The following is a 242,704-nucleotide window of genomic DNA, read 5'->3' as shown; positions in this document are numbered from 1 at the left end:
CATTTAATTTCCTGTGTAGTTAACCGCATATTTGGCAATCACTACAGTAGCTTCTCAGATCCTCAGAAGCAGAAAATGTGTGACCTCACACATTTAAATATCATTTTCTATGTCTGTTCTTACACTTTCATATCACTCTGCCTTTTTTATGGTGTGTGTCTGTGTGTGTGTGTGTGTGTGTGTGTGTGTGTGTGTGTGTAGTATATGTTTGTCTTTCTCCATGTATGTACTTGTGTACTCGGGCTGCCTCTTGGGCCAAGGGGAGGTAGGTGATGTGAAGATCCTTCTGTAACTGTAGGTGCCTTTCAGAACTGCTTGCTTGACATTGAAAGCCTTTGAATTGTCTTTGGCTTTGGTAAGAGCAGGAGTTTCTTGGTGCTATCACAGTGGAAAGGTCTAAGTAGACATTTCACAGCTGTCTGATGACTAAAAGAATGACTTTCAGATCCCAGGGGAATACACTTTTGAGTTATGAGAGTGGCACAGTCACAAGCAGAAGTGCTTTTCAGTAAAGGCTGTGAGGGTGAAGGTCAGCAGAGGAGGGTGGCTATAACAAAACCCAGAGCCTGACATTGTGAGTTAGGCATTTGGAGCCCTGTCTGAATACTGCCATATGGACGTTGCCTTGGCTTAGGGGTTTGTACATAGTGGTGATAAGGCAAAAGTTTTTCAGTTCTCGCTTCCTTGCCGGTACGTTTCTTCCTCAATAAGGCCAACTCTGACTGTCTAACCCCTTCCTTCCTCTTTCTCTTGCTGGGTTTTTTCTATTACATGTCCCTTTCCACATACTTTAAATTAAATAGCAACATGTTACATATATGTAACCCTATGCATTTAACTTAGGATGTATATTCATTTTCACTCCTTCATCTCCATTGAATGCAGTCTCTGCAGCAATTATCTTTTGTTCCTGTTCATACACATACCAGCAGTAACTCTGCCACTCTAGAGTAGTCAAGGACAGTGGTAAGAATTTTTGATCTAATAACTAGAAATCTGAAGCTGCTATTCCCCAAGATGAGAAATTGTGGAACCAACAGATGCGGGGTGGGCAGAGACCATGAGGCATCCTGTTTGGGGCATGTTACCTTGAGACGCTATATCAACTGAGTGGATGGGCATAGGCTGTTTACTGTAAGAGTTCTAAAACGTGTGGTGTCTTAGACCACAAAGGTTTCCTTTGCATAAATACACTCCTAGTTATGGTCACCACTGCTTCCAGGAGTGAGGCAGGAGCTGATTCGGAGGCCATGAGAGTGCAGCCCACTATAGGGAGGTGGTCCTAGTTTCTCTAAGAAAGCAGGCTGAGCAAGCCAAGCGGAGAAAGCCAGTCAGCAGCACCCCTCAAGGCCTCTGCATCAGCTCCTGCCTCCAGGTTCCTCTTTGGGTTCTTGTCCTGACTTCCTTAGCTGATGAACAGTAATGATGAAACAAACCCAATAAATCCTTTCTTCCCCAAGTTACTGTGCTCATGGTGACTCCTCGAAGCAGTGATGACCATAACCAGGAGTGTATTTATGTAAAGGGGAGAAGGATCACAATGAGCCAGGCGATGGCTACGAAGCAGTGCTATAGTTCGTATATGGCTTAAATGGCCCACTATGGTGGGATAAAGCTTGACCTTCAGAAAGACAGTGTTGAGAAGTAGTGGAACCGTTAAGAGGTGGGTCTAATCATAGATAACTGGAGAGGCACCACCACAGAAGATGCTGATGTAGTTCTCCAGGGAACTGCTTTGTACCAAAGAGAGTGATTTCAGATACAGACATACACTCATACATACACACACACAGACATACATGCATACACACATACATACATACACACACACATATATACATATGTACACACACATACATACATACGTACACACACACACATGCATACACACATGCATACACACATACATACATACATACACACACATACATGAATACACACACATACATACATACACACACATATATACATATGTACACACACATGCATACATACATACACACATACATGCATACACACACATACATACATACACACACATACATGCATACACACATACATACATACATACATACACATATATACATATGTACATACACACATACATACATACATACATACATACACACACATGCATACACACATGCATACACACATACATACATACATACACATATATACATATGTACATACACACATACATACATACATACATACGTACATACACACACATGCATACACACATGCATACACACACATACATACATACATACATACATACATACATACATACATACACAAACATATTCGAGCATAGTAAAACATGGCCTCTAAATCTCCCTTCATACTTCTCCATAGGATCACTCTCAGATGTCTCACATGGTGATACTATCTGCTATGAGGCCCTCCCCAGAGCTAAGTGGCTGCTGGTGCTGCTGGCACTCCCAACACTCTTGGCATTTTGGTTGCTGGGGCTGCCATGCTGGGGCTGCCTTGCTGGGGCTGCTGTGCTGGGGCTGCTATGTTCTTTATGTTGTATTCTTTTCTTCCTGGAGAGCACAAAGTCTTTGTACCACTCAAAGGTCACTAGAGAAACCAGGAATGTTAATCACACAGGGGCCTCTTCCCAACATAAACACAGTTTGCCTGCCCAGAAGGCTGGGAGTGGATTTTGTTGATGACCTGGTCACCTCTTTGCTCTCTGTAGAGGTAGACCTCACCCTCCTGCTACAGAGACGGACCTCACCCAGAGACCACATTAGATTTTAGACCTTTTGGCTATAGAACCTACCTTCACAGTCCCATGTACTTGGTAAAGAAGTTTCCATGAAGTCATACTCTAAGTTTTATTGTGCACCTCGAATTGGAATGGTTCTCGAATTGGAATGATTCTTCCCTGGAAACCGTTCCCAGTCTGTACTGTTTTCTGTTTTAAATATGCTGATAATGAACACCCTGGCACAAGATTCCCTGGTGTCTGATCCAGCTGATTTTCTTTTTCTTTCTTTTCCTTAAGACTTTTTTTTTATTTACTGTGCATACAGTATTCTGCCTGCATGTATGCCTACATGCCAGAAGATCACAGTATAGATCATGTGGTTGCTGGGAATTGAACTCACGACCTCTAGAAGAGCAGTCAGTGCTCTTAACCTCTGAGCCATCTCTCCAACCAGCCCTTAAACCTGCTTTATATTCTCATTTCTTTGCAGGTTTGCTTTTCGACCTGGATACCTAAGTGTTCCCTCTTTTTCCTTCCTTCCTTCCTTCCTTCCTTCCTTCCTTCCTTCCTTCCTCCCTCCCTCCCTCCCTCCCTCCCTTTCCTCCCTCCCTTCCCTCCCTCCTTCCCTCCCTCCCTTCCCTCCCTCCTTTCCCTCCCTCCCTCCCTCCCTCCTTCCTTCCTTCCTTCCTTCCTTCCTTCCTTCCTTCCTTCCTTCCTTGTTTTTCAAGACCTAGTTATGTAGCTCTTGATGGCCTGGAACTTGCTGTGCAGGTCAAGCTAGTCTCAAGTGCATGTGAGCCAGGACAACCTTTCTACCTCAGCCTCCCGGGTATTGGAAATAAAGGCACGCACCGCCGCCCACCCAGCTCTCACTGCCACGCTCTGGTTCTTCCAGATGTTTGAACTAAATAATAGTATCTCTTTGCTTATAAGAAAGTCAGCCTTGATTGCTGTTATTGCAACCGACATGGACTAAGACACTTCTCAGAAATTCATCATGCGAGCTTCGTCCACATGTAAATTGCATAACTGACCCTGACCTCATCAGAATAAATATGATTACAGCACTGGAAAGTAACCATAACAATAATAACAGCAACAACAAGAACAAAAAAAGAAAAAAAAACCCAATAACACAGCCTGCCATGCCAATCTGTGTGACACATAATTAGTAACTTGATATTTGAGTTTCAAAAGAGAAGTCTAGGGTGGAGATATAAGTTTTCGAATCTTCAGAGTACAGGACTTTCATCCAGGAAATTGGAAGTGATCACCAAGAGAAAACCTTTCCAAAGACTAAGCTGGGGCTACTGAAGCTTTATGAGATCATAGAAATGAGAAATGGCTAAGTGCAAAAGTAAATAAGCAAAACTAAGTAAAGAAATACTGAGAAACAGGAAGCATATCAAAGGTGTCCTGAGCGTGAAACAGTGCTTCAAGCAGGAGGTGTTGATCATCTATATAAAGTCTGCTAATAAGAGGGATAAAAGTCACTGAAAAACAAAACAAAACAACAACAACAACAACAAAAGCAAGTTGAGCTTTCTCAAGGCCAGATTCCAGTTGCTTTAAGAAAGAAAGGCAAGGGGTTGGAAGCGCAAGGCCATGGGTTCTGTCCCCAGCTCTGGGGGGGGGGGGGGGGGGGAGAAAGAAAGAAAGAAAGGCAAGGGCTGGAGAGATAGCTCAGCAGTTAAGAGCACTGACTGCTCTTCCAGAGGTCATGAGTTCAAATCCCAGCAACCACATGGTGGCTCACAACCATCTGTAATGAGATCTGGTGCCCCCTTCTGGCCTGCAGTCACATATGCAGACAGAATGCTGTACATAAAATAAATAAATAAATCTTAAAAAAAAAAAAAGGCAAGAAAGGAAGTGGAAGCAGGGAATATGAACAGACCAACGAAATTATTTTTGGGAGAAAAACACAGTACACAAAGGATATCAGAGACTGAGGTCCAGTAGTAAAGGCAAGGTGAGAGGCAGACGCTGGGGTGGTTGAGGAAAGTGACTATTGCCAAGAATACTTGTTATCTGTGCGCATCTCCGCGGCCTCCACTCCTCACAGGGAGCAATCCCGTGCCTCGGGTTCTCTTCCTTTCCTGTGTGCTGCACTTCAGATGCTTGCCTAGTGGCTCGAGTTTCCAGCCTACTTTAGAGGTCGCCATTCATCTGCTCGGACGCTGCGCCATGATTTCAGGATGGTATGCTGTTTGCAGCCCTTGTCGGACAGGTGCTTTCTAGATGCACTCCGTGTCTCCTGCCATCAGAATGCAAATTCCCTACATGTGGCCTGTGGCATGTGGCCCTCTTTACTGTCACAGCCAGCAGAGCATGTGGCACACAGTAGGTATAGCAAAGCACTAATCGCCCGATGAGTAGTAGATAGGTTTTTTTTTTTTTTCCGGAGCTGGGGACTGAACCCAGGGCCTTGCGCTTGCTAGGCAAGCACTCTACCACTGAGCTAAATCCCCAACCCCGAGTAGATAGGTTTTTACAGTTAGGAAATCTACATCTTTTTTTTTTTTCCGGAGCTGGGGACCGAACCCAGGGCCTTGCGTTTGCTAGGCAAGCGCTCTACCACTGAGCTAAATCCCCAGCCCCAAATCTACATCTTCTTGATGGTATCATACCTGGTTTTGATTTTAAATGAAACTACTTTTTGTAGGTTCACCTTTCTCACCGGACTTCAAATGAATAATAATTTGTTTTCCTCTAATTATAGCTTCAGGCGTCATTTTAATAGCAATCTTCTACTTAAGAGCTGTTCCCTGGCAAACTGCCAAGGATGAGAGGCCCAGTCCAAGTGACATCCAAACCTTTGTCAAGAACTTCCTTGGATTTCTTATCTCAGAGAGAAGCTAAGTGTTTTCCAAGTGCTCAAAATAGATTCCGTGAAATAAGTTATCTACTGATTTAAAGTAAAGCTTTTGTTTTTTTTTAAAGTATCTATACATGCCAAAATCATCGTAGAAAGACAATTTGGGTAAATATATTTTGCAACATGTATGAGAAATAAAATTAATAATTCTAACACAGAAGAGTATTTTAGAGAACAATTTGAACAAATTGAAAATCTGCTGTAAAAGTTTCAGCAAAGTAGCTAGGTATGGTGTGAATGTGGATTTTCCTGGTTTCTTGAGACTAAGCAAGGGTTGTTAAATTGGAGATTAACCTGAGCTAGAGATGAAAGGAAGGGGAGGGAAAAAGAAAGAGGGAAGTGGGTAGAAGAGGCAGACGAAAGCAAGAGGAACATTGTGAATTTAAAATCAATCTGGGCTACATAACGTGTTCAAGGCTATCCTCTGTTGCATGACTTTGTCTCAGAATACTAAATATTAATGCAATTTAAAATACACCACACACACACACACACACACACACACACACACACACACACCCCTAAGCAACTAACATGAACATAATTAGTAAAACGTATAGACAGCAAATCTATAGAAATATATTCAGTTTTATTAGAAATCAAGTAATTCTGAAGTGATATTGTTCACAATGAAACTGAGAGAGATTCATTTTGTAACTGCATTCAGAATTGTGAGGTTATAGGTGAATCAATGTCATGCCCAGAGATGCAATGTGTGTTACACTCCCAATGACATCACAGAAGCATTTAGGAGCAGGGATAGAAGGTAAAGGTTATAGGGAGTGTAGTACTTTATGAGGAGAAAGGATGTGACACTTCCTGGGTAACCGACAGGAGCAACGGCAGAAAGAACTATAGAAATGAGAAGAGCACAGACTTCCTCCGTGACGCATGATGCATACCCTTAGCTTCCTGGCTATTTTCAAACACAGTCTGTGTTCACATCAAAGCCAATTTCTCACTTACATGCTAGATCGTGTCCTTTCCTTCCCACTCAAGAGTGTCGCTTCTGAAATCCTCTCACAGTGCAGGGCATCCTCAGTTTTGTTCCCTCAGTGTCTCATCACTACTTGCAAACATCCTATAACTTCTCTCACACTTAAAAAAAAATGTGGTTTTTGTTTTTGTTTTTGTTTTTTTTTCTAACTTTACTTTCCCCAGTAAGCCCTCTATCCTATTCCAAAGCACATTCTGTATGTGCACAAAATTTTTCTTTTGTTTTGTTTTTAAATAGGTGTGTGGTGAGGCACAATAGCCAGCCAGTAGGGGCAGACATAGTTGCTCAAGTTCTACAGCCTTCTCTGCCACTGTCTGTATTTTGATACAGGGTCTCTCACTGTTTTAGCTAGACTGTCAGGCCAGTGACCCCTTGTATCCTCTTGTCAGAACCCACCACCACTGGGTTATAAATAGCCACCACTCTATGCAGATTTTGTGTAGGTTTTGGGAATCCAAACTCAAGCCCTTTCCTTTGCACAGCAAGTGCTTTATAAACTGATCTTGTTGCCATAGCCCTCAGCAGGAAGTCTTCTTGAGGAAAGCATCCCTGCCCCCATGCCTCCCTCCATTCTCGGCCTACACCAACAGCCAAGTTCAATGATTTCTCTGACACATGAGAAGAGCTTGAAACCTTTTGGCAGCAATTGGAACATTTTTTAAAAATTATTCCCTCTGTTTTTAAGACACCTGCTGTGGTTTTCTTGTTGTCCCTGAGCCCTTTCTATGTTTTTCTCCATATTTCCTTCCTAAATGTCAGAATTCCTAGTCCTTCACAGTTAAGGGTCTTTGTCACAGACTTTTGATCCTGTCTGATGGCAACCAATCTTGCAACTCTAATTCTATCACCTCTCTGTTTAAAATTCCCACTAATAGTGAGACAATATACCTTGCAGTATGCCGTCCCAGTCTGGGTTGTCAGATCCAAACCTAAGCAATTTTAAAAGTTTGGGCTCTTATCCACTCAACTATAGTGAAAGCCCATATTGAATAGATCCCAAGATACTAAGCTCAGTGTGAAGCCATGTTAAAAGTACATAAGAATTTATGAGGATGTGTTTCATGGTGGTTTCTAAAAAGATAAATTTAGAATAATGAGCTTTTTTTGTATAACTTATTTTCATCAACAAAAATCAATTACTTTTGACATCAGAAAAACATCTTAATGTTTTCAGTTCAGGTTTTCATATACACCTCCTTCATTTCATTTTATAGTTTTCTGATTTTAAGAATAATCTCATTCCATAAGTGCTGAAGATGGTCTACCCTGGTATCAGAAAATTCAAGGCATTTTCAAGTGTAAGGCTCTAGGTGAGTCTTAACTATGGGGAGACACTCCCTACCTCCAAGTGAGACATGAACACAGAGTTTGATGCAAATTCAAGAGGTTTATCTTTCCAGCGCGTTGGGTCGACCCTCAATCAGCCCCTCGTGGCGAATGACTAGAGGGCGACCCCAAATGGCAATAACAAGCAGTTTTTATATGTTTTTAGGGGTACAGGTTACATCAGTTTAAGGTTACAGTTTAAACTTATTGGCTAAACGTATTGACCTTTGAATCTATTGTCTAGCAAGCATATGACATGTGTTCGAACCAGAGGGTCAGATGACTATCAGTCAGTACACTCTGCAGTTTTTCAGGAATGTCCCTGCTCCTCCTAAGAACTGTGGGTGGAGAATGGAACTTGGCTTAGCCTCCGCAAGGTGGGAAGCAGGTGCTTGGCCTAATCTTCACCTCTGGCAGTGGGTGTAAGGCTGGAGAAAGCCCCTATGGTTCTTCACAGGAACTCCATAACCTATCTACTTTGTACCAGGCCAAGCCTCTTGTTAGTTCTTATACTTCAGTAAGAACTAGGGTCCTTCACAGGCAAATCTCAAGGCATTTCTGGTAGAGGGGAACTGTGAGATGTTGCATCTATGTCTAACATTTTGTGTTTCCAATGGGCAGTAGAATGTAGAAAGACTTGGTGGGCTGTCTTAATTCTGGAATCTTTCACTCATAGTAGATATGTCTAGGTAGCTAGTTAAAAACTAGCCAGCTTGAAAATCACTGAGGGTAGACCCTCCTTCATCATTCGGACCCTTCTCTGTCCCTAAACAAAACTTTAAGGAAGAGAGAAGTATCAGAACTGTACTTCTGTTGTCCTTGGATGTTTGAGAGTGTTGGACACTTATCCACCATTGGGGATATTCAGAGTTTTATGTCCTGGAACAAAAAGCTAGGCAGAGATGTGTGGCAGCAGGACAATTTGTTAAGAAGTAACACAGTTCCAAGAAAGGAAGCAGGCCAGAGCTAGAAGATCAATGGCTTCCTGTCTTAAGGGCTGGAACCTGTTCTGGCATTTGTTTGGTGCCAGCTTTTCCATGCATGCTCTATCTGCAGCAGGCCAGGCTTCTGTGGGGAAGTTCTTAGGCTTCCTCTATACTAGTGGTGCCTTTCATATGCTAATCTCACAGCCTCAGCCAGGTCAGGTTTTTCCTGCCTCACCTTCTTAGAATTTGAAAAGTCAAAATGGGTGAGAAAACACATCAATTTCCTCCTCTTTTGATGTTTTGTTTTGTTTTTCTGTGTAGCCTTCACTGTTCTTGAATTCACTGTGTAGATCAGGCTGGTCTCAAATTTGTAGAGATCAGCCTTTTTCAGAGTGCTGGGATTAAAGGCATGCTCCACTACCACCCAACTCAAATTTAAGGATTGCTGGGTCTTGACTCAGTGAGAGAAGATGCACCTAACCCTCAAGAGACTTGAGGCCCCAGTGAATGGGGAGGTCTGGTGGGGTGGGGGTGTGGAGACATCCTCTTAAAGACTTAGTGGGGGGATATGGGATGTGGACCAGTCAGAAGGTAGACTGGGATGGGGATAAAGACTGGACTATAAAAAAAGATTAAAGAATAAAAAACAAAAGATATTGTGTGAAAGGATCACTGTCCACAACGAGGAGGAAGGTAGAGATTTCTCCTTTTGTGTTTCCTTTTGTTGAAGTTTATCATGGGGGGAGGGAGTATTTCCTCCTCATGGCACACAGTACCTCCTTTTCAAATTTTGCTTTTTCTTTGTATTTCTTTTTTTACATGTATTCTGTTGCATGGTTGAGGGTTAAAATAATGGCATCTGAACTGTATTCCCAGCCCTTGATGGAGACAAGACATTTTGTATTGGCAGGAAGACTATTACCATAAAGAGCCTTTTGGTTCCAAACAAGGACAATTTAATGTCTTCCCCAAGGGCTAATCCAAATGGGTCTAACATCTAACCTGACAGGAGAATGTCCCTCAGGATACATGTCTGCAATAGAAAATTGAGACTAGTATAAGGTCTGCTTAAATATGTAGATTTGAATAATGGTCTCTTTAAGTATTGTCCACTCACCTCTCAAGAATGTCTCAAGTTCTTCTTTAGTAAACTATCTTTTCCACATGACTCTGTGTGCCACTTCTAAATGCAATCACTGGAAGATAACAGGAACTAGGGAGCTGAGAGAAGAGCAGAGTGAGTTCCTCCTTGTCTTAGGTTTTACTGCTGTGAGCAGACACTGTGACCAAGGCAAGTCTTTTTTTTTTTTTTTTCTTTTTTCTTTTTTTTTTGGAGCTGGGGACCGAACCCAGGGCCTTGCACTCGCTAGGCAAGCGCTCTACCACTGAGCTAAATCCCCAACCCCCCAAGGCAAGTCTTATAAGGACAACATTTCATTGGGGCTGGCTTACAGATTCAGAAGTTCAGTCAATTATCAAGGCAGGAGCATGGCAGCATGCAGGCAGGCATAGTGCAGGAGGAGCTGAGAGTTCTACATCTTCATCTGAAGGCAGCTAGCAGAGTACTGACTTCCAGGCAGCTAGAATGAGGGTCTTAAAGCCCACACCCACAGAGACACACCTACTCCAACAGGGCCACACTTCTAACAGTGCCAGTTCCTGGGCCAAGCATATACAAACCATCATACTGGTATCAACCAACCTTTTTAGTCAGTTCTAGATAGAAATTTCCTAAACATATACACAAAGACCTTCTCTAGCTTGTAAATATATGGACCAAGATAAAAGAAAAATAAGCATGAGCATATTAATCTCTGCAGAAGAAACACAGTAGAAAGGGAAATAATTAGGCCTGTGCTATTTTGTAAGGGTATGCATGTGCATATATGTGGTATGTACACACATGCATTCGCACATACATAAGAATTCATGTGTATTTGCACATACATATTCTCATCTGTTGAAATGAGTGATCGACAGAAGGGAAGTGTGGAGGAAAAGAGAGATATTTTTAATTTCTGATGATTAGGCCAATTGGCAGATGGCCCAAAGACCCAAGTTGTAGCCATTTGAGCTTTGTTAAAAGATTCAAGGGATCTGAGGGTAAGTGGACACAATGTAAATCATTTATGAAAGAACAACAAAGAAAACCCTTTTTTCTTCCAAGAGTTTCCCCATTCCTGCTACTTCCTTGATACTAGTGTTTGTCTAGTGTTTGTTTACGTCTCTCTGGAAAACAGTTTAGAGACCTTTTACAACGTAGATACATTGTAGATGCATCTACAATGCAGATGTTTCCCCTCTTAAATACAAAAAAGAAAGCAAAAAGAAAAAAGAGGCAAGTCCTCAAAGGACAACAACCCCACTAAGAACAATTCCTTGTTTAAAATTCAGAAACAAGATTAGACTTGTCATTTGCTTTTCAAATACAGAACTCAGCATAATTCAAGTGTGATGTGAATTACCTAAGAGTCTTAACATGACTTTATATGTCATTTATAATACTGGAGGCATGTTTGTATCAGAAGCTAATTTGATTTTGATAACCATTTAGAGAAGAGGAGGAGGAAGAAGAGGGGGGAGAAGAGGAGGAACAGGAGGAGGAACAAGAGGAGGAGGAGAAGCAGGAGGAAGAAGAATAAGAGGAGAAGGAGGAAGAGGAGGAACAAGAAAAGGAGGAGGAACAAGAACTGGAGGAGGAGGGGGAGGAGGAGGGGGGGAGGAGGAGGGGGAGGAGGGGGAGGAAGAGGAGGAGGAGGAGAAGATGGTAAGTGTTATTTAGAAACAGAGAAAATGGACCCCAGGGAGATGAACCAGTCGGGCCAGGATAATTTACTTGATTGAAGCTAAAGAGATCTGTCTGCAAGTTCTTTCCATCAACACAAAGGCAGTGCTCTTATCTCTCAAAGTAAACAGATACTGTGTAAGTCAGCACTTCTAACTTGCTGAAGTTAACATCAGTCTTCTTGTCAACTTTATACTTGTAGATATTTCCTCTTAATATCAAGGCCAGACCATCTCGAAATCAGTCATCATGGTCCTTTCTGATTACTGTTAAAGAAAACATGTACCTGAATGCAGGAGATTTGTACCTCCTTTTAAAGACACTGTCTCTCTGAATAGCGCTGGCTTCCTGGCTGTCCTGGAACTTACTACATAGGGCAGGCTGGCCTTAGACTCATAGAGTTCCAGGTGCCTCTACCTGCAAATGCTGGGATTAAAGTAGTGCACCACCATATCCCTGAAATTTATATCAAAATGAATACAGATTCAAAGCTAAGTATGGGCAAAAATAAATAAGTAAACAAACAAACAAATAAACAAATAAAAGAATAACGACAAGCTTATTGCCTTCAAGAGGTAAGGAAAGTGTTTAATTGGTGTTACAACATTGTAAACTGTCATGGGAAATGTACCTGAGTCTTGACCAAGAGCAACAACCACTCTTAACTGCTGCGCCATCTCTCCATCTCAGAGAGGCATTTTCCAAACAGTGCCCTTCTTGAGTAAAGATGAGCTTATCTCTGAGCATTTAAGGCAAAACAATGGTGGACACATGAAACACATGTTCAAGGGCTTAAAATGGTGAACCGAAATCTCTGGACTTCCTTAGCTTTCATCGCAAAATGTTAGCTGAGAGTAAATGATGGACAGGTGAAGGGGGAGGAATAGAGACGTTAGTGTGCCTGCCTTCCACAGTGATGGGTCAGGCTTTTCTCTGGGGAGCAAACTTTGTTTTACTTCTCATCCTCAACCTTTTCCTACTTAGGTTTCATCACAAGTATTACCATCGTCAGCTGCCTCAAAGAGGCAAACCATCTTCTGGCCTGGCTTGAAATCTCCCTTTCCTCCACAGCCAAAGTAACTCATAAGGCTTGATAAGCAGAATCTGATTGCTCTTGATATCTCCCAGGGTGCAGGGAGAGAGGTTCAGGAGCAAGATTGGCATTCTCTTAGCTTCAATCAATTCCTTCTTTCCTTCCTTCCTACCTACCTACCTACCTACCTACCTACCTACTACCTACCAAGTCACATAACTGCCAAACTATACGCCATTTGGAATCCTGAGCTACACTCTGAGAAAAACTATCACTTCTATTGGCTTCTAGGTTTTTCTCCTATGTTTATGAGCCTAAATTTATGACTCACAAATGCTCCAACTTCAGGTCATTTTCTAGGAAAATTTCCAGGTCCATGAGTCACAGCTTCTCAAGCACCTGGTTCCCCGTGCCCTTTGCCTGCATTCCTATGTGACACAACTCACTCGTGTCCCGAACTCCTTACACTGTGTCCACTCAGACTCTGTGACTTGTGAACTTTGTACCTTCGTGAGAGTTGTTTCCATTCTTTCCACTGCCAGTAAATTCTGACCTTAATTTTTCTATGAATCCTTTCAGTTACCGTCCAGATTTCTTCCTACATAGCATATCCTAAATGCCCATCACTTTCCCCCAACTGCTCCTGGGAAACGACCGACCAACCTGTTCTCCCTCTGACTTGCTGTGCTCCTGAATGAAGTGCTGGTTCCTGTAATTATAACGTGGAGTTCAAAGTGTGATGAGAGAGTTAGGACCCTCAGTGTGACACCCATTTTTGCCACTTTGTGTGATTCCAAGTTGAACAAGCCATCCCATTTTCAGGGGCTCTCATTTCTTCATTTAGAAAATGTGATAACATTGTATCCATTGCTTCCATTTATGTCAATTCAAAGAATGTGACGATGTTTTCAGTGTGCTGGGAACACCAGTGCTCAATAGGTGTCTTCCCTTATTATTCCAGGTGAAAGGCTCGATGCTTCTAAAACAGTCAATCAGGTCAGCAAAGAAACACCCCAAATTCACAAACCAAATGGTTGCACACAAATGTGCACTATGCAAAGCAAAGCCCCAATCTCAAAAAGACACTCCTCTTAAATCCTCTCCATGGTTAGTGCCAGTTCAAGGAAGACTTAAGGAAATAACTCTGTAAAGTCCAAGACATCCTGATTCCAGTGAACTATTGTTCTCCTCATCAGGACCAAGTATGAGTCACAGACTGACTAATGTCCTTTATTCTCGTAAAAGGAACATTCAGGATGTCATGGGACTTTTCCAAGGCTTTTTTTGTTTTGTTTTGTTGTTTGTTTTTTTAATGTGCAGAAGACCCAAAGAGGTGTCACAGCAAAGTGAGCCTAAGAACAGCCAGCTAAGAAAGACTTTTAAAAGATGCTTGATTTAATTGTAATCAGAGAAATACAAATTATAACAAGCTAACATTTCATGCCCTTGAGAGTGAAGTCTATCAATGTCAGAGGAAGACTCTGATAGGTTTGTAAATAGTGCAGTCACGCTACAAAACACTGTGTTCTCACGTTACGGAGCCACCCATTCATAACTTCCAAACTGCACAAAACAGACAGGAGAATGGACAAATCCTGGTAGAAAAGTATGTTCACACAGTGGAATGTTAATCCTCCCTGTTGACATACAAATGAAATATTTCTACAGTACCATGAATAAATCTAAGAAACACAGTTGGAGGGAAAGAATATGCCTCTAGCAAGTACAATACATTTCTCAGTTGGAGGTCCTTTAATGAAGGCACGTATTATAAGAACTGCCTTGTCATTGTGGGAACACTAGGTCCATAGAATATATTTCTCCAAACTGTTACAGGCAGTATAATCTTCTGGAGCTCAGTTATAAATGTGTTATTAATATTCAAAGTATTGGTATGTGGTATCTAGTGGAATAGTGACATTTTTATTCTAAGACATTTCCCTTTCATTTTAATTTTTTTGTGGTAGGGTTTTGCTGCATTGCATTGGCTGACTTTGATTTCCTGAGCTTGAGGAGGATTTATTGTGTGGAGTAGCTGGGATTACAGATGCTTAGATACTCTACTGCTCCAGGTTCTAGCTCACTTCCTAACGTTTACTGTGGTTAGTACTATTATTCTCATTTAATAGATGGAAATGAGGCAGAAAGAGTTTAAGTAACTTTTGCTAGTATTTGGGAATTTTAAGAGCCAGCTAACATTTTATCACACACTTACATAGTACATTGCATTACTTTGCTTATAAGGTCTGTGTCATAATAAAATATCTGTTGTAGAAAAAATTTTAAAATATTGTCTGAATTTCTTTTTTCCTAAGTAAAAGTAAGTTAGAACAGGATAATCTAGTTAATCGAATACTTTCCATTTTCTCCCATTCACAGCCCCAAAGTGCAAATCTAGAGTCTGATCTTCGTTTAAATGACCTCTGGACCATTTCCAGCTAGCAAAATGGAAATCTAATTATTTCACCACCAACTCCCTGAAGCCCCAGGCCTTCGCACTGTCTTTTAAGTATTTTGCTTAGCATCTGCAAAATCATGTTGCATATGTACACATATGTATCCGATTCTGATTTTATAAATTTAGTTTTAATTTTTCTTCACTTTTGAGACTTCTATACAATGTTATTTCATCATAATCTTCCCTCCCAGCTCTTCCAAAATCCAACCCCCATCCCTAGCCACTCAACTTTCTATTTCTTTTTAAATCTCCTAACGGCAATTTGTGGTGCCCGGCTATTCCTGGATGTGTGGTCTTCCACTGGAGAGTAGTCAAGTCACCAGAAGCTATACCTAGGAGAGGGATCCATGCCCAGCTCCCCTGTCCACCCTGAGACTTGGACTGGCTTGGGCTTGTCACCACCACTCTTCGTTCATATGTAAAGTTACCCTACTGTGTCCAGAAGACAGTGTCTCCTTCTAGTCAGCCACCACCTCTGGTTCTCAGACGTTTTCGGCCCTTGCTCCCACAGTAATCCCAAGCCTTGGGAGGAGGTGTCCAGTATATCTATTCATTTAAACATTCTACAGTCTTTAAATTTCTGTACCTGGACCAGCTTTGGGTCCCTGAGCTAAACACCAACTCATGTAACAATTAATACTACAAACTATAATGTGGTGGTGGGGGGAGGGTGAAGGCTGGTTAACTTTTAACAATGATTGTCCATTGAATAGCACTACATAAGGCCTTCTTGGGTCTTCTTTATTCTTGACAGTTCTGTAAGAATGAATATTTTCCTTCCACGGTCCATCTGGTGTTGTGGATGGTTGCCTAGTCAAGAGTATGGAATCACAATAGAGCTGCTATGAGCAGTGGCATGTCCAGTATGGGGCCAAAACATATGTACGATTACACAAGGAAAACTATCTAAAACAGGTCAGGAAACGAGGCGGGTAGGGGGGCTTTAATTACCCTTTATTTGAGTTAGGGCTCAATAGTTCTATGAAGAGTCACTTTTTTAAGTATATAAAGACTCCCAATGAATATGACTGTCTTGCTTTGTTTTGTTTTAATGAACTGAGTAGGTAGTGGGAGACATATCAACACCTTGGGTGGCACCAAACACATCAGAGTGTGAGGAACTAAAGTTTGTGCTCTATGAGAGATCCAACTTTCAATAAGTCTTACCATTAACAAACATCTTGATCTAGAGCCATGCAATTCCCTGTGGAACTTTAATTACAATATTGGACATTATGAAAGTTTGCCCTTCCACGATTCAAAGCACATTTTAAGTGTTTCAGTAAAATATTTGGTTGTCATAGAGAATAAATATTAGGTAGAATTTATATGAGAATCTGGCTGTATTTGTTGGGAGACTTAGCATGGCTTCAGTGGTATTGATCATTGCAGGCTCGCCTACCTTACCTTGATTCATTTTTTGGTAAGTCATGTTTCAGGAAACTTATCCAGTTCATTATGGTTCCTAGATCTCAGATTTCATGGAATGTGAGTTTTCAAAACATTCTTTAACAAATCTCTGGATTTCCTTAGTAACTATCTTCGTTAGGGTTTCCAATATTGTGAAGATGGAATTTTCACCCCCCTAATATTTATTCTTCTTCTATTCTTTAAGTGCATGCGTGTGAGGCTGAGGCTGAGGCTGAAAGCGCATGTGTATATGTACATACATGTGAGTGCAGCTGTCTGTGTAGGAACACAATCTCCCTGGAACAGGAGCTTACAGGCACTTGTGAACTGCCCAGCATGGATGCTAAGAAATAGTGCAAGTTGTCAGCAAGCACAGGAAGCCCTTGTGCACAGAGTCATTTCTATAGCTGCGAAAGTATTTTTAATGAAAGCAATACACTGTTTTTTTTTTCTTTTTTTTTCTTTTTTTATTAACTTGAGTATTTCTTATATACATTTCGAGTGTTATTCCCTTTCCCGGTTTCTGGGCCAACATCCCCCGAATCCCTCCCCCTCCCCTTCTTTATGGGTGTTCCCCTCCCCATCCTCCCCCCATTGCCGCCCTCCCCCCAACAATCTAGTTCACTGGGGGTTCAGTCTTAGCAGGACCCAGGGCTTACCCTTCCACTGGTGCTCTTACTAGGATATTCATTGCTACCTATGAGGTCAGAGTCCAGGGTCAGTCCATGTATAGTCTTTGGGTAGTGGCTTAGTCCCTGGAAGCTCTGGTTGCTTGGCATTGTTATACATATGGGGTCTCGAGCCCCTTCAAGCTCTTCCAGTTCTTTCTCTGATTCCTTCAACGGGGATCCTATTCTCAGTTCAGTGGTTTGCTGCTGGCATTCGCCTCTGTATTTGCTGTATTCTGGCTGTGTCTCTCAGGAGAGATCTACATCGGGTCCTGTTTGCCTGCACTTCTTTGCTTTATCCATCTTGTCTAATTGGGTGGCTGTGTATGTATGGGCCACATGTGGGGCAGGCTCTGAATGGGTGTTCCTTCTGTGTCTGTTTGCAATACACTGTTTTAATCATAATGCCAGTACATGATCAATAAACTCTGAGCACTACAGTCTCAATGCAATTCTTACAGGACTGGGAAAATTGTGTGATTGTTCTGTTGAAGTGCCCTGGAATGGATCCTGTCACGTCTCTGACGTCTAGGAAAGAAATGCACACTGAATGCATAAATTCCTTTATTGAAAATATTGGAGTAGCACTGCATTACATGTAGTTGGTATCCATAATGAAGGGCCACACATTCCTGTTCAGACAATACTGTTTTAAATAGAGAACACAGCATCTGGAAATGCTCTCACGAGTACAGCATCACGGACTAAACTAGGTAAGAGTAATCTACAGGGCAAAATGACCATCTTGTTCATCAACAGCGTATGGTTACAGACGGTCTAAACGGTGAACAAAATCACCACGTGACATTCCTGGGATCTCGCCAATCATGTGTGTGAGCAGACCAAAGTCAAATTGCATGTTTTTAAGCAAGAGTCCTCAATGGGAGAACTTGGGTAAAAGGTGTATGTGGTCTACAGATTTAAAATTTTACAGCATTCCCTTAAGCTAGTATGGAGTGGCAGTGAATGACACAACTGGCTTGAGGCAGGGCACAGGACAGTGTTTTCTTACAAAGAGTCTAAAGACTCGACAATATTCCGAACATAAACAGATGTGTAAACACGGTTTGCTCATTTCCCATTCAGAAAGATCACGGGGGCATAATTGGCGACAGACAACTTTTCGGCTTTGGCTGTTATTTAAGTCTTTCCATCAGCAGTCTTTGGCCTTCATACACGGGAGCCGATCAATGGCATTCATGACTTTACTTCTCACTATTTAAAATAAAAGGTGCCCTATGATGCGAAAGTGAGTTTATATTTTACAAAATAGATTTCCTTTTTTCTTTCAATTGTGATATGAATATAACTCTTTGAATTGTTTTTTTTTCCCTCCTTATTGGATTGGATCATTATTATCTGGATCTTATTGATTCCAGAAACCAAGAAAGTTGGTCCAACTTGACATCTTTTATCTGACTTTAAAGACGCACAAATTAAACACTCCCTTTTAACAGAGGACTACCATTCATGTAAACACCTGGAGAAGAAACAATGTAAAATAAAAAAAAAAAAAAGAAAAGAGGTAAAATAAGAGACCAAGTTACTATTATTAATACATGATTCACACGATTTCAAAAGAAGCAAACATTCTCTTGGTAGAAGGACGACTTGTACATTCATGTTCGTGAAGATCTGTATTTCGATAAACACCAACTTACAACTGTGAGAGATGCCATGTTCTGTTTCCCACAAATGCTTAGGGTACTCAAGGAGTACCTTACAAACTAAATAAAAAGCCGCTCTATAAAGTCAGGTCAAAAAACATCAGTAATGAACTTTTGAAAACACACATACACTCTCTCTTAATAAATAAAGACTATATTACCCTAAATAATCAGGGCAAAAAAAATGAATATAAAACTGTACAAATCAAAAGAGACTTGTTTCCCAAACATAGCACAAAACATACATTTATTTCAGGATTTGACACATTAAAAGAAAAAAAATCAACATATTTCAGATAATATACTAAAAATAATAAATAAAAGTTCTTAAAAAATTAGATATTCCCTTTAAGTGCTATATTCTTTCAATTTCTCTAAATCAGATTCAGCTTTCTATGGCAAACAATAGGTATACATTTGGTAAAATTATGCTGATAAATACATAAAGCAGGTATATACTTCCACAGTATCTTATTTTTTCACAGTTACCAAAAATAAAAATCGCATCCGACTCATACATCTATGAACACTCCGATTCCTCATGGTGTGAATTTGAAAGCAGTGGAGGTACAAAGTCTTTTTGTTTTAAACAATCTGGACTTCAGATTTCTGTCTTCGGTGTCTGTCCTCCACAGGCAACCTTCCAGGATCTGTCTGCGCGGTGATGATGCTCTGAGACGACCATAGAAAGAAAGCGCTGCTGTGGGATGAGGCAGCCAGGGCCGGGGCCTGCCTTCCAGTAAGCGGCTATTCTAGCCCAGTCTTTTCCATGTTATGTTTTAAGGCAGCCTGGATTTCACTCAAATGTCCATACCTCTAGGTCCTGAACTATGAAGTCTTCTTTTTTCGAAAGGATATCATTATTAAAAGTACTGCAAGAATTGCTGCGTCCATGATACAAATCAGCATCTAGCCACAGACCAAACCGTCCCCTGGAACAAAGTTAAAGGAAAAAGGTCACAGACATGGCTTACATGACGTGCTTTCTGCCTTTTCCTGCCAGGTTCTCTTTCTTCTGGGCCAAGACAGACAGAACTCTAGACTGCTCACAAAGCAAGAACAAGCTGTGTAGACAGGTCTCTCCTAAAGGACAGCAGCCGTAGTCTCTCAGGCACATTAATAAATCATTTATCTTTGGTGCTCAGTGGTGTGCATTAGTACACTGTCCTAATTAATCTAAGCAGATAGACTAGCTCGGCCTAAGCGGATCCCCAAGTAAGAAAATGACAAGAGCCTTACCCTCCACCACCGAGTTCTAAAGAACTTATGTCTCCATTGATAAAATAGGAGTTTTCTCCGCTCCACTTAAAGACCTAAGGGCAGAAACACAAAACAGAGCACCAACACTTCAATTCAGAGAATTAACAGAGAAGACACCTGAATAGTCACGTTGTGTACAAAGGAAACATCCCTTCGAGTAACCAAGGACTTGAAGGAATGGCTATGAGATCACCAATGACTATGAAATAGTAATAATTCCATAATGTGCTGGCTCTGACCTTCAATCTCTCCCTGCATCACAGACTGAGAAACTCCTAACGCTGGGACTCTAAGCAGTCTGTATGCTACAGTCATGGAGAACTAGACTGAGAGCAAGGAATGCAGGAGGGATTACAGGAAACCCACTATCCCAGTGTCTGAGCCTCCCTTTCACCCCGACTGCTAACAACACCACCCTGCCCATTCAAGCATTTCACCCATCCAGGTACCTTGAAATTAGGACTGAAGGTGTAGAGAAACGTTTCGCCCGTGCCGTAATAGTGGTCACTGAACCTGAAGGGATGAGTTGCATACGCCCCAAATATCTATTAAAAGAAAACAGAAGATTTACTTTCAAAATTAAACTCCCATAGAGAGACCTTCTGAAGTATGTTTGATACACTATTGTTCTGAGATCTTATAACTCTTTCAGCAAAGGTTATTATTAAATTAGAACTCTTTAAGTGGAAAAAAAAAACCCATCAAACAAAGCAATTACAATACCCTCGGCTCTAACTGGAACCCATGTGGCCAGGTTTCCTGGTATGTGGAGAATCCATCAGAGAAGCTTGGAGGCATTGCATTAATTGTTATAGAGGCCAAGAATTCAGCAGTTAAAAGGCTGCTGAAGTTGAATGTGGAGAATGACAGAAAAAAAATAGAAACAAGTGAGTGACAGGACATTTCTAGAAGGATTTGGTTTTATATTTTCTTTTGTTGCTTGGGACAGAGTCTTATAATACAGTAGGCTGGACGGGAACTCACTGTGTAGCCTAGGTGGGCCACTAGTGTTCCACAAACTTTCCTTGCTTTAGCCTCTTGGTGCTGTAGGCACGAGCCATCATGTCTAGCTTTCTCATGTGTTTTATGAGTGAGACCAAGGCTGAACATCCTGCCCTCTCGAAGATAAACTTTCCTCCCTTTCGGCTTTTAATAACGAGAGATGAAAATACTTAAAGATGACTGATGAGAATACTTAGTTTGAAGTAGGTTTGAATTTAAAGGTAACTCGCCTTTAGATGTGATTTTTGAGGGATGGGAAGTGAGCTTTGAGACTGGGTCTCTCTACAGAGCCTTGGCTGTCCTGAAACTCACTCTGTAGACCAGGGTGGCCTCAAACTCACAGAGATCCATCTGCTTTTGCCTCCTGGGTGCTGGAATTACCACTGCCCAGCTAACCGTGATGTATTTACTATATCCATGACTCTTCTGGGAGGTAGGAGAGTCAAGTTATAGATTCTGGTCATTACTGCCTCGGCTTCTGGACCTTCTGTTCCTATCCTATCAGTGCATACAGGTGAGAGTTAGGAGATGGAGTCAACTATATCTTGAAAAGGTCATTCAGTGACTCCTGCATCCTCCACTGCAAAGCCTACTTGAAAAACACTGCTTTTGTAGAGGTTATTTGAAAATGTCTAACAATTCAAAGAATACTTTAACTGGTTCAAAATCACTGTGTGCTGTCTTTTTCATTACTTCTATTTAATACTGAACACTACAGATTTCTAATTCTAAAGATTTTCATACTTCCTACACCCCCCCAATTTTCTCTACAACTGCTAAAAACGAAGAAAAAATCTTATAATAAAACATAAGCAATTACTTTCTCTTCTCCTAATAACAGACCTGGAATACAAGAGGGGGGCACCTATTTCTTTTTAAAAGCGTAATTTTAAAATATGACATGAGAGTAACGGAATCCTTTAAGAGGTGGGACACGAGCTGTTTTCAGATAAACCAATGGGAAATGCTGTCTCTAGCCCTCTGCAAGGTTCTATATCATATTTCTCCGTTACTTTTTTTTAAGTGATCATGGAAATCTATTTAAGAACTGCGGATTGAACAATGCCAGGGCTACACTATCGAGTCTGTTTCCCAACAACTATATAAACAAAGATTTAGGCTCTTTTTTTTATTAGTTTCTTTAGGGGGAAAGGAACACAAAACGGTTTGTACATTAAGATTTCTGTATAATGAAAATGCAATACACTTAGCAATAACAGAGAGAAAGGAATCTGTATAACTAAAGAAAACTGGAAAGGACGGAATGAAGGGTAACATAAAACCCGTGAATGTCTAACTGCATTTTTTTTTTTTTTTTGTGGTGCTAACAACTGAACTCAGGGCCTCACACAGGCTAGGGAAGCATGTTTCCATGGTGAACTCAACTCTCCTCAACTGTTTGTAGCCAAAACGTAATCACTGCTGGGAATATCCTTGGCCTTGAACCTCTGTACTCATCAAACGACACCCCCCCAGCTCTGTGGGAAGGGGGTCAGGGCTTCATGTCCTATCCCAGCTTCTCCCTCTGGAACAAGTTCCTTAGGCACTAAACTGGACTTTCAGCTATGCATCTGTCTGCTTTTCTTAGAAAAGCAACGTTGCTTTAGTAGCAGAATGCTGATCTGGTCTTGGGTTGTTTCAAATAATGCATAGCCATCTACTGTTAGGATGAGAACAATGAAGCCTGTGGTATTCACAACCTGCCGCGTCTGGGATGTGAGTATGTGGGCTGGCTGGAGGAAAAGGACTTCTCCCACTGGGCCATACTTGTCTGAATTTTCATCTCTGAAACAATGAACTTTGGAGGGGTATAAGAAGTGCTGGGTCTGTTAGAAGGGGCAGAAAACTGGCAGCTAAGAGAAGAGGGGACCCCATCTCCTGGGTCACACAAGTCCACAGTAAAACTAAGGGTTTGAACTGGGGTTTGGAGAGGTGGGAATTGGGTTGTATCTCAAGTGCAAAGAATTTCATTGTTATTACTGAGATTTATTAGGTCTTCTTGTATAAATATTTCTTCGTTTGCTGCATGCCTTCAGGACAATTTCCAGACTGTAAAGGATTGTTGCTTTTATGATTCCCACAATTCTCTGCAGCTCCTCACTCTCCTTCGGCATGGCTAACATTAGTTTTTTAATGTGTCTGTCATATTCCCATAAACAGTAAAGCCACCTTTCCTCAGGATGGAGGGGCTGGAATGTTCAGAGCTAATGTCCAAAGATTCACAGCAGCACATGCATCTGCAGGATTTATGATATGTTAAGACTCTACTCCAGTGGTTCTCAACCTGTAGGTCATGACCCCCTCGGGGGCTGCATATCAGATATTTATATTATGATTCATAACAGAAGTTAAATTACAGTTTTGAAGTAGCAACAAAATAATTTTATGGTTGGCGTTTCTACAACATGAGGAACTCTATTAAAAGAGCTGCAGCACCAGGAAGCTGAGAAGCTCTGCTCTACTCCCTGACAACATGTAAGTGTCAGCCTCAGGCCTCTGTTATGTCACTGCTGGCAGGAATAGCAAAACTGTGCCTCACTGATACCTTCTCAGTGCGGACAGGTTGGATACTACTGCTAAACGGACAGAACTATATACATTTTTGTAACTGAACTGTATCTAGTCACAATCTTATCCAAGACATAATAGCACCAATGATTCTAACATTTCCTAACTTTCTATGTCACTTAAAAAACTGTGGTATTATTTTGATTTCTATCTTAATTGTTCCCACTGTTCACCTTGGACCATTATTTTTTTTTTTTTTTCGGACCTGAGGACCGAACCCAGGGCCTAGCAAGCGCTCTACCACAGAGCTAAATCCCCAACCCTGCCTTGGACCATTATTAAATGAGATGTTATCAATCCTGATATAATAAGAGTAAATATAGTAACAGATTTTAATTTCCATAATTCTTATTATGGCAACAAGGCCATAAAAACTGTGTCTTCCATAACTTCACCAGGGCCATAATATTTTTTTGGACAGGGGTTTCACTGTGTTGTCCTGGCAGCCTTAGAGCTCACTTTGTAGACAGGGCTGGTGTTGAGCCACTGAGTCACCTCTTCTGCCTTCCAAGTGCATGGATTAGATGTAGGCCATGTGTATATATATATATATATATACACACACATATACATATATACACATACATATATATGCATACATATACATATATACATACATACATATACATATATACACATACATATATACATACATACACATACATATACATACATATATACATACATACATACACATATATATATATATACATATGTACCTCATGCAGAGAGGTAATTGGCAGGATAGAGAGTTGTGCTACACAGCTCCTCAGCTGAGCATAACAGATTGAGCAACCAGAAAACTCCTTCAAGTCCCAAACTTTCTGAGTGCCCACATGATGCCAGAAGCAGAAAGATCTGCACTGAGAACCTGTTTCATGAGCAAAATTACAAAACACACACACACACACACACACACACACACACACACACACTCCCCCCCCACCGTGCATGTGTCTGTGTATTATTGTGAAACAACTCTGATCTCATGCTTCAAGATATCTTCTTATACATATATAAATAGTCCATGACTCCCCAAAATCCAAATTTTAAAACACTTTTATTCCAAGAAGCCTGGATGACAAAGATCCGACCTGAGCTATTCTGAACATAACGGGCGTTGATTGGACACACCATGACTAAACTAACTAGATTGATTAATGAGGTTGAATTGCAGCATGTACTGGCCTGATTGAACAGGAAATGAAAGGTCTGCGCGTATTCCATGCGCAATGTAAGCCGATTTGAAGGAGGTGGTAACAGTGTAGAACAGATGGGGTACTATATAATAGCTCGAATGACCCACAGAAAGGGTGGCCAGCACACAGGTAAGAGTACCATCAGGAAAGGATTTCCTGTGGCTGCTGAACCACTAAACTCCAGAACCAATGAACAGTCAGTGACTATCCCCTACCCAGTAGACATCATTAGTGGGCACTACTTAAGACCCATAGGATAAAACTCTGGTATGCCACTGGGATCGTCTTTGCAACTGTACCGACGCTTGTCCCTAACTTCTACTTTTCAACCTCTTTAGGTTGTTGTTTTCTACTTCATGGTCAGCACGGGGGGATTTCTCAGCATGCAATCGCTCCATTTTCTTTATATCAGGATTTCAAAATACACCAACAAACAAAGACAAGAAAAGGAGGACAAAAACCAAGAATGGCCAAATCCATTTAGCCTGAGCATGGGAGTCAATATAGCAGTCTGTCTACTGTTGGGTATTCCTAAAACCTTACCACCTCAATATCTTTTCAGGTGGGGATACAGTTCAGTGGGCAGAGTTTGTCCTGCACGCATGTGGCCCTGGGCTTGATTCACAGCTCTATTTAATCACTTATGGTCACACACACTAATTATTCTAGCCCTCAGAGGGTGGATGTAAAAAGATCAGGAGTTTGAAAAACACCTTAGGTTATATGGCTTGAGATACATTGAAATCTTATCTCTCAAAAAACAAAACAAAACAAAAAACAAGATACATGTTCTCTGAGAGACAAACGGGCCTCACCTGGTTATCCATGTCTTTGATGACCAAAAGAACAGGACTGTCTAGAGATGCTGACTTCCTGTAGAGAGTCTTTAAGCTTGTTCCATGCTCTAATGTGCTGTAGGCCAGTCTCCAGGGATAGCCTTGTACCCTGGCTGGAAGGCGTCGGGCCAGCTGCCAATCCAAGCAAGGAAAAACAGAGATTAACCACCAATGAGTCACGAAGCAGTGCGTTAACTAACTGCCTGCCTGTGGTTCAAACTAAAGGACCGTGCACGACCATCCTGACTTGTTCTTCCCTGGCAAACGTTTCTTACCACTAGCTGAGAAAGAGAAGGGAAACCTGGAGAGTGTTTGCCTTGGCTAGGATGCTGCCCAGGAGATGCCTTGCTCACCCAGAGCCTGATTATCAGCTTCCAGTGTCACTGATAAGATAGTCACATCAAAAAAAAAAAAAAAAGTGTTCTTAGGTAAATCTGTGCTAATCCCGAATGTCACAGAAATTTGTTACACAAACCAACACAGCTACAATGTCACTAGAGGACTCTGAGGTACATCCCAGAGCAAGGTGTCCCTAGTAATGTAACATTGTTTATCTGAAGACTTGGCGCAAACCCAGCCAACCAAAGGGGCATTCACTAGACATATTCTTTCCTTTACAATTCAACCTGGCTCTCCGTCACTTTATATTTTTTCAGCTGCTCTAAGTGTTCCTAGGTTTGAAGCTGCTACTGACTACGGTGTCACACAGACCAAGGAAGCACCTGCGTTTTCCATGAGTTCACAGAGACTTTGTCCACCTTGTTCCCGCGTCTGTCAACTATATTTAGCTTAAGCTAGGTGCCATAAACACTAATAAAGAGTCTCTCCGAGAAGCACTATCGAGATGGAATGCTGGAAGTCGGTGGCAGGGCAGGCGGCATCAAGCGCACCTCTATAGAAGTCTGGCCAAGCCCCTGGGCCTTCCTGCTTGGAGTCTTTAAGGCTTCAGGAATTCACATTCCTAATCTAACAGGTGGAAAAAAGTATAAAAGATTCTACATTCATATAAACACTAATACGTCACAAAATTCAAGTAGCAAACTTTTCAGAAAATGCAAAGTACACGCAGATTAATTATATCCTGTTATAATGTTAACTTTTTTATAATATGTACTTTACATAGTAAATATATTTAATATATTGGATCCTTTATAGGTCACTTCCATGTTGAGTAATGGCCTTCTCTTCAGGTCTTGTCGGCTGCCAGGAAGGCCATGAAGAGGGCTGTGGTAACGTTTCAGAAGTGGGGAAGCAATGCTGGCTGTGGTTAGGCTCTGTGCCTCTGCTTCCTCACCTAGCTGCTTCTCTCAGGCCACGGGACACTCCATGAGGCCCTGAAGCCATGTTCAGTCCGTGGAGAACCCACCTGTTCGATGTGCATGTTTTCCAGGAGCGCACTGTGGGACTGCAGGATGGGCAGTCCCTCCTCCTCCTCCTCTTCCTCCTCATAGTAGCTGCAAGTGCTCTTCCTGCGTTTTGCCTCCTCAACTGTGATGATCTAAAGTAAGGACAGAAAGAGCCAATGTGAAAGCCCAGATGAGATGCACTTTCCCCAAACAACCCTGGGGCACACCTCTGACTAAAAGGTGGAGTGTTGGGTCGCAGGGGAGAAACAGACAAGAACTTTGGGGGAAATGATGAATTTTCAAACCCAGAACAAATGCAGAGTTTAACCCACGACAGCTGAGCATTTAGTACGCATGATTTAAAGTCACAAGCTTTCCAGTTTTGCTCTTCCCTCCTGCTCCAAACTGAGTAGCTCCACAAGGATTATATCCCTGAAAACAATTAAGCTAGGCTCCTGGAGCTGGTGAGTCCAAATTTAAATCGTAAAGGAAATCATCAGAGATCCTACAGAATGTCTATAAATAGAGAGCTTGGGGCGATAAGGATAGGTTTCAATTAAGCTTCCTGGTTGTGTACACAGCAACCAAGACTAGAATGATGAATGATAACGGCCACCAGAAGCAAACGGATGGGAGGCAGAGCGAGCTTTACCCTAAACCACAGCCAGGCCACGAGTCACTCTCTACAGTTCAAAATGATCAAAAATTTCCCATCAAGATTGGAAAACATTATATTACACACATCAATTATTTAAATACAGTTGGGCTTATGAACTACTAACATTCTCATCTTAAAAACAACATTTTGTCCCTCTTAACTTCTCAGCAAATCACTGCATGAAACAAGTGAGAGGTAATTAGTTCTCTAAAATGCCCAGGTATATTTAGTAGCAGCGACAGCTATGTTATGGAGAGAAGGCATCTAACTTACGTCTAGTGAGAGTTGTCAGGTAATGCATGGTTTGACTTCCAAAACATACAATGACATGGACAGATTATTCATCTTCCGAGCTGAATTTTGGGAGGGAAATACACTTATGCATTTCCTATCTTCTGATGGAGAAGTTACAGAAACACTTTCACAGAACCACAAAGCTAACATTTTTAACGGACTAAGCAAAGTATTAAAGCAAAGCTTTGTTTCTATTTTTCAAAGTCTATAAAACATAAATAGTCCAAGCTGAGGCTGGGGAATACAAGTCAAGTAAGGATTTAGGATTTCAGAAAGAGGGAGCAAAAGCCTTCACAGGAAATACGAGAACGTGCTCAATATTTTCTAACTAGAAGGAATTCCAAACGCATGCCCATGACAGACAGCCGGCTCCCCAGCCGGCATCCTGGCTCCCAGGCACGGGACACACGCCCACCTACCTTCACGAAAGGCTCTTGGTCAGGCCTGGCACAATAGAAAATCTGAATGTCCAGGGGCAGTCTTCTGCCTCGCATGGTGCTGGGAGAGAACACTGTGGCCACAGAGAAGAACCGGTCTCTCTCCCGCTGCCTGCACACCAGCCACTGGCTGACAGGCTGACCTACACTGGTGTGGTTTTTTTTCTTTCTTTCGGTATCTAGCTTCCTGCACGATTGAGTTTCTGTTTCCCTCAGGAGGGGTTCAACATTTCTACAGGAACACACCCAAATTAGGATTTAGAGCAGGCACACTTCCTGTCAGGCAGAGCGGGAGTTTGTAAAATGACACTTTCACCTTTGAAACCTAGCAGTACAATAAAACCCCATTGTCCCAGTGTTGTGGTTCCCACCCCCTCCCCCACTTCTCCTGAACTCTTCCTCTTATGCCCTCTAGGTAGGTAACTGAGCTGTCTTCTCCTTGTCTCTTCAGGGTTTTCTTTTACCTTCTTCTTTAAGGTTCAACCTCCATTTTTAAACCGGGCGAGGGTGGGTTCCTGCATCTTTGAATCTTACAAACAAACAGAAGGAGCCTTCGGCAGGGGCGGTGGGCAGGCTCACTACGGCAACAACAGTTTCTACGCTACTTTAAGACTTTGTTGGCATAAGTAACTTGAAAGAGTGGGAGCACTTCTGATTTACGGGAGGCACTGAACAACGCCATCTCACGTGTAGTCTGACAAAACAGGTGGCAAAGTATAGTTTATTGTTTCGCATTATGGGATACATGTAGTGACTGATAAAAGTCCTCTACTGGGTTCTCTTTGATCCTCTGATCAGATGACACAGGTTTGGAAAGAAATACAGATCTGCAAGAGATCAATTTTCACCTATCTTTCTGTTACTCTTCCACACTTGTCTTCAGGCACGAGTCCCAGGGCTGCTGAAGGCTCAGGGTCCCGGGGTAGGTTTTAAGTTATACTCTGACAGATGAGTGGACACAACACATCAGCCAGGACTGACCCCCCATGCACACACCTAACAACCCAGGGCAAAAATCGCTTGGATTCTGTTCCTGGGAGAAGCACCATTTTCAGTGCCTGGCATTTCATGATAGAACACGTTAATTAAGTGCTTCCTGGATGCTGGAGAGTGCCAACATTTTTAAGCACTTCCTGTATTCTGGGGCATGCCAGGTGTGTTGCCAGGCACAGGGACACAGCCCACAGTTTCTTATGGATGAGTGATAGGAAATGAAATTATAGTCAAACAAACGCCATGACAGGCAATAAAGGAGCTGGATGTGCTCAGAGAAGTGTTGGGACAGCTGCTGTGACTCGAGAGGGCTTATTCACAAGGGAATGGGTGGGTCCATCTGTGGGTGGGGGAGGGGGAGATATGCCAGGTGCAGAGTTGCAGAAAGGGGACAGAAATGGTTCCCAATGGCTGAAGAACAAAGAGCCCTAGAGAAGAGATGAGAAAGGTGGGTAAGATCTGAAAGAGTAAAGAACTTTCTTCAGTGTCTTGAATGGGTCTTGTCTCACAGAGGAGTAGTTCTAAAACCTAGCTGTTTTTCAGATTCATCTTGGAGCTTTTTTTTTTTTTTTTTTTTTTTATTAACTTGAGTATTTCTTATATACATTTCGAGTGTTATTCCCTTTCCCGGTTTCCGGGCAAACATCCCCCTCCCCCCTCCCCTTCCTTATGGGTGTTCCCCTCCCAACCCTCCCCCCATTGCCGCCCCCCCCATAGATTAGTTCACTGGGGGTTCAGTCTTAGCAGGACCCAGGGCTTCCCCTTCCACTGGTGCTCTTACTAGGATATTCATTGCTACCTATGAGGTCAGAGTCCAGGATCAGTCCATGTATAGTCTTTAGGTAGTGGCTTAGTCATCTTGGAGCTTTGAAAAATATACATTCAAACATCCTTCCTATGACCTTACTAAACCAAAGTATCCTGATGTAAAGGTCTAGGATTGGACTTTTTAAAAATTCAGAGGGCTTGAGCTATGGCTCATTGTAAAAAAGGTACTTCTATGAGAACATGAAGAGCTGAGTTCAGATGCCAGCACTTGTAAAAGGCCAGGCACAGCCCCTGGCAGGCTTGTAATTCCAGCACTGTGGAACATGGGAACAGGAGGATGGCTGGGACTTTCAAGATGCCAGCCTTGCTCAGTGTTCAGTAAGGGAAGCTGTTTCAAAGAAATATGGTAGAAAGTGATGGACTGTGACACCAAACACTTTCCTATGACCTTCTCACGCATGCCCAGGAGCATGTATACCACTAGCACATGCTTGTGAGCATAGATCATACAGCACCTCTCATGTACACACACTTACACACATATGAGACAATGCTATGTGAGCGGGAGGATTGGGTTACATGGTGCTCATAGCTTTAAGCCTGGGAGTGTATGAGTACACTTACGTATTTAAATGGTAAGTTAAATTGACAACATACACAAGACCTTTTAAAATGAAGGAAATCTCAAAAATCACTCAATAGTAATGGGAAACATTATTACTAAAAATAAAACCTATCATATATATATATATATATCAATCAACTATGGACTATAGGACTACCTATAGATTTAAAAAAACAGAAAAAAACAAAACAAACACAAAAGCCACCAACATCAAAAGACAAACTAAACGAGTAAATACCTGTCAAACACACAGAAAAAGGTTTCTCTTATCACAAGAAGTCAGTGGAGTAGAGAACTGCTAATGTCTCTTTAGGGCTGTGGATCTCAGCCTGTGGGCTGCAACTCCTTTGGGAGTTGTGTATCAGATATCCCACATATCAATTCTATAACAAGATTAGCAATACATTGTTAATAACATAACAATAGCAAGATTACAGTTATGAATTAGCAATGGGTGGGAGTCACCACATGGTGAGGATTGCAGCACTAGGAGGGCTGAGGGCCACTGCTCTAGGAAAATGGGTTGTAGAAAAATGAGAAGCAGCAAGAAACGCAGAGGGGGCTGACTCGTGTGTGAGCATGCTCATTTTGGGCTCAGCAATAATCAAGGAGATGAAAATTAAATTACAGGCTAACACTACCCACTTTTTAATTTAGCAGGCATTTTTAGGAGAAGGAAAAAGGCGTAATATTGACAATCCTTTTCGCTGGCAGGTCCCAGTAGGAAGTTCCTCAGGCTGGTGGTGAGTTTAGTTGATGACACATAAAACTCAGGAGCCTTAGAAATCCACTGTCTTCATCCCTCATAATTCCTCATCCAGGAAATTCTTTAAATAATTAAGGTGGAAAACCTTATTCTTATAAAACAATATAATAACTCAAACAATAATATTCAAAAAATATAATAACTCAAGCTGGAAACTGTTAAATAAATTATAACAGCTATAAAAATATTAGCAACTAGTTGGAGGATGCATGGTTTTTCTCTGTAATTACTGTACTTGGGAACCTGTAGCAGAAACCTGAGTTTGAGGCTAACTTAACTTATAGACCTATTAAAGCAAGCAAGCAAACAGACAAACAAAAGCAGGCATTAAAAAACTAAGGTCTAAAACACTTAAAACAATTCCAAGGCTACAACAGGTAGGGAAAGCATATGCCAACTACTTAGAACAGAATCTTTGTGTGAACTAAAAGGGGGAGCCCATGAGCCCAGATATAACAGAAAATAAAGTCCAAAGAAATGTATGAAAAGCACAAGTATGATTAGATTTTATTTAACGTCTGCCCTCTACTTTCCAAGTTTTCATAACGGACATGCATTGTATTGATGAAATGAAGACATAAGGAATGTTTGAAGGCCTTGAGTACAAGGTGAGAATGGGCTGGTAGGTGGGGTCGGTGGAGACTGGAGTCCAAGTGAGGTGCAAAAGTCCAGGTGGAATAAAGAGGTTCTGGCAAGGGAGAGGGGTACAGGGCCCTACAATGATTAAGCAGAGTCAATGGGGTTCTGATCAAAGATGAACAGCCTAGTCAAGATAAAGAAAGAGAAGGATCTGGTATTATACCTGCGTTTGTGGCTTGGATGCCACTAAAATATAATAAAATGAGCAGAAACAAAAATTTTCTAGGGTAATGAGTTATTCTGGGTATCCTGAAGATTAAACCCCATTAACTCCTATGGGAGTTGACAATTCTCCTTCACAGCATGAAGCTGAGGGACAGGGGTGCCTATCATGATGCTTCTGAGCATTACTTGTCTCCCGTATGGACAGAAAGACATAAAGGAGCTTCCTAGTCTATTATCTTACTCCAGCTGCCCTTTCTTTCCCCCAAATCATCAGCTTTGGTATGGGCAAAGAGGTCCGAAAGAAGTCTTTCCTCTCTCTCCTCCTTCAACACAGGGTCAAGTTACAACTTTCCAAAGAGTTTTCACTCTTTCACTTTCCTCAGTGGCTTTGGGGCTAACTGCCCAACTCTTTTTCCTCTAGACCCTGGGGCGGACCTATGTCATTCCTACGCTTCCTTGGCCCCTTGTCTTTGGCTGTCAGTGCTGAGAGGTCTCTTCTCCCCATACAGATGACAACAGATGAGATCCGAATGCCAGATGAATGGAGAAAGGGGGAAATATGCTCTCAACAAGATGGTGCCTTTGTCTCAGGATATTCAGGCCTAGCCAGGAAAGGGTTAGTCCCCATCATGGGTCTAAATTTTCTTCCTAGAGTTCTGTATTGGGTGAAAGACCAGAGCCTCACTAAGAAAATTAACTATTCCTGATAAAGGATCCCCTCTGCTGATATTTATCAGAAATGAAGCTGCCTGGTGTATCTTCATGTCTTTTAGAGTGTGCTAGGCTTATGAGCCATCTGTGAGCTCTATCATAGCATCTTGTAGGAAAGAGGAACACGGCTATTTAAGTAAAAGTAGGTGGTAAGTATGGGGTGTATGGGGGTTTTGGTGCAATTCACATTGCAGGGAATAGGGTTCAAAGGGCAACTGAGAAGCTGGAGACAATGACACAATGCAGTTTTTATCCAAAAGTTAGGTGGCAACAGAGAGGGGAGCAGTAAGAAAAGTGAAGACCTTCAAGGGAAGTAGCTGAGGATAGCTCAATGAGGAAACAGCTCGCCTTGAGTTAAATGGCATGAGGATTTGAGTCCAATTCATAGTCCCTAGGAGAGTACAAAAGTTATAGATGGTGGTGCATGAGAGAGGGAGACAGGAGGACCCAGAGAATCAGACAGCTGCCCTAGCCTCTTTGGCTACTTTCAAACCAATGAAAGACCCCCCCAAAGGGGGAATGAAGGTGGGTGCTGACTATAGAATAAAGCACCCCCCTTTCTTCTCTCTCTCTCTCTCTCTCTCTCTCTCTCTCTCTCTCTCACACACACACACACACACAAATAAAGTAGATGAGATATTTTTTCCTTTTTTTCCCCTAAAAAAAGCAACAAAACATCATATCCTGGTGAAAGTTCAGGAGCCACACAGGATGGAGAAAGCATTTCAAGATGCATAAGATAGCTACGGCTAATAAGACAGGAGGCAGCCTCAGAGAGGAAAAGAGTCTCTTTCCTCTGAACCAGAAATGAAGAATGTAATAACTGATCCTTTAAAATGCAGGAGAGGGAGGACCAGAAAATACATCTCTGTAATTCCTTCCTCTTTGTAAAGTGGTGGGAGACCGAATGCTAGGATGCATGGATGCTGAAGTGGGTTAGGCGGCTGAAGATGACCGGTGAGAGGTTACAACAAGGAAAGATTTCTAGTTATGAGGGAGGAGCCAGACAGATTCAGAAACTGTCCATCTGTCTTGGTACCATTCTGCTTGCTTTGTGGTATTTGCTTTGCTTTGTCCTTTGAGATGAGGTCTAGCCTGTGCTGCTTAGGTTGATCTCAAACTCTTGGACTCAAAAGATCCTTCCGTCCTTGCCTATGGAATGGCAGGACAACAGGCATGTGCCACCATGACTGGCTTTGGTTGCTAGGTTTTCTGTGGCCATGCTTGACTGCCTAGGAGCAGAGCAAGTGTGGGGGTACACTCTCCAGGAATACAATGGTCTAGATGGCTATAAACAATGGAGGAACCCTTACGCCACTCACCCTGATAGATGGTAGTGAGATGTCCCTGAATGCAATCACCATCTATCTAAGACAGGAGGATGAAACTACTTCAAGGAATTCAAGATAAGAACAAAGAAAGATGGAGGCAAAGGACCAGATTCCAGAGACATCCATGAAAATAAAAAACAGGCTTAAAGGCAGGAAGGAGTGACAGATATAGTCCCCTTTGTCCCCTCTTGCCTGTCTCAGTCCTGTAAGCTTATGAGACACAGATATGTCTAACCTGCCCCCAGTCAAAGAGGTACTTGATATATGATGGTTTAATTTGATAAAGAAAACTCAGGGTTAGCAAGCTGTAACTGCCAGTCAAATCCAGCTACCCATCCATTCTTATATGACACAGGAGACAGAGTTTCAGAATGCATTTTAAATACATTAGAAAAATAAAAGGATAGTATCAGCTACTAATAGTTCTTTTTTTTTTTTTTTTTTTTTTTTTTTAAATCTGAGCGCAAGACCATTTTGTCTGCTTTGGCATTTCAGAGCCCAGGGCAGCCTCTTCTCTTGCCTAGGTGTTTACCTCCCAGCTCTTGGTGGTCGGCTCACTGAAGAAATTGTCGATCATGGTCAGTTCTTCCTTCTCAACCACCACAAAGCCTTGCTCCTTGGCATCTTTCCCATAGACATCAGGAGACCACTGAACGAAGAAGGTGTACAAGTGATCCACCCTGGAAAACATGTTCATGATGCATGTTAACACTGAGTCCATGCTCCTGGCAGGCAGCAGTAGCACCTCGAGTACCTGCAGCAACCTTTTTCCTGCTTGGCGAATTGTTTTAGAGTAGGAAATCCCCACTGTCAAGGTTACCTTTGTGAGTGGCTCCCAAACTCAGAAAATAGGAACCTACAAAACAATGCAAAATCCCACAAGCACCGGCCACTGCTGAAACTGCCTCAATCTGAAAGAAAGATCAAGAGATAGGGCAGAAAGTGGAAAATCCCCAATGACATAGTACACCAAATTTTTCTTCAGCTGACTTTCACTTACTGGATACAAACTGACAGGGGGAAAAGGTTGACTTGAGGCTTTAGGTAAGAACAAAAGCAAAGCCCAGAGTCTTGCTATAGTGTGAGATACATTATATAACAGAAAGGCCTCCAAGCACTAACATAGTAAGAAGTTACCAGGAACAGCACAGTTTTACCCTTGGGAAGCCCTACTGCTTGTGGTACAGGCCTGGCCTCTGCTTCTGGTTTCTCTCATTTCTTATATTCAGGAAACACATTTCAGAAGCATCTCTCTGGCTATAATCAAGAAAGAAATTGCTCAGTGCTCAGTAGAGGTTGGGAGTTTTAGTATCTACCAGTCTCCAACAGTAGTTTTTCTAACCTTTTAAAACATTTTTTTTTGGGGGGGGTTGGGAATTTAGCTCAGTGGTAGAGCGCTTGCCTAGGAAGCGCAAGGCCCTGGGTTTGGTTCCCAGCTCCGAAAAAAAAAAAAAAAAAAAAAAAGAACCAAAAAAAAAAAAAACATTTTTTTTTTAATCTATAACTATGATAGTAAGGGATGGGGCAAGAGATGGTTTTTATAGTCTCTTGTAATTACAAAACAATTTTAATTTGAAGAAACTGGAAGAAAGTTTACGGACAGTTTATTTTTTAAGAAGCTTCGGTTATATCAAAGTACTTTCCCAAAACTGATAGAAGTTAAACAAATACAATCCCCATCCCAGCTCTAATCAAACTGCTTTAGACTCCCACCTGCCCATCTGCTCTTGTCCAGGATTACTCAGGAAATACAAAGTTTTCTTTGGAATGGGAGCCAAGAAATAACTGCATTACACGCAATGTTACATAATAATGCATTCACCACATTACTAGTCTTTGTGTGAGTCTTTAATTACTGCACTGAAATTAAATTACTACACTGCGTCTTACAAGTTAATGAGCCATGGCGAGCCTACATTTCTACACCGTCAGCATGTTCACTTGCAGAAGCACCCTCATCCTCGCTGTATCTCATAAGTCATGTTGTAGTTTGGTTTCCATTCAGCTCTAGAAAGTGTTTAACGTCGTCCTAATGTCCATCTTAACCCACTTTTTGTTTGGTAATGAGTTGTTCAGGTTCTACAGGTTAGTAAACTTTGTTTCTGTTGTTGATGTCCAGCTTTAATCCATGATGGTCAGATAGGATGTAGGGTGTCGTCAGGTCAATTTTCTTGTATCTTTTGAGACTTGCTTTTTGTTTGGACATATGGTCAGTTTTGGAGTTAATTCTATGAGGTATTGGCATATTCTTTTGTGTTTGGGTGGAATGTTTCATAAGTATCTCTAATGTCCATTTAGTTTACAATATCGGTTCCAACACTTCTCTGTTTAGTTTTTGTCTAGATGGCTTCTCTTGAAGTCTCACACTGTTACTGTGAAGATATTTATGAGATTTAAGCTGTAGTAATGTTTCTTTTATGAACTTGAGTGCCCTTGTGCTTAGTACATGGTTAGGAACTACAATGCCCTGTTGGTGGATTTTTCATGAGTATGCCCTTCCGTTATCTTCTGATTAGTTCTAATTTGAACTCTATTTTGTCAGATATTAACACATCTATAGCAGCTTTCTTTTTAGGTCCATTGCTTGGTATATCTATCCTTGAATATAAAGATGTATTTCTTGGATTCTGCAAAAGGATTAAACCTTGCTGTCTAAAGCTCTTGGTTAAATAAATGACTTCAGCCAATTACTGGGGCAAACAGAAGTAAGTGGGGTTTCAGATTCCAGGCTTGGGTTCACAGGTAGGGACCATGCAAGAGAAAAGAGGACAAATAAGAAGGAGAGAGGAGAAGGAGAAAGATGATGGAAAGGGGAGAAGGCCACCATGAGGCTGGGTGGATCACGTGTCCAGGATAAATGGAACCCGGGGACAGGCTGATGGACAGAAAGAACCAGGGCAACTCAAACAGCAAGTACTTAGGAAGCACAGCAGGGGAATTAACAGTGTAGCATGCAGAGAAATAGATTAGGGTAATACCTCAGTGATTTTGTGAGAGCTGACTTAAAAACCCATAGGATTCTGCTTCAATTATTAGGGGCCTAGTCAGGTGATATGAATAACTAATTAATTAACTTTAAAAAATAACAGTACAGTGTCCCAGGTTTCCAGGATGATTTGTACCAGGAGTTTTTTGTTTTGTTTTGTTTTTTTGGTTTAACATCTTGTCTGAGGTATCCATCTTTTCTGTCTTCAGTGCCTGTGTTTCTCTCTTCCGTGACTTGTTCTATTGGCGAGGTCTACTGCTAAGGTTCCTGCTCAAGTTCCTAAGTTTTTATTTTCAGATTTCCTGCAGTTTTGGTTTTCTTTTCTGGTTCTATTTCCAGCCTCGCGCCTTGGGCTGTGTTCATTTCCTTCCACTGTTTGTGTTTTGTTCTCATACATCCCTTTAAGGAATCTATTCACTTCCTCTCTGGGGACCTCCGGCATGTAAAGGCTATGTTAAGGTCTCTGTCTTGTGCTTCAGCTGTGTGGTAATTCTCAGGGCCTGTCGTAGTAGGGTTGCCATGCTCTAAAGGAGATACTCTGTTGTGGCTGTTATTAGCTGTGTTTTTATGCTAGTGTCTAGGCATCTGGGATTGGGAAGACTGTAATTCTAGATACTGATAACCAGTCTTGTGTTGGTTAGGTAGATGGCCATCCCTTCATTTTTGTTGCCCTGACTGGTCCTTAGGAGAGTGTGGTGGCTGTGCATTGCCTGGTGGGAAATTCTTCTGAGATGTGCTAGGTGTGGCCACTGGTGGTTCTCAGTAAGGTGCTTTTTTAGGTATTTTGCAGCTGACATTTAGGAACGTGGATGGGGTGTGAGAGGCCTATGAAAGGATCCATAGGAGGAAGGCAAGCAAGTGTTCCACCAGGATCCTCTTAGTCTCCTGGGAATGGGGTCAGAGGGTGAGCAGAAGCCACAACAGGTAGCCTGTTACACAGCTGGTGATTAGATGGCACTGGATGTGAAGGGAAGGAGGGAGAGGGAAAATCCAAAGCTTGCCTACCTGCTGTGCTGGCTTGATTCTCTGGTAGGCCTGGCTGGTGGGTTCAAGGGAATGTCTGCTGGAGTTGGGTAAAGCATTAACTTGGGGGGAAGGAGCTCACAGTGGTAGATCTGTATGGTCCACTAGAGATGGGAGAAGGGGAGGGGAGGCTGCAACAGGTGGGATGAGACCAGGAAAATGAATATGGAGGAAAGGAGAAAGGTGAAGATTTACAGTCCGCCTGGCTGCTTCCCTGGCTGTAGTGGCCGGCTGGTTCTTAGGGAATGTGTGCTAGAGTTGACACCGGGGCTAATGCGATGACTGGTGGGGTGGCGGCGGGGGGGGGGTGGTTTGTAGAGAATGATCTGTGTGATCTAATGGAGGAGGGGAAGGGAAGGAAGGGGAGGTGGCAGGTGATCTGGGGAGGTGGCAGGTGATCTGGCGAGGAGGCAGAATAAGGGGAACATTCGTCTATCAGTAGGGCTGCCTTTTACAGCCACTATGGAAATCAGTATAGCAGTTCCTCAGAAAGATGGGAATTGATCCACCTCAATCTCTAGCTATATCAGTCTTAGGCCTAGTCCCAAAGGAAGCTCCATTCTACCAGAGACACTTGCTCAGCCATGTTGTCTGCTGTTCTACTCATAATAACCAGAAACCGGAAACAACCTGGATGACCCTCCACACATGAATGGATAAAAATGGTTAAAAATGGATAAAAAGGGGCTAGAGGGATGGCTCAGCGGTTAAGAGCTCCGACTGCTCTTGTAGGGGTCCTGAGTTCAATTCCCAGCAACCACATGGTGGCTCACAACCATCTGTAATGGGATCTGATGCCTTCTTCTGGTGTGTCTGAAGACAGCTACAGTGTACTCACATAAATAAAATAAAAACAAATCTTTAAAAAATGGATAAAAAAAAGAAAAAGAAAAAACGAAGGGCTGGATGTGATGGCGCACACCTTTAATCTCAGCACTTGGGAGGCAGAGGCAGGTGGATCTCTGAGTTTGAGGTCAGTGTGGTTTACGGAGTGAGTTCCAAGATACCTAGTGCTACACAGAGAAACCCTGCTTGAAAACCGAAAACCAACAAAAACAAGCAAACCAAAAAAAGCCCCAAAACAACAACAACAACAACAACAACAACAACAACAACAACAACGATGATGACAACGACACCCAAAGTGGAATGTTTACACAATGGAGTATTACTCAGGCATTTTTTAAATGACAAGATAAAATTTGTAGATAAATGGTTAGAAAAAAGTGGATAGAAAAAAGTCATCCTGGGAGAAATAATCCAGACTCAGGAAGACAAATATGATATGTATTTGCTGATATGTGGAATTTGCTGTCAATTCAACAGTAACCAAGTTACATATCTGTTGAAATACAGAAGTTAGGTTATAGAGTAAGGAGCAGGGAAAAAAGAGACACATAGAGCTCCCTGGGAAAGGGAACAAGGACAGTTACAGATGGATGGTGGGAAATCAAATAGGAAGGGAAGATGAGGAGGAAATACAGGGGAGACAGTAAAATTAAGGGCATGGAAACCTAGTACAGTAGAAGCTTCACTAAATAAATACAAATATGAAGTGATCTAAGTGAAATCACCAAATAACAAGACATGTCTTGTCACCAAATGAAGCTTTCAGTACTCGGATTGGGATCCATCTAATTGATCTGTTGGCCAAAGGGGTGTAACGGGAACCTCCAGACAACCTATGCGGTTGCCAAGAAGAGAGGCTGTTTTCCACGAGCTGACAGCAATCCCTTTGCTGAACACAACACCTACACAAGCACTGAACATGGAGGAGTTGAGCTCGTTTGTACATCGGGCTTTTACTCCTATATGCTAGTATCTTGGTACAGGAAGGCACTCTGTAAGCTAGCAAAGGAGCAAGGTAAAACACCAAACAGCCACAGTGGTGGCTATCTACAGTGGTGTCCTGCCTGCAAGATAGGACAGTGCAACAGTGGCTTATGGGAGTCACCAACCAATGTCTGATTTGTCTCAAGCCCCACTTCACAAGATATAGACCCATACCTGACCCTGCCTGAGTGACCAATAACATGATTATAAACAGTCCAGGGACCTACAACAAAACCAAATATTACTGTTCTAAATGAAAATAAACAAAAATATAGCAGTTAAATTACTCCTAATAACATTTTGTTATACTCCTAGTTTAGTGCCTTGTTCAGCCATCATCACAGAAGCTTCCTCTTGTAGCAGATGGACATAAATACAAAGACACACAACTAAACATCCAGAGAATGAGAGACCTTGGAATATTGGGTCCTAACCAGGGTACCTCCATCAAATCCTTCTTCTTAGGGAATCCTGCAGAAGTAGAGGCAGAACAATACATACAAACATACATATGTACATACATACAACACCCCTGAACACATTCTTTATACCTACACATCCTTTACATTTACTCTAGAGCTTCCACAATATACTGAATCCTTGACTGTGTGAGTAGATCTCTTGAGTCTGAATATATTTCTTGTTCTCTTTCCGTTCTGTTTGTTTTTTTCTTATTCCAATATATCAGTTTTATTTTATATACTATGTTTTGTATTAGCCAGGGATCACTAGAGTCACAGAACTTGTGGGATGTCTCTCTATATGTAGGGAATTTATTGGAATGATTTACAGTTTGCAGTCCAACTAATGCAACAATAGGCAGTTGTGAATGGGAAGTCCAAGAGTCTAGCAGTTACTCAGTCCTACAAGGCTATGTGTTTCCGCTGCTCTTCTGTATAAGCTAGAATCCTGAAGAAATGGGTTCCAACAGTGCTAGCATGTAAATGCAAGCAGGGGAAGAAGAGTGAATGTGCCTTCTTCAGTTGTCCTTATGTAGGCCTCCAGCAGAAGGTACAGCCCAGGATAAAGATCTGTACCACCATGCTTGGACCTAAGCTGTTGTTTACTTCACCTGCTCTGTCCCAGGCTGCCCTTGAACTCAGAGATCAGCTTGCCTGTCTCCTGGGATTAAAGCCGTGTACCACCTTGTCTGGGCCTAAGCTTTTCATGGCCACTCTGCTTCAGGATCTTGATCAAAAGCCTATGTCATACCATATCAAGATCCAGATCAATACACACCTATGGTCACTTGATCTTTGACAAAGGAGCTAAAACCATCCAATGGAAGAAAGATAGCATTTTCAACAAATGGTGCTGGTTCAACTAGAGGTCAGCATGTAAAAGAATGCAGATCGATCCATGCTTATCACCCTGTACAAAGCTTAAGTCCAAGTGGATCAAGGACCTCCACATCAAACCAGATACACTCAAACTAATAGAAGAAAAAGTGAGGAAGAGTCTTGAACATATGGGCACTGGAGAAAAGGTCCTGAACAAAACACCAATGACTTATGCTCTAATATCAGGAATCAACAAATGGGATCTCATGAAACCGAAAAGCTTCTGTAAGGCAAAAGACACTGTCATTAGGACAAAACAGCAACCAACAGATTGGGAAAAGATCTTTACCAATCCTACATCTGATAGAAGGGTAATATCCAAAATATACAAAGAACTTAAGAAGTTAGACTCCAGGGAACCAAATAACCCTATTAAAAATGGGGTTAAAAACATTCTCAGCTGAGGAATATCAAATGGCAGAAAAGCAAATAAAGAAATGTTCGCTGGTTGCTGCCGCCGCTGAGAGCTCCTGGGCAGCACCCCGCGAGCGAACTTGAGCCTCGGGACCACAGGTAAGACCAACTTTTCTGCTGCAAGAGACCTGCCTGGTGAACTCGGGAAACACAGAGGCAGAGTTCCTCTAGGACCGGGCACTTCCTCTGTTTACCAGGAGTCTCACACCCGCGGATCCCAGCCGGCAGCAGCTCTCTGCTCCCAGACCCTGTGGGAGAGAGACCTCACCGCCTGGTCAGGTGGGCACTCCTGAGGCTGCAGAGCGGAAGAGACCACCAACACTGCCCACCCCTGCCCACATCCCTAGCACAAGAGGAAAATGTATAAGGCCTCTGGGTTTCCGTGGGGGAGGGCCCAGGAGCGGCAGGACCCCTGCGCCTGAGACACCGCTGGAACCTGAAGGAACAGACTGGATAAACAGTTCTCTGCACCCAAATCCCGTGGGAGGGAGAGCTAAACCTTCAGAGAGGCAGACACGCCTGGGAAACCAGAAGAGACTGCACTCTGCACACATCTCGGACGCCAGAGGAAAACACCAAATGCCATCTGGAACCCTGGTGTACTGAAGCTCCCGGAAACGGCAGCGCAGATCTTCCTGGTTGCTGCCGCCTCAGAGAGCTCGAGGGCAGCACCCCGCGATCGAACTTGAGCCTCGGGACCACAGGTAAGACCAACTTGTATGCTGCAAATGACTTGCCTGGTGAACTCAAGACACAGGCCCACAGGAACAGCTGAAGACCTGTAGAGAGGAAAAACTACATGCCCGAAAGCAGAACACTCTGTCCCCATAACTGGCTGAAAGAAAACTGGAAAACAGGTCTACAGCACTCCTGACACACAGGCTTATATAGGACAGTCTAGCCACTGTCAGAAATAGCAGAACAAACTAACACTAGAGATAATCTGATGGTGAGAGGCAAGCGCAGGAACCCAAGCAACAGAAACCAAGACTACATGGCACCATCGGAGCCCAATTCTCCCATCAAAACAAACATGGAATATCCAAACACACCAGAAAAGCAAGATCTAGTATCAAAATCATATTTGATCATGATGCTGGAGGACTTCAAGAAAGACGTGAAGAATTCCCTTAGAGAACAAGTAGAAGCCTACAGAGAGGAATTGCAAAAATCCCTGAAAGAATTCCAGGAAATCATAATTAAACAAGTAGAAGCCCATAGAGAGGAGTCACAAAAATCCCTGAAAGAATTCCAGGAAATCATAAATAAACAAGTAGAAGCCCATAGAGAGGAGTCACAAAAATCCCGGAAAGAATTCCAGGAAAACACAATCAAACAGTTGAAGGAATTAAAAATGGAAATAGAAGCAATCAAGAAAGAACACATGGAAACAACCCTGGATATAGAAAACAAAAAGAAGAGACAAGGAGCTGTAGATACGAGCTTCACTAACAGAATACAAGAGATGGAAGAGAGAATCTCAGGAGCAGAAGATTCCATAGAAATCATTGACTCAACTGTCAAAGATAATGTAAAGCGGAAAAAGCTACTGGTCCAAAACATACAGGAAATCCAGGACTCAATGAGAAGATCAAACCTAAGGATAATAGGTATAGAAGAGAGTGAAGACTCCCAACTCGAAAGACCTGTAAATATTTTCAACAAAATCATAGAAGAAAACTTCCCTAACCCATAGACATACAAGAAGCCTACAGAACTCCAAATAGATTGGACCAGAAAAGAAACTCCTCCCGTCACATAATAGTCAAAACACCAAACGCACAAAATAAAGAAAGAATATAAAAAGCAGTAAGGGAAAAAGGTCAAGTAACATATAAAGGCAGACCTATCAGAATCACACCAGACTTTTCGCGAGAAACTATGAAGGCCAGAAGATCCTGGACTGATGTCATACAGACCCTAAGAGAACACAAATGCCTGCCCAGGTTACTGTATCCTGCAAAACTCTCAATTAATATAGATGGAGAAACCAAGATATTCCATGAAAAAACCAAATTTACACAATATCTTTCTACAAATCCAGCACTACAAAGCATAATAAAGGGTAAAGCCCAACATAAGGAGGCAAGCTATACCCTAGAAGAAGCAAGAAACTAATCGCCTTGGCAACAAAACAAAGAGAAGAAAAGCACACAAACATAACCTCACATCCAAATATGAATATAACAGGAAGCAATAATCACTATTCGTTAATATCTCTCAACATCAATGGCCTCAACTCCCCAATAAAAAGACATAGATTAACAAACTGGATACGCAATGAGGACACTGCATTCTGCTGCCTACAGGAAACACAACTCAGAGACAAAGACAGACACTACCTCAGAGTGAAAGGCTGGAAAACAACTTTCCAAGCAAATGGTCAGAAGAAGCAAGCTGGAGTAGCCATTCTAATATCAAATAAAATCAATTTTCAACTAAAAGTCATCAAAAAAGATAAGGAAGGACACTTCATATTCATCAAAGGAAAAATCCACCAAGGTGAACTCTCAAACCTAAATATCTATGCCCCAAATACAAGGGCACCTACATACGTAATAGAAACCTTACTAAAGCTCAAAACACACGTTGCACCTCACATAATAATAGTAGGAGATTTCAACACCCCACTCTCATCAATGGACAGATCATGGAAACAGAAATTAAACATACACGTAGACAGACTAAGAGAAGTCATGAGCCAAATGGACTTAACAGATATTTATAGAACATTCTATCCTAAAGCAAAAGGATATACCTTCTTCTCAGCTCCTCATGGTACTTTCTCCAAAATTGACCATATAATTGGTCAAAAAACGGGCCTCAACAGGTACAGAAAGATAGAAATAATCCCATGCGTGCTATCGGACCACCACGGCCTAAAACTGGTCTTCAATAACAATAAGGGAAGAATGCCCACATATACGTGGAAATTGAACAATGCTCTACTCAATGATAACCTGGTGAAGGAAGAAATAAAGAAAGAAATTAAAAACTTTTTAGAATTTAATGAAAATGAAGGTACAACATACCCAAACTTATGGGACACAATGAAAGCTGTGCTAAGAGGAAAACTCATAGCTCTGAGTGCCTGCAGAAAGAAGCAGGAGAGAGCATATTTCAGCAGCTTGACAGCACACCTAAAAGCTCTAGAACAAAAAGAAGCAAATACACCCAGGAGGAGTGGAAGGCAGGAAATAATCAAACTCAGAGCTGAAATCAACCAAGTAGAAACAAAAAGGACCATAGAAAGCATCAACAGAACCAAAAGTTGGTTCTTTGAGAAAATCAACAAGATAGATAAACCCTTAGCCAGACTAACGAGAGGACACAGAGAGTGTATCCAAATTAACAAAATCAGAAATGAAAAGGGAGACATAACTACAGATTCAGAGGAAATTCAGAAAATCATCAGATCTTACTATAAAAGCCTATATTCAACAAAACTTGAAAATCTGCAGGAAATGGACAATTTCCTAGACAGATACTAGGTACCAAAGTTAAATCAGGAACAGATAAACCAGTTAAACAACTCCATAACTCCTAAGGAAATAGAAGCAGTCATTAAAGGTCTCCCAACCAAAAAGAGCCCAGGTCCAGACGGGTTTAGTGCAGAATTCTATCAGACCTTCATAGAAGACCTCATACCAATATTATCCAAACTATTCCACAAAATTGAAACAGATGGATCACCACCGAATTCCTTCTATGAAGCCACAATTACTCTTATATCTAAACCACACAAAGACCCAACAAAGAAAGAGAACTTCAGACCAGTTTCCCTTATGAATATCGACGCAAAAATACTCAATAAAATTCTGGCAAACTGAATACAAGAGCACATCAAAACAATCATCCACCATGATCAAGTAGGTTTCATCCCAGGCATGCAGGGATGGTTTAATATACGGAAAACCATCAACGTGATCCATTATATAAACAAACTGAAAGAACAAAACCACATGATCATTTCATTAGATGCTGAGAAAGCATTTGACAAAATTCAACACCCCTTCATGATAAAAGTCCTGGAAAGAATAGGAATTCAAGGCCCATACCTTAACATACTAAAAGCCATATACAGCAAACCAGTTGCTAACATTAAACTAAATGGAGAGAAACTTGAAGCAATCCCACTAAAATCAGGGACTAGACAAGGGTGCCCACTCTCTCCCTACTTATTCAATATAGTTCTTGAAGTTCTAGCCAGAGCAATCAGACAACAAAAGGAGGTCAAGGGGATACACATCGGAAAAGAAGAAGTCAAAATATCACTATTTGCAGATGATATGATAGTATATTTAAGTGATCTCAAAAGTTCCACCAGAGAACTATTAAAGCTGACAAACAACTTCAGCAAAGTGGCTGGGTATAAAATTAACTCAAATAAATCAGTAGCCTTCCTCTACACAAAAGAGAAACAAGCCGAGAAAGAAATTAGGGAAACGACACCCTTCATAATAGACCCAAATAATATAAAGTACCTCGGTGTGACTTTAACCAAGCAAGTAAAAGATCTGTACAATAAGAACTTCAAGACACTGAGGAAAGAAATTGAAGAAGACCTCAGAAGATGGAAAGATCTCCCATGCTCATGGATTGGCAGGATTAATATAGTAAAAATGGCCATTTTACCAAAAGCGATCTACAGATTCAATGCAATCCCCATCAAAACACCAATCCAATTCTTCAAAGAGTTAGACAGAACAATTTGCAAATTCATCTGGAATAACAAAAAACCCAGGATATCTAAAACTATCCTCAACAATAAAAGGACTTCAGGGGGAAATCACTATCCCTGAACTCAAGCAGTATTACAGAGCAATAGTGATAAAAACTGCATGGTATTGGTACAGAGACAGACAGATAGACCAATGGAATAGAGTTGAAGACCCAGAAATGAACCCACACACCTATGGTCACTTGATTTTTGACAAAGGAGCCAAAACCATCCAATGGAAAAAGGATAGCATTTTCAGCAAATGGTGCTGGTTCAACTGGAGGTCAACATGTAGAAGAATGCAGATCGATCCATGCTTATCACCCTGTACAAAGCTTAGGTCCAAGTGGATCAAGGACCTCCACATCAAACCAGACACACTCAAACTAATAGAAGAAAAACTAGGGAAGCATCTGGAACACATGGGCACTGGAAAAAATTTCCTGAACAAAACACCAATGGCTTATGCTCTAAGATCTAGAATCGACAAATGGGATCTCATAAAACTGCAAAGCTTCTGTAAGGCAAAGGACACTGTGGTTAGGACAAAACGGCAACCAATAGATTGGGAAAAGATCTTTACCAATCCTACAACAGATAGAGGCCTTATATCCAAAATATACAAAGAACTCAAGAAGTTAGACCATAGGGAGACAAATAATCCTATTAAAAAATGGGGTTCAGAGCTAAACAAACAATTCACAGCTGAGGAATGCCGAATGGCTGAGAAACACCTAAAGAAATGTTCAACATCTTTAGTCATAAGGGAAATGCAAATCAAAACAACCCTGAGATTTCACCTCACACCAGTGAGAATGGCTAAGATCAAAAACTCAGGTGACAGCAAATGCTGGCGAGGATGCGGAGAAAGAGGAACACTCCTCCATTGTTGGTGGGATTGCAGACTGGTACAACCATTCTGGAAATCACTGTGGAGGTTCCTCAGAAAATTGGACATTGAACTGCCTGAGGATCCAGCTATACCTCTCTTGGGCATATACCCAAAAGATGCCCCAACATATAAAAAAGACACGTGCTCCACTATGTTCATTGCAGCCTTATGTATAATAGCCAGAAGCTGGAAAGAACCCAGATGCCCTTCAACAGAGGAATGGATACAGAAAATGTGGTACATCTACACAATGGAATATTACTCAGCTATCAAAAACAATGACTTTATGAAATTCGTGGGCAAATGGTCGGAACTGGAAAATATCATCGTGAGTGAGCTAATCCAATCACAGAAAGACATACATGGTATGCACTCATTGATAAGTGGCTATTAGCCCAAATGCTTGCATTACCCTAGATGCCTAGAACAAATGAAACTCAAGACGGATGATCAAAATGTGAATGCTTCACTCCTTCTTTAAAAGGGGAACAAGAATACCCTTGGCAGGGAAGAGAGAGGCAAAGATTAAAACAGAGACTGAAGGAACACCCATTCAGAGCCTGCCCCACATGTGGCCCATACATATACAGCCACCCAATTAGACAAGATGGATGAAGCAAAGAAGTGCAGACCGACAGGAGCTGGATGTAGATCGCTCCTGAGAGACACAGCCAGAATACAGCAAATACAGAGGCGAATGCCAGCAGCAAACCACTGAACTGAGAATAGGACCCCCGTTGAAGGAATCAGAGAAAGAACTGGAAGAGCTTGAAGGGGCTCGAGACCCCATATGTACAACAATGCCAAGCAACCAGAGCTTCTAGGGACTAAGCCCCTACCTAAAGACTATACATGGACTGACCCTGGACTCTGACCTCATAGGTAGCAATGAATATCCTAGTAAGAGCACCAGTGGAAGGGGAGGCCCTGGGTCCTGCTAAGACTGAACCCCCAGTGAACTAGACTGTTGGGGGGAGGGCGGCAATGGGGGGAGGGTTGGGTGGGGAACACCCATAAGGAAGGGAAGGGGGGAGGGGAATGTTTGCCCGGAAACCGAGAAAGGGAATAACACTCGAAATGTATATAAGAAATACTCAAGTTAATAAAAAAAAAAAAGAAATGTTCAATATCCTTAGTCATCAGGGAAATGCAAATAAAAACAACACTGATATTCCACCTCACACCAGTCAGAATGGCTAAGATCAAAAACTCAGGGGACAGCAGATGCTGGCAAGGATGTGGAGAAAGAGGAACACTCCTCCATTGTTGGTGGGATTGCAGACTGGTACAACCACTCTGGAAATCAGTCTGGAGGTTCCTCAGAAAACTGGACATTCTACTACCTGAGGATCCAGCTATACCTTTCCTTGGCATATACCCAAAAGATGCTCCAACATATAATGAAGACACATGCTCCACTATGTTCATAGCAGCCTTATTTATAATAGCCAGAAACTGGAAGGAACCCAGATGCCCTTTAACAGAGGAATGGATTAAAAAAATGTGGTACATCTACACAATGGAGTACTACCCAGCTATCAAAAACAATGACTTTATGAAATTCATAGGCAAATGGAATGAACTGGAAAATATCATCCTGAGTGAGGTAACCCAATCACAGAAAAACACACATGGTATGCACTCATTGATAAGTGGATATTAGCCCAAAATCTCGAATTAACCAAGATGAAATCCACAGACCACCATAGGAAGCTGAAGAAGGATGACCAAAATGCGGATGCTCCCACTCCTTCTCAAAAGGGGAAAAAATATCCATAGGAGGGGATATGGAAGCAAAGTTTAGAGCCATTCAGAACCTGCCCTACAGGTGGCCCATATGGCCCATATATATACAGCTACCAAAACTAAGTAAGATCGATGAATCTAAAAACTGTATGCTGAAAGGGACCGGATATAGATCGCTCCTGAGAGACACATCCAGAGGATGTCCAATACAGAGGTCAGTGCCAGCAACAAACCAGTGAACTGAGAACGGGACCCCCATTGAAGGAATCAGAGAAAGGACTGAAGGAGCTGAAGGGGCTTGAGACCCCATAAGAACAACAATGCCAACCAACCAGAGCTTCCAGGGACTAAGCCACTACCCAAAGACTATACATGGACTGACCCAGGGTTCCAACTGCATATGTAGCAGAGAACAGACTTGTTGGGGCACCAGTGGAAGGGGAAGCCCTTAATCCTGCCAAGGTTGGACCCCCAGTGCAGGGGAATGTTGGGGGGCAGTAAGGAATATGGATGGAGGGAGAACACCCATATGGGGGAGGGGAAGGGGAGGGACAGGAAACCAGGAAAGGGATTAACATTTGAAATATAAGTAAAGAAATATATCTAATAAAAAAAAATCCAGATGAAAAGCCTATATGTTCTGGCCTCCAGGTCTGGATTGAAGTTCATTCCAGATGTAGACAAGTTAACATCTGGGAATAGCTGGCATAGTTATGTCATGCCCTGCTATGTTATGTTATTATCTATTAGAAGCCTGCTTATTTTGTAGTGAGAGACAGAAAAGGGGGTGGATCTAAATGGGAGGGGAGGTTGGGAGGAACTAGGAGAAGCAGAGGAAGGGGAAATTGTAATTAGAATATGTGAGGAGGGGGAAAAGCTAATTTCAATAGGAAAAAAAATGAAATTTTCCCATCGATCTCACAAATAAAGGTGACTGTAATGAATGTGTAGTTAGATTTCCCCCTTTTTTCATTATTCTGTTTTATCTTCCCATATCAGTCTATCAACAGCTTCCTCATTCTTTCTTTTATGGCTACCCAGTACTTTACCAGGTGTAACTCCATAGGTTATACAGCCGTTCTATATACAGTTGGACACGTGAGCTCTTCCCCAGACACACTGTCACAAATATAGCTATGAGCAATACACTTTGTGTAAGTGTCACTTCACACAGGTACAGCTAGAGCTGCTGTCTATATTCCCAGAACCGAGGGGGAACTGACTACCACGAAAGCACTAAGATGGCCCAACCCTGCTTTGCCTCCAGGAACGGACAAGCTTGGATGTGTTCAGGGTAGTATGGCTGCAGACTAGGGTTGCACTGTCTGATGCAGTTATAATCATACAAACATTCATTTTGTAACAGTCCATTGCCCAGTAATATAAAAAATTATATTACTTTTGTTCCCTGTGTCTCCTTACTAGCTGTTCATTAAGAAAACATGAAATTAACTATTCCAGAGAGGTTTGATAAGTATTCAATTCTCTAGGCTTTCTTTGAACATGAAGTTCACTGTACATTTTGAGGGGAGCAGAGTCATAGAGGAGAACCAAATATATTTTACTCTAACTTCTACAGAAGAGACAGTTGTTAGATAGTGCCTGTTCATATTAGGAAAAAGAAAATGAAATGTGAGGAGTATAAATGGCTTCCTGATTGCTTGTGGCTGGTTTTTCTGAAAAATGACAAAAAAGGCTTCAACACATGGGATATAGCCTGCCAGGTCTCAGTGTTGCTGGTAGCTGTCCTGTCACTCGCAGGTGGCCTGTCACTCACAGCTAGGACAGTCATGGCTGTTCTGTCACAGCTGGCCTATCACACACAGCTGGCCTGTCATTCACAGCTGTCCTGTCACTCACAGCTAGGACAGTCACAGCTGTCCTGTCACTCACAGGTGGCCTGTCACTCACAGGTGGCCTGTCACAGTTACACCCTGCTGTTTTCCTGCTGAGCATAAAAAATTACAGAGAACATTAATCAGAGGAGGACACTGGACTAAAACAAGAGCATTCTAATGCAGTGTGAACTCAGATAAAAACCACAAACTGTCTAGCCACAAAGTCACCATAGCCATAAGTGCTGCTCTCAGAAACATCACTTGTGGCCAGTCTTTCCTTGCTTCTGGTAAGATTTTCTCAGATAGCAAATCATGGAAACTAACCTAGAGCAAAGTTCTGTCTCCCTAAATCCCTCAAGTGAAGGTGATGCTTTATTCATTTGTGTATTTTTGGTATTTTATAAGTAGGTGTGAATACACATGCCCTTTCAGCCAGCGCTCTGCCACTGGGCCGCACACACTCCCTCACTGAGGTGCTAGAACCCCCAGTGTGTACTCTTCTACTGTAGAGTCCACTAAAATTGTTAAGCTTTAGTGTGCTTTAGTGGCTCACAGGGCACTGGACCCAAGAGCTTCCTGAGCATCCACAGGCTGTACTACTAATCCTGATTTTCAGCAATATCATTTCTGGCTGGGACTGGTTTTTGAATTCAAGCTATTAGTCTTATGCCTAAGGGATGTAGATGAAGGCAGCTACTGTATCATACCCAGGACTATGCCTCCTAAGGCAGCCACCAGGGTTGTTTCTAGCACATTGCAAATTCTCAGCTTATCCACATCATTTCTGAGCTACTTTCCAGTCCTTTTTCTATGCACTGACAAAGACATTTTGATTATATTATTATTTTATATACTCTCATAGGGAAGTCGCCGTGCAGGGTGACACCTATTGAAGAAAGCATCCACTGCGACAAGAGCTGAGACTGTTGGACTTTCTTTGCAAAATGGCAAGGAAATCGAGGTGAATGGCCACTTTGACTTGCTCTGCGCTCCTTCTGAGACGTAAGAAAGGCAAACTGTGAAAGTGCAGGGCAATACAGCTTTTAGGGAGAAAGCAATCTTAGTAACTTGTTTCCTTCTGGAAAGAAAGACAACACACGCCTGGTGACCATCTGAATGGCTCACTTTAATTCTCAAGGGGAGTAAGAGAAGGCCGACTTACTGCATCACAATGAGAACATAACTGGAACATTATCTGCCTGATGGAGACAGCGGATTCCCACAAGCCACTGGGAAGGTGAATCTGGGTAGAAGGGTAAACAGAGGCAAGACTATACATTCATATAGGTTCAGAGCACCTCTTGAGGGGACCCAATGCTTCACAGTGTCCTTGGAAGTCCGGTATTACTGCAGCATCTCTGATACGTGTTGATGGCTGTAACAGAGATAAACTCACAAACCAGGAGAGCATCCCTTTAGCTACATCATCGTTCCTGAGGGGAGACACCTGCGGGGGCTTGAGGAGTGCTCCAACCTTGCCCTGGTTATTTATGGAGACAGATTTGGGTATGCCATGATGCTATTACATGTCATGGATTTCTTGCTGAAATGTAGACCACGTGTCCCCCAAACCCCTCCAGTCATGCTAAGGAAGGACAAAGAACCATAAGCATGGGTGTGTCCCTTGGAAGCTGTAACAGACAGCGGTGGGTGAAGGAAAATGAGGACGTGACACCTCCAGGGTTCAGACAAGGAGACTGTTTGTATTGTAGATATGAGGGAGAGGCCAGCCAGAAACATTTTTGAAGCAGGCCATGAGAGGAGAGAGATGGGGGAGAGCAAGAAAGAGAAGAGCGCCAAGAGCGCCAAGAGGGCAGGAATGCGCCAAGAGCAGAGCCACATAGCCAGTGTCAGGTTTATATAGGAAGGTGAAGCTGGGGGAAGGGGAGTGAATCCCCTAGGATGCAGGGGTTTATATTAGGGGGTGGGTGAGACAAGCTGGGAAGAGACAATGTCCTGAGTGAGCCTAGAGGCCAAGCATGTGCTGTGGTACGCTAACAGGCACTACCCTTAGCCATCTGTCCCAGTTTGATATATCCTTGTCTACCAGCACCGTTCTTTCTCCTCTCAGCCAGGAAGGCAATCTGGGATGCTCAGGCAAAGAGACCTTTTTAAAAATCTAACTCCACTTCTTCTAGTACTGTCGAATTTTCAGTGAATGATCAATGGTCAGAGTGGCGCATTATGAAGTAGCCAGTGTGGGTCAAGACCAGCCTCATACTCTGAATGAGCTCTGGGTTGGTACCTTCCATAGGGGGTGGTCTCTAGAGAAGGCAGAAAGCTCAGAGTCATACAGTTGTTGGTGATAAATACAGAAGTGTTTTTATGTTTTGCCAATGCTAAAGAAAGACCAGGCTTCCTCAGAGGGAAATCTTGAGTTGTTCTTCCTGTGAGGAAAGCTGTGGCTGCCGGCCTCAGGACCTCTACAAATCAAGACCCTACAGGTCTAAAGCTGCTGAAAATACAGATAAGCAAACTGAAGTTACCAGCCATGGACTAATGCGCCCAAACACTGTCCCTAGACATGTTCTAGCCAGCTCAAGCTGACTGCCTTTAAAGGAATTCCGTAGATAGTTCTATTGTTTGTTTCCCTAGAAAGGTCAACCATCACAATTATTTCCTGGTTTGGGGCTGTTAGCAAAGTTTGTGTAACAGCAGCAGTGTCCCTAGGTCAGGGCCCCTGACTCCCAGTTTCTATTTCTATTCTAGTCTAGAATTCTGTTCACTTGGTAGGCACACAGCATAATAATTCAGGACCAGGACGTACCAGTTGACTCAACTCAGGGAAGTAGCATGGCAGTTGGCCCTGTCTCAGTGGCTTGCCTGGGAGCCCTAGAGAAGATGAGAGGGCAAACTGCACAGTTACATTCTCATGGGGCATGCTCACATCTTTTCTGTCAGACATGCAGGGTACAAACACATCCTAACTTCCTTCAACATTAGCAACACTCCGACATAATACTAATACACTCAGTTTCTTACGTCATCAGGGACATCATCCGGGAAAACTGAGGGAAAAGTAAAACGAATGGAAAATTTAAACAACCTGTTCCACAGGAGGAAAACTTAAGTTGATTTGGAAGGCTTACTTAAGTTCAAAGGTCCTTAGAGACCAAATGGAGGGAAATGTGTCGTATCCTATCCCTCTTTCCAGCTCTCTGTGCTTAAGTCCCTTGTTTATATTATGTCAACTGTGTAGGGAACAGGGACAGGATATCACTGAATTATAGTTGTCTTCAGTTTATTTAGCTGAATTCTTGGACTGGTTCTTTTTACGTAATGGGGTTTTCCTAACCTCAACCTAGTTTACTTTCCAGAATATAACAGACTCCAGGAAGTAACGCTCCATCCCCAGATGCCCGACCCTGTTCCTCTGGATCCCACCTCGTCCATCCTTCCTTCTGACTAGTGTCATCCATCTTTTACCTTCGTGACCTCTCTCTGCCTCAAGCTCCCTCAGCTATTGGTTCTTCCCAGATTCATACAATTCTAAGCCGATCTGGTCACCCTCACCTTGATTCTGACCACATGTGCCTGTCCCAGTCTCCTGCCCAAACAGGCCACCACCATTAACTTCTCCCCCAGGGAAGCTGTAGTTGGGTTGCTTTTCCATGCATGACAGACTCTTTCTTGGACATCCCATAGTCACTGGTCATATGTAGCTCCCTTCCTAGTCATCACAGTGCTGTGGGGACCTCTCTCCATCACCCCAAGGTCTCAGCCTCTCCTACCTGCACCCAACGTAGATAGCATATTCTCCACTGTGTAAATAAGAGTCCCCCTGCACCTCTTTAGATGATTTATCTGCATATCTAGTTGATCTAGTTCTCCACAATTCCTCTTCTACCCATTGTCACCCTCCTCTCTGCACCTTACCAGGCTCCCTTCCTGTCAACGTTCCCCATTTGTTCCCTTACTCCCCCACACTTTCACCCTTCTGTGTCCTTCAGGCACATCCTTAAAAAAGCTTATAGTTTTTTCCCCCCTCAAAGTTCCTTCCCATTCTTCATTTTCATTTCAGAGCACAGTATTTAAGCTAGCAAATGTTTCAACCCTAAGTTCATCTGTCCTGATCTGTTTGCTTTTTTAGCATGTGCCACTGGTAAATCAAGTCTGCCTCACACACTTTTGAAAGGAGGTAGAGGGTTAAACGCTGTTCCATTCCTCATTGTTTCAGTAAAACTGGTTTTCTTCAGTCACCAACTGCAAAACAGTAACATATTTCAATCCTTATAGCTTTGACTTTAGAAAGCTTGTTGAGGCTTGAGGCACTCAGTGATTTGCCTTGTGGCCTGGTCCCTGATGAATCAACAACCTTGGGACATTATCCAGAGCTTTTCTCAGAGCTCGCATCATTACCAGTAATTACAGCCACTGTAGCTGCCAGCTGGTCCTGAAGCAGTGTATTGTAATACGTGTTAATAAGGAAGTAGAAAGCTTACCCAAGTACTGGGTCCTGGAAAAAGCTAATCTTTTAAACGGAAGTACATCTGAGGCTGAAATGAGGCCAAGATGAAAGGACAGAGAAGGAGGGAGAGGTGACTTTTTAATAAGCAAAAAGTAATCACTTTGCCTGGTTCCAAAAATCTCTTCTAGCATCTTCCTAGAGGTTTGAGGATTAATTCGAGTTCTATAGCTGCTTCAGATTTTGCTACACTCTCAAATGTGCTACTGTGTTCAGACACAGACTCCATACTCATTGCTCATATAGGCTGATTCTACCTATCTATCATCTACCTATCATCTACTATCTATCTATCTATCTATCTATCTATCTATCTATCTATCTATCTATCATCTATTATCTGGATTCCATCTATTTATCTGTCTACCATATGTTTAATCTATCATCTACCTATTATCTACTGTCTAACATCTATCTATCTATCTATCTATCTATCTATCTATCTATCTATCTATCTATCTATCTACTATCTATCTATCTATCTATCTATCTATCATCTTTCTACCATCTATTTAACTTTCATCTATCTATCCACCATCTGCTTAATCCATCATCTATCACCCATTATGTATCATCTATCATCTATCTATTTGCCTGTCTATCTTCTACTACCTATCATCTATTATCTATCACCTATCATTTGTCTATTTGTCTATCTGTCCGTCTGTCTGTCTATCTCTCTATCACTCTATCTATCTATCTATCTATCTATCTATCTATCTATCTATCTATCTATCTATCATTTGTCTATCTCCCATCTGTTTAATCCATCACCTATCTACTATCTATTATCTATTGTCTATCATCTGCCTATCTGTCTGCTGTCTAGCTATCTACTATCATCTGTCTGCCGGTCTATCATCCAGCCAGCCAATCAGCCATCTTTAGTAAGAGTATTAGCAGAGGTAAGCCTGACGGAGAAGTTTCTATGACTGGGGTCTGAGAAGGCTTGTCAGGTGTCACAGTTGACTTGGCTTTATTGAGAGAAGCATTACAGGAGGACAAAGAAAATACTTCTGTTTCCCTGAACATGTACAGAGGATGGCATTTGAAGAATATGCTGCTGCTGTAATAATGTCAAACTGGATATGGCAGAAAGGAAGAGAGATATTATGGTCAGGCCTTGGTTGACTCCTTACAAAGGTCTCTCTGATGCAGACAGAACTGTGACAACATAGGACAGCAAGTCTTTATTTAGCATGTTCACAAAAAATAAAAAAGAAAGAAAAGAAAAAGTGGGACAGAGAATATAAATCATCCCTTGACTTCAAGAGACACATAAAGCTTCCTAAACAAACAACAAAATGACCCAGATATTACCCCGCCACTGCTAGGTCTTGGACTGCAAGTCAACAGATAACAGCGGCGCTTGCACATCAATGTTAACTGTAACCCCATTCACGATAGCTACATTATGGCGTCAGCCTAGATGCCAACAAGGGAGAAATGGGTGAGGAAAAGGTGGTATATGCACAACAGTAAATGTTTGAGCCATAAAGAAGGTCAAAGTTCTGTCATTTTCAAGGAAACAAGTACAACTGGAGATAATACCATTAACTGAATAAAGCCAATCAAAGAAAAAGAAATGTCTTGCCTTTTATGGGTCCTGGACTTTATACCAATAAATAAAATCATGTGTGTATATGACATGGATAGAAGCAAAGTTGTCTGTGGTGGGGAGGTGACTGGGGTCCACGGGATGTGGAGGGACAAGAACAGGAAGGGCTGGGGTGAGAATGAAGTACTGATAGATACACATGCAGAAGTTTGGGAAACGTGCCTACCATGTCCTCCTCACCAACCAGACAGAGCAAGGGGCTAACAGGGGGAGAGTCTCCCTAGGAACGGGACGTAGAGTAGACGGCTATGGATGCATTGGGCGGGCAGAGGTGCTGGAACAGGAGGATTAAATAGGGATGGGGAAGGAAGACAGGGTTAAAGGAGGGAATACAGGGAGGACCAGATACGACTAAGGGCCATTCGAGGGGGCGTATGGAAACCTAATACAGTAGAGATGTCTCAAAATAAATACATATATGAAAGAAATCAAATTTGGAATTGCCAAATAATGGGGAAGACAAAGATCCAAACAGACATCTCTCTCCACCAAATGAAACTTCTAGGTTCCATCTAATTGAATTCTTAGCCAAAGAAGTCTCATGGACCCCTTCCCTCCAAAAACAACTCAGGCCATTTCTAAAACTATTGGCTGCCCTCCACAACAGATGGTGAGGCCCTATCATTGAAGAAAACACTGAACAGGAAGAATTCAAGCTGGTGCCTACCTAGAGCCTAATATCCGTGGTACTGGAAGATACTTTGCACACTATCGGAGGAGAAGGATAAACACCAACCCAGTTAGAAACCCAGGGATCTACAATGGTAGTCTGCCTGCAAGACAAGGTAGTCCAATAATGGCACACTTGTGGGAGTAACCAATTAACATTGGATTGGATTTAAGCTACTCTATGAGATGGATGGAATTCATGCCTCACACAGTCCAGGAGGCCAAGAATCTGAGTCTAGATAGGACAGGAACCAACTACTGCTCTGTAAATGAAACATAGTGATAAAATGACTCCTAATGACATTCTGCCATACTCCTAGATCACTGTCTTGCTCAGACATTTTCCGAGAGGCTTCCTCCTGCAGCAGACGGGAACAAATACAGAGACCCACAGCTGGACAATATACAGAGTGAGAGACCTTGGACCAACCCATCCTAAATGGGATGTCTCCATCAAATACCTCCTACCAGGGCTCAGGGAACTACGCAGAAGAGAGGAGGCAAAATGATTGTTAAGAGTCAGTGGGAATGGAAAACACAACGGAAACAAGCTCTTATAAAACTGCTGGGGACGGCATACCATGACAGGGACTGCCCACAGCAGGCCGGTATGGAGATCTCTCAGTAGTCTGCAGCAGCTCTTTGTAAAACAAAGTTGTTCCCATTTCTCCTGGAGAACGGCTGTATAGATTTCATTTGTGCGTGACTGCTTTTCAGTTGGCCTTGGTGTGCGTAATTATTCTATTATATCTGAACTTCCCACTCACTTAATCTTCTGCTCTGGAGAATTCTGTGAAAGTAGATGTTCCTTGAAGTAATGATTCTTAAGCAACTAAAAAATCGAGGCCCAGGGGCACAGCACAACACAGTCCTAAGGGCCCAGGTACAACATGCTATGTGTTCTCATCTTGGAAGCAAAGTAATAACTGCACAATGGTAGTTTCAGATTAATGTTTGACTTGCAAAGAAAGTTTGAAGAAATTATTAGAAAAATCAAACAGAGCCAATATTGGGACCCTGAGAAAAGAAATGAGTTTTATAAAACATTTGAGAGTGGTTCCTGGATAGGAAAGTATAGAATACATAAACTCTTATACTAGTAAAACTAAAGTCAAAACACTGGGACTTCTAGGAGAGTCACTGTGTGCAATGTACTGAAGCAGAAAACTAGTGGAACTCCTGAGTTAAGGGTTAACTTGACTGACTCTTTCTGGCCACTGTCTGGCAGCTTTGCCCTTGTCATTTACCATTAGAGCTTCACAGGAAAATGCAAGTAGCTGACCTCGGAGCTCTGAGCTCTGAAGTATAATGAGGCAAAAGTTAAAGTTTAAATAATGATAAGTCTGCAACTATTATTTTAGCCACAGGCCTGGGAATAGGGGAAGCCTGAAACTTTGGGGAACAATTGTAATTCTTGATTCTTTGTGGGATGTGGTTATTCTTTTGAATTTGATTTGGCAGTAATGAGTGAGAGTGTGAGTAAAGAGAGAATGTGAGAGGAGTGTGGAGTGAGTGACAGAGAGAATGTGAGGTATGTGTGAGAGTGTGTGGAAGAACAGAAAGAGCACAGTGAGTGTGTGACAGTGAGGAAGGGAATGGACGAGTGTGTTCAACCCTCAGCCCAAAGAGAGAGAGTGAGCAAAAGTACATTCAGCTTCAAGCTGAGAGAAAGAGAAAACAACTTTAAGCCTTAAAAAATGGCCTGTCAGCTTGTACCCCAAAACTAGTCTGTGTGTGTTTATTATGCGCCTTCCAGGTACCCCTGCTTCCGATCCTGTGTCGAGGCTGGACCCTGACAGTAAACAGAGCAGGACTGATGCACAAGTGAACTCTCAGAGCCTGAGGTGGTGGCAATGCAAAGGGTTTGCATAGGCTCAGTGCCGAGGGTGAGTGGCCCCGCATGGGCCTCCATTCCTGTCCTAGGTGTGTCAATGACATTTTTGGAGGGTGTTTTTTTTTTTTGGGGGGGTTTTACAATTCTTCTATTTTTACCTTACAGATCTTTTGCTTATTTATTATACTTTCTGTTTATGTGTGCCTTGTGACTTTTCTTTGACTCTTTTTTCTGTTTGTTTGCTTTTTATATTATTATTATCACTATTATTATTATTATTATTATTATTATTATTATTATTATATTATTGCCTGAATTATAATGATAGAAAAAGAAAAGGTGTGGATTTGGGTGGATAGGGAAGAAGAGGAGGGTCTGAGAGGATCTGGAGAAGGGGAAACAAATTATAATGTATTGTATGGGGAAAAAAATCTATTTTCAATTAAAAAAACTAAAAAGATCTATTCTCCTCTGTGAAATGCCAACTGGTTCAACTCTTACCAGAATGTCACATGATTGGGAGTCAGCCACTAAGAGATGTATCACATCTTTGGAAGAAAATCCCTCCTAACTCAGCACCACAACACACCTAAGCCACAGGCTTGAGATAGGACTTTGGGTTGAACAGAAAGAAACTCCGCTGACGAGGGAGGAATCATTACAGAAGCAAAGACAGACAGACAGACAGGGCAGGCAGTCCCTTCCTCTGCTTCCTGAATGGGCTGAGTGAGTGACTCAGATTCCTGGGTGTGAGCTACAAGGATCAGATCTTACCATCAGCCACTACTTTCTGACGGGTGGCAGGGTGTCCTCAATCACTCCAAAGTACACAGAACACATTTAATAGCTACCTACTTCAAAAGGCATTGGTTCAAATATAAGTAGCATATTATACCTCTCATTTCACAGATATTATCACTGGCTAAATAATAATATTATTATTATATAATACTAATCACCCACAGGGATTTGAGTCTCTTAAAAACAACTAAGATGAGCAGCAATGTGGACAGTGGGAAGATACAGAAACATGTATGAGGGTGTGTGTGAACAGCTGTTAAAACTTGAGATTTATGGCAAATCCTGGGCATACCTATACTATTAGTGAGGCTGAGGAAGGACAGACCTGAAGGTTAGAAGGTCTGTATTGTCAAGTATCAGGGGCCAGAGGAAATGGGACCAAGTAGAAATGGAAGACTTTGTCAGCTACATCTGAGATTCAGGCAAGAGACCCCCAAGAACAGAGCCTAGGCACGGAAATATGCATTGTAGAAAAGCCCACCTCACATTTCTGTCAGCCCATTTAGCAGGGATCCCTACTCCAGCAACCAATGATCAGTCACTGGTGCCTTGCTGGGTCCATTTCTACAGATTCCTAAGCAGTTTTTAAAAGAAAACTCTTGGTACTTGTGAATAAGAGAGTAGCTACAGTTAACAATAAAAGGAGTCTTCTGATCCATGGGGGTCTGATTTAAGACCCCCCAGTATCCAACAGAAATTGGATAGTATTGAATCCTATACGCACTCCATTCTCATTGTTAACTATGATAAAGTTTAATTCTTAAGTTTTGTCCAAAAAGAGACCAATAAGAGGTAACAGAATTATAATAATGTGCTATAACAAAAATTCTGAGTGTGAAATCCCATCTCAAGATGTCTTACTGTATATCCTTGCCTTTCTTGTGATGATGTAAGGAGACTCAATGCTTACATCATGAGGCGAAGTGAGGTGAATGACAGGCAGTGTGTACAGAGAACTCGAGTATTGGGATAACCCATCAGGTCAGCTCCCAGGTGGGATGGACTACGAAGGCGCCAGAGTCAGTAACTTCTCTAAGCTCCATGCCGGTAAGAATGCTTACTTCTAGAATCTCCATTTAACATATCAGGATCACATATTTGATCACAGGTAACAAAACTAGAAAAGGAGACTACAGATTGCACTTGAAATCTGCTAACCAGTGTTCACGTCAAACAAAATGAAGACCGAAATGAAGGAAGAAAGGGACTGAGGGAGGGAGAAACTGCTTTCTACTCGAGGTGATGGAGATGGTCACTGGCTTCCTTGTGGGGCACAGTTTTATACCCTGAAGGTATAACACTTTTAATTGTCACACCACACTGCTTACAGAGTTGGAAAAAGTGTGCTTCATTGTCGTGGCTCACCAAAAACATTGAGAAAGCTCTTTTGAGAATTACTACGTAAAACAATAGTTGTAGTTATCAGATAGATAACTTTAAACTAATGTTTATATCGACATCAATCCTGACATCCCAAAGACTGGATTGAGTAGCTGATGCATTATTTTTAGTCTGCTGGCATTTTATATTAAAAGTGGATAGATTTTTAAAAAAATTTTTTATTGGATTTTTAAAAATTTACATTTCAAATGTTATCCCCTTTCCTGGTTTCCCATCAATAAATCCCCTATATCCCCTCCCCCTTATTCTATGAGGGTGTTCCCCCACACATCTACCCACCCCTTTCCACCTCCCTACCCTGACATCCCCTACACTGGGTGGGTGGGAGGTCGAGTCTTGGCAGGACCAAGGGCTTCTCCTCCCATTGGTGCCCAACAAGGCCATCCTGTGCTACATATGCAGCTGAAGCCATGAGTCTGTCCATGTGTACTCTTTGGATGGCAGTTTATTCCCTGAGAGCTCTGGTTGGTTGGTATTGTTGTTCTTGTGGGGTTGCAAACCCTTTCTGCTCCTTCAGTCCTTTCTCTAACTCCTCCAATGGGGACCCTGTTCTCAGTTCAATGGTTGACTGTGAGCATCTGCCTCTGTATTTGTCGTGCTCTGGCTGAGCCTCTCAGGAGACAGCTGTATCAGGCTCCTGTCAGCATGCACTTCTTGGCTTCAGCAATAGTGTCTGGATTTGGCGGGAGTATGAATATGGGCGGATCCCCAGGTGGGGCAGGCTCTGGATGGCCTTATAAGGGGAAGTGCATAATGCGTACTTCAGCTTGCTTTGAGGAAAAGAAAAAGATGAAGCAACAGCAGCAGGTGCACATGCCCACACAGCTCTCCGCTCCAGAAGCCGCCATGACAGGGCTCAGCTCTCGCCTATACCCCAGCCCAGTCTTCCACACGTTTAGGCATTGACAGAAAACCCCTCATCTACAAAACCCCAGAGGCTGCATGAATCCTGAAATATTATCAAGACATATACACATCTAGTTTTTTACTATATGCACAAACCTATAGTAAAATTTAGAATCTGTTTCGATCGTAGTTATAGCAAGACTTAAACAGTAATAATAGATGAAAGCTGTATACTGTCTGTCTGTCTGTCTGCCTCTCTCTTTGTGTGTGTGTGTGTGTGTGTGTGTGTGTATTGTTAGATCAAGACATTTGCCAAAGATGCTTACTGAACTTCCTGAAAGGCAGTTCTGTAGAAAGAATGAAGAACAAGCAACATTTCCCTCAAGGCTTTGTATGTTAACTTTCTAAATACATGGACGATATTTACACGGATGACTAATACCATGTATCTATCCAGCACTCTTCCTAAATTGGTATTAAAGAGGAAGACGCTAGGTTTAGCTTGGAAAACTTTTGGTTTTCTGTTTCTTTCCTGGCAACATTCTCAACTTAGAATATCACAGTAAGATCATAGCACAGGCTTGGGATGTGTTAGTGGTAGAGAGTGGGGTGCTGGTTCAATCCCTAGCACTGAAGTAAATAATAAGGAAAAAGAATAAAAGGAAAAGAAAAGATTGTATAATGATATTGAGTGCTTTAAAAATCGGAGGATTTTTATGCTAAAATATAGCTTGTTATGCTGAGCAGAAACAACATTGTTCTAGAAAGTATACATTAATGAATGTTCAAAACAAGGATTCTGTTGACACCAATGGATATTAACTTTTCCAATTTAGCTATAATCCCATTATGAGCAATGTGACTTCTGATCAGAAATTTTCATATTAATGGTGGTTAAATAGTGCATGCTAGAAAACCAGGTCAGCTTGCAATGGCTTTAATTTCTCCTTTTCTTTCCTAAGAAATGTGCTCTTGGGGATTTTTTTTTTTGTCTTCCTAGGGGTCTTTAGAACTTGAGCATCTTACTATTGCAATATGAATTAAATAGGAGAATTAATTTTCTTTATGATTTTGCTTATGATAAAACCAATATAAAGCTCATTAAATTCATGCAGATTGAATTTTAATGTAGGAAAGAGATATTTTATTAACTAAAGATAGGTTATATATAACAATATACATATCTGGCCTCATAGTATTAAGAAAGTAAACAGAGAAAAGACCAAAAGACACACAGGTAAATATACATTTGAGTTGGCTCCGTGAAGTAGCTATGAAAACAGCATCCTTTTTATTTCTGGACTTTATAAATATTATGAGTCCAAGTATTTTAGTTATAAGAACAAGCAAGGCTTATCTATTAGATCAAAGGCTCTGCCGTTCATGGATTGATGTAAGAAATACTGTGGAATCTGAACCACAGAGCATGTGCTAAGCTGTGTCTTGGAGGTAAAGTCTTAAGAAAGTGAAAGATTCAAAGGAGACACAGGTGGCAGGTGGCAGTGTGAAATGCTGTGGATGTCTACGGTGGTTTGGACGAGAACAGCCAGCACTGGCTCATATAAGTTGAATGACTGTTTTCCAAGTGATGGACAGTTTAGGAAGAATTAGGAGCTGTGGCCTTGTTGAAGGAGGTGTGTCACTGGGGTGATGGTGGGGTCTCTTAGGTCACAAAAGCTCACAGCATTCTCGTTAGCCCTCTCTCTGCCTGCTGCCTGTGGATCAGACGTAGCCACTGCTACGCCATGCCTGTTTGCCTGCTGGCATGCTGCCACCCACGATGGTCATGAACTCATATTCTGAAACTAGAAGCAAGCCCCCAACTACATGCTTCTTTTATAAGTCACCTCAATTAAGGGGTCTCTGTATCAACAGAACAGTAACTGAGACAAAGCCCAATGGACTCTAAGATCCACAGGAGTAGGGTACTTTCTGAACTCAGAGGGTACCTCTTAACTGCCTGTAAGTCCAGGGGGAACCATAACCAAAATGAAGGGCTCAAGAAAAGCTACTCAGGAACCAATGAACTCACAAGTCAAATAAACTGTATAAGAGGAAACAGTAAAATACACGAAGAGGAAACAGTAAAATACACGAGCTATGAAAGACATTGGTGGGGTGAATATAGGGAGCGAAAGATTTAAGCAAGACTGAGGACAGGGGTAGGGGAAGGGGGAGCAGGGCAAAACAACCAAAACAAAGAGGCTTTTGTTCTGTGTATGCTATATACTGATAACGCCAACAAAAATGTCAAAATAGTAACCAGCTATACTTAAGACCTTTGAGCTTAACTTTCCTTTGGGTTAAAATATATGATATGTATATAAAACCATGATACATTGTATACAGATATGAAATTTTCAAAGAATATTTATATATATATATATATGTGTGTGTGTGTGTTTGTATGTTATATATAGGAGTTTGAACCCACATTAGTGAACAATACTATTCCCAAAAGACAGGAATTATTAAATGAAAATTTCAGTGCAAGGTACCCTGAGTAAGGACCCAGAGACACCCACAACAATAGAGGCTTTGCTCTTGATCGCCCACCATAATTAGATGGTGTGTCGGTACTGTGATAAAACACTGACCAAAACCAATATGGGAGCTTATAGATTCACAGTCCATCATTGAGGGAAGCCAGAGTAGGAGCTCAAAGCAAACCCTGGAAGAGGCGAGAACTGAAGCAGAGGCCATGGAAGTCTGCTGACTGGCTTGATCCCCCTGGTTTATACAGACCAGGGCCATCTGCCTAGAGAGCACTGCTGAGGGTGGGCTGGGTCCTCCTAAAGACATTAGAAACTGAGAAAATGGCTTGCAGACATCTGCACAGGCCAATTTGATGGAGTGAGTTCCTCAATTAGAGCCTTGCATCTCAGGTAATTCTGTCAAGGTGACAAACACGAACTAAACAAGTAGTAAAATCCTAGTGTTGATGCCACCACACACTTTGGTTACAACTGAAATAAGACAATTTTGAAGTGACCAGGATATCTCTCTCTCTCTCTCTCTCCCCCTCTCTCTCCCTCTTGCCCTCCTTCTCTTTCCTCCCTCTCTCCTCTCCCCCTCCCCTTATCCCCTCTCCCTTTCTCTCTCTCAGATGAAGGTGCAGGCTGCTGAGAAGAGTTTTCCCAGAACTGAACCTTGACTGTTCCAGTACTGACCTTCCTACTAGACAAGAGGTGCAATAATGACGAGACTGCTTACGGGTGTAACTGACCTCTTTGTTGATTAGATTTGAGGCCTGCTCCACAGGAGATAATTCATACCTCACACTGTAAACAAAACAAGGTCAAAGCCCACTGCTAGGGAAGCCATAGGCCCTAGGGGAGAACCTATTGATGCTATATTCCTAAATGGTCATATTGTCAAACTGCCTTCTAAATGTTTATGTTCATGGGCATAGATTTGTGTTATTCACAACGTCGGTTAGAAAAGACTCTGAGTGGGCTGTCAATGGTTAATGTAGAGACTCATTCCTGTTGGGAATTCCGAGAAGAAGCAAGTGTGAGTACTCGGACATAAATGGGATAACTACATCAGCTGTCAACTACCTTCTACCTCTTGGGCTTAGGGACCAGCTCAGAAGAGAGGGTGGAAATAATGGGAGAGCTGGGGATGGGGAGGAGCACTGAGAAACGCTATCTCTGGACAGGATGTGCTGACGGCCACACAGATTCACAGCCCCCTGGGTACCAGCTTACCATCAAGCTAGGAAAAAGTCCCAGCATGGAGGTGGGAAGGGCTCCTGAGGCCTCCTCCTAGCTGAGGAGCTACTGGTAGTTAACAGCTGGTAGGGAAGGGAAAAAAAAATTCACCTTTCTTTGGGGGTGTGAACATTGGAGGTTCCCTCTGCCCTTGTGGGTAAGTCCATACCCGTTCACATATGGGCAGAAATAATTGGACTAAATTGGGTTAAAAATAATTTTAAGACAAGACAGAAGTTTGGAGGAAGATGTGATGGGGGGGGGTGGTCCTGGGAAGAGGTAGAAGAAGAGAATAAGGGTAGATATGACCACGATGCATTGCATGTATGCATGAAATTGACAAAGAATAAGAAAATATTTAACTCAATGTTCAATGCCAGCAGGGAGACAAGGAGACACCACCACCGGACCTCTTGCAAAAACAAAACCCACCCAACCAAACAAACAACAAAAACAACAATAGCAGTCTAGAGAGTTGGCCAGATTCAGAAAGTGGTAAAGCTTTCCATTCAAGCTAATGCAGACAAATCTAGAAAGAAAAGCCAGTCTGCAGAGGGCTTTTAAGCAAGAGGTTTCAACTTTAGTCCTGAAGTTTACTATTTAAGGGCTATATAATAAGATCAAAATAGTTATTTAGGTTATGATTGCTTTGAGGTACAGGATGGGCTTTAAAGGGAAGCGCAAAATAGAAAATTGTACTTTAGGTATGAGGTGCTAACATTTAAAGTGAGAGTAATTCACAGTCACACACCGAAACCTTGTCAGGCTTGCTATGCAAGATGGAAGCCTGCTTAATTTATCAGCAAATTCATCCTAATAACAATCTAATGAGAAAACAGATCGCCACTGGTTTGTAAAAACAACAACAACAAAACCCCAAAACTAACATCAGAAAATGAACATTTTAGGCACATTCTTTATTTTAATGCAATATTCAGATTAGACTGACTCAGTTCAATTACAGAGGCATACCCTAATCCACACCCTTTCTCATTATATTCCTTACAGAATACAACTGACCAGGCAAAAGGCATTTCAACAGTGTCCAGGAAGATGGCACTCAATAGTGTGATGATCTGAATAAAAAGAGCCCACACGGGTGCACAGAGGGAGTAGCAATATTAGGATGTGTGGTGTTGTTGGAGGAAGTCTGTCTCAGCTCACTTCCTGCTGCCTACAGATCAAGATGCAGAACTTTAAGCTCCTCCTCCAGCACCATACGTGCCTGCATGTCTCCTGCCAAGGTGATAACGGGCTAAACTTCTAAAACTGTCAGCCAGCCGAATTAAACGTTGTCCTTTATAAGAGTTGTCGTGGTCATGGTGTCTCTTCACAGCAACAAAACCCTAAGACACTAGCCATGAAATGACTTCGTGTGTTAAATATCCTTTCCTCATTTCCACAATTCAACAACATAAATGAACAGTATAGTGAATATAATTTGGACTGCATAATCTGTTGTAAGATGGAGATAAGATTTAAAGTTAAATAGATATGAACAAGGTGTCAAAATTTAGTGCACCCCAGGTCCTTTGCTGGTAAAATGCAGACTGCCTTGTAGAATGGTTGTGTGCGTTAACCACACAAGGCACCACTTAACACATAGTGCCTAACAATGGCCACGGAGAGTAGCTACTGCGTGTCCCCATGTCCATATGCTTTCCTTTACCTTCCCTAATCCAGGTCTAAGTAAATGGATGGTTGAACTGGTGGGGCTAAGAGTGGGCATCCTATTTTAGCTGTTCAAAGGAACATTTTGTAAGAGACATGTCAGCCATAATAATCTGCTACAATTCATATACTGCAATTATATCAAGATACAAACATTTCAGATAAGGAATTCCCAATTTAAATCAGACTACCGACAGAGTGAAGTTATTCACCTCCTTCATGGTTTAACTAGGTCCAAGAGTCAGAACAAAGAGAGCTGGGATCTTGTAGGTGTATAAACTAAAATCTGGAAATTTCACAAATATCCCAAGCACACCCTCGCCATCCTCGGATTACTCAAGAGAAGTAGCTGACTTTGCAAAATGTAATGGAGACAGAGACAGGTTAAAGTTGTTGTGAATCTGCTTGAACCAGTGTTTTCTGACTGAGTATGAAGGAGCTGCCAGTCTTCCTGGAGTCATGGAGATCTTAGATCTATTGAAAACTTCTACCAAAAAATAAAACCATTATGTTTTGGGCAGTTTTAAATTAAAATAATTAAATTCTCCAATTTCTAATGCTTATGATTTAATAAGAGTTGGTACAGAAAACAAAAATAAAATCTCCCAGTCATACAAAAGAAATAACCAGAGATTATGCTGGGAGTTGTGTGACTGTTTTCTTACTTACAAACTATTCCTTTATTGATGGAGTTAAATGAGTCCAAACACACTGCACAGGAACAAGAAGTGGATTTAGGAGGATTAATTTATTAGTAAAAATTACAAAGAAGGGAAAAATCTAATATCTAGTTAAGGAGTACTAGGAACAATAGGAAAGTACAGTAATGTATATACTAGATATGTTATGTCAACCTCATGTATATACTTGATGCCCTACGTCAACCTCAAAATATTTCCCTTTAACCAGGAGCACTGGGGCAGTGGATGAGTCGAAGTGACACATCTTGAAGAATATGATGTCACATCTTAAGACACATGAAAGGACAATGTGATCTAGAAAGGCAGCATCAGTTAGTGTGACTCAACACTACAGTTGACACCCCCGCCCTCAATAGACGAATGGATTTACTCAGCAGAGGGCTGGTGAAGGAATCCGGAGGATACCAGCGGAATGAGAAGGCACTTCATGGCACTCCTTAGTGCCTCATGAAGTTCTTCAGATGAGCTTAAGTTCAATAATTCTATAAATTGTCATTAAAATAAATTTACTTTTCATACTATGCCCTAGGAAGTCTTGGTGAGACATAACTATAGGGCCACTCCATCTGTTCTCTCTTAGTTTAAAATGTGAATTTATTTAGGGCCCGTTACGCATTGAAATACAAAAGGGAATGATTATGAGAAAATTCCCCAATATTTATCACAAAAGCTTTCATAATTAACAAATGCAACATGTCCCCAAGACAATATTTGGTTAATTAATAATGAATTCAAGAAACAAAACTATTTGCTACTCAAAGACAAGTAAACCAAATCAATATACAGTGTGATGAAATTCAACAAATGGACCTACATTAAGAAGCTTGCAAAACCACTTGTGGAAGAGGTCCAAGAAAAGTACTGTTCTCAGCATTAAAACTGTATCCAAGTTAATGAATGACAGAAAAAATAATTACATGTGGGATTGCTAAATTATTCTATAAGAGCCCATGGTATATGCAGTTCCATTCTGAAAGAAACTCAATTTCCAAATACTATAATACATTTTTTTTCTTAGAAAAAGAAAACTCTGTGTGTGTGTGTGTGTGTGTGTGTGTGTGTGTGTGTGTGTGTGTGTAAAATCAACCAATCTCTCAATATGTCTCCTTCTCCTTTCCTCCACCAAATGAAGTCTATACAAGCAACAAATGTGGCCGAAAAATTCAGTGCTATTTCTTCCCTACCTATAAAATCATGAAGGGGCCAAATCTTTTCAGATGCGGATCTATTACAATATTCTACTCCTGGGAGACCAGTTTATTCCAGAGCGTCAGAAGTCAACATTTCTTCTGGTACAGCACATTTAAATAATGGTAGGAAATGGACATGCCGGTTCATTCCCCAGAGTCCTACTTCAAAACTTCCATGAGATCCCAGGAGTTGCATGCATGGTTAGAGGGTACATCAGATAAATACAGAACAGACTATGTTTATTGCCCTTATTAATGTAGGTTTGTACCTAAGAGAAAGAGGAGATATTAGCAAATTTATTCATTACAATCCTATTATTTTCACATTAAACTGTAATTTATGAAAATGAGGCGAGTCTCCTGGTGAGAATTACCACCGTAGGCAATAATCATCTGGAGAGTGTGGCCTTCTTTGGTGTCTCACTTGGCTTTGTGAGAACTCATGCTATAGAAGGTTGATGAGTTCTATCTACTAATCAAATGCCTGTCCAAACGATGATGACTAGTCAGGAAAAGCTGTGTGGCTTTCAGAGTTAAAATTAAGTCCTTTGCAAGTCTTTATTCTCTCTTAGTGTTTTTATTCCAACACATATATATCAATTTCTAAAAAGCTAATTTTCTTTTAAAACTCCTATTTTATATTCTGTAAACAGATCATTTGTAGTACACTGCTCAAGAAAGCTATGCCACTATTGTTTGTCCCCAAACCAATAAAATCTCTTCTTTGGTAATATGCTTATACAAAACCCTGCCTGCATCCTCATGTTTGATGTAGAACTGATTCGTTAACAACAGGATGTGGCATCAACCTACATGTAGTATGGTGGCATAAGCACAGAAGACTCTTACTTGGCTGTAAGTCAATGCAGGCCTGTGATCTACGGCAACATGGGCAAGTCTAGAGGATTTCATGAAATACACCAGGCAAGGAAAGCCAGCATTCATACTTACCTGTGTGGGCAGGTATGAGCAGAAATGAGACCTTAGAAATGACAAGGTCAGTCAGATAGAAGGAGAACGTTCTGGAGTTCTCTAGTACAGTGAGGCAATGAGAAATTATAACAATATATTCTTTTTTTTTCTTTTTTCTTTTTTCCGGAGCTGGGGACCGAACCCAGGGCCTTGCGCTCTAGCAAGCGCTCTACCACTGAGCTAAATCCCCAACCCCAACAATATATTCTTTATCTAGAAACTGCCACATGGGGGGGGATTTGTGAACCCTCCCTCCAAAGAGAAATGATAAATGTTTGTGGGGATGGATATGCTAATTATTAGGTTTGATCTTTGTAGACTGTTACACACATGTATAAATATCATATTCATAAATATATACATATATAATTAACACCAGTTTAAAAATAATGATCCCCCAAACAAATAAAAGCATTAAATCTCCTTAAAGCCATGTAGCCCCATTATCTATCCTAGGCACCACGGATCATAGTTCTGTTGCTGCCGAGTCGAACAATCCCTTCAGAAGGCCCCAGAATCTTCAGTTCTCTCCCGTGGATGCACATTGAATATGACCACCAATACTGTCTCTTTACTACACTTCAAGAGCTTGGATGAGCTCCTTTACCCCACCAACGAGCATGTCCAATTTCACATGTTTGAGAGCATTTGCATTTTCCTTCGTTTGAAAATCAACTTTGCAGTTGTATTCAAAATGACCATTTCTAAAAGATAACCGGTATGTACTCTTCAAGAAGCTTTAAAAAAGCTATAATGAAGAAAACACTCTTACTCAAGAATAAAATAAACTATTTAAAGACAAACAATCCCCAGGCAGCTGGAATTGGGGCAATGAGTACTATCTCAGCTCTGCTCACCTCTCCCGGGGAACAGCAAACCAGTATTCAGGCTGCTTTCTCCTCTTGCCGTACTGCTGGACCATGGTGGTGCTGTGACTGGCAAAGGATTTTCTCATTGGCTTTCCCACTTTGATGCACAGAAACATGGGTGGGGTCTTACTCTTTTCTTCTTTTGAGGGAAGTATATCTAAATCACATATGAGAAAGCATTCCTCAACCCAGATAACATCGGTAACAGTTAAAGTTCTCAGCTTATAAAGGGGCTGGCCACACGTGGGAGCAGGATTCAGCTACATAGTATTAGACCTAATGAACCATCAGACTTTCTTTGGCACACGAGGACAACACTCTTGCATATTTCAGGTTAGCTCGTGTCAGATGGCATGCTGCACACTGAAAGTGAGCATAAGTGCCACTGCAGGTCAAACAGTGTAACACTACAGTGCAATTTGGTTTGGAACTGAAATCTCTCAAAAACATTTTTGGCCGGGCATGGTGACATGCACTTTTAATCCCAACCTCTGGGAGGCAGAGGCAGGGGGATTTCTGTGAGTTGTCACCAGTTAGCCTTGGTATATAGAACAAGTTCTACCAAGGATATGTAGTGAGACCTCCTCTCCTCTCCTCTCCTCCCCTCCCCTCCCCTCCCCTCCCCTCTCTCTTCTCCTCTCCTCTCCTCTCCTCTCCTCTCCTCTCCTCTCCTCTCTTCTCCCTCCCCTCCTATACCTTCCCCACACACATATATAGTCTCAACTTTTTAAATTTAGGCATGCAAGATAAGAAAAAAGAAAATTATTTGAAAGAGTTAAACACGTCTGAAATAGAAATCTATATTTAGTTCAAGTTCTAAATAGATACTATGTTTTATAAATTTGTTTTCCTCAGTCATTAATGCTCAGTGACAGTCTGCCTCAGTAAATAAAGTGGACCATAACCAAAGACACAGGGATTCCATGTGCATATATGTAGCCATACACGGGAACTCATATACAGACATACATACAGACAGACAGACATACTATACATACACACACATACACCAAACAAACCATCCAACTGAAACCCAGCCAACTAAACAACATCTTACCTTCGATGGGTACCTGAATTCTCTTTAGCAGCCATAACTGGATCTCAGATCTATTATCCATCTGTGCACCCTGACAGAGCTTGTCTAGAGATGATTCCAAAGAATCCAGAGCCTCCTTATTGTTAGTTACAGTTTCCTCTGCACTAGGATGTAGCTTTGGGGGCGGAGTTCCTCCCCCTTTTACACAGAGTGTACCTGGCTCTTTGTGGCTCTCAGGTGGGGAATCACCTGCTTGAGGAAGTGAGCTACTAAGTGTGATGTCTATTCCGTCTGGTTCAATACTTTTGCGTTCACTGAGTTCTGACTTCAGCACATTTTCTGACAGCTGTGAGCCTTCCTTGTTTTTATTCAGGTAGAATTCAATGAGTTTAACTTTATCTAGATCTTCATGTATACTGAGCGTACTTTCCCTCCAGTTTTCTGGGGATCCAGACTGTTTGTCGACTTCTGGCGCTTCATCTTGCTTCTCACCGGTTTCTGAATCTAGGGCCCCCTTCAGTTCAGCATCGCTCTCTGTTCCCGTAACGTCTGGGGCTGACTGCTCCTCCCCTTTCTTTGCAGACATGATTGTTTGTGGCGCATCCTTCTTTTGGTCATAAGGAAGGCATTCTTTCCTGGCATCTCCTTTGTCCATGCCACTCCCAGGTTGAGAGGAAAGTTCTTCCAAGTCAACAAAGTCCTCGTCTCCTAAAAGACGGTTTTCTTTGGCTGTAGGTTCTAAAGCAGCACATACGCTGGAAGGTCCCTTACTGAGCTGAGTCACTGAGGGAAACTCACTGGCTGTTCCCCTGGAATACTCCAGATTCTTTAATTTCCAGGACTCGGAGTCGTCCGGGGGCTCCGTACGTGTGCGCATGCGTTCCGTTGACTCCTCAGGCGAGCCCACTGATTTGACGTCTAAAGCGAGGGTCCTCTCCCCATTCTGCTGCCGTTTTTCCTTGTTGATGGACTTGAACTTACTGAACGGATTGATATCCTTCTCCGAAGCCAGGTCTTCCCATTCTCCAGGCCTGTACAGAGGACAAACATCCCGAGGTAGGTCACTGTAGGGGCAGAAACGGTGGATGCACATGGAATGTTAAAAATAAAAGCAAAAATGAAGTGGAGGAAAGAAACAAAACGACACAAGCAAAACAAACCCAAAACATATCACAACTTAAATTTATGCTAAAAATGATTTCAAAATAAGGAAATTAAACTGACAGGTGGATTGCAAAATGAAATATAACTCAAGCAAAAAGACAGACAAATGAATGGGCCACATGAGTTGTACCTTCCAACGGATCACACAGATGCACTCAGATGTTACCTGAAAGACTCTTCAATACAAAATAAAGTTTCTGACATTTACCAAGGAAAGCACAAAGGAGAGATTTAGCATCAATGACTAAAATTTCTTAAGTCAAACGCTTCCCTTTTTATAAATCTGTATTGTTCCTTGCCTTAAAATTTGATTTCTCTAAAGAATCTTCTACTTACAAAGGAGGTACAAAAGCTAACTTTCATTATTCCTGGAACAGCACTTTACAATTTAAGGTTCATCAAAGAAACTTTTACAGAAAAGTTCCTAACATCCTGCCTATGTTTCTTAAGGCATTTTAAAATTTACAGTAACAACAGTGTAACAACTGATTTATCAACTGACACTTGTTATCCCGAGATATAGTGAGTTCCTGCCCTCTAATAGGAGATGGTGAGAACTCAGATTTGCTAAGTATGTCCTTCCAGGTTCAAAATCAATGTCCAGGACATTATATGTTTTAGTTGGGTTGGTAGTTTGCTAGTTTTTTGTTGTTCTGAGTTTGTGAGTTTGTGAGTTCGTTTTGTAACCCAGACTAGCTTTGAACTCACAGCCCTCCTTCCTGGACCATCCAGGTACAGGCTAGGATTACAGCCTGTACCACTATACTTGGTTAAGGAAAAGCACATTTTAGAATGGCTGGAACATTTTGAGGGCCCTGTCTCTTCACCTAGAATACTAGCAGCATCTCTGCCGAGTTCATAGAGGTGCAAAACTTCTTTCCAAAGTGAATACTTTCAATTTCAGAATTAAGTATGCGTTCTTAAAGGGCTAGATGGTTTTCAAGTAGGACTTTATCTGTTCTAGCTTTAAAAGAAACGATCATGCCAATAAAATACTTAGAATTCGGAACACTTGGCACTTTCCAAGCAGTTTTGAATTTAAACAAAGACTGGAGTTACTTTATGAAATATTTGCGTGGAAAGCTCAGGCCTTTCCCAATAGGAAATGAAACCCCATATAAGCGCTAGGCTCTACTAAATGGCTTAAGAGCTTTAATTCATCCCTTAATTTAATAAGTATTCATAGGGGCCTATGCTAAAATATGGCAGTGGCTGTGCGTTTGCTCTGTAGGAATGTGAATACATGAAGTGGGCTAACCGACCCCAGAAAATGCTGGAGGATGCTTTGATCTCACAGTTAAGTAACAGATCATCCTCTTGTATTGCAACTTGAAATTGCATTTGGCAGACTAAAGACTGAGGTGTCCTGCAGAGAAAAGAACTCTGCTCTTCACATCCTTGAGCAACAAGTCAGTTTGTCCCGCAGACATCCAAGCTCTTTGACTTCTCCGCTCTCATGGAGAAAGGCACCTGCACCCCAGTTAGCCTCCCACCTAAGGTGGCCCACTCCTCCATTCTCCTTCCTTTTCCCTAGTCCGGGCTGCCAGTTGCCCAAGCCAGACTGACTTAAGCATAAGCTGTGTATGCTCACAGCCAAAACCAAGCATTGCTGCCGAAAGGATCCAATGGTAGCAACTGGTTCCTGTTAATTAATTTCTAGATTTAACCAGGCAACTCATAGGGAATCAATAATCCTCACGGTTGTTCCCTTCCTACTTTCTGTGGCAGCTGCACCCCCACCCCAAAATGGTGGCTGGAGTTGTTTAGTCACTCCTTACACCCCTTTCTCCCCCCTCTCATCCATCTCCTCTGTCTCCTGTCCCCTCCCTCCCTGTCCCTCTCCCTCCCTCTCCCTCTTCTGTCTCCCCAGGTAGACTTTAAGTAGATATTTTTTCCTTTACTATTTGGAAAACTTTACTAAGTTTTCTTAATCATTTCTATTTCACATTTTTCAGCTTCACAGCACTAAATCTCTATCTCTTGTTTTCCCTCTAGATAGGCCCTTGCTTCTACAATGCCCAGGCTTCTACAGATACCCTCACTTTGAGATTCCACGTAAAGGTCTCTCTAGCCCCTCGTCCAAAAAGAAGACGTGGCCCTTACGATGGCAGAGCGTCCTTGATCTTCATGTGGGAAATGTCGTTGTACAGGGCAATGGAGACCACCTCTTCCATGGGACAGATGAGGCCATACTCTTCACACCCGTTTTCAATCACCAAGGGGTCGGACTTATGAGGGTCAAACATGATGTTGTTAGGAGTGACAATCATGACACCCCCAACCACACCCTGCAAAGGAAGGAACAGAAGGTATGACTTGGGATAGGAAGTATTCCTCAGGTATCACAGAGCCTTAATAATGGGAGCCACAGTCTCCTGTGTGGCTAGCAAACCTAGCAAACAATGCTGGCGGCTGGGGAGGCCTCAGAGCAGTGACAGCTCCCTGTTGCTCACACAGTGGCAGCTGGATGACTGTGTTGAGATCTTGCCTTGTCCACTTGTACCCCATTTCTCTATCAGAAGGACAACAGACTGTCCCAAGCCCACTGATGACCAACAATGTGATGCTTTACAGTGCACACAGCAAGACATGGCCGTGTTTCCGGTGCGTGGCTCATATGTGCAGTGCTGAAGGAGAATCAGAATCATGCTGCCAATGAACAGTCCCAGTGTTTTTGTCTAACACAATCGCAAGTCTGCAAAATCCAATACAAACAGCGACAGGGAAGACTTGCAGGTCCGATTAGTACAGCTGTGTTGTGGAAATTAGTCACTCGTCTCCAGAGCCTCAAGTCTGGAACTTTCTCAGGCTACACTGAAGTCCCCTGTTGATCAGCAACACAGTATCAATGAGGGACCACAGGGGCCTCCCAGGGGCCAAGCCAATTGACGCCTTAGATGAGTCTTGTAATTATCTCTGGGAATTGTGTGCAGTTTAGGATTATTTTCCCCCAAAAGTTTCTCTGCTGTTTGTAATCTGATACAAATTTCAAATCTAAGCACAAAACATCAATATAGACCTTTCTTCAGAAGGTCACAAGAAGTTGGATTTCTTTTGTAAACATCAATGACCAGAAAAATAAAAGCAAGATGCAGCTGAAGAAACTTTGAATACTAACATTACCAGCATCAACACTAACTTGACAACTTCCATTCCTTAGATTAGAAGTAAAATCATTGCAAGAATCATGTCCTTTAAGTATCGCATCCCACTGTTAAATTTTAGTATCGTTCTTAACTTACAGAGGGGAAAAGTATACAACAAGGATACCCAAGGACCTTCCCTCACATCTCATATCCAGCAAGTGGTAAGAGTTAGAATTTAAATCCTGCAAGGATTTGCTGTTAAACTCAGACCATCTCCCTAAAACTTTACAGGTCAAAAGCTTAAAAAAAAAAAAGAAAAGAAAAGAAAGTCAAATCCAAAATCATAAGACATCAGGTTTCTATTTAACGAATGTATTCATTTTAGTAGGTAAAAGGCCAAGCAACCAGCAAGAAAAGTCAATGAATGTTTGTCAAATTGTGCACTGCGGCTGTGGGTAAAATATTCTAAGGGAGCTTCCTATCCAGCAACGAGCCATCTTGTTTAGTTTCTGCAGGTTCCCTGAGCGGAAAGCAATCACAGTGGCAGATACCTTTCCATCAGTGAAGTAGCGACAGTTCATTTTGAGGAATTTTACAACACCTGGCTCGTCCTCTTCAGAAGTGGATGATAAGACCCTCTCGATGGGTTTTAAGGCCTTTCTTGCTAAGTCTGCATCCTTTGAAAGCAAAAATGTCCAAAATTAAGGGGAAAAAAATCATCTTGCAAAACACATTACACCATAAGTATGCTATCTCCACTTCTCCTTGAACATTCGAAAGGAAAATGACACATATCCTTCAAAAATACCACAAATTATTAATTTTTGTTTTCAAAAGTTTCTCTAATATTTGTAATCTGATACAAATTCTTGACTATAAAAACGGAATGTTAATACCTCTCTTTAGAAGTTCACTAAAAATTGGATTACTTTTGTAAACACCAACAGATAACTAAAATCATTACACAGCTGAAGTAATTTTTAATGCTAACATCACCAGCTTCAACCCAAGCTGAAAACATTTATTCCCTAAATTAGAGGTAAGATTGATAAGTATCCCAATCAAACTAAGATTGAAAAGTATTTGTAAGCCCTTAAAACTGTTTCATTAAATGCTTTTGAAAATATCCAAAATGGAAGAATTCATTGCAGATTAACTGATTCCAATTCCCTGGGGAAAAGCACAATGTACTCACTTAATTGGGGAGCTAGCATCCTGCTTTTGTAAGGGGTCTGAACCTGTGGGTAGTCACCCACTTTGGGAATTGAAGGACCCTTTCACGGGGGTCACATAAGACCATTATGATTCATAACAGTAGCAAAATTACATGTATGAAGTAGCAACAAAAATAATCTCATGGCTGGGGCTCACCACAACACGAGGAGCTCTTTTAAAGGATCACAGCATTGGGAAGGCAGAGAACTGCTGCTTTTGCACACAGCATGCACTTTATCTCTGAGACCTTTGGTAAAAAGGTATGTTGAGATAGGATGCATTCTCTCAACTGACAGCAACTTTCCTGACCTCACCACTTAACAGGCGTTTTCAGATGTGATCTTTTAAGAACACAGAGAACACAGTGTACTGATTTCCACAGCTAATCCTAGGCATGAAGTCCAGCGTGTAAAATGCTTGCATACATACAGGCAGCTTGTCATACTCTGCATCTGATGATGATGGGGACACAGTAGCACCAGGGGTGGATGACGAGAGCCGTAAGGTACTAGAAGGGATGTTGGCATCTGGCACAAACAGAACCTGGGAACAAGAAAGCGTGGCTGAGTGAGGGCCTATGTCAAACAATCCCTGAGCTCATACGTAGAGAACTCACACCTTTGTACATCACACTGCAAAACAGGCTGACTTCTGAACTAGTACTGTGAGACCATATTTCAACATTCTTTCAACCAAACAGCGACACTTGGGCAGGGAATCAAATATAATCTTAAAATAAAAACTTTTGCTGTTATTGACAGAATTTGAGGCCAATCATTTAACAACTGATCACAGATCAACAGTTTTTAACATTTCTACTTTCGGAATTAGCTATTTAACCCTCACTTCAGAGAGCTGGCAAGATGACTCAGTGTTAGAGGTCCAAAGCCGATCACCTAAGAAACCCGAGAAAAAGCCAGATGCAGCAGAAGCACAGGGAAGCTCGCAGACCAGCTAACCTTGAACACACAGCTGAGTACCAGAGACAAGACTGATGCTGCCTCATCCACAGATCAGAACTGCCCCCAAAAGTTTTCCATCACGCTGACTCGTGTGTGCACTTACACACCTACACACACTCAGAGGGTGGGGGACAAATCCGCATTTAAATCCAGAAAAAAAAATGAGTTAAAACCAGAAAATCCATTAAGATAGGGGTGAGAAAAATCTAAGTCAAGGGATTTAAGATGATGAATGACGACTGGATACTACTGAAAATACATGCCACACAATTATTAAACACCTATCGAGAGGTTGATCAAAAGCACCTCTGAGTGACCATAAAGCAACACAAAGAGGAACATCTTTTTATTGTGTATGAGGAAACCAAGCTGTTTCTTGAACGTGTGACTACTCTCCTCCAGAGTCCTGCTGAACCATACAGCCTCCATGATGTGCTTACCACGCTGTCTGTATCAGTTAATGGCAACTGCCAAGGCCTTGAGTTCTATGAGATCCATTCACAAGTGATTCTAGTGGCGTGGTCTTATTACATAATGCCTGAATTTATTTTATGTAGTTAAACTAGAGAAATGGATGTCTCTGAACTCTGGGAAAGCATCAGGCAACACAGTAGGAGACAGCAAGCGATAAAGCTGGGAAGCTGGTTGGGCTTCTTCAGTGGAATTGAATTGGGCCTTGGCCATGGGCTGGGGAGAGGTTTTCCTCCCGTGTTTGTTCCAATACAAAACAAGTGGAGATTTGAGGTATCAATATTCTTTATCAAAGAATTTATCAAACAAATTGGCTCTTTAGCCTAGAGAAAATTAAGTACATATTGCCAAGGTGTCTTATAAGGAGGAGAAGATTTTTAAGTGAATATTCACAGGAACTTAAAAGAGTGTAAAAGTGCATTCATTGTACATTAAACCCCATTGGGAACACGTAAGAAAGCAGTCTAAGCCAGAGCTTCCTGAGAGGGACTGTAGGTCTCAGCCATTTTTTAATAAAGCTATTCGTTCCTACTATTTGCCTTTTGAAGCAACAAGTCCAGGGTATGATTTTAGTTCATTCGACAAGAAAGTCCCCATCCCCGCCATCATCAAAGCCAGCCTAGTTCCTCTCCACCTCAAGGTGATCAGCAAACCAACCTCAGAAGGATAACTCTTAAATTTTCTGGAGACACAGTGAACCAAACTGGCTCTGATTGATCAGATCCACTAGTGAGATAGAACTGGATATCCAGCGATTCTGTGGACAAGGCTTTACTTGACCTTAGAGATGCACTTTCAATGACTGAGCCATGAACAGATTGTTGAAGGTACTTTTGTAGTAAAAAGTTAAAGAGCAGCTAAACATGGCATCCTGTACTGAGCGCGGAGAGCGTCCCGTGGCAAACTAAAGAGGGAGGAAGACTGCTCATTTGTCAGCTTACGATGCTGACTGAAGTTACTAGAACCCTGAAGTACAATTCAGGTTGGTTTTCTCATGACGACTTTTCTCAATGTCTTTCTTTTACTTCGGAAGGTGGACAATTATGGTACAAATTAAGACATGAAAAAAAAACACCAAATTTATTTCTAAATTAAAATACAATGATAGCCATGCTTTCTAAATTGAACTTGTAAATCAGAGTAAAATATTGTAACACAAAATATTGTATTATATTTGACAGGAAAAAAAAGTGTTTATTAATTTAAAACTCTTGATGCCCTTGTAAACACTTCCTAAGTTGAAGACAGTAGTGATAAATGAAAGGATCAAAACCCATCTCTGAGTTTTTCATCAGAACTAAGACGCCTTCAGAACTCTTGGCTCTGAAGGAGAGGAATGATTTGTCCCTGAAGACAATTCTGTGGCACCAATACTAAGTTACTTACTATGGTAACAAAAATACGAAGGCAAAACTTCTAAAATAATGTTCAACATAAAAAATAATTACCTGGCCTGGAACAATAGTATGTGTGAAGAGTTTATTCAATTCCACTAATCTATTAGGAGTGACATTAAACTTCAGTGCAACAGAGTTGAGGGTGTCCTGGCTTCCGGCCTGCAGGAGTGAAATGAACGAGTGTCAGAGTACGTGAGGCAAAGCCAAACCAAACCAAACAAACAACAAACAGATACAAAGCATCACCGTGGTCATGACAGCAGTGAACAAAACATACCAGCTCTGTCCAAATGTACCATGAAAAGGGGCAGCAATTACATTTCCCTTTTCCTGTCCTTCCTCATGAGTGACTGTTTTATGGCGCCGTTGCGTTTTGGTTTTATATTGTGACAAACATGCACTGCAGCCTGAAAACCATCAGGCAGCCCAATTTTGCCTCAAGTTTGCAACAACCCTTGTGTCCCAGCTGCCCAAGTATTGAAATGTCAGGTGTGATTACTGTGCCTGTCTTATTTATAATACTTAATAAAACTATACACAAAAGCATCGTAGCTGCAGCTCATTTCTGGACTCCCTCATTTTCTGCTGTTACTGAACACTAATGAAGTTCTAACTTTCCTTTGGCAAAACTTAGGTATATTACTTTATATGAGAAAACTCATCCACCCTAAGGATTTTCAGGCTTTAGCATCACCGTAAAACATAGACTGAGAACCCGCACCCTAGAACCGGTCTGATACTGTTGCTTACTGGCCATATGGCTTTACATGGTCAATCTAAAACAAGGATTTATCAGAAAAACACAGTCACTGAAGAGCAACAACATTTAGCTTCTTCTAAGAAGTCGCTATTTCACAGTGAATCTAAATAGAACTATAATTGCTGCTCATATAGTATGCCATCTCCAATACGTGGAACACAGCTGCTGGGCTCTAGGAACTTGGAGTTCAACGACAAAGTCAAGTTCGTGGCACACAGGGTGAGGCTCCAGTAACCAACCCTTGTGCTGCACTATCATCCATAGATTCAAGGGTGTGGAACACATCCTGACATGGGCCGAGAATACAACAGACACGGGGTCTAGTATCTCCCCTGAATGAGAGAATTAAGGCAGAAGATAGACTTTAAACCAAACATATCAGTGAGCAGTACTGAATGCTATAGTATATTTGTGCACACTGTGAACCGGGAAATTGTGTTATTTACTGGAGAAAACCTATTTCTGGTTGTGGTACGGCTCAGCCCTAGCACACACCCTTTAATCAGAGATTTCTGTTTATTGTAAACAGGATAAAATAAAGTCAACCATAGGTCAAGAGGTGGAGTAAGCGACCAGTTGGCAGGGAGTGAACATTGGACAAAACCATAGAGAGTGAGAAGTCAGGAAGACAGATGAAGAGACGTTCAGAAAGTAGTAAGGAGGGACAGTCTGAGGGGTTTTTGAGCAGGTGGAAGGAGAACTTCTTCTGGGGACACTGGCTGAGGAGGAAGGTCAGCTGGGTCTTTCTCTGCCCATGAGAGTTAGCAGGCTTTCACTCTGTCATCAGGCTCCCAATCTTTATTGGTAAAATCGAATGCTTGGATTTTGTTTAAAAAAAAAAGTAGCAGTTAAAATGACTTATTGATAAATGAGAGAAAAAGAACCTGATCTGGACTTTCTGGATGGTGAGAAGAGGTGGGAGTGGTGATAGAGAACAGCAAAGGCATATCTAAGATGGCCTGGCTTATATAAATACTTGGATCATGAAGCTATTGCTTTTTGGAAAAGGATCAAGCAGAGAGAAGATCTAAGTGCATATGTTAAGCAGCCATAGACTGATGCCCTTGGATCTTAGAGAGGTCTGGGATATCGCCTACGATTGGTAGTCTTGGGCAGTCTGAAGACAATTCATTGTTTGTCTGCTGGAACAAAGCTGAGTGCAACCTGAACTGAAAATTCCTTCTCTGTTGAGAAAGGTCATCTCGTTAAAGCAGGTTCTAGTAGGGTGCATGAGGTGGATCCCTTCATGGCCTTCCAGATGATCCTAAGCAAGGTTGATGATTAGTAGAGTTACAGACATGGTAGCCAGAGAGAAAACATGGATTGGTCTTATGTATTGTGTATTCAGATGCTGAACTCTATACCCCAAGATTCTGACAGTGGGCATTATATTGACCAATGTGCTGTCAAGAATGATCTCTAATAATCTCTGACTGGTAAATAAAAGGCTAGAGCCTGTGACTGGGAGGGGAGAGAGGAAGGCAGAACTTTAGCTTGATTGAGGGAATCTGAGGAGAGATTACAAGGAGAGAAAAGGAAAAAAGAAAGGAGAGGAAGGAGGTCACCATGAGGTAGGATGAACCATGAGAATGGACCATGAACATGTAGCCACGAAAACCTCACCCTGAGAACTCACATGGGACAAGGCAAGACTCAGTTGGCAAGTAACAGGGCATTTATTTGGTTATAAATAGATTAGTTGGGTGAGAATAGTTCAGAGCCTACCCAGCACAGTGCTAGTAGCTTGTTAATAAAATCTCATGTCTCTATGTTACTCGGGAGTTAAATGGGATGGAATGCGTCAGAACTTCTCTTCCCACATAAAATTACTACAACAGAGGGAAAAAGGCATGACCTAAAATGGTTCTTGAGAAACTACATTATGTAATGGGTATTCAAGAAGAGTATAGTGGAGATCCAAAGTAAGTCAACGGAAAAGTGTGCTTACATCACAGCACCGGTGATCACTCCAGCCACCTTGATCATACTTACAGTATATTCCAAGGTACCCTGGGGCTTCTGTACCACCATCTTCTTCTCTTTCTTATCATGACTTTTGCTTTGATTGTCATCTGAAGAAGAAATCATATACACTGATGAATTTTGAGGAATTGAATACAGAACACATCTACATTATATGAAAACCCATCAAATTAATAAGAAATAATATCAGTAGGAAAATAGACACTAAGTGGAAATGGAATGCACTCATCAAGTATACTACCTCTGTGATCACCAGAATAAATGATGATCACCAGATAATAGAAACGAAACAAGGTAAAGTTTCCAGTTGTTAAAATATCACTTTAAACGGGAATATCTAATGGAATGAGGTTGCAGCAAAACCAGTATAATCACTATATAAACTATGCATAATGCTAATAACTTTAGCCTATTAGAAAGTGCTTTCATTTATGTAGCAACAGCTTTAGGATGCTCATTCTCTGATTAAGTTATCCTTCTTCTAAGAAATTAAGAGGACAAACTCAGAAAAGAAATAGTAAACACATATTTCAAAAATACTATTTGTAACATAAACATTGGAGAACCATAATTCCAACAACAGATTAGAGTGGACCATAGCTCTTCTTGTTGATTTGTTTTATTACCTTGAGATAGGTTCTAGAGAATCGTGTATTAGGACTGAACGTTTTATGTCGCTAAGGATGACTTTGAACTCCTGATCTTCCTATCACCATCTCTGACACCCTGGAGTCACAGGTAAGCACCGCCACATTTATTTTATGCCATGCTGAGGGGTGAACCAGGTTTTAGGCACGGTAGGCAGGTACACTAATAACTAAGTACTTCCCCGATTACTTCTGTTATTATACGTCAAACGATCTGCTACTTCCAGTTTCATATGATCTCCCTTGTTATAGTTAAATTCAGTGTAATGTACTAATATAAATATAAAAACCATGGAGACATATTCCAACTGATTAAAAAAATAGGAGTAGCAAGAGAAATGTAAGACCGAAAGCAAGAAAAGATACTCCAACTTTTATCAGGCGGGAAAAAATGCATATAAAATAGAAAACACCTGACAAGCCGGGGAACTAGATATCTGATCTCAGAAGAAACGTGAACAGCTACCAGAGGTGTAACCTGATTCAGCCACTACAGCGCCAAGCACCTACAGGGTGCATATGTGTGAGCGATTAAACACACAGATGCACAGGGTCTCCTGTGAGGAAAGCACTTTATATATACCACAGCAGTCCTGTGAGGATGTTCATCACTGTATTCTCTGAGGCAAGCATGGATGGAAGGTGAGTACATGTGGTAGCTGTGCTCTGGGATTAGAGGTAGTCATTAGAAATACCAAGCCAGCCTTCCAGTTTCTGCCTGTGCCCTGAGCTGAAACAACTGAGCGCAGAGGTAAGACCAACTCTTCTGCTCTGAGTGATTTACCTGGAGGGCTGAGGACACCCAAACCCAGGAACAGTCTAGGACTGTTTCCTGTTTCTAGTTTCTGCCTGTGCTTGGAGCAGGACTGGTCCAACAGTTCTCTGTGCCCAAATCCCATGGGGGAGAGAGCTGGAATCTCAGAAGTGCAGAAATTCCTGAGAGCTCCGGAAAGACAACTAACTACTTATGCTCACATTCCTGGCCCAAGAGGAACCCACCTAGTGCCCTCTGTGCCTTCTGGGGACAGGAAACTAGGAATACTCAGGGGCAGGACCATTCCAGTTTCTGCCTGTACCCAGAGCTGAAAGCCAGTCACCAGGAGTGCTAACACACCTGAGAGGAGAGGTTAAGACCAACTCTGCTGCTGTGAGCAACCTGCTTGGATCCCTTAGGACACACAAACCCAGGAGCAGTCTGGGACATAACCCGTCTGGTTTCTGCTTGTACCCGGAGCTGAAGCAGTTCCCACAGCTCTCTGTACCCAGATCTTGCTGAAAGAAAACAGGTCTATAGGAGTGCTGACACACAGGCTTACAGGAGGGTAAAGCCACTGTTAGAAACAGTAAGACAAGCTAACACCAGAGATAACCTGATGGCGAGAGGCAAGGGCAGGCCCTGAGCAGCAGAAACCAAGGCCACTTAACATCATCAGAGCCCAGTTCTCCCACCAAAGCAAATACTGGATATCCAAACACAATGAGAAAGTAATATTTGAATTTAAAATCACATATCATGATAATGATAGAGGATTTTAAGGACATAAATAAGTCCCTTAAGAAATACAGGACAACACAGGAGAAGCCCTTAAAGAAGAAACACAAAAATTCCTTAAAGAATTATAGGAAAACACACAAAAAACCAAACAAGTGAAGGAATTGAACAAAACCATCCAGGATTTAAAAATGTAAATAGAAACAATAAGGGAATCACAAAGGGAGACAACCCTGGAAATAGAAAACCTAGAAAAGAGATCAGGAGTCATAGAGTCAAGCATCACTAACAGAATACAAGAGATAGAAGAGAGAATCTCAGGGGCAAAAGATATCAGAGAAAACACAGACACAACCATCAAAGATAATGTACAACACAAAAAGCTCCTAACCCAAAACATCCAGGAAATCTAGGACATAATGAGATCAAACCTAAGGAAAATAGGTATAGAAGAAAGTGAAGACTCCCAAATTAAAGGGCCAGTAAATATCTTCAACAAAATTATAGAAGAAAACTTTCCTAACCTAAAGAAAGAGATGCCCATAAACACAAAAGAAACCTATAGAACTTCAAATAGATTGGACCAGAAAAGAAATTCCTCCTGTCATATAATTGTCAAAACACCAAATGAACAAAATGAAGAAAGAATATTAAAAGCAAGAAGGTAAAAAGATCAAGTAAAAAGGCAGACCTATCAGAATTACACCAGACTTCTCACCAGAGACTATGAAAGCCTGAAGATTCTGGGCAGATGTCATACAGACCCTAGAGAACACAAATGCCAGCCCAGGCTACTATATCCAGCAAAACTCTCAATTAACATAGGTGGAGAAACCAAGATATTCCATGACAAAACCAAATTTACACAATAACTTCACACAAATCCAGTTTTACAAAGGATAATAGATGAAAAACTCCAACACAAGGAGGGAAACTACACCACAGAAAAAGCAAGAAAGTAATTTTCTTGTAATGAAACGAAAAGAGAACAAACATAATCCCACCTCTAACAACAAAAATAACAGGAAACAACAGTCACTATTCCTTAATATCTCTTAACATCAATGGACTCAATTCCCCCAATAAAAGGACATAGATTAACAGACTGGATATGTAAAGAGGACCCAGCATTTTGCTACATACAGGAAACACATCTCAGTGACAAAGATAGTCACTACCTCAGTAAAAGGCTAGAAAACAACTTTCTAAGCAAATGGTCTAAAGAAACAAGTTGGAGTAGTCATTCTAATATCGAATAAAATCGACTTTCAATCAAAAGTTATCAAAAAAAGATAAAGAAGGACACTTCATATTCATCAAGGAGAAAATCCACCAGGATAAACTCACAATCCTGAATATCTATGCTCCAAATGCAAGGGCACCTACGTTCATAAAAGAAACTTTACTAAAGCTCAAAGCACACAATGCACCTCACACAATAATAGTGGGAGATTTCAACACCCCACTTTCATCAATGGATAAACCATGAAAACAGAAACTAAACAGAGAAACAGTTAAAGTAACCGAAGTTATGAGCCAAAATGGATTTTAACATATCTATAGAATATTTAATCGTAAAATAAAAGAATACCTTTTTCTCAGTGCCTCATGGTGCCTTTTCTAAAATTGACTATATAATCAGTCATAAAACAGGTCTCAACAGATACAAGAAGATTGAAATAATTCCATAAATCCTTCAATAACAACAAAAATGACAACGCCTACATATACACGGAAGTTGAACAATGCTCTACTCAATGATAACTCGGTCAAGGAAGAAATAAAAATATTAAAGACTTTTTATAATTTAATGACAATGAAGGCACAACATACCTAAACTTATGGGACACAATGAAAGCAATGCTAAGAGAAAAACTCATAGGTCTGAGTGCCTCCAAAAAGAAACTCAAGAGAGCATACATCAGCTGCTTGACAGCACACCTAAAAGCTCTAGAACAAAAAGAAGCAAACAAAAAAAAAAAAAAAAAGAAGCAAACATACCCAAGAGGAATAGATGGCAGGAAATAATTAAACTCAGGGCTTAAATCAGCCAAGTAGAAACAAAAAGGACTATACAAAGAATCAACAGAACCAAAAGCTGGTTCTTTGAGAAAATCAACAAGATAGATAAACCCTCAGCTAGACTAACCAAAGGGCACAGAGAATGTATCCAAATTAACAAAATCAGAAATGAAAAGGGAGACATAACAACAGAATCTGAGGAAATTAAAAAAAAAAATCATCAGATCCCACACACCTATGGTCACTTGCTCTTTGACAAAGGAGCTAAAACCATCCAGTAGAAAAAAAGATAGCATTTTCAACAAATGGTGCTGGTTCAATTGGAGGTCAGCATGTAGAAGAACACATATGGATCCATTCTTATCACCCTGTACAGAGCTTAAGTCGAAGTGGATCAAAGACCTCCACATCAAACAAGATACACACAAATTAATAGAAGAAAAACGGGGAAGAGCCTTAAACACATGGGCACTGGGGAAAACTTCTTGAACAGAAAATTGCAAAGTTTCTGTAAGGCAAAGGACACTGTCATTAGGACAAAACAGCAACCAACAGATTGGGAAAAGATCTTTACCAATTCTACATCCGATAGAGGGTTAATATCAAATATATGTAAAGAACTCCAGAAGTTAAACTTCAAAAAGCCAAATAAGCTTATTAAGAAATGGGTTACAGAGCTAAACAAAGAATCCTCAGCTGACGAATATTGAATGGCTTAGAAGTTCCTAAAGAAATGTCCAACATCCTTAGTCATCAGGGAAATGCAAATCAAAACAACTCAGAAATTCCATCTCACTCCAGTCAGAATGACTAAGATCAAAAACTCAGGTGACAGCAGATGCTGGCAAGGATGTGGAGAAAGAGGAACACTTCTCCATTGTTGGTGGTATTGCAGACTGGTACAACCATTCTGGAAATCAGTCTGTTGATTCCTAAGAAAACTAGATATAGTACTACCTGAGGACCCAGCTATACCTCTCTTGGGCATATACCCAAAAGATGCCCCAACAATAAGATAGACACATGCTCCACTATGTTCATAGCAGCCTTATTTATAATAGCCAGAAGCTGGAAAGAACCCAGATGACCTTCAACAGAGGAATGGATAGAGAAAATGTGGTACATCTACACAATGGAGTACTACTCGGCTATCAAAAACAATGACTTCATGAAATTCATAGGCGAATCATGTCATCCCAAGTGAGGTAAGCCAATTGCAAAAACCCACACATGGTATGCACTCCCTGATAAGTGGATATTAGCTCCAAAGCTTGAATCACCCAAGATATAATCCGCAGATCACATGAAGCTCAAGAAGAAGAACGACCAAAGTGTAGATGCTTCAGTCCTTCTTAAAAAGAGAATAAAAATATTCATAGGAGGAGATATGGAGACAAAGTTTGGAGCAGAGACTGAAGGAATGGCCATTCAGGGCCTGCTCTACATGGGGATTCATCGTATATATAACACACACACACACACACACACACACACACACACACACACACACACACACACACACAGAGTCATCAAACCTAGACAATATTGATGAAGCAAGAAGTGCATGCTGACAGGAGCTGATACAGCTGTCTCCTGAGAGGCTCAGCCAGAGCATGACAAATACAGAGGCAGACTCTAGCAGCAAACCATTGAACTGAGAATGGGGTCCCCATTGGAGGAGTTAGAGAAAGGACTGAAGGAACTGAAGTGGTTTGCAACCCCATGAGAACAACAATACCAACCAACCAGAGCTCCCAGGGACTAAACCACTACCCGAAGAGTAGTGCTCCAGCTGGGCACCAATGGGAGGAGAAGCCCTTGTTCCTGCCAAAGCTGTAACCCCCTCCCAGTGTAGGGGAATGTCAGGGCAAGGAGGGAGGCAGTGGGGGTGATTGGGGAGAGGGAATACTATCATAGAAGGGGGAGAGAGGATGGGTTGGGGGCTTATGGATGGGAAACTGGGAAAGGGAATATCATTTGAAATGTAAATAAAAAATATCCAATAAAAAAATAAATTAAAACGAAGTAACTAGCCAGAGGTCCAGGGCCACAAATTCACACCAAGAGGAATAGGACAGATAAACCTGTACCATTCATACAGGTCTAAAACAGTTGTATAAAATTTTCAAGAACACATAAAAAAATTAACTAATCATACTGAATATAATTGAATGATGTGGCATGGGGGAGAAAAATGGCAGAGGAGAAAGAAGATATAAACAAACAAATAAATAAGAATGACCCTATCATTCTTGACATCATAATTTCTAATAAATAAAAGAAATGGGAATAATTCAGACACCTACATCTAATGTTTTACAGACCCCACCCCCATCTCCAGAAATTACTTACTATTAGATCCCCTGTGCAAAAGATATAGGGGTCTGGGTGAGAACAGGAAGGTATCATAACATGGAAAAAGTTACATCATGTTGGAGTTTCCTAGCTTTTCTCTATATCCTCTGAACACTATTTAAAATTAAATAAAAAGTCAAGAGAAGTGAATGAAGGAAGTGCCAGGAATACCCGCTGTAATCACCTTCCGGTAGCCACAGCAGGGTAACTTCAAAGAACTGAACATTCCATATAGCTCATGTACAAACAATTTAACCACAGGATTTTTGATTCTCATAACACATGTGAAAATGGGGTCACCTAGATCTGAGAAGGTAAGCAACGAAATATTAACAACATTCTTCCTTTTTCTTAATTCCATCTAAAGAGTCAGAGAAACTGAAATTTGTTTACACGAGAGATGGACCCCAGGCTACCATCTCCAGAAACATTTCTCCAAAGGTTCTTTTCAGCACAAGGTTAGATATTCATTCTCTCTTTTAAAAAAAAAAGTGTGTGTGTGTGTGTGTGTGTGTGTGTGTGTGTGTTGTGTGTGTGTGTGCTGTGTGTGTGTTGTGTGTGTGTGTGTATGGGGTGCCACAGGCCCATGTGGTCAGAGGACAATTTCCAGAAAGTAGATTCTCTTCTTTGATCATGGTGAAGGCTACTTATGTTTTTATTCATTTGTTCTTTTGAGAGAGGAACTCATCTAGTCCAGGCTTGCCTCAAACTCACTATGTACCTGAGGATGACCCTCGCCCCCTGATTATCTTGCCTCTGCCTCCAGAGTGCTGGCATCATGACCTCAGTGGGTTTTATGCAGAGTTGGGGATCAAACCTAGGCCCCCTGCATGCTAAGCAAGCATTCTCCTAACTGAGCCACATCTACAGTGCTGCTCAGCCCCTTCAACATCGCCCTGTTACTTTCTCGACCGAACTCTGTCTTTCTCGCTGGCACCATACATCGCTGTTACTGGGTTCCTTTGCTAGATCCAAGAAACGAGGAGAACTATTCCAGGTCCACGCACTTGTGGGCAGTTAACAGGGTATAAAACTACAAAAGGAGATGAGTTCTTCATAAAACTTTTAGTATAAATTTACTATGTATACTTGAATTTATGAAAAAACAACACAATTTCCCTTTTACTGGCATATGTTAAAGAAGTGTGTAACATGAAGATCAACTAGAACCAGGCAGGGTGCGAGGACATGGCCAAGGATGGAGGTGTGCCTGGGGAGTCCTGAGTGTTCGAGATAAAACTCCTAGGAAACAAAAGTGTTAGGACCTCGCTTTCTTAAACAAACAAACAAACAAACAAACAAACAAAAAAACAGAGTTGCTCTTAGAATGTGCTTCCGTGCCCCTATCAAGTATAGTGGATATGAGTGCATTTCCTTCAGAGTATGCCTTACTATCATTTGTTTTTATTATTCAATACATCGTATTTATAATTCATTGTAATCATTCATCACATACTACTTATTTACATGCCTCTGTGGAAAAACACATTTTTGCCACATGCGGCTTGTCCCTGTGACTGCCCTTTCCCCCTGTGGTTCTTCTTAACCCCCGTGTAAATTGATGCTCTGAATAAAGTTGGCGATTGCCTGAGATTTTAGTCTGCCTCGGTTTTAGGCTCCATTGTCTGGGCTCCACTCTCAAGAGAGGTAAACAAGAGGAGAGAAGATTCAGTCAGTCAGGAAGGTGCTGTTATACAAGCATGAGGGCCAGACTGGTATGTCTGACACAGAGAGCCAAAGTGTGACATCTGTAACCTCAACCTGGGAGGGGCAGAAGAGACAGCCGGGCCTCTGGAGCTTGCTGGTCAGTTAGTCTAGCTGAATGGGTGATCTCCAAGCTTAACGCGATCCCGTCTCAAGTAAGTAGAGACCTTGTGGCATGCATATGGCATCAAGCTACGCTGAAGATGTGGAAGCAGAAGTGTGAGCCCCAAGTCTGCATGAGATACACATTTACAATAAATAAGGAAACACATCCCACACAACTCTGGCCTACACACACGTGCATACCCCTTCTTTCCAGAGTCTACAGATGTGAAATACTTGAGGTAGAGTTCAAAGGGAGCGGTCTTTGATGTCTTGGGCTGTCCTAATGACGTCTGATACATAAGGAAGAAGGAACTTCCTGGTACAGGTCAACTTCCCAGACGCGTCTGACTGTGGGTACAACTTTTCACTGCAGTAACATTACACTGGGAAAAATCACATGTACCTGCCAAAGCTGCGAGCCGAACACAATGCTCTATGGTTGGCCAAACGAATTAGAAAGTCACTGGCCCATTTTAAGAATCGTAATAATCTCTGTCCATAGTGGCACAATGTAAAGTTCAACTTTACTTCCTAAATTGTTTTCACAGATAGAAAGATGGCCAACCCTGTACACCAGTGAACTAAATCAAGACAGGCTCTGGAATTCTCAGTCCACGGGCAAGAGGGTTCTGATCTCGATGAGAGCAAGGAAGGGGCAGGTAGAGGCACAGGAAAGGACAGACTCAACTCCAGCTTTGAAGGTGAGAACCTATGATTAGCCTCAAAGTTGTACCTGTCTGCTAATGACCTCTACTTCCAGCCTTAGGCTTCCTCATAGCCCCTTTACACCTACCAAATTCTAACTCTCTCCCTTATTTCAAGGATTTGTAGCAAATAAGAAAATGTGCCTATGGACAGAAGAAGAGGCTAACCCCGTATTCCTCAAACTACTCTGGACATTTTACTAGCTCTAGCCACAAGATAAAATGAAAACGGGCTATATGAGCCCCTGCTCTGTTTGAGATGGGGATGCAGTTCAGTTGGTAGAAGGCTTGCTTGCCTTGCAAGTGACCCTGGGTATAACCTCTGACAATGTACAAGCTGGTTACAGTGCTGCATATCTGTAATCCCAGACTACGGGAGGTTGACACAGGAGGATCAAACAGTCAAGGCCACCACCGGCTCCACAGAGAGTCTGAGGGCTACCCTTGGCTAAGTGTGGCCTTCAGTGTTCTCAAAATTTTAAATAAATAAAGATACAAAGAGTATCAGGATGATGATATAGTCCAGATGATGAAATAGAACCCTCAGCTCTCACTCTACTGAGGAAAGGTGACTTCAGTGACACAAAATGAGAGGGAATCAGAGAGGCAAAGGAAACTTTATCTGTGTTTCCAGACCTTTCAAAGAAAAGGAACCCTGGCTCTATGACCAGCATGTCCCAATACTGGAAACTGATGCATTCGACTGTAACAGTTTGATGCCCATAACCAAGAAATCAAATCGTTTGCCAGCTCGTGCATGTCACCAAACATCTGAGTACGATTTCACTTTGAGATCAAATTGGGCAGGTTCCAATGGCAGCATAATAGAAAGCAAGTAACGTGAAAGTATTTTGCATCGAGTCCGCCAGCTATACCTTAGGGAACTGTCTATAGCAAGCCCACTAGCTGTACCTTAAAGACTGTCTGTGGGGCTGGGGATTTAGCTCAGTGGTAGAGCGCTTACTTAGGAAGCGCAAGGCCCTGGGTTCGGTCCCCAGCTCCGAAAAAAAGAAAAAAAAAAAAACTGTCTGTGTCAAGTACAACAGCTATTACATAAGGAACTGTCTGTGTCAAGTACGCCAGCTACAGCATAAGGAACCGCCTGTGTCAAGTTTGCCAGCTACAGCATAAGGAACCGCCTGTGTCAAGTTTACCAGCTACAGCATAAGGAACCGCCTGTGTCAAGTTTGCCAGCTACAGCATAAGGAACCGCCTGATAACGTCATTGAGGAAGCAGTAAGGTATGTGTGACGCAGGGTCAGAGCCTTGTACAACTGCCACTGTCATTAGTCATGTGCAAATGACATATGGAAACAGACATCTAAATAGTTGAGGCATCATCGAAGAAGCTTCATTCCAGAAATGTAGTCATATGGTACTGAGATGACAGATCATTAAAACTCACTTCAAAGGGAACAAAAGCCTTGTTGGTCACTGATACACGCCCCTCTCACCAGCGAAGTCATGTGAAGTTCCACTGCATTAAGGAAAAACCTCACAATAGTAGCAACAATGTTACAACCCTTTGAAAACTAAAGAGCAGGAACTGCCTTAACCTCCCCCTAGGTTATCTAAGCGGCACCAGCCACTGAGAAGGAGACTTTCTGACGTGATGAGCAGAGAGCTCTAGGATTCCACCTTTCCTGAGCTGTCAGGCCTACTGGGTGGGCTTTAGAAAATGTCGGTACCTTTGAGTTATCCCTGGTCATTTAAGTAATCTCTGATACACGTTCTTGTAAGTAACTCCAGTAAACAGTTCACAAAGTTGGACTTTGGTGGCATTGTTTGTTACTTGGGGCTATCAACAGCTCCTTATCTAGGATGAGTAGATAGGGAACTAGTTTGTTCCTGTCGAGAACAGTGTCGAGCTTACAGGTCTACAGTGGCTGGTTAGGTACTTAAAGTCATTCTGAACCTTAGTTTACAGGTGCAGCTTAGCCCTAAGGTTTTTTTAAAGAACGGGTCCCCTGGAGGATCAAGGGATCCCACAGGCATGGTGCAGTTTCTCTTACATGTTTCCCATCTCCCCATGTGCAGTGAGAACAAGTCCCTAAGAGCGACTGCAGCAAAGCCTGGAAGGTTTCTGCACAGGGACTCTCCCAGGACACTAAGTAACAATACAAAGTCATAGGAAGCCAAGTCTACGACAGTTTGAAACCCCACAGACAAAGAGCAGACTCCATTTTCCTAGGAATGTAATGTGGCAACACTGGAATGAGCTCCAGGCACCTGTATTTTTATCCACGCTATCGTGTAAAATTAAATTCTCTTAAAGTAGACCTCTGTAAGCATATCATAAACCAAGAGCAATTATGAAAAGCAACTCAATGTAGTTCAGTGGTAATGAGCTTGCCTAGTATGTATAAGGCTGGGTTTCATCCCCAGAACCACAGTAAAATGAAAAAAGAAAAAGAAAAAAAGAAAACACTAGCCAATTTCAATGAAGAATCTCTAAATCAGGGTTTATATGCAGTTATCTTGGAGTCCCCAGTCTAAGTGAAGAATAAGGGTTTTAAGTATGAAAAGAAAAAGTGGCTATTAGATAGTTGAATTTTCTTTCTAAAGAACCAACATTGTCACAAGAATGTCAAAAATATATGATTGCTTAGAAAAGTGTCCAGACATAATAATCTTTGTTTTTTGTTTTTTGAGACAAGTTTCCTCTGTGTATCCTTGGCTGCCCTGGAACTTGCTCTGTAGACCAGGCTGGTCTCAAACTCAACAGTTGTAATAGAAATTGAATTGGGAAAGTTCCAGGCATGGTTTTGTCTACCAAGAAGATATTTAGCCTCAGTGGTAGAGCGCTTACCTAGGAAGTGCAAGGCCCTGGGTTCGGTCCCCAGCTCCGAAAAAAAAGAACCAAAAAAAAAAAAAAAGATATTTAGCAATAAATGTAGCATGATAATACTAAGAAATAGAAATAATTCAGAGCCACACAGTCTGCTGTTTTATACAGTTATAGCAAAGCAATTAAGACATATAATAAAAAGATGGGCTTTTAGTATAGAGTAAAATTGCCATTATAAACCAGTGAAAAAAGCTAGATTTCTTTATAAATACCTGCTGGGCAGATTTAGTTTAGGCACTAAACAGACAACGTATGAGCCCAGTTCTAACATTTAATCCCCATGCAAATTCGAGTGAATACATAAAATAGGGACACCAATATATCTTAGACAAGGCAAATTTGGAAAAACAATCTACAATGAGAGAAACAAGAGCTCAAAGATAAGTAAATGAGATTGGGTAAACAAAAAGATCACTGAAACTCAAGATCTTAATTTAAGATAATATACTCTACAATAGATTCAGGATTTTATAATAAAGCCAGATGTGGTGACACATGCCTGCAGTTTCAACTACTCAGAAGGCTGAGACGGGGATGAATTGAGTTCAGGAGTTTGCAGTCAGCCTGAGAAATACAAGATAATACCAATACTACTACTAATAATAATAATAAATATTAAACTCATGGAGCTGGAGAGATGGCTCAGTGGTTAAAAGCCGAGGACTCAAGTTCAATTCCCAGTGCCCACATGGCAGCTCACATCACCCATAACTCCAATCACTTCAATTCCAGGGTTTCTGACACCCTCTCACAGACAGGCTGACATTTAAAACACCAAGGGACATAAACAAAAAAATCAACCAACAAACGAGCTGGGCTTCCTTGTCTGGCCTCAGTGGGAGAGGTCACTTCCCATTTAGCCCTGCTGCGGCCAGGGCAGGTAGGTACTAATGGGGGATTTCTCCTTCTCTAAGGAGAGGGGAGGGCCTAGTGGGGAAGGGGCTTGAGAGAGCAGGACTGAGAAAAGAGGAGGGGGACTATATTGGGATGCAAAGTGAATAAGTAAATTAATTAATTAACATCATAAATGGCTTTGAATAAAGTAGAGGACTTGGGTTTCTGCACAAAGAAATATATTCCCCTGGTGATGCTAATAATTCATACTATAGGTTTGTCTTCAAAAAAGCACACTTAGTATGTTAATGCTGCCAACTGGAGCTGCTGACAGATGAGGAATGAACAAACTGAAAAAACTAAATTATGAACTGTTACAACTTTAAAACGCGTCAAGAGGCACTACGTTGAATTTTACCCTCTGACACAGTAGTCATCATGGAGTATATGCTACTTCCTCTCCCTCCAGTACAGCACGCCCAGCATATTGTTATGGCTGCTTAGCAGTGCCACCATCTAATGTTTAACTAACCTGAGTCATGCTGCATGGAAATGTAGAGTATCTCAAGGGCAGAGGAACTGTCTCTAGAGGACTGTTCTACCACGCGCATGACAGTAGTCCTGGATGAATAATGAAGGCCATATCCGACAGATGGACAGCCCACAGAGTTTGCGAATATGGAAGGACAGAGGATTCCAGTGGCTTTGGTCAGCATCTGATCTATATTATCCATAGACCTAGTGGGTGTTTTGAGCATGGCTACACATATGGCCAGGTCTAGAAGTGAGTCTAGTGTCCCAGGCATATCGAACTCACTTAAGTAGATATGGGTCAACGCCACCATCATTAAAACTACAGCGCAGTCTCTTCCTTCTTCTGGACTAAGAGTCAAGAATGTTCTGGTCTGTGTTGGGTTCGTTTTTGCTCCAGAGTTGAATTGTAGGGCTGAGAACACTGCCCAAGGCATCACTCTGGCTTTGTTGTCAGAGTGCAATGCTTTAGTGTCTGTCACATGCTAGCCCACATGCGCTCTGGTATACTCCTTAGCGTCTCGCTTTTTAACTCTGTAGAACAGGCGGCTGCTTTCTGCTGTACGTCATGAATAGTCATGAAGTCAACCAGGAAAGCAAGCATCCAGCCCACAGCAGACATCGTCCAGAGGACATTCCTTCCGGCTTTCTTCCGAACACCTGTTCTCTCTTCTCCCCTTCCTAGCCTTTCCCACCCTTCAAAAGTTATGCTTTTTTTAAAAAAAAATCTATATTTTCCTTATTTTACATAAATGGATTATGGGTAAATATGGACAAGTTAAATTTTAAAAGAAAATATAGGGGAGATAAAAAGCCAATCATGCATGAATCAAATGTATACAGAACCCTTGCTATAGTCCATTTGTAAACCAGTGGCTAATAAACAACAGAGATTTAGTTCCCACCATTTGGAAGACTAGGACTTCAATATCAAAGGCCTGGCAAGAGCCCTCGGCCACTTCATAGAATACGCATGGCCACTGTGTCCTCATGTGGTAGATAGGGCCAATGATGGCTACTATGTCCTCGTGGTAGAAAGGGCCAGTGAAGTCTCTTTTATGAGGAGCCTTAATTTCAATCACAAGAATGGGACCATTGAGTTCTATAGACTCCCCAAAAGACCATACTTATCAACATGGCTGCCCTGGGAATGTGCACTTATGTCCTCCCCCACCACCAACACACCTCCCTCTCCTGTGTATGTGTTGACTTATGGGCCTTGTGCACACAAAGAGGTCAGAGGACAACCTGGGAGAGTTAATTCCTCCCAGCACGTGGGTCCGTCCAAGAGACTGAACTTAGGTCATCTCGCTTGTCAGCAGGCCTCTTTGCCTACTTAGCTATCTACCTGGCCCAAGTGAATGCACATTTTAACATCTGAATTTGGAAAGATACAAAATGACCATAGCACTCATTAGAACAAAATAACAGAAATAAATACAGTTCACCTCTGGCTCCCATATAGAAACAGCCAATATTTACCTTCTAATGAATCTACTTCCGGCTCCTTTTCATCTGACTTTTATATAGTTACACTATGTGAATTGTCATTTTACTCAAAATAGAACTATGTTTAAAACTATTTCCCACTGCATGCCACTATGGAAATTTGAGAAGTTTCCCCATTTAATTAATTATATGTTTGTATTGTTGGAAAATGATACCTAAAATATATTTTATATCCATTATGTTAATTATATCTTCATGCAATTTCAAGTAGTATGATAGTCACTACAGTGGAATCTTTTTTTCTTTTTTTCTTTTTTCTTTTTTTCGGAGCTGGGGACCGAACACAGAGCCTTGACAGTGGAATCTTTTAATGCTTCTATTTCTTTACAGTGAACTTTAGCAGAAAGGTTGAGCCCAAAGGATATTCAAAAAACAAGGCTCTCGGTAAATATAGCTATACTGTCCTCCACAAAGATTAAACCAGATTACTCTCTACCATCAATCTGTTTATCGTGGTTCCGATCTTCATGCCCCTTAAAATTCCTATATTGAAATTCTTACCCCCAAGATCATGGTATTAGGAGATATAACCAGGCACTCATTAAGAATGAGTCCAAAAAGAAGACTCCTGCCCCAGCTTCCCTCATAGACCTAGTAGAGGAAACAGTGGCCCAGAGACTCAGAGTTTACTAGTGTCTTGACCATGAAGGAGAGACCATGACAGTTCTGTGGTACATGAGCTACCCAGTCTCTGAGACTTCAGTGTCTTTTCCCCTTAATGTCTTTTCTGCCTCATTTAGTGATGATTTGACTTTTCAAGCTGAAACTGTCAGTGATCATGCACTCTTGTCCAACACATGTGTTATTATATACAGTATTATAATACACAGTATTTCCATGCTGTGAGATTTTACACCATACAGAGCACTACACATTAGGGAATGAATGCTGTCATGCAGATGGGCTATGCTTATGACAAGCCTAATCTCTGAACTCGAGATCAGATATACGAGAACCTGGTTTTTTTAAATACTCAGCTTCTTGGTCAGTAGTAGCAGGTTTTTGTTGTAGCCATGACAAGAACAATTTTCAGGAGGCTGTGTTTGACACACGGGGTTAGGTAGGGATCAAGAAAGTTCTTGAGGCAAAGCTAGTTTTACTAAGACTCCTTTACTTCATCACCACTAACTTCCAGACACTCAAATTCCCTACCCACTAGAATTTCTAACTCTGTTCCAAACTTTGGAACAATTTCCCTTATACATTTTTTTAAGTAAAGGAAGTTTTACAAATAGGCTGAATAGAAATTTCCATAGCGGTATTGACGCTGGGAGTAGAGCATGGGACAGAAAACAAGACTACCACTGCACAGAAGCCCATGCTGGAGAGGCATCAAAGTCTTGATCAGTATAACCCTCTACAGCTTTCTACGAAATTCCTGGAATCTGGAAACAAAGAGACCTGTCAGTTGCGAGGTACTTATGAACGCCATGAGGTGAAAGAGTACCAAGCACATGAGACAGGAATTCCTCCCAGGGGAGAGCCTCTGTCTCTGTCTGTCTCTCTGTCTCTGTCTCTGTCTGTCTGTATCTGTCTCTGTTCTCTTCCTCTTCCTCCTCCTCCCCCCTCCCCCTCGTTTCCCAATATCTGTTAGTCTGACAATTATACAATTGGTTAGATACTCCATCAAAATAAGGGGTTAGATCAGGGTGTTGGGGAAACCAGGATGCATTTTCGATTCGTGCTCACAACCAAGCATTTCTGGCTTAATTCTTGTGGTATTCACCGCCAGTTAACATGACTTCTTTTCTTAGGACCAAAATTTGAACGTACTTCATACTAAGAACAAGGCTCCCTTCTCAGCAGTTTGTTTCAAGGAGATCTATGGTGCAAGCAACATGTTGGTGGACACTTGGTGTGTCTGAGAATGTCTTGTCTTCGAACTTAAGAAGTAACTTTCACCTCTCAAATGAAAACTTTTATGGCTCTGGAACAGAGAGTACTAGGTCTCTCTCTAAAGCTCTGGCTATCCTGGAATTCACTACATAGACCAAACTTGTCTGAGATTCACAGAGGTTGGTCTGCTTCTGCCTTCTAATTGCTTGGATTAAAAGTATGTGCAACTGTTCCTGGCCTTATAACAAAATTTTATAGTTTTACTGATTTGACTTCATTTTTAAGCCATTTATCCATGACCCATAAATCCTTCCTACGTTAACCTACATTTTCTCCTACATCTTGCCCTACATATCGTGACCTCCTTTGATTCTATGCTCAAAGAAGTGCTTACACTCCTGCATGCAGACGTCCAGTCTCACGATGGCTGTGGTTACTTCTGTTCCCACGGTTTTTGTCTTTTCATGCAGAATGTGTTTTTTTTTTCCTTTCCCCTCAGCCCCTTCCTCCATGTTCCCCCACATCTGACATCTTCCTTCTTGTCATTTTCCTCTTTAGCTACATTTCTGGTTATTTTACCAGCATAGGTAATTTTTTTGGACTAGAAATTGAACTAAGTCTGTGGCCTACAAGTGTGTTCTTTACCACTGAGACTCATCCCCAGCCCTAGGCTCGTGACGTGTTCTTCTCACATAAAAGTCTATTTTAATCCTATATCCTTCTAATCTTTAAAATCGAAAGGACAAGAAGGCTTTCCACTCCAGGCTTTCCACGGCCTGGCCTATTTATGTTTGGAAGTAAACTTATAAAAATAATATTTTAACCTTGACCTTCTAAGCCTGTGAGTTGAAACAAAAATCAAACAACAGACATGAAACTCACCTATGTGGTTTTAAAAAGAAGAAAACAAAACCCTTAGAAAAGTGGTAAGTTGTGCGGAAAGCTGAGTTGCCACTGTGGGAAAGAACCCAGTCGTTGGCTTCTTTCATATGTTCATGAGAACAAAGAGTCTACAGCAAAGGGACAGGAGAAAATTTCAGTTTGTGTTTTTTTAACTTTTCTTGTTAATCTTCTTTTGAATCAGCATGGAAAGCTGTAATGAATGTAGCAGACACGACAGGCTTGTTAATAAGAAACTACATGAGGCTGACCTTAAGATATACACCTTCAACCACACACTGGGAAGCTCAGCAGAATTACCACGAATCTGAGGCCAGCCTGGGCCTACCTGTGAGATGGCCTCTCAGGAAAAAAGAAAGGAGACAATAAACGAAAGGAAGTGTAGGGGGAGGGAGAGCAGGAAGGGGAAAAGGGGAGAGAGGAAAGGGAGGGGCCTGAGGAGGAAGGGGAGGAGCCTGGGAAGAAGGCTCATGACAAGTGATCGCATTAAGCTAATCTTTGGCTTTGGCAATCACAAAATGCCAAGCTCTTACATAGGAGTCTTTTACCTCCATTACAATGGTTTCCCAAATAATATTCTTTTAAAGTAGGTGGGTAATGGTGGCACATACTTTTAATTGCAGCACTCAGGAGGCTGAGGCAGGTGGATCTCTAAGACTTCAAGAACAGCCTGGTCTACAGAGTGAGTTCTAGGACAGTCAAGGTTACACAAGCTGACACTATCTTGAAGAAAAAATCTTTTAACGTTTCTAAATTGCTCTCCAGGATCCTTGGCATTAACACATGTGTTAATTAACACACTGTGCTATTTTAATAATATACTTTATTCCAAGTTGGCTTATTTTCTTGACATAAAATCTGTCTCTTCTTAATCTTGAACTTGGATGGGCATGTTTCAAGTAAAGAATGGTCCTACGCTGAAATCTCTGGAGTCCTCATATTCCCATTCTACCTGTGTGACTTAGAACAGAAGATGTGCACTATTCCAACATTAAAGACTAACGAATGGAGTGTTCTTTTAATGCAAAAATACTTTGTTGCCAACTTGATAGAGTTTAATGCTGCAATAAATTAATCATCTTTTGGGAGGTTTAGAAATGTTCTGATGAGCTGTATAAAACTTGGCTTGGCATGGTCGCACATGTCTTTGACCTGCCATGGAAGTGGCAGAGAGGCAAAAGAAGAATGATTTCTCTGAGTTCAAGGTCAGCTTTTTCTCCACAGTGAGTTCTAGGCCAGCCAGAGCCACACAGGGAGACTCTGTCTTTAAACAATTTTTCTAAAAACATAGTAATAGCTAATTTTAAAAGCACAGTAAGACCCCAGAATTACCAAACAATTTCTTTTTAAAAAAATATTTATTTTTATGTTATATATGAGTGTTTGGCTGCATGCATGTCTGTGCACCACAAGCATGCAGTACCTGAGGAGGTCAAAAAAGGGTAGTGAATCCTCTGGAATAGAGTTATAGATTGTCATGAAGTTTCATGAAGGTACTGGGAATTGAACTTGGGTCCGCTGTAAGTTTAGCAAATGTTCTTAAGCTCTGAGGCATCCCTCCATCCCCCTACACAACTTCTTAACAGTTTATGCCATACAAATAGAGTAAATGAAAAGTGTCCTATTTATTAGCAAATATACATGCAAACACGAAAAGCTTCAATTCACTTGTTCTGGAAACATTCTGCTTTTTACCGACTGGGTGCTGTGCTAGGTAATGTCTCAGATTATCTGATGCACATGATGTAATGTGATTACTTCCTTTCCTACTTTCTTCTCACAAACAGAATAGAACATTTACAGAATCAGGACCATGTTTTATAATGAGGCAATTCTAGTGACTAAGCCTCTCCATAATAGTCTTCATTAATGTGCTATCACAGGGTAATGAGAGAGTAGTGTATTGCCCGACACTTCAGTGAGTCACAGATAGATCTATTTGAAAAAATCAAGAACATTTTGTCAAAATATCCTTTTTAGTTCAGGTAAATTACTTGGCATATGCAGAATGGGCAACCAGTGAAAGTCACTGCTTTCAACAAACTATATTTGCATAAATAATATCCTTTTGGCAAGGCCTTTGCTTTTGCTTTGTCATCCTATTAAGTTCTGTTTTTTTCCTGTATGCTAATATTTGAAAGAGTCCTGTAATGCATAAAATTCAACAAATGAAGGAAACAATCCTGCAAGGCATCATGGCCCAAGGAGGCAGAGGGAGGTAGATCTGTGAGTCTGAGGGGGGCTGGGGATTTAGCTCAGTGGTAGAGCGCTTACCTAGGAAGGTCCCCAGCTCCGAAAAAAAGAACCAAAAAAAAGAAAGGAAGAAAAGAATGAAAGGAAGAAAGAAAGACAGACAGACAGCTTTGTACTTTCTGTACCCAGATAGGACAGCTCTCACCTATGCCTTTTCCATTATGCACTCCTGAGTTCATGTTGTCATTTAGCACCACTAGCTCATTTTTGCCTCTGTTCCTGGGATCACTACTTTTACACATAGATTTCACCTCACATCTGTAGAGACCAATAAGCAGGCACCTCTAAGCCCCTTGAGAGAAATGAAATCACATCTCTAAACACAAAGCCCATCGCCTTCCTTCCTCATTCTTAAGGTTTCAAATTTGTCATATACTGACTGCTCCTTTTCTTCTCCATACACTATACTAATTAGCCTACTGTGAGCAGAATCTCTCTTCAGAACTTCATTTCCCTAAGGGCTTGTCTCTGATCGGCACAGCCTGCCTTCATCAATTCAGATTCAGATCCTGGAAATAATGGCGCTTCCCCCAACCCTCTTTGAGTTTTACCAGGCAAATCTAAATCCTTAGCAGACAAGATCCTCCCTCTGTCAAGTCTCCTTACTGTCCTGCCACAGAGATGCAACACAGAAAGAGGCACAGGAATGACTCTTGGCTCAAGGTCTGATGCTCCCCCTAGTGGTCTAGACAGACATCCTGGTATGGGACTCTGAAAGGCAACAGTGAGGCATTTGTCAATTATGGCTAAATGTGGTTGGAGCAAATGAAGCCTGAAATTTAGTGCCCCACCCAGAGGTTTGATCCCAGCAGTAGATTCTCCTGATGAAATTCCCCCAAGTCTCCAAGCCAGCAGCGGTCATCACTGTCATTCTTGAGGGATGACACAATGGCATCTCTACTTACTATTAACAAGGAAAACCACATAGCAATTTCAACTAAATGACTACACTGCTAAAGCATCCTGTGGAACTGTCCGGAAATGAAGCCAAAGAATGCACGAGTATTCATTCATCTATATGCTCAGTCTTCTACAGAAGGCACATTTAAAATTCATCTGTCGAGACAGGGAGGTAACTGAGTAAAGTGCTTGCCTTGTATGTGTGAAGACCTGCGCTCCAATCTCCAGTACCAATATCCAGAAAAGGTCTGGCCCGGAGATGGTGGGTCACACCTTTATTCCCAGCACTCAGGAGGCAAAGGCCAATGGATCTGTGAGTTTGAGGCCAGTCTGATCTACATAGTGAGATTCTCGAAATCTCCCCACCCCTCCACACATTCACACACAAGTCTGGTACGGTGGCCCATTTCTGTAATCTCAGCACCAGGAGGCAGAGATAGGTAGAACTTTGAGGCTGCAAGGCTAGTCTATCAGTTGAGTTATGGGCCAATGAGAGAGCATGCTCAAAATACAAGGTGGGTGGTGATGAACAGTACCCAAGATTGGCCTCCACTCACACAAATGGACACAAGTATGTCTATCAAATACACAGACACGCACAAAGAGCGCCTGTCAAGGTGGAGACACTAGGGTCTCATTATCCCAGCCTGCAGCCAGAGAATGGATACATCTATGAAAATGCTGGAGATCTGGCTTGGCCTGGACAGAGACAGGAAGGAAGTCTCAGAAGAGAAAGTAACTTGCCCTCTGCAGTGTTAGCAGCCCCATGGTCATGGCTGAGGGCAGATTCTTCATCCATCTGTCAGAGCAATGCACGAGGCAGCTCTTACTGCCACCTCAGTGCAGTGCAGCATGACCTTGACAAGCACTGTCCCACCACTTTAGCTGCAGGATGCTCTCTGAACACTGCTTCATCGTCTTCTCTTTGCCTAGCCATACCAAGCCACATTTCTTACTCTTTTTTTTCCCCAATTGATAAGATATAGTTGCCCACCTAAACATACAAAGCCCGGTACCATCCATCCCTTAAGAACATTCATAACAATCTGTAAATACACAGAGTGGAATCTTAACGTCTGCCTCCATTGTTGTCCTGCCATGGCTTCTCACATTTCTGACTCTTAATACCCTCTCTCTTTGCCCCCTCTTTGAACTATACTCAGATCTGCATATGACAGAATGGTCAGCATGAAACGGGAACAGCTAGACGAGCCATCATTCCCTGTGCATTTGCAGCAATAGCTAGTCTAAGAAATTCTGAAACACTGTGAACGTACTTTACAGGCGAGGTTTTGTGTTCAGTGGTTGTTTCCAGCTGACACATGCTAGGCCTTGTCTCCTCCAAACACTGCGATCACTGCTATCGGTACCTTTATGGACCTATGTATAAAACCGCTAAGGAAGAGAAATAAACCTGGCTTGGCAGGCAAAGTGCCTGCTGAACAATTGGGGGCCTGAGTTTTGATTCCCCAAACCCATGTAAAAAGCTGAACATAGTGATGGTCTCCTGAAGTCCAGGGCTGTGAGGCAGAGACAGGAGGATTTCTGGAGCTAGCAGGCCAGCCAGTCCAGAGAGTGAATTGAGGCTCAGTGAGACCTGGTCTCAGCAATGAAGGAGAGAGCAATAGAAGAAGGTTCTGAAGTCAACATCTGATCCCTAGCAAGCACATCTACACACACCCATACACACACACACACACACACACACACACACACACACACACACAGAACAGGCAAGTACATCTACACACACACACACACACAGCACAGGCAAGCACATTACACACATACACACACAAACACACACTCACTCATAAAAACAACAAAAAGAGAAAAAACATATTTCTCCTACAGGGAAAGTGGTTCATTAGCACAAAGCACAAACATGGCAGACACACTGCTAGATGAAAAATGTCCAAGGCTGAGTGGAGTATGTTGGTTCACAGCTATCTTTTTATATCATATAACACACACAATAAGAGCTAGGATCAGCTGGGCTCCAACCTCATAGGTGGCAATGAATAGCCTAGTAAGGGCACCAGTGGAAAGGGAAGCCCTTGGTCCTGCCAAGACTGAACCCCAGTGAACGTGATTGTTGGGGGGAGGGCAGTAATGGGGGGAGGATGGGGAGGGGAACACCCATATAGAAGGGGAGGGGGAGGGGCTAGGGGGATGTTGGCCCGGAAACCGGGAAGGGGAATAACAATCGAAATGTAAATAAGAAATACTCAAGTTAATAAAGATGGAAAAAAAGGGTCAGAGTACTTGCTCTATATGCTGTGCTGTTACTAAAATGTTATGTCATAAATCATTGTTTTTGACAAATCATTACAGATTCTAATTTTTGAAGGTGGGAGTTTTTGTTTATTCTTGAGATAGGGTTGGGCTTTTTTACCCACGTAGAACAGACTACCCTGATTTCCCCGTGTAGACCAGGTTGGCTTCAAAGTTGTGATGACCACTGTTGGTATCAGGAACTGCTTTAACTAAGACAAGTTCCTAACAACCACATCTAGCTTAAAAGTTATTACAATTTGTTGTTGCTATGGGTGTTATAGTTTTGAGTCTCGTGTAACCTAGGCTGGCTTCAATTGCCGTTCTTCTGGCCTCTTTGTCCTGAGCACAGGGACTTTAGTTTTATGCCACCATGGCTCAGCCTATGACAGCTTCCACGGTGTCATGAGTACTCACCAGCATTGTAGTATCTCTTCAGTTCCATGCGCCTGATTTCCTTTAGCTGATTATTTTTTCTCTTCTTTTTCTCATCAGTGCTCTGGTCCCCCTCCGCTGCAATGTTGGACTTGTCTTGTTCCAAAATGACTGAATGAGAATCATCTTTCCCGGAGTGGCTCCGTGCGGCTGAGACTATCTCTGCATTTTGTTTGGCTTGTTTTTTCTTTTTAAGTCTATGAGTGAAGAGGGAGAAACATTGGAGAAGTCGCTACATGCCATTTTATGCTGTGGGACCCTGAAATGGAATTGTCTATACATAAAACAGTCTGACAACCCCCCCCCCGCCTCTCTCTCTCTCTCTCTCTCTCCCCCCCCCCCTCTCCTCTTGGCAAGCACACAGACTAGCTTCTAGCTCACAATCACCTTGTCCCAAGTGCTGGGTTTACAGGCTTGCAGGCCTGGGTCCTCTCCACCTTTCTTTTGGTAGGACTGGGGATTGAATCCAGGGTTTATACATGATAGGCAAGCATTTATCCTCAGTTCTGTTTTAACTTAAAAGAAAAACAAGGAAGAGGAAGAAGGGGAAGAGGGAGAAAAAAAGAGAAAGAACGGGTTGGGGATTTAGCTCAGTGGTAGAGCGCTTGCCTAGCAAGCGCAAGGCCCTGGATTCAGTCCTCAGCTCCGGGGGGGGAGGGGGGGGGGGAGAGAAGGAGGTGGGAGCTTAAAGACAAAGTCTCACAAAATTATTCAAGTTATTTTTCTTTTCTAATCGCTTAAATATTCTAACACGAAGACCAGAGGTCTTTGCTCAATTTTGCATCCACAATACAAAATCTCAGAAGTACTGGATACATTTTCCTATGGGTCTGAAATGATGAGTATTGTTATTAAATCGAGATACAGTAACCCATCTATAAAGCCTCATTTGGGGCACTGCATGATTTTAAAAGTGTTTGTGATTTTCTGTTGTACCTAAGAACTGAGAGACAAGCAGGAATGAAATGTTTTATACTGGTTTGAAGGCAGGATCAGGAATTATAGCACCTGACTCTGGTTTGTGTAACTCTTCCCTTTACATAGATGATAGGAGCCCTATAGTGCTACATCCCTTGGGATCTAAAATCCCCTCATAACGGTATGGAATAGTGCGATCACTGTGATTACTAATATGAGAACTGGCCGATTACTTAGTGAACATCTTCGATGCTTTCAATTCTTTATTCCCAAGGCCAAGCTGTATGAGCTGAAGTTAATCATCATTCACTGAATCTACCCCTTCCCGAGGAAGGCATGCTCTGCAATGAACTGGTCAACAAGTCCTTGAGAAAGTTCGTGTTCTACAGAGCGTAAGTTCTTTCATAAGGTCTGTAACCTCTTGAACCTGGGCACTCTGTTTAAGTATAAATACGTAGAGATTAGGCTCCTTCGGCTTGGGTAGGAAGAGACTTTGGATTTGAAGTTTGCATCCTGTTACACAGTTCTCGTGCCTTGGGCTCTACAGCTGAAGTCAACACCTACACAGCTTGTTGAACACAGAGTCTTCACCCCTTTGAGCCAACGTCTTCGGTCCAGACAGATAGAGACTCTGTGTGCAACCCAGCTACAAGCCTTGGCTCTATTATGGTGTCCTGCCTGCAGGCTATGCTAGTGCAGTGGTGGCACTAAGCTTGAGGACGTAACCAACTGAGGTCTGATGTGACGTGAGGCTTACTCCATGATATGGAATCCATATCCAACACTTGGTGAGTGACCAAGAACCTGAGACTAGATAGCGCAGAGACCTAGGACAAAAAGGGAAAGAGGGGGAAAGTAGCAGTAAAATGACTCCTTATGATGTTAGGGAATACTCATGGACCAGTGCCTGGCTCAGCCATCATCAATCAGAAGCTTCCTTCTGTCTCCGATGGCGACAAATGCAGAGCTCTACAGCCAGACCTCATGCAGAGGATCAGAGACCTTGGAACACTCAGTCCTAAAGGAGACGTTGGTATCAAATCCCTCCATTAAAGGCTTGGAAAGCCGTGTAGAAGAGGAGGAAACATGTAAGAGTCAGCGCTAATGGAGGACACCAAGAAAGCAAGGCCTTCTAAATCAACAGGCCTGACACACATATGAATTCACTGACACTGAGGCAGCATGCACCAGGCATGCATGTCTGTGCAAGATGGGGGTCCTAGAGCTGAAAGCAGTGGGCAAGTATGCTACATGCTACCCTTCACTGAGCACCAACGATGTCAGTTCTAAGGCTTTCATTTACTTGTATAAATAGTCTAAAAGCAAGACAGTGGGAAAAGGTACAGTGGAGTACACATCTCGTCTCTGTGTGTTTGTCTGAACACACACACACACACACACACACACACACATACAATTACAAATCAAAGTTAGGGGACTGCAGAAAGGGATTACTTTCAGTGAGCACACTGTTATTTTCTCTCAGGTTTTAAGCCACTTTACTGGTAAAAGAATAGGCTTCATGAAGTTAGGCCTGATGATCCCTCTACTAAAGTAAAACTTTTCCAATCAAGTTAGCACATGAAGCTTAACTTGCTCTGTGGAGAGTTCAAACATCTCTTTGGGGTGTGGTTTCTGTAAAGACCTGAGTCCTTTGCTCAAAATGCTGGTTGTCTGTGGGCAGCTAGTCCTGCTCTATGCATGAGCCCATCAAAACTTGCTTGAAATGAACCTTTCACGTCATTCAAAAATGAGTGTTTCTAGAAGGAAGCAGATGCATAAAATTAGCTCTGTTGCTATCTTCTGAGATATGCTGGGTTTTTTCATGTTCTGGATTTTTCCACTTGGTGTCCTCATTTCACCTGCTCCCGGCGATAATCGAATCCACCCTGATCTGGGCTGCGTGTTTCGATGAGCAGCAGCAGTGTTTGGGAACACCTCATTAGACACTAACTCTCGCTCGTGGAAATGAGAAAATGGGATATACTGATTTACTTATGTCTTTGTCTCTTTCTTAGCAATTGTTTCTTCAGAAGGGAAAAAAATGCTAGAAAAACAGGAATACCGAACTGGTTTAGAATAAAATAGAATACACTTTAGCTCTTTGAATTTCTAAAATCAGTTTTTGTTTTGAATAGAGTAATCTGTTGTTTTGGACATTATCATTATGACTAACTGGAACACAGTGGTCTTGCAGCTGGAATCAGAGGATTTCCTGCAGCCCTGATAGGAAGCCCTTCCTTCCAAACACAGATACCGCCTTTTCCAGGCGGGGGCACTGGCAGCCTGGCGAGTGTGGCAGGGTTAATAAGGTCAGATGCTGCTCTCTGCAGGTTTTTAAGTTTTCCCCTCTGTTTTCGGAATCGCCATCCAACAGAGTAACTGTATTCTCACAAGAGAGATTTGCTGTCGCTGCACTGAGATAAACTGGAGCAAAGTGTGCACTTGTGCGCATATGTGTGTGTGTGTGTGTGTGTGTGTGTGTGTGTGTGTGTGGCCAGAGTCCGGCCCTTGACATATTCCTTGATAAATGGCCGCCTTATGTTTTGAGATAGGGTTCTCACTGGGCCTGGGGCTCGCCTACAAAGCACAGCATTACATTTAGCACTTGATTGCTATAGGCATAAGTAAAGGAAACAAGTCTTCATTCAGTTGGATTTCTCTTTCTTTAAAATAAACCACAAGTACAAGAACAAACATTTCTACCTTTCCCTCCCACTGTTCCATTTAAACCTGTCCCTTCTAGCTGCTAAATCTCCCACCCAAGTCTCCTTCTCTTCTAGTTCTTCTCCCAGTGAGTATGTCAGATGCTCTGCCTGGATGACTGCCCAATACTATTATGGTTTGTTTCACTGTGAAAGTGGCACTATACCTTACTCCAACATTCAAACTGTGGAAAAGTCAGAATAATTCTTATGTGCAGTGACTGAGGGAGCTAATAGGAAAGCCAGAAGAAAGGGGAGAGGCCATGCTGTGCCTTCCTCCTCCCTGGGGTGCACAGAGCACCACCAGCATGCTGCTGGGAGGACTGCTGTGGTTCCCAGTCTCCTTCATACCCAAGTGAGGCTAGCATACCTTTGGTAGTTGGGAACAGGGTCCCAGGTAGGCATTTCCCCTCAGTTCCTCCCCACATGCCTGGCAGGAAAGGGAAGGCAGAGTACAGGATGGGGTGGATTGGGGTTTGATTTCCAAGTGAATGCCCAGAGTATGTAGCGGCTGGTGAAGAGAAGGCCTTCTCTTAGAGAAGCCCTCGCCCCAACCCCAGTGATCCTTAATGAAGAGAAGGTCTTTGCTTGTCGAAACTGCTTTATTTGATGGTGAATGAGAATGCATACACCTTAGTCAGGGATTGAAGACCTTTGCCAGATGGATACCCAAGTAGGGAGGTTCATTTGCTGAACCCTCAGGGGCCTATTTAAATACCTCACTAGCATGGAGAACTCCAGGTTTTAATGCTACCCGACTTTCCTCCTGTAGAGGCCAGTTGGGGGTTGGGGACTCAGAATCCTCCAAAGTCAGAGAAAGAGAAAACCTGCTAACAAGGGAGTTTCCCATTTTGAGTGGACTCAGAGGCTATCTGGTCATGGCGGACTACAACCTCCATTAGCAGTTTTCCCACAGGGAGATGATAGTGATAGACCTTCCCCAAGGGCAAAGTGAGCCATGGTTTGTCTGGACTTTCCAGCTTCCTACTGTGCCATTCAGAAGAGCTTGTTTATTGGGAATCTATAGCTCTTTTACATTCAAGTAAAAGGCAAGATATAAGCATACCACCCTCTCTCCCAGTTACTGTGCTTGCCACAGTGAGCAAAACAGCTAGGTGGTACTGTTAAACACGTTGTATAGATGCGTGAAACCAGACTCCTTGAGTATAGAAAATGAGTTTGGGACACTGGCATTCATCAGACATGGCTTTCAAAAACCTCCTCTCTGATCCTACAGTCCCTTCCCTGGGGGCAATGCAGGGAGTGACACAGAGTCCTGTGAGACTGAAGCATGCTCTGGCCCTTGCAGTGAGAACATCTGAGGGCAAGGACTTCTACTGAAGCTGAGGGAAGCTCATGTTTACTGCTTCATTACTGCTTTGTGAATGGGCAGCTACACAATGGAGCGTGGGTTCTTTCAAATCATGCCCCTGCAGACCCGCCCGTGAAGACACACCCCTTCACACCTGTTCCGAATTTCTACTGTGTTTTCAAGAATGGATGTCCACCGCTTGCTACAGATTATTTCATGTGAACAGAAAAATGCTACGTTATAATTAAAAATATATTAAATAGATGGGTTAGGGATTCAGCATTCATGAAGCCTTGAATTCAGTTCTCAGCGGTGCAAAAATAACCAATGAAACCACAGCCTTCTTTAATTAATATTAATTTTGAATTCAAAGTTCATGTGTCTCTGAAAATTGTACCACAGAAGTAGCTACCTAGTGCAGCACTGTCCCATAAGATAACCAGTAGCCAGCTACCCACTGGATTAGCGTTTATTTTATATATGTTATTACTATGTGTGAAGAGGGGTTTCTCTCTCTCTCTCTACACACACACACACACACACACACACACACACACACACACACACATATATGGATGTGTATACCATGGCACTTGTGTGGAGGTCAGAATCAATTCTGTGGAACAGGGGGTTCTCTTCTTCCACCCTTTATGTGGGTTTTGGGGACCAAACTCAGGTGCCATGTTTTTAAAGCAAGTACTTTTATCAAAAAGCTACCTCACTGGCTCTGATTACTAAATTCAATTAAGATATTTCAAAGTTACCTAAATATTTAAAATTGAGTTGTAAGATAATGCATTTTGACCCAGAGGCCAGCCAGCCACAGGGCCCTTTGGTAGAAAGACCAGAGTGAAGAGAGAAGCCAAATGGTTTGGTCATTATGAAGAGAATTGGAGACAGGAGGGTGAAGGAGAATGCCTGATGTGAGCAGCCTGAGTCCATGAAGTCCCAGCCTGTGCTGCCAGTGAGGCCATGTCTGGGCTGGTGGCCACGCAGCAAGCAGGGGTCTGTGTTGATGTCTGTCCATGTCTCATATTAACACTAAATATCATGTGGACGTCCGTGGTCTGGGCTGCCTCCCTCCTGAGAACATATTGATGTCCAGGGGCTGTGCAGAGTTGACCATACCCCTTGCTGGCTTCAACACTCAGGAGAGTGGGCCCTCTAGTGGTGTGGTGAGGATGAGCCAGCCCCATGGGCACGAGAGCAGGAGGGTTGGCCTTGCCCCTTTCCAGATGTGGCACTGGGTGAGCCTGGGCGGTGATGGTGAGTTTTCCCTGGTGGTGTGGGGCTGATGGGCTGACCAACTAAGCTACCACCCAGGCCCAGATCGGGGGCTTAGGGTTGGCCCTCCCAAACATCTACCTCATCTACAAACTGAGTGTGTGAAAGGGTCATTCTTACAGGTAAAAAGCTGCAGGATTACCATGGCACACGACAACAGGATATCTGAGAGGAGTCCCAGTGAGAATCCAGTATGGAGAGTGAAACAGAAGCCAGAGGCTTCTAACAAGACTCATTTGCAAGTAAAGACGTATGGACAAAGGGGTGCACTTGTGTGACACACAGTGACACACTACAATAACCAGATGTCTTATGTTTTAATTTTTATCGTTTTTGCTTTTTATTTTCTTTGGGCAGGGGCAGGTTGCAAGGGCAGAGGGCAGATACAAAGGGATGGGGAGATGAATGGGACTGAGGTGCATGATGTGAAACTTAAAAGTTATACGTAATAAGTTAACATAAAAATACTACATTCCAAGTGCTTAATGGACTTGTGCTAGCAGTAATATGGGACAATGTTAGACTATGTTAATCAGGACAATCCTCCCACTGCTGGCAGCTCTGATCATAGCTACGCAGCCCTACTGGCAGAGGTCAGTGGAGAAGGGAAGATGAGAGTTGTATTCAAACCCCAATGCGGATATTCTGTGTACAGGATACAGGTACACACACTCATGGTGAAGTGAATTTCCCAAAAATCAAGTTACTAAGGACACAGAGAAGGGAATAAGAAGTTTCTCATTTTATTTTCTTTTTCTAGTTTTACATTTTTATACCACGTACAAGAGGTATGTACATTTTTAAATATTTAGAGAAGTCTTGAAGAGTCTTTCCTTCTATAAGAACTTAGGATATACATTTTGTCTAAAAGTTGAGTTTGATTTTTTTCATAAAGATTATCAATAAAACCTTGTAGACTTGACAGGGCTTAGTGGCACACACCTTTGATCCCAGCACTCAGGAGGTAGAGACAGTTGTATCTCTGTGAGTCTGAGGCCAGCCTAGTCTACATGGAGAATTCCAGGACAGCCAGGGACCTGGAATAGAGGGACTTCCATCTCTAAAAAAGAAAAGAGAGAAACTTGAAAGGTAGAAAGATGGCTCACTGGCTAAGAACACTAGATGCTCTTTTAGAGTACCTGGGTTTTATTTTATTCCCAGCATTCACATGGCAGACCATAATATTCTGTAACTCCAGTTCCAAGGGATCCAAACCCCCTCTCCGACCTCTTGAGGTACTGCATGTGTGAGTGGTACAAAGGCATACCTGTAGGCAGAGTACTCACAAGCATAAATAAAAGGAATAAATCCTCAAAGAAAGGAAGAGAGAGAGAGAGAGAGAGAGAGAGAGAGAGAGAGAGAGAGAGAGAGAGAGCGAACAAACCTTGGAAGATCTGTAACAGAAGCTAAGGGGCTGAGTTACAAAACTGTCTTTGCGTGTCTGTTACAAAAGCAAGAGCAGGCAATTTTATCTTTCTCATAGATAAGGAAGGCTGAGAAAAGCTGGGCCCATTTCCCAAGGTCACAGGGCAGAGTCACAGGCATTCACAAGTCAAGCCTTGCTCTCACTGCCTCAGGCTGCATGCTGAGGGTGTTAGCACAGATGGCACTGTCTCTTGGCCTTCCAGTAGGGCGAACTGGGCTGGGGAACTCTATGGCCTCCTAGCCTTGGCAAGGTTGATGAAGAGCTGCCTCAAACTGATTTGAAGAGAGATTTGGGTTCTGGCCTTGGTCCATTCAGTGATCAGTTCTGTGACTTCCTTTGTAATTGTCCCAAAGTAAGCAGAGGCAAGGGACTGAGATTTTTCTTAAGGTCTTGCCTGGTTTTAACAGTTATACTTGACTGAGAAAATTAGGAAATATGCTAAAGCTATTCTGATATATAATTTTTTTTTTAAATCTACAGTAAACCTACTCAGAAGTCTGACACGTCCCTATGTTTGCCTTAAGACAAACATAGGTGTATTTTCTTTCCACTGCAGAAGTTCCAAACTTGGGGAAGTCCAGAACTCAATAGGCTGATCATCTACATATAAAATCTCTTGGAAAAAAAAAAAGGTAAGTCAACAACAATAACAACAAAAAACACTGGCTGCTCTACAATTTGAGGCCAACAGCTCTAGAAAGAAAAACATAAAATGCCAAAATCAACAAACCATGGGAGATGTGTGGTGAGTCCTTTTAATACAAAGCTTCTCCCTGGAACTGACTTCTAGGGAAATAGATTTTAATATAAAAGATGTAGTCAATTATAACATTAGTTCACGAAAAATGTTACATAATAGTATTCTAGTGTTACTTCATCTTGTGAAAATAAATGACAAATACAAAACACTCTCCCAGACCAACTACAAGCAAATACACACACACACACACACACACACACACACACACACACACACACACACACAGGTAAACATGCACAGGTAGGTTTTGGTGGATTCGGGATTACAGTTGGCCACTGAGGACAGGAGAACTTCCATAATTATATAATTTAGTGCTGAACTCTTTCAAAATGAGGTAGGGACCTCTTTTGTAATCACAAGAACCAACAGAAACATAAAAATAGCAGCAGCTATAGAAACATTGTGTCAACTCTTGCCTAGTGGCTTATCCTTCCTTCTGACCTCAACTGTTGCAGGGAATGTGTGGAAAGTGGCCCCACCCTACCCCACTCCTTCCTGATTATCAGAGGCACTCATCTATCTCCCTCAAGAGACTTTGTTCTGTCTCTCAGTTCTCTGCTACACTATGTCACCAGACCTTCTGACCTACAGAAGGTTTACAAAGCCTGACTCTTAACCCCGTCTACGCTCAAGAAAGCAAAGGAAGGAGCCCGGCAATTGTATAAGATCATTTGTGCTCCAATAACCATTTGTTCCTCAGGTGTACATCTTTAGCAAGTTACTAAATCTAGGCCTTGGGTTCATGGTCCTTGACATAAAAATTAACTTTGGTTGGTTTGTGTGATGTTTAAACGGTCCAGGGAAGGTTTGTTATTGAACACACCCTGTGCTTGGTTCACAGGAGCTGGAAAACACAAATTAGTATCTGCGGCTGCTGTTGCTTTTGTTTCACTGGGAGATTAAGGATCCAAGTAAGGGAGAGCCCATAAGAAGCACAGCCTAGACAACACAAAGAAGGCCTAGGCTCAGCACATCACAGGCATGAATGCAGGCTGGCGTTCTTTTTCTCACTCTGTATAAACTCTTAATTTTGTTATGAGTATAGTCACTGGCAGACTACTTGTTATTTCTAAAAGAGCACCACTTTTTACATTGTAGTTCATTTCATGGTTTTATAAATCAGAGGTTTGGTTTCCCTACAAATCCAAAATTGTGATATTTGCTGACTATAATCAAACTTAAGGCGGGGGTAGTTTTTTAAAAAATCACTTGAGCTGGAGACAGTTCAGCAGATAACATGTACTGTTTGTGCAAAAGACCCAAGTCTGACACCCATGTTGGACAGCTCATGATTACCTCAAAGTCCAGCTCCAATGGATCCTATGCCCTCTTTTGGCCTCTGATGACACTGAACTCAGGTTTACACAGACACAAACACACACAGACATACACAGACACACAGACACACTTAAAAATAAAACCAATACAAATATTTATGAAAAGTCTGTCTTGGAATTGTGACCAAATAAAAGCAAATCTTCTGAATGGTCACTGAGAAAATCTATAGGCGTATCCAACTCCAGTAACACAAACTTTAGACACGCATTCTTTTCCTTCACTATGTATAACCAAAATGAGATTCTTCCCACCCAAATCAGAAATTAAAATAGAGTGGATTCAGAAGACCATGAGAGGAAGGATTTCAGGCCCAGAAGGGGATAGGAACTGTGCAGGAAGACCAACAGGGTCAACTAACCTGGACCTTGGGGCTTTCAGAGACTGATACACCAAACAAAGTACATACACGGGCACACCTAGGCCTCCCCACACATATGTACAGATGTGCAGCTTGGTCTTCATGTGGGTTCCAAACAACTGGAGCGGCAGATATCCCAAAAACTGTTGCCTGTATGTGAATGTCGGATATGATCTATTGCCTAGTTTCAGTGGGAGAGGAAGTGCCTAGCCTTGAAGAAACTTGAAGTGTGGGGTGAGGGTGGGGGCCTACCTGCTAGGAAAAAGGGATGGGGACATGGGGGACGGATTGTGGGAGGGCAGTGAGCAAAATGTAAAGTGAGTAAGTAAAAAAATTAAATTAAAGACAAAAACAGAAAGACCGTGAGAGTTAGAAAGAGATCGGTAACTCTGATATTTCTGCATATAAGTACACATATACATAAACTTCCCTTGGCCTCAATGAACAACTGCATTTTAATAAAGACCAACAGGTGCTGAGGCAAGCGGTAAGAACATAATGTCTGTTTCCCAGGAGTTTCGTCTGGTACGAAGACAGAGATGGCCCCGCATATCTTCGGTACCTCTGACAACCAAAGCAAGGTGGCGAGAAACAGCTCCACACTTCTCAGTCAGGAGTCTGGGGTGGGTTCATTTGGAACATTTCTGGGACCTTTTGACCTACCCTCCAGCGCTCGGATTCCAACGCATTGGCTGCAGAGTGGATGCATCCTGGGTAAAACGTTTGCCTTCGATTCAGCATATCGAATGGCCCTCTGAACCATATGGCTCCATTTTCTGAAAATCTAGGTGGTAAGCTTCCTAGAGTGGAAAAGTTCTAGGGCAAGCTCTGGTTAGGAGAGTGGGCATATACAGGTGTTCCTCAGGATACTGTAGGTTATACTTAGATAAACCCATGATAAGCCAAAAAATACACTTAACACCGATAAACTCATGAAAATTGAAAAGAGAATTAAGTTACATCATTTCAAGAGCTATTTCTTTTAGCTATAAACTGAAGTTGGAAGAGAGGGGGATGGAGAGAAAGAGGGACAAAAAGAATATTAATTGAGTCACTAAGCTATAGATAATCAATCAATATGTAAATATACCAATTGCATATTGATTTCATTCTTTATCAACCAAAAATAAGCTGATTAAACACAGCAAAATAAGACAATCATAGCAGAGATGCTAAGAATTACAAGTTGCTCCCTCATCGTTGTTTTACAATGATATTATCCAGGTCTTAATTCCCTATGGCTACTGTAACAAATTAACACAGACCTATGGCTTAAAAGAACACAGTATAGCTGGCAAGACAGCTCAGCAGGGAAAGGTGCTTGTCACCAAACCTGATGGCCAGAGTTCAGTCCCTGGGACCCTCATGGAAGGAAAAAACTGACTCCTGCAAATTAGCCTCTGACCTCCACAAACACACACAGACACACACAGACACACACAGACACAGACACACACACACACACACACACACACACACACACACACCACCATCACCATCACCACCAACAACAATAATAACAAAATTGTAATGAAAAAAACAAAACAAAGCAAAACCCAAAAAGACACTGCTGTGCCAGCTCCAGTGGAGCCTGTCTGACAGGAAACAATCGTGGTCAGCAGGCCAGAGATACGTGTTCCTCAGAACGTGGTCTCCTTGAGACACTTGGCCACTTCCTCCTCCACTTTCTGCCTAGCTGACTGGAATAGACTTTCTGCCTAGCTGTTTCGAATAGGTCGGATCGGGAGTTACATATTTGCTCTTTTGTTTCTTTTTCTACTAACGGGAACCTCCAGACCTGATTTGGTCTTTATGGACCGTGCCTCTTTTGAAAGCACTCGCAAAAATTAAGTACAATCAGAATGAAACTCTAAGAGATGTGATCAATAACTTACAACAGGAAGAATTAACTGTGGAAAATCCAGACCTCCTAGATAGTGAAAGAATTAAGGCACTAGCTATTAGAGGGGAAGTCCCGTCAATTATAAAAAATCCAAACATTTAGGAATTCCTATCAAGTAGTTACATAGAAGAAAACATTATTTAATAAGAGGAAGGTGGTGGACCCCTCCTTTAGGTAGAAACAGCATGAGTAGATACAGGACTACTGCGGAACCATTGCCATACACAGGGACATATGATGAAGAAGGTGACAGATGGGTTAATTCTGATGGAAAGAGAGTATTATATTATTCTTTAAATTTTATAGAACGCTTGGCCAGATCACATCCCTGTTCTTGCCTATTATCAAAAGAAACTATCCTATCTTTAAAAAGACAATTACATGAATTTTGGCTAAGAGGGAGTAAAGACTAAAGACTCCTTACAGTTGGCTGTCCTGTTGTTATCCGAGAGATGATATTTAGAGATTGAGGTAAATGAGGTTTATGACCACCGTCTGGTACCAGTCTGATTCTCAGGAAAATTTATTTCCTGTCTTGCTTTCCACTCTGAACTTCATATAAACTGTTAAACTTTTTCTTGGTTATTGATTGCATGTACCCTGGGGCAAGGGGCCAAAAAATTAGCTCCTGTTCAAGCATTGTATAGAACTGCAAAGCAGATTTCAGTGAAATCACAGCAGATTCAAACCTCCCTGAGTGTGTTGTGTCTGCCTGTCATTGCGCTGAACCTGTGCCTTCCTGAGTAGCAGAGCCCTGCTTCTCCCGCGGGGTCCTCCATATGAGTGGTCCGTGGCATGACACCTTGTCTTACAGTTCTGGAAATCCCAGATTTGACATCAGTGGTACCAGACTGAAACTAAGACGTGGGCAGGAGCACCACCCACAGTCGCTGTGCTCGCCTGGTAGACTGGCATTTCTTCCTTCACCTTCAGAGTCAGCAGCATGACTCTCACTTCTGTGTCTTGCTTCTTCCTGTGTAGTCTGGTGTCCTCTGCCTCCTCATTGGTGTACTTGTAACTGTGCACAGGGCCCATACACCCACCCTTTCTATCCTCAATTTAATACTATCTTCATGGTCTCCTTTGCCATGAAGGGGAACCTTCCTGGTCTAACAGATTAGGCTCTTAATTCAAAATCTTCAATACTCCTTAGATTTGTTTTGGTCTGTTTATTTTTTTAAAAACATAGGCTCACTTTGTGGTCCAGGCTGGCTTTGAACTCACAGCTATATTTTCATCTTCAGCCTCTCGAGAGTTTGAATTGATTACAGGTGTCAACCACTGCCCCTGACTTTCTTAGATTATGAGATTTTGTGACAGTGCGGTGTGGTTTTTGAGGTTACGTTGTCTTCTCAGAGGTGGGGTTGGGGACCCAGGGTCCCCTCCACACTAGGTAAATGCTCCCAAGCAGGTTCCCTCTCTAGCCCTAACTAAGCTTTCAGTCCTAATGGTGAAGAGCATCACATCACTGCCTTAGCAACCAAGCTCAAGTCATGACTACGCATAAGGAATGCACTGCCTAGGTCACAAGACAAAGTTCACTATGGCAATGGCAGGTCAACGTTGGTGTTCTGTCTAAACTCCACTCCCACAGCCCCTGGCAACAGCCAGGTGTGCTCCGCCCCACAGTGTTGTTGTAAAAATATAAAAATAAGAAATGTATTGTGGTCTTTACCCCGCTAGGTCCTGCACCGCGGCGCCCCAAGATATCTGCTAGGTATCTTGGCGGAAACACACCAGTGTCTCTTGCCACCACACACTTTCCTACACTCAAACCGTCACATAAAAGAACACACAACACAATAACCTTTGACACAACTGGTAAGATATAATTCCCCACTTAAACATACAAAGCCCGGTACCATCCATCCCTTAGGAACATTAATAACAACCTGTAAATACACAGAGCAGAATCTTAACGTCACCTGCCATGGCTTCTCACCCTCTCCTCTCTCCTGTCTCCTCTAGTCTCCTCTTCCTTCAAACTTCTCTCCCGCCCATCCTTCCTTCTCCTCCAATGACAGGCCTCCTTCTATCCCGTACCTGCCCCTCACCTGTACTTTATGGATTCAATGGGGAGAAGGTTCTGGTGAAGTCACCTGATTCCTGAGTAAGTGACTAGGCAGCTGTCCTTGGGGGCAGTGGAATTAGCATCAAAATACAGATAACTTCAGGGCAAACCACAACACCACATTGGGTAGGCAGCCAGGTATGCTCCGCCCCACAGTGACACTATATAAGGGGCTACTTGGCTCCTCTTTCTCTTGCTCTTTGCTCTCTTCCCTGCTCTTCCCCTCTGTCCCTTCTCTCCCCATTCCGCTACCCCTTCCCTCCATGTACTCATGGCTAGTCTCTACTTCTCCCCTCTTCTATTCTTCTTCTCTCATTAAACCTCTCCACGTGGAACCATGTTGGCTTGGTATGTTCTGTCCGGACACGAGCCGAGATTTAAACCCCAACAGCCAATAACAACTTCCACAAGATAAAGCACAAGGTTTGTGAAGGGCGACTCCTCTGACATCCCAGGCTAGGGCAAGAATATCACAGACGTGTGCTTCTGTTTGCAGTACGTCTAGAACTGCCTTTTGGAAGTTGGGATACTGGAAGAAAGTTTTAACATCACAGTTTCTAGGGATTATATCTTACCTTCATATATCATTTCCATCTGATCAATGGTAGTTATTCAGTGTTTGGATTATAGCAAAGCCGAGGAAGACTTTCTCTTTGACTTCTCTGCTCTGTGATAGTTTTGTATGAATATAATACATTCTGATTCCGCTCACATCTAATTCACCACCCTTCCTTCCCACCTTGCCAAACCCTCCTCATCAACTCCCTTTCCCACATTAAAAGCTCTTTGTTTTGTTCTGTGACTCACTGTATGTGACCATGGATTTGGAACTACCCCTTGGAGCCCGGTGAGTTCATCAGTGGTTAGCAACAGAAGACAAGGACTACCCTTCCCCCTGACCCTGTCAGCAGACAATAGCTCAGGAGGTTCTAGAAATAGCTCCCAACCCCCACCCCGAGAGCCCTTCCTAGATCCAAGGTTGACTGTTGACGGGGCGGGTCTTATACAGTCCAGTTCCAGTTAAGATATCCATGGCTACTGTTAGATCATTACTCTGATCTAACACAAGGGTCAAAGACAGCCTTCTGCAACTTTTCTCTCAAACTCTCTTCTAGCTTGCACATTCTCCCCACTCCCTGTTACGTTCCTTAGTGTGCACAGGAATCTTATTTTGGTTACAGTATCATGGGATAGATCTTTTTTTTTTAATTTAAAATGACTGTCATGCTCTGACTATATTTAATGAGTTTATATGGAAAGCAACACTGGAATATAGTTTAATGATACACACAATTTACTTGCAATAAAATTCTTTTAGGAGAAGAACTCTTTTCTTGTGTACATTTCTGTGAAAAACGAATAATTAACACACAACCCCCTTGAAAAACCTCAAGCAGAAACACAATGATGTGATGGGTTTTGTTGCCAGCTTTTAGCTCAGTGGTTCTCAACCTATGAGTTACAACCCCTTTGAGGGGGAACAAATGACCCTTTCACAGGGATCACCTAAAACCATCAGAAAATGCATTAACAGAAAAAAAATTACTATTCACAACAGTAGCAAGATTACAGTTATGAAGTAGCAACAAATAATTTAATGGTTGGGGCCAGCACGACATGAAGAACTGTATTAAAGGTTCACAGCATTAGGAATGTTGAGAGCCACTGCACCAAGAGATAATGTCACACACACTAGGAAGCTTGGAAACCACTGCTACAACTTCTCTTCCTGCTAGCTGCTTGGATTGCATAAACATGGATGAGAATAGAATCTAGAAAGTTAGAATTCTGAAAACAAAGAGTACCGCACGGATCCTCCTCTGTAAGCCTAGTAAGAACCATGTTGCTTGCGATCAACAGAAAGAACTCGCTTACAGAAAAGAACTATAAGTGGCAAAAAGTTAAGATTTTCTGTAGCTAAAATTTTCCCTCTCCCCTTGATTTAAAGAGTATGCCCTATTAATTTTATATTACCTTTAAATAATTTCAGGGATATACATATACTTATTTTTTCATGGTAAGCTACATGTACACACACATTAAGGTCAAGGGTGTGCTGCACGGCCAAGTGCACACATGTACGCCTTAACTTCCACCCTGTCTGACACAGTCTCTTGTGAGCAGTTGCATGGCTAGCCCACTGGTCCATTGGCTCCAGGCAGTCTCCTTTCTCATCCTTTCATCTTCTACAGAGTCGCACCAGGATGACAGAACAGAGTCTTCCCTAGCCAAGAATTTACATAAGTCTGGGGATCCCAACTTCAATGTCATAAACCACAAGTGACCTCATAACTTACCAACGTATATTCTTAAAAAAGAATCATCTAACATTAAGTTTAAAGTTTTTAGAGCAGATGGGCTCAATTTCTATCCAAGATGCCCATTCAACATCTTAGATTTTTTTTTTTTAATTAAATTGAGACGCCTATTAGTCACTTCCTTGGGAGGTTCTATTGATCACAAATTGGAGTAAAGAATCCTCTAAAGCCTGCAATTCTTTCTCTCCTCTCTCTTTCTCTCTCTCTCTCTCTCTCTCTCTCTCTCTCTCTCTTCCTTTCTTTCCTCTTAATATTCACTAGAACTCTGGGATAAGGATAACTCATTGTATATAAGAATGAATACAAAAGAGACTTTTAAAGGAAAATCGGGCCCTTGCTTTCCTATTTCTAAGGGGCCTCTCTCCAGGATCAATGCCATCCAATTGGATTCTGGTTTAGTTCAGGCTATCTATCGTCCTCCCCTACGTATCCAACCACAAAGGACACCTGTGGGATGACAGGAATAAATATGTAATCTTTTCTCGGTTCTGAGTAAATCTGTAACCTTTATCTCAGTCCTGAGATCCTAAACACTTGGAATGATCTGAGTACAAGGTATCTTTTTTTTGTTGTTGTTGTTGTTGTTGTTGTTCTAGGAATGACTCAGTGCCAGGGAGGGGAGAGATATCCAGAGAGACTCAAGAGGAGGACATCACAAGACCAAAGTAACCAGAGTGTTGGGAGTTTCCATTCCTGCCCTTTCACAGTTGATCTTAGGAGAGAAAGAAGAAACTGGAAAGGGAATTTGATCACTGATGACCAAAGATCTAAGCTATCAGATCTACAAAGAAACCTCCATTAAGTGTCCCTAAAAATCCAGAGTTTTGGGGTGCTGAGCACATTAAGGCTGGAAGGATAGTGTACCTGAAGTAGCTTAGTGCCCCCTAAATTTCCAGGTCTTTGCCAACTCATCTCTTTCCTTGTGCTGTTCTGGACTTGATCCTGTGTAACAAATGTGAGTGTAAATGTGAGTGAGTTTTCTTGAGTCAACACAAATCCTCCCAGGGAAACAGTCTGGGGAGAGGATCATGGAAGGTCCCCAAAATTCTAGCCAAGTTCATACAGATGCCTAGTTACCACGAGACCTGGCACCTCTGACTGGACTGTGAAAAGAGGACATCCTTGTAGGGATGAACACTTAACATTGGAGGCACCTGATGGAACTGGGGACTGGTCAGGGACTGATATCAAAATGAATTGAATTAGTGACATCCAGAAAATACCAGAGAATCAGAAAATACGCATACTCTTAATTTTTGCCAGACAACCAAATTCACAGACTGCAGGAGAGATAGACGAGTTAATATGCTCTATCTTTATCAACAGTGTTGCTTAAGATCCAAATGAATGAACATTCAATATGTGGATATTTCACAGGAGAGCTGGACTTCAGTCTCCCTTTAAAGATCCAGGAGATAGAACAAGGGACTGACAGTACCAGCCACAAAACAGGGTGGAGTCTGGAAGCAGCAGCCCTGCTTTCCATTGGTTTTTATTTCCTTCCTTTCCAGTGTTCCACAGCCAAGGCTGAAGATGACTGTATCCTCCACCCACCTGTCACAATGGACTCTACGGTACGGTTGGTCTTCTCTGGTATTGGTCACCTCAGACCACCAGAAGGCCTCACAGCATACAGCACTTTCACCAAGCTTTCACTAAGTTGTACCTCACGCTTCCCATTTTCCCCTAGGTTATTGCAATAAATTGCTTCTGTGGGCGGTGCAAAAGACACCACAACTTTTCAGTGTCCCCGTGTACAGTCCTTGGCAACTTCACAGAAGAACACAGCAAATGCTTTGCAAAGAACTTATTTATGTGCCACTCGTGAACACAAAGAAACATGAAAAGGATCCTTGTCCACACTGACAATACACTTTCAGACCAGTCTTAGTTAGGTTTCACTGCTGTGAATAAACACCAAGAGTAAGGCAACTCTTGTAAAGGACAGGTTGAGAGAGGTTCAGTCCATTACCATCTTAGGAGAGCATGTCAGCATCCAGAGTTTTACATCTTCATCAAAAGAAAGCCAGAAGCAAGCTGTTTTCAGGCAGCTAGGAGGAGGTTCTCAAAGCCCACACCCACAGTGACACACTTCCTCTAGCAAGGCCACACCCACTCCAAAAAGGCCACACCCACTCCAACAAGGCCACACCTCCTAACCGTGCCACTTCCTGGACCAAGCATATTCAAACCGCCACAGTGCACAACTAGTGTTCCTTCTTTCATACTAATTTATACATCCTTTGATCTGTACCTTCAGTTTAACTATAGAATAGATAAATTTATACAAACAACAAAGAGAAGACATCAAGCCTCAGCTGTTTTCCTTAGTTCTGTGACTTAACTATGGGGTTGCTTTTTTCCCTTTCCTTGTTCTGACCTTATGAAGACAGGCATGAAGAAGCAGACAGAAATGGAAGTGCCACAGGCAAGAAGAAGAAATAAAAGAGGACCTGAAGCAGGTGTTGATGGCTCACACCTTTAATCCCAGCACTCAGGAGGCAGAGGCAAGTACATTTCTGAGTGGAGACCAGCTTGATCTACAAAGCAAGTTCCAGGACAGATAAGGCTGCACTGTTGGGGGTAGGGGAGAGAACAATTGGAAAAAAAAAAAAAAAGAAAGGTGCCAAAGGGAAAAGGGAAAGAAAGTGGCAAAGATATGAGGAGATATAGTTAGTGAATTTGGAGAGAGCTTTTGCATAGGTTCCAAGGTGAAGTGAAAGGTTAGGGAGGCAACCAAGAGTGAAGCATGAAGTAAAGACAGGAGAAGAGAGGGCCCACAGGAATTTTATTAAATGTAGGTATACACCTCTAATCCCAGTAGTACAGAGATAAGCTAGAACATCAGGAATTAACGTCATTACAGCCACACAGTGAGTTTAAGGTGACTCTGGGCTACGTGAGATCCCATGTCAAAAAATAAAAATTTTAAAATATACCCAATGCATTTCAAACATATATATGAATTATTTCAATTATTTCCCAATCATCTTTAGTCCTTTGAACGTGATACTGCGGAGACCAGGCTGAAACAAGACCAATTACATATTATGTGAGCTACACATATTACATTTTTCTCAGGTGATTTAAAAGCGGAACACAGGTGCTGGAGAAATGACTTAGCAGCACTACTCTGTAGGAGGACACAAGTTCCCAGTGCCCAGGTCAGGCCACCTCTTTTTCCAGCTCCAGGAGGATCCATGACCTCTGTCCTCCACAAGCAAAGGCACCTGTTCTCTCTCTCCTCTCCTCTCCTCTCCTCTCCTCTCCTCTCCTCTCCTGTCCTCTCCTATTCTCTCTCTCTCTCTCTCTCTCTCTCTCTCTCTCTCTCTCTCTCTCACACACACACACACACACACACACACACACACAGACACGCATGCACACACACACTTAAAAATAGAAATAGATATTTAAAAGTGGAACATAAACAAGTGAACAAAATAAAAATATAAAAGTAAGATGAATAAATGCCAGCATTGGAAAGATAGCATAAGCTAATTACAAAGTCTCCAACTGCACTAGTTCCCTCCTCCTCAAGCAACCGAAGAGGTGTGCTCCCAGGAGGCTACCACACTGTGCCGTAGTTGGAACAAGTCGCCTGTCCTGTGTAGCACACTACAGTCTAGCGCTGAACTCATGTGATCTTCCTGCTTCACCTTCCAAGTTTCCGAGACTACCGATTAAATTCCACAAATCAGAATCTCACCAGCCACGGGTATTAAAAAGGACCAATGGTTCAAATGGCGTTGTGCCATACAATCCAATGAGTGAAACTAAGCTCTACCTAACTGGGTTTGAGAGAAGGATGCGGGGATGCTTTGGGTTTTGTTTGAATCAGGACAGTGTCTTACTATGAACTCTTTGTCTCTTTGTTTATAGTTCACTTGCTGCGCTGCACACAAAGATGACGCCAGCCTTATCACCTGACCAAGCTGAATAGTCACTGTCCAAGCACTGTTTCTAAGAATCTAAGAACATCTTTACCAAGAGACCCTTTTTTTTTTGATTTTGGAAATTAAGCCCATACCTCATCTGTCAGACAAGTGCTGCACCACTGAGCTACCCTACCCACTCTTCCAGCTGCTGTTTAGCTGGTTTTCTGTTTGATTGTTTTGGTTGGTTAGTTTTTTTTTTTTTTTTTTGATAAGCTATAGACAAATGACAAGGCAATTACTCATAGATTTACTCATATAAATCTCCTCTAATACATGTGCCGGAACTCTAACATTTACAAGGCCTGGGCCATGGTCCTCCAGATTTCCTGTGGATTTTATGCTCCTGGATATAGCATGATGAAACTCAGCTTGGGTTGAAACTTTAAAATTCTCTGGATGAAAAGCTGGAGTGGTTAACACTTCTTCATCGGTTAGGAGAAAACAAACACATCTTCAACTACTTCCGAGACTCTTCCAGGAGTATATCAATTATGATTCAAATAAAAGCAAAACTGAGGAAAATGTCATTGCTATGGGCCAAAGACTCTCCACCCATCCTTACACAGACTCCCAGCTCATCCTCCTAAAGAGCCCCATGGAAAGAGGAGCTCAATTAACCTACATATTCATTATAATTTCATGAAGGCACAGGAAAAAAGTAAAATTCATCATTACCCATAATTATCATTATCATTACTATTAAACAAACAGGATTCCCTATCAATACATTAGTGTATTATCTATATCAATATTAATTCAGATAGTCTTTTAGGGGCAATTCCTCATTAAATTATGAGTTAGGTCCTCCAAATTCTAAGTAAAACTCTAATATTTAAAATTATAAATGAGTTATAAATAATTTACAGTGATACAATAATTACTAAACTATCTCTTCCATTTCCTTTCCCGGGAAGTTTTTTTTTTTTAAATCATAGAATCTCAACTAGGAAACTCAATAGAAATTATTTCAAGAAATATGTATTCAACAATGGAGTTAACAAGTTTATGTTCAGCCTCCAAAACATAACAGTGGGATTTCAGATAGGGCTCGGTGAGACACACATGATCAACATGTGTAAAATTCTGGGTTTGATCTGTAGTACTACTAAAAAAAAAATTCTTAAAACACCCCCCATATCTCATCAAAACTTGGTCTATATCATCCTGCTTTTTAAAAACTTTAAATACAGTTCATAATTCAGGGCTTTGCACACTACAGAAAGCTGTAGTAGACTTTTCCTGCCTAATACTCTATTTCTTTGTTATTTTGTCACATCTCAAATACCAACAAATATACCTTTCACTTAGTGGTAGATTTGGGTGGAGCTCTACCCCATGTCCAGAAATGAAACAACATTTCTCATAACTGAGCCTAGCTAGTTTGCCTGGTTTCGGGGTTGCAAGGCTTGCTCCAAGAAAGCTCTTGGAGCTTATCCAATCACATGACACCTTGGACCTAAGTGACCAGCAGGGAAACACTCCAGCAGCAACTGTTGTTGCACAATGGAGGATTCTGAGTCAGCAGCACATAAAGGGCAGAAAAGTCCAAAGAATGGGAGGGCTTCCTTCCATACAGGCATAAGGAGTCACGTGATCCTGAAGCACTGATCCCAGATTATCTACAAACAAAACTAGTCTTGGACTTTAACTTTCTAAGAGTCAGCAAATCCCCAAAGGCACTTTGGTCTCTTTTCTGTTACTTTTTAGTGAAATTTGCATAAGAGGGAAGGGTATTTTCCTATGGGAATCACTCCCAAATGTAGGCTGATGAGTTAGCTGTGCTTCCCCAGTAAAGGGGAAGCTGGTGGGTTTTATCCTATAACAAAATGGGTACTTGAGTGTCTTGGGAGAAGATCATGAAACCGATGACTGCCAGTGACTGGGTAGGGGATTAGCTTCTGGAGTGAGTTGCCAACCTCCTAGCAGCCTTTGGTTAGGTCTTGCAGGAAAGGAGAAGTTGGGGCTGACCTCAGTCTGTGAGACAAAAGCAGAACTCTCCTAGGAGCAAACATTTGCGGCTTCCAACCGCTCAGAGTCCAGGGACCCTGTTAAAGAGCAACGTCTGTGACTCAGTAACCACCTCCAGCAACAAGTTAGCTTAGGTAAATGGTAACATATCTCCCAGCTCTGGAAAGCTACCAAATGAACAGCTAAGTAAATCTAAATCATATACCACAGGTCTATTATTTAGAAAACAAGTATCTTTAGTTGTTTATTATAAAATCTTAGATTTTTTTCTTTCAATCTGAATATCAAAGTCATACATGCTGGTCAAGAGCCCTGGACTACGTACAGTTCATATTTCCTAATAACACAAAGATAATAGACTATATTATGATCGTGCATATTTAATAAGCATCATCTACCTTTTCAGTCATTTTGTGTTCTCCACCTATGATATGACACATGCAGATAGGTGATTCTTAAGAGTGCTCTGGTGAAAAACCAAGTACCTGGGCTTACTTTTCTAAGAAAGCCACCGACGCTCTTTTACTGCCCTTCCTCTGTGAATTAAAGTGAAGTGCAACTTAATTTTAAAGGCATGCCATTTCTCAGTATCGGTTTTATTCATGGTGATTTTTGACTAATAGTTTAAAACAGTAGTTGTCAACCTTCCTAAGGCTGAGACCCTTTGATACAGTTTCCTTATGTTGTGGTGATTCCCCAACCATAAAATTATTTTGTTACTACTTCACAACTGTACTTTTGCTACTGTTGTAAATGTAATGTAAATATGTGTGTTAGGAGACACACTTAAAGGGGCTACGACCCACAGGTTGAGAACCGCTGGCTTAAACCTTGCCAGTTTAGCATGGTAGTTTTTAGGAAAGTCCTTTTTTTCTCCCAGAGGAAAGTGTTACAGTGCCTACAAACAAGGAGGGAGAGCAGGCAGAGAATGGCTTAAGCTAGGAGTTTCAGTCATTTGTCCGCAGAGGCTGAGGCAGCAGTGCTGAGTTCAGAGGGGAGAGCTCAGCACATCTTGAAGCAGCATGGGCTAAACAAGCAGGACCCTTTGAGGAACATGTGTTCACTTGGGATGTTACATAGAAAATGCAGATAACCGGTGTTGGGGTGGGCCAAAGTCCTAAGTCCACGGGGAACCTTCCGTCTCCACCTCTACTGAAATTCTGAAATCAAAGACCTGCCTGAATACTTCGTACTTCTGAGAGTCTAGCTGTCTGCTGAGAGTCTAGCTGTCTGCTCACTGAGTATCAAACTCAACATCTCACACATGCTGGTCCAGTGTCCTGCCACTTGACAGCTATAATTTTTCTTAACTTATCGTTTTATCTTTGATGAAGCTAAACAAACAATACAAACCAGGACTTCAAAGCCACAAACCATGAAATTTTTAGAACCCAAAACTTCAACAGATTAGAGCAAAAAGTATACATTGAGAAGTTCAACCTCTTTTACCGTAATGCCTCGGGGTTGGAAAGTAATGTATGTAAGATTAAAGCAAACACATGGAGCAGCAATTCTCCAAAGGGAAAACTTGGCACACTTCTCTCCAATTCGTTGTGAATTTTACGTGGTCCATCAGTCAAAGCTCATGGGAAACTGATCTTTAAGCATCTAGAAATGCCACACTTTCATAAGCTCTAGCTGAAGGCTCTTTACTGATCGACAGACAGCAAACAGACTGGTTAGAAGCAATGATTGTGGCCAATTAGACTCTGCCCAACTCAGTAGGAAATTTTCATGTAGAACAAGAAACTGCTGCCTGGGTGTTATTACCTGAAAAGTGACAAACAGGTCCTAGAATTGTTTCGTGAATCTTTAATAGAGTTTTTTTGGGGGGTGTTGTCTTCGATGAGTAATATATTTGAGGAAATTGAAAGCAACCAAAATTTTATCAAGGAGGGATGGTTTAGTACATAGGAAGTGACAACGTGTAGGCCTTTTGAAGAATTACCAGAACAATTACTCCAGAGGGACTTGTTGAGCGCACAGTGAAGAGACTGACGGAAGAGAACGGAAGGGATCCCCAGGACTTTTACATTGTCAGGATGAGTATTGAAGATCTGGGTTTTCAATGATGTTTTCATCTTACCTTCCTAATATATATTGACTAAATTAAATGGAATATACAGAATTATTGAATAGACAATGTGAAAGGACTATCCCGCACGTGTCTCAGAGAAAACAAAGCATCTATCAGTGTTGGTCTCATGTGCAGAACCTGCCTACCCTAAGTGTTCACCTTCACATGGTCTGTTCTTTGCCTGCTACCTTCCTCTTCCCTTCATGGAAAACAGTTACTTACATTTGAACACACACACAATGCCTGCCACTCACTTCTTTAGACAATGTCTTGCTGGCTTGGAACCATGCTGATCTGGAACTCACGGAGCTCTGCTTGTCTCTGCCTCCCCACTAGTGGGATAAAGGATGTGAGTTACCAGACTTGGCTAGCCAACACTTTATTGAAGTCCTTTTTACTGCCCTCTGGCATTTGGTAATCAACCACCTTGTTTCCAATATGCACCCCTTTGCATCTACACTGTAAGCAGTATTTTTATATTAGGCCATGCATTCTTTTCTAGAAAACGCTTTGGATATTTCTTACATCAAGGTATAGATGAACGCTATTTCACAGCTAGAGAATGCAAGGGAAATGGTTCATGGGGGATATAACATTCTTCAAAAACAAGTTCTGTCAACTCTACCACAGAGGAAGGCATGCCGAGAAGCAAATGCAACCTGATGAAGTCGGGTTTCAGCGGGCAAAAAAGATGCATAGCTGAGCACGAAGGGAAGCAAAAATCAGGCAACAGAATGAGGGAAAATTACATCTCTGAACAATGCATGGGAGTAACCCAGGAGGGTCAGGGATGCTGGGGGGACGATGAGACAAGGACCAGTAGCACAGCCTGTGGCACACTGGATAAGGCAGCTTGTGAAAGAGGTTAAGTCGGTGTAATTTTGTAGCTCTAGTCCATTTTGTGGCTGCATCAAATAAATGTGTTAACAACCGAAAAGGACAACACTTCAATGGCTCAGAGCATACTGAAACACAAGACGAAAGACCTAATCCCATAAGAAGTGATCCTCGGAGAAGCAAAACCATTACCAGTTGGCTCTGAAGCATCACGAAGAGCTCTGAGCTGTAGAGCTCTCTGATCACTTCTGAAGAGTCCCAAAAATTTTTAGAGAAAAATATTACGAACCTCATCTGGTTGTCAAAACACACAACCCCCACCAGATTGCGAGGAGGCGCATACTGAGCAGCCTGAAACCAATTCCCACAAAAATAAAGCAACAGGGATTAGACAACAGGTTTGTTACCTTTTAAGGATGAATCCTGGCTACTAAAAGTGAGCCACCGTGCATACTAAAATAGGGGCACACTACCATAGGTATGATTTTGACAGTGCTGCCACGTTGGATGTACTGAGATAGATCCACATAAAAGCAGGCCAAGGTCATAAAAATGTCTTATTTAACTAACATCTAAAAGTCTTCCTACAGTAAGAATTTCTCAAATAAGGAACTAGGGACTTGGGGAGTTCCCTGGTACACTTCAAAGCCAGGAAAGGTCACGTGCAGGCTAGAAAAGGCTTATTGTGGTGTCACGGAAACTCCAGTCATCACAAAGTAGACCAGACAAGGTTGTTCGACTGAAGACTCTGTGATTCTGAAGTTAGGCATGGTTCTTGTCTTAGAAAATAAAGCAGGCAGCTGACAAGAGCCTAACACTTAGAAAAATGCCATTTCTTCTTACTTCTCAGCCCCCACAGAGCATCATCTACTAACCCTATCACCAGGTACTGTTCTTCCTATAAAGATAACCCACGGAGAAACACCATGCTCAGGAAAGGCCCTAGAGATACTCAGAGCTCTGAACTGGGGGACAGAAATAGGCTGCTGCTATCAGAACTGAGCAGACATGGTATTTCACTGTGTGTTGCTCACATGAACATGCAGACACAGGTTTGCTGCTGGAAGGCTGCTCTCAGTTCTAAGAAGAGAACACTGCAACAGGCCCATGGTGTTCTCAAGAGGCATCTCATTGCTACACCAGCACTGGCACAGTACCATAAAGGGCGGTCTCCACTTGGAGTAGACATGAACGACTGGTACTCATCTATAACAGATTCCACTAAAACACTTATATATCAAAACCAGTTTATAAAATTGCCAATTTATTTTTAATATTCCTATCAGCAAGGAAAAAATGTTAATACCACAAGGGGCTCCTAGCATTAACTATACATCCACTTCTTTAAATGACATATAAAACTTGTATTTAGGGGCTGGAGAGATGGCTCATCAGTTAAGAGCACTGACTGCTTTTCTAGAAGCCCTGAGTTCAATTCCCAGCAATCACATGGTGGCTCACAACTATTTGTAATGGGATCCGATGCCCTTGCTGATGTGTCTGAAGACAGCGATAGTATACTCACATACATAAAATAAACAAATCTTTAAAAAAAAAACCTTGTATTTAGTAAACTGAAGCATGGAAGAATTTTTAAACTATTATTAGACAGATCATATGAGGCATATTATAATAACTTATTGATAGTTATACAAGTTTCTGGAAACTAACAGTTTAATTTTTAGAATTAAAATTGAGTTTAGAACTGTAAACTTAGCTACTAAAATGAATTTCTCATAAGATACTACGATTGAAGTTTTCTCCTATGGAAAAGGATTCTCTACTTCGGTAATGTATTTGGAGGATACTATGAAGGTGGAGGTTAGGAGTCAAAGCTTCAATACTGAACAAAGCCATATTGCTTGCTAGCTAGCCTTGTGACTGTGGCAGTTACTATGCAACCAAACGTGGTTCACTGCCTGTGAAGATGAAAAAGGGAGCTGCCCTGAGGCCCTAGAGTGGACATATTTTAAAAGCACCCAGCACCATGAACAAGAGAACCCACATACCATGAAGCTATACAACACATTACAGGCCCAAGATGGCCAGGCTTTAACTGATCTGGTGTAGCACATGCCCTGCTTGATGAATTTCTATACTCCTGCCATTACAGAGAGGTCGATCTTCTGATCTTCCTGAGGGATGTCTCTGACAGATGGTCCCTATTGGCCAACAAGCCTAATCTCATAGTTCCTCCTCAATGCTAAAAACATTCTTCTCAGAGCTCTACAATCTCCCTCATGGCATGGCAGGGATTTCTGGCTTCCTTTCAGCCAAGGCTCCAAATGAATTGCCTAGAATCTTGGACTCCACTAACATACAACAGGCTTCTCCCACCTGTACACAGGAGCTGCTTTTTTTCAGTCATTCATTCGTGACCTCCAAGAGGTCATGTGTGTTTGTGTGTGTGTGCATGTGTGTGTGTGTGTATGTGTTTGTGGTCATGTATGTGTGTACATGGTTATGTGTATATGTGTCTGTGTCACTGAGTGTGTATGTATGTGGTCATGTGTGTGTGTATGGGGTCATATGTGTATATGTCTAGATCTATGTGCATGTATATAGTCATGTGTATGTATATGCATGTATGTATGTAGTTATGTATGTGCATGTGTATGTGTGTGTATCGGGGTCGTGTGTGTGTGTGTGTGTGTATAGGGTCATGTGTGTATGTCTGGGTCTATGTGTATGTATATAATCATGAGTGTGTATATGCATGTATGTATCTAGTTATGTATGTGCATGTATATGTATGGTCATGTGTGTATATCTGGGGTCGTGTGTGTGTGTGTGTGTGTGTGTGTGTGTGTGTGTGTGTCAGCACTGGGATTACAAGTGCTTGCCACCATGCTTGGCTTTTCTTAAATGAGTTCTGGGACTTGAACTCAGGTCCTAACACTTGCAGGTGAACACTGACGGTGGAGCGATCTCTATAGTTTCCAAATGGCCAGTCCTAGTGGGTGCTTTTCAGTCTTCACCATGTGCACATGGTCAGGCTGCGGGATGGCAACTCAGGTTCAGTCTTCATCTTCTCTTACTCTCTGCTGCTTTCCAAACTGCTGAGCCTTCCTTCCTCTTTGACACATTCTGCTTATGTGGTCCCATGACTCTCCTTTGGGGTCCTTCTGCTTCCCTCTCTGTACTAGACCACAAAGTGCCGAAGTTCCTTGGTTCCTTACTCCCAAGTTCTACTCTATGTTGACTTTGTGCTCTCTGCCTATATGATCACAGCCCTTCCCATGGCTGGGGCCAAGGACTCTTAAGGCTCCATGTCAGCCCAAACCCCTTCTGTTTTCTCTCTAGGCTCCCCTATCCAACTGTGAATTTGGGGGTCCCATTGGATATCTCACAAATATCAAATTGCCTCACAAGCATCCCGAGCCTAGCACATGCCTACTTATATCATTAGATTCCTCTCAAAAACTGCTATTTTTATAGTTCCCTCTTAATGGTTATTCCATACATCTAGCTATTCTGTCTAATTTAATATGGCCTTGAAGCCTCGTGTGACTGTCCTTACAAATCTCTTCTCTCTTGAACACTTCTCCTTTAAAGCATTCTGCTCAAGATGCCTCAAAGTCTTGGAAATACAGGAGGAAGGTTTTTGTCACTTTGTGGCCTTTTCAGCCAAGCATTTCCTCCCTTTCTCTGTCTATAGCTCGCCTTCTAAATCTAAAGATTACCTGGAGTGTTCCCATTCATAATCAAATTATTAAACAACTCTAATGACACATATCATCCCTGGTATAAAGAATATCACATGACATTTAAGTGTCGTTTCTATACAGAGTTCTTCCTTGAACATCCCTCCTATGTAGAGTGCCTGCTGCCCTCTAAGTACCTTTGATAAGAGCCCATTATTTTCCCCACAGCAAACACAATTTGAATGGTTAGTGCCTTTGTGTTTTGCTCAGTCTAATGTCTCTATGGAAAGTTCACTCCAGAAAGGAGCAGGTTTGCTTTGCTCTCCACTGTGCCCTCTGGGCACAACAGGTACATTCAAGTCGTGGAGCTCTTTCACCCGGTAACACAGAGGATGCCATACTTCAAATGCAAACACAACCACTGTAGGATGCTAACAAGCACATTGTCTGAGTCAAAGAACTGGAAGGAGGCTTACATAACCACGTTGCATCAGATAACATAAATACCAAATGATTCTTCTGTGCATTAAAATAAACAGGACGAAGAAGGTAAGATTGTATGTGTTAGGTTCATAACACAATTGATCACTTCCCAATTTTAATGATCTGTTAAAGATATTGTAAGCAGGAGCTAGAGGGCTCTGTGGTAAGAGCATATTATTTTCCCCAGCATTCATATGGCACTCCCAACCATCTGTAACTCCAGCTCCAGGGAATCTGATGCCCTATTTTGACCTCTACACACACAATGCATAGACATATAGGCAGGCAAAATACCCATACATAAACTAAAATAAAGATCTTTTAAAAAATATATATAAATAAATGTGTATATTTCATATATGATCTTAATATTTTAAAATATATTCTTATAAAAATTGTGTTTGCATATATTATAATATATCTGCATATGCTTATAATGAATTTGAATACACTGATGTATCTGTACTTTTTTTTTTTTTTTTTTTTTTTTTTTTTTGGAAACAGGCCTTCTCTGTGTAGCCCAGGCTATCCTGGAACTCACACTGTATACCACAGTGGCCTCCAATTCACAGAGATCTGCCTGCCTCTGCCTCCTGGGTACTGGGTTAAAGGCCTATGCCAGGGCTGGAGAGATGGCTCAGCGGTTAAGAGCACCCGACTGCTCTTCCAGAGGTTATGAGTTCAGGTCCCAGCAACCACATGGTGGCTCACAACCATCTGTAGGGAGATCCGATGCCCTCTTCTGGTGTATCTGAAGACAGCTACAGTGTACTTATATATAATAAATAAATAAATCTTAAAAAAAAAAAAAGGCCTATGCCACCACCCAGATCTTATCTCATTTTTACACCTCAAATATACTCATTTTTAAATCTTTTTTCAGGTTCATTGTTTATACACATGAGTCTTTTGCTTGCATGTATGAATGTGTACCATGTGCAAGTCTCATGTGAGAAGAGAGTACCAAATGGTCTGAAACTGGAATTGCATTTGATTGTGAGCTGTTAAGTGGGCACTGAGAACGGAGTCTTCTGCAAGAGCAGTGAGAACAGCAAATGCTCTTAACCTCTGAGCCATTCCCTGCAGCCCCATTACACCTACACTTCTATCACGGAAAAATATCCAAATTATTTATACCTTTTGTGGTTTTAAAAAAGATAAATTCTCATCCAGGGGTGATGGTGGTACATCTTTAATCCTAGCACTTGGGAGGCATAGGCAGGTAAGTCCAGGGCCAGCCTGGTGTACAGAGTGAGTTCCAGGTCAGCCAAAGCTAGGTAGAGAGATCCTGTCTCAAAGCAAACAAACAAAAACAAACTTAAATTCTCTGGTTATCTATTTTACAAAGTTAAGGAAATGTTTTGCCCTTAAAAGGAGGAAAGAAAGAAGGAAGGAAGGAAGGAAGGAAGACAGACAGACAGACAGACAGACAGACAGAAAATGGAGCCACTGATCGTTTTCACCAGGGACCCAGTAGCATCTGTTCAATGACTTTCTGGGAACAATAACTCCATCAGCAGTCTGCTTTCTTCAGCTGATGAAATTACCCTGAAACCTCAGAGTGCATCTGCCTCGTGTCACGCGCTATGTAACATCGAAAACAACCCCCCCCCCCTGTAGCTGTACACTGTAAAGTTCTGTGCAGTGGTCACGGTCAGCGCACAGTCTCACACGTGTAGAAAACAAGGGGAATGAGAGCCGATGTAAATCACCCCCACCTGCTCCTGGACGGGAAGGACTTCGCATGTTCCAAAGGGGATCTATTTTGGTTCGATTCCGTTGCAGCTGTATTCTGTATGATTAAATATTTATATCTGCAAGAGTCAGAGTAATGATTCATCGACAAAATGTTTTTCTTTAGTTTAGAAAATATTTAAAACATAAATAAATGGCCTTTCGGTAACTCATTAATTCAAATGGCTACAATTTGGCCGTCTACCCTACCAAGTGTTCTAATAAACAAAACTCATAGAAATATTCGAAAATTTTATTTATATAATCCACACGCATCTAAGGGCTTTGCATATCTAAAAGACCTAGGCCACCATTCTCTATACCTAAACACTTCCTGTCTCTTCCTATAGTCACTGGGCCACGTTCCCCATTCTCCCTAACTCCATGGCATCTATGACGTTTTTTCAAATAACATCAGTTGCATATGCAAGTAACAGAATTTATTGAGCAAAGACCCTTTCCTTCTCCTCTACCCGCTCCTGCCTCAGCAGCCACTAGATGCCATCTTGGTTCAGAACAAACATAAAAGTTCCTCATTCAACTCACACACCCCCATCCCCCAAAACACTGTATGAGTGCTCCCTGCGGCTGGCGTCTTACGTTTTGGCTTGATGTAGAATCAGGTTTGCAAACCATGGACCAAGCTGTACCTTATCAGGTCTCCTTAAACCTGGCCTGCTTCCCACTCCGGCTTAGTTTTGCTTTAGGCGTGAGATGGGAAAAGTGGAAACAGGTACACAATGCTGCTGTGGGCCCGACAAGGACGTACCACCGAAGACAGGGCAAAGACCGGAGAGCACCGTGCTAAACGAATCCTGTCAATCTCATGTGTGGCTCCTCACCTTAATATATCCATAAAATTGTGTATGAACAAAGGACAAAAATGGAAAAGTGAAACTGCGGGGGGAGGGGCAACAAACAGGAGGGGAAGGGCAAAGACAAAAAGGGCAGCTGGAGAGGAATGTAAGCAAAGTGTACTATATATTGACATGAAGATGTCTGACAAAACATTACATAATAAAAAAATAAAATAAAGATAAGTGCCCCCCCCCAAAGTGAGCCATCTAGTTCATGTAATCTCTATATTGAACTATAAACAAAGGAAAAGAGAAGTGTATAAAAATGCCCAGAGCTCAAGAGTGTCAGCGCTAGGGGCTGGAGAGATGGCTCAGCGGTTAAGAGCACTGGCTGCTCTTCCAGAGGTCCTGAGTTCAAATCCCAGCAACCACATGGTGGTTCACAACCATCTGTCATGGATCCGATGCCCTCTTCTGGTGTGTCTGAAGACAGCTACAGTGTATTATATATAATTAAAAAAAAATCTTGGGCTGGAGAGATGGCTCAGTGGTTAAGAACACCCGACTGTTCTTCCAGAGGTTATGAGTTCAATTCCCAGCAACCACATGGTAGCTCACAACCATCTGTAAAGAGATCCGATGCCCTCTTCTGGTGTATCTGAAGACAGCTACAGTGTACTTATATATAATAAATAAAATAAATCTTTAAAAAAAAAATCTTTAAAAAAAAAAAAGAGTGTCGGCACTTTCACGTCAGATAAAGCTGAATACAGAGACAAAATAAGCAACAAGCAAATTGCTGTCGAACCATATAAAGACAAGGTGAGAAAACTTTGTTGTTGTGTCTTCTGTACCTTCAAAACCATAGCAAGTCTAGTTTGTTCCAAAGTTCTTTAAGACAACCTTTATATGAATAATCACAATATACAAATCTAGTACATGAATACATTTGACTTATCATTTAACTGGTGATTCTTACTTATCCTTGTACATAGATCTCAAAAGGTTCTATAAAACGCAAATCAACATGGCTTCATGATGAATTCAGCATACTGATCAAGTGTGGTAGAGAGCTCAGATAAAAGGGCTGAGACTTGCATCCACAATCAGTTATGTGACCCTGAGCTAGTGACACAGTACGTGTAAGGTATAACACCTTTGTAACAGGATGGTAACAGGAACTACTTCGTGGGGTTATGATGAGGCTACCCAGAATGCAAATCGGTCTCTGTCAGATACTAAAGGATCTACCAACTATTATTCACAGTGAACAATTCACAACTGATGAGTAGGATACACGGGGCTAGACTTTTTTAAGGAACCACGAAATTAGAAAAGAATGAACGGTAAATAGTACTTTACAAATAAGACAGAGAAAAGAGCAGTGTTACTGGATATACTCCAGGACTGACTGTGTCAAGGGTCCCAAGATAGCTTTAGACTGGTCCTTGAGGCCCTTAATACCCTCAGTAAGAAGAAGAATGAAACTGGAAAAGCCTCAAGAGGTGATGCCCCAACTCAGGATGGTTTTCCAGAGTGATGTAACGAGATATACTGAGAGCATGCTGAAGTACACGGTATACTAAAGTTTTAAAAAGGGAGCAAAGTATAAGAAACAGAGAAATCAGGGGAAAAGATCAAAATGGTGGGGATAGGAGGGAGCCAAGGGATACTAAATCACAACTAGGACACAAGTGGGACTTCTCTGGACCCTCATTACCAAGACACTTGCAAGTCACAGTCAGCCTTTAAGGTATGAGGATGGCAGGAGGACAATTGCTCATTGGAATTTTCAGATGCAAGTTTCTAGGAGAAAAGAAGGAAACCTCCTAAAGTTGAATATGGTAGTAGACATCTGCAATTTCAGCACTCACAAAGCTGAGGCAGGAGGATGGTAAGTTTGAGGCCAGTATGGACTGTATGGAGGGAGTCTGAAGAAAAGAAACAGAGGGGGAATGGGATCTCTGCTAAAATCATCAATGGTTGAGCTTCAAGTGGGAGCTTGATGCTGCCCAGCTGAAGCACAAGGCTCCAGTCGCCAACCCAGTTTTATTTTTATGGAAGCTCATTGTGCTGGCAACAGTGGAAGGTGGCAGATGCGTATGTCTCTTCTATGATATTTGATGCTTGGAACAAAAGTATTCTAGACTGTGCCCCTAAAACTGTCACTTCTCATGGGTGAATGAAGTCTAGGTGCTGAGCAACGTGATTCCTGCAGAGGGAGTTGAGGGAGTTCCTGGTTGATGGATGGGCTCTTCTGGTCCTGTACTCTCAGCAGCCGTATTACACAGCCTGATGACTTTCAAGAGGTCCCTCCTAGTGAGACTACTGCATCAAGCACTTAGTTTTATGTATAAATTCCTGGAGGAGTAGCACAAACATAGCAATGAGACAAAGTGATCTCAGGGCCATCGACAAAACAATTCACACAAAGATTAAATCTTAATCTTTAAGATTTAAAATAAACAAATGCATCACGAAAACATATGCGATGTATAAATACACACACTCACATGCATGAACACAGGCATATAATCTAGGTATCAAGGTTCAGGAATATCTTACCACCCTCATCTTCCCTGACAATCTGTGTTATTTCATGTTGGTGGTCATCGAAAACTATGACTAAAATATGTTTCTTGACAAATTTCAAGAATTATACAGACTCCTTAAATTTACAGGTGCCTTGCTATGTTGCCCAGACTGGCCCTGAACTCACACTCCTCCCACTTCTCAGGCTTATGTTGGATTACAAGCAAATGCCTTCAGACAAAGTTCAATAAGCACTCATTTTTATCGTATTGTTCTAAACATCATGTATTTTAAAGTTCTTTAGAAAAATTTAAAAATGTGTATGTTTTTGCTCCATGTATGTATTTCACGATGTATGCACCAAGTACCTGCTGAGTTCCAAAGGGGTTGAACCACCTGAAACTGTGGTTATGAGCCACCATGTAGGTGCTGCAAACTGAACCCAATCCTTGGCAAGAGCCACTTCGACAGCCCAAGCCCATAATTTTTAGCTCACTCAACCTCATCAAGAACATAGTACTATTACACCCATCACAGAGACATTAAAACAAAAGCAACAGCAGCAACAAAACCCATGCCTGACACCCACAGCTACTAAGTAGCCCCACAGACTGGAACTCCTAGGAGCTCCAAAGCACAGGGGCCTGAGCTTCAGGACAACAGTTAGGGTAGAAGGTTGCCAGCTTAATTTACCGACCTTCTGGGAAGGGGAGCATCCAGATTCCCCTGGGATTTCGGGCTAACCCCACATGGTGTTAACCTTTAGCTAACCTCAGATGGAGCCATGCTGCTGCAGCGTGGGAACATATTCTGTGAAGATGCAAATGTTAATACCCATTAGAAAAATAATTTCAAAGACACTCAGCGGTATACAGCACCCTCATTCCCAGCCTCGTTCCCAAAGAGCCTTAAAAACATTAAAGCATGATACACAATAAAAATGTGTCTCTGTGTCTGTATACTTTAAATATGTATAAGAAAAATGTCAAAGCCATTTGTTATAACACTTTATAACGAAGTCTACTAATTCTACCTCATCCAGATTAACCTGTTAACCTGGTTAAAAAAATGAGAAATAATCGGGTCTCGTCAGATGACTCAGCATGTGAAGGCACCTACCATCAAGCATGATGACAAGCACAGTGACACGTATCAAAGATGACACAAGCAAATAAAAATAAAGCAACAAATACAAATGCTTAACGTCATTAAGAATCAGGAAGATGACATTTTAAAGACACAGCGAGGTGTCGTGCGATCACACTTTGAATGAGTGGGGAGGATGGAGGACAGAAAATTCACACACACCGTTGGTAGGACTGACAAGTAGGGCCACCGCTACGGAAACCAGGACAGAGGCCTCTCAAAAGCCTAGGTCCACCAAATAAAGTGGCATAACACTCCTATAATCCTAGCATTTGGGAATCTAAGACAGATGGATTGGAAGTTCAAGGCGGTTCTCAAGTATCCACGAACTTCAAGGCAGCCTGGGCTCCGAGAGAACCAGTCAAGTAGATAATAGAGAAGAGTTTGAACATAAAGAAATAAATACAATAAATGTTTGCGGTCAGAAATATGAGAGTTACTCTGATCTGATTATTACATATTATATACATGCATTGAAATATCACCCTATATCTCATATATATATACATATATATATATATGATTATGTGTCAATTAAAGATTTTAACTGCTGAATTGAACTCATAACCCACCTCCCTAGTGGGCTGTAGCCTACAGCTTAAAAAAGCAAAAGGTACTTGGGATTCAATCTAATCGCTCAACCTGCTCCTTAAAGGGAAGCAAAACACAGGATTCTAACTGCTAATGGCTAAGTACTCACGAGCTCCTTTTTAATCTCTAGAAAAAGTTAATGATTTCACGAGCTCCTTTTTTTTTTTTTTTTTTTTTGGTTCTTTTTTTTCGGAGCTGGGGACCGAACCCAGGGCCTTGCGCTTCCTAGGTAAGCGCTCTACCACTGAGCTAAATCCCCAGCCCCCACGAGCTCCTTTTTAATCTCTAGAAAAAGTTAATGATTTCCTGGAAACATTAGCAGGTCAAATCTGACTGCAGACGTTTTTCACAGTAATGAACAGTAGTAATATGTAAATATTCCCTTAAGAGCTGTCTGGTCTGATAGGAAAAAAAGAGATTTAAACAACAGCACAGTGCACACAAAAGTTTAATTAGTAAACCGGCCAAAGAAATCAATGCTTTTGAAATATTCTTATCAGTTTTAAAATTAATAAAATCGCTGAGTATGGCAAACTTTATGGTGATAAAAATCAAGGCTCACTATCCATTTGTAGTTTACATTTAGGATGGTGTTTGACATATTCTGTCTGTCACGTGGCCACTAAATATTTAGCACTGGTTATATGCCGAAGACTGTGTTAACTCATGGAAGGAGCACTTAACTGCCACGTGGCATTTTGAGAGGAGATGGGCTGTAAACCATAAACAAATAAAAACTATGCAGAGTGTATTCCAGACCCCTTAGGCAGACCTGTGTGTGGGTCACTTCATGCACGCTACCCAACAGGCAACCTGAACAACAGATTCATCACATGTATTTACGCTACCCACAAGATCAAAGCAAATGTTTGCAAAGGTACTTTGTAAAGTACCATAAATACTCACATACGCCATTGTCTTGCCCTAGCAGCAAGCACAGGAAAGCTGACAGAGTAAAATGAACAAGAAAGAAGGAATACACTTAAGAATGACCGCATTCAAGTATCAACACAGTGAAAACCTGTTGTCTGAAAGAATATCTGAGTCCAACTGGTAATTCATTTCTTTTTTTTTTTTTTGGTTCTTTTTTTCGGAGCTGGGGACCGAACCCAGGGCCTTGTGCTTCCTAGGCAAGCGCTCTACCACTGAGCTAAATCCCCAACCCCGGTAATTCATTTCTTCTAAAACTTCAGATGGACAGTCAAATAAATGATGGCCAGCGGGACAAAAGAGTCCACCGACTTAAGTTAAAAAATAAAGAGCAACAGTCCACATGGCACAACTCTGCCCACATGACGGGCTCTTTCTAGTATAGGATAATGCTCTGAGCATGTGGGAGAGGGGAGAGGAAGAGGGCGCCCCTCTGTCCTCACCCAATGTGGCAGTATATCCAGTCAGAACTATCCAGATGATATCAAGCTAAGGGTCTGTGCTCAACCTCAGAGGAAATGAGACCTTGTGACAGGTATATTTCTGTATTCATGTCTATTATGAGAAACCAGTCACTTTGAAAAAGACCAAACTCAGAACTCTGTCACAGAGGTGAAATATGCAGACTGTGTTTCCTAGCACTGTGGTTGGTTAATATGCTAATAGTAACAATATTATAGATGGATTTACTTGATTAAACGTAGTACAGGACATCTTCAGAGCACAAACCAAATACTTTTCAAAGGTCTTTTATGAGCAACTTGAAACTACAAAATATCCTGAGTGAGGTAACCCAATCACAAAAAACACACACATGGTATGCACTCACTGATAAGTGGATATTAGCCCAAAAACTTGAATTACCCAAGATACAATCCACCGACCACATGAAGCTCAAGAAGAAGAATGACCAAAGTGCAGATGCTTTAGTCCTTTTTAAAAGGGGAAACAAAAATATTCATAGGAGGAGATACTTAGACAAAGTTTGGAGCAGAGACTGAAGGAATGGCCATTCAGAGTCTGCCCCACCTAGGGATCCAGCCCATATACATACAGCCACCAAACCTAGACCATATTGATGAAGCCAAGACGTGCATGGTGACAGGAGCCTGATATAGCTGTCTTCTGAGAGGCTCTGCCAGAGCATGACAAATTCTAGCAGCCAACCATTGACCTGAGAACAGGGTCCCCATTGGAAGGGGGCTTGCAACCCCATAAGAACAATAATACCATCCAACCAGAGCTCCCAGGGACTAAACCACCATCCAAAGACTACACATGGACAGACCCATGGCTCCAGCTGCATGTGTAGCAGAGGATGGCCTTGAGGGGCACCAATGAGAGAAGAAGCCCTTGGTCCTGCCAAGGCTGGAACCACCCCCCCCCCAACTGTAGGGGATGTCAGGGTAGGAAGACAGGAAAGGGTGGGTGGTTGGGGAGGGGGATAGGATAGGCGGATTATGGACAGGAAACAGGGAAAGGGGATAATATTTGAAATGTAAATTAAAAATATTCAATTAAAAAAGGAAAAAAAGAAATCTAGAACTGAAAGGCATTCAGCAGGGCAAATTTTTATTGTCTTTCTTTTAAACACATAATACTGCTATTAACAATTCTGCTAAGTGTTTAGTGTTTGAAACACTAAAATTAAAATTTTAAAATAAGGATGTGTGCTGAAGAGTCCCCCCCCAAAAAAAACAAAAACAAAAAAACAAAAACAAACAAAAAACCCAAGAAATTCTAGAAGCTAGAGTGAATTTTTCCCATTTTAATTTACAGTGGGTTAAGTTAGTTTTAAGCTGCCAGGATTCCCCATGGATGTCTTTTCCGTCCACAGTATGAGGAACAGCAAGTCACACAGCCTAAGTTAACCTACAAAAGAACTCTTCAAACTTTTCCTACATATAACATTAGCCTTTTTACCTGAGGAACTTATACATGACCCTAGATATACAGGGATTATAAAACACACATAGATTAAACATTTACTGATAACAAATCACCCATTCACTTTAACATAATTTTGGCATATGTGTAAATTTCATCATTTATCAAAGAGGAAGGCAACTTTGTATATTAATGAGACAGATGAATTTGTTTATTCATATGTGAATAATTAACTCTTGGCTGATAATTGGACATTTAGCATTTCCAGTATTCTTCAGCAAAGATCCACATTTTTATTTTAAAGTTGTCAAGGTTAAGAATGTCACGCTATAAATTCACCGCACAAGGGTACAGCACATGTACGGCCATTGCAGAAAATATTATAGTATACATTCTGTCCTTGTCCCAAGCTTACATCCACGTAATTTTTTTTTAAGTTAAACTCAGTTCAGCAATTCAAACTGCAATGTAAAAAAATTTCAAGCGTTGGGATTTGGAGTGAAGAATGGGTGGTTAAGGACACACACCATTCTCACAGAGGACCTGCGTTCAATTCCTAGGACTCACAACTGCCTGTAATTCCACCTCTAGGGGACCTGACATCACTCTGTCCTCCGCATTCATATGGAGACATAAACATATATGCACGAATAAATAATAATACTTTAGAAAAGTATTTAAAAAATATTTTAATCCCGACACACTGACCTGCTACTCACATGCTAAGGAGTAAGAGTAGGGTAATACTGTAGTCTTCGTTGTCTATAATTAAACCATGTTTCTACAAAAGCAAGGCACCTGTATCAACAGTAAACACGGGGCAGTTCACAGCAAACCGCAGTCTCGAATAGGAGCTGTGGTGTTTGAGAAAACATCAGCCAGCACTCAGTGGCACAACACCCTGCACCCACGTGCATGTGCATGTGCATGTGTTTGGATCCAAGCCTGTCGGGAAGCTGGGCAATGGAGGAATAGGGTTAAGCCACTCAAAACTCTCAGAATTCATTGTACGTTTGATTTGCAGTTACACTTTGGTCATTCTAAGTCGAGAAACCTTTTCTTGGTGCCAAGATTGTCAAGACCCTCACATTCAGTGATAGATCAGCCGGGGTATGCCTACAGTTTAAGAAGCTGTGTTCTACAAGATGCTCTTAGCCAAAAGGCGCCACGTGGCTTTGAGCAGGGTTAGTGGAGCATAAGCTCTGGATGAGAACAGACCATGGTGGGCTCAGAGGGGTGTTTTTATTTTTTTTTCTTTTTGGTCTACCTGATATCAACATCCAATTCATGTAAGAGCCAAATCCCATTCGGAGATGAAGATTTATATTTATGAGATGTTCGTATAAGGACATTTTCACAAGCCTTTCTTCTATCAGGGCATGGAGGAAGAAGGGAATAGTTCTACTGAATCCTGGAGAAGGATGATGATCACAGATAAAGATAAGAAGTCCAGGCCTCTGGCTACCTCAACATCTTCCTGGCAGTGCAGGGAGTCTGCAACTCAGGTATGCCTTCTTAATACATGACAGTGACTTTGATTACCAGTCACTGACTATAAAGTGGGGTTAAGCCAGTAGTAGATCATTATTATTTTTGCCTCATGGGCTTAGGGCCCAACTGTTAAATACATGTGAAACTCAGATTTCTCAGGGTCCTTTGAACTATATAATTCTAGGTTATAATTTTCTATTCCCTGGGTTACCTAAGTGTCTCTGGGAAGCTTGTGATACCAATTTGCTTTATTATGTAAGAGTTCCCTCCATGATCTCAACAACAGGAGCAGCTCACCAGATGAGACCAGCCTGTGGGGATGAAGACCAGGTGAGGATCAAAGTGCAGGCAGACACTAGAGGAAGGCCTGGAGTTAGCTGTCCAAGCATTCATTCACTATAGCGGGCTCTTCCTCCCTACACAGCAGTCTTGGTTTCTCTCTAGTGGAACGGGGAAAGTTTACCAGGAATCTTTAAGAAAGAAGTGAATATATAGTATGTGTATGTGTTTGTTTGTTTTCAAGATTAAGTCTCACTATGACGCTCTGGCTGTCCTGGAACTCACTCTGTAGTCTTGGCTGACCTCAAACTCACAGAGATCCATCTGCTTCTGCCTCCTGAGTGCTGGGATTAAAGGTGCCACTATGCCTGGCTGGAGAGATGGCTCGGCGCTTATAAGAAATGATACCATAAGAACTTTAAAGTGTAATATTCGTGTTTAGCAGCTGGAGGAATGTAAAGGACACTTCAAGGACTTGTTCAGAGCTGTTTGCGGAAGTGACTGTCACACATTGGTAGCTGGGAGGCTCAGGGTTGTCCAGGCTGGGCCAGAGGCTGGCAGTGGGAGTGCAGCTTTTGCTATGAGGAGTGGGAACGGGTGCTCCAGTGTACCCTGTACTCTGCGTCCTTTATCGCTGCAGCTGCTGACAGAAGGGGGTTGGGATGATACTGCTGGCCCCAACAGGGGCAGGTAAGAGAAGAGAGAGGCTAGGAGCAACAGTTCTGCTTTTAGTGATAAGCAAAGAGGAGGCAGGGACCCAGCAAATCTGGGGAAGGCAGACCACGTTGTAGAGCTTAGTCACTCAGGGCCAATTTGTCAGGCCTCCCAGACCTTGAGAGGTAAAACGTAATGTCCTGCAATCTTCCCACAGTCCTCCCAGAACCTCCTGCAACACACCACGTGGCTTAATGTCATCAAGTAACCCTCGATCCTGAAACATTATATTTTCAAATAACGTCAAAAACTCTTTTCCACTTTTTACTTTTCTGGGTATGGGTATGGGCAGGTGCATGCCTCAGCACTTGTCAGGAGATAAGAGAGCAAACTGTGGGGAGTGTGCAGTCTCTCCTCCCATCATGGCTCTCAGGGGTGAAATTCAGGTCATCAGCCCTGACAGCAAGCGCCATTATACTGGCATGCAGAACAGGTAAAGATGGGCGTGAGGTGTAGTTAGTAGTAGTGTATGTGCTTAGACTATCGGAGACCCTGGGGACAATCCTTACTACCACACACACACACACACACACACACACACACCAGACATACAACATAACACACATATAGGCAAACATACACACACACAAACACCACACACATACACATACACATGAACATGCAGCACACACAAACACCACACACACACATACACAGGCACACATGTACACATATATACACAGGAACACACATGAAAATCACAGGGCGCCAACAATATCAAACGTGGGAGCAAGGGAGCCCTATCTGGCATGAAAGGAAGAAATACCTGCATTTTTACAATGGAAAGGCAGGCAAGCAGGATAACCATACTTAAATATCACCCCAGAGGACAGCAGCACAAGAAAAAAACTTAGTTAATAATTCTGTTCCCCATTTGGTGAGTTTTCTTTATTTCTGCTGTTGATATTTTGAGGCTCTTTTTTTTTTCTCTGTGCTTCCTTGTTTCTTCCCTTCTTTTGGAGACTGGGTCCCACTGTATTAGCTGCGTCTGGCTCAGGAAGTGCTCTGTAGACAGACGGGTTCTGAAACGCACATGGACCCTGCTGCCTGCATCTGAGTGCTGGGCTCACAGGTGTGCGTGACCACGCCTGGGCTTTCATTCGCTCTTTCAAACCATGTTCAGGATGATGGAACAGATAAATGCATAGATAACTGAGTCTACAGATCCTCTGCAAAGACACGAGGAAAGGTCCTAGGGTCATCCAATCTCACTAAACATCAACTCTGTGGAAGCTCCTCAAAACCAGGCGGCGAACGTTAGGACATTCTAACGGCTCACTGGGACTGAGAGCAGAGTAAATCCAACCGGTGGGAGTCCACTGTCCCACTTAAAAGCTATACAACTAGATTCCAAACAACTAACTCAGTACAGGATTATTCAAGCATAACTTTTTGTTTTTTTAATTTACTAACGCTATTCTCGGATTCACTACTGAGTTTGAGTTCCCCGTGAACTTGAGACCCTCCCTCCTCTGTGTACTTCAGTCTCCTTCAGACTCTCGGGAGCTAGGAATCCAAGCCTGAGGCATAGTCTTTACGGTAAAGTCTTAAATTTAACCTCGCTGTGAGTGAAAGGCACATCAGTGAAGGAGAGGTTTGGAGAGAGTATTTACCAAACAAAGTCATACAACGCTTGTGAAACCACAAGGTAAAAGCCCAAAAGATAACCAATGACTATTTACTAACTAGAAAGAAGGAAAATGGTTTGAAAGGGTTTGAGGCCATCGGATACATACGGTGGTGAGCAGAGTGGGGCATACCTTGCCTTTACTCTTCTCTGAGCACAAGAGGAGGCTTAAGGGAAATATGAAATTGACTTTAGGGAAAGACTGGGGTTGCATCAATGTGGCCTTGCCCTTGGCCTGACTTTGTGTTTCTTCAGAGATTACTTGGACTTGCTTGGACTGCCCTTTAAGTACACTGCCCCAGAACAATCTGCCTGTGTGGCCAGAAACTGGCTCTCGAGTAAGTTCCATTGGGCAATTCCTCCTTATAACGATTCCAGTTTCATCAGGAAGCATTTGGAAAGATTTATACTCTGGGGGGCTCCTTTTTTATTTCTCTTTTCTTTATTCTTTTCTGAGAGGTTGTTTTAATTTTTTTAAAATGTCACCATTTCTGGTTTTCATTGTATAGCTAAACTACAAGGTGACCTCTTTCTTTCTCCCCTCCCTTCCTTCCCCTTTCTCTTCCTTTCTCTCCATCTTTTCTCTCTCTCCTTCCCTCTGATTTCTCTCTCTTCCTCCTCTTTTCTCCTCCATCCCTCCCTATTCTCCCCTTTCTCTGTATCTCTGTCTTCCTCATCTGTCTGTCTGTCTGCCTTTCTCTCGCTCTTCTCTGCCCTTGCACTCTATATTTCCTAGTGTCAAGTCTGCTATTTTGTCTTAAGGTCCCACTGAGGCTTCCTTAGTCTACCCGGAGACTGCCAAGGTCACACTGAAGCATTTTTGGCATGCCTTTCCTCTGTCTGTCTTTCAGAAGAGGACAAGGTACATATCACAAATTAGTGTGTGCTTTGGGCTGGAGAGCTTTTTCCCTATGTGGATCTGCACACTTTGAAAAGGCTTCCTTCACACTTAAAGGACAAAAAGGTAACATGGAGCAGGCTGTTCCCCATCAACCAGGTTAGTATTAGTATTAGGATGTGGAAATCCCTCTGTAGCCAAACTAGGAAAGCACTTTTAGAACTGTCTCCACAGGGCACCAGTAGAGAGAAGGAAAAAAAGAAGGGTCAGGGAACCCAAGAACTTTGGCTTGAATTCTATATCACATACAAAATTCAGCTCAAAATGGAACCAAACCTTAAATATAAAACAAAGTATTATTTAAAAGCCTTTAGAAAATAAAGCAGAAAGGAATATCTATAGAATCTAGGGCAGGGATAGAAGTATCACTCTTAACAACTAAAGCACAACTCTCAAAAGCAGAAACTGATAAACTGAACCAGGACAAAATTTTAAACTTTTGTTTTATTAAAAGGAAAAAAACGAAAAACAAAACAAAACAAAAAAGCAAACAAACAAAAAACCCAAAAACCCAAGCTACTGACTGAACCAGAGTTTTTGCAAACTGTCCATCCCATAAAAGACCATAAGTAAAATATATTGCAGTCCCCCAAATTCAACAGCAAAAGCCAGGATATCCAATTAAAAAAATGGGTAAAAGCCACGTAAATAAAGTTCACTGAAGATCTAGCAGTGGCAGCATACCTGTGAACAGACACTTATATGTATATATAATGATCATCAGGCATTAATTAAAACTGTGATGAACTCTTACTGCACACTGGTTGAAATGGTAAAGTAAATGCTGAGACCATCAAATGCTGCTAGTGACAATGCAAACAGGGTCACTCACACATGGCTGAAGGGAATGTCATGTGATACGGCCAGTCATTCTGGAAAGACTAGCAGTTTTTTATAAAGTAAAATGTTAATTTATTATTGATCTAATAATTGAGCATTTAACCTAGAGAAATGAAAACTTGCTTTCACGCAGATTTACAGACTGATGGTAATAAGCAGCTTTGTTATGAACAGCCCAAACCAGGAAGAAAGATACTCTGCAATGGAAAAATGATTAAAGAGCTAACATCTGTCCATCCATACAACAGAATTGTTTAACACAAAGGAATAAATTATTGGTAACCAACACATGCAACAACTTGGATAGGTCACAAGTGAATCACAGAGGGGAAAACAAATCTAATTGCCAAAGGTGATATGGTATATGATTTCATTTATATCATAGTCTTGGATTGAGAAATTGAGTCTAAGAATCCACGAAGTAGTTAAAAGGTGTCAGGAAGAGAGGGGGAAATGAAAACAGTTTCAATATGGCAGCATGTAGTATCCATTTTATGAAGACATCAGTCCATGTTAACTGTGATACTAAATAAACCTACTCATAAGGTAGAACTGCATATAAATATGTAACACACACACACACACACACACACACACACACACACACACACACGGCATCCCATAGCAATGTCAGTTTCCTAGATGTGAAACAGTACTACTAAGGGGGGAGGGACTAAAGGATACAAGAGTTTTCTAATATCACACACATCTACAAGGAAATAGCCAGTTATCAAAACAAAGAGATAATCCTTCCCTGAATGTACTATTTTTCTAATGGCTCATCCATCACATGGCTGATTTCTTCCTTCCCCTATTTTGTTACTCTAGTCCTAAGAGCAGGAAACACTCTGCTACTGTAAATACTTCAATTCTTGCTTTCCTAAGTGCCTGATTTGTGATTTAGTATCTGGACTGGGGCAAGTCCTTTGGAGATGGCCTCCGTTTGAATACTGACTCGGAAGCTGCATGAAGTGGATGAAACGTTTTCTGAGTCTTATATACTCTGTTTGTAAATGAAGATAAATAGCCTATGTCCAGGCCTTATATTGAAGCTATACAGCTAAAGCACTCATGCCTCGTAAGTCATCAATCTACTGCTTTTACCCCGTTAAAACTCTAAAACACAGCTTAATTTCTGAAAAATATATTGAGCAAAAAATTCTTTTGGTTTTAGTTCCAAGACGTATATTTTAGAAAACAGGAAGTGGATCTTTACAAGCATAGATTGTGGGTTGGGGATTGAAAGAGGCTAAATTCAGTTCTTAAGCATGGCAATTAAGGAGCCCATCATGATTACTTGGAACCTAGGCTCACTCTGAGGTCAACAGCATTATCGATCATTTAATTATGATGAGTGGCAGCCAAACAGCTGCCTGAGCCTGTGACAATCCAAAGACATAGATTCTAGTGACCTCGTCTCATCTAGTGCATCCACAAAACATAGGCTTCTTAGTAGCAATTCTCCATTAGTAGCAAGACTTAAATATGTCAGATTTTAAATCAGCGCTCAGCCAACTGAGTTCCTGACCACCAGGAGCTAAGAGGCTAGGGTTAAAGCAAAAGTCCGAGCACCCTGCAGGTCAGCAACAGCCTGGTATACCCTCTGGGAGGTTGTAGCCCCAGAGAACCATCCAAGGTAGAAAAGGGGTCATTTACAAAGGACAAAGTGGAGCTCTATTGCTGAACAATCACACAGAACACAAAGGCCAAGTAACTCTCCAGGTCCAAGTCTTCTTCTTGGCTAGTGTTTTAAAGCTGATACAATACACTGATACAATGTTGCAAAGCAAATGCTTACCTAGCAAAGTAACTCTGTTTCCGTTCCTTCGGTTCCTTCTTCTCTTCCTTAGTATCCATAATATACAACTAAAAGTGCACAGTATTTGGAAAGGTCCTCTTTGATCAGTGAGTCATATTCCTGCAATTAAAAAAAATAAAGAAACTATCAGTTGAGGTGTTTATAATGGCTAATAATATACAGAATAAGGCAGAGTGACATGGTCCAAAACAAATGGAGGATAAACTTTAACCAGGGAATAGTCACATGAGCTGAGTACAAAATGCAAATGGGTTGGGAGCCAGGCAAACCACAACACTACAATTAGAATGCTAAGCCACAAAGCAGACTAGAGATGGGAAACTGAACCGGAACGCTTTCTTCATAATTAACAGTAATATCAAAACAAAATCTCCACCGACTAGAAGACTGGGCTGGCGCTACAGATGCTGCTCTAATAAATTTATTTTTAAAATATCACACACACAATCTATAATTATGGGGAACATAATTCAGTATAAGTAGTTGTCACGGGTAGTATGACGATGGCTTACTTGGGTGTTTTATGGAAATGTGCTTTGTTCAAAAGTAAAAACAACTTCGGCATTCTCATTTACCTTGTCACTTACAGCTCACTTGAGCAAATGTGGCAATGGAAGCCTGGAGGAAACTACTCTGAAAGCTGTGCCTTTTGGCACGTGCTCAGCCTCTCTCTAGCCAGACACCCTCAACTACCTAACCTTGCCGCGGTGGCTTAAACAATAATAAAAGCTTGGGCTTAGAGCAATTTCCATGTATTTATACCACTTTCATCATGCTCAACGTTCTCCAATTTTGAACCAAAGCACTCCCAGTTTCAACAAGTTCAATTATTGACGAAGCTTTTGTATTCACACAATCTTGAGTATGCTCATCGATCGAACTCAAATGGAAAGAAAGCAAAGTATATCTGTAAAACAAAATGGTCTCTGTCTTCAGTTCAGTTCAGTACAGCTCCATACACAACACACACTACAGGAAAGGCACTATTATTTCGGAGTCCAAGCTAAATGAGGATTAGATTTGCTCTAATGGTCTCTACTGCCTGATGTGAGGCAGACACAGAACTGCAATGTTATGAGAATTTACTGTTTCAGAGGGGACATGGGTGCCACAGGAGACTACAGAAAGAACAAACACTCAAAATTAGCATCCCAAGATGCACGCAGCTCAAAATGTGTCAGGTTGGACATTATAAAAATTCAATTTTTGTCATATAAAAGGATTAATGCTTTCAAATTATTTTTAATTACATGTGTGTGTCTGTGTGTGAATACAGGCCCATAAGTACAGAGGCCTCAGATCTCCCTGGAGCTGGAATTCGAGGCAGTTGTGAGCTGCCTTCTGTGCATGCTGGGACTCAAACTCAGTTTTCTTCAAGAACAACATATGCACTTAACTGCTGAGTCATCATCTTTATCCTGAAAGCCATAAACATTAACAAACAAACCACTCAGCCTTCCTTAGCCAGCTGACACCTTCATTTCACACACTAAGGATGTGGGTGCTACTGTGGGCTTCCTGAGACAGCTACAGAGAAGTGGTTCTGCTTGAACCAAAGCAAGAGAAGAGCAGCTGCCTGTTGCCTAACACCAAGTGTGCAGCACAGCAGTGTGAAGAGAAAGGCATGGGAAGGATATAGGTATGGAAGAAAGGTCTTGTTTGATATGATAAAGACCCACGTAGCAGTATCCCAGGTAAGAACCCTGCCCTTGCCACTCTTCGAGGCTGCTGCTAGCCAGCTCTAAGTGAGCCCCACCCCACTGACTGCATTTGCAGCAGCTATGCCATGAGCAAATACTCCAACGGCTGTACATGAGACATAGATTTTTCTCATCCGATATGAGTGAAATGAAGTCATAAGTATGATTCTTTCTCAGGTCAGTGTGGCAGAATCATGATCTGACAGTGACCTCAAACCATGAAGACAGTAGAGTTGACAGAACTTAGGGTTAAATTTGGTTAAAGAGAACAAGGCTGAAAACTAGGTACAGAAAGGGGAATGACTCTGAGCAATACTGAAGAAGCAGGCAAACTGAGATTTGGCAGTCTATTCAATACAGACAGTGCAGGACAGGGAGGAATGAAGGCCACCATGTTTCTGCTTCAGGGACCAGGTGAACTGTGACTACAGAGCTACCATTCGGTGTACAGGAAGAGGGCACCCTGTGTGTGGGGTGGTGCATGAGGAGATTCACATATGGCTTCTAAAATATTTAGAGATATTTTCTAGTCTTCTAGTGCATTTGGCTACAATGAAGGTGCAGGAGAACAGTAAAAGCGAGAGGGAAAAGAATAAGAAAATTGGAGCATATGGTTGTCATTAGGGTAAAAAGAAAGGAAAAAAACAATACTATGAGATCAATCTAGAAGCTTGGCACAAGCTGTGACATCAAAAAATAAATAAAAAATTAATCCTGTGGGGAAAACTAATGGGAGCAAATTGCCTGTGGCTCATAGCAACTTTGGGCTGTCAAAAAATAACCCTCAGGATCTAGCTCCGAAAGGCTCAATTCTGATGACGGTGACAAAACCCAGCATACAGGGTAGTTAGGACTGTGATAGGTAAAGAGAGATGAGGGGCTCCGAGATGGGGGAAGAGGAGGGTAGGAGTGGGGAAGGAACCAATCTTTCTGTCATCTACCTGCCGTTTATTAAAGCCTGCTTATCATCTTTATTAATCCTTAGGACCACTTCACTCAGAAATCCTGTCTTTAAGTGGGTGGGTGACACGGGTGGCTGAACTATCAACTAATTTCCCTCACTTGAGAGCATTGAACAGGGATTTAGGTCCAGCTCTGTATTCTCTGGTGTCTTGTAATAAACATTGGAGTCAAAAGTAATGGGAAATGAGCCAAAAAATGTAGCATAGGATCTACAATGCAGTGTTTCAAGCAAAGGCCACGGAAGCAAGACAAGTGTAGCTGGCCTTATCAGCTAGAACTGAGTCCAAAGGGCAGTGGGCACAGAGGCCAAACTACAGCGAATCTGGGTGATATAAGGGAAAGGAAAGGCAGGAGCTCAACCTCCAACTCCAGCTAGCTTTATCCCACACAGTGGTTTGAATTCAGGCTCTTTCTCAACTCTACCTTTTTCTTCATTCCTTTCCTGGGCTTGAGCTTACCTTGTTTCTCTAGACCAGATCTAGCACAGGCATTTCCTGTGTGCCCTTTTCTCTCCTCTTCAGGAATGCACGCCATCTGCTATCTTCTACCTCAGGGCATTGTGGCTTACGTGTGACAAACCTCTTCCCTTAGCTTTCACAGTCCAAACCAGAAGCTGCTTTCAGGCCAAACATTACTTTGGCTGCCACTGCCTTTGGCTTTCCCTAAGTATATGGTACTACAATTGGTACTAATCCAGAAAAAAGCTTTTTAACCAAGAGGCTACATTAATCCAAACTTGGAGTTAAGAGCTCAATACAGGGTAAACTTTGAATGTGTTTGGTATATATAAATATTGCATCTAATATATAACATATATATTATAAAATAAAAATTTTGATGGTGATGTAGACTCCTTCCAGCTTCCTTCAGAGTCTTGAACTGATTCAGGCCCTAGGCTCTCCATCCTGTCTGGGCCATATGGCCCTATTTTAAAGTTCTCTTCCACAAGATACCAATATGTTATGATCTGTTTATTAAATTTCTTCTCATGAATAAATATGAAGCCATGATAACCTAATTGGAAAATTTTTTATATTGAAAGCTGAACCAGATGCTAATATTTGGTTCCAGAAGAAAAATATTGATGAAAATAGGCAAGGGAGGAAACAGTGCAAGAACTGACATCTGGTGCGATCTGTTGTTCTGGTTAGAGCTAACTAAGCTCAAGCCTTACCCTTACCCACCCCCAATATTTTATTAGGTAAATTAAAATGTGCTAATTTGGTTTGTTTTTAATCTTTGAATATTAAAATGATTCTTAAAGCAAGACAGATGTACTCATTTCATCTGGAAACACAGCACCAGATAAAACAGAAAGAGGTCCATACTGACTCTGGGAAAGGACTTGCAGGAAACACCACAGGGCAGCCTTTGTGCTCCAGTGAGGAAGCAGAGCCCCTAACTGAGTCTATAGAACGGCATTTTCCAAGTAAGTGCTTATAATGGGTTTCTTAAAAGCCCTTCATTCATTTAATGTCGATACACTCTAGACAAGAGTCTCCTACAATTATGGTTTATTGCAAACCTAAAAGTGTTTTCTGAGTGTGAGATCAATCTCTCATCTAAATCTTTCTTTTTTTCAATCTTAAACCAGAAGGGCCAATATTAACCAATCTAAATTCAGTTCATTTTTCAAAAACATAGAAAACCTTCCCCTCATTAAAGCTACAGAACAGACAAGGTTTTTTTGTTTTTTTGTTTTTGTTTTTGAATTATGAGTATAGTGTCCTCTGTGTAAGACTGTAGCATCACCAACAAAATTCCAGGACAGAGCTAGTGGAGACTCCCTATTGTATCAAGCCAGTGTAGACTGCACTGTACTGCAAGGCTTCTGGGCCCGCATCTGACACACTGTAGTCCTTGAGCAGGTAGATATAACCAGGCAGGGACAGTCCCCAAAGCCCAACAACTGTTTTCCCAATAACATGGTTCCTAATACACGGCTGAAATAATGACAGGCACATGCACAGGGGGCTTAGTGACACCCAATCTGACCACTGAGAAACAGATCAAAAGTACCTTTTATGCAGACACTTCCTCCCAGAAAATCATACATAGCAAAATGCAACAGGTGTTCCTTCTCTCTTCAACCACATTTAAACAAATTCAAACTTCACCATTAGCCCAGGTCAGAAATTTGAATATTTTTCTTAACAACAACAACAAAAACCAAACACACACACACACACACACACACAAAACACACACACACACAAAACACACACACACACACACACACACACACACACACACACACACAGAGGAAGAGAACCAAATCCAAATGTGTGCCACAAACCTGCAAGAAAGCCAAGAGACAATGCCCAAATAACCAAATATATAATCAACACAAAGAGTAACAGCCACAAAGCAGAGATGAGACAGACAGAAAGCCAAAGGCAAATTAATAAACAAGGAAAGGTTGAGAATCTGCCGAGGGTGTTGTCCCTAAGGAAATGCATCTAAGTGCTTACACTGCAAAGTTAGTGGGGGATCAATTCTCACTCACTTCCTCTTCCTTGGAAACATGAATTAATCAAGAGAGCTTCAGTGTACACTTACTGAATAGTGAGGAAATGCCACCCAAGCCACGACATTCTTAGAGATGAAGATCTATCTCTAATCTGAACTGGTTATGGAAATTCATACAAGATCTCTCCAAGACAAAATCTAGGAATCAGGAATGATCAACTACGTAAGAAATGCTATAAACCTGGAACTAGGAAAGGGTTTAATTTCGATGCAAGTTATGTAAACTATGTACTAGGAGACATTGCAAAGATCTCAAGGGCATTGGAAGAGTTGACTCCTAAAGAGAAGCCAGTGACCCCTGAGATCCGGCATGTCCTCAGAAAGCCACTTAACCAGCAGAGCCAGAGTGCATTGCTATGGAAACATCTACCGTGGACCAAATATGCTGCAGCAAGTGTGTACAGGGAAGGCAGCCTTCAGCAGCCTGGAAGCTTTGGAAGGGCTGGAGGCAGCAGCTCATGGAGCATTAAAAATGAAAAATGCATGCTCTGGTGTTGGCAGCTACAAAGGCATGCAGAGCACAGAGGGAGCCAATGACTGCCAGGAAGAGGGAGGGTGCAAAGGGCAGCCATAGGTGATGTCAGTCTGGGTTATGAAGGAACAGCAGGAGTCAGCAGGGGAATGCACTGGAAGTTGGCTGAACAAGGATGGAGAAGTGGATGTCTGGGAAGAAGCAGGACTTGGAGAACCCTGAGCCATTTGCTATGGCCGGAGCGCAGTGTTAGGAGGAGATGATGCTTGGGGATATTATTATAGCCAACTGCATTGACCTCATTTTCCTATTTGGTTAATGAAAACCCTATCATAGAGAAACTAGGGATGCAAGTGGTATACTTCAAAGAATAAAGGTTAATTGCAAAAGTCCAGCATCAACTAAAATGGAGATAAACTCAAGGTATTTCCACTAAAGTCAGAAACATGATTAGGTTTTCCACTCTCTCCATAACTGTTCAATATGGAACTTTCAGTCAGAGCTAGAAAAATAAGGCAGCTGATCAAGATCAAGGGGTTATAAATAGGAAGGGGAGAAGTGAAAGTATATTTATTTGTAGATGGTATGCCAGTATTTATAAGTGACCCTAAAAAGTCTACCAAAGAACTTCTACAGCTGAAAAACACTTCAGAAAAGTAGCAAGATACAAGGTAAACACATAGAAATAAATATGCCTTCTATGTACAAATGACACAGAGAGAAAGACATTAGGGAAACAACATATTTCACGATTGCCTCAAATAATATAAAATATCTTAGGGTGACTCTAACCGAGTGAATGAAAGACTTGTACAATAAAAACTTCAAGTCATTGAGAAAAGAAATTGAAGAAGATGTCACAAGATGGAAAGATTTTTCCATGCCCGTGTACAAGTATGATTAACATAGTAAAAATGGCCACTCTACCAAGCGCAGTCTGTAGCTCATATGCAATTCCAATCTAAATTCCAATACAATTCTCCACAGAACCCGGGAGGGCAATTTTCAGGTTCATATGGAAACACACACACACACACACACACACACCCTCAGAATAGCTAAAACATACCCTGAAGACAAAAGAAAAATGAAGGTATCATCGTGATCCATGACCTCAAATTGTACTACAAGCTATAGTAATTAAAAAAAAAGCATGATATTGTCACAAAAACAGACACATAGATCAATGGAATCGAATTGGATACCCAGATATAAGTCAGCAACTTATGGATATCTTATTTTTCATAAAGAAGCCAGAAATACACACTAGAAAATGTGTATATTAAGTAGAAAACAGAAGGTAAATAGATCCATACTTACCAACCTCCACAAAACTCCAAATGGAGCAAAGACCTCAACATAAGGCCAAATACAGATAGAAGAAAAGAAAAAAAAGGTAGGGAATAGTCTTAACCAAGTTGGCACAAAAAAGACATGTTGACCAGAACACCAATAACATAGGCACTAAGACAACAGTTAATAAATGAGACCTCATGAAACTTAGAAAAATCTGTAAGGTAAAGAATGCTATCATTTGGGCAAAGCAGCAGACTACAAAATGGGAAAAGATTTTTCCCAACTGTCCATCTGACAGAGGGCTAATATCTAAAATATATAAAGTTCCCAGAAAACTGGACATTGAGGAAAAAAAGACAATTAGAAATGAGGTAAAGAAATGAACAGATATTTCTCAAGAGAAAATGCAAATGGCTGAGAAACACCTTTTAAAATTGTTCAAAGTCCTCAGTCATGAAGAAAATGCAAAGTAAAACCAGTTTATCTTACACCAACCAAAATGGCCCACGTCAATAGAAGAAACGACGGCTCATGTTTGTGAGGATGTGGAGAAAGAGAAACGCTCACTCGCCCACTGTTGGGAGTGCAAACTTGTACAGCCATTATGGAAATCAGTGTGGTGGTTCCTCAGAAAGATGAATCAATTTACCTCAAGATTCAGTATATCGCTCTTGAGCATACATCCAAAAGACGCTTCATCCTACTACAGGAAAGCTTGTTCTACCATGTTCAGTTTTGTTCTACTCATGATAGCCAGAAATTGTAATCAACCTCGATGTCAACAGACAGATGAATAAATAAAGATGTGGTACATTTATACAGTGGAGTACTAAAAAAAAAAAATCAAATCATGAAATTTGCAGGTAGATGGGTGGAATGAGAAACAAAATCATCCCGAGTGAGGTACCTCAGACCTAGACAAACAAAGACGCGTGTGTTCTGTAGAGAGACTGTCTTGTGTGATATAAGGAAGCATCACATGTCAGTAAAATGCTGCTGGCCTACTAGCTTAGGGAGGTGATTTCTGGAACAGAGTCAGGCACAGGAAGGATTCGCCCTGAACTCTGGGGAGGACAGTCGCACAGAACTGAGGTAAGCATTGATGTGGCACTCAGAACAAATGGATAATTGAGCTGTGTGCTAGCAGAAATGAGTCAAAGCTATTATTGGCCGAGGCATTTATTCATATGTAAGATGTCTCAGAGTCGTTATTCCAGGAGCCTGGGTGTGGGTGGAAAAGCTCATGGTTACGGCATTCTCTTTGTAGGGATGGTAACTGTTAGGTCATTGAGAAACAAGTTACGATCCAGAGAACACCAGAAGTAGAAAGTAAGGGACTAGGAGGGAGGGAAAGAACTCCACAGGAAGGAGAAATAAAATAGTCATGGGCGGGGGAGGGGTGAGCATACTGGAATGAAAGGGTCAAAGGGGGAGGGGGAGGGGAGGGAGGGACAGAATGCAGGGAGAAAGAGAAAAACTAGGGTTATCTGAGGAGCCATGTGGAAACCTAATACAGTAGAAGTTTCATTAAATGTATACATATATGAAAGGAATCTAAATAAAATTGCCCCATAAAGGAGTAGAGAGACCCCAAATCGGCTATTAAATAAAGCTGTCGATACTATAAGTAGGTTACATCTAATCAAGTTCTTGTCCAAAGGGCTCCCATGGGAACCCCAAAACAACCCAGGTGGCTCTCCTGGGTTGGCCCAGTAAGACAGTGAAGCTCTAGAGCAGAAGACAACCAGATGACGTACTGAACAAACATGAAGAAGTCAAGCTAGTGCTTACGTAGCCTTCATCCCCTACTGATTAGTATTCTGGGCACTAGAAGGTACTCAACACACTACCAAAGGAGAAAGGTAAACACCAACTAGTCCTCTGATCTAAAAGAATGACCTGACTGAAAGACAGGCTGGTGTAAGAGTGCACAGAGCTTGTGGGAGCGACCAACCAATATCTGATTTAAGGTCTACTCCACAAGATGGAACCCATGCCCAATCCTGCTTTGGTGACAGAGGACCTGAGACTAGATAGACCATGGTCACAGGGAAAAAAACAAATACTACAGTTCTGCTAAAGGAACACAGCAATAAAATGACTCACAAAACCATTCTGCTATACTCTTGCCTGGCTCAGTCATCATTTAGAAGCTTCCTCTTGCAGAATATGGGGAAAATGCAGAGACCCTCAGCCAGACAACAGGCAGATAGAGAGACCATAGAACATTCAGTCCTAAAGGGGATGCTTTCATCAAATCCCTCCCTCAGGGATCAGGGAGCAAGAAGAGACAGAGTGTAAGAGTCAAGGAGACAGAGGACGGCAAAAGGAATCAAGGTCTTCTCGGCACAACAGGGCTGGATCACACAGAACCTTGGAGACGGAGGCAGCATGTTCACGGCCTGCACAGGTCTGCATCCAATGGGGTCCTTGAGCAGGAAGGAAAAGTGGACATAAGCCTCCACCCCTGATCCAGATGCTACCTTCAGTTGACAACCACTTACAAATGAAAAAAATATTTCTCCCAAGGAAGTCTCACTGGGGAAACAAACTAGTCCTAAGGGTACTCTTAAAACCACTACCCTGCCGTAAATGGCCAATGAGCAAAATGTGAGCATGTGTCCTTGGAGGTACTTTGTCTCCTAGTGTTAAATCAGGGTGGGTTTTGGTTGGTTGGTTGGCTTTGGGTTTTTACAGGATTCCTGAGTGTGAGAATGTGTCTGTCTCTGCATCTGTTGGCATTTCTGGTGCTTTTCCTTTGGTGCTTTTTCTTACTGAGTTGTTCGTCATGTTTTGTTTGGTTTTAAGTGTTATTATTCCTTACATGCCTGCTGGTTTTCTACAGAAAAAAAGGGCATGGTCTGGGATTGGAGGGAAGGAAGGGGGAGCCATAATCATGTATTCTATGGAAAATGTCTATTTTCAATAAAAGAAAAAAGCATATACACAGTATAAAGAGGAGTAGGTGAAGGAGGAAACGAGGAGGGGGAAAGAGAAGGAAAGGAGGCCACATGGATCTGCACGTTTCCAGAAGGTCTTTGAGGTGTTTCCTTAAACAATTGCTCGCGTGTGTCTGTCTGGAGTGTTACCCACACTGCATTCGGCTTCTTCCTCTGTGGCACTCTCCAGGAAGCAGCAGAGCTCACACGGCCTGCCTTGTCCACCTCGGGTAATGATGAGATGAGGGTGTTGGCCTGCAGGCTGCTCAGCTTTGCTCTGGATGGCAAAGTGTAAGCTGGGGTTGAGCTCAGCATGCGGTTCCATGAAAGAAAGCCTAACACGCAGAGCATCAATAGCTGAGGCAGGGGGACAGTCTTTTTGAAATCCAGGGTAGGATAAAGAGTGTGTTCTACATGTGCCTAGGCTGAAGCAAGCAAGAAGATCCTGTCACAAGCAAGCACGGAAGAGCCCAACAAGCAGCTAGGCCATAGGAAGAGAACTACGGTTTGATCCTGAACCAGCATTGTGAAGAACTTTGATGTTTGGGAGGGGGACAAAATTTTCTAAAAATCCAGGTCAAGAGACAAGCATTGGGTGAATACTTTTTTTAAGGTTTATTCCATGCAAAATACTCCATAGAAAGGTCTCTATAGAATCCTGTATAAAATCATCTGTGGTAGACTGGATTGTTCTGTTACGTGTCACCCACCCCAACCCCGTCATCCCTGCTATGCAATGCTTGCTTTTTACGCTAACACTGGAGAAGGAACAGCGGCCGCCCAAAGTTGGTTCATTCGGTAGAGAGCAGTTTCTCTGACACGAGACACTTAAGGGAGAAGCAGTTTGTTTGGGCTCACAGTTCCAGGTTAAGTCAGTGTCAGGAGGCAGCTGACCATGTTGCATCCACGGTCCTGAGCAGAGACTGCTCCTTCTTTTCAGTCAATCCAGTGCTCAACCCTTAAAATGGTGCTGCCCACATTCAGGGTGTGTCTTCCTAATTCAATTAACCCACAGGTCAACCTAATCCCCCAGATGACTTCCTTCCCAGACAGTAGTAGATTTTGTCACACTGACAACCAACAATAACCAGCATACAAGAGGGTACTTACTGATACCCACCAAGTCTGCCATGTGATGTCTGACTGGTGAAGAGACTGTGAATGTTACTCTGACCCAGAGCACCAAGTCCCATGAGTCCCTGCTCTCTACCTAATGGGCCAGCTTTGGGTGGCCGCCGTTCCTTCTTCAGCTTTAGGACATGTAGAACAGACCTGGCCCTCAGCTCCGCCAAGCTCAGCAGAGATCAGCCAAACCGCAGCCAACCTGCAGGCTGGTCACTGTGACATAAATACTTGTGAATCTAAAGCCACTGAGGTTTGGAAGCTCTCATAAGGCAATTTCAAAACCCAAAGCCCAGTATGCCTTCAGGAATACCCTGACCCACATATGAGTTTCATGAGAAAGACCAAAAATCACACAAAATGTAACTGTGTTTAATATAAATTTCTGGCCAGTCCTGAAATATTAGAACCCACAAAGAGAAGTAACCAAATGACACAAACACCCCAGGGCTATTCTTTTCTTCCGGTTGTCCCACACCCAACTTACACGGCTATTAAATATTCACTGAGAGGACATCATGACACCTTGTGTAGTTGTGACAGTTGCCCAAAGACTTTCATATTCCTCAATGTTATGAGTTGGATAGAATCACCACCAAACTACAGACTGAAATCACAATCTTCCGTCCCTCATACGGGGGCTTTATTTAGAAAGTAGGTCACTAAAACTGCAATTAGTTAAGATTAGGTCACTGTTCAGTGTGTGGTGCCCTGATCAGTACAATGGCTTCTTTGTAAATGATCATGCATTAAAACACAGGGAGAGAATGCTAGGTAAAGACGGGAAGAGCTTAGAGTGATATGGCTACTAGCTAAGGAAGGGCAAGGGCCACCAGCAAGTGACCAGAAGTAGTAGCAGTAAAAAGGGATTTCTCAACAGGTGTCAGAGGGGATGTGTCCTTGCTGATAAGCAGAATGGAAGACATATGCCTTCAGAACTGTAAGTATATACACTTCTATGTTTTGTAGACATTGTATTTTATGTATACTCTACTTTGCCTACATGTATTTATGTGTGCCATGTTCTCTGTGTTACCAAAGGTCAAAATTAGCTGTTAGATCTCCTAGAATTGGCGTTACAGTTTGGAGCCTCGATCTGGGTGTTGGGATTTGACCTGGGTTCTCTGCAAGAGCGGTCAGTGCTCTTAACCCCTGAGTCATTCTCCTGCCTCTGTGTGTGTTGTTTTAAGCCACCCTACTTATAGCCCATTGTCATTACAACCCCAACATGAAAGCACGCTGATTTTAAAGTTTCTTTCCTATATTATCACTCTTCCAAAGGCATGCTACTGCAAAACTTTACTTTGCCATCAGGACCACTGTGCTGTTGCTGTCTCTTATCATCTAAAGGAAATATGAGAATGTCGTTTAGGGAGCTGGCAAAAACTCTCCTGTGTAACAACAGACATTCATGCAGTCAACACCAGGAAATCAGGAGATAAGTGCATAAAAACTCACCTGATTATCAGGAAACTATTTTGACATGAGTTTAATGTAGTCTTAGAATATGTGGCAGTGTATTATGCCCCACACATCAGACCTTAACAATTTTCAAGGAACAAAAATTACACTGCCGGTTTTCTAGTGCACTCTTGCATGACGTGGCATTCTCCACTTCCTTCTTCTACACACTTTTCAACCAGACTGGGAATCCTGAAAAGGCATGGACTGTTCCCACGCTGTGCAGAAGAAGGCAGGTTTACACACTGGGGTGGGACGGCTTGGTCCCACTCAGTGGAACTGTTTGGGAAGGATTAGGAATGGGGCCCCAGTGGAGGTGTGTCACTGGAGGTGGGCTTTGAGGTTTCAACAGTAAATGCAATTCTCACTTAGCTCTCACGGCCTCATGCCTGTGGATCAGGCTGAACGCTCTCAGCTACTGCTTCAGCACCATCCCTGCCACCATGCTACCCACCATGACGATAATAAGCCCCAATAAACTCTTTGATAAGTCGTTTTGGTCTCTGTACAGCAACGGAAAAACCAAGACGCAAAGGAGTATACATCACAACTCCTAGCTGGGACTAGACACCGAACTCTTACAAAGTTTTTAATTACCTAAAGTTGAGTCGGGGGAAGGTATGTACACGTGAGACAGTCTACGTGCTGGATCACTTGGAACTGTAGTTACAAGTGGTCGTGAGAAGCCTGATGTGGCCGCTAGGAACCCAGTCTAAGTTCTCTGTTAGAGCAGCAAGCACTCGTAACCACTGAGCCATCTCTCCAGGCTGAAATTGATTCTAACTTATTGTTAAACAACAGAAACCAACCGTAGGTAATAGAACAGTAGTGCCTGTCACTATTCAGATCTGTACTTAAGCACATCAGCCCAAGTCTCTGAGTTTAAAATCCTATTTTCGGCAAATGACAACGACAACAAAACCCATGTCTTATGATATAAACCTGATATGATATACATAACAGAAATCATGAAGATGATAGTGTCGTTCTAAACTTCTCTTCTCACAACTGCTGAGGTGTGTGAGTCCCATTTTAGAACCACTGGTTGAGACTGTAAGGGCACTTACATAAAACACTTCCTGGGATTTTCATCCTTTCCAGAAAATATGAGATCTACAAACTTCTAATAAACGTATAAACCTTAAATACGTCTTCTGACAGCTACCTACATCAAACAGGCAATGTTCTATGGGTAACAACCAGGATTCGCTAATGTACTATTGGACCCCTACGTGCACGGCCAACCATGCCATCTTCTGCAACTGAACAGTTCAGGTTTTAGATCTGTGGAAGGAAAGTCGACATCAGATTTTTAAGCCAATAACCTAAGACCAAGAGAACCAAAAGATGTAATATTCTAATCTGGAAAATAAGAAGCAGGTACATGGCTTATGAATGAACCCAAACTCATCAATCACTCCTGAGGACATCAGCCACAGAGCAGAGGGGCATCCTGTGTTCCCAGAGAGCAGAGCAGCATACCATGTTCTTGTGCTCCCTCCGTGTGTACATGAGTAATGCTGTGCTAAAACAAACCTGAGGGCCATAGAGTAGTGCCGGATGCAGTCCCTGTAAGCTTACTGTAAAGACAGGCAACAAAGCGTCCCAGCATTCAGCTCCCTTAGAATGGGTAGCCTAGATGGTGTCTGTAAAATGCAGATGACTGATCACAAAAATCTTTTCATACACACACTCACACACACACACACACACACACACAACACCTTGGAATAGGTCTATACACATACCATGCAAGTTAAATACAAGAAAATCCCAGCACATTGTGTGTGGGTGAAGATCCTGAGGAAGTGAAATTACAGTAGTTTTGAAAAGAAGGGAAACTAAAAACATGTCCAACTGAATATACAATCTGTAAAGACAAGGCAAGGATACAGAAATTCTATGATATATGGCTTGTAGTATTCGATAATCATCATTGAAAAAACATGAACAGGAAGTAAATATGGGGAAAATATAAATCACTCATCAAACAGAAAAAAACAAGACTTTAATATTTTTTCCTGTTTAGGGCCTTTCTTCTATGCTGCTATACCATAAAATCAAATTAGGATCTCTTGACACCTTTACTATCCCTACCCATTCCTCCCAAAGAAACTGGCCTCACCACTGAACACACAATCTGATACTTAAGATCTCCAACAGGGTTAAATATTGTCTAAAACCATTATTTTGATGACTAAGCATATACACACTGTCATTTAAAAAAAAATGGTTTCACTGTTGGATTTTTCTCAAATTTTCCTAATATGACAACAGCTAACAGAATTGCTTACTTTGCACCAGGCAGTCTTCCCAGTGCTTTATATAAATGACCTACTGTTCTAAGTGATGTAGGAGGCTAGACACTATGATCTTGACTTGACAGATAATTGAGAGTTCACACGGGCAGTAATGAACAGTAGGATGCTACTTGCTGTAGCATCCAGCTCTCACCTCATCTAGCACGCCACTGGCCTCCTTAGCACCATAGTGTACACGCAGAAAGAGTCACTGGGCCTGAGGAATTCTAGGACTAAATGGTCTTCCACCTCATGGGCAGCAGCGTACCCTCTAGCCTTCTGTGTGATAGGAAACAGTGTTTCCTTTGTTAGCAGTTTCTGACTTTTATAATCTGATTATAATAAACTCAATCCTTTGATGCAATAAAGTCAATGTCTGCTCACATCTCAGCCATTTTAAATTCTTCTTTGTGAATTTTTTATTTTTCTTCCCAACTGTATATATTTTTAAAGTTAGGGCATATTAAATTGAGATTTGCAATGTGACTCAAAACATCAAAGCACGTCGCTGTGTTTCAGTGGGACTTAATAGAGGGGCACTCCTTGGGGAAATCATCACAGCTTAGCTGAAAATCCCTAAGAACACGGAATTGAGCAGATTCTCCCAACAGATAGAATAATAGCCTGAATTGTGGCTTCTACCACGAAGTAGAGGCTACCTCCATTCAGCCTCAGGAGTATTTCTCTGGTACTTGGTGCACCCTTGGGACCTTTCATCATCATGTTCAGAAAAACCCAACTGTAAATCTGATGTTTGCAACAGGAGGTCGGAATTACAGAGGTTAAAGGAGACTTGGAGTGTGCAGGAACTGCAGAATTCTGCATTCTTCCTGTGCCACCGAGCACAAGAATTTGCTTGTGATAATAATCTACCAGCCAGAAATTTAACACAAACAAGACAGGGCTAAATACTGTCAAAGGCTGTTAATCAGTCATGAAAGCCATCACCCCATCCAGGGCATTTTATAATAAACTGAGTACCTGGTATTAAAATTTAAAATCTCACTAACGTAAGTTATTTTTCATGATGGGCTTTTTCCAGATAGTCCATGTCATCTATTGAGGGCAACATGGAGTACGTTCCTTCCAAAGGGTCCCTTTTGTTTGTTTGTTTGTTTGAAGATTTACTTGTTTCATGTATGTCAGCACACTGTCGCTATCTTCAGACAAACCAGAAGAAGGCATCGGATCCCCATTACAGATGGTTGTGAGCCACCATGTGGTTGCTGGGAATTGAACTCAGGACCTCTGGAAGAGCAGTCAGTGCTCTTTAACTGCTGAGCCATCTCTCCAGCCCGGGTCCCTTCTTTTTAGAGCCCAAAATGTCACAACACTCTCTTTGGAACATTAGCTCCTTTTAATGCCAATCCTAGAGAAAAGTCTAGCTTTGGAGGCAAGAAAGACTTTCCCAAAGAGGGATCATAATGAACACAAAAGTTATTTTTAAAGACTACTGACACACTATTTGATGAGGAATAATTAAATTAAACCATGATTACTAAAAGTGATACGGACATGTATTAGGTGGTGGTTGGGTGAGATGGAAAGACGAAGAGATGGTTAATATTTTAAGTTTGTTTTGTGTTGCTGACCAGACTCACTTGATAATTAAGATCACAGTTCACTCTGAATTCTTATTCAAGTTTACTACTTATAAGAAATGCCCACTAGTCAGGACCAGTGCTGTGTGAGCCATTACAGCTCCATGAGTTTACAGAATCTCAGTGAAGGCTGGCCTCTGGAGTTGACGCCTGAACTGTGTTGTGTGGTTTGCTAAGAAAAATGGAGACTGGTGATTTGGTTTGGTTTGGTTTGGCACAGCTTCAGTAGGCAGCTCTGGTTGTTCTGGAACTCACTGTGTAGACAAAGCTAGCCTCCAACTCACAGGAATCCATCCATCTGCCTCTGCCTCCCAAGGGCTGGGGAAGAGAAGTGCACCACCACATCCAGCCAAGATTTACTTGTAAGGAGAGGGAACCACAAGGAGAAGTAAGTGTGGACATTAACTAGTTTTATATTGCTAAAATAAATTTCCTAACACGGGGCCAGTACACAAACAAACACAGTGAACGCATTGCGCATAACACTGAACTCCCAGCAGATGCGTTTAAAGGGTCCAAGTCAGCAAAAGGGGGCTTGTGTAAGAATGACTGTGGGTCAAACAGCATCATGGAATATGGGAGAGAAGATGAAGTCCTTGTCGTTGGATCCAAGAAAGCAAACTATAATACATGCATTGCAGGGAGCCTGCAGAGAGTCTGAAGAGGGAGCATTAGCAGGAAGGCTGAGATACAGGCAGAAGCAGAATGTACACTCTAGATCCTAAACGCCTGAGGTATAAGACCAGCAGTGGGAACAGGTTGAGTTGAGGATGTAGGAGAGACAGAGTAGGCCTCCTGCACACGCCCTGGAGGGTTTTCAGCTGCAGTCTCTGGCTACCCATGCCCAAGGATAGGAAAGAAAGACTGTAGTTAGGAAGAAGGTTATGAAATGAGACACCTCTATTCAAAAACCTTCCTCTAACCTCCTGCTACAAGTCAAGTTGTACTTGGATGAAGATTGGTTTAAGCCAGAGTCCAGGGTTCCAGCAGTGACCGAGACGGGGGGATGGACGATGTTTCTGCTAACCTGGGAGACAAACACATCAAGCCTAGTATCACATGGCAGGAAATAACTACCGGCCTGGCACAATTCAACCACTTTGTCACCTATCATAACTACACAGTGAAGAAATCTGGCCAGTCCACTTGGGAAAGAATCATTTGAATAACACAGTAAATGAAAGAGACTCTGAGAATGAGTGAGTGTTATCATTTAAGAAAACAAGGCTAAGTCACAGGGTTTGTAGACACAGAGGTCAGAGTGGCCAGTACAGAAATTGTTGTGCTAATTGGATTCACCCTTTGTCTAAAAATGACTTTTGAAAACTATATAGAATCCAGATACTCCAGATATAAGTGAACTAAGTCGAATGGTTTCACCAACTCCCAATACCCGCAGATGTTCAACAATTTAGAAATACACATAATTTAACTTTACAAGAGTGGGATTTAGTTTCATAAAATTGCAGAATACTGTTTCCCATTTGTCTACTGTCTTAGTTAGGGTTTCTAATGCTACAATGAAACACCATGACCAAAAAGCAGGTTGAGGAGGAAGAGTTTATTTAGCATACACTTCCACATTGCTATTCATTATTGAGGGGAATAAGGACGGGAACTCAAACAGGGCAGGAACCTGGAGGCAGGAGCTGATGCAGAGGCCATGGAGGAGTGCTGCTTACTGGTTTGCTCACTGTGGCTTGTGTAGCCTGCTTTGTTATAGGACCCAGGATCATCAGCCTAGGGATGACACCAGCCACAGTGGATTGAGTTCTCCCCCATTGATCACTAATTGAGAAAATGCCTTAGAGTTGCATCTCATGAAGGCACTTCCTCCACTGAGGCTCCTTCCTCTCTGATGACTCTAGCTTTGTCAAGCTGACATGCAAAACAGCTAGTATAACCGACTCCTTGTCAACTTGATACCCAAACGCATCACTATTAAGCCTCAACCCTTCCTTTCTTATTCAAGATCTCACATTAAAAACATAAATAACTTCAAAAGTCATTACAAATTCAAACCCATTAAATTTTCAGTCCCTTTAAAAATATCCAATCTCTTTTAAAGTCCAACGTCTTTTAAAAATTCAAAGTCTCTTAATTGTGGTCTCCGGGAAAATACTTTCTTACTTCAGCAGGGATATATCAGGGCACAGTCACAATCAAATTAAAGCAAAAATAAACTCCCACCATCCAATATCTGGGATCCACTCACAATCTTCTGGGCACCTCTAAAGGTCATTTCTCTAGCTCTACCCTCTGCTGCTGTACACACAGCTTGTCTGGCTGACTTGTTCCACCTCACTGCTACTGTTCTTGGTGGTCATCCCTTGGCCCCTACAAAACACGGTGTCTTCTGCTGCAACTGGGCTACACTTTCACCAATGCCTCTCACAGACTCTCTTCCTGGTGCCAAACCTCAACTTCTCCGCATGACTCCTTCAGTCCTGGGCCTTCAACTGCCACTGAGGCTGCACCTCCAAAGATCTGGCCTCTTACAGTGCTAAGCCTCAACTGTTCTCCATGACCCCTTCATGCCTTCAAAACCGGTACCACCTGGGTGACTCTTACACATTAACAAATCCAGCTGCTAGGGGATGCAACCTTGGCCGCCTCTGGAATACAGTTTCTCTCTGTTCTCACAAAACACTTCCCAGAAGATTTCACCTCAGTGATGCTGGTCTCTTCTTATCACTGCTAATTTCTTAGCTCCGCCTAGATAGCATCTATTGTCCCAGTAATATAAAGGTTTCATTTTAGAAGTTCTGGTAAATTGTTAATCACAGCTGACTCTTCAGCTCTACCCAACCTGAACCACAGAATCTTAAACCAAAATACTAATGACCCTGATGGAGTCTTTAATCTGAATTAATTTCCCAAGACAGGCCTCCATCCTCTGCACTGTTTTCAACACTCTTCCAAACTCCTACACAACAGCACACTGACGTCGCAACATGCAATGGCTTTTCTAGGCCAAAGTTCAAAAGTCTTTCCACAATCCTACCCCAAATCAGGTCAGGTCTGACACAGCAACATGCCAAGTACCCCGGTACCAACTTCTGCTTAGTGCTTCTGTTGCTGCAACAAAACACCATGACCAAAAAGCAAGTTAGGGAGGAAAGGGTTGATTTGGCTTACACTTCCATATTGCTGCTCATTATTAAAGGAAGTCAAGATAGGAACTCAAACAGGACAGGAACCTGGAGACAGGAGTTGATGCAGAGGGTGCTGCTTACAGGCTTGCTCAGCCTGCTTTCTCACAGAACCCCGGACCACCAGCCTAGGATGACACCACCCACAATGGGCTGGGCCCTCCCTCACTGATCACTAACTGAGAAAAATGCCTTATAACTGGATCTCATGGAGGCATTTCTTCAGCTGAGGCTCCTTCCTCTTGGATGACTCCAGTTTGTGTCAACTGACACAGAAAACCAGCCAGTGCCTCTACACCCACAAGCCCCAATATATGCAAAACTCGTTTAATGTAGCCAATTTGAAATGTGTTCATCAGAAACACCACATGTTTGGGGGTCAACTTCAGTTCTTTGACTTATTCAGTTTCATGTTTTATATTTTTCTTGTTCCATTAAGAATGAGTCATCTAAAATAATGTCACTCAATAAGATACAAGAAATATAATTAGATAAGAATCAGAATCAAGAGAAACAGGGTAAAACAGATGCTAACAGGAGGAGAAAAAGGGAAAGTAAGAAGACTAACAATACTAATCACGTGGGGTTTTTTCACATCGTTATTAAAATTTAAGTTGTAAATCTGCCTCGAACTAATCACCATGACAGAAAGAGGAACATCTGGTTCTCTCTTTGCATAATGAATATAATGTCACATATGTTAATTGTTCAGGCGGTGACTTTGGCATCCAGAGCTCAACACAATGCTTTGCATGGGTTTTAAACAGGCGCTGCTTGCAAGAACCCTTCCCTTGGGCCCATCTATAGAGTGATCTAACAGTAGTTTCTCTTCCAGTGCACACAACGGAGGAGATGTTAAACAGTCAAGAATGCTGAACAAGGAAACCAAGACACCGCAGTTTGGAAAGCTCTAGCCTAACTCCTCCTGGTCTGAATAAGAGGAAGACAGGTAGATGGCAAGGCCTCTGTTCAACGGAACCTCTAGAAACCGTTTTTATAAATACATCATATCAAATGTATAGACGACGCATATTCTCTTCTGTGTGCAGAAACAAATCCATTTCCTACACCTGGTGAGGAGGACAATGTTTTTTCTTCAACCATGCATTCGCTATATTTGAAATGGAAGACTACCAAAATGTACTTCCTTGTGTTTTCCCATAATAAGAATAACCTTGATTCTAGTATATGCGTGAATTGAGAGGATTCTGCTTAGTTTAAAAAGAAGATGAGGTGGTGAGAGTTAGAAAACACACTTAACAAAGAACAGGCAGGTTTCTAAGATGACAGACACCAAGAGGTGTCTACAGAAAAACTAGATGCAGAAATCCAGGCTTAGAACTGCACTGCTGTGGTCCATGTGGAGGCAGGGTTGCAGCTGGCTCTTGAGGCAAGACCCAACACATGAGTCACCACATCCTAAAGACTTCCACTCAGGACACAAGAGATTAAAAAAGAAAAAATTGGAAGCTGCCTTCTTCTGGAATGAGGAAAAAGCTCTCATTTGATTGATTTATTTCAGAGCACACAGTCATTGCACATCGCGACGATTCTCAAGTTCTACGTGTTAAACAAACAACTGTGCAGAAGTTAAAAGGAAGATGCCTGCAGGAGTCTGAGGCGGGGCGGGGGCGGGGAGGGGGCGGGGCTGCTCAGCTATCAAGAGCACTGGCAGAGAATCTAGGTTTAATTCCAAACCCCTCCATAGTGGCTCACCACTGTTTACAACCCCAGTCCCAAGAGGTTTGACGCCCTCTTCTGCCCTTTACAGGCACTGCAGGCACGTGGTGCACAGACTCAGCTGCGGGCAAGACACCCGCATATAAAAACAATTTTAAAAGAAGTAAACTATGTATCAGAACCATAGGCTCTCTTAGAAAATAGGTTCGCCAGAACAAACAACACAAATAAATTACTCAGTAGCCTCGATTATAAGTGAGATTCTAAAAATGCCCTTATCTTTATCAGGCATGGCAACCTGCTTTGTTTTCATAAAAATAACAAATTGGTTTAGTCACACCTTCTCTTCCCACAACATCCTCCAGTCTTCCTAACTTTTATCTAAAAGTTTGTCTTCACCCATCTGAAACAATCCAACTAGATTACAGAAGAAACAGTACTAGATTATGATTTACCAGAGTGTGTGAAAATAAGGATTGTGGGTAATATTCTGGGTAGTAAGGAGGAGATGCATGAAAATTGGGGGGGGTGGAGGAAAGAAAATGAGGTGCTCCCTGTTAGATACCAATGCTACGAAGAGAGAGCTCGACAAGAAGCTAATGATGACTCACTACATTATGTGACTGGGAAACAAATGTAAAAACGCAAACCTTCATAGTGCAAACAGAAACACATGGAGTTATCTTTGGATCGAGTTTGGCCTTTTCTGTGGACTTTTTGTTTTTTGTTTTGTTTCTCTTTTTCTCCTTAAAAAAGGCAGACGAGACACCGGATCATCCAAAAGTCTCAATTTATAGAGGAAAGTAGCTAAAATGTTGTTTCTAGGGCTGAGAATGTTGCTCAAAGAGGATTAGCCCAATATGCCTTGAACATAATCTTGGATCTGGTCCCTAGGATCAAAAAGAAAGGAAGAGAGAGAGAGAGAAAGAGAGGGGGGGAGGGAGGGAGGGAGGGAGAGAGAGAGAGAGAGAAGAGAAGAGGAGAGGAAGTGAGAAAGAAAATAAATTTGTATCTGTATGATATATGTGAGGTCACTTTGGAACCACAGACGCTTTTAAAGGTTTTCTTTTCATCTTTAGCTTTAATTATATATATACATATATATATATATATATGTGTGTGTGTGTACATATATATATGCATATATATACCACAGCTCAACTTTAAGACAAGTTACCTGTTACTTATTAACCAGATCGCTGCTCCTTCTAAAATAACTTAAGAATTTTCTCTGACCATAAAGTCTGCCTTCTAAATTGTTTTAGAAAGCACAATTGAAACGGTATCGATTGCTATAACACTGGAAAGTGGGCACAAAGTGATCCTAAACAGAGAACTGCCTTCCTTACTGCTGAGGCCAGAAATGTCAATGAAAAAATGACCAAGCTTGGCCTGTTTATAGAAAGAGGCAAGTTTTAAGAATACAGTTAATTGTACTAGCAAATAACAACAACACATACTATAATTTTAAATTATATTGGGTTATATACAATTACCTTGAAATACAATTTTCACTCATTCAACGAATAACAAACAGCTATAAAGCATCCAACACTAGGGAATTACAGAATAGGAAGAGAAGGAGAGGGGCGGAAGAAGGGGAGGAGGGTGAAGGAGGAAGGGGAGAAGGGGAGAGGAAGAAGGGGAGGAGGGGAGAAGAGGAACTGATAATGATGGTGATTCTGTCCTCTTAGTATTTATATTGATTCAGTTCGCCAAAATCCCTAATCTGAAATAGTGCTTACAAAATTGGAATTTACAATGGTCCTTTTTTTCAAAACCCTAAACCTTATTGCTTAATGTAAAATCCAAAACGGCAGCCTGAGAAGTAACAATTTCGATAAAAGCCCCAATCTATGAATTTTACTTCAAGAACAGTGGGGGAAAGACTCAACCAGTTTCTCAGAAAGGCAGGAATCAGCTCAGAGTTGTAGGCGAGGCTGGAGACAAGGCTGCCTCTGCTGGCTAACAGGCACATCTTTCAGAGTCTCAACTCCCCGACACCTGTGTCAAACTTGCAGCTCTCAAACCCGTAGGCTCCCGCCAGCTTAAGGGAACACGCCAGCCTCATCCATCACTTAGGTAATCTGATTTCTGGAAAGACTTTCCTTAAACTGGCACCCAAAATGTTAAAGTCTTCGCACCTCTGACTTTATACACCACTCGGCTAGCTGTAAATTACACAAAAATCCACAACCACTCCTAAATACCTCTAAAACAGCAATCGTGGTCGTCTACATTTTTAGCAAAAAGGAGAGAAAGAACGCATTTGCTGATCCTGCTTTTTTAAAAATGCAATGACACAGTCTACTTGAGCTCGTGAAAAAGGCAACGGTCTCCTCGCAAAGAAGACCAGCGCCAACCTATCCCTCCAAGCTTCCCACAGCCTCCAACCAAGGGTCCCCAGATTGTTGGCGAGGAGGGTCCAGCGGCCCTGCGCCTCGAACGTTCCAAGCAGAGCGTCTGGGGTCCCTCGGGGGCTGCGCCCAGCGCCATTAGCACACCTCGGAGCGCTGGCAGCCCAGGAGGGGGCAAGTTTGGCTGCGGCTGGCAGCCGCTCCGGTTCGTCCGGGCCCCAGCATCAGCAGCCCGTAGCCTCCAAGGCCTGGCCCCGCCTCGGCCACCTACCTACTGGGCGGGGGCGCGGGCTCCGCGGGTCCGGGCGAAGTGGCTCGGGCGCACGCATTTCTGGGAGCCGTGGCCTCTGCCGCCGGGCGCTGGGGAGCGCATCCTCCCGTGTGGGAGGAGGGAAAAGGACGGGGGCAGGGGGGGGGGGGCGGGATCGTTCGCCGAGGAGGAGCGAAGGGAAGCAGCAAGAGGCGGCGAGGAGCGCTCCTGAGGGGTTCCGGAGCGCTGATCTGGCCGGAGCAGCCGCCGCCGGGATGCTCGAAGCCTCGCCCAGGTGCCAGCAGCGGCACCCACGGTCAAGGCACGGGGCACGCACGGAGCGGAAGGCGGGGAGCTGCGGTGGCGCGACGCCCGCCCGGCGCCCGCCTCTAGCTCCGCCCGACCCGGGGCGCGCGCTGCACTGGTCTGCTGCGGCGGGGATCCGGGAGCTCAGAGGCCCGCCCTAGCGGCTCCGGCTGCAGCAGCGGCATCTTGCCTGCCCGGTGCGACCTCCGAGCCGCAGGCTGGAAGCCCCGAGGTGGCTCGGATCCACCCCAAACCTGGGCCCGGCGGCTCCGCCCCAGAGAGATGCGCGCGCGGCCTCCGCAGGCCCGGGCCCTTTGTGACGCCGCCCGAGGCGACGGTCATCTTTTCTGTGAACGGGGAATGGTCTGCTTACCTGGCACTTAATCTCATCCCTCTAGCTGGCTACTGGCTGAATCTTGGAGGGAAGTTAGCGTTTATCCGCACAGCTGGAGGAAGAGCCCCTGTCGGAGCCTTAAAGTCCCTTTCCTTTCCCTTCCAGCGCTAGGACCAGGGGTAACCATAAATTCATCCTCTGTCTTTTCCGGCATTTCCTTTGGCAAAGGGGCCCACCGTCTCCTTTTTCTCCTGTCCCCGGTACAACATCCTATAAGCTGCTAAATTTGATCCTTATAGCCAAGGCAATGCAATGTAGCAATTGGGCAGTCCAGCCGGCTCTTGGTTGGGGCCGGAGAGCAGCTCAGTGGGAAGGTTTTTGCATGAGCCCAGGGGCCTGTTGCTTGTGAGCTTCCAACCTGGACGCTGTTCCCTTTACAGTCCAGTGGCTATCACTGCAAGATGACTCGGAGGATCTGGTTGTGAAGATCACTCTTAAATACAGGAAGAAAAAGTGTGTGTGTGTGTGTGTGTGTGTGTGTGTGTGTGTGTGTGTGTAACTGGTGTGTCCCAAGCCATCAACACACAGTACATAGAGGCCTCCGCAGGTTGCTGCTGCCTCTTGGTACTGCCAGTCTCTCTGGAGGGTGGAGCAAAGCACCGAACCGTCTGCCTTTGAGATTTCAGGAGCAGGTGATGTTACACAGTCGTGCAAATATGAAATCTCTTCCTGGTTTTGCACTCACCATCTATAAATTCTGACATCAGGTTTACGTATTTATGCTTTGAATAGGAGAGACTTCTTGTTCTTTAGACACCTTTTAGTCAAATGATTTAGCCTTTAGCAAAGGAAAAAAAAATGGGTTCCTAAAATATAGACATGATTCTATTTGTATCAAAAGAAAACCATTGCCTGAAGCCTCCAGAGAAATGGTGATGGTCTCACAATTCTTTGATAAGTGCTTTTGTGATTTTGAAATCTAAGCTTAGTAAAAATAAATATCGGAATACACACACACACACACACACACACACACACACACACACACACACACGGGAATGGTGACATAGCCCTGTAACCCCAGCTCTTGGGAGGTGGAGTTAGGAAGTTAAGGAATCCAAGGCCAACCTCAAATGCTAACCTAGGCTGTATAACAAACACCCTGTTTCAAAAAGTAAAGTAAAAGTTTAAAAAGAAAGGAAAAATCATATCAAGTTCACACTTCGATGATAAGATAGCTGACCTTTCCGGGGGGAGGTGGGTAACCCCTAGGAGGTCAGGGTGGAGCAGGGTCTGAGCTGTATTTGGGAGGAGAGGCACGTGATTCAGTTCTGTTCTGAGAATGGCTGGTGAATCTAAAGCCCCAGTTCAGAATGACCTAATTTCGGGAAGGAAGACGTACAGAGTGCTGTTATGGAAAACATCTTGAAATCACTCAGGACAAGAACTTTGCTGTTTGCTTAACCAAGTGTGTGAACCTTGAGTGCAGTCTCTCCAGGAGCTCTTCACTGAGCTGCAGCTACCGTTTCCTACTCTTTAACTCCATCAGCACCCCTTTGTGCCTAATCCCAAGGGTTCTGTCGGGAAGTAAAATAAGCCTTGGTTTCTTTTCTCTTAGGCAAAAGTATAACTGAGTATGTGTTTAAAGGGGTGACTTGCTGATGCAGTGTTCCAGAGCTTTTCCAAAGCAATGGCAAACAACGGCACTGTCTTCATTGGCTCCCCTGGGATTACATGATGGATTGCATGCAACTTATAGCTTGTCACTACAGTGAAAGTCTGAACAGAACAGGGGCTGGTGCTCCCATGGCTGGGGGTGAGTTGCTTCTAATTTAAAGATTTGTCGGTCATTCTCTTTTGTGACTGAGTATTGACCAATTTATCTGAGTCTTGTCTTCACACAGAAATCAGAATTAACGTCATCTACATCTTCATTATCCAGTATAGCACCCATCAGTCAAATGGGGTCATGCAAAGTTAATGAAATCCAGTTATGATTTTCAGTCTCTTAGTCATACATTAAGTTCTAAAGAACCAAATAAAGCTTGTGATTGCCTTTTGGACAACACAGGGCACAGCATTTCCTTATTACAAGAAACTCTTATGGAATGCTTGCCAAATTTCAATGGGTAGAAAAGATCTACAGAAAGAATTGGTAATTTGGGTGCAGCTCAATCAAATTCTATTAGGATATATACTTAAGGACAGGATAATCCATAAGAATGCACAGATTACCCTTGGACTACGGCTCCTACATGTGCTGGCCTCAGTTAAATTTCTAACTCTCTGGTGCTTTTATCTTCAAAGCTGGGGTGACTGCACACCATCTTTAAAGGGTAGATATAGGGAATGAAGGAATTCATGAACGTTATGTAGAGTGCAGAATGTGTGGTCAGTGGAGGTCAGCTAGTATTATAATAGCATGACTTAGGGTAATAAAGGTTTTCTTTTCAAAACTTGTATCCCTGAACTGCACACTATGGTCCATTTCTGTAATGCCAACATTTCGGGAGGTAGAGACAGGAGGATTGTTAGTCTCAGGCCAACCTGTGTTACATAGCAAAATCCTATCTCTCATTAGTAAAGTAATTGATTAAAATAAATAAGCAATAAGCCGTTGGAGCATGAAGACTGTGGTAAATGTGAAAACTAGCTCTTCTTCCCCTGATAAAGGGGAGAAGTTAGGGCGTAGCAACTTAGGTACACTGGACATGTTCTTTCTTCTTATTTCAGGCAAATAATCCTGACACAGGGAGACTTTTATGTAGACAGAGAGGTGGGGAGCTCTTCGAGCAGAAAAGGGAGACGGGAGCAGTGAATCACTTCACTTGCTCTGGTCTTCTTGTCTTCATGAAGTGGAAACTAAGCCAGTGGGAGGCACCTGGATCTCTGTGTTCTTCAGAGTAATTTTCTAGAGGGCTTAGGTGTGCTTAGAGAGCATCAGTGACAGTATGCAAATAGTATTGTTCTTGCCTGTCTGTCTAGAGATAGTTTTGCACTGAAGAATATGGCTGGTGGCTGTTTTAAAAATGCAGAATCAGCCATGTCTCCTGGAACTGGAATTTCAAGAATATTGGTAACTATGGCTCTTAACCATTTGCTGCTAAAGATCCCTGATTAAGTAATGAGCTGAGGAGTCTAGGAAGATGGCTCAGTTGGTAAAGTGCTTGCTAGACAACCTGAGTCAACTCCCCAGTGCTCACAGAAAAGCTAGGGGGTCTCAAAAAATAAGGTGGGTCACAATAGAGGGACATACCAGAAGTCCTACACACACACACACACACACACACACACACACACACACACAAATACATAAGGAATTAGTTAGGCTCAGTGAAATATTGACAGTGATGTATATATCTGTGCAAAGGTGTTTGAGTTGAAATTTGTGCACTGGATGAAACGTTGGGTTACTACCACAAAGCAAGTACACTCTCAGAGTGATAGTGTTTAGAACTATCCTTCTATGTCTAGCTCAGAGACAAATACATGTTCTCCCACCCTTGGACTTGGGCTGGTTGACACAGGCTGCAGTGGCACTGATGACAACGACATCTATAGAAGTTAATTAACCTCTAATTAATATCTAAAGAGATAATTAACAAGGTTGGAGGCAGCAGCTCATCTTCACAAGGTGGGATCCTTGTTCACTTGCAGTGTTTTTCAACTGTGGGTCATGACCTCTTGGGGGTCAAGTGACCTGTTTACAGGAGTCACCCAAGACCATTGGAAAACACAGACATTTACATTATGACTCATAAAAGTAGCAGATTTACAGTTATGAAATAGCAAGGACATAATGTTGTGGTTGGGGGCTACCAGGACATGAGGAACTATATTAAAGGGGTCAAAGTGTTAGGAAGGTTTAGAACCACTAGCCTGTTGACTCACTAAGACGCCATCTTGATTTTGAGAAAACATGAAAGAAGCCATATGCTGTGCCACGTTCCTGTCACCCGTCACTGCGGAGCCAGAGACATGAACAACTTACGGGTCCACTGCTTAGTCATGTGGTTAGTGCCTGCCTGATGTTATAAGAAACTACCAAATTATTTTCCAGGGCACTGTATCATTTCATAGTCTTACCAAAATGCATACATTATGAAAGGCAGGTTTGAATATATTACATAAATGTATGAAAGTATCTGATATATTTCTTTTTTTGTTATCCCATAATTTCTTGGTTACTTCAACTGTCACTTCGAGTTAAGCTATGACATTGGCAATCAAGGGCTGGAGAGATAGCTCAGCAGGTAAGAACACTTTCTGCTCTTCCAGAAGACCTGAGTTTTGGATCTCAGCATTCAGATCTGCTGGTTCACAACTGCCTGAAACTCCAGCTTTAGGGAACCCAAAGTCATTCTGGCCTCTGTGGGCGGCAGCACTTATATGCCATACATAGACTTTTATAACGCATACTTACATGCATGTATACATACATACACACACATATATGCATAAATCCTTAAAATTGGCAGTCCTATTTGTTCACCACGGTCTCCTTGGTACTTTGACAAGATGCTTGAATGAAATCTACAAATCAGAAATTGGTTCCCTTGTGAGAAAATTAATAGAAAACTAGTCACTTAGGTCGATTATTTGTCATTCTACTTTGGAAAGAACAAGCTATTATAGCTAATACCATAGTTATTAATGACGATAGAACGATACTCATATGATGAATATGTTTTGAAATAAATTGATAAAAACAAAAACAGTTATAGTGTGCTACTCCTTGATAAAAATAGAAAAGAGAACATTTAAAGAATAGAAGATACTTTAACCTTCCCTTGGTTGCTTTAAAAAGTACAAAATATATTTTGTTCTGCATTATATTATGTTTGGACAGAAAGTCACAAAGTACTCTGTGTATAGCAACGTTCAGAGGCCGTGGAACCAGTCCTAAAGTATCTTGGATAAATTTACAAAACGGGGTAAGAACACGAGCCCCAAATGATGCACCCAAATGGAATAAAAATTAATGAGAGGAAGGGAAGTTCTTCTTCACAAAAGGAGAGTAAAGCTAAGTGGCCACCAAATTACAAACACTACAGCAAGAACTTGATTCTGAATGGCATCACCAACAGAAACGGAAAACGTAGAAGCGTCTCCGAGTAGCAAAGGATCAAGTCCTCTAGTTGTACTTGCTTTTCCCAATATTTATTAATGACGTGTCTGTCCCTACAATAGAGAAATATGGCAGAAACCTCCATCAAGTCATCAAACTTACCATGTATTCTGTAATTGCTTTTAAAATTACCAAAACATTTGTGTTGCGGTAAAATTAAAAAGGGCGCACGTCCCGTTCCCGAAAAGTTCCCCCTCCACGTGCATACTCGCACTTTTGCTGCTTCTCTGTCAGCCCCTTTCACGCACTGTCTCCTGGGCGGGTTGTTACCCCGTCTGATACACACATTAAGCTCCACAGGCCGTGCTAGCGTGGCCCCAAGCATTCTATAGCCTAGCATGGCTTCTGGTCTCGGACTCTGCTCACACTCCCAACTACCCAGTGAAAGCATTACTCAGCAAACTGGAATCCAACAACCAGACTTATGTGTTACATGCTAAATGTACAATACATCCACACAATTAACTTACAACCAATTGATAAGGATGTAAACCGCCCAACTAGAAAAGATATATTTCGTTCATCTAGACATACAAAGCCCTATACACATCCATAGTCAAAACAGGGCTGGAGAGATGTCTCAGTGGTTAAGAGCACTGGCTGTTCTTCCAAAAGGTTCCATTTCCAGCAACCACATGGTGGCTCACAACCATCTGTAATTGAATCTGATGCCCTCTTCTGGTGTGTCTGAAAACAGCTACAGGGTACCAAGAAATCTTTAAAAAAAAATAGTCATAACAACCTGTAAATTCACAGAGAGAAAATTTTAACAACCACTGTCACGTTCTCTTGGCTGCTCCCTCTCCTCTTGCTCTGGTCTCCTTCTTTCTAAAACTTTTCTTCCACCCATCCTTCCATCTCATCCAATGACAGGCCTAGTTCTATCCTGTACCTGCCTTCACCTGCATAATGACATCAACCTACAGATATTAAAACATCACATTTGTTATGAAAGAATAAAAAATGCAGCTAAGAAGTCAGAAGTTTAAAAAAGCCCTAAATACCTCAAATTCCAGACCCTGCCCTCTACCTGTACTAGCTGACCACAAAGTTAGCTTAAAATCTTAGAGAATAATCTTGAGAAGCAGGAAGCTTCTCCCAGGAACTAGCGGACCATAAAGTTAAACAATCTTGAGAAGCAGGAAGCTCCTCCTTGTGATTTTTCACTGGTATTCTCGACACTTTCCAATGACGCCCTCCCTACCTGCTTGGGTTGAGGTTTCTTCCTTTAAATTCCCGTTGTCTTAGTTACTGGGGGTCAAACTCCACTGCCCCTGCATGGGATATGAGTCTCGACCCCAGTGCACTGGTTCCTATCAATAAACCTCATGTTTATTACAGCAAGGATGGTCTCACGTGAGTTCTTGGGGAGTCGCATCATCCCGAGACTTGAGTGAGGGTCTCCCCGCTCCCGGGGTCTTTAAGTTAAAGGGCTATAGTTCAGGAATCCAGAACAGATATCCCAGGACAGAAACCAACACATTAGCAAGCCTGGTTTCTATCTGAAAAGAGTCTGCCTCTTTGTCCTTACCCACTTCTTTGGCTCCTGGTCCCGGAGCAAAGGCATACTGAAGCCAATAATAGCTACTGGAGTTCCTATCACATCATCAGGGGACTCTCCTGCCTCCCTCTTTCACCTTTACGGACACATGCTGATTTGGGGTCCTCCTAAGGTGATCCAGGAGAATTTTCTCCATCACAAGATATTTAATCACCAATGAGATTCTTTTGGTATGTAAGATGGTGTCCAACATCTCAAAGTAGGACACACACACACACACCACACACACACACATACACACACACACACACACACACACACACACACACACACACACACTAGGGTTCCTATTGGTATGTTGAAACACCATGACCAAAGGCAAGTTGGGGAGGAAAGGATTTTTTTGGGGGGCGGGGGGAGGCTTACACTTCCCCATCATAATCTATCACTGAAGAAAGTCAAGGCAGGAACTCACACAGGACAGGAACCTGGAAGCAGTAGCTGATGCAGAGTCCGTGCTGGGAGTAGGACAGGGTGCCGATGGCTGGCTTGTTCCCCATGGATTGCTCAGCCTGCTTTCCTATGAAAAAAGGACTGCCAGTGCAGGGGAGTCACATCCACAATGTGCTGTGCCTTCCCAAGTCAATCATTAACTAGGAAAATGCACTACAGGGCTGCCTACAGACTGACTTCATTGAGGCGTTTTCTCAACTGACATTCTCTCATCTCAGGTGACTATAGCCTGTGCTCTGGACATGCATGGACAGGGCATTCTTGTATAGGAGTAAACGACATTACAAGTGAGGGGAAGAGCTGACACTGTACTTGTTCTAATAAAAAAGCACTGAAGAAAATGTATCATTTATGGTACGTTTCCTGCCAAAAGAAATATCTAGGTCGAGAGACTTGCCAAAATAAATGCCCTCCATTATTTAAAAAAAAAATCAATGTTGCTAAAAGAAAATTGAAACTTACATATTAAAGTAATGAAACTGAGTTAGATCCTGAATATTAAAAAAAATTATAAAGGATATTTCGGGACAATTGAAGCTTTTGATTATTGATCTTATAATAAAAGCATTGTATCGAACTCAAATTTCCTGAGTGTGATCATTTTACTGCTAGTTCTTCTGAGATGATAAGTGGTAAAATATTTACCATGACATTGAAATAACTACAAGTGGCTCTGGGAAAAAGAAACCAAACAAGGCAAAATAGTAGCCATTAGTAAATCTGGCTTATAATGCTATAACATTAGTCAAGCTTAAAATAATCAATTAGCTACATTAAACACAGAACTTAAAAAGATATTCAATTAGCTACATTAAAATAGTAAAAAAACAAATGTCAACATTTTATGTACTCAATAGAAATATATTGTCATTTTAAAGAGGATCAATGTTCAAAAAATATTGAGATTTTAGTTCTTTACAATCAGGTTTGAAAAGCCAATGGGAACTCAACACACCTCTGAATTAGTACTAGCATTTCTGAGCCCCAGAGATACTCGTGAAAGGCACTGAACCCACAGCACAGGTTCACGTGATCTACTGAAATTGTTTGGCCAAGTGGGAGTGCTTTTTCTATGAAAATAGAACAAGGGCCCAATGTGGGCTGTGGCCTTTAATCCCCTCACTCGGGAGGCAGAGGGAGGCAGATTTTAGTGAGCTTGAGACTGAGTTTGCTCTACAGAGCGAGTTCTCCGACAGCGAGGGTCCACAGAGAAATCCTGTATGGGAAAACAATGAAATAATAAAATAAAATAAAATTTAAAACTACAATATAGGGTTAGGGGGTTGGGGATTTAGCTCAGTGGTAGAGCAGTTGCCTAGCAAGAGCAAGGCCCTGGGTTCGGTCCCCAGCTCCGAAAAAAAAAAAAAACTTCAATATAGGGTTAGCCCAGGACTTCAACTCCAGCTTTGGGGAGTAGAGGCAGAAGCCCTCTAAATTCGAGGCCAGCCAGGGCTTGAAGCCCTGTCTCAAAAAAAAAAAAAAAAAAAAAAAACCCGGAAATTTCTTTTGGTGGTAGTTTAGTAATTAATCTTAGCGATTTCCTTTAACCTTCCTGTTTGTGTATTTAAGTAACTTTAGATTATATCTATGATTTAATCATCATCTGAAATACTTGCTAGAAAACGAGAGGCATCAGTCAAGCCCAACTCAGCTGATTCTGCACGATCTCGGTGGCTCTGGATGCTCTCCGGAGCCAGTTCTTCGCGGGGTCATGGCTGTTGCGCCCCTTTCCACCTCCCTGCGCCTTGGGGCTCTTGGCTTACATTCCTCTTGGCTCGCCTTTCTTGAGGGTTTGTAGATGGAGGCTGCCTGGAAAGTTCTTCAACCCTTGGCAGTTCCACAATTTCCTGCCTGTATTACTGTATATTGAGGCGACTGCCCAGATAGGAATCCTTTGAGGACTGTGAGGCTAGCTCACAGCAGTCATTCTAGTGCTAATAGCTTCGTTAACCCAAATGACATATGCCAAATAAGACACGATCATGTGATACACACATATGCACACGCGTACATGTTTTCGTTTACATGTGTGATACTCCCCCTCAGTGTCTGCATTTATATACACACTAATGACTGTGAGGGGTCCTCTCTGCCACTTTTGTTGGTATTAATGGCATTTACTATTCACGGGACAGGAAAAAAGATACAAAGATACAAATAGAGAGAGGTTAGATTTGGATCAAGTGTCTAAGATGGTCAAGGAAACAAGCAAATGGAAAGATCTGGACAAAAGCTTGCAGTAGCCGAGGCATAGGAATAGTTTCACGGAACGCAATAGTAGGAGAAATTCGGAACATCTGCAGCACCTCAGGCAGAAGGGGATCAGGTTTCCAAGGGCCCTTCTAGGGGCGATTGTGGGGTCCTCTGGAAAGCTGAAAAGGGGACCCCAGTTTCTGGTGTTCATTCCGGTGCTTAAAGGAGTAGGCGCATACAGTTTAGTGCAAATCTGCCCTCTAGTGCTTGGAAGTACATCCGACACTTTAAATGAACCAAATAAAATAACAGAAGCCTCCCAGCAAGCTCCCTGGTGGTCTAGTGGTTAGGATTCGGCGCTCTCACCGCCGCGGCCCGGGTTCGATTCCCGGTCAGGGAAGTACTGTTTTTCAAACGATTTCTTTCACTATGTAAGTGAAGAATTTTTACTGTAATTCGTTTCTTATTGCTTCTTCATTGTCAACAACAAAATTTCTATTTGTTTTACGAATCTTTTTGTAGCCATATTTCAAAACGTGCTATGTCTATTTAGTTATTATTGACGATTAAACAAGTATTAAGGGTACTTAATGATAAAGTACTTGAAATATATAATTCTTACACATTGGTTCATCCGTTTCTAAGACTGCAATTTCGAGCCTTTGATAATAACTTGGATGTGTATATAAGCAGGGATTTTAAGAAAGCTTTTATTTACTCTTGAGCGTTTGACTTATTGATAAAAGCAGAATATCATTTTAGGAAGATTGTTCCTATCTTGCTCTCTTTAATAAATTAAAAAATAATCTTTCTGATAAATGTAAATGGGGAATTATCTGCTTGGGTTCTTTCTCTTAGTTTTTTAAACTTGCTTGCTTGCTTGTTTGTTTGCTAGGCAGCATCTCACTAAGTAGTCATAGAACTACTAAGTAGCACTATGTATACACCAGGCTGGCCTTGAACTCATAGAGATCAATCTGCTTCTGCCTCCCAAGTACTGGGATTAAAGTTATGTGCCACGATGCCCAGCATTTAGTTTAGAACAGAATATGTATATATGTATTATGTAATAATTTTATTTTTTTACTTAAGTTTTTTTTTTCCTAAGAAAGTCATACAAATGTGGTAAATTTCTTACATTCAGAGTGGTAGTCCCCAGTCTACCCATTGCATATCTTCTCCTGCAACTTGTACTTCAGGATTCAAATGGGAACTTTCATAACTTGGGGCAAATTGGAGCTGTAGGACATCTCAGAAAGAAATTGTGTAGGCTCAAAGAGAATACAAATGGTCTTACACTCATCTCCACTTTTTTTTTCTGTTTTGGATATTTTTAAATTTACATTTCAAATGTAATTCCCTTTCACTTGCTTGGTTATCTTCTCCACTTTCTTAATCCTAAAATGTTATTCTGGGTCAACCTTTGCTGGGTTTTTTTTTAGGGGGGGGGGATGTCAGTGTTCCGCTCCCCGCCTCCCCCCGCACACACACACTTTCTGCTCACTTTGGCATTAAAAATAAAAGACTCAAACTAGACAAATGACCTGTCTTGCCTTCCCTGTAGCTGGTCTGAGGAGGAAAGCATTGAGTGTTTGCTCACATCAAGCTCACTGGCATAAGTGCTTTGAGGTTCAGAAAAAAATGTGCTCTTGCTTTTTGTTTTCAGAGAATTTCTCTTCACCATGCAGTTAAGGCGGAAGTGTATGTGCCATACTGATTGTCATGTATCAGGTTCTTCAAAGACCTGTGGTCATGTGGTAAAGCAAATAAGAGGGCCCCAGCTCTAACTGGAACTTGAACGCTGGTTTCCAAGGTGAACAGAAAGGCTGGTGACATCTACATTGCCTAAGGCTGCACATTTTATGTAAGGGGGTCCTGCATGGTTATATTTTTTAGGGTTCTCCAGAGAGCCAGATAGATGATAGACTGATAAACAGATATAGATGATAGATAGATAATAGATTATAGCTAGCTATATTATAGATAGATCATGGATAATAGACAGACAGATGATAGATAATAGATTTATAGATAGATATGATAGATGATAGATAAATAGCACTGTGTTAATTAGCTTTCTTGTTACTGTAACAAAAATATCCAAGAGAACTTAAAAAGGGAAATTATTTATTTTGGCTCGTGTTTTTAGAGGTATCAGCCAGTCTGGCTGGGACGGTATGGTAGAGTGGTAGTTCCACCATGGCAACCTGGAAGCAGTGAAGCAGCCCTCTAAGAACACATCCCAATGGACTGATGTCCCCAAGTCATGGTTATTCCATCATTTTAGGAATCCATTAAGGGATTACTCCATTGATTAGCCCAAAGCCACATGATCAGATCTCTGTTTTTCTAACTTAGGCATTTCTTATACCAATTATATTGACAATCTAAATTAATCATCTCAGATAGGTAGCTGGGAAGGTAGACATATAGAAGAAAAGAGATTCACTGTGGGGACTGACTTTGTGATTACGAAGGCTAAAAAGTACCAGAGTGGGCCATTTAGAAACTGAAGAGCCTGGGACAGCAGTCCAACTCTGAAAGCCTTGAAGCCACGGAAGCTGGTAGTATGGTAGGCCATGGCTGAAGACTTGGGAGCATGATATAAAAGTTGAAATCTCAACCGCAAGAGTCTTAATTCTACTGTTCAGTTGCAGGAAAAGCAGAGTGTCTCATCTCGTGGACATACAGAGGGAAGGTTGGCCTTTATTTACTCCTCCAGGACCTCAGTGATTGGAGGACTCCACAGTCTTCCTTAGCTAGCCCATAGACTCAGTAGGTTATCTCTCTCGGAACACCTTCTCATATGCCTCCAGCAAACAGAGGGGGGCAATAGTGCGCTTTATCCTTGGCATTTATTGAATGCTTATTCCCATGAAGTTGATATGTAAAATTAACTGTCACAGTGACCACAGCGGGCATCTGCCATAAAGACAACTACAGCAGCTCTGCTGTGATGAAAGACACATGCTGGGACTCAATGCAGGTTGAGTTCAGATAGGGACGGGCAGCCAGATGATCGGTGACTTGGTGGCCTTCTTAAACATTGCAGATGGAATTCGAAAGAACTCAGCATTCAAGAGGCCTTGAAGCTACAGGGTCTGGAGTGTAGAAGAATCATCACCATCACAGATCTCATGATCCATGACCTGTATGATTAGTAAAGTGAACGGAATCACACAGAGGATGCTGGGATGCAGAAGGACAGCAGGCAGAGATGGTAAGTCCAGCTTCATCCCTCAGAGCCAGCACAGTAAACAATGATTGGAATTGTTAAGTTAAAGACAAAGGTCTCAAGTGAGGAGTCCTGTGCTTACAAGCCTGGGAAGATTTGGAATCTCTGAAAAGGGGAATTTGCAAATAGACAGATGACCAAGGAATAAACTCAGGAGAGTACACTAAGCAAATGATAAGAACAGCATAACTAATAAAGGTAGTAGCAACTGTGATGTCAGAGAGATTAAAAGACTTAAGAGAGAGTGGTGGGTACTGGCTCATTGGTGAAGAATACAGGTTGATCTTCCCAGAACTATCTGATGGCTTACAATCCCCTGTATCTCCAATCATAGGGGATCCAATATCCTCTTCTGGACTCCAGGAGGGCCCAGCATACATGAGGTAATTAGACACACATGCAGACAAAACAGTCATACATAAAAGATAAAAATAAAGATTAAAGAACAAAAAAAGAGAGAAGTAGCAAGCGGTGGAGGAAGCAGAGTCTTGATGAGAAGCTGAGGAGATGATGAAGGTGTGAGAGACCAGATCAACTCCATCTTGGGTTCAGGCTCCATCGTAGAGAACTTGACCTACACTTGAGTTAACCAGCAAGCCTGCACTAGTTTCCAGTCCACTCCCCAATAAGCCTACACCTAGCATTAGTTTCCCAGTCACTCCCTAACAACTACCAATGAGGAGGAAAGTAGAAGTTAAGTTCATGGTTTGGCTCCTAGCATTAGCCAATCATTTTAATGGGTGCCCGACTCTTCAAGGGCTAAGGTCTAATATGAGGAAGAAGTAAGAACTTGTCCATCAACTTAGTGTAGAGGATGAAAAACTATGGAAAAGCAACAGAGCTTTGAAATTGTAGAGAAAATATCCTCGTTGAGATGCAAGAGTATTGACATCATCCTTACTGTGTTGTCTGGGGAATGCTTCGGAGCTTCTACATCACTTTCTGTACTGTGGAGATGCTTATGGTTTCCACAAAGACTTCGGAGTGTACACTAGTCTGTTCATCATCCATCCATCCATCCATCCATCCATCCATCCATCCATCCATCCATCCATCCATCCATCTATGCATCCATCCATCCATCCATCCATCCATCCATCCATCCATCTATGCATCCATCCATCCATCCATCCATCCATCCATCCATCTATGCATCCATCCATCCATCCATCCATCCATCCATCCATCCATCCATCCATTAACAAAACAGCCCATGACAGTTATTGGTGTGATATAGGTACATTGAGAGTCAGAGGAGAAAATGGTTAAGGCCAGAGAAGGAGGCATATTGTATTTACATTTGTGCCAAGTGTGATGGGCCCAAATTCGGTGTGCCATGATCATCCAAGTGACAATGTCTGCTGCATAGCTTGACAATTTGACACACTCAAAGGTAATTGGAGCTGAGGTGAGACCTAAAGCCTGGAGAGAGAAAACGTTTGCTGAGAGATAAAAAGCAGCCACAAGAGTTAGGCTTGCTGGTTTGGCTTCAGCTGCAGGACAATGTGGACAGTCTGAAATGAGTCAGGAGAGACCGGAGAACAGAGGCGGGGCAACTGTGATTGACAGCATAGCTACCTGTTCACGTAATTCTTATAAGAGGGCTTTGTTCGCTTGGTTAGTGTCATATTTATTGTCTGTTTTAAAATGATTTACTTAACATTTTTAGTGAACAAATTGTATTGTTCCTAAGTGATATTACCATTTCTTTTTTTTTATTGGATATTTTTTACTTTATATTTCAAATGTTATTCCCTTTCCCACTTTCCCGGACATAAGACCCCTGTCACATACCCCAACCTTCTTCTATAAGGGTGTTCCCCTCCCCATCCACCCCCTTCCCACTCCCCTGACATTCCCATACACTGGGGGTCTAACCTTGGCAGGACCAAGGGCTTCTCCTTCCATTGGTGCCCCACAAGGCCATTCTCTGCTACATATGTAGCTGGAGCCATGGGTCAGTCTTTGGGTAATGGTTTGGCCCCTGGGACCTCTGGTTGGTTGGCATTGTTGTTCTTATGGGGTAGCAAGCCCCTTCAGCTTTTTCAAACCTTTCTCTAATTCTTCCAATGGGGGTCCCGTTCTCAGTTCAGTGGTTTGCTGCTAGCATTTGCCTCTATTTGACATACTCTGGCTGTGCCTCTCAGGAGACAGCTATATCAGGTTCCTGTCAGCATGCACTTTTTAGCTTCATCAATCTTTTCTAGTTTTGGACCACATGTGGGGAAGGCTCTGAATGGCCGTTCCTTAGCATCTGCTTCAAACTTTGCCTCCATATCCACTCCTCTGAATATTTTTGTTCCTCCTTTTAAGAAGGAGTGAATCATCTGCACTTTGCTCTTCCTTTGTCTTGAGCTTCATGTGGTCTGTGGATTGTATCTTGGATAATTCAAACTTTGGGGCTAATATCCATTTATCAGTGAGTGTATACCATGTGTGTTTTTTTTTTTGAGATTGGATTACCTCACTCAGGATGATATTTTCTAGTTCCATCCATTTGCCTATGAATTTTGTGAAGTCACTGTTTTTGATAGCTGAGTAGTACTCCATTGTGTGGACGTACCACGTTTTCTGAATTCACTCCTCTGTTGAAGGACATCTGGGTTCTTTCCATCCTCTGGCTATTATAAATAAGGCTGCAAGGAACATAGAGGACCATATGTCTTTGTAGTATGTTGGGGCATCTTTGGGTGTATACCCAAGAGAGGTATAGCTGGGTCCTCAGGTAGTGCAATGTCCAATTTTCTGAGGAACCTCCAGACTGATTTCCAGAATGGTTGTACCAGTCTGCAATCCCACCAACAATGGAGGAGTGTTCCTCTTTCTCCACACCTCACCAGCATCTGCTGTCACCTGAGTTTTTGATCTTAGCCGTTGTGACTGGTGTGAGGTGGAATCTCAGGGTTGTTTTGATTTGCATTTTCCTGATGACTAAGGATGATGAGCATTTCTTTAGGCACTTCTCAGTACTCTATATTCCTTAGCTGAGAATTCTTTGTTTAGCTCTGTACCCCATTTTTTAATAGGGCTATTTGACTCTCTGGAGTCTAACTTCTTGAGTTCTTTGTATATTTTGGATATTAGCTCTCTAATAGGATGTAGGATTAGTAAAAATCTTTTCCCAATCTTTGGTTGCTGTTTTGCCCTAATGACAGTGTCCTTTGCCTTATAGAAGATTTGTGGTTTTATGAGATCCCATTTGTTGATTCTTGATCTTAGAGCATACGCCAATGCTGTTTTGTTCAGGAAAATTTCCCCAGTGCCCATGTGCTTGAGACTCTTCCCCACTTTTTCTTCTATTAGTTTGAGTGTATTTGGTTTGATGTGGAGGTCCATGATCCACTTGGACTTAAGCTTTGTACAGGGAGATACGAATGGATTGATTTGCATTCTTCTACATGCTGACCTCCAGTTGAACCAGGACCATTTGTTCAAAATGCTGTCTTTTTTCCATTGAATGATTTTAACTCCTTTGCCAAAGATCAAGTGACCATAGGTGTGTGGGTTAATTTCTGGGTCTTCAATTCTCTTCCACTAATCTACCCGCTTATTTCTGTACCAATACCATACAGCTATCACTATTGCTCTGTAATACCGTGCTTCCTGAAGCACAGAGGAAATACATGGCTTTGCACATTCTTTCTTCAAATTATACATTAAAACTTGAGTGGGTTGCTAAATATTGTGAAAACGTGGACAACTTTTCACATGAAAATAGAAGTATTTTCAATTCTTTAGGATAATGCTTGCTCACCTAAAATGTTTTATATCTGTTAATATTGTATTGACTTAAATAGCTATTGCTGGCTTACAGACAATTCTGGTGGGCACCTCCCAACAGCAGCCTAGCAATAACTTGGCATCATCTGCTACCATTGCCTCCCAGGCTCAAGCCAAGTAAGGCAGCTTATGAGAGGACTTCTCGCTACCCCAGCCCCCTCTCCTTTCGTCACTCTTCCTCTCTACTGTCTTCTTCTTTCCTCTGTTTACTCTCTTTGTTTCTCTGTCTCCCTCCCTCCCTCCTTTCTTTCCCCATTCTCCTCTTTCCCCCTCTCTCCCTTTCCTATCCTTTTCTCTCTCTCCCTCTCCCCTTCACTTGAATATCCCCCTCCCCCTCTCCCTCTCTCTCTCCTCATGTTCCTGGTCAGACTCTCTCTCTTTTTGTCCTCCATTCCTGCTGTCTCTGCCCTCCTCATGTTCTGTCTGCCTTTCCCCTCCTCCAGGTACCCATTTCCCTTTCTTCCCTTAAATCAGATCTGCCACAGGGGGGAAAAAATTAACCAAAAAAATAAGTCAAATTGAGTATGATCACATTTTAGATTATGTCTTTAAATAATAAATGTAATTTATTGGTATATCAGTCGATGTAACACTATTAATAAAACAGGACACTTACAGGAGTAAGGAAGACGGGTTGACCTGTTTGGGAAGAATGGAGAAGGCTTTTCAGGCTCATTGTCATCTGATGATCTGAACATAATGTCTGAATTTTTTTGGAATTGGTTTAATATTCAAGTAAGATGAAAAAATAAAGAAATGACCGTTTTCCAGCTAACTCTTTAGATAACTGCATGCAACATTTACCAGAGAGAATGCTTTCAGGGGGAAAAGTTAAGGGCAGGTTGAAAAATGATAACTATGAAAATATACCACAAGGGGGCATCCTAGCCTCATGTGATTCAAATTCATTCTCCATCTAGCCTTGCTAAGGAGGAATGTAATTAAAATCTAGGATCTGTTTACCTACAGGGGAAATAGAGGATATTCATCTTTCTTCCTGTCTTACCTGCCTCTGTCTGTCTGTCTGTCCAGCCTTTTCTCCTCATCAGTGTGCTTGATTTTATTTGCATATGTACTTGCTGTCCTATCATTTTAAAGTTTGGCAGAAGTCTCTAAAGAAATCAAATGCAAATTAATTCGATTAGTCCAGTGCACGGCTCTCATTCGTTCATTCTTCATTCCATTATGCATTCAGGGACTCATCCAGTTATCCAATCTACACATACATATGTTGAGCTGCTTTTCTGTACCGGACAAAGAACAAAGAGGCCCTAGAGGCACAGTGGGGCACAAACCTCTCATACCATTTGTCTTCAGTATAGGAAAAAGCATAACCACACAGTCATGGACAACTTTCAATCGCCAAGTTCTGTGAGGCACTCGAGGCCACAAGGACGTTCTTCTTGGGGTATGATACCAACATGAACATGAGTTACCTAAAGGGGAGGGAAGAAACACTGTGATCGGAAGGGACACAAGTAAGGCCATGCAGCAAGGCAAGAAGGAAGCCAGGAAGGCAGGTTGGCAAAGGAGACACTGCTGACAGCAGTGCAGACCAACTCTGACGGATCTCTCATGACCATCGGACCTTGGTCTTCAGAACAAGAGCCCACGTGGATGCTGCTGCTGTATTGTGTGGAAGCCATACTGACACATGGTAAAGGAAATAGGCCACCAATCCCGCCTTAAGGGCTGCATGGTAGAGCACACCCCATTGATCCAGGTATTATAAACTTGGTGGTACTATAGGGCATCATCTAGAAGCAGTAATATAATCTCAATCGCAAACTCAGTAATATTCATCAGAGTTAAGATTGTCTTTTCAAGATCTAGGACTTCCCTAGAGTGTTTATTTTAAATCAGACCAAAAACCATTGTTCTTGAAGACAGGACACACACTATCTTAACAAGCAAATGGAACTAGTTACCTCATCCACGGCAAAACAAAATCCACTGAAATAGAAAAGATATGAACGAAAATGTTTACTTTATGGTCACATACGTCTTAGAAGCTGGCCTGTGGGTGCGGCTGTGCAAACGAATGTTTACCTTACTTGGGGGGTCTCAGTTGGTCTCCTGCATAAGGTGAAGCATTGGCCTAGTTTATGTTCTCCTAAGTCTGTGAATCTATGAATTTTCTCATAGAAAGCAGTATGTACATGTTGGTAATTTAATGTGAATGGACTGGATGCTGAAGAAGGCCTTGGAATACATTGAATGCAGATGTGTGAGTGGGAAGTAGAGTTTTGCATGTGAACTCCTTCTGGGTTCATATGTAATGAACGTCACATGTGCACAAGCTGCACTAGTGATAGTCCACCATACATAAGGTCTTAATACTCTTAGTTAGTCTTCAGAAATTCCTTGAGAGATATATTTTAAGAAGATTGACACAGACTCAAAAATCTGCTCCAAGTCCTATAGTTCAGTCATTCCAACTTTATTTTTTGAGACAGGGTCTCACTGAACTTGGAATTCACCAATGTCCTGACTGGCTGCCAGGGGACCACCAGGGTCCTCTGGTCCCAAGTCCCCAGTGCTGGGCTTGTGGAAATGCACCGCACATCTAGGTGTTTTCCTCTTCATTTTATGGTGTATGTCTATGTACCATGGATATCTAGTGGCTGGAATGTCAGAAGAGACCATCAAATCCCCTTGGACTGAAGTTATAGTCACTTGTAAGCCACTATGTGGGTGCTGGGAACTGAACCTGGGGCCTCTGGAAGACGAACCAGTGCTTTTATGACTTGATTCATCTCTGCAGCTCCACCCGTTTTTGTTTGTCTTTCTTTCCGGATGTGTGTGCTAAGGATATGAACTTAGATCATCAATGCTTGCGTAGCAAACGTTTTACTGACTGAGTCATCTCCCCAGCCTCTAGGAGTTGAAACTTAAAAAGTAAAAGACAGAAGCATTGAAGGAAACAGGGATAACTTCACTGGAATTATAAATATGGAATTCTAGTGGTCTGTTGAATCAGTACCAGGAGTTTTACTACGTTTTCACATGTTAAGAGTGATGAATGGACTTGACTGAAATAATTAAACACGAGTTTTCCCAGATGCAGCTGTGAAGGTGTGGTCTCCCTGAGCACTCGGGCAACTGTTATGGTGTCCTTCCTGTGGCACCAAGGACTTTCCCTCCAGAGCTATCTGTTTTAAAAGAACAATTAGACATGGAACTTTCACCACCGTCTCACTTCGTCTTACCTTGGCGACAATTTGTGAACTTCGTTTCTCCTTTTTTCTTATGTTCTGTGCATCTTGACAAGGGCCTTCTAGAGGACCTTGCTGTTCTGGGAAGTGGCTACATAGTTTATACTGAGGCATGTCTGTGGCTGTCCTTCTTGGATACCCTTAGTATCTGAGACTCACTGCAATGGTTGTGAAGTGACGTTGATCTATGTGAACCACGTGATTCACAGTTTTGGTGCCTACCTAGAGCTGTTCTTACAAGAGACGCCGTCAATACACACTTGGTGTTTCACGTCTCTTCCTTGGCACACTACATAGAATGTATGTACACATTGATTCAACAGTAGTTGAAGTGACTTCATAGCCCTCTTTTGATGGGTTCAGTCAGCTTCAAGACTCTCTATGGTAGCAGCAAAGGGTGTGAGGCATAGATAACACTTGCCTATGAACACAGTTATATCCTCATGGATGGTCAATAAACTACACTTGAGTTTTGACTCATTACCACACTTAGACATTTGTACTGCTCTCTGCCTATCATTCTGCCAGCAGAAATATGTAAAAAAGAACAAAAATAAAATAATGGTGGTTTGTGAGATAAAAACTGACTAGCTTCATTCTCATTAGGAGTGGCTTGTGGCTTGACAAAAGTGTCAGGAGAGCAAAATACAACCTGTGCTTTGCTCTTTAGACTGAAAACATATTTCTATTATCTTGCCAGGTTGCCCACCCCCCCATCCAACCAAAGCCTGTTTATAGCACCTGGCTGGGAAAGCCAGGATGAGCTTCCTTGCCAGCATCCTGGCTCAGTACAAAGTCTACACAATGGTAACTCATTCTCCTTCATCATATTGTTTTGGTTTTTAAAAAGTGTAAAGGTGTTTTCTAACAGGAGACAAAGGTTTAAAGATGCACTGAAAGATCTAGGAAGCAGTTCTGCAGCATGGTAAATAGTAATCAGTTCAATAGTTTATCTTCATGAAAGAAGGGGTTAAGTGAGGATACCCCATTGCTTCAGGAGTCTGTGAGCAATTTAATATGTATCACCACTCCCCCACAAGGGAAACATCGTGAACGGTAGTCATTATTGGTTAAATGTTTTTCCCCATCTGATAAAATGCCATTTCGTTTTCACTACATTGAAAACACAAAACGATTACAATTCAAAACCTACGTTAAGAACATGCAGAGTCACCCCAGTAAAGGTATCCAATCTTTTTCTTCCCTTAAACTGTGTAATGCCGAAGGCATTTACTACTGCTTCTGCCATCACCACAGACTCAAAGAATGGCAGCAGTGGCCAAAGAAAACATGGAAGGCTGAGAACTCAGGAACTAAGATGTCTCTGGGAATGAGGAGTTTTGATACATCATGTAAAACATCCGAACTGCAAACACTACAAAAACCATCCCCCACTCTAGGCTAAAGAACTCAGGCCAGTTTAATCCCTCCTAGTTATGAGACTTTACAATGGATGCGGGTCAGCACAGGCCAAATGAAGGCTTGCTTTATGAGAAAATGAACATAGAATGAATAAATATTCTGAATAGACCAGTATTCCCCTCAAAACACACAAACTCTCTCTCTCTCTCTCTCTCTCTCTCTCTCTCACACACACACACACACACACACACACCACACCTCTTTTTATAATAAATTTGTTTAACATCTTTTCTTAATTATTCAACATTCTGTCTGTCTGTTGTCGGTCACTTTACAAAAACTGGAAAATCCTGCACAGAAGGGATACCACTTACCGGAAAGGGAAAACTGGACACCTATCAAAAGAATTTCTTTGTAATATGGTATTATGGAGTTACTTCTTTTTCCCATCCTCTCACCTGCTTAGGAGAGATGGTAGTCTCATGCTAAACTTAGTGCAGACTTATTCTTATATTCAGTCATCCTTGGTGGGATGATATCATGGGGGTGTTCTAGGTGACTCTGAGTTCAAAAATAAAATAACACCAAAGCCATAGATGCTTAGAGACCAAAAGTATGGGCTGAAAAAATAATCAGAGCCACATGGTGTCACAGTCAACCTGATAGGTATGACACTAGACAGTTAATACCATTTTCTAGTTTCCAGGATGTCCATGGAGTACTGTGACTTCTATAATAGAGGTATGGGGCCTGAATGAGGAACAGATTTCTAGAACAGGACTTACTCCCTATCAGGACTTCAGTTGAGTTTCTTTCTTGTTCTTTGCCTTAAGGTAGTCCCCACTTCCAATAGTTACAGCCAACAAACTGATTCCCTAACCAACCCATTCTTTCCCTTTCCTTTGAGGGCATAGGAAAAAACCTTGTACCTAGAAAGCCATTTCCCACATGATCTGCCTTCATAGCAGATCGCCCAGGCACTTTTCAATATCTTCCATTGACTTTCAAAGATGTTTCCTTTCAAGGATCGTGAACTATAGTAATGGTTTAAATGCCATGTTTGCTGGGATGCCTTGCTGGAGCAGTGGGAACATTCACAATCTCAGGCATTGTTTAGACCTCAGGAGAATCACAAGAGCAAGTCTAACACTGCTTTTCAGGACAGTGAAGTTGCATAGTGTCAGTGGGCAGTTAAAACATGGAAACAAATGAAAACTCCATGTATCTTTTGATTACCAAGCTTATGAAGTCATTTAAGGAAAGCTAAAGTAGCCGGCTCTTTATGTCACTAGCTGTTACTTGTAAAATCGCATTCATCACAATAATAGTAGTAGTATATTGGCTTGAACTCAAGATGTTTTCCTTTTTATACTTATTAAGGCATTTTACAGTCAATCTGTAAAGTTTATATTTAGAAGTCCATATTCTTTTAAAATGACATTAAATCAACAGCGACTGATAAAGACTTAGACCAATGGGAACACAGAATTCTGAAATCATAATCCTTCAAGATGATGCCTCTTGGATAACTACTCTTGAATTGAGATAACATGTGATGGGCACTCTGAATAAGTCACATAGACAAGAAAGACACAAACAAAGGCTTCCTTCAGGTTATAAACCCTACCTACGTGTGAAATAGTGGGCACTATTCTAGGTAACACTTGGACTTTTACTAGATATTCTTTAAAATTGTCCATATCTCTTCAAATAAAATAGGAAAGGCCATATTTGCCAGTGATCTCAGAAAGAACAATACCCCTCCTTCACCGCTGCAAGAAAAATTTTCTTTAACCTCAGCATCTGCCTCATCATACATCTTCCCTTGTCAGTCACTGTAATAGCTAGGCTATCAGTTCCTACACACCACCCGAAGCTGGCAGACTACAGCTCAAGGATGAGCTGGTGTGAAATGCAAAGCTATGTTCTAGCTGTGCACACACATACCTTTTAAGCTTAGGGAAAACGCAAATTGCTCCTCTCTTCCTTCTGTTCTACTAAAATGCCTTAGAGTTAACTTGGAGCCCGTTACATAAAACTCACCAACAAATCAACTCCTAAAAGTTCTTTCCTTTCCCCTGAAACAATTTTTAAAAGACTTAAATTCTTTTTGGTTTTTGTAACAAACATGAAAACGATTGACCTAAAAAGTAGGTCACATAGCTTCACAAGGCAGAAACCACCCCCCACAGTACCATACACTTCATTTTCCAAAACCAAACTAGTGTGACTGTCCTCCATTGTGACTCCCCTTCCAGGCGAATATTTTCATCTGGGCATGTTGATATGAATATACGAAGATTTCTTTTTATTCTTTCAATGTTTTTCCTTCGGCTCAGGGATTTAGTAGCTTCATCTGACTCAAGCCTTCTCTGAAGAGGGGGCCACAACTACAACCTCTCCATCCTTAGCAACGAAACTTTCAAAGACACAGGAGACTCACCATCAGGATGTGCGTCCATGCCTATCATGTATCTACCGATGTCCCACTACTGTGACTATTTTTTGATATTCTCCTATTTGGAAGTCTTTTATACCTCTCCAAAAGTGAACGTTATGACTAAATGATGCCACCTGCTGACAGTGTGAGGCAGCAGGATCTGGATGTTCAGGCCAAGCAAGCTCTGAAGCTACACAGTGAGACCCTGCCTATAAATCAATAAATAGATAAATAAATAAGAAGGAACAGAAAGTAGAGGAAAATGATCATTTTTTTTGCCTTTTCAATTCTTACCTGCTTTTAATCCGTAAGCTCTATAAAGTTTATTTTAAAGTAAATGTGAATTCCATCAGTTCAATGATATTTTTTTTTTTCTTTTCTTTTTTTTCGGAGCTGGGGACCGAACCCAGGGCCTTGCGCTTGCCTAGCCACTGAGCTAAATCCCCAACCCCAGTTCAATGATTTTTGAAACAATGGCACAAAGCTATGGCTGAAGGAGTTAGTAAAAGGCAGCTTCACATGAAAGGCAATGTCAGCTTGCCATTCTGAGGAGCAACTCATCCACATGAAATAGTCAAAAAGGACGTCATTTAATTAGTGACACGTAGACTTTTGCATAGAAAAAAGTTACAAAGTAATACAGAAGAGACTAGGTACAGTAATTTTAAAAACATATTTATGAGTATAACTTTGCATAATGTTTAATATTCTCTTGTTTACTGCTTTCTCCACACAGCAGAGAAACGAAGTGCATAAGAATACATGCTGTGCCTTATTCTTTCAAATATAAAATCTCATGTGCTCAATTTCAATGTCTTAAGAGATTATTTCATTGTTAAGATAAAAAAAAATCAAAACCAAAACACCATTATGTAGCACTAGTCTATGCATGGACAAAAATAATTTATATACAACTCATTCCATACATTCGTTGTGATTTGACCAAGACATTTACATCATGTAGCTTTTCCCTTCCATATCATCTCTCCTTCTCTCGTTACTTCCAAAAATGCAACACCCCCCCCACCCCCAAACAGACAAGAACAGACATTACATGTTGTCAGGAGAAAACTGAAGAAGTTAAATATATAAACATAGTCCAAGTGAAACAATAAATTAATCCAAAGTCTGGCAAACTGAAGTTTTCCCGTTCGTGTGAGTGAACCTCTGGTGGGCACACAGTAGGTAACTGCTTCTAGTGCATGTATACCTGTAAGTTTACATAAAGAAGCATAGCGTTTTAAGCTAGGGCTCACCAGAGGTACGGAAGCTTGAAGGCAGACCAGAAATGCTTGTTAATGGGGGCTCTGGGGGAATTTTTATTTCAGTGCACTGCTAAATGTCACTGCCTGGCAAGTCTGTATAAAGAAAACAAAGACAAAACTAGGTCTTTCAACTTAACTTTCATTCATCTTTCTGGTTCCCAAAGAACACTGTATCTGCAGCCCGACACCTTGTCTGCACTCTCCCTTTCTCACCTTAACGGTTATACCCTTCTGACCTTGTGCTACATTATGTTTCTTAGTTCAGGCACTTAGGAAACATGGTATTTTTTTTTTCTTCTCCCTTCCTGCATCAGGAGAACTCAGTTATGGGGTTTTTTCTTTTCCAAATCAGGAGTATAAATGCACTACTGGATGGTAACATCGGTGTATTTTCCAAGAAAGTTTAAATGGAAACCGGTGTGCGGCTTTCAAGTTGTTGATGTCAGTTGCCAAGCTGCCTTAAACAAAGGAAAAAATAATACTACATTTCCATTTGTGGGAAGTTTCTTCTCAAATCGCTTTATTGCTGCTGTGGAGATCTGGACGTATCTGTATGACTACCGTCCGGGTGCAGAGGTTTGAAGCTGATTCCGAAACGGAGGACACCAGTTACTATTGCAAAGAGATTCAAGAATAACTTAAAAGGCTCCAACTTCTGTCCCCCAGGGTCGGTAAGGTTTACTGTTTGTTCCACTGCTTGTCTGCTGAGGACTGGAGGCTGCAGACACTGATAACGGTGGGCTGATTGCTGTTGCAGCGGCAACCGCGGCGGCTGCTGCTGCATTGGATGGGAGCATGGGAAAGGCCCCTGCGAAGGACAGAGGGAAGCTGTGTGCAGCTGCGGTGGCCGCTGCTGCTGCGGCATGCACAGTAGCTGAAAGAGACAGGAGAGAGGTGGAGAGAGGTGGCACGCAGGGTGCGACGGTGCCCGTTGATGGCATCCGAAGAGCAGAATCTGCATGGGCAAATGTTGCTGTGAGGAGGGCAGAGCCATGAGCAGGAGGCACTTCTGAAGACGTGGATAGGCGACATGGCGTTGACTCTGATGTGTGGAGTCCATTGGGTTGGAGCAGGGATGTGGGGAGATGGTGGAAGGCCGCTGCCCAGTGGTGAGGGTGCAGGGGGTGATGGTGGTGGGACATGGAGGATGTCATCACTGCTGCCTCCCGCTGGGAGGCACAGGTGCTGAGATGAGAGACAAGGCGCACGCGTAGTGGGTCCGAAGGGTCAAGGCCTTCCACAGAGCTTAGGTACCTCGCCACTTCTGTCAAGCATTCTCGGAATCCAATGCTCATAAAGTCCGTGGCAAGGGCATGGGCGTCAAAGTAGCCTAAAGAAGGGTTGAGGCGAGTCAGAGGTGAGGGAGCAAAAGAGGGGAAAATGATATGGCTTTGAAGAACAACTACCCGCTTAGGTTCCACTCTTGTGTTCTCTAGAGGTGGGTTGACTCTTTCTGAAAACACAATGGCTACTATGTTATTTTTTTTTTCAGGAGTAGAGAAAGGATACTCTACAAGTGGCATGCACAACAACTTTAGCAGGGCTGGAGTTAAACTAGGGTTGAAATGTCACAATAAGAGAGAATAAAATAGGGGCATTCATGTTTCGAATTCCTCCGGGACTGGGAGGGGGTGTCTTAGGTTTAGTACAATATGTTTTGTTTTGTTTTTTTTCTTTTGAAATAGAAAAAGTCTCAGGGAGTTGGCTTTTCCAGGATAGGACCCAGGACCTATACACTCTGCCTCTGAGTACCTCTCTAATCCAAAATAGATTTTTTTCATCTAAAGCATTTACAATGTATCATTTTATCCTTTGACAGAGCAAAAACAGAAACAGCACTAAGCTGAACAAGAGACTATAATGAAGTTTCAGCAATAAAACTGGTTTTCACTCCTGGACCCCAGAGCAGTAATTAGGAAAGTCCCTGGGATTAGGAGAAAAAGTTGTTCTTCAGGAGGTTGCCTCCATGGAAGGATTCCACACAAGAGTCTTTAGAGTCCCCTTCAGGCTTGACCTTCTGACTTTCTCAAAAGGAGGGAGGTATTGATCATAGTCGAAAGACACTGAAAAAATTAAGAATTTGGGCTTCCCCTAGGAAACTATTATAATCTTGTGACAGACTTAAAGGAACACATTAACTTCTTTGAATTTCACTGGTGGTTGTAAAGTAAGTGACATGTGACCTTTGCTTGCTATGTGACTGCATATGGCTGGGTCTTATTGCATCGTAAGGGGTAGGAACTATGTAATTCCTATTCTACTGTTGGAAGCAGAGGGAAATGATGATGAGCAGCTGTCTCATATAAGTGGGTCCTGAGCCAAAATAACACGCGCCCATAACCACTACCCTGTACCAGCGCAGGATTCTCGGCTTCAAGCAAATTGACTTACAACCACCTGTGAGAAGCCCTTCATCTTTTTCTCTATGTTACAGAGGATAAAAGTGGGCCTCAGAGAGAAACTGGGGCTCAGAGAGGATGAGTTCGGAGCTAATGAACTGGAGAACCGAAGTTACTATCATGCAAGTACCTTAGAGACCATGCCCTTCCTTAGAGACACCTGGGAGTCTGAGCAGGTGAGCAAACACTGGTGGCCCCTCTTGTTCAAGACCTACACATTCTTCCTGGGATGGCCTCTCTAGGGACCCAGCAGTCAGGCAACTTGTATGGCTTATGATTGGAAATGTCAGGGGAGCATTGAGGACTGCTCAAGTAGTCACGGATATGAAGTAATAAAAAACTTGCTATAAGGACAACCTTACTCTTTAGAAGTACAATGCATGCCAAATATTTGAGCCTTGGGCAGCAATTCTTTACCTCATGGGTACCAACTTGAGAGAAAGCAGAGTAATCCATGGCCTTCCTTGACCACATCTAACTTCACGGCTCTACTGGAATCCCAAGGTAGCAGGTTAGAGACAGTCACCCTACCCTACTCAGGACCTGTGGAGCACATGCTGCTAGCTTAACCCTTGAAGACCAGCAGGTTACTTCCAACTCAGGTCAAAGGTTGCAGCCAAGTTGGGTGGGATAACTGACTTCTAAGATCTAACCATTGGCTTCTACATTACAAGAATATTTACATTCTATACTGATTGTCCTTGGTTTGAGACAGTTTCTTGGGACTTTGTGACCTAAGGTGGATTATAGACATCGTGTACAGCAGTCTCTTCTCCTGCCACATGTTCTGTCAGTTTTCAGATCCTTTAATTCCATGTCCTGACCCTGCCTTGTACAGACCTAGGGCCCTAGACTGTGTAGAGGAAGCCTAGGTTGCATCTTAGAGACCTTCAGCCTTCAGTCTCAGCACTTACACCTTGAAGCTTTCTCTCTCTGCTCAGTTGTCAATAAACATGGCTGAGATGGATATCAAGGGCAGCCTTGAAGAGCCATGAAGCTAAGAGGGCAACTTAAAGTCGGACTGGAGTGCAAGGGGGATAAGGAATCTGAATGAGTATTATGACTCTCATGATTTCATCCTTTTTTGTTTGTTGTTTTACCGTGAGGGTCTCGTTCTGACCTGACAATTCTTCCAGATGTACTACTGTCCAGTACAGAGGACATTCTACCATGGCATCCGTAGATGTCTGCTCCTGTGAGCTCTCCCTAGGAAGAGCCTGTTCTGTTGACATTTCTAGTAGAGATTTAGTAGCTGTACTTCAAATGTTGTGGTTGGTGTAAAGTCAAGAAAGGCCAAAATGGTCTGTGCAACAGTGACAAAAGTCATTCTTGAGTCATTTCCCTTAAATGGCTAAATTATCCGGCTCCAGCCTGGGTTGAAGGAAAGTGAGAGAGGAGAGCAGTGCACCCCAGCCTTGGTCATATCTAGATGTTTGTGTATTTGTTTTGTTTTTCTGTACAGATTCTAGCATGAACTTCTCAAACCCCAAAGAAATGTCCAACCAGGCTGTGTGAAGGAAGCTTTACTCCCACAGTATTATGAAAGCAAACACAAGCCTGGGGTCAAGTGGTTCTTTTGTTCTAGAAGTTCTTTCCCACGAGTTCAATCCTGCCATTAGCATTGACTTCCAGAGCTTTAATCTGGGGCTGCCTATCTCGGCTTGTTAGAGGGATGTTCAATGGTGGCTTCCTTATGAAGGAAGGGGAAAGAAGAAAAGAGAAAGTTAGGAAGGGGGTGAAGAATGGTACCAAACCTTACCTTTCCCCCCTGTTGCCTGGAGCATCTTCAAATGATCCACTGTCATTTGCAGAATTTCAGCCTTTTCCAACTTGGCAGATCCCTTCAGAATCAAATAAGAAAGTTTCATGAGTTCTACAGAAACTGTCTTGGAACATTATAGAGTAAACTTAGTTCTATAGTTCCAATCTTGCCTCTTGTTATAAAATTCTATGCTTAATTTTATCACAGGAAAAACTTGAATTGAAAAAATTTTAATTGTGTATGTGTGTGTCTATGTGTATGTGTGAGTCTCTCTCTCTGTGAGCATGCATGCGTATGCGTGCGTGTGTGTGTGTGTGTGTGTGTGTGTGTGTGCGCGTGCGCGCGAGTGTGTGTGTGACCTATTCAGGTCAGAGGCACCAGAACCTATTGGAGCTAGACTAAAAGTGTTTATGAGTCACCCAGTGTGGGTGCTGAGCCCAAATTTGTGCCCCCTAGAAGAACAGTTTATTCTCTTAACCTCTGAGTCATCTGGGCAGACTCTAACTTCATTCTAAAATTTATATAAAACCTCACTTATTACAGCATAGCTGATGGTACTAACTTGTAACTTCTAAAGACCAGAGCAAGGCATCAAAGAGATGATTCATTAAATAGTAAGAAGAATTATGTTTCTACAATCATCCTACGAACACTATGCCAACTGCAAAGCTCTTCAACTTTGAACTCTGTCTTCATTAATGATATATTTTCTTAAGGGACATTTTATTGTCATTACTATTAAAGCCTACAGCAGTTTAACAGTTGAACATTAATTCTTGAGGATATGGATCTAGTACCATAACAAAGCATCAAATGTGGAACATACAAAAATAGAAAAGTCCCAGTGAGTCTTTAAGATAACCAGTAAAGAAAACAAACCAGGACAGGATGCTGAAAGTCACTAGCAGTTGTTGCTGTGAATGCTAAGGTCATATCAGAAAGGACTAATCTGCAGTTTACTTAAGGAGCATCTTCTGTGTGTAAGGCTCTACCAATCATCAGAAGTGTTCGTAGAATCTTCCTGTGGTAAATGAACAGCTTGGTCTTCATGTGAGTCTCCTAAGAGTGGAGTGGGGGCTGTCTCTGACTCTGTTTCCTGCCATTGGATCCCCTTCCCCTACCTGGTTGGGCCTCAGAGGGAGAGGGCCTGCTTAGTCCTGCTGGGACTAGATGTCCAGGATGGGGCTCTCTTTTACTGAGAAGGAGGGCAGGGGATTATGGGGGAGGACTTTAAGGTGGGACTGGGAAGGGAGGAGGGAGGGGGCTGTGATGTGGATGTAAAGTGAAAAAAGTAAATTATTGGAAGAAAAAATCCTTATAAAAACCCACAAAAAACATAGTCTTGCAAATACATTTTCATTGTTCCCCTTCTTAAATAAAGCAACCTTTGGAAACCAACTGAAAGAAATGCCCGACTTATAGTGACTTGGGCTTTGTGGCTTCTACCTAACTTCTTAGAGGAGCTGAATAATTAAACCAACATGTTTTTTTTTCCTATACTTTTTTTCTTTTTAATTATCACCAAACAGTAAATAGCAGGAGTGTCAGTTCTTCAGCGTCTCTAAAGAGTATTCTCCCCTAATTGTGGCAGGGCCAGCTCACTGGGGTTGGCAGCCAGACTCTCTACACTGGAAAGCTTGTGTTTACAGCAACTAGCTGCCAAACGACTGAGGCCAGCTCTTAAGGTTTAAGTCAATATTTAAGGGAAGAGCCTAACAAACCAAAACTAAGGAAAATGATCATCAGAGCAGGCTGCTTCTCAGCGTCACAATGTAGATATTTCTGCATTCAAAAAAGTAAACAAGCAAACAACACAGGTCACTGCCATTTTTCATTTGCAGTGCACTAATCTGAAGTATAATTTATAGTACACGTAAGCTATCAAAGACAGCCTTGGCATCTGAATTGCAGAGTTTGTATCTATTTTTCTACGTCTTAAATGGGTAGAGTCAAGAGTAGCGTAGCATGTCCTGCATTTGTCCTTGTTCACCGTGTTCATGAAGATGTCTGAGGAGCTGCTGTGAAAGTGGCCAACGGTGGCCTTGGGTGGCCTCCAAAGGCCCTCTGTGGGGCTTGGTTTGCAATGTTTGCAGAATCTCGAAGTATACAAACCAACAAAAATGGCATAACCAATCAACTGATGTTTTGCACCCAGTTTGGCTACACACTTGGAAATATGCTCTTAGAAGCCTCTGCATCTGCCACAGAGGCAGAACGAGAGACGTACGTCCAAAGCCACAAAGGAAAGTAGTTTGTTTGTTTTCTCTTTCCCAAATGACAAGTGCTTTTTACTTTTTTTTAAAGTAAAAAGTACCTGAACTTTGAAAAGCAACATTTATGTTTGATTTTTTTCTTTACCAAACTTCCAAATTATATTCCAAATCAAACAATGTTCTATTAACCTAAGAATTAAAAATGAAAGTAGCTTGCTAAATAATCTGTATTAGTATAATTTAGGAAACCAAAATAGAAATCTTATTGCCTTAACTTTGATTTAAAAAAAAAAACAATGGTACTTTCAAAGTTTGAGGGAAAAATAATATTTCACATACAAAACTTTTTTTTCAAGAATAGTACATACAGCACAGTTTTAACCAAAACTCCTACTGGCTTCATGGAAAGAACGGAGAAAGCAGGAACACTGTTCCCCTTAAGGGGAAAATAAGCTAAATGGAAATGTTTTCAACTTCATGATGGATTATGTTTTTAATAGTTCTGCCACAACAAAGCATTTTATTGAAATAGCTGTTCTATGCCGGATCAGGGTGCACAGAGCACACACCATTATTTTAATGAGCTTCAAGAAGAAGGATCCACATTCCCAGATGAGAAAATCAGATGCTTTGAACTGTTTTTGTTTTTTTTAGGGGGGTGGGGGTGGGGGTGGATAACTTACTTGTTTTTCAAAAGCTGTTGGCACTAGTCTTCTCAATTCAGATAAACTGTTATTTATTCGATCCCGACGCCTTTTTTCTATGATCTAGCCCAAAGAAAGCAAAACAAAAATCTAAGGGTACATATATAGAACAATTATCCAAGTAAGAAAATGACAGCAGTGACACACATGCTTAGTTACAGGACATAAGGGGGGGGGTCACCTACCCCTCTCCTTTTCTTTCTTGCCATAATCTGAGAGGTGGTTGTAGGTGAATTGGACCTCATCACTGAGCTTGCACTGTGCCTGTGAAGGAGGAAGACGAGTCAGGTGCTGTATTAATGTAATAATCCCCCTTTCCCACCCCTCTTCACAGCACCCATTAATTTTCTGATTGACTGAGAATTATATTATTTTCTGTCTGTTGATTTTTCATAGCTATGCTATTTGGGGGCTTTATTTTAGTTTCCAGATAGTAATTTTACCTTAAACATGTTAATGAAGCCTTCAGACAGCTTAGCAAGTTCAGGCAATTGGCCACAAAGTTTGATCATCTTGCCTGAGGTCCACCCCTTGGACTCACAGGACACAAGGGGAAGAACCACTTGGACCTCCACAAACAGAACCGACAGCGACAGTGATACATAGCTTCCTTAGCACATACACTAAACAAGTAAACATGATTTTCAAAATGCTACTGTGTAATTCTGCTGCCAATTCACGTGGCAAAAATGAACCTGAACTTTTGAGTTCTGCAACGAAATAATGATATCCAGTTGGGGTGAGAGGTCAGGGATTAGTGCCTCCTGTTTCTCCTCATGTATGCCTTAAAAGTCAGCAATCCATCTGGATGTGTCCCTCTTGGTCCCTTCTTGCCAGACATTCTGATCGAACGTTCATGAGCCCCACGTGCCAAGTGTGTCTCCACAGGCAACTTTTAAAACAAATCCTAATACCGGTACTATTCCAAAATGTCAGCGACTCAGATTCGATAACCCAAGGAGAACCGATTCTGAGTCTTGGTCCTTTAAATGAATATCCTGACCATATCATTGGATGGGAAGTCGAAATTTAGCTTTTCACTTTGTACTTTGTATGCTTTAACTTTGAAAATGAAACTGTGTCACTAGTCTTGAAACTAAGCTTAAGTCAAGAAGTTACAATCCACCTTGAGTTTACAAAAAGGTCAACTGATTACTTGCTTATGTAGTTGGTCACTTAATGCATACTATCCTAGGACTTTTGGTCTCTCTGACATTCACAGGTACTATACTTCTTGAGGGTCTTAAAATCTCCAGGTCTCCTTATGTGTTCTCTTTCGTTTTTAGAAGTTCCGTTACCACCTCACTGCCTCACTTCTGGGTCTTAATTCGAAATCAACCAACTCCTTCTTCCTCACCCCTTCTCTACCGATTTCACCCTTTCACATGACAGCCTCCGGCAGTTTCATTTTTTTAAAAGAATACTTTAACCAGAGAGTTGATAAACAGCATCTTTTTTGCTCTTCAGGCTTTGATTTTTGCGTCTTAAAATAAGCCTGTGAAATAAATCCAGTTTTCTATATTCGGGAAGGATTTCATTCTTTGAGTGACAGCAGCAAATAAATAATTAAGGTGCTTCTGGGCATGCCAATTAGAAGCAATTATCATTTGACCCGCCTTGGCTCTAAAATGCCTGGGTAATCTTGCTGTCACAGGAAACGGGAGGTCCGTCTCCTGTGATCAGAACGCTGATCTTCTGGAGACTTTAGGACAAGCAGTCAAAGCTATGCTGCCTCATCGGCTCCTTACTTCTGTCACCCATGGGTGGATCAGCAAGATCACCCTCTGTCAACCTACGCAGCTCAGCCTGTTTAGCTTTAACTCCTCAAAAACTCAAGTCGCGATACCAGTTTCTCTCAAAACAGAAATCCAGTTGTTTTTCTTTCCTCCTGACCTATTTTGGAACTGTCCCTAAATACAGTTCCAGTACCGGGGGCGTCGCCCGGACGTGCCAGTACCCGTGCCCGACGCTGACAGCCGGGGACCCTCCCTCGCCAACTCCTGCACACTCAGGTCCAGTTCCCTTCCAGTCGCGTCCCACGCCTAATGAGAACCCATCTCTCACCCCATCCTGACTCTAGCTCGACGAGCACCCACTTCCCGGGGACAACGGTCTCCGCTCCACCCGAAGCTCCCCGGACACTCTCCCGCTTCTTTGAGCTCACCCGGAGTAATTGTTCTCGCTCCCCACGTCGATGGTCTCGTCTAGGTCGCTTTCAGAGGTCGTCTCCTCGCAAGGGCGCTTCATCGCGGCGAAAAAGAAGAGCTACGGACACCCTGAGCTCCTCGCGGGCCTCCTCCCTCCCTCCCCGCCCCGCTTCTGCTGGCGCCGCTCCCCCGGCGGCGCGGTCGGCTCCTGGAGGCTCTTTCCCACGCCGCAGCCCAGGCGCAAGAGCCGGCGCTGGCCACGCCCCCCCGCGCGGGCGGGGCCCCTCGGCTTCTTCGCTTGCGGGCCTGTGCCACTCTCCAGTCCCCGCCTCCCTGGGAACGTCTGGCTTTCTATTGGCTAATATGGAGAGGCGGGCCCTCACTGGCCAATGGCCGCCGAGAGGCGTCGGCAGAGGCGTGGGAACGCGGCCGCGCACCTGGGAGCCCTGAGTGGAGCGCTGGCGCTGACTTACTGCGGCGGGAGCCGGCGCAGGCGCGAGAGCTCGGGGCGGGCGTGTTAAGGCGCGGGCTCCCGGGGTTTGGGCTCTCCTGTGCAAGCCGCGATCTCTCCCGCCAAGTTTCTACCCTAGTTTTAAAGAATAACCGCTAGCGTGTGGCTGAGCGCGAGTGAGCGTGTGTGACGTCGGGGGTGGGAGTGGGGGTGCCAGGCTCGGCGACCCACCCCTCTGGGCTGTCCCCGCTCTGGACCCAAGCTGATGAGTGGCTGACCAGAGCGGTCATGACCAGACCCTCAGGGGATTTTGAAAGGTTTAAGTCAAAGTTACTTTTTCACCCCGCCAGCTTCAGAGCCTCTGGGTTGTGGGCAGATAGGACGTCCGCCTACGGGTCCAGGTGCCTAACCGCAGGAGGTTGGCCCGGTGCGTTGTTGGATTTGCCACCTTTCGGCTACTTCCTTTGTGTCCCTGGCCACAGAAACTGGAGGGAGGGGTTGTAAACTATCAGAGTAAATGGTAGGCTTGAGTGGTGTCTTTCCTACTGATGGGAAGCGGGGAATTTTAGGACACAAATCTGAGTAGGTTTTCGAGTTTTTGGACTTGGATTATCCAAATTAAATATTTGTCCCAGTCATTCCTCCAACTTCTCAGGTGTATGCAGTCACGGAGTTCTTTAGCATCGGGACGAGAAGATTCGTACTTAGGTGTACACTGAATTTGTTTTGTAAAGTTTACCGGTGCTCACTTGTTCTCAGTGGAGGGACAGCATGGGTTGTGTAAATTCTAGGTGAGTTTACAGACTATTTTCAAGTTGCTGTCTCCCTGCTTACGGTGGGGCTTTTGAGCAGACTCTGTCGACTTTTCCATGAGCTCAGGAAGTGAGCAAGACAGTCTCCGGGAGTGCTCTGGACCGTCTGGCGCTGCAGCACTGGGTGGGTTGGTGGGGGTCCAGCGAGAGAGTCCACATGATGCTCTCTGGGCCCGCTTTGTGCTTTGTGGAAAAAAAGCCATTGAGAAAGAGACATCCATCAATCACCAGGACCCTCCACCTTACACAGATAATTATATTCCTGGAAATCTAACTAAGGCACCGTTTCCAAACTTCATTCCCTGGTTACACTAGACTCGTGCGGAGGAAAAGGACAAGAGAAAAGAGACAGCAGAAGACGGGACTGGGCGCAGATTGGGTTGATGGAGAGTGGGAAGGAGCCAGAGTAACGCCAAGGACCTGCAGCCAGCGTGTCCTTAAAACACAAAACCCCTTCTCTACAGGCCCTGGTCTCTTTTGTGCGGTCCTCACCGCGGTGCCTTCAACGACCGTGTGAACAGAAATCTGAAACTTTCTGTCCTGACTTCTGAAACTCAACTCCAGGCAAATCACTGGGTCATCGGGGACCGGGCGGGGCCTGGCGAGGCGGATGGGGTCAGCGCTGCTGGACCACAGAACCGTGGGTGGCAGACTCCCCAGCTCGGCACTCAGTCTCTGGGCCGGCGTCTGTGTGCTCAGGGACAGCCGGGCTTTTGCCCGGGTACAGAGAAGGCGGCCTGAGGCCGCTTGCCCTGCGCAATTCAGAACTGCACCCTGTGGTTATCCAGTGTTTCAGCACTGGTTATCCAGCTGAGTGTGAGCTCTCCAGGCCTCTCTTTCCCAGCTAGAGTAGGGGCCCAGAGTGAGAGTTCCCAGCGCCCAGTGGCTGCTTCACTCCCCCACCCCTTGAAATTAAGGTTTGCCACAGGAGCACACGAGAGAATTAGAGCACACGAGAGAATTAGTGGGATCTTCCAAACGCCCGAAGCAAAACCTGAAATCATTATAGGAGTGTGGGGCTGGGGTGGGACAACTCTAAGAGATTTTTTTTTTCTCGCTACACTAGTGCATTTAATTATAATGGTTGCGAAAAATTGCACCGGGAAATGGTTTGCTTGTTATAAAGTAGCAACGGGTGAAAGTTTTTCCATTTTGTCTTTGAAGGCTTAACCGCCGTGCCGCGTCATAAAAGAGTATGTCGGAGACGTTCGGAAAGCACGCACGGATTTAATGTTGGTTTGAAAGCTTTTTAATCAACAAGGGTCATATATTAAAAGCATTATAGAATAGAGCCTGGTACACCAAACGTGTGTGTAAAGAAGAATGAATAAGGCAAAAGACAATATTTTAAAGACTCCACAGAGCTCGCTTGTTAATCTTTGAAATACTTAATCCCAATTAGAGTGGTTTTCTTTTATATCGGTTATTCTCAAGCATCCTTTTTTCCTGTCGCCTGCCTAGGCGCCTTTTCTATGTCCTACGTCTGGGTCAGAGGTAGAAACTGAACAAACTTGCAAGTGCTTCAGCCTATTTAAAAAAAAACAAAACACAAAACACTAGCGTGGATGGAGCAGGAAGAACTGGGGTGGCATAGACAGGGAGAAAGAAAGTTTTCTTTCTTGGGACTTTAAGCCCCATCTCCTCTCTGTAACACTGGTTTCAGAAAGAGTTACTGGAACGCTTACTAAGAACCAGGGTAGAAGAAAAGACATTCTTTGCGCAGAGCAATCTGCTTTTCTTTCCTTTTGAAAGATTTGAACAATGGGATAATTAGACCAATAGATACAGGGAGGAGGGACTGACCTAGAAACGAAATGCCATTAGGAAAGTAAGACCAGGCCAGCAAATCTAAAGGGAAAAGAGAGATGTAGACTCCCCACCCTCCCTAAATTGGTCATCTGGTCCCTGGTGCTTAAGTGATTTAGCTCACTGAATAGGAGAGGATCTTGGGGAAAGCAGAGATTTCAGAGGACCAAATGTAGTCATTTTGTTATACCTCCTGACCATCTACATGTATATTACATTGTGAGTTCTTCTACTTACATTAAATTTGGTGATCTTGAGCAAGTCTTACCTTGCCCCCTAAACTGGAAATTTTAGCACACAAACTAAAGAAGTGATTTCTTTGCCACTTTTCTAAAAATCTCTTGAAGAACGTTTGGAATGAATTGGATATATACATACATACATATATATATATATATATATATATATATATATATATATATATATATATATATATATATGGCTGCCTTCTGCTCTCTCTCTCTTTTTTTTCCTCCAGGGAGCTGAGGACCAAACCCAGGGCCTTGCGATTGTTAGGCAAATGCTCTACCACTGAGCTAAATCCCCAACCCTGCCTTCTGCTCTCAATGGAAGTCCTGTGGTGGTGTTTTCTTTATTGGAGTTGAGATGCTGCTCAGTTTCTAAAACAAAACAAAACAAAGCATGAACTACTGGAACATTTGCAAGGTGTGTGTGTGTGTGTGTGTGTGTGTGTGTGTGTGTGTGTGAAGTTAGGGCAATTCTGTTATTTAAAGAGCTTTATGATAGTCTGAGAAGTCTACATGTACACAATTCAAACTGGGAAGCCCAGGGCTTTGCCCCTTATGAAATGTAAACACCCAGAAGTCAGTCTCTGTCCTGGTCCCCTTTCCTCCCCACCCTCTCAGAGGAAGGGCGTTTGCAATTGCCAGGCAGGTGATAAGCACATCTGTGGGCAGCCTTGTTGAGCCCTCTTGCCGAACTACAGGGCTATTGTGAGCAGGCACCATCTTAAAAAGTGTGAGAATGCTGTGCCCTGGGAGTGGGGGCCAAGGGCAAGATCCTTGTAAATTTCAATACCCTTTTTCAACCTCAGGCAGGCAGCAAGCAGGCCAGTCTAGGGTCACTTTGTGACATGAATAGCCAAACCAGTAAAACAACACAAAGCTGAAAGCAAGGGGAAGTCCAAGCCCACCAATCTTGAAATCGTCTCTTGGACAATGTTCCTGTTTAGCAAGTATTCTTGCCAGGTAAGCTGCACAGTGTGAATGGTATTTATGGCTAGCCCTCCTCCGTGCTGATTGCCTGTTACAATATCAAAGACTGCAAGGGAGGAAACCCAAGACCCCAAACTCCCTTTCCTGGAAATTGTGTTATTTAGGCTGATTTGTGCCACAAAGGGACGATCTACTTAAAAGCCTTTCCTTCCTGAGGGCTTAGTGTTTTTAGCACTCAGCCCAGGCCCAAGGGCGAAGACTGCCTTGAAAAGAGGGTTAGGCAGCAAGGAATGAGTTTTCCATACCCAAGTAAGCAATAGTCAGAGGATGGCAGCACTCACTCTATTCACTAAATTCTTCCAGGAGGCCAAATTGATAACAACAGGTTTTTCTGTAAAGGGATGTCTATAAATTTCTCTGTCCTCGATGCTGGTTTGACTAGCAGGTCTTCCCCTCCTCTCTTTTATAGACTCAGGGAAATATGTTCACTTTTCTCATGAAAATGATTCTTAACTATCTCCATCTTCTGAAATGATGCCTCACATGTGGTGGGTGCATAATGGATGGCTAGGGATGAATTGCTCATCAAAAGCAATGAACTCCCTACTTTGTCTCATAAACAGAGTTTAGTTACAGTGGGTTAATAGAATAAACAACATGACGAGGCTGTGAAGATACGAAGTGACTAAGCCTGAGCACAAAGCAGGAAAGAACTCGCTGTGAATGGGCCCTCGCAGTCTAGAGCATCCTGGTAGCCAAGGCGGAAGAGAACCATAATGAACTTCTAATTTTTATAATAAAAAAAGTGAGCACACAGCATTTCAAAAAATAAAGAAGCTTCATCCAGCAACTGTTCTCTAGCCAAATTGCCTGGCTACCTAGGTTACTGGTTTGAAAAGTTGAATTATTTGAAACAATTATTTTTCCTTGTTTAAAATTCGTTCCTAAAGTATCTGGATTAGGTATAGCAGAAAAAGTAACACTGGCAGGATGTTTCCATGAAAATAAATGGCTGAACAAACCATTGGATAAGCTGAGAGGATTAATTAATTAACTTTAACAGAACCAGGGTCTCAGTGATGCTCCAACAAGTAGGGATTCTCTGCAGCAAAAATGCTTGCTTTCACTTTCAAGAAGCAAACCACAGGAGATAAAGATTCCTGAGTCTGCTAGGCTGGCATTACCAGAAGAAAGTAAAACATTTCGAAATATTAACGACCATGGAAACATTAAAATTATTTGCCCACAGAATACTAATGAATGTCTACATTTTCTTACCATATCTGTCGGAACATTTCAATTAGATATGTTTACATTCATACCCTCACCATATCACCAACTTGGTAGGTGGCTCTGAAAAGAAAACTCGTTATTGACTGAAAATAACTCACTAATTTTAGATTTACTGTGAAGGGAAAAGTACAAGCTATTTTCAGACCCGGGTATTTTATAAACCTGTTGAAATATGTTTAAGAAACAAAGAAAAAAAAACCGCACTTTTTTGTTTGTTTGTTTTTCATCCTAGACAGAGCTAAATTTGTTCTACTAGATAAGTCTTTGGCTAGTTCTCTGTATCTGTTGGTTAAACACAAAGCATGGTACTTTATGTCTTCTGGTTTGAGGCATCAAAATCATTTAATAGCTTGGGACTATATTGGAAATACTACACTAGGCATTTGTAAAGAGAAGGAGCTGGTGTTCTGCTGAATAGACCATTGTATTTCTAGCAAATAAATACTATAAAGAAAACAACAGTTTGTAGAGAGACTGAATTATTTATTGATCAGAACCATGACACTTTAGCAACAGCATGTCATGGGACTTTACAGATAGCTCCAAGCCTAGCTGCAGCATATGGACCAGCAGCACACTGTGCGTTGCCTGTGCAGGAAAGGCATACTCTGTGTTTCCATGCCACTTTTAATTGAGAACATTATCTATCAATTTATGAATCCAAACTCCCAGCACTCGCAAGATATGAGACCAGAACGATTAGAAAGCCTCACTGCAGAAGACAAAATGTTACTAAAAATACATAAATGATTTATGTGGGCATGTACGTATGTCATTCTACAAATATAAGTATTTATGCACACACATGGCAGAAAATTGAAGTTTAAAAATTGCCATGACTTAGTTGTTAGCATTTGAAAGGCTTTGGTAATTCTAATACAAACCAGCAGTTTAAATCTGAGAGAGGGAGTACTTTCTAGTTGACTACCACTTGCGCAGTGGAATTTATAGGGTTTGTATATCTGGTAGGACATTTGTTCTTAAAAAACATCATTCATCATACTTTCAAATCTGCAACTCCTTATCTTTTGTTTGCTGTGTAACCCACATTTTAAGACAGTCTCATTATGCAGTTTCTTAATGCAGAACCTTAGGAAAACAGATCTTAGTACTTCGATCCTCTCAGTGTAATGGAAATAAAATTGTTACGCCAGAGGGCTAGCAGAGGAAAGTGGCTCTTTCTAGCGTTCAAATGGTGTCCCTGGAAAATCACGGGAACTGATATGTTGCTAAATTTTGTTTATGTGCACTGACTCTGGTTAAGACAATGGAGTTTTGAACAAAACCTAAAAGTTTTAACCATAAAGTTATTTTGGAGGGATCAACTGGGGAAAGGATATCTGTATTTTAATTTTAACCCTGAAATGCTTTTTCTCCTGTTTTATAGTGTGTGGATTGAGAACAGCACACTAGGGACTAGGCAGATAGGGATGCGTGTGTGGGTAGCTGCGACTGGTAGTGGGAATAATCTAATAACGAAACTAAAGAGCCATGGGTCAGATTACTCACAGAGCTGTGCTTTACATGCTGACAATAGATAAATCTGCCTTTATTAATCATTGCAGGATTTGTTTGTTTCCTGCCTACTAAGATATTGAATGGCTCCCGTTAGCAATGGTCCGCTGAGCAATGTGGGTGAGGCATGGCAAGCTAGATTCAACAATTTCTCTCTGGAAGTAGTGGGAAAAGTAATAGGAAACTCTGCACAAACAGCTGTTAAATAAAGTTTGCCAGAGTCAAGACCACGGTAGACAAAAAAACTCTATGCTGTGCACACACAGAGCCAAGATTCAGTTACGGGGGTCTGTGGGGGCCTCCTGTAGCAGCAACTTCAATCCAGAGAAGCAAAGACTTTTAAGGGTAGAGATGACCTAAGAGCTTTTGTCTTCCAGTTCCATTGAAATAAGAAGCAACTTGCTTTAACTTAGCTGGCTTAGTGGCAGGGCCTTGCATTGCCCTTAGATGTGTCTTGGGAAATGGGATTTGTGTGTGCGTGTGTGTGTGTGTGTGTGTGTGTGTGTGTGTGTGTGTGCGCGTGTGTGTGTGTGTTACAAGTATGTGAGTATGTAAATGGATGCTTGTGCCCAATTATATTCATGGAAGTCTAGAGGGGACCAGAGAAGAACATCAGTACCTTCTTTATTTCTATCTGCCTTATTACCTTGATGAGTGTCTCTTAATGACCTGGATGTTCACTATTTTAGCTAAGCTGATGGCCCAGTGAGCTCCCACAATCTGCCTGTCTCGGCCCGTGCTTCAACCCTAATGCTGGGATCAAAGGCCTCTGGTGGCATGCTTGACTTTGTAGATGGTTGCTGGAGATTCAACTCGGGTCTTCCTCTTTACACAGCAAATACTTTGACCCATAGAGCCATCTCCCCAGCCTCAGAAATAGGATTTCTTTTTAAAGACTTGCTTATTTTTATTTTATGTGTGAGTATTTTACCTGCGTGTGTGTGTGTGCCACATGTGTGCAGTGCCTCCAGGGGCCAGAAGGGACACCAGAACCCCTGGAACTGTAGTTGCAAAGGTTGTGAGCCACACATGGGTGCAGGGAACTGAACTCTGGGTCACCAGCAAGAGCAGCAAGCACTCTTCAGCCCTGAGCCATCACTCCAGTTCTGGAAAGTAGGGAATTTGATGGTGGTTGCTTCTCAGTGCATTTTCCTCTTGAGGTTGGGATAGTGTAGGTTTTAAATGCCTCCAAGGGCCAATGTTGAAAGCTTGGTCTGTAGCCTGCGGCACAACTGAGAGGTGTTAGGCAGTTAGGAAACAGAGCCTTACAGAAGTTAGTTCATTAATGCTTACGCCCTTATTGACAGCTCTTCCTGACTTCCTGGCCTCCACCATGTGGATAGATCTCCTATGCAATGTGCTCCCACCATGCCACCATGGGTTAAAGCAACAGGCCAAGTATCCATGGGTTTAAACCTATTAATCTGTGAGCTATAATATGCCTCTCTAACTCATGGCTTGTGCATGTCAAGTATTCATTACAGCGATGAAAAACTACTGAAGAGTACGGTCAGATGGAACTCAGCACATGGGAATACTGCTTTTGATTGGTTTTCCTTAATATAAGATAATCACACGTGCACACACACACACACACACACACACACACACACACACACGCACACGCACTCTTCATTACCTGTTCTGTGGAATACTCACACAACTGCTTCGGGACATGCATACAAGTATTTACAGATTTGCTTAGAAATTCATCATGCCATAATTAAAGCCAGAATATGGTTCTACCCTCAGTGATTGAGAGAACTTCTCGAAGTGAGGTTTTAAGCTTTGTTAACTTCAAAGTAACACAAAAGTACAGCAGCACAGTTATCTATCTGTGGATTTGTCCAGCTTAGATACTCTCAGTGAAAGGTTGAGCTATGAATCTTTCTTGTTACTGGCTCAGTGGTGACAGCAGTGGTCTCAACCTTTCTAACACTGTGATCTTTAATACAGTTCCTCATGTTGTGGTGACCCTCAACCATAAAATTATTTTCACTGCTAATTCATAGCTGTGATATTGCTACTGTTATGAATCATAATGCAAATACCTGCTATTTTGGTTGGTCCTAGTGACTCCTATGAAATGGGCCTCAACCTCCAGGTTTAGAACCACTGGGTCAAATTCACGTTTTTACGGAAGTTTTTCTTTAGCAAACATTCATGGATTTTATAACTCGTGTCATCCAGCTACTGTTAGACAACAACTCCTCACATCCTTCTGCACAAAGGCCTTGCTAAAATGGATGTTACTTGTATTTAAATATTGACTATGTATTTGGAAAGTAGCCATGATGCTCAGTAAGAAAATGTAAGACAGAATTAAAGCTTTCTTCTTGTCACCTGAGAGCAAATAAGTAAAGAAACAGAGGCAAGCTAGATAGTGCTTCTCAATTCTAGAGAATTGCATCTGCATCACAGAGACCTTTTCTTCAGAAATTACTTTATTCTAAATTTTACTTTGCCAATGAGCCATCTGGTGTGTTTTTGTCTTTTGGATAGTTGAAAGCAACACCCCTGGGGAATTTGCTATTCTGAGATTATAGTAACAAGGATTATGGCCACTTCCATTTGCCTGTTTTATGTTTTTTTTTCCCATTTTAAAAACTTTATTCCATTTGGAATTTATTGTATCATATTTTATATGTAAGAGTGAATGCTAGTCCATTTATTGCCCAAAGAGTATCTAGATGCCCATATATTCTGGGTGAAACAGCATTAGGTGGGTGATTGATAAATGATACTATCAGGATTTATGCCTTCAAGAAGCCACTAAGTTTTCAATGGTTCAGACTGACCTTAGACTGCCTGTTGATGACCGACCATTCATGAACTGAGAGTGCTTACTTCATTCTGTACCTTGTTGATGACCGACCATTCATGAACTGAGTGTGCTTACTTCATTCTGTACCTTGTTGATGACTGACCATTCATGAACTGAGTGTGCTTACTTCATTCTGTACCTTGTTGATGACCGAGCATTCATGAACTGAGTGTGCTTACTTCATTCTGTACCTTGTTGATGACTGACCATTCATGAACTGAGTGTGCTTACTTCATTCTGTACCTTGTTGATGACCGAGCATTCATGAACTGAGTGTGCTTACTTCATTCTGTACATCGCATCTGCTTCCTGATTTTTTTATTCAATTCTATCTATTGGGTTTTTTTTACAACTGTCAGCACCCCAATAATTTGTTATTATTTTAAAGCAATGCATTTTAATAAGTAATAGTAAGGCAAGGATGAACTTAATTACTCATGGCCTAAGATGTTGAGATTGCAAGTGTGTGCTAACTAACACACATAGCACAGTACATCAGAACCATATTTTTGAGTTTAGGGTTGGCTTTTGTGTTGGCCATCCATACAGTTCCCAAAGTCATGCCTGTCCCCAACCCAACTCCTATTTTCACTGCAGAATCTACAGTTTTTCTTTAGTGTTAGGGTTTTTCCCATGGGCATGAGGGCCATGGCACCTGTGATGGGAAAGGGTAGTTGATGTGTGTTTTGTGATTAGCAGTGGATAGGAGTGAGTCACTTACTATCTTAAAATGGATATTTCTTTTCAATGACCAAATACCAACTCTTTATGCACAATTTAATTATGAAAGGGGGACCTGAAGGCTGGTATGTTAGGAGGGTATTACAAGAATGATTCATTTAGAAAGTCTGGTTTGTTTTTTCTGCTCTCTACAAAGATAAGGACAAAATCCTGGACAAAAGAAACTGTTATTAGATTGGAGGCCTTTGTTTTTCTACTTTGTGTGTGTCCTGGAAAGAGCATTAACTTTGGAATCACGTAGACTGGGCTAAATTCTTCCCTCTGTCAATAGCCTATGTTATTTAAGCCACATTAATTTTTCTTTTAGTGTTCTATCCAAAAAAATGTAGCTCACTGATTTGATTTAAAGATCAATTAAGTTAAATGTGAAACTCCTAGTATGACATAATTCAGCATCAGTTTTCTTTTCCTTTCATTCATAAGTGACAACAAACGTCTGTTCAAAAAATGCTTCTAGCACTGGGTGCCTTTTCTTCCTGGGCTAATGGCTTTATAAAGCTAATCCCTTAGTTTTTTTTCCACAATGCTTCGGTTTTTCTATGTGTGGCTTTTATTTCGTGTTTCATCAAATTATAGTGCTGGCAAAGTACCTTGAACTTTCTTAGCACAAAGCTCTCAACAGGACGGAATCAACACTACCTTAATTTCTTGGTGTCCTCTATTCCCTCTGGCTCTTTTCTTTTACGGGGTTCCCTGAGCCACGAGGCCAGGAATTTAATGCTGGTTCTGTCCTTGGGACAGTGTTTCAAAGTCTTTCCCTCTGTGCATAGAGATTGGCTGTGGGTCTCTATATTTGTTCCCATCTGCTGCAGAAGGAGGCTTCTCTGGGGATGGCTGAGCAAGTCATGGATCTATGAGTACAGCACAATGCTGTTGGGAGTAATTTTACTGCTATAGTGTTTGGTTTCTCCGTAGGTCTCTGGACTATCTAGGCTCAGGATCTTGGCCACCCAGCAGTATCAGAGATAAATTGCATCTCGTGGAGTAGTCCTTAAATCCAGTCAAATCTTGGTTGGTTACTTCCACAAGTTTTGAGCTGCTATTGGCCCAGCTTATCTTGCTGGCTACCCACCATTGTAGATGGAAGGGTTTGGGGCTGGATCCGTGTTTACCTTTCTTGAATACTGGTCAGTTGGGGTGAAGGCCCTAAGTAAGCCTCAGCCTGACATCTCCATGTTCATGGAGTTTTATAGGTGTTGTCTTCAGCAATGGGGCCTTACTTTCAGTTTGAACAATCAACAGCCTTGGAAACAGTCTGGGTTGGTTGGGGTTCCCATGGGTTAATTAAGTTGGCCAAGAACTTAATTAAATATCATCCATTCCCAGTACTGGAAGCTTCATTTGATAACAAACAATGTCCAGTTGGGGCTCTGTCTACTTCATTATTTGGATATTTCATTTAGATTGCCTTCATATATGATATATACCACGATGCTTCTACTGTATTTCATTTCCATACAACCCCTCAAATGGCCCTTAGTTCTAGCTGTCCCTCCTAGTATTCCCCCCCTTAACCCCTTTTCCCACTTCCTCCCCATTTGACCTTCCTGTTCCAGACCTCACACCACCCTTTTCAATCTATAACTATCTCTTATATTCCCCTCTTCTTTGGAGAGCCACCCCCACCAAGTTCTTTAAAATCTACCTAATCTCTGCGGTTGTACAGATTGTAGTATGTTTATCAATGACTTAACAGCTAACATCTACATATAAGTAAATACATACCATATTTGCCTTTCTGGCTCTGATTTACCTCATTCAGGGCATTTTTCCTAGTTCCGTCTATTTTAAAATACCTGAGCAACATTGTGTTAATGTGCCACATTTTCTTTGTCCATTCATCTATTGATGGACACCTAGGTTGTTTCCAACTTCTGACTATTATGAATAGAGCAGCAGTGAATATGGTTGAGCAAGTTTCTCTGTAGTAGGATGAAGCATCTTTTAGGTGTGTGCTCAAGAGGGATATCCTGAATCTTGAGGTAAATTGATGCTCCTCTTTCTATGGAACCACCGCACTGATTTTCATAATAGCTGTAGAAGTTTGCACATAGAATGTTCCCTTTACTCTATATCCTAGCCACCATGAGCTGTCATTTGTTTTATTAATCTTGGCCCTTGTTATGGATGTAAGATGAAATCTCACAGTAGCTTTGATCTGCATTTCCCTGACAGCTAAGGATACTGAACATTTTAAAGGTGGTTCTCAGCCATTTGAGTTTCCTTTATTTGAGAATTCTCTGTTTAGATATGCACTCTATTTTTAAATCGAGTTCTTTGTTTTCTTGATGTTCTCTTTTTTAGTTCTTTATATTTTAGATATTTGCTCTCTCTCAGATGTGTAGTTGTTAAATTCCTTTCCCACTCTGCAGCCTCCCACTTTGTCTGAATGGTGGTGTGTCCCTTGCTTTTCAGTTTCTTGAAGTCCCACTTTTAACTTATTCTTAATTCCTGTGCTTTTCTTGCTCTTTTCTCTATGTTAATGAGTTTAAGACTATTAGTACTTTCTCTTCTATCAGACTCAGTGTATATGGCCTTATGCTGAGGTCTTTGATCCATGGGGAGTAGGGTTTTGTGCAGGGTGATAAGTATGGATCTATTTGCGTTGTTCTATGTGCAGACATCCAGTTTGACCAGCACCATTTGTTGAAGGTGTTGTCTTTTCCCTAGTGGGTTTTTCTTACTTCTTATTAAAAAATAAGGTATCTATAGGTGTGTAATTTATGTCTACATCTTCAAATATATACCATTGATTAGCATATCTATTTTTGCAATTTTTTTCCCCCTGGAGCTGAGGACCGAACCCAGGGCCTTGTGCTTGCTAGGCAAGCGCTCTACCACTGAGCTAAATCCCCAACCCTATTTTTGCAATGTTTTAATCACTATAGCTCTGTAGTACAATTTGAGGATAGAGATGGTGATAGCTCCTGCAGTTCTTTTTTATCATTCAACAGTGTTTTAGCTATTTCATGATTTTTGTGTTTTTATATGAAGCTGAAAAATTGTCCTTTCAGCTTCTGTGAAGAATAGGGGCAACTTTGGATCTATAAATTACTTGAAAGGATGGGCATTATTGCTATATTAATCCCACTTATTCATGAGCATGTGAGATCTATCTTCTAACATTCTTTTGTACTTCTTTCTTCAATGTCCTAAAGTTCTTATTATACAAATCTTCCATTTGATTGTCTGTAGTTAACTTTAAGGTATTTTATAATTTTTAAGGTTACTGAAATAGGTGTGTTTCCTGATCTTTTTCTCAGTCTGTCATTTTGCATGGAAGGGATATTGAATTTGTTTGTTAATTTTGTATCCCGCTACTTTGCTGAAAGTGATTATCAGCTGTCAGAGTTTCCTGGTGGAATTTTTGGGGTTGCTTATCTATATAATCATATCACCTGCAAGTAAAGATACTTTGACTTTTTTTCTTACTGTTTATTGCTCTAGTTAAGGCTTCGAGTGCTATAATGGATATACATGGAGGAGAGAAAACCTTTTCTCATTCCTGATTTTAGTGCAAATGCTTTCAGTTTGTCTCTATGTAAGTTGATGTTGGTTGTATTTTTGTTATAAACTGCCTTTATAATGTTGATGTATTCAGCTGTATTCATAACCTTATCAGGGAGATTATGAAGAGACATTGAATATTTCAAAGGCCCTTTTTGCATCTAATGAGATGATCATGCGATTTCTATCTTTCAGACTGTAAATATGGTAGATTACATTTATCAATTTCTGTGTGTTGAACCATCCCCGCATCTCTAGGATCAAGACCACTTAATGGTGGCAGATGATATTTGTAATGAATTCTTGGATTTAGTTTGCAAGTATTTTATGAAGAAATTTTGCATCTATGCTTATGAGGAAAATTGTCCTGTAATTCTCTTTCTTTGTTGTGTCTTTATGTGGTTCAGGTATCAGGATGACATTGGACGATGTTCCTTCTGTCTCTAGTATATGGAATAATTTGAGGTGTATTGGAATTAACTCTTTTTGAAAATTCTGGTAGAATTCTGTGCTAAATCTGTACAGGTTTTGTGTGTGTGTGTGTGTGTGTGTTTGTTGGCAGACTTTTAGTGACTGTTTCTAGCTCACTAGGGATTTTAGGTATGTTTAAATTGCTAATGTGATTTCTACTTAACTTTGTTAGGTTGTGTAAATCAAGAAATTTAGTGACTATTTATTTTTTTGTAAGATTTCCCAATTGGGGTAAAATATTTTAAAATTATGTCTCTAAGACTTTCTAGATTTCCTTGGTGTGTACTATTATGCCCCCCTCATTTATCTCTAGTTTTGTTAATTTGGATCTCTATCCTTGCTTTTTAGTTAATTAACTAAATTTAGTTAATTTAGTTATTGATTTTTATCAAATGACCAACTCTTGTTTTTTTGATTTTTGTTGTTGTTGTTTCTATTTTATTGACTTCACCCCTGAGTTTGATGAGATCTTGACACTCCTTTTAGGTGCAGATTTCTTCTTTTTGTTATAGAGTTTTCGGGTGTGTTATATGAGATCTCTTCAATTTTTTTTTTATGTAGGCAGTTAGCACTATGAAGTTGCCTCTTAGAACTACCTTCATTGTGTTCCATAAATATGGGTATGTTGTGTGTTCATTTTTATTAAATTCTCAAAAATCTTTTAATTTCTTAATTTTTCATTCAGTAATGAGTTTTTCAGTCTCCATGAGTTTATAAGCTTTCTATAGTTTCTGTTGCTATTGCTATCCAATTGTATTGTATGATGGTCAGATAGGATGCAGTATGTTATTTCAATTTTCTTGTGTCTGTTGAAACTTGCTTTCTGTCCAAGTATGTGGTTCGTTTTCGAGTAAGTTCCATGAACTGCTGAGAGGAAGATATATTTATATGTTTGGATGACATGTTCTGTAAATATCTGTTTGGTCCCTTTTGGTTATATTATTAGTTAGCTCCAGCATTTTTGTTTGTTTGGTCTGGTTGACCTGTCTATTGTTGAGAGTGGGATATTGAAGTTACTATCACTGTGTGAGAGTGTCAACATGTGATTTAAGCTATAGAAGTGTTTCTTTCAGAAAATAATATCTTCTTGGTGGATATTTTCTTTGATAAGTATGTAATGTTTGTCCTTCCTATGTCTTCTGCTTAGTTTTGGTTTGGTCTTTCTGAGGTGGTGGTGGTCAGGTATTAAAATGACTATACCAGTTTGCTTTTTTAGGTCCATTTGCCTTAAATATCTTTCCCGATCCTTTTATCCCGAGATTATGTCTCTCTTTGATGTTAAGATGTATTTTTTGCATTCAACAGGAAGATGTATTCTGTTTTTGAACCCAATGTGTTAGTCTGTCTTTTTGTTGAGGAATTGAAACCATTGATGTTGAAAGATATCAATCAGCATTGTTTCCTCTCATTATTTTGTTTCTATGTTGTGCATTTTTCTTTCTTTCTTTGATTAGCTGGTCTGACATTATTTATTCCTGTGTTTTCTTAAATGTGATAAGCCTCTTCAGGTTGAAATTTTTCTTCTAGTGCCTTCTATAGGACTGGATTTGTAGACAGATACTGCTTAAATTTGGTTTTATCGTGGACTGTTTTGGTTTTCATCTATTGAGAGTGAAAGTTTTGCTGGATATAGTAGTCTGGGCTGGCATCTATAATATCTTAAAGTTTGTATAACATTCTTCCATCCCCTTCTTACGTTTTTAGACTTCATTGAAAGGTCAGGGGTTTCTCTAATAGGTATGCCATTGTATGTTATTTGGCTTTCCCCCTTTCAGTTTTTAGTATTCTTTCTTTGTTCTGTTCAGTTAGTGCTTTGATTCCCATATGCCAGGGGTATTTCTTTTCTGGTCTAGTCTATTTTTTGTTTGGCATTTTTCTTGTACATCATTAGATGTTTCCTTCTGAGGTTGGGAAAATTTTCTTCTATGATTTTTTTTTGAAAATATTTTGTGTGTCTTTGACCTGGGTTTCTTCTTCTTCTATTGCTTATTTGTAGATTTTTTTTCATTGTGTCTGAGATTTTCTAGGTATTTTGTGCTTAACATTTTTTTTTAACTTGAGTATTTCTTATATACATTTCGAGTGTTATTCCCTTTCCCGGTTTCCAGGCAACATCCCCCTAATCCCTCCACCTCCCCTTCTTTATGGGTGTTCCCCTCCCCATCCTCCCCCCATTGCCGCCCTCCCCCCAACAATCTAGTTCCTGGGGGTTCAGTCTTAGCAGGACCAAAGGCTTCCCCTTCCACTGGTGCTCTTACTAGGCCATTCATTGCTACCTATGAGGTCAGAGTCCAGGGTCAGTCCATGTATAGTCTTTAGGTAGTGGCTTAGTCCCTGGAAGCTCTGGTTGTTTGGCATTGTTGTTCATAAGGGGTCTCGAGCCCCTTCAAGCTCTTCCAGTTCTTTCTCTGATTCCTTCAACGGGGGTCCTATACTCAGTTCAGTGGTTTGCTGCTGGCATTCACCTCTGTATTTTCTGTATTCTGGCTGTGTCTCTCAGGAGAGATCTACATCCGGCTCCTGTCGGCCTGCACTTCTTTGCTTCATCCATCTTGTCTAATTGGATGGCTGTATATGTATGGGCCACATGTGGGGCAGGCTCTGAATGGGTGTTCCTTCTGTGTCTGTTTTAATCTTTGCCTCTCTATTCCCTGCCAAGGGTATTCTTGTTCCCCTTTTAGAGAAGGAGTGAAGCATTCACATTTTGATCATCCGTCTTGAGTTTCGTTTGTTCTAGGCATCTAGGGTAATTCAAGCATTTGGGCTAATAGCCACGTATCAATGAGTGCATACCATGTGTGTTTTTCTGTGATTGGGTTACCTCACTCAGGATGATATTTTCCAGTTCCGACCATTTGCCTACGAATTTCATAAAGTCATTGTTTTTGATAGCTGAGTAATATTCCATTGTGTAGATGTACCACATTTTCTGTATCCATTCCTCTGTTGAAGGGCATCTGGGTTCTTTCCAGCTTCTGGCTATTATAAATAAGGCTGCGATGAACATAGTGGAGCATGTGTCTTTTTTATATGTTGGGGCATCTTTTGGGTATATGCCCAAGAGAGGTATAGCTGGATCCTCAGGTAGTTCAATGTCCAATTTTCTGAGGAACCTCCAGACTGATTTCCAGAATGGTTGTACCAGTCTGCAATCCCACCAAAAATGGAGGAGTGTTCCTCTTTCTCCACATCCTCGCCAGCATCTGCTGTCACCTGAGTTTTTGATCTTAGCCATTCTCACTGGTGTGAGGTGAAATCTCAGGGTTGTTTTGATTTGCATTTCTTTAGGTGTTTCTCAGCCATCCGGCATTCCTCAGCTGTGAATTGTTTGTTTAGCTCTGAACCCCATTTTTTAATAGGGTTATTTGTCTCCCTGTGGTTTAACTTCTTGAGTTCTTTGTATATTTTGGATATAAGGCCTCTATCTGTTGTAGGATTGGTAAAGATCTTTTCCCAATCTGTTGGTTGCTGTTTTGTCCTAACCACAGTGTCCTTTGCCTTACAGAAGCTTTGCAGTTTTATGAGATCCCATTTGTCGATTCTTGATCTTAGAGCATAAGCCATTGGTGTTTTGTTCAGGAAATTTTTTCCAGTGCCCATGTATTCCAGATGCTTCCCTAGTTTTTCTTTTATTAGTTTGAGTGTATCTGGTTTGATGTGGAGGTCCTTGATCCACTTGGACTTAAGTTTTGTACAGGGTGATAAGCATGGATCGATCTGCATTCTTCTACATGTTGACCTCCAGTTGAGTCAGCACCATTTGCTGAAAATGCTATCTTTTTTCCATTGGATGGTTTTGGCTCCTTTGTCAAAAATCAAGTGACCATAGGTGTGTGGGTTCATTTCTGGGTCTTCAATTCTGTTCCATTGGTCTATCTGTCTGTCTCTGTACCAATACCATGCAGTTTTTATCACTATTGCTCTGTAATTACTGCTTGAGTTCAGGGATAGTGATTCCCCCTGAAGTCCTTTTATTGTTGAGGATAGTTTTAGCTATCTTGGGTTTTTTGTTATTCCAGATGAATTTGCAAATTGTTCTGTCTAACTCTTTGAAGAATTGGATTGGTATTTTGATGGTGATTGCATTGAATCTGTAGATCGCTTTTGGTAAAATGGCCATTTTTACTATATTAATCCTGCCAATCCATGAGCATGGGAGATCTTTTCATCTTCTGAGGTCTTCTTCAATTTCTTTCTTCATAGTTTTGAAGTTCTTATTGTACAAATCTTTTACTTGCTTGGTTAAAGTCAAGCTGAGGTACTTTATATTATTTGGGTCTATTATGAAGGGTGTCGTTTCCGTAATTTCTTTCTCGGCTTGTTTCTCTTTTGTGTAGAGGAAGGCTACTGATTTATTTGAGTTAATTTTATACCCAGCCACTTTGCTGAAGTTGTTTATCAGGTTTAGTAGTTCTCTGGTAGAACTTTTGGGATCACTTAAATATACTATCATATCATCTGCAAATAGTGATATTTTGACTTCTTCTTTACCAATCTGTATCCCCTTGACCTCCTTTTGTTGTCTGATTGCTCTGGCTAGAACTTCAAGAACTATATTGAATAAGTAGGGAGAGAGTGGGATTGCTTCAAGTTTCTCTCCATTTAGTTTAATGTTAGCAACTGGTTTGCTGTATATGGCTTTTACTATGTTTAGGTATGGGCCTTGAATTCCAATTCTTTCCAGGACTTTTATCATGAAGGGGTGTTGAATTTTGTCAAATGCTTTCTCAGCATCTAATGAAATGATCATGTGGTTTTGTTCTTTCAGTTTGTTTATATAATGGATCATGTTGATGGTTTTCCGTATATTAAACCATCCCTGCATGCCTGGGATGAAGCCTACTTGATCATGGTGGATGATTGTTTTGATGTGCTCTTGAATTCGGTTTACCAGAATTTTATTGAGTATTTTTGCGTCGATATCCATAAGGGAAATTGGTCTGAAGTTCTCTTTCTTTCTTGGGTCTTTGTGTGGTTTAGGTATAAGAGTAATTGTGGCTTCATAGAAGGAATTCGGTAGTGCTCCATCTGTTTCAATTTTGTGGAATAGTTTGGATAGTATTGGTATGAGATCTTCTATGAAGGTCTGATAGAATTCTGCACTAAACCCATCAGGCCCTGGGCTCTTTTTGGTTGGGAGACCTTTAATGACTGCTTCTATTTCCTTAGGAGTTATGGGGTTGTTTAACTGGTTTATCTGTTCCTGATTTAACTTCGGTACCTGGTATCTGTCTAGGAAATTGTCCATTTCCTGCAGATTTTCAAGTTTTGTTGAATATAGGCTTTTATAGTAAGATCTGATAATTTTTTGAATTTCCTCTGAATCTGTAGTTATGTCTCCCTTTTCATTTCTGATTTTATTAATTTGGACACACTTTCTGTGTCCTCTCGTTAATCTGGCTAAGGGTTTATCTATCTTGTTGATTTTCTCAAAGAACCAACTTTTGGTTCTGTTGATTCTTTCTATGGTCCTTTTTGTTTCTACTTGGTTGATTTCAGCTCTGAGTTTGATTATTTCCTGCCTTCTACTCCTCCTGGGTGTATTTGCTTCTTTTTGTTCTAGAGCTTTTAGGTGTGCTGTCAAGCTGCTGACATATGCTCTTTCCTGTTTCTTCCTGCAGGCACTCAGCGCTATGAATTTTCCTCTTAGCACAGCTTTCATTGTGTCCCATAAGTTTGGGTATGTTGTATCTTCATTTTCATTAAATTCTAAGAGGTCTTTAATTTCTTTCTTTATTTCTTCCTTGACCAGGTTATCGTTGAGTAGAGCATTGTTCAATTTCCACGTATATGTGGGCATTCTTCCCTTATTGTTATTCAAGACCAGCTTTAGGCCGTGGTGGTCTGATAGGACGCATGGGATTATTTCTATCTTTCTGTACCTGTTGAGGCCCGTTTTTTGACCAATCATATGGTCAATTTTGGAGAAAGTATCATGAGGAGCTGAGAAGAAGGTATATTCTTTTGGTTTAGGATAGAATGTTCTATAAATATCTGTTAAGTCCATTTGGCTCATGACTTCTCTTAGTCTGTCTACGTTTCTGTTTAATTTCTGTTTCCATGATCTGTCCATTGATGAGAGTGGGGTGTTGGAATCTCCTACTATTATTGTGTGAGGTGCAATGTGTGTTTTGAGCTTTAGTAAGGTTTCTTTTACGTATGTAGGTGCCCTTGTATTTGGGGCATAGATATTTAGGATTGAGAGTTCATCTTGGTGGATTTTTCCTTTGATGAATATGAAGTGTCCTTCCTTATCTTTTTTGATGACTTTTAGTTGAAAATTGATTTCATTTTATATTAGAATGGCTACTCCAGCTTGCTTCTTCCAACCATTTTCTTGGAAAGTTGTTTTCCAGCCTTTCACTCTGAGGTAGTGTCTGTCTTTGTCTCTGAGGTGTGTTTCCTGTAGGCAGCAGAATGCAGGGTCCTCGTTGGGTATCCAGTTTGTTAATCTATGTCTATTTATTGGGGAGTTGAGGCCATTGATGTTGAGAGATATTAAGGAATAGTGATTATTGCTTCCTGTTATATTCATATTTGGATATGAGGTTATGTTTGTGTGCTTTTTTTCTCTTTGTTTTGTTGCCAAGATGATTAGTTTCTTGCTTCTTCTAGGGTATAGCTTGCCTCCTTATGTTGGGCTTTACCATTTATTATCCTTTGTAGTGCTGGATTTGTAGAAAGATATTGTGTAAATTTGGTTTTGTCATGGAATATCTTGGTTTCTCCATCTATGTTAATTGAGAGTTTTGCAGAATACAGTAACCTGGGCTGGCATTTGTGTTCTCTTAGGGTCTGTATGACATCTGTCCAGGATCTTCTGGCTTTCATAGTTTCTGGCGAAAAGTCTGGTGTGATTCTGATAGGTCTGCTTTTATATGTTACTTGGCCTTTTTCCCTTACTGCTTTTAATATTCTTTCTTTATTTTGTGCGTTTGGTGTTTTGACTATTATGTGACAGGAGGTGTTTCTTTTCTGGTCCAATCTATTTGGAGTTCTGTAGGCTTCTTGTATGCCTATGGGTATCTCTTTTTTTAGGTTAGGGACGTTTTCTTCTATGATTTTGTTGAAGATATTTACTGGTCCTTTGATCTAGGAGTCTTCACTCTCTTCTATACCTATTATCCTTAGGTTTGATCTTCTCATTGAGTCCTGGATTTCCTGTATGTTTTGGACCAGTAGCTTTTTCTGCTTTACATTATCTTTGACAGTTGAGTCAATGATTTCTATGGAATCTTCTGCTCCTGAGATTCTCTCTTCCATCTCTTGTATTGTGTTGGTGAAGCTTGTATCTACAGCTCCTTGTCTTTTCTTTTGGTTTTCTATATCCAGGGTTGTTTCCATGTGTTCATTCTTGATTACTTCTATTTCCATTTTTAATTCCTTCAACTGTTTGATTGTGTTTTCCTGGAATTCTTTAGGGATTTTTGTGACTCCTCTCTATGGGCTTCTACTTGTTTATTTATGTTTTCCTGGAATTCTTTCAGGGATTTTTGCGATTCTTCTCTGTAGGCTTCTACTTGTTTATTAATGTTTTCCTGTGTTTCTCTAAGGGAGTTCTTCATGTCTTTCTTGAAGTCCTCCAGCATCATGATCAAATATGATTTTGAAACTAGATCTTGCTTTTCTGGTGTGTTTGGATATTCCGTGTTTGCTTTGGTGGGAGAATTGTGCTCCAGTGATGCCATGTAGTCTCGGTTTCTGTTGCTTGGGTTCCTGTGCTTGCCTCTCGCCATCAGATTATCTCTAGTGTTACTTTGTTCTGCTATTTCTGACAGTGGCTAGACTGTCCTATAAGCCTGTGTGTCAGGAGTGCTGTAGACCTGTTTTCCTGTTTTCTTTCAGCCAGTTATGGGGACAGAGTGTTCTGCTTTCGTGCGTGTAGTTTTTCCTATCTACAGGTCTTCAGCTGTTCCTGTGGGCCTGTGTCTTGAGTTCACCAGGCAGGTCACTTGCAGCAGAAAAGTTGGTTTTACCTGTGGTTCTGAGGCTCAAGTTTGCTCGTGGGGTGCTGGCTATAAGCTCTCTGCTGTGGCAGCAACCAGGAAGATCTGCATCGCCCTTTCTGGGAGCTTCCGTGCACCAGGGTTCCAGATGGCGTTTGGTGTTTTCCTCTGGCATCAGAGATGTGTGCAGAGTGCAGTCTCTTCTGGTTTCCCAGGCATGTCTGCCTCTCTGAAGGTTTAGCTCTGCCTCCGACGGGATTTGGGTGTAGAGAACTGTTTATCTGGTAGGTCCCTTCAGGTTCTGGCAGTGTCTCAGATGCAGCGGACCTGCTGCTCCTGGGCCCTCCTCTACGGGAACCCAGAGGCCGTATACAGTTTCCTCTTGGGCCAAGGATGTGAGCATGGGTGGGCAGTGTTGGTGGTCTCTTCCGCTCTGCAGCCTCAGGAGGGCCCACCTGACCAGGTGGTGAGGTCTCTCTCCCATGGGGTTTGGGAGCAGAGAGCTGCTGCGGGCAGGAATCCGCAGGTTTGCTAACATTTTTTTTGATTTAACATTTTCTCTGGCTGAGGCATCCATTTTTTCTATCTTGTCATAAATGTCTGAGATTCTTTCTTCCACTCTTATATTATTTTGATCAGCCTTTCCTCTGAGGTTCCTGTTCAAGTTCCTTTTTGAATTTCTTTTTATTTTTAGTTTTTCCTCAACTTCAGTTTTCTTTATTGGTTCTATTTCCTCTTGCAAGTCTTGAACTTTTTCTTTATTTTCTTCCACTGTTTGTTTCTGTTTTCAAAGATTTCTCAAAGAGATTTACTAATTTCCACTTTAAGGACCTCTAACATATTCAGAAAAGCTATTTTGAAGTCCTTGTCTGGTACTTCAGCTATGTTGCAATTCTCAGTTCTTTCTATAGTAGGGTTGCTGAACTTTAGTGGAGAAACGTTGTTCCAGCTGTTATTCATTGTGTTTTGGGACTTGTGTCTAAGCATCTGGGGCTGGGATGATTGTAATTCTAGGTTGTTGGGTGAGTGTCCAGTCCCTCATATTTGTTGCCCTCACTGGATTTTTGCAGAGTGTCTTGGTTGTGGGTTGCCTGGTTGGTAATGGTTCTGAGATCCTGTCACGTATGGCCATGTGGGGTTTCAGGTTAGAAAGTGTTTTTTGGTGTTTGGAGCTGACACTTAGGGAGGGAGATGGGCTAAAAAGGTTAAGTAGGTCCACAGGAGGGCGGAAGGCAGGATGCTATACACCACAAAGATCTACATAGTTCCTGGGAATGGAGGCACAGTAAAAGAGAGGCCACAGCAGGTAATCTGCTACAGAACTGAGGATGAGACTGTGGTATTAGACATGGAGGAAGAGTGACGGTATGAAACTAGCCTACCTGATTTTTCTGGCTGCAGGTTTCTCAGGGAATCAATGCAGGGTTTGGTGGTTGAGATATGGGTGCTGTGGTGGGAAAGGGTGTAGGGGAAGCTCTGTGTTATCCTCTGGAGATGGGGGCAGGTAGAAAGGAGAGGCCAGAGCAGGCAGTTTGCTGCTAAGCTGGGGAAAAGACTAGGGAATTGCATTTAGGGAGAGGAGGAAGATCAAAGATCTGAAGATTGCATACCTGTTTCCCTAACCAGTGTAGCTATTGGGATCCCAGGGAATAACTGTTGATCATAGTTCTAAATCAGAGACCCTTGAGTCACTGGTATTTAGAAGGGTACTATTGACTATTTTGACTTGTTTCTGATAAGCTTATACTGTATTTCTCTGTTTCACATTATTTTTTATGTTATTCAGACTGAGGAGACTCGTTTGTATGTCAAAAATCTCAGCTAAAGATGAGAGCTGTGATAATAATTTAATGGGCATTGATTTTCTCCAGGGTGCATTATTGCTTTCCCTCGCTCCCTGCTGTGTTTCATTTTTCTGTTATTTGCTTCTGATTTTGGAGTTTCGCCAATCCAACCCAGGGCTATGCTCATGCAAGGTAAGAGCTCTACTGCTGAGTTATGTCCTCATTCCCACATTTTTCTCTCGAAGTGCGAGAATTCACCCACTGGTTTGGGCGAAGCGAAGGTGACTCCACTCCAGGGCAGGATGTGAATTAATGTCCTTATGACATAAAGACAGCAGGTCCCATCCCACCAATGTTGGTTCAGGGAAGGTTTGCTCAGTGAGCAGATGAAGAATTGGGAATTAGAACACATGAAACCATCCATCCCTGTTGGCTCATTTTGAAACTACAAGAATATGGTAACAAGGTAAAGGTAAACCTGAAAAATCACAGAAAAAAGAACTAAATATCTACATTGAATTTACTATTACATGAGCTCTTGAGTCTCTTTTGTTGACTTTGTATTTCATTGTTTCTTTAAAGAGAAAAAATTAACTAATACATGTATTATTTTTACTTTTATATGAGGAACAATCGGTTGAAAGAACACAGTTTATATTAGAAGACCAAGATACATTTGTGCATTAATTTTTGAGAATTATTTTATCTTACATTTACGAGTGTTTTGTCTGCATGTATGTCATCTGCATGCCTTGTGTCTATGGTGGTCAGAAGAGGGTATTGGATTTCTCAGAACAAGTTCTGGATGATTGTGTGACACCATGTGGGTGCCAGGAACCAAACAAATAGAATTCATGATGTATTTGGGTTTAGCATGGCATATTCAATTTGTCTATCTACATACTTGTGCATACTCATGTGCACATACATCCACGTACACACACACACAAACACACACACACACACACACACACACACACACACACACACACACACAGAATTAACATTAATCACCAAACCTCGTAGGCACTTTTCATTAGACAAAAAATATCAAGTTCCAAAGGAGGTTGGAAATATCAACAAAGCCAATAGATCAAGGTAGTCCTGAAGAACTGGTATTTTTCAAACCAGGGAATCTTTTGTTTAATATTTTGCTGTGATTTTTCTCATTGCTTCTTTCAGCTCCCCCTGAAGTTACCGAAAAGTCTGGTAAGACTCATCCCAAACTGAAAACACACTGGGAATTCTGTTTCTCATGATTGTTTTGTATTATAAGAGGGGTCAATAGGGTTTCTGTTTCTGCAATCAGCTTTTTCTTTGGAAGAACAGGGTTATCAGAATTTAAATTATGGTTAAAAGTGTATATAGGACAAATAGTAACATGGCCCTTTAATTCCTTCCTTTTTTTCTAGTGAAAAACAATGCTAGGTACAACAAACAAATGTCTAGGGGTAAGTCCAGTTTGATTCTCTTCACACACACAGACACACACAGTCCATCTTCTCTTTTCATAGATGTTTTCTTTTTTCTTTTCTCTTTCTTTTCTCTCCTATCTATCTTTCTTTCTTCCCTCCTTTTTTTTCTAACTGATTGTTTATCACCCTCTTCCCTGGCCATTCCACCTATAAATATCTATCTTTTGCTCATGCTAAGATGATTTCCTATTTAACAAATTCTTCATTCTGTTGGACTCTAACATCATATACACAAAGAAAAAATGCAACAATTCCCTTTGGAATTAAACAATAATAGGCTATTGTTGCTTAGTACCTTGCTTAGTCTGAGTAGACTAATAATTCTCAATTAGCTGCTATTAATAAATCAATATATTATTTCCCCAGTGTTCTTGCTTGATTTCTGTTGCTGTAAAATATTGCTGACCTACAAGGGGAGGAGAGTTTATTTATTATACAAAACTTACAGATTACAAACTTACATTAAGGAAGCTGAGGCAGGAATTCAAGTCAGCAATCTGGAAGCAGAGATCATGGAAGAATTTTGCTTTCTGAATTTTATCCATGGGTTTTTCAGCTTGTCTTCCTACATGGTCCAGTACTGCCTGGCTAGGGTTACTTCCCACTGTGGGATGAACCCTCCCACATCAACCATTAGTCAACAACCATAGACATGATCTCAAGTCAATATGACACAAATGCAGTCAGTATTAGATTATGCACACTGCCCTGAATGAATCAGATCTTGGGAGCTAAGCAGACTTGGGCTTGGTTAGTATTTAGATGGGAGAAATTAAATTCCTATTCACATATGAAAGTAAGCTTTAAGCAGAGACCTGGGGTTCATTATTCTCTAAATATTTATTTTTAATACATTAAATTATGCAAGTGCACGTGTGTGTGCACATGTAGTGTCTGTGTGTGCATATTTACATGACTGAAGATACCCTTGAAGGTCGGAGCCATTGAGCCTCTGATATTCCTATCTCTTCATACTCAGTTACAAGTATGCATCACCACAGCCAATTTATTTGCCACAGGGAATCAAATCAAAGGCTTTGCTAGACATGTCCTCTACCAATTGAGCCATGTTCCTAGCCCTAAAACATTTTATTTTTTTAATGCACATGAGTTTATCAATTGAGATTCATAATACATTCATATTATGTCATTGTAATGCCAATAAAATTGCATGTATATTTGATCCTGCACCTTAAAAGGCTTCTATGTTGTATTACACATATTACACACAAACATGCCTCTTTTCAAAGGAGACTTCATAACAATCATAAGTTAGCAAACCTCAAATAACCCTGTGACTGGATGTTTCAGTTGTGTAAGAATTTCACCCACAGGAACATTGGAGCAATAGTGGAGTGTTTTCTCAACTATTCTTAGCACAGCCTTTTTATATCTATATGCCAGAAATGAGAATAACTACATTCTGGCAACACATAAACACACACACACACACACACACACACACACACACACACACACACACACACACCCCACATACATTCCCAAACACATACATGTACACACACTTCTTAATCCATGGACAGTTTTCATCGTTTTTAGCACTATTGTTTTAATCAGATGAAGTATCTTGTGTTAAGTCTGTATTTTAGAGAAATGAGTTAGAGTCAGTCTGGAAGGAAGGAGGCTGAAGGACAGAAAACATGTCACTTAGCTGTGCATCTGGGTACCTCCCTTTTCTCCAGTCTGTGCCTCAGTCCACTTCTAGACTCAGGTTGCTCAGAGATACACAGGTAAGTTGCTTAAGTACATTGCTTGGCTGCTTTGACTCACATGCCTGTGATTTCATGCCGACTCTAGAGACTGACTTGCAATCTCCTTTGTCTTTCATTATCCACAGCACATAACTCAATTAGGTAACTTACCACATTGTTTGAAATCTACAGAACTGAACTATAAGCCTGACAGAGATGGGTGAGATGGCTCAGCCGATAAAGGGTACATGCCTCCAAATCTCACAGCAGGAGTTGGATCCCACATGTTGGAAGGACAGAACTCCCACAATTTATCTTCTGACCTCTGCACAACGCATTGGCACAAGGGAAAATTTCCTGAAGAGATCACCAATGACTCCAGTTCTGAGAGCAACAATTGACAAATGGGACCTCATGAAATTGAAAAGCTTCTGTAATGCAATGGACACTGACAATAAGACAAAAGCAATCAAGAGATTGGGAGATCTTTACCAACCCTATATCTGATAGCGGGTACCCGTATGGGGGAGGGGGAGGGAGGGAATGGGGGCTTATGGATAGGAAACTGGGAAGGAGAATAACGTTTGAAATGTAAGTAAAGAAATTTATCTAATAAAAAATTTAAAGGCAAGAGGGCTAACATCCAATACATACAAAGAACTCAAGAAGTTAGACTCCAGAGAACCAAATAACCATATTAAAATGGGGTACAGAGCTAAACAAAGACTTCTCAACTGAGGAATATTGAATGGCTGAGAGGTACCTAAAGAAATGCTCAACATCCTTAGTCATCAGGGAAATGCAAATCAAAACAACCCTGAGATACCACCTCACACCAGTCAGAATGGCTAAGATCAAAAACTCAGGTGACAGCAGATGCTGGCCAGGATGTGGAGAAAGGAACACTCCTCCAGTGTTGGTGGGATTGCAAACTGATACAACCATTCTGGAAATCAGTCTGGAGGTTCCTCAGAAAATTGGAAATAGTTCTACCTGAGGACCCAGCTATACCACTCCTGGGCATATACCCCAAAGGTGCTCCAACATATAACAAGGACACATACTCCATTATGTTCACAGCAGTCTTACTTATAATAGCCAGAAGCTGAAAAGAACCTAGATGCTCCTCAACAGAGCAATGGATACAGAAAATATAGTACATTTACACAATGGAGTACTACTCAGCAATTAAAATAATGACTTCATGAAATCCGCAGGTAAATGGATGGAACTAGGAAATTTCCTGAGTGAAGTTACTCAGTCGCAAAAGAACACACATGGTTTGTACTCACTGATAAGTGGATATTAGGTAAAAAGCTCAGAATACCCATAATACAATTCACAGACTTTATGAAGCTCAAGATGAAGGAAGACCAAAGTATGGATGCTTCAGTTATACTTAGAAGTGGGGACAAAATAATCATTGGAGGTAGATAGTGGGAGGGACTTGGGAGGAAGAAAGTAGGGGGAGGGGAAAAGGGGGGCAGGACCAGATAGGGGAGGAGATGGGGGAGATGTACAGAGAGGTAGGAAATTGAACAGAGGTGTGTAGCAATGGGAGATGGGGAACCGAGGGTAGCCACTAGAATGTCCAGATGCCAGGGACCCAAGAGGTTTCCAGAATCCAACAGGGAGGACATTAGCTGAAATACCCAACAAAAGGGAGATAGAACCTGTAGAGACCATATCCAGTGGATAGGCATGGCCCCCCAGTTGAGGGATGGACCACCCACCTACCTCTAAAATAATAATCCAGAATTCCTCCTGTCTAAAGGAAATGCAGGGATAAAGAGTGGAATAGAGACTGAAGGAAAGGCCATCCAGAGACTGCCCCACCTAGGGATCCATCCCATCCGCAGACACCAAACCTAGATACTATCACTGATGCCAAAAGTGCTTACTGTCAGGAGCCTAGTATTGCTGTCCCCTGAGAGGCTCTGCCAAAGCATGGCCAATACAGATGCAGATGCTCTCAGCCAACCATTGGACTGAGCATGGGAACCTCCAGGATCGAAAGAGCTGAAGGGGTTTGCAACCCCATAGGAAGAACAACAATATCAACCAACCAGAACCCCCAAAGCTCGAAGGGACTAAACCACAAACCAAAGAGTACACATGTAGTGACTCATGGCTCCAGCTGCATATGTAGCAGAGGATGGTCTTATCTGGCATCACTGAGAGGGGAGCCCATTGCTCCTGTGGAGGCTCGATGACCCAGGATAAACCCAAAATGCAAGGAGATGGGACCCATCTCAGGCTGGTAAAACCACTTAAAACCCTTGGCCCTTCATGTGGAAAGGTGAGTTTTGGTGCACTCTCTTGTCTATATGTATGCCCCCCCATGTGTGTGTGTGTGTGTGTGTGTGTGTGTGTGTGTGTGTGTGTGCTTGCATGTGCTTGTGCTAGCACTTTAATTATCATAAAGGTTGTAATCTGTTAAAAAAAATTGAAAAGCTGTAGTTAAGTGCACCATTCATGCCCAAATATTTCAAAATAAGTCAAGGACCTTTTTTCACACAGCAAATGCAATCATTTATTGGCTGCACCGACAACACCTCTGGTCTAATATAAGGATATAGTTTTCAAATTGCTCCAACAATTTCTGGAATATAAACAAACAAAGCCAGCCTCAATACCAGTGGGGCTGCCTTGAGTTCTAGTCTCCTTGAATCAGGGATGTTTTTTCAAGCTTTCTGGTTTTGTTGTCCCCAAAATAAGAAGGTTCTGGCTAGCTGTACATCAGAATGCTCCTCAGTCTATTCTTTTTAAGTATATGTGCTGCCGAAGCGAGCACTCCTCAGTCTATTCTTAATGCTAC

The 242,704-nt window shown here is 42.0% G+C and overlaps 2 protein-coding genes and 1 non-coding gene across 12 annotated transcripts; 1 reads left to right on the top strand and 2 right to left on the bottom strand.

Moving 5' to 3' along the window:
• Positions 1–17,747: 17,747 nt before the first annotated feature.
• Ncoa7 (nuclear receptor coactivator 7) lies at positions 17,748–179,025 on the bottom strand. 10 transcript variants are annotated; one of them, XM_063276541.1, is made up of 17 exons: positions 178,557–178,980; positions 154,035–154,154; positions 138,489–138,584; positions 107,413–107,627; positions 84,091–84,170; positions 81,390–81,497; positions 78,938–79,051; positions 77,845–77,970; positions 76,311–76,495; positions 73,065–74,107; positions 71,996–72,164; positions 34,998–35,145; positions 27,099–27,230; positions 25,712–25,864; positions 20,577–20,672; positions 20,107–20,180; positions 17,748–19,799 (listed from the first exon to the last, which is right to left on the bottom strand). In XM_063276541.1, exons 2-17 carry the CDS (start codon positions 154,091–154,093, stop codon positions 19,664–19,666), a joined length of 2,934 nt encoding a protein of 977 aa, XP_063132611.1. In that variant the 5' UTR covers positions 154,094–154,154; positions 178,557–178,980; the 3' UTR covers positions 17,748–19,663. The 10 variants fall into 10 exon arrangements, with proteins under 10 accessions (XP_063132611.1, XP_038955206.1, XP_038955209.1 ...); XM_039099278.2 differs by lacking the exon at positions 178,557–178,980 and adding an exon at positions 177,899–178,037; XM_039099281.2 differs by lacking the exon at positions 178,557–178,980 and adding an exon at positions 177,899–178,037 and having other exon boundaries at positions 73,065–74,074.
• Positions 179,026–188,180: 9,155 nt separating this feature from the next.
• Positions 188,181–188,252, top strand: Trnae-cuc1 (transfer RNA glutamic acid (anticodon CUC) 1). Its single transcript has one exon. It is a non-coding gene; the product is annotated as a tRNA-Glu (tRNA).
• Positions 188,253–202,451: 14,199 nt separating this feature from the next.
• Positions 202,452–212,539, bottom strand: Hey2 (hes-related family bHLH transcription factor with YRPW motif 2). The gene is made up of 5 exons (NM_130417.1): positions 212,392–212,539; positions 210,413–210,491; positions 210,207–210,290; positions 207,308–207,389; positions 202,452–204,479 (listed from the first exon to the last, which is right to left on the bottom strand). The coding sequence occupies exons 1-5, from the start codon at positions 212,472–212,474 to the stop codon at positions 203,788–203,790; spliced, it is 1,020 nt and encodes a 339-aa protein (NP_569101.1). The 5' UTR covers positions 212,475–212,539; the 3' UTR covers positions 202,452–203,787.
• Positions 212,540–242,704: the final 30,165 nt, after the last annotated feature.

Source organism: Rattus norvegicus, chromosome 1 (genome assembly GCF_036323735.1).
Source record: "Rattus norvegicus strain BN/NHsdMcwi chromosome 1, GRCr8, whole genome shotgun sequence".
Lineage (NCBI taxonomy): Eukaryota > Metazoa > Chordata > Mammalia > Rodentia > Muridae > Rattus > Rattus norvegicus.
The sequence above is the reverse complement of the archived record's forward strand: the minus strand, read 5'-3'. Positions and strand labels throughout refer to the sequence as shown.

What these genes read in the sequence shown, in the direction of transcription:
- Ncoa7 (XM_063276541.1), bottom strand. Translation starts at nt 154,093, where the DNA reads ATGGATACTAAGGAAGAGAAGAAGGAACCGAAGGAACGGAAACAGAGT. An exon ending in ATCAAGGACGCTCTGCCATC is followed by an intron (nt 74,108 to 76,310) that starts GTAAGGGCCACG and finishes CTGCCCCTACAG; the next exon opens with TGACCTACCTCGGGATGTTT. An exon ending in TTTGCTGTTCCCCGGGAGAG is followed by an intron (nt 35,146 to 71,995) that starts GTGAGCAGAGCT and finishes CATGTTTTCCAG; the next exon opens with GGTGGATCACTTGTACACCT.
- Hey2 (NM_130417.1), bottom strand. Translation starts at nt 212,474, where the DNA reads ATGAAGCGCCCTTGCGAGGAGACGACCTCTGAAAGCGACCTAGACGAG. An exon ending in CAAGAAAGAAAAGGAGAGGG is followed by an intron (nt 210,291 to 210,412) that starts GTAGGTGACCCC and finishes TCTTTGGGCTAG; the next exon opens with ATCATAGAAAAAAGGCGTCG. An exon ending in CCAGGCAACAGGGGGGAAAG is followed by an intron (nt 204,480 to 207,307) that starts GTAAGGTTTGGT and finishes ACCCTTCTTTAG; the next exon opens with GCTACTTTGACGCCCATGCC.